The sequence below is a fragment of the Falco cherrug genome, chromosome 5 (assembly GCF_023634085.1).
Source record: "Falco cherrug isolate bFalChe1 chromosome 5, bFalChe1.pri, whole genome shotgun sequence".
NCBI classification, from domain to species: domain Eukaryota; kingdom Metazoa; phylum Chordata; class Aves; order Falconiformes; family Falconidae; genus Falco; species Falco cherrug.
The window spans coordinates 71,538,590-71,757,252 of NC_073701.1; the positions used below are offsets into that span (position 1 = coordinate 71,538,590).

The 218,663-nt window shown below is 57.9% G+C and overlaps 7 protein-coding genes across 12 annotated transcripts; 3 read left to right on the forward strand and 4 right to left on the reverse strand.

The window, feature by feature from the left end:
- Nucleotides 1-14,406: 14,406 nt before the first annotated feature.
- On the reverse strand, nt 14,407-143,193 carry SND1 (staphylococcal nuclease and tudor domain containing 1). The gene is made up of 24 exons (XM_055711513.1): nt 143,033-143,193; nt 138,730-138,879; nt 137,383-137,503; nt 134,072-134,150; nt 131,088-131,248; nt 130,814-130,905; nt 129,750-129,908; nt 129,217-129,323; nt 128,868-128,958; nt 122,960-123,073; nt 95,771-95,860; nt 80,770-80,870; nt 69,738-69,848; nt 64,446-64,518; nt 57,758-57,899; nt 43,930-44,039; nt 17,493-17,681; nt 17,083-17,224; nt 16,759-16,882; nt 16,584-16,653; nt 16,131-16,244; nt 15,841-16,044; nt 15,142-15,186; nt 14,407-14,762 (listed from the first exon to the last, which is right to left on the reverse strand). The coding sequence occupies exons 1-24, from the start codon at nt 143,105-143,107 to the stop codon at nt 14,697-14,699; spliced, it is 2,730 nt and encodes a 909-aa protein (XP_055567488.1). The 5' UTR covers nt 143,108-143,193; the 3' UTR covers nt 14,407-14,696.
- On the forward strand, nt 24,544-27,863 carry LRRC4 (leucine rich repeat containing 4). The gene has a single exon (XM_055711511.1). The coding sequence runs from the start codon at nt 24,814-24,816 to the stop codon at nt 26,770-26,772; it is 1,959 nt and encodes a 652-aa protein (XP_055567486.1). The 5' UTR covers nt 24,544-24,813; the 3' UTR covers nt 26,773-27,863.
- Nucleotides 28,164-43,920, reverse strand: LOC129736159 (uncharacterized). The gene has a single exon (XM_055711512.1). The coding sequence runs from the start codon at nt 40,451-40,453 to the stop codon at nt 39,146-39,148; it is 1,308 nt and encodes a 435-aa protein (XP_055567487.1). The 5' UTR covers nt 40,454-43,920; the 3' UTR covers nt 28,164-39,145.
- A 23,082-nt stretch (nt 143,194-166,275) lies between the features above and the next one.
- On the reverse strand, nt 166,276-170,387 carry ARF5 (ADP ribosylation factor 5). 2 transcript variants are annotated; one of them, XM_055711192.1, is made up of 6 exons: nt 170,173-170,365; nt 169,963-170,043; nt 168,414-168,523; nt 167,936-168,007; nt 166,984-167,109; nt 166,276-166,851 (listed from the first exon to the last, which is right to left on the reverse strand). In XM_055711192.1, exons 1-6 carry the CDS (start codon nt 170,237-170,239, stop codon nt 166,765-166,767), a joined length of 543 nt encoding a protein of 180 aa, XP_055567167.1. In that variant the 5' UTR covers nt 170,240-170,365; the 3' UTR covers nt 166,276-166,764. The 2 variants fall into 2 exon arrangements, with proteins under 2 accessions (XP_055567167.1, XP_055567168.1); XM_055711193.1 differs by lacking the exons at nt 166,276-166,851; nt 166,984-167,109; nt 167,936-168,007; nt 168,414-168,523 and adding an exon at nt 169,181-169,804 and having other exon boundaries at nt 169,870-170,043; nt 170,173-170,387.
- Nucleotides 170,388-170,486: 99 nt separating this feature from the next.
- GCC1 (GRIP and coiled-coil domain containing 1) lies at nt 170,487-175,380 on the forward strand. Its single transcript, XM_055711194.1, has 3 exons — nt 170,487-170,525; nt 171,627-172,685; nt 174,006-175,380. The coding sequence occupies exons 2-3, from the start codon at nt 171,639-171,641 to the stop codon at nt 175,308-175,310; spliced, it is 2,352 nt and encodes a 783-aa protein (XP_055567169.1). The 5' UTR covers nt 170,487-170,525; nt 171,627-171,638; the 3' UTR covers nt 175,311-175,380.
- A 139-nt stretch (nt 175,381-175,519) lies between these two features.
- Nucleotides 175,520-186,506, forward strand: LOC129736183 (transmembrane protein 116-like). The gene is made up of 11 exons (XM_055711974.1): nt 175,520-181,950; nt 182,264-182,327; nt 182,615-182,755; nt 183,715-183,813; nt 184,036-184,091; nt 184,214-184,354; nt 184,534-184,576; nt 184,851-184,931; nt 185,014-185,167; nt 185,723-185,793; nt 186,354-186,506. Exons 1-11 carry the CDS (start codon nt 181,559-181,561, stop codon nt 186,504-186,506), a joined length of 1,395 nt encoding a protein of 464 aa, XP_055567949.1. The 5' UTR covers nt 175,520-181,558.
- A 2,956-nt stretch (nt 186,507-189,462) lies between these two features.
- DENND6B (DENN domain containing 6B) lies at nt 189,463-213,129 on the reverse strand. 5 transcript variants are annotated; one of them, XR_008732367.1, is made up of 21 exons: nt 212,954-213,129; nt 206,663-206,701; nt 206,527-206,569; nt 205,094-205,206; nt 202,761-202,841; nt 201,321-201,426; nt 200,729-200,808; nt 200,411-200,473; nt 199,560-199,615; nt 198,822-198,944; nt 198,324-198,419; nt 198,132-198,226; nt 197,500-197,565; nt 196,767-196,831; nt 196,237-196,326; nt 195,242-195,295; nt 194,757-194,866; nt 192,590-192,692; nt 192,219-192,292; nt 191,676-191,750; nt 191,208-191,346 (listed from the first exon to the last, which is right to left on the reverse strand). XR_008732367.1 is itself a non-coding variant. In XM_055711196.1 (20 exons), exons 1-20 carry the CDS (start codon nt 213,089-213,091, stop codon nt 191,224-191,226), a joined length of 1,719 nt encoding a protein of 572 aa, XP_055567171.1. In that variant the 5' UTR covers nt 213,092-213,129; the 3' UTR covers nt 189,463-191,223. The 5 variants fall into 5 exon arrangements, 2 of the variants coding, with proteins under 2 accessions (XP_055567171.1, XP_055567172.1); XM_055711196.1 differs by lacking the exon at nt 192,219-192,292 and having other exon boundaries at nt 189,463-191,346; XR_008732368.1 differs by lacking the exon at nt 192,219-192,292 and having other exon boundaries at nt 192,573-192,692.
- Between the last annotated feature and the right edge of the window lie 5,534 nt (nt 213,130-218,663).

The following is a 218,663-nucleotide window of genomic DNA, read 5'->3' on the forward strand; positions in this document are numbered from 1 at the left end:
CTAAGCATGCACACACACACGCTGAGCACAGACACATGGGTGCACACATATCTGGATGCCTGCACACATCTGGGTACCACACAGACACCCAGGGCATCTGCACGCGCACACCTGGCACATGCACACTTGGGCAGAGATGCACACTTGGGTACACAGAGATCTGCCCCTAGCCACAGGTGGGCACACGTGCGCACACATCTGAGGACACAGAGACCTGGCCATGTGCACATCTGGGCACACACATACTGGGCACACACACATCTGGGCACATGCACATCTGGGCACATGCAGCTCTGCCCCTGTGCACACTTGGGCACACTCACACGTCTGGGCACATACAGACCTGGCCGTGTGCACACCTGGGCACACACATCTGGGCATGCACATCTGTGCACATGCACACATCTAGGTGTACACACACATGTGGATCCACACATACTCAGGCAAGCACTCACCTGGCACATGTACCCCGGGGACCTCGGGCACTGGCAAACACCAGCACACCCAGAGTGGCCTGGTGTCCCCAGGGAGGGTGTCCCCAGAGCTGGCAGAGGAGCTGTGGGGTCCAGCAGTGGGTCAGGGGCCAGGGCTTGAGGTCCTCAGCATCCCTCTGCACCCAGCACAGAGCCACTCACCCCTCCCTGGGCTAGGAGTGTCCACGGGTCTTTGTCCCTAAGGACCTGCTGCAGCTCGAGGAGGGTGACAGGGCCACAGGGACCTGAGTAGACAGTCCTCTTCCTGTGGCAGGCAGCTGTGCCCCACAGCACCTCTGCTCGCTCAGGGGCTGCTGACAGGTCCCCAGGCTCTGGCCACAGCCACAACCTCCCTGTACCTTGGTGGCCTGTCCCCTGCGGCCACATCAGGGATGGAGGTGGTGACAAACAGTCCAGGATTGTCACTCCTGAGCCCGGCTGTCGCCATGATGTGGACAGGCTGGGTGCAGGGGCCAGGCACCCCAGGACAGGGTGCACAGCACCCCGCCACTGCCATCCTGCCCCTGGGCTGGGGGGGTCCCATTCACCATCACTCCAGACCAGATGCCACCATGGGACATCGTGTGCCCTATGACACCAGGGATGCAAATGGGACCCTGCAGGTGGGTGAGGGCAGGGGGTCCCCCTCCACTGCTGTAGCCTGGCCGGGGCTGTGCCAGCTCATGGCAGCTGCAGTGGGTCCAATCCTGCTCCACAGCCTCAAAAATGCCTGTGGGGCCACACTGGTTGGAGCCATTGGCACCAGGAAGGGACAGTCCCTGAGGTGTGCCTGCCATGTGCCCTAGCCCAGCACCGAGCCCACCGGCCAGACTTGCTCGTGCTCTTGCTGGTGACTCAGGGCCTGACACACGCCGCGCCAGCACTGCCCGGGCAGCACACAGCACGAGAATCCCAGTGCTGCCAAGCCCTGGCCTTTGCTCGCTCCACAGCCAAGGGGACACTGAGGCACAGCAGGGATGTGCCTGAGGCCACGCAGCTGCACCGTGGGGGGCAGCCCCAGCTTGGCGCCGGCACAGGGGTGGGGGTCAGGGCACACCAGCAGAGCCAGCCCTGTGGGGAGCTCCGGGCCCTGGCAGCACAGAGCAGTGGGGTCCCTGGTTGTCCCAACCTGGTCCCTGGGGACAGGGCACTGCGGGTGTGGGGTGGCACGGGGACAGACTGCAGGCAGGACACACTGGTGGGTGCCCTGGCTGCAAGGCCTGGGGTGGGGATGGGGATGGGATGGAGAGAGGGATGGGAACAGGAGTGGGGTGGAGGTGGGGATGGGATGGGAGCAAGGAGAGGGATAATGTGGGGATGGGGAGGAGGATGGGAATGGAACAAGGATGGGGATGGGGTGCAGGTGGGGATGGGAACAAGGACAGGGATAGCATAGAGATGGGATGGGAATGGGGATGAGGATGGGACAGGGCAGGGGCTGGGCTGGGGTCTGGGAGGGGACAGGGATGGGGAACGGGATGGGGAACGGGTAGCGATGGGCTGGGGCTGGGACAGGGACAGAGATGGGGCCCCACTATCAGTGAGAACCCTGGGCAGCCCCTGCAGCCTGTCTGAGCTCCGCAGGGGCACAGGCTGCTGCCCCCCACACCCCTGAGCCTCCATATCCCCATCCCTTGAGGCCGCTGTGTCCACATGCTCTGGGCTCCCCTCAGCAAGAGGGGGACCCCAGAGCCTGGTCCCCTCCAGGGCCAGGACCAGAGCCGGATTCATCCCAGGGACTCTCGGGGCCCCTGGGGAGTGTGCCAGGCGCTGGCAAACCCCACCCCTTGGGATGCTCCTGGGTGCTCCCACTGTGTGTCCCCTCCCCGCCCTGTTATTTTTGGTGCAGAGAAGCCCCAGCTGATTCATGGCTTTTATGAGACGGCTGGAGCTGGCGGGATTGCTGCCCGTGGAGCCCGGCGGTCCCGGGGGAGCCCATGGCCAGCCTGGATTAGCTCCCACGTTCCTGTGGTCAGGACTGATGGGCTCACCCTGCCTGACACTGGCCCTATTGCGGGGTCCCCGGCAGGCAGGGGGACACCGGGACAAGGTGCTGTTCCCTGTTGCAAAGCCAGGGATGGTGACAAGGGACAGAGCCCACCCAGGGGGGCTTCAAGCCCAGGCCAAGGGGTCATGGGAGTGCCCTAAGGGTGTCTCTGCACCCTGGGTGGGTGCTGGGTGCAGTGGACTGGAGGCTGGCCGGTGTCACCAGGTGTCCCCAGGGATGCTGGAGCCCCCAGACCCACAGGATCCCATCCCTGGATCCACACACAGGGTCAGGTGTGGGACACAGCCAGGGTGGCACAGGGGGGCTTTATTGGGGGGTGAGGAGCATGCCCATGGCATCAGGTGCTGGCAGGTGAGGCAGCCAGGACCCGGTCTGGGGACACAGCCGTGAGCAGAGGACAGCCAATGTCCCCATCACATGTCCCTGCCACCCTTCCTGGCAAGCTGGATGGGCACGAGTGTCCAAGGAGCACAGTACATGCTGCAGCACCCCAATGCACCACAGCACCCCAATGCGCTGCAGCACCCCAACACACCACAGCACCCCAATGTATTGCAGCAACTGCAGAGTGTGTGGCCCCGTGCATGTCCTCAGCCCCCCCCGGGTGCCCAGCCAGGGGTCAGGGTGCCCAGCCAGGTGCCACAGAAGCTCCCCAGGTCCCTGTGGTGTGGCTGTCACCGTGCTGGCCGGGAAGGTGCCGGTGGCTGGAGCATGAGCTGCTCCAGTGGGCCGGACTCCGCAAACATTGACACAGCCCTTCCAGGAAAGGGCGGTGGTGTCACTGGCTGCCCGGCAGCTGCTGGCAGGGCCCCAGGTGGCTGCCCTGGGGACGCTGATGCCAAACGGGGTCCCCTGCAGCGAGCACGGCTGCCTGGTCACTGTCACCATGCCCTGTCCTGCCCCGCAGTCAGCATCGCTCACGTCCCCAGTCCCTGTCCTGCAGCCAGCCATTGCTCACGTCCTCAGGCTCTGTCCCTGAGCCCTGTCCCCCTGCAGTCAGCATTGCTTATGTCCCCGATCCCTGTCCCCAGTCCCTGTCCCCCTGCAGCAAGCATCGCTCCTGTCTCCAAGCCCTGAGCCAAGCCCTGTTCCCTCACAGCCAGTGTCACTCATGTCCCCAAGCCCTGTCCCCTCACAGCCAGCATCACTCATGACCCCAGTCCCTGTCCCCTGCAGCCAGCATTGCTCCCACTCATGTCCCCAAGCCCTGTCCCTCCACAGCCATCATCACTCACATCCCCAAACCCCGTTCGCTCAAAGCCAGCATTGCTCATGTCCCCCATGCCTGTCACCTTGCAGCCAGCATTGACTGTGTCACTGATCCCTGTCCCCCTTACAGCCAGCATTGCTCATGTCCCCAAGCCCTGTCCCAAATCCCTGTCCCTCTCACAGCCAGCTCCTGCCCATCCCCAGTCCCTGTCCCCCACAGTTAGCATCGCTCCCACTCATGTCCCCAAGCCCTGTCCCCCCCCACTGCCATCATTGCTCATGTCCTCAGACTCTGTCCCCCTGCAGCCAGCATCGTTCGTGTCCCCAATCCCTGTCCCTCCCAGGCAGCACTGCCCCCACCCACATCCCCAGTCCCACCAGATCCCCTGCCAGGCCACCTCTCCCAGTCCTTGGGTGCCACAGTGGGGGGCAGGGGCCACCGGGAGGGGCCATGTCCTTGCCCCCCTGCCCCCAAAACCTTTGCTCTGCTTGGGGAGGTCCCAGCCCAGAGCTGGGCTTTGCCGCAGGGGACATGTCCCTTGTGTCACCAGCCTGGCCCAGCATCGTGAATGCATGTGCATATGTGTGTGTGTGCATGCATGGGGGGGTATGTGTGCACACATGTGTGTGTGCACGTGTACATGTGCACGTGTTTGTGCATACGTGCAAGCGCCACATGAAACCATAATGAGTGGGTTGCAGGCAGGCCCATGCTGGTAACCAGGGATGCAATGGGCACGCAGACTGGGAGCACCGGGAACTTGCTGTGCCCTGCTGGGTTCCAGGCACCTTCCCCTGCCTGCTGCCAGGAGCTCTGCCAGATGCCGGGCATGCTGTGCTGCCGGCTGGATCCCGGCAATGAATATTGCAATTACAGGGTGTCACTTGGGCAATTCTGGTCCCCGGGCAGGGGACAGGGCGATCGATCCCAGTGACATCTCCGCATTAACCACGAAGCAATGATCTCTGTGCAGCGCCTCCATCCAGTAATTTGGTAATTAAGCTGTCATTAGCTGTGCAGCAGGGCCTGAAGGTCACGGCTGATGCTGCTGTGGGACGGGGAGAGTCCAGCTCTGCTGGGGACATGAAAGTTAGTGGCAGACAAGGGGACAAGGGATACGGTGGTGCTGCACAGCCCCTTGGGATGTGCTGTAGTGGGTTGTGCACCCAGGGGTGTGTGCACCCTGTGCGCGCACACACGCGTGCACGGGAAGCCCTGGCACACCAAAATGCCACGGGAGGTGGCCATGCCCAGCCTGGCCATGGCTCAGCACACGGTGGCTGCCGTCCCTCCCTGGTGGCAGTGAGTCCCTGGGCCCCCCAGCCTGCCAGCACCATGGGGTGCTGGTGTCCCCTCTGGAAAGGGGCAGGAGGAAGACACACACCCCTCCCCCCACACTGGTCTGGTTGTTCCCATCCAGACAGCTGTCACCCCATGCAGCCACTGTGCCTGAGTGACAGGGTGTCCCAAGGGTGCAGTGACCTCCCCCAAGTCTGTCTCACCCCCCAGCTGCCCTGCTGCAGCACCAGGTCTTACCCCAGGACCCCTTTCCCCAGCCGAGTCCCCACACCAGGGGGGAAATGGCTGCTTGCCCACGTGGAGCAGGGTCCACATCCCCAGGCAGCCCCAGTGCCACCACTCCCTCCCCCAGCAGTGCTGGGGTGGTCTGGCTGTATCAGGGAGTGGGGTAGCTTTGTGCACTCTCCCGCATTTCTGCACCTGCCCCATGCCCGCTGTCCCCTCCGTCCCTGGGCTGTCCCCATGTCTGGGGGGTGTTGGGGCTCCCCCAGCCCCTCGGACCCTCCCAGTGCCCCCACACTTACCTGGTCTGTGACTCCCTGCAGGCCTTCCCGCCGACTTGATCCCTCGCAGATACTTTTTGGGGTAAGGGCTTCCTGACTGCTGGCGGGAGGAACAGCAAGCCCAGACCGCAAAAAGATCCGAGAGAGACAGGGATGCCCGCAGTGGTGGCTGTGATGGCAGGAGGTGACAAGGAGGGACACAACAGGGATGCAGGGTCTGGGATGCCCGATGCTGCGCAGAGCCCTCAGGGATGGGTCCTGCAGTGGGACATGGCCCCCACACCCCGAGGTCCCTGCCAGCCCCAGGCTGACCCCTGTGCTGGGGATGACAGCCGCTGGTGTCACCCGTGTGCCCAGCACAGGGCACACTGCCACCCCTCCACAGGCACAGGGACACCCCACGTGTGTACCACTGCACTGCAGGCATCCACGGGAGATGGGGGGGGCCCTTACTGCGGGCCCCTACAGCACCCCAGCCCCCTGCCCAGGCTGGGGCTCCTGGTGCTCCCTGGTCCCTCAGGGTCCCTTGTGCCAGGAGCCAGGATCCTCAAATGACGTTGGTACCACCGGAGCTGGGCAGACCGAGGGGACACGGCCGTGACCGAGTCAGGACGTGGCACATACTGATGGGGATACACTCGACCAATCCCGGTGTGGCTGTGGCACAAAGAGGAGCAGCCCGGCTGAACACCAGGCAGGAGCAACCCCTGCCTGCGGGCAGGGAAGTGCAGCATCCCATCAGCTGCAGGCAGGGAAGCGCAGGATCCCATCAGTTGCAGGCAGGGAGGGAAGTGCAGGATCATGCTGGCTGCAGGCAGGGAAGCGCAGGGTCATGTCTTGGATGGGGTTTTGCTGGTGGAAGATGCTTGCTGGCTGCTGCAAGCCCAGCACAAGCTGTGATCTGTGGCGACCCGCACCACTGCTGCCTATTGGCAGTGAGCAGGCTCCCCAGATCCCTGCCATTGCTCCATGAGTCACATCGGGCATCACCAACGCCAATGGCAAAGCCCAGCTCCTTTTCCTCAGCTGCCAGAAAACCCAGCCAGGCCCAGGAGGCACCACAGCAGCCAGCAAGAGTAGCCGGTGCCCGGCATTACCACAGGCTGCCGGGTTCAACCATCCTCCAGTTCCGTAAGGAAGCTGCTGACAGATGATCCCATCCTTGGTGGCACCGGCTGCTTGGCGGTGGGGCGAGGGCTGCCTGAATTCTTGTGTCTCCGAGCCATATCCCCAGCACTGGCGGCAGGATGAGGCCATGGATCCGTGGCTGGATGGTGTCGGTCCTCAGCTCAGCTCTTGGGAGAGACATCAGAGGTTTTCAGGGTACAGGGTCTCCCTGAGGGCCTTTTGGTGGGGGACACCTGGTGCTGCCACCCATGGCATGGGGCTGCGGCAGAGCAATCCCTGGGGACAGCCAGGGAAAATGGCTCCCAGAGCCGCAGCAAAGCAGCCCAGCTCCTCATCAGCTGTCACGCTGAACCTGAGCTAAGATGACACCATCCTTTGCCTGCAGCACACCTGTCCCTTCTCCATTGCAGTTATCTCCATCCCCTGGCCCTGCTTCCACCCTGCTGCTGCATCTCCATCCCACCACCATCTCCACCTCAGCATCATCTCCATCCCACCATCATCTCCATCCCACTATCGGCTCCATCCCTGCACCATCTCCATCCCAGCACCACCTCCACCCGCAGCCCCGACAAGCAGGGTGTCAGGGAAGATGCTTCACAGAGAAGGTGATGCTTTGCAGGCTGCATCGCCCGATCCCTGCATCTCCCTGCACGGTGGGGCCGGGGCGGGTGATGCTCTGGTGTGCAGCTGAGCCGTGGCATCGCCTGATTCCTGATTTATTTGCAAGCTGCACAGTTCCAGATCGGAGGAGGCTGGGGGGTTGTTGCCAGGCTCCGCTGGCCTTGCCAGCCGTCCCAGTCATGCAGTGGGAGGTGGAGAGACCACCACTCCCCGGTCACAGTTTCCACCCCGGTTTGGGGGGCTGGACGGGCTGGAGGGGGTCACTTTCTGTGGCAGTGCCAAGCCGTGCCCGGCACTACACCTGCTCCAGGGCCTTGCTGAGCTGTGCTGAGAGAGCAAGGGGATGGCCCAAGCTCACCTACACCCTTGGGCGCCCTGGGGCTTGGGGGGGGGACACAGGACAGTGGCCTTGCTGAGCACCAGCAGCCACATGGGGATGCAGCTGCAGTGCACCCAGCAGCTCCAGGGAGCAGGGGCTGGATCCTGCCGCCACCCACCCAAGTCAAGCACCCTGGTCCCACTGGCCCCCAGGACCCCTGTCCTCCCCAACAGACCCCTGGAGCTGGGGACCCAGCCTAGGGGCCAGCAGGCACCCGGGGGTGGGTGTGAGCGGGCGAGGGCGCGGGCGAGGCAGCGTGCCTGTGCCGGTGTCGCACAGACCTTTCTAGATCGCCGCAAGGCTCTGAGGCTGGTTTTGGGGCCCGTTGGCTCCTCTGACACCACCGGCGTGCAGAGGGGACTGCCACCCTACTGCCACCCCCCTGTGTCCCCACCACAGTGCTGGATGGAGCCCGGCATGGGAATCCCCGTAGCTTGGCCAGCCAGCGTGCCCCCCAGAGGCGGCGCAGAGCTGGGGGACCCCTGTGCCCTCCGAGATGGGGGAGACTTGGGGGGGGCACCGCATGCAGTGGGGTGCAGGGATGTGTGGGACAGAGGTGCAGGCAGGTGGGGGGGGCTGTGGGATAGGGAGGGGCACCCCGGGAGCATTTCAGGGGGGTCCCCACGCAGAATGGAGGGGGGGGCATGGGTGACCCTATTAATGGGGTGTGCGGGAGAATGGGTGGGGATCCGGGGTGCTGCAGGGGGGGTGCACGGGTGGCCCCGCTGAGCAGTGCATGGGAGGGCAAGTGGGGGGGGTGATACTCGGGGATCCTGGGGCACAGCGGGGAGGGGGTCAAGGGTGGCCCAGGTGTGCACGGCATGGGGTGGGGGGGCCGGGGCACAGCGGGGTGCGGTTCACGGGGTCATAGGGTGCTGCAGAGGGGGTTCCTGGGGATGCGGGTCCTGGGGTGCTGCGGAGGGGGTCCTGGGGTCCTAGGGCTCTGCAGAGTGTGCGTGGGGGGGGTCAGGGTGCTGCAGAGAGGGGGGTGGCAGGGTCCCGGGGGTTCCAGGGTGCTGCAGCGGAGGGGCCTGGGGACTCGGGATGCTAGGGATGGGTGGCCGGGGACCCCGGCATGCATTGCATGGGGTCTCGGCGCGCTGTGTGTGCGGGGTGACCCGGGGGGGCGCGGGGTTCCCGGGACCCCTGTGGTGCCGTGGCGGGGGGTCTGAGCGCCCCCCCGTGTCTACTGCATGGGGCCCGCGGGGCAGGGGGTCCCGAGGGGCCTGGCCGGGCGTGGTGCGGTGCTCCCTGGGCACGGGGCGGGGGGGGGGGCAGGGGGGCATCCCCGGGAGCTTCGGGGTGTGGGGAGGGGGGAGCCCCGGGGGCGGGGCGGGGGGGGCAGGAGGATCCCGGACCCACCCCCGACCCCGCGGTCCTACCTGCCGGTGCCGCCGCGGTGCGCGGGGGGGGCCGGGGGGCGGGGGGGCCCCGGTGCGCGGCGGCGCGAGCCCCGGCGGCGGCGATTGACCCGCATTGACGTCACTGCGTCATCAGGGTTCCCCTGGAAACACGCGCGAACTAAAAATAGCCGCGGCGGCGAGGAGGGGGGGGGGGGTGGGGGGGGCGGGCCGGGGGGGTGGGGAGCGGCCCCCCCGCCCCCGCCGTCTGCCGCTATTCTGGGGACAAAGGGCTAAATATAGCCACGCACCGCCCCCGCCCCGGGGACACCGCCCCGGGGGACAGCCCCCCCAAGGGGGGACACCGCTCCGGGGGACACGGCCCCAGGGGACCGGCACCCACGAGGGACAGCCACCCCCAGGGGGAACACCGCTCCGGGGGACCCCGCCCCGGTGGACAGCCACCCCAGCTGGTGACACTGCCCCGGAGGATACCGCCCCCGCGCCCCCCGGCTCCGGACCGCCCCGTCTTGTCACCTGTCTCGAGGACACCGGGACACGGGGACACTGGGGCATGGGGACACGGGGGCATGGGGACACGGGGATACTGGGACATCGGGACACCAGGGCGCGGGGACATGGGAACACCGGGACACGGGGGACCGGGGCTGGCCCCGGAGCGGCCCTGCCCCCGGAGCGGCCCCGCCCCGCGGCGGCCGGGGACCCTCGGGAGGGCGGACGTGGACGGGGACAGGGACCCCTCCATGTCACACGTACCCCTCCGCACCTAGACATGGTGTCACACACAGCCACCCCGGCCACGTGGCAAACCCACCCGTGCAATGCAGCCTCATGCTGTTAATTAACCACTTTGCCAATTAGCGGTGACAGCTAATTACCGCACTTCAGTCAGCCCAGAGCCGAGCCCCCTCATGCCCCCCGGTACCCACGGCCACCGTGGTGGGGAGCGGGCACCCCGCTGCACTGGAGCCCACGCAGCACAAGCACCCTGCCAGCACCCCAGGGACAGGGGACACAGGTGGGTGCGCGCTGGTGACAGGGATGGGTGGCACATGGGGTGCTGTGGGGCAAGCCCACGTCTCGCTTGCTCCTTGCTGGTTGTTGCATGCCGCCCGTGCTCAGTGGGTGCTGGGTGGGTGCTGAGCATGGTCAGGGGTCCCCACCCCAGCAGGAGCAATGCCCCAGCCTGTCTCAGTGTGCCACCACGCAGCCCTACACGTGCTCCGGACACGGCCAGCTTTGCTGGGAGAGGCTGCAGCAGGGACCCCCACCCCAGGCTTCTTGATCGCCACCCCCCGCACCCCCCCACCCCCCAGCTTTGTTGGCTATAAATGCGCTGAACAACCTAATTAAACTGGCAACTAATTGCAGGGCCGTGCATGGCAGGACCGTGGCGGTTGTCACCGGGTGTCACTCGCTCGGTGGACGCATGGTGATGCACCAGCATGGGGGAGGCGGGGACAGACCCGAGCTCCCCAGGCTGTGCTGGGGTGCCCCTGCACCCCAAAATCCACAGGACAAGGGAAGCTGGTGGGTGCATGGGGGACACGGGGCCGGTGCTGGCAGTAAATGAGCTGTCATTAACGAGACGTGTTAATTACCTGCCTGCACTTGGCCTGAGACGAGCTGCCGCGAAGTTGCAAGTTTGAATCAATTTTTTTTCTATTCTAGTTCAATTCCAGTTTAATCCCCTCTCCACTCGCTCCCTGGGCTCCGGTCTGGGGCCGGGATGGTGGCACTGCAAGACAGGGACCAGACCCTCTGCGGGACATTGTCCCCTGGGCATGGTGGTACTGGGATGGGCAGGTACTGGGGCGGGTTTGTGCTGGGACGGGACTGTACTGGGATGAGATTGTACTGGGCTGGTGCTGTACCGGGACGGGACTGTACTGGGATGAGACTGTACTGGGCTGGTGCTGTACCGGGGCGGGACTGTACTGGGATGGGAATGTATTGGAATGGCACTGTGCTGGGACGGGGCCGTGCTGGGATGGAGCCGTGCCGTGCCGGGGCCAGGGCGGTACTGGGACGGGTCCTCGCTGGGACGGGGCCGTGCTGGGATGGCGCCGTGCCGTGCCGGGGCATGGGCTGAGCTGGCTGGGGCTGTGCCGGGGGGTCCGTACCGGACGGGCTGTACCGGCGGGCCGAGGCCGGTACCGGCAGGTGGTGCCGTTTCTCTCTCCCGTCCCGACGCTCAGGCTGCCGGAGACCGGCCCTCTGCACCGCCCAGCACCGCCCAGTACCGCGCAGCACCGCCCAGTGTAGCCCAGTACCGCTCAGTACAGCCCAGCACCACCCAGTGCGTCCTAGTCCCGTCCAGCACAGTCCCAAGCCAGCGCCAGGGTCCCCAGAACCAGCACCCCCCACCCCTCCGAGCTCCCAGTTCACTCTGGCGCCTACTGGGCTGCAACGGGGGGCTCTTCTGTTCCTGTGCCAGAGCCACGGGGACAGGACGGCAGCTGTCTGTCCCCTCCGTCCCTGCTGCCAGCGGAGCGCGGGGGTCCCCGGTGCTTCGGGGCAGGGGCTGAGTCACTCCTGCCCTGATGCCATGGAGGATGTCGGGCTGGGGATGGGGGGGTGACAGGAGGAGCCCCAGAAGCCCCCCGGGGATGGGGACACAGGCAGTGACGGCACAGGGATCACCAGAGGGAACGATCCCTGTGCCATGAGGGGACTGGGATCCCCTGGCTGGGGACATGTGGTCCCCTGCCATGGAGGGCTCTGGTGTCCCCAAGGACACCATGGGATGCTCCCTTCTTACCTGGGAGCTCGGGGTGGGGAGGTACCCAAGGGGCGGGTCCTGGTCCCTTGGCCATGCCATGATAGGGGGGGGCCCAGCACCTTCTGTTTGAGAGGCACCCCCCCCACCCCCCGTGTGACAGGAAGGGGTCATGAACACTGCCACCTCCTGTGACACCCATAGTGTCACCCGTGGTGGCCGCAGCCCCACTCATGACCAGAGTGTTAATTAGCAGCAGAGGCGATGAGCCCAGTCTCATGTCTGGCTCCAATGATGGTTTCAAGGACAAGCGCCAGAGAGGAAACAGGGAAGAGCCAGGAAAAGTCACTGGACAGGCGGCTGTGCCGGGCTACCGGGGGCTGCTGCCTGCCAGCACCCAGGGGTCCCCACTGAGCCCTGCCTGCCTGCCGGGGACCAGGCAGGGGTCTCCCCATGGGGACAAGGATACTGAGCGGGGTCCCTTTGTGGTCCTGGGGCCACCCAGGGATGGAAGCTCGGGGTGACCCCAGGGTCACCACCTCCACAGGGTACCCTCCAGGTACCTCCTAAAGACCCCATGTGGTGTTCCAGAGACCTCCCCACCCCGAGACACCTTCCAGGGACATCCAAGTGCCTTCCATAGACCTCCAGGGACACCAATGGGATGACCTCAGAGACCCTCAAGGACCCCCAATAGACCCTTAGGACTCCAGTTACACCTCAAAGACCTCCAAGGACCCTCAAAGACCCTCAGAACCCTCCCTAGGTATAGCCAGAGACCTCTAGTGACCACCAAAGATCCCCAAGACCCCCCAGAGATAGCCATAGAACTCCAGGGACCCTCAAAGACCTTGCTGGGGCAGGTAGAGCTAGTCAGGCTGGGGACAGGACACAGGACAGGGACGTTCCATCCCTGCAGCTGCAGAAGGGACAGCTTATGGGGACAGAGGACATTTTGGGGGGGTCCTAGCCCAGGGTGGCCCAGATCAGGATGGAGGAGCTGGGTTGGGCTGAGAGCAGTGGGGGACAGTCAGGGCTGGGACTGGGCTGTCCCCAGGGACTCCAGCCCAGGGGTGGGCTGCAAAATGCAGTGATACAGCTGGGGGGGGAGCAGCCACCCATGTCCCAGCAACCCCCCCCTCCCGCTCCACAGCCATGTCAGCAGCACCCCCACCAGCTCTTCCTTTAATTATGATCATTTGCTGGTGTTAATTATTGAAACTTGCCACACAGTGCACTCCACTGTAATTGTGTTCAAATTAAATTAGTGCAGCCCTATAATTAGCTCCCCAGGAGCAAGGTGGCCAGCGGGGATGGGGTCTCTGCCAGCAGGTCTCACCAACACCCCGCCCTGCTTCCTCCATCACAGTCATCAATCAACAGTGCCGTGGTGCCAGGGACAGTGGCACCGCCATGCAGCTGCCCATGGGGTGGCATTCACAGGTGTCCCCATGGACACATGGCAGTGAGAAGACCGGGGACCAAGCTCAGCATCACCCCGGGATTGGGATGCCTGTGGGCTTGGGGTGGAGAGGGCACAGGCACAGCACCCATCATGGGAGCCAGTGGCACCCCACCATGCACCAGGGTGCAGGTGGCAGTGGGAAGCCCATGCGACTTTTTGGTGGGGCTGCTGCCTGCCCCTGCCCAGCACAGGTCTGGGGGCTGTGGTGCAGGGTTGAATTGCGGTGAGAGCTGAAGTCAGACCTAGGGTCAAACATTGACACCTGGAGTTGAAATTCAGGGTTGGGGTCCAGGATTGGGACTTGGGGTTCAGGTTCAGGGCCAGGAACCACATTAGGGACCGGGAGTTAGGGGGTCATGGTTGGAAACCAGGGGTTGAAGTGCATGGTTGGGACCCAGCGCTGGGACTTGGGGCTGGTGTCCAGGTTGGGACCCAGGGTTGAGTTCCTGATTTGGGAGCTGGGGTTGGGGCTCCATGGTTGGGACCCAAGGTTGAGGTCCATGGTTGGGACCCAGTGTTAATGACCATGTTTGGGAGCCAGAGTGGAAGTCTATGATTGAGACCCAGGGCTGGGGTCCAAACTTGGGACTCAGGGTTGAGGTTCAGGTTTGGGATCTGCAGTTGGGGTCAATGGTTGGGACCTGGGGTTGAGGTCCACGTCTAGGGGCTGTGGACAGAACCCACTGTTGAGGTCCAGGTCTGGGACCTGGGTCTGGAGTCCATGGTTAGAGACCCAAGGTTGGAGTCCAAGGTTAATGACCACATTTGGGACCCAGGGTGGAGGTCCAGAATTGCATCCCAGGATTGGGGTCCAGGTTTGGGTCCCAGGGTTGAGGTCCACGGGTGGGACCTGCAGTTGGGACCCCGGGCTGAGGTCCAGGATTGGGGTCCCAGGCTGGGACCTGGAGCTGCAGGAGAGGCTTGGACCGGACTCCACAAGGTTGCCACTGTCCTAGGGGCAGCCCCCACATCTCCCTCCACCCACCTTCCATCCAGGCACCTCATCCATGCCCCTGGCTGGTGCTCAGAGCCCACTGGGGCAGGATGAGATGGGGGTTGGGGCCTCTGGGCTGCAGCGCCCCATGGGTGGGGGACCCTCCCCAAGACCCCACAGCAGGGAGGGCATGCCCATGCCTGAGGCATCTCTCCCTTCCCAGGCAGACGAGGTGACACCCTTGGGGGTGGGAGGGGGTGACACCAGCACAGAGGGACCCCCCCGGCAGGGAGAGGCCACAGCTTGACGCTTGACTACTTTTATTTGGCCTCTGAAGCTTTAAATACAGGCCGGGGGGGGGGCGCTGGCTGCGGGCAGGACAGAGGGGGGGCAAATTCAGCTGTCAGTCAGACAAAGGCAGGGGGTCGGGGGGCTGGGGCCACCCCCCACCCCAGCATCCCCAGGGTATGGAGCTGCGGCCTTCCCCTCAGCTGCCCCGGCCCCCAGGGGACAGGGTGAGATGGGATGGGACAAGGGCGAGACAGGACGTTAGTGTGGTGGCGGCGGTGGGGACGTGGGCCCCGAAGCATCCCTCAGCGGCTGTAGCCAAACTCGTCTGCGTCGTCCGCGCGGAAATCCCCGTAGCGCCAGAGGTTCAGCTGCAAGACAGGGTGCAGGATGGGGCCACATCCAGCATCAGCCTGGAGATGGGGGGGGCTGCATCCAGCATCATCCCCAGAGATGGGGGGGGCTGCATCCAGCATCACCCCAGAGACAGGGGGTACCACATCCAGCATCACCATGGAAATGGGGGGCTGCATCCAATATCACCCCAGAGACAGGGCGTACCACATCCAGCGTCACCCCAGAAATGGGGGTGGGCACCGCATCCAGCATCACCCCAGAGATGGGGGGACTGCATCCAGCATTGTCCCTGAAGATGGGGGGTACCACATCCAGCACCCCCCAGCCAAGGGGTCTGCAGCAGACCCTCCAGAGGACAGAGGGGCCAGCTCCCACCTGCCCCCCCTCACTTACCCGGGCACTCTTGGCTGTCTCCTGGGCGTTCAGGTATTCGGTGATCTGTGGGGACAGAGGCCAGTGGGATGAACCTGTGCCCTCTCCTCTGCCTTCCTGGGGGGGTTTGGGGGTGGTGCAGTGATGTGCACCCCTGGCAGGGTCTGCCTGGCCATGCTGGGGACACACACTCCACTCTGTCCCTCTGTGGCACACATTACCCTGCACCCAAGGTTGGCGGAGAAGGATCCCCATGGAGGGCAGGGAGGTGAGACCCCCAGCCAGCACGGCTCCAAGAAGAAGGCCAGGCACTGGGGTGGATGTGACCAGTGCTTGGTGTCTCCCTTCCCCTCCCCGTCCCCAAGCCCCCAGACAGCCACCAACCACCACCAGGCCAGGACTGATATGGTATCAGGTATGCGAGGGATCAATTACCGCTCAGCTGCCCATGCGGCAGAGCCCACCCTGCTGACAGCAGAGTAGAGACCCCTCATCACCCCAGCAGGATAGAGGGATGGATGGGTGGATGGATGGAGAAACGGATGGATGTGTGTGTGTGTGTGTGTATGGATGGGTGGATGGATGGATGGACAGACAGGTGGATGTATGGATGGATCAATGCATCCATTGATCCATCCATGCATCCAGATGGATGGATGGATGGATGGATGGACAGATGGACAGACAGATGGATGGACACACCCCCACCACAGCACCTACCACTTTCTGGAACTGCTTCTCCTTGCGCACCTCCACCATGACCAGCCCCTCCTTGACCAGTCCCAGCCCCACATCGCTCTTGGAGTCAGCGAACTGGAGGGTGACGTGAGGACAACCTGGTCCCAGGTGCTCCACGTTGAGCAGGCACTGGGTGTTCTGGATGTCCCGCACCACGCTGTCCACTGCGTCTGCCCGTGCGTCATCCTGCAGCACCGCATGGTGTCAGATCCCACAGTCCCATCAGAGACCCAGAGCCACCCCCTCCCTTCCCTGGGCACCCCCATACTTACGTCCTGGGGCACCTGGATGAAGGCGAACTTGTATTCAGTGGCTTGTGCCGGCAGGACGCGGGTGCTGAAGGCTGGAGGCAGAGTGGCCAGGCGCGTGGCAGGCAGTGTCTCCTTCTGTAGGGGCAGAGAGGGTGTCAGGGTTAGAAGGGCACCCAACGGTGCTGGGCACCCCAGCACCCAGCCACAGGGATGGATGGATGGACGGACGGACGAATGGATGGATGGATGGATTGATGGACAGACGGACGGACGGATGGATGGATGGATGGATGGACATATGACTCTTCACCCCAGGACCCCCTGTCCCAAAGGCAAGATCCTGCCCCTGCCTGATGCTCGGCAGCTGGGGGACACAGCCACTGCACCCCTGCACAGCTGGAGCTGGGGGGCTTCAGTTGGCACCCCAGGGTGCCCCCCACCCATGCCCCCTGCCCCAGCATGGTGAGCACTCACGTTGCCATAGTCAATGTAGAAGATATGGACTTTGGCGGCTGACTCCACCTTCTCCACCCGGGCCCGGTACCTGGAGGGTGGGATTGGGGGTGTGTGTCACCCCAAAAACACACCTCAGCATGGGGCAACGCTGCCCCACAGCCCCACGCCAGGGGGAGCAGGACCTTCTCCTCACCATTCTCCATCGACAAACTTGGCAATGCAGAAGTCTCCACGGCGCGGGGCATAGGAGCCCTCCACGGGCGGGTGGCTGCCCACCTCGGCACGCATGTTCTCCATCAGCTTCTCCAGCTGGGCACCTGCAGAGGAGCAGGATCCAGCACCCGCCTCCAGCCACCCTCATCATTTGCCCCTCATTTAGCCCAGGACATGACTCTTTGGGGGGGCTTCACCTGGCACCCTGATGCTTGGGTATGGCAGGGGGGTCCCCTGGGAGCTGTGTGCCCTCTGGGTGGGGACACACATAGGGACTGCGGGGACCCCAGCCCTGTCCCCGTACCTGTCTCCACGTCCTGCACGTAGAAGTGGAGATCGTCCGTGATCTCCGTCACGAAGACAGGCTTGTAGTTGGTTGCGCGCTCCTTCTCCTCCAGCACCGGCACCACCTCCTCCACTGGGGTCTCCTCGTAGTGGGACCATACCTGGGATTGGCAGGGGGACATGACACACACTGGCTGGGGGACCCCATGGCCATGCTCGATGCCACCAGCAAGGGGATAGTGGCTGTGCTAGCACCCAGCAGCTGGAGCATCCCTGGTCCCCAGCACCGTGGATCCCATCCGCCTTGGGGTGGGGACCTCCCTCTGGGTGGGGACATCTCTTGGCCTGGGGACATCCCTTGAGGTGGGGGCATGCGGACATCCCTTGTGGTGGGAACATTATTCGGGGACAGTCCTGCCCCATGCTCACCTTTTCCTTCTTCTGCCTGGCAGCCTCCTCGGCAGCCAACAGCGCCTTGTAGTAGGGGCTGCGCTCAGCAGTGAAGTGGACCTTGGAGAGGGCATGCTCCACCAGAGCCACTGACAGGTTGAGGCCCTCGATGTGCAGCCATCCAATGAAGTTCCCCGCCTTGTCCATGCTCTCCACCTCCACCTCCACCTGTGGGTGCCCGGTGGGGAGGGATGTTAGCCCTTTGCACACTCAGCGGTAGGCAGGATCCATCCACATACTCGTCCCCACCTCACACCTGCCCTGCCAGCCACTGCCTTCATCCCCACATGTTTGGCTTCATCTTGGCTGCTTAAAACTTCATCGAGCAATAAAATAAATGTCTGGATATGACGGAGTTTGACTGGCCAGGTGGACGCGCGTCAGGCATGTGTCCAGCTGAAGGCCATCCCAGCACAGGGTCTGGCAGGCAGGGTCCCCTCTGCTATCCCCCCTGGCACCCAGCTCTGCTCCCTGGCACCCAGTTCTGATCTGTGGCACCCAGCTCTGCTCCCTGGCACCCAGCTCTGCTCCACAAACACCCAGCTCTGGTCCATGGCACTCAGCTCTGCTCCCAGCAATACCCAGGGAAGGGAATCAGCAAGAGATGAGGGAAGGAGGGTGCAAGGGATGAGGGCAGGAGCACGCTATCCTCTGCATCTCCAGCTCCCTGCCTGCACCCAGGAGCAGCTGGGGAGCACAGGTAGAGCCTGGAGCCATGCAGAGCCAGACAGGGGACTGAAACAGGGCTGCTGGGGCAGGCTGCGCCCCCAGCCCCTTGTCCCCCAACCATTGCTCGTGCAGGCAGACATGCCTGTGCTATGGCTCTGCCTGCATCCCGTCCTATGGTGTCTGCTTGCCAAGGAGACCTGGAGCTCACATGGCACCTAGAGTAAACCGGAGAGCAAACGAGTGTGCAAACCAGAGAGCTTATTGGGGTGTGCAAATGAGTGATAGCAAACCAGGGAAAGCAAACGAATTTGCAAGCCGAAGTGTGTAAACCAGAGGGAGCAAAGTGGAGTGTGCAAACCAGCCAGAGCAAACTGAAATGGCCACCTTGCACACCCCAGTGCAGGTTGCACACCCTCATGCACCCTGCACACCCCCATGTACCACTTACACTCTGAACATCCCTGTGCACCTTGCACATCCCCGTGTGCATCCTGTGTACCACCCTGCACACCCCCATGCACCCCACGTCTCCTGTACACCCCGCACACCCACGTCTGCATCGCCCCACACACTGCCACAGTGCCCACAACCTCCGGGGTCCCTCTTCTGCCTTCTCCTTACCTTGGGGACAGTGTCTGTCCCCAAAGTCAGTGACACTGCCCAGGACCTCTGCAGACTGTTCTGCTCTGAGCTGGGGACCGGCGAGGACCCCCAGAGACCCCCACATCTCCCTTTCCAGCAGTTCTGCAGGGGCTGAACCAGGGCCAGCTCCAGACCACTGTGGCAGCATGGCAGGCATCCTCACCACCCCGTGACAAACCTACCAGGTCCCCTTTCCCAGTGGCACCCGTTACTGCCTCAGCAGCTCTGCCGGGACCGGTAATCTCCGTTAATCCTGTAATGGGAGTTAAAGCCTCAAAACAACGAAATTTGTAAAATAATGCTCCCTGCAAAACACATGGCATCAGCTGGCATCTCACATGGCACAGGGTGTGCAGGTATGGGGGAGCTGTGCAGGGACGGGGGGAGTCACGGACACTGCTGGGAGATGTGTCCCCCATTGCCATTCCTGGGCAGCGATCTCAACCATCTGGCACCAAACCCAGGTGCCAGCAGCCAGCACAGCCAAGTCTGGCTCTGGAGACATGTGTCAGCCCTCCTGGGGACAAGCTTGGTGTCCCCCAGAGCTCCTTCTGGTCCCCAACCTGGGGGCCTGTAGCCTCATGGTGCTTTGGGGGTGGGCAGGCAGGGGATGTCACGCAGGCAGGAGATGCCAGGCGGGCAAAAGACACCATGCAGGCAGGAGATGCCATGCAGGCAGGAGGTGGCATGCAGGCAGGAGATGCTGTGTAGGCAGGAGATGCCGCAGATGAAGCACACAGAACCAGCCGTTCCCAGCATCCTGGGCAGCATCTGAACCCTGCCCCGGGGTGGGGGTCTGCCTGCCTCCTGCCCCAGGCCAACCCCGTTGTGAAGAGCTGAGCCCTGGCATGAGGAACACCCCCCAAAACGGGTCATCCCACCATGAATCCATGGCGTTTCTGCGCACATAAAGCCCCTTTGAAAGCGTTTGTGGGGCGGCAGCGAGCCAAGGCTCCCCGCACGTGCCCGGCATGCTGATCGTCTCCACTGCCTGCCTGCCTGCTGCTGCTGCCGATGGAGAGAAGGGAGCCTGGTGCCCCCACAGCGTCCTCCCTCTGGGGGGGCTGGACCCCTCCTGGTGTGCCTCGCTGTGCTACAAGGGCTGTGCCTGTCCCCCCCGCCGGCCACGGCAGGTCCCGCCTGGGCTTTTCCAGCAGTCCAGAAATTCGTTTGCTTGGTACTACGAGTGGGTGATGAGCCTCCCCCCAGGCAGGCCACCCCGCCCCGGGCAGGGTAAGTGCCGTGCCCCCCGCCCGTGGTGGGCCCGGAGCCGTGGAGCCGGCTCCACCGCGCCCGGAGCAAGGCTCTGTCGCGGCCCCGGGCACAACGCTGCATTCCCATCTAGCGGCAACGCGACCGAACGGCAGCAGGACGCGGCGCTGCCAGTGCGGCACCCCACGCGTCGGCGCTGGCCAAACGCAGCCCCTGGGCAGCCCCTTCCCAAACGACCCCTGCGCTGGGCCAGCACGGCTGTAAGCATAGCTGCCAGCAGCGCACCCAGTGCTGGCAAAGCCGGGGCACCCATGGGTGCGTGCAGCATGTGCCTCAGCTCCCGCACACAGCTCAAACACGCGTGCACAAATGCACACGCTCAAGCACAAGCAACCACGTGCCACACAGACACGTCTCCTGCCAGGATGCTGGGAACCTGGACCCCGCCGCCTGCTGCCTGCACCCACCGGCCTGGCCAAGCAACATGGGCTGCCCCCACCTGCCGGCACCCCTGCCAGGAGCCAGGGGTGCTCCCTCCTGCCTGCACCCCTGCCTGCTCCAGCGAGCACTGACCCCAAGTACCACAGCATCGTGAGGTCTCCCGGCGCTGCACCGACCTCCGCTCCATCTGCTGGAGCATCGGCACTTCACTGCCTGCATCCCTCCACCATCGATCCCTTATCAGGGGCTGGTGGCTAATGGTATCTGCCTGGCTGGCAGCCGCTCACCCAGTGCTGCAGCGGGGCCGGCAGCCAGCTGGTGAGCGGCAACGGGTGCGTGGCTCGACACCACGGTGCTGCTGGGGATGGGCAGAGGGTCGTCGGTATCTTCCTGCAGCCCCTTCCAGTTGCTGGAGCTGAAGCCCAGTCAGGGTTTGGCTCATAGCCAGTGTGGCCACCGGGATGGCACACATCATGCTAGGTGCGTGACAGGCACCAGCCACACCGCCCCCCACCAGGGATGTAGGGAGAGGCGAGGTCTGAGCTGAGCAGGAGATAGATGGGCCCTTTGCTGCTTTACAGGTGTCACGTTGTGATAATTTAATTACCCTGCCGTAGCCTTCTGTGTGGTTAATTGTGTTTGGCTCCACTGGTGCTGCCGGACATGGAGCTGTTTCCCCATCCTGAAGCTCATCAATCCTGTCATAACCTTTCCCTGCCACTTAAAAAAGCCTCGCAGCATCCCTCTTCCCTTCCACCGAATGGGCTGCCGGCACAGCGCCTGCCACAGCACATGCGTGGCACAGCCTGGGGCTGCTGGCATACCAAGAGGCAGGATGAGGCCGCCGGGTCACCTGCTGGCCCAAGGGATGCTCATGCCACCTCCAGCCAAGCTGGTCCCCAAGAAGCAGCACCCCATGCACGTGTGGTGTGACCTCCATAATGTTGCAGGGCGATGCTTCGGTGGCAATGTCATCCCCGTCCCCTGTGCCACCCCTCTAGAGCAGGGTCACTGTCATGGGGATGTTAATGGACTCACAAGAAGATCTCTGCTTCAGCAGGGACTGGATACAACTGCTGGTCTCTGCTGTGGGTGACACAAGGCCACCAGGTCCTGCAGTGCCCAGGGGACATCGCTGCCACACCTGGCAGTGGGAAACACTGAGGGGGCTGCAAAGTGGCTCCCCAGGGATGTGCCACCAACATGGGGACAGTGACCCCAGCTGGGCTCTGGCACCCTGCAAGGAACAAGGACAGGAGAGGATTGTGGAGTGCCCCAGGGTGCTGTCACATGGGGTGACCCCAAGAGGCCAAACCTGAACACCCACCAGCCCCACAGGGGTGCCTAGCCAGTTGGGTGGCACTCGGATGACATGCTCCACCTGTGGGTGGGCATGGCCCCACACAACCAGGGAGCAGGGGGTTGGGGGTTGGGGTAACAGGCCGACCAGTTGGGGGTCCCTGCCTCCCATCCCTGAGCCTCCTCTGCTCCCCGCCCCCGGGGCGTGCTGGGCCGGGACCAGGTCCCTGCCAGACTGTGCCAACAGCCTGGCCCTGCACAGCCCCTGGTTTGGGTGCACAGCCCCTGCTCCCAGGGTGAAGGGTGGGCTGCAGTCCCACTCCCTTGCGCGGCTGGTGCTGTTGGCATGTCCCAGTCTTGTGACCCTCCCCATCCCACCCCATTCCATCCTGACACAGGGCTGGGAGCCCCACAGACACGGAAATCCTGCATGGGGTCCCCAGGGATGCCCACCCTCGCATGGTGCAAGCACGGCTTTGATCAGACACCAGAGAATCCACATAAGATTGGGGTGGGTTTTACCTGTCCCTCTCCCCCCATCACCTCACCCCAGGTTGCCCACCTCCAGCACCTCCTCGCTGCCAGCCTGGGGGGCCGGGGCACCCCCTACCCAGGACCCTGAGGACACCCATCCAGCTGAGGAGCCCACCTGCTTTGGCACTGCCGGCAGTCCCACAGGGACCTGCTTGGTGCAGCAGCCCACGGGGGTGAGCCAAGCTGGGTGCCACACTTGGGGGGCCCCTGGCCCCCCACCTGCACCCTCCATCGCTTATACTAATTAAAACTCGGCAGAGGCTGCTCTGGAGCTGCCGCTCAGGACGGATCGGTGCTGCCGGCAAAGCCCTCGGCCACTGGCTGCTCACCAGGGGTGTAAAACAACGAGGTGGGGGGAGGCTCGAGGGTGGGGGCCATGGCCCCCTGGCAGCTCTCTCCGATCCCACTCTGCACCCCCCCCATGCAGCCCAGTGGCAATGCGCAGCGGGGTCCCACCCTCACCTTGCAGCAGGGACCACGCCAGTGCCAGCACCCATGGGACCCCAGGGGTGCTGGTGTTTGCCTCCCACTGCTGTCCCAGGGGTTTGTTACCTGGCTGGCACTAATTATCCACCCGCACTGGGACACCCCGTGGGTGCCAGCAGACAGGGGCAAGGCAGAGGTGGGGGCAGCCCATACCCCAAAAAGCTGGTGGTACCCACGCACCCATCACTGTGCCCACTCCCCAGCCAACAGCGGCGCCAGACCCATGCCCCCCCCTTCCCCCCCCGCCAACCGCTGCAGAGCCGGGTTTGGGGTCTCCATCAGTGTCCTGGCTTGTGTCGGGTCTCAGACTTGTGTCCAGCACGTGCCAGGGGGGCTGCACCCGGGGGTCTGCGGACCCTTACTCAGCTGGGCAGCCTCGCATGGGGGGGCTGTGGGTGGGGTGGGGGCCGCCAGCCGCGGAAGGAACCGCATCCCCCCCCATCACCTTAAAGTCGCCGAGCTGCTCCACTAGCACCGCGCCGCCTCCGTCCATCCGTCCGTCCAGCCGCCCGCCCGCCCGTCCATCCGTCCGTTCCGTCCTTCCTCACCCCGCGGCCGCGGCGCTCCCCTCCTCCGGGGTCAGGGGGCTCAGAGCCGCCAAGGCTGAGACCCCCCCCCGGGGGGGGGGCTGCGGGCAGGGGGGGCAGGAGGAGGAGGAGGGAGGAGGAAGAGGAGGAGGAAGCCCATCACCGCATCTTCCTTCCCGAGCAGCCAGACCGAGAATAGCTCCCGGCCGCCGCACCGGCTGAACCGGGGCCCCTCCGGAGTGGGGCGGGGGGGGGGCGGAGGGGAAGGGGGGGGGGGCGAGGGGGGGGGGTGTCGGAGAGGCCGGCGGTGCTCAGCATCCCCCGCTGCTGCTGCCGGGCTCCCAACACGATGCGTCAGCAATCCATCCGCGCTCCCACTGAAGGACAAAAGGATGAGAGAGCCGCCTGCGCGGCTGCCGCCCGCACCGCCCGCACCGCCCGCACCGCCGGGGCTCCGCGGGGCCCGCACGCCCGCTAGGACCGGAGGATGCCCGCCGGCCCCGGGGCCGCCACCGCCACCGCACTGCGCGGCCGCTGAAGGCGACACCCGGCCCACGCCGGGACGCGGGACACAGACGAAGGGGGGGGGGTGACGGGACCCCCCCGAGCGGACCCGCTGCCCGCCGCCGCCGGGGCTCTCCCCCCGCCGGCAGCCCCCCCCGACGCGGCCTCTCCTCTCCGCTACCTGGTGTTTTCTCCCCTCTCCCGCGAGGGCTTTTCGCTATTTATTTATTTATTTTTATAGATTTCTAATATTTTTTAATTTTTTTTACATTTTTTTTAATTTTTACCTCGATTTTTTTTTTATTTTTAGCTTTGATTTTTATTTTATCGAATTTTCATTTTTTTCATTTTTTTTTTCTCCCCTCCCCCCCAATTTTTTAAAACATCATTACCGATCCCCCCTGCCTGCCAGCTGCTCCCCGCGGCCGGGGGCCGCCATGCCGCGGCGGCCGGGGCGGCCGGGGCGGCCCCACGGGCGGAGGTGCGAGGCGCGGGCAGCGGCGGGGCTCGCCGCGGCGGGGGGGTGCCGGGCCCCTGCTTAGCCGGGCTGCCCCCCCCTGCACCGCAGCCTCTAGGAGCCATTTTGTCTTTTTCCGCCCCCCCCCCCCCCCCGAGCCGCCCCCCCCTCCCGCCCCGGCCCCACTCCCCCACCTTTGCTCGGCGCCGAGCCCCCCCGGAGCAGCCCCCCAGCCCCTTCCCCAGGTAGGTACGGCTGGAGAGTGAGGCTCGGCCGGGAGGGAGGGCGCCTCTTTCCTCCCCATCCCCCCAGCACCTATTGTTGCTTTTTTTGGGGGGGGGCTAAATTTTCATTTTTTCCTTCCCCCTCCCCGGCCCCCCACTCCCCCAGCACCGCGACCCCCACCCCCCCCCTCCGGCCAGCCAGGCCCAGCTTGTCGGAGCCAGGAGAGGGGGGGGGGGGCCCTGAGCCAGTTCTCCTTTTCACGCCGACATCCCCAGACGATGGTGAATGATGAACGTGCCACATCATGAAGCTCTTGTGGCAGGTAACTGTGTACCACCACCGCCGCCGCCGCGCCTGGAGAGCTGCCCTGGTCTCCTACCTGACGGTACACGCGTGGATTCTATACGTTGCCGCCGCCTCCCCCGGACCCCAGAGCTGCCCCTCCGTTTGCTCCTGCAGTAACCAATTCAGCAAGGTGGTCTGCACCCGTCGTGGCCTCGCTGAGGTTCCCCCTGGGATCCCCTCCAACACCCGGTATCTCAACCTCATGGAGAACAACATCCAGATGATCCAGGCGGATACTTTCCGCCACTTGCATCACCTGGAGGTCCTGCAGTTGGGCAGGAACGCCATCCGGCAGATCGAGGTGGGGGCTTTCAACGGGCTGGCCAGCCTCAACACCCTGGAGCTCTTTGACAACTGGTTGACCGTCATCCCCAGTGGGGCCTTCGAGTACCTCTCCAAGCTGCGGGAGTTGTGGTTGAGGAACAACCCCATTGAGAGCATCCCCTCGTACGCCTTCAACCGGGTGCCCTCCCTCATGCGCCTGGATCTGGGCGAGCTGAAGAAGCTGGAGTACATCTCTGAGGGGGCTTTTGAGGGGTTGTACAACCTCAAGTACCTGAACCTGGGGATGTGCAACATTAAGGACATGCCCAACCTGACGCCCTTGGTGGGGCTGGAGGAGCTGGAGATGTCGGGCAATAACTTCCCCGAGATCAAACCGGGCTCCTTCCATGGGCTCAAGTCCCTCAAAAAGCTCTGGATTATGAACTCACAGATCAACTTGATTGAACGGAATGCCTTCGATGACCTGACAGCACTGGTGGAGCTCAACCTGGCCCACAACAACCTCTCCTCCCTGCCCCATGACCTCTTCGCCCCGCTGCGGTACCTGGTGGAGCTCCACCTGCACCACAACCCTTGGGACTGCGACTGCGACATCCTCTGGCTGTCGTGGTGGTTGCGGGAGTACATCCCCACCAACTCTACCTGCTGTGGGCGCTGCCATGCCCCCCTGCACATGCGGGGCAGGTTCCTGGTGGAGGTAGACCAGACCTCCTTCCAGTGCTCAGCACCCTTCATCATGGATGCCCCCATGGACCTCAACATCTCCGAGGGACGGGTGGCCGAGCTCAAGTGTCGAACTCCTTCCATGTCCTCTGTTAGGTGGTTGCTGCCTAACGGGACAGTCTTGAGCCACGCGTCCAGCCACCCACGCATCTCCGTCCTCAACGACGGCACCTTGAACTTCTCCCACGTCTTGTTGACGGACACCGGGGTTTACACCTGCATGGTGACCAACGTGGCGGGGAACTCCAATGCCTCGGCCTACCTCAACGTGAGCACGGCCGAGCTCAACACCTCCAACTACAGCTTCTTCACCACCGTGACGGTGGAGACCACCGAGATCTCCCCGGAGGACATCTCCCCCAAGTTCACCAAGCCCGTGCCCACCACGTCGACGGGCTACCAGCCGGCGTACACCACCACCACCACCGTCCTGGTCCAGACCACGCGGACGCCCAAGCAGGTGGCGGTACCCACCGCTGACTCCGGCGACAAGATGCAGACCAGCTTGGACGAGGTGATGAAGACCACCAAGATCATCATCGGTTGCTTCGTGGCGGTGACACTCCTGGCTGCGGCCATGCTCATCGTCTTCTACAAACTCCGCAAGCGGCACCAGCAACGCAGCACCGTGACGGCTGCACGGACGGTCGAGATCATCCAGGTGGACGAGGACATCCCGCCGGCGGCGACGGCGACCACGGCGGCTCCCACTGGCGTATCAGGTGAGGGGGCAGTCGTCCTGCCCGCCATTCATGACCACATTAACTACAACACCTACAAACCGGCACACGGGGCCCACTGGACAGAGAACAGCTTGGGGAACTCTCTGCACCCCCCTGGGACCACCCTCTCTGAACCCTATATAATTCAGACCCACACCAAGGAGAAAGTACAGGAAACCCAGATATGACTTTTTTTTGGGGCTTTTTTCTTCCCACCCCCCACCCCCCCTGAAATTACAAATGCAATAGAATGCACAAAAACAGAACAAAAAAAACCAAACTACAAAAAAAAGGAAAAAAAAATAGACAGCAACTTTTGTACAGAGCGGGGGAGAGACTTTTTTTTCTTGTACATGCTTATATATTAAATCTATGGGCTGATAAGCAGATTATATTAAAATTTAAAAAACAAACAAACAAACCATAAAGAAACTATTTTCTAACTCGCAAGTTCTATTTAAAAAGAGGGAGAGAAAAACAATTCAAATTTGTAGAAACCGGAGCAGCGGCAGCAGCGGCAACGGCAGGGCCCCGTGCACGGTACAGCGCGGTGCAGCGTGGCGCGGGGGAGATGCCGTAGCGGGGAGCGCAGAGAGAAGCCCGGCGGGGTGGGATGGGGGGGGGACTAGGGGGGGGCAGGGGGCAGGATGCGGCCGGACCCCCGTTCCACGGCACTGCCCTGGCTGCGTGCCACCTTCACTGGCCATGTTGGCTTCAAACCAGAGCAGGGAGTGGGACGGCGGTCTGAGCCGCCGTGCTGTGCCAAAATCTACCAAATGCAATAAAGAAATTAATTTTGGGGGTTATTTTTTGGGGGTGGGGTGGCGGGGTGGTGCAGCCTGTGGACCGGGGATGGACATCTGCAATGTATTAAAGCAAAAAATTAGCAAAAAACCCAAGACAAGGGGAAAAAAAAAACCCAACAAACCCCAGGCGGGTGGGTGCTGGGCGTGCGGGGGGAGGCCGGTGGTGGGGAGGGGGGCCAAGGAGCGGGTGCCCCCCACCCTGCTCCGCGCCCCCTTTCCCACTGCACCACATCCTGCAGGCCCCGGCATGCGCCGCCGCACCGGTGTGTGCCGCCGGCACAGGGCTAAGGCTCCTGGGGGGCTGGGGGGGCCCCTGCTGGGAGACCTGACGTATGATTGTAGACCACCTTCAGCAACACGCTGCGAATTTTAGTCCCTTTCTTTTTGGGGTGGGTGGGGTGGGTATCCCCCCCTGCCCTTCTCCAGGTGGGGGCAAGGATGGGGATCCCCCCCCAAGCCTACCCCGAGGGCTGCTCGTGGAATGGGGGGGGCTGGGAAAAATTAAGGGCTCGGGGTGGGGGGGGGAATGCTCAGCCCGGCGACAGCAGGGGGCCGGGGGAGGCCACCAGCATCTGAGGTGGCTGCCGGGGGGGGGGCGGGTCCCGGCGGGGACGGCAAGTGCCTCGTGGGGGTCCTGAGGGGCTAGGGGGTCCTGGGGGGGAGCACGGGCAGGGTCGGGCAGCGAGGGGGCCCTCCCCGGCTGCTCGAGCACTGGAACTACTTTAATTTCTTATTTTAGCTTTAAAAAAAATTACCTGAGGGTGTCACATTTGAAATAAAAGTTGGGAGGGGGAGGGGGGGTGTGGGGCGGGGGGGCTAAAGGCGGGAAGGAGACGCAGAAGTTATATCTATATCTATATCTCTCTATATAAACACCAGAACGATCTGACTGTACTCTGAGAAACAAACAAACAAACAAAAAAAACCAAGTGTATTTTTGTATTTTAATAAATATTGTTCAAAATTTGTAATGCCGTGTCCCTGAGGGGTTAAGCCAGCGGGTTGCGGGGGGGCTGCTGTGTGTCCCCCCCAGCAGCCTGCGGCCTGAAAGGGTTTCTGTTGCTGCTTTTTTGTCTTCCCAGCAGTAAAAAGCTTCCAAAAAATCGCGGAGGGGGAGGCGGGGAGGAAAATGGAGGGAACTGGCGATGGGGGCAACACGTGGGGGGCTGCCCCAAATTGAGGGTGGTGGGGGGAATGTGCTGGGGAGAGGGGGGGACATTGCCAGCTTGGTGCCCCCCAGCTCGAGCATCCAGCTGGGTACCCAAGCGTGGGACCCCTGGCGTCACCCGCTTTCAGGCACCGCCACGGTGGGCACCCGGTTAAAGACACCGGGGCACCCCCCCACTGCGCAACCCCCCAGCCAGGGCACATGGGATGCCCCCCCTGTCTGGGGGGCTGGGGGGGGGCGGGGCCGTTACCCCTCGGATTTATGGGTTCCCTGGCTGGAAAAATCTTAATTCGCCATTAAAGGAGGGAGCGGGCGCAGACGAGAGGGAGGATAAAGCCGGGAATGAATCACCCAGCAGCGGGTCCCGGCTGCCCACGCTCCAAGATGGTCGGGCAGGGGAAGGGGGATGGAGGCCATCCCCAGCACCACAGCAGGGACAGTGGGACCCCTGGCTCTGTAAGGACACCGGGACGCCAGGACCCCCAGATGCCGCCAGCAGGGACACGGGGTGCCCTGGGTGATGGTGGTGGGGATTCCAGGACCCCCGGCTGCGTGGGGAAATGGGGACCCCTGGGTGCTGGTGGCAGGGACATGGGGTGCCCTGGGTGCTGCTGGTGGCAGGGACATGGGGACAGCTGGGGGCAGCAGGGTCCCCAAGGTGCCGCCCCCATCCTAGCCTTTGCGGCAGTGCTGGGATGACTATGCCTGCTGGCAGCCCCAGGGCCACCCTTGTGCCATGCCCATGTCCCTGGGCTGCCTCTGGCACTGGGGCTGGAAAAGAAGCTCCCCAGGGACCCCATCACCCGGCTCGGGGATGCTGAGGGGAGGAGATCCCCCAGCACCCAGCTTCACCGGCTCCCGTGCTGGGACCGAGCCCTCACGCAGTGCCTTGCCACCACAGAGCCATCACGGTTATTGCGTCGGGAGTTAAACGTTGGGATTTTAGTTTTGGGTTTCTTTTGTTATTGTTGTTTTTAGGCTTTTTTGCCTTATTTTGGTGAAATCCGGGAAGGTTTCTATCAAAACCGTATGTCTGGTTTTCTCTTTATTCCCAGCTTTTATCACTCCGGCTGATCTGCTAATGCAAACATTGCTCCCCTTCTTCCTCATGTCACGCTGAGCTCCCTCAGCCAGCCCCGGCTTTGCTGGGGGGCCTTCCTCCCTGCCGGCACCTCTGCACTCCTCCTCCCCGTGCCAGCCTCCGCTGGGGCCCGGCCGGGCAAGCGTCCCATTAAAACCTTTAATTCAGCAGCAAAGCAGGAGGGGATGGAGTTGAAGTTGACATATTGATTTTATTTAAGCACTTAGCTTTAATTTTAGCCTTAAATTAGAGCACCCGAGTAAATCAGCTTTCCGCCAGTGTAAAAAAGGGCTGGAGGGGCGTGTGGGGGGGCGCGAGGGGTGATTTGCGGTGGGCACGGAGGGGCTGCGGGTGGCCAGGGCATGCGCCAGCTCGGCGGGGCCAGCAGAGGTGGGATGGGGGCTGTGGGGCCAGCGGAGCCAGGGGCTGCAAGGGGATGGGGGCCGCAGTGGGATGGGGCTGTGGTGTCATCAGTGCAAGGGGCTGTGGTGGGATGCAATGGAGGGGGTTGCAGCACGATCGGGGAGGTTGCAGTGTGATCGGGGGGCTGCAGTGTGACCAGTGCAAGAGGTTGTGGTGTGATGCAACGGAAGGGTTGCAGCGTGAGCCGAGGGGCTGCAGTGTGAGCAGTGGGGTGACTCTGGTGTGATTCAGTGGAGGGGCTGCAGTGTGGTCAGGGGGGCTGCAGAGTGATCGGGGGGTTACAGAGCGATCAGAGGGGTTGCAGCGTGACTGGGGGGGGCTGCAGTTGTGAGCAGTGCAAGAGGTTGTGCTGTGATGCAATGGAGTGGCTGCAATAGGATCAGGGTCTGTAGTGTGATCAGCGGGTTGCAGTGTGATCAGGGGCTGGAGCATGATCAGGGGTTGCAGTGTGATCGGCGGGCTGGAGAGTGATCAGGGGCTGCAGTGCTACCGGGGAGGGGGCTGCAGTGTGATCAGTGCAAGGGGTTGCAATGCAATGAGCTGGAGGGTTGCAGCATAAGCAGCATAAGGGGCTGCAGCGTGAGCAGGGGTGTTGCAGCATGATCGGGGGCTGCAGCGTGATCAGTGCAATGGGCTGCAGCGTGATGTGATGGAGGGTTGCAGCATGACTGGGGGGGCTACAGTGTGAGGAGGGGCTGCAGACGATTGGCGCGGTTGCAGTGTGATCAGTGCAAGGGGTTGCAATGTAACTGGCTGGAGGGTTGCAGTGCGAGCAGCCCAGGGGTCTGCAGTGTGAGCAGGGTGGCTGCAGTGCGAGGGGCTGCAATGCAAGCAGGGGGCTGTGGTGTTATCAGGGGGTTGCGGGTGTGATCGGTTTAAAGGGGTTGCAGTGTGCACGGGGGGCTACAGCATGCTTGGGGGAAGCTGAGGCAGTGCTGGAAAGTGCCACAGCACCAGAGCCAGCCGGTCCCTGCTCCCAGGGGCTGGGAAACTTTTCTCCCTGCATTTCCCACTGTCTCCGCAGGCTGGGGGGCTGGCAGGGCTGACAGGGGGCCAGGGCTGCGGGCAGGGGCTGGCAGCAAGGGGGCCAGGGCTGCAGGGACAGAGTGGCACTGGAGGAATGCTGGCAGTGCCGAGCGAGGGACAGACGGATGTCCAGGCATACGGACGAGGGCGGGTGGGTACTTGCAGGCAGCCCCGTGCAAGCGCCTTCGTCACCAGCTTCGCAGAGCCATGCAAAAACCGGAGCGACAGGAATATAAAAGCCTTTCATTGGCAGCTCCGGCGGCGATGCCAGGCACGGCCCCCCCCTCACACACACGCCATCCTCCCGCCGCCCCACCCCCTGCGCTTTTTTTGGGGGGGACAGGAGATTTCAGCTGCCGGAGATGCTTTGCCACTCACTGCCGACAAGCAGCCTGGCTGGCAAGGGCACGCTGGCCCCCGGCACAGGCAGCAGCCGGCAGAGCAACGAGGCGGGGGGGGGGGGGGGGGGGGGAGGGGGGGAGCTGGTAGGGCTGGGGATGCCCCATGCCGAACCCCACCAGTGCATGGTGCCCCCTGCAAACCACCCTATGGCTGCCCCACGGCCACCCTATGGCAAGGTCTCCATCCTGGAGGGCTTAACGAGGAAAACAGCCCGGAGGGGAGCGGGGGCTGAGCAGCAGCTGCAGCATCCCGTGATTAAAACCTATAGGCTTGTTAAGGATAATTTCTATGGCAACCTCACTGGCGGGGACCGGCCTCTACACTGGCACGTGCTAGCGGGTGCCAGTGACTCTGCCAGCACCCTGAGAACGGGATGGGTTGCCCCACAGCACATCCCCGGCACCGCTGTGGCGGGAGGTTCCTGACAGCTCCCTACTCCCCCCCGCCGTGGGTGGGCGCAGGTTGGGGCACTCAGCTGGCGTTGGGGGGACGATGGGCAGGTGCCGGGGCCTTTTCTTTCACCGCCTGCACAGGCAGTGGCAGGTTTCAGCAAAAGCAGCTTGGTAATTAGCCGCCGTGCTTGGGAAAAGGCAAATATTTACTAAATAAGAATATGCACTTTCAGGAAAAAAGCAAATGTCACAGCAGCCACCAAGAAACCCCTGCAGTAACGGGACTGGGGGGGATGCTCCCTGCGCCTGCCCCGGCAGCTGCGGCTGGGAAGCGGTGGGATGCAGAGGTGCCCACCAGCATGGAGCTGGGGCACCCAGCCCCTTGTCATGGCATGGGGGCACCGCAGTGGCACTCCCAGGGGGGTGCCCCTACCCCAGTGTCACCGGGCAGCCATCCAGGGCCATACTCGCCATGGCAGGCAGCCGTTACGGCAGCGTGGGCTCCCAGCCGCTCGGCACACAACCCGACATGGGGCTCCCGTTAATTATTCTTATTGCTGCGGATATTTTTGGCTCTGGTGCTGCAGATGCGTTTTTTTTTTTTTTTTTTTTTTTTTTCAGCTCGGCGGGTTTGCGGCGGCAGTGTGCCGTTACATGCCCTGAGACCAGCGCTGCTGGTTGGGCCCGGCGGGGTTTGGATGCTCTCAGAGGAAGGACGCAGGAACGGGACAATGTGTTCACATGCAGGAGATTTAACGACCAGTAATTTCAGGCTGGATTCATCAGAGCATGACAAAAAAGCCCGTTGGATTTGGGGCCTGAGAAATTCCACCGATGGGGCAATTTTCTGGTAATCCCAGAGGATTGAGCAACTCCTGCCAGGACTGGTGCAGCAGCCACCACAGCAGAAGACTGCTGGGGTGCTGGGAGGCACATGGCACAGGGGGTAACCCCCCATTGCCCACCTGAGCTGGGGGACACACCTTAACACTGCGATCGCAGTGGGGGTCCCCATGGGGATGGCTGTGGCACGTGTGGCTACTGGTGCCGGCATGGCGCCGGCATGCATCCAGATTATCCGAGTGCAGAGCCGTGAGCTGTTGATCCTCCTGGAGCACCACCAGCGGCACTGCGGCTGCTGCCAGCCTCAGCCTCCTCCTGCCCAAAATGAGCCAGGGTGGGTTAGTCACCGGCCCGCTGGCTTCACCTGGCCGATGAGTCAGCAGCCACTGGAGCCACCGGGTTAAAAATATACCCTCAGCCTCCTGGCAGGCGAAAGGATGGGGAGGAATTTGGCTGCCCCCTGCCCTGGCATGGGTCTCCCCACCCCTGGGCAGCACACATGTCCATGCGCCACCGTGGGAGACTGATGAACCACTGCCGGACCCCCACCCCAGCTACATGTGGTGGCTGGCTCCTGCCCTGCTGGGTGGGGATCTGGCACCGGCCACCCCTACAGCCCCCCCAGCCTTCTGCTGTCAGTGCTGGGGGGGAGCAGCGCTAGCAGTGTGCCTGGCGGTGCCACCCAAGTCCCTGGGATGTGGCCAGGAGAGGAGTACCCCCTCCCACACCAGGGCTTGGGGACCTCTGCCCTGCGCCGTGTCGCTATCCCAGTCCCCATCCTCACCCAGGGACATCGCTGCAGCAACTCCCTGCATGGCAAAGCCCCTGCGAGATCCCAGCTCTGGCTGGTGATGGGGACCCGGCACAGGGTCCCCACAGCTGACATGGAGACCCCCACATGTGGCACGGGGAGCTCAGCCAGGAGGAAGAGGAGGGATGAACAAGGGCAGCGGAAGAAAGAGGGTGGGTGAGCTGGCTGAGGGCTGCACTGGCAGCACCGCAGCCCCAGGTGGGTAGACGATGGACGGACGTCCTTGTCAAGATTAAAAATACCCAGAAGCAAGAAGCTGCAAGACGTCTGAGCAGCAGCCACCAGCCCTCCCACACGCCGCTGCTCCCCTCCAGCTGCATGCCGCGCACCGGGTATGCATGGCACTGTCCCCGCTCCGGGTTCCACTGCAGTGAGTGGGGAAACTGAGGCACAGCTGCTGTGCTGTATCCCAGCTCCCACAGCGGCAGCACCGCGGGGCTGTGCTGGCACTGGCCGAGCTGCCACTGCCTTCCAGGCCGCTTTCCCGGTTGTTTTTTTTTCCCCAAGCCTGAACTGCAGACTGCGGCAAGTGCTTTTTTTTAAGGGGGAGAGGATTTTATTTGCCATTCCCCCGCCCCAAGTAATTAGGATTGCAGCACGGGCGCTGCCGGGCCCATTTGCATAAACAGTTTAGCAACTGCCGAGGCTGCTTTGCATAACGAGCCGCTGTGCCGCACCCCATCCCACCTAATTGGCCTTATGGGTTGGAAGCTCCTAAATTGGGTTAATGCCGAAGCAGGTCAGGAGGATGGCACAGTGTGCTGTGGGACCCCCCCCTATCCCATGTGGGGTCCCCCACGGCTGGAAAAACCTATCGGACAGAGGACGTGCCATGTGGTGTGACTGCAGCTCTCCAAAGCTCCACCTCGACATCCCGGGGCAGCATCCCAGCTTCCGCATGGCCTCCCTGCTGTGGCCACGTGTTGGCTGCTGCGGCCGGCTCCTGGAGGTGGAGCGCATCAGTGCCGGGTGAGCAGCCTCCGCGTCGCGCCGGTAAAGCCTGGCGGGACCCTGCGGACGGCTGGCACCGTATAGACACAAAATAGTCTGCACCTTGGGGAAAGCCGGCAGCCTGGCCGATGTAATTAAATCAGGCACCTTGTCAAAATAAGGCTGCTCATTTGCACAACATGAGCACAAGGGGGGAAGGGGTGGGATGGGGCTCCAGTACCTTCGCAGCATTGCCTTGGCGCAGGCGACTGCAGCTGCAGAGTGCGCCCGTCCAACACTGGGCACCCCACCGCATCCCAGTCCCATCCCATGCCACGCTTTGCACACCCTTGGTCCCCATCCCCAGGAGCTAGCAGAGCCGGCACGGCTGCGGGACGGCCACCCCTTGGGCCACAGCAACATGCTGGTGCTTGGCTGGGTTGTGCCAGGATGTGACACTTAAAGGCAAGGGCTGTTGCAGAGGCTCCAGTGTCACTGAGGGTGATGGGTTCTGCCACCCAGAATGACTCCTTCCTATCATGGCAGGAGAGGTGCCTTTGAAGGGGGAGCACCATGCCTTGGCTGGAGGCAGTTTTTGCCCACAATTCAATAACTGGTCCCTCCTGTGGGATGACAACCCCGGCAAGCACAGCGGCAGGTGGGGGATGCTTGGAGGGATGCTCTCCTGCTCTTTGGTCTGTGGTCTCCAGCCCCGTTTTTTTCTCGAAGGCTCCGGCAAGGAGTGAGGGCTGAGACCTACTGGCATGGGCTCATTTTGTTTTTAACGAGCCCTGCCAGCATCCAGGCCAGAGCTGCTTCTCCCGGAGGACTCTGGCTCCCTGCATCCCAGGGAGGGGGTTGGCAGTGCTGAAGGCAAGCAGGGACCGTCACCGGGCTCGTGGCACACAGCAGCGAGGGGCTGGCAGGCAGGCAGGCAGGCAGGGAAGCTCTCTGCCTGCTCTGCAGAGCAGTGCCTGCCCCTTCCCAGCTCGGCACAGAGCTGTGGCCTCCAGGGCTCCCGCAAACTGCTGACACAGCAGCTGGAGCCTCTAATTAAAGCCATAATGATAAAGGAAAATGGGGGCTCCACGGCAATCAATACAGGAAGAAACCCCCCCTCTCCTGCAGGGCTTGGGTTGCTTGGACCCCTGTCCTGGGGGGATTTACAAAGCTGATATCGAGATGCTCACAGCAGGATTAGCAATTCCCCATGGGGTGAAGCTGGGTTCAGCCCCACACATGGCAGGGGGACAGGGAGGGGACAACAAGCACCATAGCAAGGATTTCGTGACAGATGCCTGGGTGCTGCCCATTGCTTTTCTCTCCACCAGTGAGGGGTGTGTGTGCAGTGTGACCTGTGATCCCCAGGCTCCTGCTGCAGCCCCACAATTTGGGGGAAAAGTGGGGACTCCCTGCTCTGGGCAGGGATGCAGAGGTGGGTGCCAGCACCTGAGGGGACCCTCATCCCAGGATGTTTGGGTGGCTGCCACATCACTGCGGGACGGGTGTCCTGCTCCGGGGAGGGGAGGGTACTGGGTACTGGTGCTGGGGAAGGACCAGCTGACACATGGCCACCCAGCCCAGGCCACCAGCAGTTGTTAAGCCCCATCATTGCCTGCAAATAACGAAACGGCTTGCCTGCAGGGTGTCAGCGGCTGTGCGCCCAACATGCCCCCGGGTGCTGTAAAGGAATAAATCCGCTATTCCATGTAATGGATTGTATATAATGACTTGGAGAGGTCACCGAAGGGAGCAGTATTGTTAACAGCACGGAATAATTCCCCTCCTCTTCTCAGCCAGGTCCTCAGAGCTGGCCCTGGGAAATCTTGGACAAGCCACACATGTTGCTGGAGCAGCACTGGTTCATCCGGCAGCACCATCCTGGGCGGCTTTGCCGGCGGAGCCGAGCTTGGTACCTTGGGGTTTTCATGGGCATCAGTACTTGGGGCATCCCCAGTGTGCCTGCAAAGCGTTGGCACTGTGGATGGCACAGCACAGCTCTGCCAACACGGTGCAGCTCTGTGCCGGCACAGCTTTCCAGCTCACTCCTGCTTGGGTCAGCATGGATGGAGGCAGCTGGTTCCATGCCACTGCGCTGTCCCGGCTAGGGGGGTGCATAGAAATGTGCCAGCAGTGACCGAGTGCTGTGCCAGCACTGGCCCTGGGTGGGTGACACATTGCCAGTGCACCCATTGCATGTTTGGGTACAGGGTGTGAAGATGCATATGCTGGCACAGAGCTGGGCGCCATCGTCTGCCACCCCAAGGAGCAAACCTCCTCCTTGGAGCTCATCCCCTGCCAGGTCTGGGATGTCACCTCCTGTCCCTGTCCCCAGCTTCTTGCATTAAAACCCTGCGTTTGAAGTGCATGAATGAAAGAGGTGAGGGAAAAAAAGGGAATAAAAAATAAAAGGCTCCTTTCTGCTCAGTTCCTGGAGGACTCGAGCATTTAGCCGAGGAGTTTAAAAGCCTGCTGACCCGGCACGCGCCGGCAGCCGGGATTATGGAGAGAAAACCTTCAAAGGGCCCCAGGGGCTGGGGGGACGTGGGCAAGGGAGGAAGAAGATGAGGTGCTGCCGCCCCGGCCAGGCGCTGCCTGCGCTGCCCGTGCTGCCCGCGCCAGGCTGTGCGCAGGGAGGGCGAGCCAAACGCTCTAAAAATATAGGCCTGACCCTGTTCTAAAATTACCGCTCGGCACCCGCCGCTGGCAGGAAAATCGGCCCCGAGCTGCGGATCCGTCAGCGGGAACGGCTCCCGCTGCACCTCCTGGCTGGAAATGCTGCATTGCAACAAGAGCCGGGGGCTGGCAGGGCAGGGGCGGCTGGGGGCGCTGGAAGGGGCTAGCAGGGGCCGGCGTGGGCAGCTGCCTCGGGGACAGGGGACATTTGGGGGCCATTTCCCGCAATTACAGCACCAGGGTTTTTTGCAAGGAGGGTGTTTGGGGGGCTGGGGCCATGTCTGTCCCCCCAGCTCCACACGGGGCAGCCATGCTGTGTGGCCCCACAGCAGTGACACGGCCAGCGATGGATGGATGGATGGGCAGCTGATGGGGGATGTCCCCATCATCCAGTTGCCACGGAAACGGAAGGGAATCCCTCCAGAGAGCATCCATGCCAAACCCCGGGACCCCCTCACGCTCCAGGAAAGCAGCAGGCATACAGGCAAGGACAGCACTCCCCCCCGCCACCTTGTCCCCCCACACCCTGGAAGAGAGCTGCCACAGTGTAAGAGCCCCACTGTGCCCAGGGACAACGGGAAGTGTGGTGGGCACCAAACCCCAAAGCCGAGCCGAGGTGGCAGCACCAAGCCAGGTGAGGGGACACCGTGGCAGAAGCCACCCCCAGCAAATCTGAAATGAAGGTGCCCATCATCCCCTCCCTGGCAGCTCCCTGGGATCACAGTGCCTTAATCCTCCTCCTGGGGGATATTTTATTTATTCAAGCCAACCTATTTAGCTGCCATCCTCAGAGGAAGGATTAAGCTGCCGCAGTCTTGAGACACGTGGAATCTGGGGGTTCCTCCAGCCAACTACCCTGGGGCAGAGGGGTACAGGCAAGACCCCTGCCCTGCTGCCAGCCAGCACCATGAGTAGCTCACCCCAGCTCAGACCCTCTGGGGAGTGTTCCTGAGGGTCATTTGCGTCCCAACCTCATACAGATGCTCCTCCGAAACAGCCCAGGTCCCCCCCCAGCTGCACTCCAAACCACGGAGCTGGCAGCGTGGGGCTCACCCTGCCCTTGCTGCAGCTGCGGGAGGGCTGACACCTCCCAGCCGTGCCTTGCCGGCTTTTTGCACGCCACTGATTACGGTGTGAGCCAAACCGGTCCCCTCCATCCCCAGGGAACCCTGGCAGCGCCTGCCCAGCCCAATGAAAAGCAGCAGCAGCAGCAGCGTGGTAGCGGGCAACCTGCAGCCCTGACCACTGTGCCAGCCAGGCTTGACCTCCCTGGTGCCATCAGCATCACCCTCCTCCTGGGCTGTTGATCCCCGGCATGGTGCCACCAGTCATGCCAGGAGCAGGGTGAGACCTGCAGCAGCCACCGCAGTGTGCCAGGGGGGTCAAAGCCAGCACCCTTCTCATGGCACCATGGGAGGGGACCATCCCACCACCGCCACCGCACCCTGGGGCAGGGGGCTGCCTGCCTGGGGAGACGCAGGGGCTGGCTGGAGCATGGCCCCCTCCCGAGTGTGTGCCAGTGCCGAGACCCCACTCAGCTCAGCCCGGGTAGCAGCTAGCCAGCAGCTGCAGCTTTGTTAGAAGCCCGATCAAAATTCCATGTGCATCGAGGCCAGATGGGGTGAAATACTGAAGGGGTCGACACAGGAAGGAGAAACACAGCCGTGGAAGCGGGGATGCTGAGGGTGAGGGGCAGGTGCCCACGCTGTGCCACCTCAGCTGCCCATGACCACTGCCAGTTTGCTGGCACCGTGGGGCTCAGGAGCCCAGGGCAGCTGCCTTCCCCATGGGGCTGTGAGGTCCTAGGGGTCTGCAAAAGCCACAATGGCAGTTTCCCCCTGCCAATGGGCTGAAGCGGGCAGGACTCCCTGAGAGCAGGCAGGCGGGCGAGCAAGTGTAATGGGATGTGACAGGCTCTGGCTGGTGCGGGGTGGCGAGCACCGGCTAATCCAGAGCCTCCAAGATGTGCTAAGGAAGCAGAGCGATGCCCCTGGGACGCGGGGTCAGCAGTTTAGAGCAGCCGGCTGCACGCCGCAAGACACCGAGGAGGGACGGAAATGCCTGCCGTGTCCCCGTGTTGCCGTGTCCTCACCTCCCCGTGCCCACCAACCTGCGGCGTTCCAGATGAGCGCAGGCTCTCGATCCCCACAGCCAGCTGCACTGCCCTGCAGCTGCAGGCACATCTGCATCCCTGCCCACACCTGCCTCTCTGCCCACATCTGCATCTGCATCTGCATCCAATGCCCACAGCTGCATCTGTGCCCACATCTGCACCCATGCCCACAACCACATCTGTGCCCACTACTTCTGTGTCCACATCTGCATCTGTGCCCACAATTGTATCTACAGCCACATCTGCCTCCAATGTCCATAGCTGCATCTGCAGCCACATCTGTATCAGTGCCCACAACTACATTTGTGCCCACATCTGCATCCATGCCCCCATTAGCATCTGTGCCCACAACCGTATCTGCATCCACGTCTGCATCCATGTCCACAGCTGCATCCACGCCTACATCTGCATCTGTGCCCACAGCTGCATCCACAGGCACATCTGCATCCCGCCCACATCTGCATCTGCAGGCAGGCCCCTCCAGGGCAGCCCTGGTTCCCATCCTGCCGGCGCCCTGTCCCCTGCCCAGCACCACAGGGCAGGTGCAGCCCGTACCAGGACACATCCGTGTGCTGCTGGGGCCAGGCACAATCCTGCACTCGAGAGGGATGATGTGGGTGGTGCAGTGTGGGGCAGAGCAGTGTGGCCTGGCCAGCCGGGTCCTCACGCTTGTGGGCTTGTCAAGTGGAGGTGAGGCGATGCTCTGTAGGAGGAGAAGGCGGCCAGGGGAAAGCAGGCCACGGTGCAGGGGCTGAGTGTGCACGAGTGGAGAAACCCCTGGCCGCGTTGCCACTGCCCACACTCCGCTGGGGAGATGGCAGCTCATCTGCCCCAGCTCCCTCCATTCCTGCCTCAGCCCCTCATTCCTGACCCAGCCCCCGCCAGTTCCTGCCCTAGCTATCCGAGACGGGGCAAGAGGAAGGTGCTGTCTCTCCACATGCACTCCCACACCGGCACCACAGCAGGTCTGTACCTCACACCAGGAGCCCCCCCGCTTGCCTGGGGACGCTTGTTTCATCACACTGGGATTTAAGTGGCAGTAGTTAAACCTCCCGAAAGTGAAGGGCACCCCCCCCACACGGATGGCAGCTGCGTGTGCTGGTGGAGGACCCCCTGTGCGGAGCAGCAGCTGGCACTGGAGCAGCGGCATCCGCTCAACGCTCCGTGCCGGATCCTGCCACCTACCGCGAGTGGCCATGCCTCAACTAGGCGGGGGTCTGCGAGGCCATGGGGGCCAAGCTTCCGCATCCCCCTCCCCGAGCTCCCGCATCCCCCAGCCACAGCGGGACGGAGGCGAGGCCTCACCTGGTAATGATGGCTGAGTTAAACAGAGCAAGGAATTACCGACGGCACTGATGTGAAGGTGCAAATATAGCTGGCAAAGGAAAGGGGTAGAGTGGGGAAGAGCAAAGCGATCTGTGCATAAATTGCAGAGTTTTATCTTGACAGTCACTTGGGGAGATGGCTAAAGGCTGCAGAGGGCATTTTTTATCCTATATTGAAATTATGAATCACGGCGTAATTACACAAAATGGATCTTGCGCTTTGGTTGACACAGAAGTTTCAATCAGAGAAGTTGCACGAGTTAGTGAATTTTAATATCAAGAGACCTTAATGAGAAAGCATTCAAACCAGGGGGAGGCAGAGACAGGAGGCAGGTTCATGGCAAATCCCTGCGCACACCCTGGGTGCTCGGCAGCCTGGATCTGGCCTTGCCTGCAGGATGCGGCCATGGCATTTGCATTCCCCAGGAGAATTGGCAGGAAAAGCACAAAGCAGCACCCAAACCTGCTGCCCTCCAGAGCACCTGGGAGCTGCCCATCCCTCCTGCTGGGAATACTGCCCGGAGTGTCCGGCCACAGCTTGCCGGGCACCTGGATACTTTCTCCTTCAGAAGATCAAAAGAAAGTAATTTACAGTTTTTCAGCTAGGAAGATAAAGCTGCTCCCCTGCAGGGCAATTTATGTAATTAGTATTAGCTGAGGCCATGCAAGGTCGTCAGCCGCTCCTGCTGGCACTGCCAGAAGCCTGCCTGTGGACGGACCTCGCGCCGGTGCCATGAAGGTGCTGCATCGTCCCTGCTGCCCACAGCAGCTCCGGCATTTGCCACACATCGGCTGTGCAGCCACTGCACATCCATCATGTATCTGCCTTGTATCCACCACACATCTGCCATGCACCCGCTGTGTGTTTGCTGCGCATCCTCTCTGCATCTGCCACATACACCGGGCATCTGCCGGGCAGCTGCTGTGTATCTACCTCACATCTACCATACATCCACTGTGCTGCTGCTGTGCAACCCCACACAGACACTGTGCATCTGCCTTGCATCCACTGTGCATCCATCCTGCATCTCCATGTACCTGCCCCACTTCAGCTGCGCAACCGCCACATGTCCACTGTGCATCCACCCTGCATCTGCTGTGCACCCACCATGCAGCTCTGTGCATCTGCCGTACTTCTGCTGTGCAAACTCAAACAACCACCCTGCATCCGCTGTGCACCACCATGCAGCTGCTGTGCAACCCCACACAGCCACTGTGCCACCATGCATCCACTGCGCATCTGCCATGCATCTGCCACACATCCACCCTGCACTCACTTTGCATCCACCTTGCAGCCGCCATGCATCCATCATGCAGCACAGCTCTGCAGAGAGCAATGCAAACCACTGCAGAGGACTCGGATCTGCTCTAACTTTCTGCCTTGGCACATCCCATCTGCCTGGAGGGGTGCCGGTACAGCTCTACCCCAGTTCACCCCATTCGCACGGCGGGTGCAGGGAAAGACATGCCAAAGCAGAGAGGCAGCATGCAGGGGGGACGACAGTGCAGCACTCACTGGTGCTGCTGGCATGGCTGTGAAGGCGGAGAAGGTGCTGCTGGCTGAGGTGATGCTTCGGCAGAACCCCGTTCTCAGCTTCCTCCTGCTCCAGTGGCAGGGACCAGGGCCAAACTGTGCCCCACTGTGGGGCTGCACCAGCACAGGCAGGTGCTGTGCAGAACTCTCTGGCTGAGCCAGGCGCTGCGCGATGGGGGGCCACTGTTCGCCTGCTCCCCTGAGGAACCCGTGGAGGGGGGACCGGGCTGGCAGCCCTTGCCACAACAAGTTCCTCAGCCAATTTAAACTGAACGGCTGGGAAGAGGCACAAAAGGCAGTGATGCACGATGGATCCATCAGTATTCCTCAGCCAAATAGCTGGGATCCCTGTGCAGGGCGCAGCTGTGGAACCTGACATCCTGAGCTGCCCCTTCCCACTGGAGCAATTCCCACTCTGGGCAGTGCCGGAAATGGCCAAGCCCTGGCCAAGGTGGCTGCTGTAGGGGTGGCCCACCCTGTTTGCACCCCAACCCACCGGACAGACCCCACAGCAGCAGCAAACCTTCCTCCCCAGGTGATGAGCTCCCCCTGTGCGGCCGCATGCTGCTTCGTGCTTCCTCTGCACTTTCCTTTTCTGCAAACATCATCTCTCTGCCTGCCTGGTTTTTGCAGGCGTCATTCGCCAGGTGCTTTTTGGGGTCACCGCTTTTGCAGCCTTGCTGGGACTCGTGCAGCACCCTTCCTGAGCACCCAGCAGGATGCTGATGCTGCCCACTCTGCCAAGCTGGAGCCCCTCTGTGCCGTGTCGCTCTGTGCCCAAGCCAGCAGAACCACTCCAGACAGATGTGGCTGCGGGAGCAGGGAGAGCAGATGTCCAGTTGTGCAGTGCAGCCTGGCCTGACTCCTACCATGGAGGTGTGGGTTTTGAGTCCAGAACCAGGTCCCCAGTCCTCCCCAGTTCTCCCCAGTCCTCCTTGGTGTGAGACTGGTGGTGTGGAGGAGTGCAAAGGCAGGGCCATGGCAGCAAATGCAGTGCACCCGGAGCCACAGCCACCATCGTGTTCAGAGCAGAGACCATGACTCAGTATTGATTTCCACCAAAAAAAATAAAATAATAATAAAAAATTAAAACAAACCAAAGCAAAACAAAATAAAACAAAACAAAAGGAGAGAGCTGTCCCCACCGGTTCAACGCCCAGTGCTGCTGCCAGAAGAAGCCACCGACAGCCTTCCCTGTTGCTGCCTTCAGCAAGGGGAGATTTAGGAGCAGAGCAAACACAAAGCCTTGGCAATTTATGGACCGACCACAAACACCCGGGGATGCGCTTGGTGTCACCCAGTGCGTGACGGTGGGCAGCACACAGCTCCCACCCACCGTGGGAAGGGTGAAGCCCCCGAGCGATGCCGGAGCTGCAGGGACGGGGGTCCCACGGGCACTACCCTGCCCTGGCAGCCCCTGGGCACAGCCAGTTGTGAGGCCCTGGCTCAGAGCCTCGAATGCCAGGGCATCACCAGAGCCTGGCCGTGGCACCATGGCGAAACCACAATGCACCAACACGAGCGCGTCGGAGAGCAAAGCGGGGCCAAATCTGGCCCCAGCACCGCGAGAAGCTTTGCTGGCGCCACGAGCCGGGTCCACGTGGCTTTTCACAGAGCACCAAACCACTTGCAGAGAACAGGGACGAGGTGGCTGCGGTTCAGCAGCACGGTGCAGGGCAGCTCCCCTCACCCCTTGCCTTTCCTTGCAGCCTTTTGGCAAGATCCGTGCCCCATGGGCATTGCCAGCCCCTCCCAGACCAGTACTGAGCTGGTGCGCTGCAGCCCCCGGCCCACACACAGCCGAGCATCCCCTACCTCTCGCTGCAGCACCAGCTCCTTGGTGAAATGCGTGGCCTCCTCGCTGAAGGGCTCACCCTCCTGAACCAGCCCAGGGAGGTTCCTGGCTCCCCGGGGACACTCGATGCCTGCAGGAGGAAGAGGAGGAAGAGGAGAGTGAGGTGCGTGGAGGAAGCCAGCAGTCACCCACATGCCATTGCTGGGGATGTCACCTGAAATAAAAGTTTTGGGGAGGAAAGGGGCCATTGGAGTCCAGGTGAGATGTGACCAACCCCTGGGACATGGGAGGGTCCCTGTGCCAGCATTTCCCTGGCACCAGGGCAGGGAGAGCCTGGGACAGCCCTGCGGCCTGCTGGGATGGGGACATGGGGATAAGCAGGGGAAGAGCCAGCAGGGATGGCGACACAGGGACAAGCTCCCTCCTCTGTCCCAGGCTGGGGGCAAGGAGGAGCCCCTGTCCCTGTCCCCAGACCACCCACTCTGCCAGAGGAGCTGCCTTGCCTGGCTCTCTCCCTGCTGCAGCTGGCCGCACCAGGGGGTTTTGGGGATCTCAGGGTGCAGCTGGGGTGCAACACTCCACCCATGCTGTGCCATGGGGAGCCCCAGGCTCCCCTGACCATGCAGAAACCATCAGCCTGCCCATGGTGCAGACCCTGCAGTACTGGAGGCACCAGCTGTGCAAGGTCCTCTCGTGCAAGGTCCCGTGCAAAGTCCTGCTGTGTGAGGTCCTGTGCAAGGTTCCCCCTTGTGCAAGGTCCCATGCAAAGCTGTCCTGTGCCAAGTCCTGTGCAAGGTCCCCATCACGCAAGGTCCTGTGCAAGGTCGGTCCCACGCAAGGTTCCCCCATGCAATGTCCCCTGTGGAGCAGCAACCCATCACACTGTGGGAAGCTGCTGTGGGGGCGAGCTGGCAGGACCCCCAGCTGCTGTAAGAGCTGTGCATGGCTCTGGCTGCTCTTATTAACCATACCAGATGTCTGTGCCAATAACTGGCTGAGAGCCCCTGATAAGCAGGTATTAATTCTGCTGTATTACTACAGCCACAGAGGCAGGTCAAGCCCCAGCCCTGCAAACCATTACTAAAGATTAAAATACTTAAAAAAACAGCAGGGAAGGAGGACAAGCATGGCGGTGGTCGCCCCAGACTACATGTGGACCCTCACATCCAGACCCCCTCTCTCTCTGACTCAGTATTCCCACCTGCAAACTGGGGTAATCACCCTGGGCTCCCCTTTGGCAAAGCGCTGCCAGCACCGACGGTGGCACAGATTATTAAACTGGGAAGTCCTGCATTATTAATTTTATTTTACATAATTCGTTATTAATGAAGTGCCGGGAATTACACTTAGCAGCTGTCTGAGCACTTGGTTTGTGATGGAGCAGCAATTCTCACGTTTTGGTGAGGGAGGTGGGGGGGAACAGGCACTGCGAGGCTCAGCCTGGCTCACAGCACAGCTGATGGCAAAGGCACTGGGGACATTCTGGCCCTGCCACTGACCGGGGACTCCACAGCCCTGCTCCCCACCGGCTGCATGCGGGTGAGGATGAGGAAAGGGATAGATGGCCATCGGATTAACTGCACACACACCCCTGCCACGACCTGTCACATTCCCAGAGCACCGCAGTAAACCATGCTGGCCTGGCTGGCCCTGCAGTGACAAGGTGTTGTGTCCCCAGGGCACTGGGTTTGTTGTGAGCACCAGCTGCAGCGATTCCAGTCATCCTGGGGGGCACAGGGGATGTGACCCTCCCCTGGAGCAGCCCACCCTGCAGCTGTGAGGTTCCTGAGTTACCAGGTCCCTGTATCACCGGTGACAGCAGCCCTGACCTTGCCAGTGAGGCTCGGGGGACGGTGGCTGCCAAGCACTTTGGGGGTGACTCCAGTGCACCCCTCACCGGTGGCTGTGGGGTTTCTGAGGTCTGGCGCAGCGCGGACCTGCAGCTGCATCAGTGACCAGGTGGCTGCTTTGGACACCGGGGTGGTTGGAGCAGTGGCACACACTGGGTTGCCAGAACTGGGGCACAGCTTGGTGCCTGCTGGCTTGGAACCCAAAATGCTGCCCTGCTCTGGCTGGGAACACCCAGGGTCACTCCAGGAAAGCCCATGGTGACACCCGCACTGCTGGCATCACGTGAGGCTGCGGCACCCAACCCGGGAAGGGGTATCGGTTCTTGCTTAAGTAATTAATAAAGTGCTGGTTTTACACTTTCCTGAAGTGCTAGGCTGTTCTCCAGCAGTGCCTGATGCAGGTGGAGGGAACCCTGCGCCCCCCCAACCCCTTCAAGATGGGGAACTGGGGTAGACTCACCACATAGCATAGGCATGGGGGCTGGGAAGCTCCCAGTGAATTCAATGTTCCCTCTGCTTGACACTTTAGCTCACGATTAAAACAGGTGATTTGCATCACTCAAAATTAAACCCCTGGTGGTGGGGGGCTATAGGGGAGGCTGTGGGACTCCCGACTCCCCCCGAGGCTCTCCTCACTGCATTGCTCCTGGGAGAGGCACAGCCATCTCAGCTGGGACTGGGGGGGTCTGCTGGGGTCCCCAACTGTGCTTCAGGGACCAGTGGGGTCCCTGGTTGCTCACAAGCCCTGCAGCAGCAGAGCCGTGGGGGTACCCCCCACCTCAGCACTGCAGAGCACCCAGAGGAGGAGCCCGGAGCATTGGGAAGCTGCCCTGCTGCCACCTGCACCCCGGCTCTGCACCAGCCTCCTGCTGGACCCCATTGAGGTGGTTCCACTGCAGCCTGGCTGGGGGTGTGATCCAGGAGGATGTGTCCTCGTCCACATCCCTGTCCTTGTCTCCATCCCCATTGCATCCCCATTCCCGTTCTTGTCCACATCTCCGTCACAACCCCATCCCCATCCCTGTCCCTGCTGTATCCTCATCCTCATCCCTGTCCCCATCCATCTTCATCCCTGCCTTATCCCAATCCCCATACCGAAACCTGTCCCATCTCTGTCCCCATCACTGCCACTGCAGAGCCCAGTGCTGGTCAGGCAAAACCCCCTTTCCCACCCCACCTCCCCGGCACAGTCTCCGAGGGAAGCGAAACAGTTCAAGGGAATGTGGCAGGAGCCTCGCTGAGGTGACAGGGCAGGCAGCTGCCAGCCCCCACCCTGCCCACACCCCCTGCCCCGACCTCGGTGGCATTGATGTCCTCTGCCCTGAAAAAATGGAGCAGGAAAGGGAAATTTCTGGAAATGCGGCAAAATGTGGGGCAAGGAGAATGGGGATCCAGTGATCTTCGTTAACGAGCTGGAAACCAGCAGCTTGGTAACGAACCGGCCAGCGGCTGGAGGGCTGGGAGGCTCCTCCCATCTGGGACCATCACAGGAGCATCCAGCCCCTCCCGTGGTGCAGCTCGGGGGACCCCAAGCACATCCCTGGGGAGAGGGAACCCCCCCTCCAGCCCAGGGGGTATGGGCTTTCAGTGGCAGCCCCCCAGCTCTCAGACCCCAAACTGGCCCGTCACTGGCTACACCACGCACGGAGCCAACAGACGGACCCCGGTTGTGAGCAAGAGGAAGGAGCAGAGACACATCTCCTCCTCCTCCTCCTCCCTGCACGCTGGCACTGGGCAGCAGCAGGCGGGCACAGCTCCAGCGTGGCACCGCCAGTGCTGCGGCGAGGCCATGGCACGCATCCTGGCCATGGTGCAGATCCCGTGCAAACATGCTGCTAGCGTCTCCAGCAAGGAGCATCCTTCAGCACCACGCTGGGAGGGGGAAATGAGGAGCCAGAGCTGCCGAAGAGTGTGTCTTCCCTTCCTCCTCCTCCTCCTCCACCAAGCAAGCAGGGGCTGGGGGAAGGGAGCTGCCACACGGGCTCATGCACCACAATGGCATTTTTTTCCTAAAGAAAATAATGAAGAAATAGCTGAGGAAGTGTCGGAGTCCTTAAACAAAATTAAAAAGCAAAGCACAGTGTTTCTACAGTGCAGTGAAGGGCTGACGGCTCCATGGCACTGGGGGATCCTGGCACACAAATTCTTCGACCCCAGACTGTGCAGCAGCTCAGAATGCCACTTTGGATCCTCTCTCTGCCTCTGATGCCTCCTAAACCCACATGGGCAATGCCTGCTTTTGGAAAATGAAAACCTAAAAAGGATGGGATGAGCGTGCTCAGCCCCAGGAACACCCCGGCTGCGTGTGGCAAGGGGAGGTGGCCACCTGGCACCCACCGGGAGCTAAGCAAGCCCAGCAGTGAACTCACCCAGCACTTTAAAAAAAAATAAACCCAAAGCTGTGGCTCTGTTGCTCTTCCTGGGAAACTAATGTATTAATCCGCACAGATGAGGGATGCACTTTAAAATGCTGCAGCGTGTGGCTGCCACCGCTCTCCCCTGGGGTCTCAAAAGAACTCCGCTACAAATCACTTTTGCTAAATGCTTTTGCCGAGCAGTGAGACCCGGTGCAGCCAGCACGGCGGGGATGGAGGAAGCAGCTGCGGGGGCTGCAGACAGTGCTCCAACCCTGGCCTCACTCCTGCAGAGCTGGAAGTTGAGGGCTGGGGGCAAAGCATCCTGCAACATCCAGGGTATTCTACAGCATCTTGGGGCATCCCACAATGTCCTGGGGCACTCTGCATCATTCTGGAGCATCCCACAGTGTCCTGGGGTATCTCACAGTGTCCTGGTGCATCCCACAGCATCCCACAGTATTCCAGGGTATCCTGCAGCATCCTTGGGGCATCCTGCAGCATCCCAGGGTATTCTGCATCATCCTGGGGCATCTCACAGTTTCCTGGGGTATACTGCATCATCCTGGGGTGTGCCACAGCATCCTAGTGCATCCCAGTGCATCCCACAGTATTCCAGGGTATCCTGCAGCATCCTTGGGGCATCCTGCACCAACCTGGGACATCCCACAGTGTCCTGGGGCATTCTGCGTCATCCTGGGGCATCCCACAGCATCCCATGGCATCCTGTAGTATCCCAGAGTATCCCATGGTATCCTGCAGCATCCTTGGGGTATCCTGCAGCATCCTGAGGCATCCCACAGTGTCCTGGGGCATTATGCATCATCCTGAGGCATCCCGTCCTGGAGTATCTCACAGCATCCTGGTGCATCCCACAGCATCCCACAATATTCCAGGGTATCCTGCAGCATCCTTGGGGCATCCTGCAGCAACCTGGGCACCCCACAGTGTCCTGGGGTATCTCACAGCATCCCACGGCATCCTGTAGTATCCCAGGGTATCCTGCAGCATCCTGGGGTATCCCACAGCTGGGGGAGTCGTCGTTCCCCACCCCCACCCCCACCCCCGTCCCAAGTGGGTTGCTGGCAGCCTGGGGTTTGGTTCAACCTCCCGCCACCGCAGGCCAGCCCAGCACCATGACATGTACAGGGTGTATTTCTACCACTCTGCCCTGCGGTGCTGGTGCCCAGGCGCTGCAGGGGGAGTGGGGAGGGGGGTTGTAATGGGTAATAAAGGGGGGCTGGTGCTCCCACACCATGCCGGGGCTGGCGGAGGGGCCAATCCTGTGCTGCCGGGGAGCGGAGTGTGGGTGGGATGTGTATTATGATATGATTGTCCACGGATAAACTGTCAGGGAGGGTGGAGGGTGGCAGGCAGGACCCCCTGGCACAGCCACGAAGCCACTAATTGAATGCTGCCAGTCTCACGGCCTCACCAGGTACAATCCAGGGAGCCAGGGGCAATTGCCACGCGCAGCATGGCACAGCACCCATGTCCAGCATCACCTGCCTCTCCCCGCCCTCCCGGAGCTCATAAAAAACCTCTCTCCAGTTTCTCCAGGGAATCTCTCTCAGTTTTACCACTGATTTCCCATCTTTCCTGGAGTGGGACATTTCCAGCCCTAATTTCTGGGGTCTATAAACAGCTTTATTCCCTGCATTGCTGTGCCGTAACCGTGACTGCCACAGTGAGCTGGGGAGCAAGGATGGTGCTGCGCGAGGTTAGCCCGTCTGGGAGTGCCTATGCCTGTGTGGAATACCGCAGACTGATATCCGTAAGGATTTATGGACTTGGGGAGAAATAGAGGAGGTGAGCAGAAGGGAGGAGAGGAGCCCTGTGATAGCATCAGTCACCAGGACAAAGCGACCTGATACCTGCAGGCAGCACGCTGGTGTGCGCCCCAACTGCCCAGGACCTCTGCCAGATGCCGGTGGCTGCACCGCGGCTGGCAGCAGGTGGGATGCGAGTTGCTGCTGCAGCACCAGACCCTGGGCAGGCGGTCCAAAGGCTTTGGGCTGGATCCTGCTGCCACAACTGGCAGCATGGGGCAGGATGCTGCTGCCCATCCCCAGGGGAGCTGAGCTGGGGCTGGTGGTGATGCCGGGGGGCTGTGCCCCAGGGATGCTGCTGCCATCCCCTCCTTCCCCGGCAGCCAGCAGGCAGCTTCCCCGGCGCTGGCAGGCACACGGCTGGCCTCCGAGTCGTGATGGCAACTTGGCTGCTGCCGCAGAGCCCGTGTGGGAGCACGGCGTATTTTTAACACTAGTCCCTACCAAAATAGAGGCTGTCGGGAACAGCGAAACAGACGGTACCAGGGAGGCGGGAAGTGGCCGGGCACTGCCGAACCGTGCCAGCTCCTGCTAACGCAGCCCGGAGCAGGGTCTGCCTGGGGACCCCCTGCCCAGGCCCTCAGTGGAGGGGTGCAGCAGCCAGCGATGATGCTCAAGGCATCCAGGGCTTGCAATGCAGGGACTGATGGACATGCCAGCTTGGCTTCAGCCCGCAAGGAGCTGCTGCTCTGCTGCACCCCAGCACCGCAGGGTTACAGCTTTTGGGGTCACCATGTCCCCAGGTGGGAGGGAGGTCACCATATCCATATCTCAGCATTTGGGCCCATCACATCCCGACACCCCACCTGCAGTATTTAGGGACAACACACCCTGACACTGCATCAGCATAATTTGGGGTCCCCGCACTGCACACCTGCACCCTCCACTTGTGGGGGATGCTCTGCCCCACGGTCAAGCAGCAGTGCCTAGACACCTGAGCAGCCCCTGACACCCCTGGGATGTGCCATCATGGTGGGAAGGGGCTCCCTTATCGTGCCACCCTGGTGCTTCCTGCAGCGGAACAAGCCAAGCTGTTGTGATGCTGTCCCCACTGAACTCAGCTGCAACGGACAGCACTTAGGCTGGGGGCCAAGAGGCATCACTGCCTGTACAGCACCCTCTCTGACATGAGCAGCAGGCAGGGAGCGGCACCCCCCAGCACCCCCTGATGCTCTCAAGGGGACTGACCGCAGCTCCAGCAGCAGCCCAGGCAAGTTGGGGAGGCTGCAATCCCCCTGCCAGAAGCCAGAGTGAAAAAATGAGGTAAAACAAACAAAAAAAATCACCTTAAAAATACACCAGTTCTCAAAAAACCAAGGCATGATAGGATGGAAAGGGTTTTGGGAGGTCTCTCATCCAACAGAGGGTGGACTGCGGGGTCAGGACACAGACTGCAGTGGGTACAACCTTGGGGGCTGCAGCTACGCCCTGCAACTCAGGCAGAAACCTCATTTTCACCTCCTTTTCCCCCCAAAGCAGACATATGCCCCAACTTGGTACCCTGAGGGCGCATGGCTCCTCATGGCATCCCTTCCCTGTGGGCTGCTGGACACGGGCAGCCACTTCCCATGGCAGCCAGGCTCACCTCCTTGCCCCCGGCTGCTGAGACGGTGGTGAGTTACAGCAGCTCCCTGGGGAGATGCTCGCAGCCCATATATGCTGATACACATCAGCAGGCGCCCACGGATAAATGCCGTTATCTCCAGCCCCACCTCATAAATAGGCAGCTCTGCCATCTCCTCTGTGAGATTTAGGGGCACCCGCAACCCAGCAGCTCCGGGGGTGCAGCACGGCCCCCTCGCCCCTTGGGGCACGCTCTCCCCCGGGGGCAGATCCCGTAACGCTGCAGCCGGCCCCCGCACCAAGAAGGCGTCAGGCTGCAGAGTCTCGCCGGGAGAACGGAACCTGGGATTAAATTAGCACCTCTCTATTTGCACATATTTATAGCACTCAAACGTATATATTTTAGCTGGAAAGACGGGCTGAGGCTCCCTGGAGAGCATCCCTGAAGTCACATTTACAAGGGACCTGTCTTCTCTTTATGATGCTCATTTGCATTTGATGTATCAAAAAAAGGAAGGCATTGATAAAATGCAGATATTTATCATATTTCTGACTCTAAGTGATGAGCAATGGCACCACGTGGAGTGAGCAGAAGAGGGGCCAGGGAGTACTGGACTAGCACCGCGCCAGCCGCTGCAGTGCTGCTCTGCTCAGGAGCACCGAGAGCAGCTCCCAGGAAAGGCACCGGCCGGAAAACCCCGAAAAAGTAGCAAAAGTAAAAGAGCGTGTGTGAGTAGAGGGTAAAACCCCTCCCAGCCCTGAAGCCCACGCCAGGCTTGCTGCCACCAGCCACCGCTGTCCTGCAGCTTGCCGTGCTGTGGCCCCACTGCTGCCTCCCAGCATCCGCCCACGTTATTTTATATGATGCAATTATTTTGGCAATTAATCAATTAGCCAAGGAGCAACCTCCCCACAGGGCACAGTGTGGGACCCCTCCAGCAGGTCCCTGTCCGTCCCGTAAGTCCAAGTGAGCCAAGGTAGCACGGGAGGATGTGCGCGGGGAGGATAAACGGGGGGAGGAAGGTGCCTCATCCACACTGGGATGCCCCCCCCCATGCTGGGACCCTCCCAAACTGGGAGCCCACCCACTGGGACCCCCTGCTCTGTCAGGGGCCTGCACAGTGCTTGCAGAGGGTGCCCTGGGGTGGGTGCTGAGCCAGTAGTGGGGACTGAGGGTGGAGTGGGAACCTTCAGCCCCCCAAGGCACGGGTGTAGTATTGGACCTGATGCCAGATGGGGAGCTTGGGGAGTCAAGAGGCCACCCCAAAACCCAGCTGCTGGGAGCGAGCAGAGGCTGGGAGGAGGGCTCTGGAGGCTTGGGGGATACCTATGGGGGATGATGGCCCTGGGGTGCCACGGAGTAGACCATGGAGCAGGGACCTCCATGGAGCAGAGCCATGGAGCAGGGGCTTCCATGGAGCAGGACCACAGAGCAGGACCATGGTGTGGGGCTCAGACAGATGCAGGCTCCCTGGGGTGTTGATGCCTGCAAGTAGGGGACAGGGACAACTCAGCTGCTTTGCCCGTAAGCTCAGCTTGGTGCAGGCAGGGTCCCTCCCAGCAGGACCCCCCCTCTTCTCCCCTCTCCTCTTGCGGCGTTTCACCCTCCTGGTGCAGCCAGCAGCTCACCACAGTCTGGGGAGTCCCGGAGCCCCCGCAGCCACCTGACCTTTCATTAGCTGTTTCACTGAATAATTGATCAGGGCTGTGCGGCGCTCATTAGAGGTAGAGCTGCTTCAATAACCAAGTTTGCCTTAGGGTAAAAGTTTAATTTTCCAGTGCTGCGATCTGGGAGAGGTGCCAGCCCCCCATCCCACTCCCCAGCAGTCCCCGCGGGCATGGTGGCGGGCACGGCACACCAGTGTACACCAGGAGCTCTCCTGCAGCTTTCCAGAGAGCTACGAGTGTGGCTGGGGATGTGGGTGGGATGCCGAAAACACCCAGTGCTGGCCCTGCTGCCAAAGGGCTGCACCCAGTCGGGTACCTGCCATGGCGTGTGTGTCCCTCCGCCTGCATCACCCCAGCACAGTGTGCCAGGGCAGCCAGGAAAGGTGGCAGCAGGGGCTGGGAAGTTATTCAGATTACCAGCATGATCAACACTCCAATTAATAGATGAAAGGGAAAACAGAGCAGGTAGGGCGATAACAGTCCCACCCCATCCCTCCCCTTGCCGGCTCCCACCGTGCTGCTGCTGCCAGGTTTCCACTCTGGCAGGGTGCAATGCCAGCCCTGCCCTGCCTGCACAGCCCTCCTGGGCTCAGGGCCACCCTGAAACCTCCATCCCTAGTGACCATGCGCCCCAGGGGAATGGGCCACCCTGACCCCACCGGGGCTGCACCCGCAGGATGCTGGGCTCTTGGTTCAGAGTTTGCTGCTGGCTGGAGTGACAGGGGGGCAAATCACCCTGTGTGCCAGGCCAAGGAGGGGACAGGGCTGATGCACCAAGCTTGCCGGCATCAGCTATGCCAGCTCTCAGCAATGCTGTCAGGATGAAGGGAGGAATCCAGCCAAATCCCAGGAATATCCACACTGGCAGATGTGCGGGGTCTACAGCGGGGGAAGACAGAAGGGGCGCGTCATCTTCCACACACTAATTGGCATGTTACCTGCCTTTTTAGCCTGTAATTAATGTATACAGCTTGATTAGAGAGCCCCAGCTGGGGAAGGTCTCCCTGGAGAAGAGCTGGGGGAGAGCAGGAGCTGCATACTCCCCCCAGCACTAAGGGGAGCAGGAAGGGAGCAGGACAGTTTGCTCCAGCACTCGGGAATTGTCTCCAGCAGCACCATTAGCCCAGCTCAGCATGCTGCAGCTCTGGGATGTGCAAATCAGGATGGTCCTGTGCAATGCAGGATGATCCTATGAACAAAGGACAGTCCTGTGCAACTCAGGATGCTCCTGTGCAACTCAGGATGCTCCTGTGCAACACAGGTTGACTGTGCAATGCAGGATGACTTGGTGCAATGCAAGATGATCCTGTGCAACATGGTACAATCCTGTGCAATGCCAGGATGCTCCTGTGTGATGCAGAATCCTCCTGTGCAACATGGCATGACCCTGTGCAATGCAGGATGCTCCTGTGCAATGCAGGGTGATTCTGTGTGACATGAGAAGTTCCTTTGCAATGCAGGATGCTCCCACGCAATGCAGGATGCTCCTGTGCGATGCAGGATGCTCCTGTGCAATGCAGGACACCCAAGGAGATGCAGAGGCTGCTGCAAAGGGGTGCAGCTGCATTTCCCAGAGGGTCATGGCTGCCCATGGGCACACCAGTCCCATGGCACCGGAGACCCCAAAATCACCCCAGATCACTGCCCGAGCTTTGCAATAGGCATGATTTGTCCACTTGTTATTTCCTACCTGCTGATGGAGCTGTTTGGCAAAGGGGAGCATGGAGGTGGCAAAGGAGGTGGCTGGGGTGACTCAGACTATAGGTGCCCACTGCACCCCATGGGCACCCTGGCTGCGGCAGGTCCCCAGTCGCTCTGGAGACCCCCAACAGCTCCGGAGACTCCCGGGGCCACCACAAGCAGCCTGGCCTGGGGGGTTATTCACCACTTTGGGAACTTTCTGGAGCAAAATCAGCCCCTGGGAGTGGGTGACAGCCAGTCGGTCTCCACAGCAACAGGGATTAAATATAACTTGCAGCAAGCATGCTCCCCCCGGAGCCATCCATTTCCAGGCCACCCCAGTGCCCTCCCTGCCCCCTCCCCTTTAATTTAAAAATTACCCGACTAAGCAGAAAGGCTGAGCCGGAGCCTCCCCGACTCACTGGGAGCAGCCGGGAACCACTGGCACCAGCAGGGACAGGTGTATTTAACCACCGGTCCCCAGGGTTGGACAGTGGGAGCCTGTTCACCCCACCACGGGAAGGGGATTAACCAGTGCCGATCCCAGGGTACACATCCCAAGCCCATGTGCATCCCTGAGCATCAGCCACGGGCATGCCGGTGAGGAAGAGGATGGGGCACACTGGGCTGCCACTGCCAGCACTGGGAACTGTGACAGCTCCTTCCCCGCTCCCATGAAATGGCCACTTATCCATGGAGAGTGGAGCAAAACCCACCCCAGCCACAGCCAAATGCCGGGTCTGAAATCAGGGAGCGTGCCAGCAGGACCCAGGGACAATGCCGGATCCACTGGGATGATGCTCTGCCACCAGCTCCTCGCGCAGGGAGTGCTCGGAGGAACCCGCAGGATTCCCACATACGAAACACGGCCAAACCCAGCGGCAGCCTTTTAAACCAGAAATATTTAAATATATATAAATTCCTCCTCCCAAGCACGTGGGAGTTTTATCATGTCTTAAAATTTTAATGTCTCAGTCGCAGGCAAGGGGGAGTCTCATTTCCCCGTCTTTTGCAGCTGACTTTAAGAATGGTTAATTATAAATAAGACTGTGTGACTATTTATACGCACAAGCACGCGGAGAAGGACAGGTTTAGGACACACTTCCCACACGGCAGGAGCCAGCCTGGAGCAGGGATGGGGATGCTTGTGCTCCAGCCGTCACCAGGGATGGGCCATCCCCAGGTGAAAGCATCACTCTGGGGAGGTTTGGTCACTGGAGGGTGACGGTGATGGTCACTGATGGGACTGGGGTCCCCTGGTCACGTTGGTTGTGTCCTATAGACCCCGCAAAACAGGCAGCCAGAGTGAGTGGTCTGCTGGCACCCAGAGCTCAGGCAGACGGAGCGGGGTCTGCACCTTTGGGTGCCACGGGAACAGGCTCTGGGGTGCAAGGGGCTGGGAGCGAGCGGGTGAAGGGTGGGGGGATCGTGGCATCATTCCTGGTCAGCACTTTGAGCCGTGCTCTGGGAGCATCACCAGACCAGGCACAGTCCTTCCTGCTCCCCACAACCCTTGGCACTCCCCAGTCTCGGTGCCGGTGGCTTTGGGGGATGGCAAAGGGCAGGTCCGAGGCAAGCAGGTGCAGGTGGCACGGGCAGGGAGTTGTCCTGTACTGCACGCTGGCTTTGCGAGCTCATGCGCCATTCCCTGGCTCCAGGAACAAAGGGGCAGACAACGGCATCCCGGCCCCCACGCTTCCCCCCAGGATACATATTCCTTCAGTGGGAGCGGCAAGAGCTGCTGTTTACAGAAACCTCAGTGTTTTTATCCCCATATAAGATCTATTTATATGCTTATTGAATTTTTCATAACCAAGTTGTGAACGATCGACGTTCAGGGTCATCCTTTATACACAGTTATTGCCATAGAAACAGGAGCGAGATGAGCCGCCCCACATCCTCTCCCATCGAGGGAGCTGGCAGTGCCAGTGGAGACTCCGCAAACCACCACTCTCACTGGCAATGGGCTTCGCCATCCCAGCACACCACTGGGAGGACATTCTGGCAGAGGTCACCATCTGCCTGTCCTACTGCCAGCCTAGAAGGTTGGGGCACACCTTGAAACACCTGGGGATCACAATGCTCTGGCCACTCTCTGCTCCAAAGCAAAGCCTCAGCTGAAGTGTGCACCGCAAGTGGGACTGGTTTAGTGGGGAAATTCTTAAGTTTCTGTAGAACCTCCCAAAACAGCCACCGTGTGTGTGCAGGGATGTGTGCCCTCCTCCCGGTGCATGGGCAAACCCCTGGGGTGACATACCTGGGGTGGCTGCTGGCACCTCCATCACCCCAGCCCCTCAGGCTCATCCCTGTGTGTCCCCAGGGTCCTGGTCCCACAGCACCGCCACCTCCTCCCGTTTCTATGATGCTCCTGGGGTTTGCCACCTGCTCCCCAGTTTTGGTGGAGGAGAGCATCCTTCCCACGCCCATGCCTGCATCACCGCCCCTCGGAGCTGCCCCATGCTGCAGGGAAGTGTCGTGCCAGCCAACGCAAGGGCTGAGGAGGGCAGAGGGGGTGAGCAGCCACGAGCCAGGCCACAGAGCATTGGAACGTGTAGGAGCCACCCAGACCCCAGCCCGTGGTGGGCACAGCTGGGGGGCAGCATGCTGGCAGCCCCGCAGAGGGGACTGGCGGGTGCAGACACCACTGGGATGTGGGGAGAGGGCAGGAGCAGCATCAACAGCCCCCAGCAGCACCCAAACCCTCTGGTCATCTCCAGTTAGTGTTCCCCAGCTCAAATAACACCCCCCCCCAGGTCGACCTGTTGGCAGCACCAGCATTAACTTCACCCGTACCCTGTGGCAGTGAGGGAGGACCATGCACCCAAGTGGGGTGAGGACTCCCCCATCAAGCCAGGCACTCGCAGGGGCCAGATCCTGCTCCCAGATGGGGTGGCGGGGACTCACCTGCGAGCAGGAAAGTGATGAGGCAGGTTTCCTTTGGCATGAAGAGCTTCAGCCGGGAGCCGCTGAAGACATACTCCACCACAGCCTCGGAGCGGCCGGCACGCTGCAGGAAGGGCAGGAACTGCTTCGCCTTCTGGGTGTCCTGGGTGGGAAGAAACCGGGGGTCAGGGTGGGGGGTGTGGCATGCCAGGGGCTCGGACACTACCCTTGATGTGGCCCCCCAATGTCCTGCGGGCTTGGTGCCTGGGTTGGCCTTGCCTGCTCCATGCTGGCTGGGGAGGGATGCAGGATGCAGGCAGGGAGCCAACTTTTCCTGGCTTGGGATGGACTGTGCACCCCGTGCCTGCACCCACGGCTGCAGGGTGCTGGCTCTGGTAGCTCCGGCACAGGGCTGGCTGCCTGGGTGCAGGCAGGAGGAGGAAGGCCAGATCCTGCCCCATCCTTGCCGTCCATAACGGAACAGCCCAGGACTCCCCTTTCCTGGGAAACCCCCACTCTGTGCACCACACACTCCCTTCCCAGCAGCAAGTCACTGCATATAAATTCAAGCATGTTCATTAATGAAAACTTAATGAGTCTAGGGCTGGCAGGAGGGTGTTGGGGTCCCCTGGTGCGGAGCAGTGCATGCATCCCCAGGTGCATAGCCAGTGGCACCACAAGCATCCCTCTCTCTGCAAGGGGACAGCAAAGTAGCCATGTCCTGGCAGACTCGATGCCAAGCACTGGCCTGTGGCCACTGTCAGCTAAACCCCTCTGCACAGTGCAGCCACAGCCAGGGAACCGCAGACCCCAGCAGCCATCGCAGACCACCAGTGTGGCGGCTGGGTTCGGCGTGGTGGCCTCAGCCGGTATCTCTGCGTGCCACCTGCACCAGGGGCAAGAGGCTTCATGTCGCAAGCTCCCAATTTATTTACCCAAGTTAGAAAAGCAGTTCCCAAAATAAAAGGCAGCCAGGTGGCTTTTTATCTCACTCTGGCCTTAATTTAGAAAAACAAGTTGCAGAGGAGAGAAGGGAGCGTGCCATGGCCAACACCAGGCAGCTCCCAGTCGGACCAGGATGGAGGCAGGAGCCGGTCCACAGCCGGGGCCAGAGCAGGGCTTAAAAACTATTACTAAGATAAATGCAGCCTGTTGGTGATGGAAAAGCAGTGGCGTGGGGTGGGAAGGGGCTTGGCCGGGGAAGGTGGGCGAGCAGAGGCGGCTGTAAATCTCTGGAGCAGAGGCTGGGAGCCAGGGCGGGAGGGAGGAGCTGGCATCTGCTGGCAGAGACAGAGCTGCTTCCAGAGCAAGCTGTAAGATGGCAGTGGTGGAAGAGGGAAATCTCCGTGCCCCTAGGGGAGGGGGAAGCTGTGGCACGAGCACCGGGAGCTGAAGGCGCAGGAGATGTGTGGCTTTGCCTGCAGCTCTGCCCACGGCTCCGGCAGGTATCAGTGCTGGCAGCATGAGCAGCTCACAGAGCAGCAAGAGCAAGGGGGCTGGTGTTTGTGTGCATCCCCATTTTAATCCACTTCAGTACAGTGGGTGGCTGCTTGCTCGCTCACGTGTGTGACCTGAAGCCATCAGCCACGTGGAGCTGGCCCATGTGGTGGCAGTGGCAGTGGCCGCAGGTGCTGCTGGTCCGTAACCTGGAGCTGCTCCAGGCACCGAGTGGGTGCAGATCTCAGCAAACCCCAAGTGCCAGAGCTGCCATGCTCCAGCTTCAGCACAGGCAAGGACACTCATGTGCCACAGCAGTGCTTCAGCATCTCTCTCCCAATGCCTGGGGGGTGTTGCAAGGCTCAGGGAGGCAGAGTGCCCACCTGGCAGCTCCCTGGCCATGCACCGACACTTGATCAGCACCTTTGTGCTGGTGTCCCAGCTCTCGCTGCCGGCGCCCACCCCATCCAGCTGCGAAGGGGTCCCAGGCAATCCCACCCCCCCAGCACCCCAGCTGGGACAGGGCTGGCAGACAAAGACCCTCCCCAAATCCTGTGGCATCACTCCCCACAGTGCTCGATGCTGGATTGCTCGCCGCCACATGCGCTCTGTGCAAAAAAATGCGCCTGGGGAGGTTTTTTTTAGCAGATGTGCAGTCAAGAAGTTAATACAACACATGTAAGTGCAATCTGCACGCAAAGAAAAACCACATTACCCGCCGTTAACCACTTAGGTCTAACTTATGCAAATCTAAAATGAGAGCCGCTAATGAAGGCTACTAATTAGTGGTAATCACTATACAGTCACGATTTGATTAGCTTAAGGAAAAACTAAGAGCTGCAAGAAGGAGCCCACCATGGGGTGGGCTTCCCTGCTCCATCCCAGGAGTGGGTGACTGGGGAAACCCCCAGCTCCCCAGACCGGGTGCTGCAGGCAGCGAGGAAGAGCCTGGTGCTGAAGACCAGCCCTGTGAGCTGGCTGCTGTCAGCGTCAAAAGGAGACAGCGGTATCTGAATGTGCTGGAGAATGACCTTAAAAACCCACCGGGATTTGCACAACACAGAACAGCTCTTCAGTGAGAGGGGCAGAGATGTGCCAGCGCCCATTGGTACTCTGGAATAATAAATGGAGAGCAGCGATTCCTGCATGGCAAGGCATGCTGGCAGCCTGGCACGGGAGGGACAGATTCCCACCTGGTCCCTGATGTCCCCATTAGGGCAGGTTTATTAGGGGCTGTGGGCATTAAGGCTGAGGGGAGCCACACTGCTGGGAGGAAGCTCTGTGCTGCTTCGTGCCTTTCTTGCTGCCTTGTCTGCCAAAGCACCCTTGCTTTGATTTGGGTGATGCCACCTCCACCATGCAGGTTGGCAGAGATGTCTCCTGCTCACGGTGGGTGCTGGGAAAAGCTGTATGTGATGCAGGGGCTGGGGGTTTGACCTCTTGGACCCTCCCCAAAATGCGCAATGGCTGCCCCAGGCATGGCTTTACAGCCATCACTGGGGCTGACCCAGACCCCACTGAGGGCGTGTGGTGGCTACCCGTGGGGGCAGGGAGAGGTCAGGCTCAGACACTGGTCCACAGCATCTAACACTGGGATCCCCAAGTGCACTCTTCATCCCCTCCTGCTGTCCCCACTGACTGGCAGTGCTGACGCTCACCGTGTGCATCCCACACCTGCCACCATGGAACCAGTCTTGTCCCTGTCCCTGCAGCAGCAGAAAGCCCTGTGTCTCTTCCAGTCAGCCATGCTGCAGCCCCATCCTGAGCCCAGCTGGCTGGGCGCCCCTGGGACGGCACATGCCTGGCATCACCCACCGAGGGGCTGGGGGCTGCAGTGCCGAGAAGTTGGTGGGACTGGGAAGGAGCAGGGTGAGCCGGTGGAGGGGATGGCTGTGCTGATGCTGAGAGCGATTTCTGGGAGTGAATTTTGGGAGTGCTCGGGATGGCTCTGGCTCCCCAGCACAGGTCTGAGCCGCCATGCCAGCCTGGCACACGGGTGTGTGACTACATGGTGGGTGGCCTTAGGGATGGGTGGCAGCTGGTGCAGAGCTCGCAGTTGCCCAGATAAGCCAGTGCTGCTGTCGCATCCAGCCTTTGGCTTTGTGCTGAAGGACACGTGCAGATGTCCTTCACCGCTGGGGCCAGCTCCTGCTCCAGGGCTCTGCAGTGGGAGGAATGAGCCGAGCATCCTCTGCTGCTGTCCCCAGCTCCACCAGGGACCCGGTGGGCACCTCAGGGACAGCCGGACATGGGCACTGCAGTTTGGAGAGGATGGAGATGAGAAGCTCCCAGACCTGCTTCCCCTGGATCTGCTCTTCAGGGCCGGTGACCCCATGTTCCTCCAGCTCAACATAGGACAGCAAAGTCCCAACCACTCCAGCACTAACCCACATCAATCCTGCTGCAGGAGCTGGCCCGGCAGCCTCCGGAGGGGCCAGGGCACTGGGAGCGCAGCAGAGCACAAGCTCTACAGTGCATGTGTGCAGGAGCGGGTCTCGCTCGGGATGCTCCCAGCCCACCCGGCATATCTTGTTGAGGTGTTGTCATCAGATGTGCCTGCACAGGAACATGGTGACAGAGGCTCTTGGATCTGGGAGGCATCACTGGATAAATTCAGATGGGGAAGAGAAGCAGGGGATCTCTGCCATGCTGGCATCTCCCCCTCCCCACCCCAGCTGTGCTGAGCCTTGGCTCCTACCTTAAGCACTGCCCAGGGCTAGGCAGGATTTGTTCCCTGCCACCGAGCTGGCAGCTCAGGCTCCTTTCACTGTCCCTGGGGAGAAAGAGGCACCTCCCGGGCACAAAAGAGGCACCTCCTGGGCACAACCCACCCACTCTACTTCACCCATCCCCCTTGGCGGGTGAAACTCCCCCCCAGCAGCTCCATCCTGTGCCTTTTTGGGCCTCACTTCTTCACGATGGACCAGGGCATCCCACCAGGGTGCTGCCAGCTCTGCCTGCTCTGCTCCCTGCCTGCACCTCCCACCCAGGTAGTATCACCCCTGTTACTATTATTTCAACATTTCCAGTGTTTAATTAGCTGCGAATTGAAGGAAAATTATGCATAAATACAGTGAGGAAAAAAATACCATCCTAACTCCACTTTTATGTGAAGCTCTGCCAATTATGCAAAATTATTCAAGGACTTTTCCCAAGGACAGGAGGCTTTCCGGCGGCCGGGCTGCCACGCGCTTGCCTGCACTCCCGTGCCAGAGTGCACGCTAATGCGAGAAGTGAGCTGGCATGGATTTGTACGGCTCTTTGCTTTTTCTCTATTTTTTGGGGCCGATTTTTCTTCTTAACAAGCCTGCAGCATCCCAGGTCCATGAGGAGGGAGGCTGCTTCCCTCTGCAGCTCCCTACCGGCAGGGAACGCCTGTGGGCAGAGTGGCAATGGGACTGGGGAGGACCTGAGGTGTTGGAGAGGAGCAGGATGCTCCTGGGATGCCCTGGACACAGCTGTTGGATGGCCAAACCATGGGAAAGAGACATTTTCCGGCATGAGCTGGGGCTGGAGGACAGGAGGCTGCACCAGAGCTGGGAAAACCAGGCTGAATCCTGTGTTTGAGCTAATACCCTGACTTTCGCATCCTGGTCACTAAGCCAGCCAGGATGCTTAGGAATGGGGAGCAGGGTAAGGCAGAGCCGGAGATTGGCAGCTGGACCGGGTGGGGACAGAGATGATGGCCCAGGGACAAGGACACAGGGATGGTGTCACAACAGTGGACAGCACAAGCTGAGATCCACAGGCGAGGGATGCACTGAAGCCACCCCATGGGATGCAACAGCATGGGTCAGGGTTGGGGACCAAGGCATGGGTGTCACTGAGGGTCCTGTGACCATCCTGTTACCATGACCTGGAAGGTGAAACAGCCCAGAAGCCCATGTTTTCCCAATGCTGTTTCTCCACGGAATGCTGCCAGAGAGCCAGGATCGACAGCCAGGAGGGACAGCAGAGCCATGGGAATCGCGGTGCACACTGTCTTGCCATCCTGAACGCCATAGGTCCTGGGGCACGGGCGCTCACCGATCCCAGTGCGTGCCCAGGCAGCTGGAGGATCGCACCGGTACTGATTTGCATTGAATTATTTCGGCAGTGGTAAAGCACCCACTGCCAGCCCGGCATGCACCCAAATCCATCACACTGCACAACTGCTGACACGTGGCTAACTAAGGCCTGGATCAATTTACAGAAAACTATTAAAGATTAAAAAAGATTAACAAATCTTCATAAAAGCCGTGATGTATTAGCCTAATTTTGTTTGCGGGGGCCCTTCTCCTGTCCGGCTCCAACCCTTTTGCTGGCTGCCCTGATTGAGTTACGGGGCCTCTTAATGATCCTGGTGGCAGCACAGCCCCGGTGCAAGAACTCTGCTGGGAGTGGGGCTGGGGGGCTTGGAGCAGGGATGTCCCTGCATCCCACTACCACCAGTTTGTCTCAGTCTTCACGGGCAATTGCACCAGCATGAGCCCTGAGGAGCCAGCAGCTCTGCCATGGGGGCGTCCCCAGGAGTAGGTGCTGGCACAGGCAGCATCCTTCCCTGTGCCCTATCAAGTGGAGATCCCAGAAGGACAAGAAACCTCCAGCTCGTATGAGCAGCAGACACTGCTGCAGACCCCAGCAATTAAAAGCAGGGCAGGAGGCTTGTACAGGCAGGAATTGGGGTGCTCAGGACAGCGAGGGATTGGGGTGCCCAGGACAGAGCTCCATCCCCCCAAGGACACGAAGGACCTTCTCAAGAGCCAGGGTATCAAACCCAGGGGCATGGACACAGCCCCTCTCTGCTGGTTTATGAACATATCCAGCATGGCCACAGGAGCACTGCACAGCGAAACTCTGCAGCACTGTGGGGTCCCCTTCATCCCTGATGTTTGGGGTGAAGCCAGCATGAGGGACATGGTGAGACCTCCTCACTGTCTCCCGGAGAAGAGAAACCCCCAGGAGAGATCTCATTTTACTCTTTCAGGGTGCATTGGGGGTGACAAGCAGTTTCTGCAGTGGCCCTTGGAGGGCCACCAGCCCCAGCAGAGAAGGACAGGCTGCCCTACACTCAGCTGGGTGCCCCATCTCCTCTGGCACACCCCAGCAGAGCTGGCAGGCAGGTGTCGTTGCCTACAGAATTCCTGCACATCCCACATGCAACGAACAGGACCACGGGTCGTGCAGAAGCGCCGGCACACAGCACCTCTCCAGCTCTGCTGCATGCACCCCCATCCCAGCAAACAACCTCTCCCGGCCAGCACAGCTGCTCCCCGCACTGGCAGGTCCTTACCCCAGAGATGTCAGCCACCCGGTGAATTGGCACCTCCTTCTTGCTGTGCAGCCCTTTGCCGTTCTTGATAGCCCTGCAAAAGAAAGGTGGCATAAGCCATCAGCCTGCTGTGGCAGCTGGAAGGGCTGGCATTGCCCCCCGTGCCCACCCAGGGAGAGACCAGCCAGCTCGTTAGCCTGCTAATCCCAATTACTGGCATTCAACAGCTCACCTGAGCTCATCACATACTTGATCAGAGGGCCCACTCGTCCCCGTTACCAAATTAAATTGCTTTGTTCCCCGCACAAAGGGAGGGATCAACAAGAAGGTGAGTGCCCCAGCATGATGCAAAATTTTCTGTTTCTTTCAGTGCTTAATCACATGAAGCATTTTAAATGCAAAATACACAGTGAATGCTCCAACTGTAACGGAAATAAATTCCTTGTAGGTTAAAATAATATAGAGATGATAGGTGTGAATGAAGCAACACCACACAGGGAAGGCACTTCGTGGCTGAAAAACGAGCGGGTGCCCCAGACCTGGACCCAGTTCTGCAGCGGGTGCCGAGCCAGCTTGGCTGTCGGCTGCTGGGCCGGCTGTGCCTGGGAAGGGGGGTACAGCACCGGGATGGGAGCAACCTCTGGAGCTGGCTGTGGAGGGCATGGGTGACATGGTTCTCCGGCAGAGCCCTGGGACTGCAGCGCTGCTGGTCCTCTCCCCCCAGCGCCCAGGGCACACCTGCAGCCAAGCAGCACGGGGAGAACTGGGGTGCGTGGTTCCCCGGTGCCGGGCTCATCGCCTTGGTGGGTGGATGGCAAGGGCAGCCGCACCAGTGACCTGGCAGCAGATTTATTTGGCTTTCATGCAGTTCACGGCTGGGCTGGCTTATTGCCGGGTGCGGGAGGGAACGGAGCAGCACTGCCCTCAGCTGAGCTGCCTGCGTGGGCAGGGCTGGCAGTGGCAGGTGAAAGGGCAGCACACATTCATTAGAGCTCCTTCCCCTGACAGATTTGTCCTTTTCCAGCTTCCAAAGGCCAAGCTTATTTTCCAGGTGTTAGCAGCTCAGAGCAGAAGCCGGTGGGGGAGCTGCTGCCGCCCTGCCTGTGCCGCACCGAGGGTGAGCATGCCTGCCACCACCGGGGCAAACTCCTAAGGCTGTTTGTGAGCTCACTGCTCGGTGCTTTTTAGGTTGGGGCTTTTTTTAGCCCCTCAGCAGCAGGGTGGCAAATCTAGCAGCCCAAGTGGGGCTAGAAACCAGGTCCCTGCCCCACACCTCCTGGAGGATGCTGCTCAGGCTTGCCAGTGCCCCCAGCCAGGCCAGGTGGAGACTTCAGCTCATCCCAAAGGATGCCTGGAGCTGGAGACTTTCCCAGCAAAGCCAGCCCTGCTTTATCAGCACTGGTCCTCCATCCCCAAGCACGGCAGGACATCCCTCTGCAATGGGAGGGCAGCCAGAAGTTCATCCTCCTTTCACCACCTTTCATCCCCATGCTACAAGATGCTCATGTAATTCAAACAACAAGCTGCTGCACCCCTCAGTCCCCCAGATTCACCCCTTCCCCATGGGTACAGCCCAGGCTGCCAGTGCTCGGGCTCCTGCAGCAGGCTGGAAATGAAAGCTCCTCATTTTTGAAGCCTACCTAACAGCTGCTCCCAGGCAAGAGGCATGAATTTGTTCAGAGTGGACCATGATGACAATAAAAATACAAGGGGAAAAATTCAAAGCCCCTACCAAGGCTTTGTACAGCAATCAATTTGCTGAGCTGGATCATTTGAGGAGCTGTCTGGAAGAAGCCAACCTGTTAAATCAGCAAAAGGATTTCTTCTTTCTCCCTTGCCCTCCTTTGAGACGTCCCTCCCCACTCAGCACTGCACCCAGGGATAAGTGGCTCGGCCAGAAATAGCGCTTTTTTTTTTTCAGGAAAACAGCTCTTTCCCCAGGTTAAGAAGAAAGACAATGTTAAACAAGTGCTGTAACACCTGGCAGGCTGGCAGCCACTGCAAGGGCAGCCAGGGATGCTCACCCTTGTGCCACGTTGGTGCAGGAACGTGGGCAGTGTGACGGTCCCCCCCCAGGATGAGGCCACCCCATGCATGAGCCCCACATCCCCATAGTCACCCCTGCCAGCTCCAGAGCTTCCCCTCCCTGCCACAGGGTTTGCCACGGGGGACTATGAAAAGGCACCTTGCCCTGCAAGGCTGGGGCAGGCAGGTACACTGACAGAGCCCAGGGCTGCAGCAGACTGGCACGGTATCAGCGTGTGGTGCTGGAGCAGCCCCTTGCTGGAAAGCAAGGCTGGGGGATGCAGGGAGGGCACACACCCGCTCCAGGAAAATGTGGTGGGATGGGAAAACTAATGACCTCCTTTCTAAAACACCCCATGCAGCAGGCACCTGCAGCTTAAGCCAAGATCTGGCTCCAGTTTTCAGTAAAGAGCTGGGAAGGTTAAAGGTGTTTTACAAACCCCAAGCAGCAATCACCCAAACTTCTCCAAGCCCCCTCCACCGAGCTCCAGACCCTGCACGCTGATCTTGCCCCAGATCTCCCGTTCCCCTCCAGAGCTTGTCTCTGCTCCCAGAGCCACCAGCTCTTCTGCCCAGTGGGAGGCAGCCGCCAGCCCCACACCGGCACAATCACCGACCTGGGGTGTGCCATGGCTAATGGCATGGACAAGCCACCTCCGCCACCAGCACCACCCCTGACCTGCAGCCCCACACCCAGGAGCGAGCAGGAGCATCCCCACATTCCAGGCATCCCAATTTGAACCCCTCCCATCTGGAGTGTGGCTGCAGGCTCCATGTGCCGCATCCAACCCCAGCTATCCAGCTGGAGGATCACCCATGCCGGAGTGCTCCGACATACTGATTTAATGCCAGGCACATCCACTTTCTAAAAGGCACATCCCTGTCGCTCAGCAATGGGGCCCCAAGCAATCTGCCGACCACCAATCCAACACTGCACGGGGCTGGAGGGGGAGAGGAAGTGCAAGAGCCCATTTATCAACCTTCCCCCTCACAAGCGAGAGGCTTGCAGTAAAACTGAGCACAGTCTTGCACAGCGGGCTGGCAGAAACCACGCCGCAACCCCCTCAAAGCTGCTCTCCCCTGCTGTCGGCACAGCACCATCAGCTGCTGCCAAGGATGAGCTGAAATCCCACCGTCCCACTGGGTCCAGCCATGCAGCTGCCTCCGGTGCAGCCGGAGCAAGGCCAGCACCCACGGGGGCACAGCAGCAGTGGCAGGTCCCTTCCTCATGCAGCCATAAGGGAGGATGGGCTGAGGGACAAGGACAGGGGACACACGGGCTGCAGCCAGCACCAGACTTGCTGTTGGGCTTCTCCCCACAGGGCTGCAAGGCTCGGGCACAGCTGTCTGTGCGGAGGTGTGGGGCAGGGACCCAGCTCTGGTGCAGGTGGCACTGGGCTGCAAATGGGGTTGGATGATGTGATCACCTCCTGCAGGGAGCTGGACTGTGCATGCCTGGGCTGTGCACATCTGAATCATGCACACCTGGATCACACGTGCCTGGGCCATGCACATCAGAACTGTGCACAGCTGGACCGTGCACTCCTGAACTACACACACCTGGATTGTGCACGCCTGCACTGTGCAAAGCTGCATCACACACACCTGAACCATGCACACTTGGACTGTGCATGCCTGGATTGTGCACAAGTGGACTGTGCAACCTTGACCATGCACACCTGGACTGTGTGTGTCTGGGTTGTACACAGTTGGATCACATGTACCTGGGCCATGCACCCTGGACTGTGCACAGCTGGATAAAACATGCCTGGGCCATGAACAGCTGGACCATGCAAAGCTGGATCACACACACCTGTACCATGCACACTTGGACCATGCACATCTGGACCATGCAACATTGACCACGCACACCTGGACCAAGCACACCTGGACTGTGAAAAGCTGGACCGTGCATGCCTTGAGCATGCAAATCTGGACTGTGCACAGCTGGATCATGTGTGCCTGGGCCATGCATGCCTGGACTGTGCACAGCTGGATCACACATGCCTGGACTGTGCACAGCTGGATCACATGTGCCTGGGCTGTGAACAGCTGGACCATGCACACACCTGGACCACGCACACCTGGACCGTGTAATGTTGACTATGCATTCTTGACCATGCACACCTGGACCATGCACACCTGGACTGTGAAAAGCTGGACCGTGCATGCCTGGACCATGCAAATCTGGACTGTGCACAGCTGGATCACACATGCCTGGACCATGCAACCTCAGCTGTGCACACCTGGGACAGGCATACCCACGCTGTGCGTTCCGGGCCAGCAGCTCGGGAAGGTGGGTGCTGACTGAGGAAGGCAACATTTTGCGCTTTGCACCCACCGCAGCGATGTACAAGCACGGGCTGGCTGTGGGCACCAGCGTCACCTGCTCGGGTGCGATGTGGCCCGCACGTGAGGCGCAGGCAGCAGAGCTGGCAAGGCTGCCCGCTCAGGCAGAACACGCAGCCCTTTCCGCTCCTCCCAGCTGGTGGAGAAGGCAGCACGCCCCTGCCTGCATCAGCGGTTCTGCCGCCTCCACCGAGGACGCGGCGTGGGGAAGCATCCACATGCATTTTTCTCACCGTGATAACCTCAACCTAATTACAGGAGGCCAGAATGTGTCTCAAGTCCTTCGGATTGGCTCAGACGTCACAGGGTTTAAATGCAATTACTACTCTGGCAGACAGGCCGGGGCAGGAAGGCTGTGGCGGCATTCTGCTGGGCTTGCTGCCCCGAGGAGTGCAGCGGGGCCCTTTGAACCCCGATGTGATGCACGCAATGGGCCGTGAGACTCCAAACAACCTCCCAGGCGTTTTGCAAATGTTATCTGCCTTCAGCTGCCTACCGGCAGCTCTGGCATTAACATGGAGAACCTGCCAAGCAGCCCGATGCTTCCCACTGACTCATGGCACGCCTGGCCCTCTGCCAGCACCGAAGCTGAGCCCGTCTGCGGCACCAGCGCCGCACCAGCAGCATGGAGGAGATCGGGCGAGGGGGGAGGAACACACAGATGGGCTCAGGGATGGTTTTGGCTGCTGGGGGTGGGTCTGGCGGGGAAGCTGGAGATCTCACAGAGCCAGGACTGCCTGTGGAGGGGAAGGATGCTTGCCCCAGCTGTGAGGGATGCGGGGCAGGGAGGTCAGCCCAAGCAGCGGGGACAGATGGATGGACAGGGACACAGCAGGGATGGGAAGGGGTGGGGGGTGTGGTGCAGCTCTGCACCTCCCTTTGAGACACCCTGAGAGGCAGCACGGGCACCCTGTGGTGTCACGCTGGTATGGCACTCACCGAGCCTCTGCTGCTAAGAGCTCGTCATAGTGTGAGGATCTTTGGTCGTCGTCTTGCCGGTAGCGGATGACAGTAGCCAGGCCCTTGCTCACCAGCGCTTCGGCAATGTTGCTGCAAGAGAGAAAAGCAGGGGGTTCAGCGCGGGCCTGGCGGGGCAGAGTGGCTCATCTGCACCGGACCCTGACACCAGAGGGGGTCAAACCAACTGGAGGTGGACAAGGAGACCCCCCCACCCCATTTCATACCGCTGGCCGAGGGAAGGTGCTTAGAGCAACATCTCACAATTAACAGGGAATTCCGGGCATGGCTGAGGGGTCCCCGTGTGGGCATGCAGAAGCCAAGCTGCCACGGCGGGCCATCTCTTGGCAGCACCCCAAAACGCCCGCACCACCCCCAAGAACAGAGGGGTCAGGCTGCGGGAACCTCCTCCTTGATTTTCCCTTCCTATGGCTTTTTTATCCCTGCCATCCCCTCACTGGAGAGGGGAGGTCGGCACTGGCTGGGCTTGGGGGACGGCTGCCAACGGGCACCGTGTGCTGAGGCGGTGCAGTAAATTGGCTGCCATTACACTCTGCTGCTTTAAACAAATTCATAAATTCTACTTCACTGAGCGCATCTGTAATTCTCCTCCAATTACACAGGCAGGGCATGGACCGCTAATTCACTACTGTAAAAAAAAAAGCATATATATATATATATATATGTATGTATATATATATGGGGGGGGCTGATCCATTCGCAAGCCCTGGGAGCACACCCTACCCTGGAGAGGGGGAAGGGCAGAGCCATCACCGGGAGCTGAAAATAGGTCTTGTCTCGGAGCAGGGGGGGAAAAAAATAAGGATTCGTAAACGAGGAAATAAGCTGCAGCAGGAGGCAGCTGCAGTGGTAGCGCTCGAAATGCCAAGCAACCAGGAATAAGCACCTACAGCTATTTTGGGCACGAACAGGAGGCTGTGCCGGGGGGAGGTGAGTGCAGGGCTGGTGGCACCCGCAGCATGCCAGAAGCCCCCCCAACACCGCGGTCTGCCCCAACAAGGAATGTCAATGGGGCTGGGCTGAGCTATGTGTGAGGCTCCATCCCTGGGTCCCCACATGCCTCGGCAGCAGCGGGTCACAGCCTGATGGCAATGGGCAGGAGGTGACCCTGTTAGGGACAAGCTGTGGGGATGCCAGCCCTGGTCCCCTGTGACACTAAGGGGGTGACTCAGAGGTGAGAGGCAGTAGCACCCCAAAGCTGTGCAAATCTGCAAGAGGTGCCTGCTGGGGTCCTGCCTGCTGAAGGCCGGTGGCAGATCCAGACCTCCCCAGCAGCTCGGTGCCAGCCCGGCTCTGCTGGTGAGGACACCATGCCCTGGCTCCCCCATGCTGGGACGAGCAGCCGAGGATGCTGCTGGAGGGAGCTTAGTCGGGATGGAGTTTGCAGCCCCCCAGGCATCTGCAGCCCAGATGTGAGGAGCTGCAGGATGTACTGGGCAGCCCGTCTCAACCATGCTCCCCGCTTGCCACTGTCTCTTTGCGCTGTCCCACAGCCCTCAGCATCACTCACTGGGTGAGCAGTGACACGCATCACCATGAGACTTTTGCCTAACACACACCAGGGTGGACACCCAAGTGAACCTGAGGCCAGAGATGCTGGTGATCAGCACACTGAGGAGAACAGCCCACATGACCCCTGCTGCGGGTGCTGTGCCCAGAAATGCCCCCTCCATCCCATCTCCGTGTAGGGGAGCTGCTGCTGCACCCCCAGGGCAGCACATCTGCAACACATCCCCAGCCTGACCCAGTGCAGGGACCAGCCCTGACCAGCAATGGTCAGCAGCCCTGGGCAGGACGGCTCCTTCCCGTATGGTCACATCCCACCCAAGCACAGGCAGACAGCCTGGGACACCTCTTCATGTCCCATGTTCCCAACCCGGGGCTTGGGAACAGGCAGCGGCTCTCCAGCCCTGATGGGATTTCCACAATCATGCAAAGCCTGGTTGGATCCAGGCTGGGGGTCTCCATCAGCCCCCCAGTTTACAGCCTCCAGAGAAGGGGACACCCAGCTCTGCCTGCCTGTACCCTGCACCAGCTGGGCAGCTCTGTCCCCATCCATCACTCCAGCCCCGTTCCAGGGAAGAGAGCAAGAGGGGCGGGGGGGCAGGATCTGGGAAGAGCGAAGGAGATTAAAACTTAACATGGAAAGCATCAGGAAACAACTGTGTTAGCTAAACGGACAATTTTATTCTGCCCCCAGCACTCATGAAGTCTTGTAATCTTGTTGCCACCTCTGTTTGATGGCTTCATTTATTCAGCAATATCATGGTTATGGCTTTTTATAAGGCAGGCAAAACTGCCAGCATTTGCTCCCACTGTGTTGCTGGGTCCTAAAGGAGCCAGGATGGGCTGGGGCTGCCCACGGGGAGCGCGGCCACACTCCCCCTGGCTTTTTGGTGGCCAGCAGGCTCTGCAAGAGGCGACAGAAAACAGCGATTTGGACTAAAAAGGTGCTGATCCTGGCTGCTGCCTGCCCTGAGCATCAGCCGCAGTGCAGGGACCCCTCCTCAGTGTCAGCATCACCTCCCCCGGGGGCTGCACCCACAGTGCGGGGCCACTGAGACTCCACTCCCGCGCTACCACAGCCCAGCTCCCATTAAGGTTTCAGAGATGATGTTCCCATGGCTGACAGGGACTGAGAGCAAACGGAAGGTGCCGAGCGGCTGCAGAGCTTGTGGGGACGCCAGTGTCTGGCTGCCTCAGTTTCCCTGTCCCAAGCAGTTGTGCTGGGGTGCTGTGCCGCTCCAGCACCAGGTACCAGCCTTCCCCCCACAAATGCTTCTGCTCCACCACAGACCCCTGTGTCACCTGTGAAGGAGAATTAGCCTAATGAAGGGTTATCGAACCCTGTGTGGTTCGATACTCGGGGAGGTAGCCCCTGCCTGCCCCAGCACTGTCCATGCTGGGTGGCCAGACCTCCCTTCCCCTGGGCAGTGGGTCCCACAGCCCAGGTCCAGCTCTCGCCCAGGTTTGTGCTCCTCCAGTGGAAGGAAAAGCCACCTCCACTGCAGGAATGCCAAAACCCAGAGCGAGCACATCAGCTACCCAGCGTGACACAGTGCTTGCAGCAGGTCCCAGGCGGGCACAACCTGCCGCCAGCCTGGCTGGAACCCCATCAGGGCACAGGGGATGCCAGAAAGACCCCCAGGACCTGCCTCCACCCTCTTTAACCCGAGACCCCAGATGGGCCCAGCAGGGTCAGAGGCACTTGGGAGCTCTGCCTTGTGGGGTGATGGGGAGGAGAGAAGCCGCCTGCACTCCACCCCCGGGGCAAGGGCACCCTCCCTGTGGCCTGCTGCGCTGTGCAGCATAACTTGGGCTCTCACGTGCACCTGCTGGAGAAGAGGATGGGGGAGGACAGAGCTTATGTCCTGTCCCTCCAGGGGCCATCATCCCCCTCCCCACGCATCCACCCAGCCTGGAGCCCTGTATCCTGCTCCCCATGCCAGCCACATCCCGCGCCTTGTCCCAGCTGCATCCCACTTTCCATCCCAGCCACATCCCTCTCCTTGTTCCAGCCACATCCCACTCTGCATTCCAGCCACATCCCACACCCCATCCCAGCTGCATCCCATTCCCCATCCCAGCCATCCATGCCCACCCCACCCCATCCCCCAGCACTTTAATCCCCTCCGCTCAGCATGGATAAGCAGCTATTCCTGGCTCTAGACTCCAGAAGTATCCAATATGCATGAAATCAAAGTTTTCATCATTTCCAATGGTCAAAGGGCAGCACGTATTAAAACCCAGAATACTGGGATTAATGGAGGGATCATTAAAAATCTAATGTTAAACCACCTCTGCAACCAGAGTGCTGGGTGAGCCTGTCATGTATCACAGACTGATTAGAAGGAAACGAATCCCAATTTTGGAGTGGGTTAGCTGAGCCTCTGAACGGGGAGAGCTGTGCCCGCTGTGCTCTGCCCTTTCATCCACGCCTCATCCTCCTCACTGCGGTGGATGGGAGTGTATTGGGGCGATGCTGATGGGACTTTATTTGGGAATTTTGGCTAAATCAATCAAGGATGAGGTTTTTAAGCAGCATTATGCAAACCTGTGCGATTTCTAACCAAACCCACCATCCTGAAGAAAACGGGCTGCGACAGCCAGGTAGTGGGCAGGCACCGATGGCACTCTGGGGGTCGTCTGCTGCAGAGGTCTCCCACATCCACTGCACCCACTCCTCAGCACAGGCCAGCCATCGTAAGGGACCAGTGGCTCTGCACCTCTCTGAACCCTCGCAGGGTGTTCAGCGAGCCTCTCCTGGCATGGGAGCAGGCTGGCACGGCGCTCGCGTCCCCCTGACACACTGAGCCTGGCTCCTCGAAGGATGCCAGCTCCTCCCTGGTGCATGCAAAAGCAGCTCAGTTCCAGCACACACTGGCAAGATAAGAGAGGGAGCATCTCCTCCTCCCCTGGGTGTAACACGCGATCGGTGCCTGTTGCCTGCAGTTTCCTGGCAGCCACGCAGCATCGGCGAGATCTTCCCACCACCTCGGTCTGCACTCAGCGGCAGCCAAACGGCTGGGGCTTGCCCTGATCTGGCCGGGGAGCTCACCCCGGGAAAACATGCAACAATCAGACTGGATGCAGCTGAGGCAGGAGCTGGAAAAGTGCTAGGTCTGCTGTGCTGTAGGCAGGGGGAAAGGGCCGGTCTCAGAAAAGGCGAACGGCTCAGCCTGGAGCCAGCTGCAGCCTGCAACAGCCACCAGTGCTTTGGGGAGAACGGATAGCCCCAAGGAGGGCGTGGAGCTCCCCACAGCCCTTCCCACCTGGCAGTGCTCAGCCCCATCCACCCAGGTCAGCTTCTGCAGCAACAGAACTGCGGGATGGTGCTTTGCGGTGCTGAGCACAACATCCTTCCACCCTACAGAGCAACCGGGAGACCCAGCTGGTTCAGGCCATCTCAGTGCTGGTGCCCGCAGAAGGCACTTCAGTCCCAAGGAGAGTGACTGGGAGCAAACCCCTGCCATGCACTGCAGTGACCAGCAGCCTCCTGCACGACCGGAGTGACGGCCTGCAGAAGCGACAGTACCGGGGAGAAATTGCCTCCCCAGGACTGACCATATTGCACCGAGGCTGGGGGAGCTGGGATGGCAGCACACGGTTGCACCGTTTAGGGGTGCAGGTGACTTAACTCCAAGTCCTGGTGCTTGCAGCCTCCCTGCCCCGCCAGGTCCCTGCCAGCATCAGGGCAGGCACCGAGCCCTGCCAGCCGTCCGCTAGCCACCAGCAGCCTCACACAGCTCATCCTCACGGCTGAACTCCCAGGGACCAGGCTGGCGGCAGACACCTCCTCCCTGTAGGAGGGAGCAGCTTGCAAAGCAGCAGCGAAATCTGGTCCTTTTCCAGGGGCTCAGGCTGCAAAAACCTACACAGCTCCTGGGCGCCAGCCCAGCTTTACCCTGGCACCGCGGCCCACGCAGGTAGCTTGCTGCGCACATGGCTCCGCTGCAAACAGCAAAGTGCTGGCAGGCGGTCACAGCTCCGGCCCCGCGGGACCCCGGTGGGGTTCAAACCCCCGCACCACGCCATCGGCTCCCCTGGCATGGCTGGCAACGAACCACCCCCGGCTTGCAGCTGCCCCTCGCCCTGAAAAGCCAGGCTGGGTTTCTCTGTGGAGGGGAAAGCATGCTTTTGGCTGCCAGCCCACCCTGGGGACAGTGTGGAGCTGGCAGTGTGGCCACTGGCATCACACAGCACCAGTGGTCCCCTAACCTGACCCCTCTGTTTTGCAAAGGCGTTTACCTCCCGGACACCCAGTCCTGGCTCCATTGCTTGGCTGGGTCCTTTCCCAAGCTCCACAGCAGTGCCCAGGAGCACTTTGCAGAAAGTCAGCATCATCACACGGCTTTTTGGGTGAGGAGAGGCACACAGGGAGGAAGAGCAACCCCTTGCCCACCCCCACGGCTGCAACCAGCCCTCCATCCTGCCTCTTCTTCACGGTGCTCACATGATCCTGACCCTGCACGGGCAAGGAATGCTGCAGCCCCTCGGCAGGCAGCCTTCATGACCCTGGCCTGGAGAAAGGGCAGAGTCTGGCCCTGCAGAGGCATCTGAGTGCTCTTAGGGGGCTCAGAGAGATGGGAGCGAGCGTATGGAAATGCACATCTTGGAAATGCTTGGACATCCAAAGCAGAGTGCCTTGGGCTTTGGTGAGCTGAGCACCATCCACTGTACAGTGAAAAGCGCTAGGGCTGCACCAGGCAGGGAAACATCTACAGTGCCTAGTATCCCCCCAGCTCAGACCATCGCCTCCACGCCTGGATCCTGCACAAAATGCTCTCAAGGGCTCAGGTCATGCTCCTCAGGTGGCTGCAGTGGATGCCCACCCTTCACCCTGCAGTGGGTGCCCATCCTGCAGCAGGACCCCATCCTGCACCCTGAGGCAGGTGGCTGTCCCTGTGCATCCTCATGTGAGCAGCTCCCTGCCTGCCCCTGCAAGCACCCAGACCTTTCACCCATGGCTGGGGGACCTGCATGGCCATGATGCTGCAAAGCCTCTGAGCACCAGGATAGTGGAGAAGGTGGAGTGGGTCGGAGCAGCTTGCCCAGGGCCCTGCTCCCAGCAGAGGCATGGAGCAGGAGAAGCCCATGCTGCTGGCCACTTTGGGCAAGCTGCCTCCAGCTCCCAGCAGCCCCTGAACCCCAGCACCCAGCCAGGGGAAGCAGTGCCATGCATTGCATTGAACCACACACCCCTGCTGAAACCACCCTCCTATGCTTTGATCCCAACTCTGAGCAGCTTCCTTGGATACTCCTATATCATTCGTGGAAAGGGGAGTGAAAAAGTGGCCCCTTGTCACCCTCCCTGGGCCACTGGAGAGGCTGGATGCTCTGCGAGCAGCTGCTGGAACTTGCAGAGCTGAGCCAGCATCCCAGCATTGCTAACAACCCCGGCCACGAAATCCTGCTGCTTCTGATTGCAAAACCCACCCCCCGAGGCTGCAGATCCTGGGAGGATCCCAAATTCTTTCCAGGTTTAGAGCTTTTAAGGCTCAGAAATCCCAGCACTGCTTATGGGGGCTGATCCTGGCACTCAACTGGGTGCTGGACACCCAGAAAAGCATGACGGAAGCACCATGATGGGTGCACTGCAGCCGAACCAAGCCCCCTCCTGCTGCTAGAAGGAGGACAAGAAGAGGGGAGCAGGAATAACAGCTTAAAGAAGACATTTCCTGACGTGAATTAAATATCATGCTCCAGCCCTGCTCCCTGCTCTCCTCCCTGCAGCCCCTGCACAGGGGACGGGGGGGGCAACCACAGCCCCCCTGCCCCACTTCAAATAAAAGCATCAGGGGAGAGGAGCTGGAGCTGCTGCACAGAGGGAAGATGCATCCCCCAGTTAAGCCCAGATTAAAGAATGGGAATATGAAAACACAGATGAAAAGCTCTTTGCTGTGGAAAAAAATCTTATTAGGCCATGAAGTACATTTTTTGCCACTTAAAGAACGGAAGAGTAAAAAATGGCTATTTGCAAGCTTCCCCCCACCCCCCCCCCCCACAACTCATTTCACAGCTTCCCCCACCCGAAAATCCAAAAAGAAAGTTTTTGATCGGCATTTTCACCCACCGAAACCTCTCCAGTTCTCGCTGCCTAGCACAGACTGGCAGTGCCAAAAGCATCCCCATGCAAGCTCCCCCCGCCATGCTCAGAGGCAGCACCACCAAAACTGTTTGTGCCAAATTAGCCCAGTCCTGCTGCCTGCAGGGCAAGTATCCCCTTGCACTCACATGGATTTACAGCTCAGGGCTTTCCTTACATTTGTTTTTAATGATTTTTTGCTTTTTCTTCCAAGAATTTGTGCAATTTGCATCATGGCAGCCTCTGAGTCCCCTGGGGGAAGGGCTGTGGGGACAGGGAGCCGATTGTGGGGCGCCTGCACAGCTGGCAGCCCCTGCTCCCCGGTTACAGCCTCGTTGGTGGTTTGGGGACAGCATCCCCTTCCTGCATCCCAGTGTGTTCCCTGGGGGAACTGAGCCCCCTAGCAAGGCACTCCGGGGCTCCTACCCTGACCCACAGGCAGCACCCGCTGTGCCCGCTGTCCCCGAGCCACAGGATGCAGCCGGGTGCCCTGAGATGCTGTGGGACACTGTGGGATGCTGCTGGATGTCATGGATGCTGCGGGATGCTGCAGGGCATTTCAGGATGCTGTGGGGTGCCATAGAAGGCTGTGGGATGCTCTGGGATATTCTGGGATGCTGTGGGATGCTGTGAGAAGTCACAGGCTTCCCAAAGACCAAAGACTGGTGTGAATCCAGAGCCTTCACATGCACCTCAGGTTGCAGCAGACCTGCCCCATCATCCCCCAGTCCCTCAGGCACCTGAGGGTGCCTCTGCATTAATCACACCTGGGGCGCACAGGCACCCTCCCAACAGCACCCGTAGTGGGATGAGCCATCCCTGTGAGCGCAGACCAGCACAGGAGGTGCCAGTGTGGCCCCTCACGTTCTGGCAGCTGCCTTCTCTGCCGGCCATGGCCCCTTTGCCCTGTCTTCCATGTCAGCACAGCTTTGCTATGGCAGCTGAGCACGAACCTCTGGCCTTACCTGTGCTCAGCAGGAAAGCACCAGCCAGGAGGAGCAGCAGCACCAGCAGCAGCAGTAAACACTGACAAGGCACACGGCACACCAGGTGCCGGTGGAGTGGGATGGGGAGGGCTGCGGCATGCAGGCACTGGGCAGAGCCTGGCCAGGCAGCAGCACTGGCACTCAGATCCAGCTAAAACTGTCAGGGAGCTGGAAAGGAGAAGCACAATGGAGCCTGCGAAGGCGGCTGGCGCTGCCAGCTTGAAGCTCCTCTGCGGGAGACACCAAGTCAGGCACCGCAGCCAGGGATCAAGCAGGGATACGGGCAGGGATGTGGGCAGGTGAAGCTAGGTTTGTGCTCCTGTTCAAGTTCATGGTGTTTGGAGCTAGAAGCAGGGGCTGCCTGCATGCCAGGCAGGGGCCCAGCACCCTGAGGAAAGCAGATGCTCTGGGTGGGGAACAGTCCCCTGCCCACCGCCAGAGGTGGACATCACCCCCCTGCCATGCTGGGGAGGGCGAGGTGCCACCCCGGGCGTGCAGCTGATGGCTGGCCCAGCCCCCCTTCGGCCTGCCCTGCTGGCAGCATGGGCAGGGGGCTGCAGGGCAGCCAGCTGCCTGCACCAAGAGCAACGAGAGCTAGGCAGAAACCAGGGGCCTGAATGCTCCAAAAGCCAGGCAGGGGTTAGCACCCTGCCCAGGCTGCCCGCCCCGGCGAGTTGCCGGCGTGCTCAGCCTGCCAAGCAGGCTCAGCCCAGTCCAGATGCAGGCGGACAAGCCAGGCTTTCTTCCCTGCTCTGTCCCCAGTGCGGTGTGGGCTGGACGGCACAGACCCTGCTCTGTTACGCCCACGCTTTCGTGAGGGGCTGCAGCAGCCAAGGGACCCCGTGCCCAGCACCCAACTGCACTGCCACGGCAGGGCCAGGGGCAGACGGGAGCAAGGGGGCTGCCCTGTGCCATGCCCGGGGGGCTGGCACACCACAGAGACCTCGGTGAGAGCTCACAGCACTCGCTTGGCTCACTCCACTGATGCCTGATTATGGCAATGAAGTCAACGTGAGCAGTGGCCCTGCAAATTCACATCAGGTTTCCTCCCAAAACAGGGATGCGACTCAGGAGCTATTTGAAAGCAATTTGCAGCTGGAGACACTAAGAGCAGGAGGCAGTGCTTGGCGAGATGCTCCTGAGATGGGAAATCCTGCCCCTCTACCGTGCTGGGCACGGCATAAGCACTGCTGGAAGCATCCCAGGGCTGGCAGCCCTGCAGCCACCGGGCAGGGGGAGAGACCGAGGGGTTTTGCACCACACGCTCCCCTCCTCGTTCATCACCAGTGCCCCAAGACCTCATCTTCCTTCAAACAGTCCCAAAGACACAGCTGTCCCTTCCAAAAACCTAGAGAGACATCCTTGGCTGGAGAGTTGGCTCCTCAGGGGTGCGGTTAAAGCCCCACTGAATAAACCAGGTGGGTTTAAAGCTAGTGCAGGCAGCGCAGGAGAGCAGGGCTGCTCCACTGGGCTCCACCATGCCCAGCATCTCTGTCCAGGAAAGCCCTTTAGACTCCTGCTGTCGTGGTTTTCATCCTGGGAGCAGCAGCCTGGCATGGTCTGGCAGCAAGCGCGGATCCTAGCAGAGATCTAGCACCGGCACGGGCAAGGCTGGATCTCCTTTTCCACTGGAGTGGAAATTAAATCCACTCGTGAGATAAGCATCACCGAAGGTCACTTCACGAGTGCCTTAATTACACTGGAGCAGGGTGACAGGGAGCTTTCTGGCTTCCCAGGCCACATTGAAGCCACATTCCCCCTGTGCAGCGCGATGCTCCGCAGCTTTCCCAGACCTTGGATTAAGGGGAAGAAAAGCGCAGCACTGCAGCACTTTGGTTGCTTTCCAAAATAGCTGCTACAGGGAAAAAAAAAAAAAAAAAGAAAGAAACCAAAGGGCCTATGACAAATCATCCCTGCACAGCTCCCGGAGCTGCTGCCATTGGACACATGCCTTGCAAGCACAACCTCTCTACATCTATGCCGGAGTAGTCTGGCACCCCTGTGTCCCAGAGGAAAGCCACCAAACGTGCCCCAGGCACTGAAACTGTGGGCAGGGCTGGTGAGGGGCTGCTCCAGAAGAGCCCACACCACTGCACCACATCACAAGGAGGTGACATCCCTTGGGAAAGGACAGGCATCCCGGGGACATAGAGCAGAGAGAGATGGTTCTCTAAAGCAACACACTGGCCACATGGCTGGCTCGTGGTGGGGGGTTCTCCAGCCCAGCATACCCCAGCTGGGGGCGGCAAGTGCAGGGGGTGCAGGCCTGCAGGGCCACAGGCAGCAGGCTCCTGGCCACTGGCACCGCACAGCCCTGCAGCGAGGATGAGCCACCCTCCATCCCCAGTGTCCCCACAGTACGCGACAGAGCCCCACGAAGCCCCGGCAAGTGCCGTGCCTGGTTCCCCAGGGCTGCACTTACATTCCTCCGATGGAGACGGTGGCACATGTGCGCTCGGAGAAGGCAGGCACAGTCTCAGTGGCGCTGCTGGCCGGTCGGATGTAGTCCACTGTCACGTTCACCTAGGCAAGGCAGACAGACACGGGGTCAGAGTCATTCAGCCCGGGGGCTCCCCACAGACCCCCACCCTCCCCCTGCCCAACCCCCCTGCTATCGGCCGGCCATCCCTTCCACCTCCCCTGCCCAGGTAAAGGAGCCATTTACCAGCCGGCTGCTGGCACTGATGGTGCTGCCAGAGAAACAACATCTGACACACCAGCATGTGAGCCAGGGCCGGGCACGTTAAACCAAAAGCCTCCTGGTGAGGACAAGCTGCCGTGCCAGGTTCCTGGCACAGGCCCTGGCTCTGCCGGGGATACCCTGGCTCCTGCCAGGCACGCCTGTGAGCTCCCTGCACGCCAGAGAGCTGCGGCAGGGATCCCAAGTGTGCAGCTAAGCCCCGATGCTTCCTGGTTTACCGGTAATCGCATTCTGGCCTCTGGTAGGAGAGCTCGCCTGTACCTGCAGGTAGATGAAAGCACAGCTCCCTGCTAAGCCGTGGCTGTCAGCTGGGATCAGTGTTGTCGGCATCGCACCGAGCAGGACGCAGAGGCCGGTTTGCAAAACGCTTTGGCGAGGCAGGGAGCAGCCTCGGGCGCCCCAGAAACCCGGCCATGCACCCAGCGCAGAGTTGCGCTGTCCCCATGCCACTGCATCGCCTGGCTGGCACTCAGCTGTACCAGGGACAAGCACCGCCACCGCTCCCCTCCTCCCGCAGACCAGGGCAGCCGTGGCATTTATGCACATCAGCTGGTGGGGGTCTGCACTGGGTAGGGGCCAATTTCTGCTGGATAACTGCATCTCCCACTGCACCAGGGCTGGGGACAAGCCGATGGTGCAGAAATGCTCATGGGTGAGATTGTGGCTCAGGTTCCCCGCACCACAGCCCCCAGGCGTCAGGCCCCCAGCAGCTCCCAGGCATCACATCCCAGAGCCCGTTACAACCAACATTTCCATCCTGCACCAGGCTTCTGTGGTACAGCTGAACCCCTGGGCCAGATCAGGGAGCCGTGCTGCCATATCCACCCCCACCTCCCGCAGCTCTCTTGTCCCCATAAGTTCAGTGACCAGGCCAGTGAAGGTCATGGAAGGCTTGTGCCAGACCCATGCGGCAGCAGGGGCTTTGTCCCAGCAGGTGCAGGGCAGAGGGCTGGAAAAGCTGTCAGTGTTCCTGCTGGAGAGCAGCGGTTCCCCAGGGGGGTTGGAAAGGCAGCGCTGCCCCACTTGCACATCCCAGTCCTCAGCATCGCTCCCTTCCCAGCCGTGCTGCCCGTCCTCCCTGCTCCCAGGATTCAGGGACCTCAGCTCTGATGTGTATCCTGCAACGCTGCCTGGACCACTGGCTCCTCTCACAGCTTCACCCCCAGGTTGGGACACGCACGGCTGTGGGGCAGCAGCGTGTGGGGCAGGGAGCACTGGGGCTGGAAGCATCAGAAGCACTGAAAGCACCCGCACTCGGCTGCACAGCAGCATCGAGCTGCAGCTCCTGGCCACAGCCACACAATAAAGCACCGGCAAAAAGAATCCAGAATTAAAGCTCAAGTGCTCGAATGCTTAAGCAATCCCACACCTGCACGTGCCATTCCTATGCAAATCCAACCCAATCCCACCGCCTCGCTTCCCCAGAAAAGCACCTTCCTCACTGGTTTACTGGCACTTCAGCTGGAGAAGGCTGAGGCTGCCCTGGGCTGGGGGACACAGGGGGACACAGGGGTGACATGGGGATCCCCAGGGAGTCCTGGTGCTGCCTCCCACCACCCCAGCCCATCTGTGGGGCCATATTTAGGCACTACAGACTTTTTGCCCATGTGTCGCCACACAGCACCATGCCCACCCGGCACCACCAATTTTCAGCACCGGCAGCCTGAATCAAAGACAGGGAGACAGGTGTCCCACTCAGCTGTATGAGGGAGCACCCATAAACTCCTTCAAACTGGCCCTTCCCAAACCTCACTTTTAAAAATGAGCATAAAAATGCAAAGAAGGTAGGATTGCCTGACAAACCCCTGTCGTACAGGTGAGCTAATCAAGGTTTGCAGCAGCAAAAGAGGGGGCTCTGCCAGGAAAGAGCCAATTAAGGGGAGCAGTTAAAGCAATTCCTCCCTGCGAAACTATTGTAATAACAACTGTAGGGGAAAAAAAGACGATGATTACTCTGAGAGGCAGCTTAGGAAACCCAGGCTACTACAGGGCTTTTTAAATGTCATCTGGCTCAACAGCAAGGCACAGCTCGCTTGGGAAACACCTTGCTTGGCATTAAGCAAAGGATCCGGTGAAAGGCTGCATCGGCTGCCGAGGACCTCGCACACTGCACCGCAGCCGGCGGGGACAGAGCATGTGTGACCCCACAGCTCAGGCTTGAATTGTCATGGGCAGGGGAAGAGCAAGCAGGGATTGGGCTTGGCATCACACCTCAGCCTGCAGCGGGGAAGGACTGTGTTGCGTTGCATTGCGTTGCAAAGCATCACATTGCGGTGTATTGCATTGCACTGCAAAACGTTACTTCGCGTTGTATTGCATTGCATTGCAAAGTGTTGCGCTGCATTTCATTGCAAAGTGTGGCTTTGCATTGCATTGCATTGCATTGCATCGTGTTGTGTGGCATTGCAGTATATTGCATTGCAAAACGTTGTGTTGTGTTATGTTGCAAAGCACTTGTCCCCTGGACAGAGACAGCTGAGGATTGTTGCAGTGACAAAGCTGCTGTGTCCCCTGCTACACGATGCCAGCGCCACTGCATCTGACAAGTCACAATAGCAGAACTCCCTCCCCCAGGGCAGGAACAAGCAGGCTCAGAGCATCCTATGGATTCAGCATGAAAGAACTCAAAACTGCTGCGTCCCCACTGCCACCATCTCCAGCTGAGTGGGACTGTGGAAGGCCAGGGTGTGACAGCCCTGTCCCCACACTCCCCAGCAGCTCTGTCCCTGCAGTGACAGCAGATGTGATGTCCGCCCCAGGGCCAGTGCCCCCAGGCATGAGCCAGCCCCACACACCCACCGCACGGAGAGCCATGGCGTGCACAGCACAGCACTGGCCACATGCCCTGCTACCCAGGGGCTGCAGCACGAAGGCTCTTGCAGAGCTGGCACCTCATTTTTGGCACGTCCAAGGACCCACCAGTGGAGATGCAGCTGCCTGGTTGTGCCAAGACATGGGCTCTGCCTATGACACTCCAGTCTTTGCAGGGTGCTGAGCTCCAGCTGCCGTATTTACCCACCTCCCAGGGTGCTCCTGAGATGAAAGATGCTGTGCAAGCACCCACAGCACCACGATGGAGCCCCTGGGCGCAGGGATGCTGGTATGGCATTGAAGGACCCAAACAGAGCTCCAGGAGCCACCGTCACCAGCGTGGCAGCAGCAGGAGCTGGCTGCAAACCAGGAATTAAAACCTTCCCATCATTAGCATCTCGGTGCCTCTCCTGCTAATGGCCCAAAGCCTCTGAGGTAGAGCTGTCCCCTATGTGTCCCCTCCAGGGCTGCCAGCTCAGAGCAATTAAAGGCAGCAAACAGGCAGCAAAGCACACCCGAAGCATGCGTTTTGCTTCCTGCTTCCTGGCTTCTCATGTCCCAGCAAGAAAAGGGACATTCCCACTGTGCCAACCTCTGCGCCGTCCCCAGCGCCCACTGGCAGCAGCTTCATGTGCTGGCCCTGGGCAGAGAAGAGACGGGCTGGGAGTATGGTGTGATCCTAGCTTGCTGGTGGCAGCCATAGGCAGGTTTCTCCCCTCAGCTCAGGGAGTATTTTGCAGCACGTTGATGGACCTAAAGGCACCACTGACCTGGGAAGGCAACTTGGTGCATGCAAAGGTGCTCCCATTCTCCCATGCTTGCTCTCGGAGATGAGAGAGCAATCTCACCAATCAAGCCAATGCTCACCTCGGGCATGTTGTTTTCACCAGTGGAAAATCAACTCCCAAGAGCATCCACAGCCCCAGCTTGGGCACCTCCTGCACTACCAGCCCAATCATGGGCATCTCCTGCACCCCCCGCCCTGGCTCAGGCATCTCCTGCATCTCCTGCACCCCCAGCCCCAGCTTGGCCATCTCCTGCAGCCATACACCCAAGGCTCAGGGAGGTGCTCATCCCACCCCAGCCCCATCTGACTGCTCTCAGCCACGACAGACCTGGACACCCAGACCAGAAGCAGCAAGGGACACTGCAAGCAGCAGCATCCAGCTCTGGAGCTTCGCTCTGGGCTCCCACAGAGCTGCACTGCGCCTGTGCTGAGCCCAGCTTCACCCATGTACCATCCGCAGGGACCTCAAGCTGCAGAGAAAGTGCCCCAGGGCACCTGACCGAAGAGCCGAGTCCATCCCACACCAGGCACGCACACAAGTGGCCATCACTGCCACCCTGCAGACCTGCAGCTCAGTCAGTATTTCGTGGGGGCACAGAAAGTAAAGCGCTTCCCAGGTGTGGAGAGAGCGACACGCCAAGCTCCCCATGGCTGCAGCACTGAGGAGGGCTGGGGGTAGCCGGCACCGGGTTGGGATGCAGGGTGCCTAGCCGATCGTGCAGGGTCCCCGCCTGGCTCTCCCCATCCCTCCTGCACCCATGGGAGCCGCAGCAGGCTCCCCCCCGAAGCCAGCCAGCATCGATGGCGGCCGTCTATCGGCGGGTTTCCAAGGTCAGCTGCAGTCAGTGTGAATTAAATCACTCCGCCAGCTCTCCTCCCTGGAGGAGATCCAGCCCTGAGAAGAATGGCACTACAGAGATTCACATCTTTGTGCAGCCAACGTGTTCAATGTCACCCACCCTGGCTTTGGCACCACCAGCCCGGGCTGCCCTGGACCTGCCAGCCCCTGCCTGGGCTCGCCCGTCACTGAGGTGCCTGGCACCCCGGTGTGGGGCAAGGGTGGCTGAGCCAGGGCCAGCAAGCCATGTCCCTGTCCCCACGTGCCCTGTGCGTTGCCACCAGCTCTTGCGCGAGGGTGTGCAGGGAGGATGTGGCCCCTGGGAAACACGGGGCCATCGCTGCCAAAAACCCGCACTCACACCCACGGCTGGAGGAGGAGAAGGAACGGCGCCTGCAGCACCAGGCAGCATGTTCCCAGCACGTGGGGACTGGTACATGGACCCCAGCATGCGGTTACTGGCACGTGGTCCCCAGCATCACAGTCCCAACGATGTGGTCCCTGGCACGTGGTCCCCAGCTCTCTGGCCAGGCTGGTGCTTGCAGGTGAGTTTTCAGAAGCATCATCCCAGCCTCAGAGGCAGAAGGAGGGGTGGCCAGCTCCCCTTCATGGCACTGACATGTGGCACGAGCTCGCAGGAGAAGTAAAAATAGTCCCTGCAAGTTTGTGACGAAGAAGGGCTGGGAGATCCGCAGGCGTTTTCAGACAGTAATTATAGCAGAGCAAGTCTGGTCTGCCACCCACCCCTGCCATATGCACCCACTCTGTGCCCACCCGGCGCAGCCTGGCCCCCTTCCTACTGCACCCCATGTCCCCATGGCACGGGACAGTCCCTTCTGAGACCCCTGGGCCAGGCTGGAGTGAAGGGAGTATGGAGGGATGTTGCCAGCACAGCACAGAGCCCACCCCTGCCCTCTCTGATCTGCAGGCACCAAACTGCGAGTGCTGCCCACACGGCCCTGCACCCATCCCTGCTCCCACCCCTGACTGGAAGGATGAGCCCCGCCACAGCTCCAGCCTGGGGAGGGCACCCATAGGTGCAGGCAGACACCCTGCCAGGTGATGCTCTGCTGTGGTCGGTGCCCAGCTGCACCATAACGTGCCCTCAGCACCAGCAAGGGCTGCTGGAGGGAGGGGGGGCTGTCCCACAGCCCTGATTTTTGCCTGTTTTATTTCTCCTCTCCCCTCCTCGGGGACAAGACAAGGGCTGATGCCACCCACAAACTAAACCCACGTACTCCATTGGCACCCTGACCTCCTCCAGCATGGCTGCTGCTGGGGGGAGCCCTGGCACAGGGGCTCGCTGCCAAGCCCTGGCGCCAGGGTCCCCATGGCTGCTGTCCCAGGCCAGCCAGGCTGTGCCATGCCACGCTACGCTGTGCCACTCTGGGGAGGCACACCTACCACCTGCTGTCCCCCGTTGGATGGGAAACCATCCTTGGCACTGACCCGTGGCCTGCTCTCCCCTGCCTGGCCGATGCTGATGTGGGGTCTCAAGGCTCGAGCAAGAGGGAGGGGATACACCCGGGACGTCGCATCCTGTTCATCCCAGCCTGGCGCTGGGATCGACCTCAGGGTGCTGACCTGGGGAAGACACTGTCAGGGGAAGGCTCTACAGCTGCGGTGCAGGATACAGTGGGGAGGCACTGGTGGATTCTAGATGTGCCACGCTCCGGCAGTGGGGTCCCAGAGTAGAGCAGCGATGGCATCAGCTGCAAGTGAAGTAAGAGATAAAGCAGCGAGGGAGGATGAAGCTGGACAGCAGGTCCTACATGCCTGGATGCTTTGCAACCCTCCACCAGCTCTTCCACCCCACCAGGCATGAGCTTGGGCCACTCAGCCACTTGCAGCCTGACTCTTTATCACTGACACTGTTCGGCGGGTCTTGAATAAGAGTGGAGCAGCTGGCTGCAGCCACCCATCCCAAGGCTCGTCCGTCCCTGACAGAGCCCACTGAGACCAGAGCTTCCCCTGTGACCAGATAGATGCCATGTTGTGGCCTCTCAGAGCTGCTGCAATGCCCAGCAGAGCTGCGAGTCCTGGCAAGTGAGAGGATGCAGGAGGCACAGGGAGGGCTGCAGGACACACAGGGGAATGATCCAGCATCATGTTTTCCCTCTGGACCAGCAGTTTCCTTCCTGAGGGCTGTGTGTGCTGCCTCAGCCCAGCCTCACCACCCATCCCACTGCAGGAAGGGTGCTTTGCTGTGCCTTCAGCTTCACCAGGCCCTTTGCTAACCTCCACCTCTCTTTCCCGGATTCTCCCATCACGGTCCCTCCTAGAAAGGTGCGTGAAGAGCCTGGGATGTGGTACAGGGGGTGCTCCAAGCCACCATGCTGCAAAGCAGTCCCCGCAGAGTCTGCAGAGCCTGCTCCACTGCCGAAAGCAGAGACTGCAGCCGCCGCTGGGCTCTGGGCTTCCTCCTCATCACCGGCTCTGGCAGCGCCACTGAGCCCCCCGAGGTTGCAGCCGCAGGCGGCCGAGCCCAGCCTGGCCAAGCCGAGCCCAGCAGCAGCCCCAGGGTAGGACTGACCTTGCTGGGGCAGGCTCTGCCAGAGCCATAAATAACTCAGGGCTGCAGCCTGGCAGTGGAAGTGCCCAGCAGAGCCATTTGAAGAGCACTGGAAGGAAGAAAATACATGCATGGAGAGGAAATGGCTCCGAATTTCTGGTCACTACACCAGGAACAACCACATTTGCTCCCTTCACCTTCCCCTGCTGTCAGGGAGCCGTTTCAGCCCGCGGCAGCACCCAGAGCTGAACGTGCCAGCACACTTCTCCCCTCCCGCTCATCTGCATCTGTGTGCACTGCTTATTCCAAGCAGAAGGCTGTCAGGAGAAGATCTCTCCCAAGTTCGGCACTGGGGAGCAGCCAGCTCCCCAGAAGGCTTTCAGCAGCAAAATCCTCCCCAGCTTCACACGTCGGAAAGCAGTGGCGATGATGCAGCGTGGTCCCATGAAGCTTGGGAGCTGGTGCCCTGCAAAGTCTCCCCGGCACCGGCGCACTCCTCAACACAGGATCCCAGCTCCGGCATGTGGCCAGGAAGACGGGGCGCACACAGTGATGGCTTCCCGAGGGCTGGGTGCAGCTGCTGGCGGTGTGGGCAGCGGTGCCTGCATCTCGCCCCCAGCGCTGGCAGTGATGGGGAGCAGCAGCCACCCCTCACCACACGCTGTCCCCATTCCTCCCAGCCACACTGCTCTGCAGAAAGTGGGACCTTCCAAAACAACCCCAGCTGCGCCCTGACCATCACTGCGCTGGGTGAGCCTGCACTGTGCCGTGCTGCCAGCTCTCCCCAAGTTTGCAGGCTGCCAGTTATGTGCAGAGAAAACTGCCCGTCAGTGCAAAAATCTGCAAAAGTCTGCAAAAATCTGCAAAAGCCTTCCCTCCTCCAGGGAGAGGAATGAAGTTCCAGGAGAAGATGTTTTCCCCAGTCACATCCCATCCCCTGTTTTTCCCAAGTCTGATCTCCAGTCCGCTGACAGTGCTGGCACTGGGGATACTGCTTTGGGTAACCCCAAAAGGAGCGTCCCAGGAAGCACTCCAGTGCCTCTGAGCTACGCTATCTGACCAGACACAGGCGGATGCACTGGAAAACTGCAGGGAAACCCCTAGCTGCTGCTTTCCAGGTACGCTGGGGGCTCGGGCTCGTACTCGCAGGCTCTTGCAGATGAGAGGTTTTATCAGTTCGCTGTCAGCCTTCCCTTTGATGAGCCTCCATCCCTGAGCTGCATTGCTAACAAATCCCCAGGCATTAAAAATAAGCTGAAGCTTTGCAGATAAATCGGCGCAGGCGTCCGGATCGAGGGCAAGGGCAGGCTTGGGAAGGGGGGGGAAGACAAGGCACGGCCGCAGTTCAGATGCTGCCCTCCCATCCCTCAGCATCAGCCACGCGCAGCCCAGCAGTCCCCAATTATCAAGCTCTCCATTGATCCAGGGACAACCGTGCATGGCATGACTGCATCCCCCGCCAATCCAGGGAACAGCTACGGCACACACCGGGGACACCATGCACTGCCAGTCCTCGTGCCGCAGAGGCACCACATCCCTCTGTGCCAGCCCAGACTCCAGAGGCCCTTCGCTGCAGCAGCAGCAGGATGCTCACCCCCACAGTGCCAGGCTTTGGGGCTGGGGCACAGGGACCGAGCAGTGCTGCCGGGTACACGCGTCTCACCAGGGCTGGCTGAGCAGGTGGAATTATCCTCAGGGCCAGAGGCATAAAACAATGTTATCAGGAACACGTTGCGGTTTTGAGGGTTCACCCTGGCCCTGCACAAGCCTCTGCTCAGTCTCGTGGTTATAGAGGGGGGTGAGAAATGGGGATCACCACCTCCAGCCTCGCAGCAGGGGTGCTGCTGCCCACCTTTGCCCACCAAAGCTGCCCTCCTCAGTGTCACCGCCTGTCAGTGTCCCCAGCTGGGACCTTCCCAGGTCGCCACCAAACCCTCAGCCCCCACCACCAGCTGGAGGCACCAAACACCAGCACCCAGCAGAGGGGATGGCTGTGGTGGCACTGGGGACCCCGGTGAACCGCAGAGCCCCATGTCAGTCGGGGAGCAGACTGTAGGGCATCCCTAGGTGCTTGGGCACCCCAGGGAGAGCCATCCCCCTACCCAGCACCCCCCTGCCAGCTGCAGAGTACCCTTAAGGAAGATCGCTTCTGTGCACTGGGGATATTCATCCCTGAGTTATCTCGTGCCGTCTCCCTCCATCTGAATGATTAATCCCCCACAGCTAATTAGAGGAAAGGGCCAAGAGCACCTATTTAGACTCAATTCAATTGCCTCCACGATGGCATAATTAAAAAAAGCAGCTTAATGGCAGTGCATGCCCAGCACCAAAATCGATGGGCAGCGTCTGTGCAGAGGGAGCCAGCCCCATCCCGACACGCACCAGAGATTTATTCGACCATGGGAGACAAATCCATACTGGGGCACGGCCGCTGAGCGCCAGCGGGTGCTGCGGCAGGGGCCGGGGCTGCGGCAGCCGGTTCATCCCACGCCACCGGGCAAATTCCACCACGCCGGGTCACTCCTGCCGCTGCCAGGAGGGCACAGCTCCCTTGCAGGAGCCCTGGCAGGTCTCGCACTGGGTGCTGCCACAGCAGCACAGGGGAGCCGGCATCGGCACAGCGAAAGCTGGCAGGAGAGTCAAAAAAACCAGATTCGGTCTGTTAAAGGGAAAAGCAACAGGCCATAAAAATCCCAGCTTTAGAAACTTCACAGGGCTTTGATGAAAGGGCAAACCAGAAACTATATTATACTTCATCCATCTCTGGGCCCAGGGAATTCGGCTGCAGTTCCTGCAGCCCAGCTCCTTGCCTAACATGATAAGTGCTGCATGAACCAAAAGCGAAGGGGCCAGCACAGCCACGAGGGTATTTCTTCCTCTTCTCCCCTCGGTGCTTTTTCCAGGGGAAGGGGAGACAGAAGGAATTATTTCTGGAAGCAATGGTAGTGGCTTATTTTTATTGCAGGAGCCGGGGGGGGAAGCTATTGTGCTGCCCCAGATCTCTGCAGGCCGGGAGGGCAGCGTGGCTCTGTGCGGTGGCATGGGGAGGCAGCACATTGTGGGGGGAAACGTGGTGTTCCTGCCGCAGGGATGGGGGCGAGTGGTTGGGAAGGAGGCAGAAAAGGTGAAGGAAAATGGGTGATGAGACCCCTGTCCGCTGTGCCAGGCTGGCAGCATCCAGCAGCCCAGTGGAGGCAGCCGGGGTAGCACAGCCTCCTGCCCCCAGGCTGGGTTTCAGGCTGTCCCAGCTGAGAACTGAGGGTTGTGTTGGAAGCAGCCGGAGCTGGAAAGCCCTTAGGGAGAGAGCGACAGATGGACAGGTGGTGGGACAGGCAGCTCCTGGAGAGCTGGCTGCTAGCCCACCCCAGCCAACCCACACCCCTCAAGGCTGCTCCCCAGGGCCAGCACACAGGGGCACTGGCGAGAGTGGGCTGCCTGCTGCCTGCCTGCCTGCTCACTGCTGCCTGCCTGCTCACTGCAGCCCCTCCCCTGACCACGGCTCACCATCCAGCATTGCAGCCGCTCCCCGGCAAAGCTGCCTCCAGATCCCCAAGCCCCTGCTCCCTTCAAATGCCCAAGACAACCACAAAAGCAGCCGTGGCAAAGCCCATCCCCGCTACTCCAGCCTCCCGCTGCCCACCCCGAGCCAGGGCTGGGCATGGTACCATGCACCAGTGAGGGCTTCCCTGCCAGGGCTTGCAACGAGATGGACATCCCACAGGAGCTGCATGCAGCCAGGAGCAGGATATACTGGGAGAGCAATACACAGCAACAACATTTATTTATTTCCAATTAATTTAATCTGCCTGGAACTGGTAGGGGTGGTGATGACCCCCAGATAGGAGAGGAGAGGTGATCATGGGATCTCGTGGGATCCCGTTGTGCCAAGATGGTGCTTTTGAGGATACTGACCTCCGCCACAGCCCCTGCTGCCTTCCCAGCTCTCCTGCCTGCCCCGCATGGCACGCTGCTCATGCTGGATGGCACGCTGCCTGCAGCACAGCCGGAGTACACGCACTGGCAGGTATCAGGATGGGGACAGGAGGGCAGGTGAGGACAGGTGGCTCACTGCAGCCAGAGGACTGTTGTCCTTGCTGGTGAAATGTGTCCCCCCCCATGCCGGGACTGGAGCAGCCGAGGCTGGGCAGGGGCTGCACTCCTGCAGCACCAGGCACGGGCAGGTGATGCGCCGGGGGAGCCCCAGTCACCCTGCCGATACCTCGGGAGCCTGTGAACCACCAGCTCCCAGCTCACATGTAGCATCTTGCACATGCGCGTGCAAAGCCCAGCAGGTCCCTGATCAAGTGCACACTGCCCAGGGGCGAGGGATGGCTTGTTCCGGCCCTGCTCCATGTACTAAAGCAAACCAGCTCTGGGATGGCAAGGGGACAACAGTGTCCTGCTGAGGGCACGGGACAGCTGTGGGGGTGTGAGCGGTCGCTCCGGTGGGGGCTGACCAGGCTGCCGGGAGCAGGACCTGCTCCCTGGGATGGGTGCTGCTTCCCTTGGAGTGGGGTGGGATGGGATAGGGTGGGATAGGGGGTACATCCAGCTCCACAATTCCTAAAGTGCAGCTCCCTCTAGTGTCACACCAGCCCTCCAGAGCTGTCACCGTGCACCCACAAGGCAAGGTCACGGCTCTGCAAGGACAGCACCCACCAGGAGGGTCCCCAGGGTTCTGGAACAGCATCCACCAGGAGGGTCCTCAATGCACAGGGACAGCACCCACAAGGCAAGGTCACCACTGTGCAAGGACATCACCCACCAGAAGGGTCCCCAGGGTGCCGGAACAGCACCCATGAGGAGGGTCACCACTGCTCAGGGACAGCACCCACAAGGATGGTCCCCAGGGTGCAAGGACATCACCCACAAGGAGGGTCCTCACAACACAGTGACAGCACCCACAAGAAGTGTCCCCAGGGTGCAAGGACATCACCCACAAGGAGGGTCCCCACAGCACAGGGACAGCACCCACAAGGCAAGGTCACTGCTGTGCAAGGGTATCACCCACCAGGAGGGTCCCCAGCACGCGGGACAGCACACACAAGGAGGGTCCCTACGGCGCAGGGACAGCACCCATGAGACAAGCCCTAAGCCACCCGTGCAGCCCCGGGGTGCGGGCAGTGGGCTTGCACGCAGCGCTTGCAGCCGGGGAGGCGGCTGATGAAGCACCGGCAGCGAGACTGAAAACTCATCCTGGCCTAATTATTCCTAATATTCAATTCATCAATCTGCAAGGGGATGATCGTGCTCTGCCGGAGCGGCTGCCAGCAGCTCTCTCTCCCAGGGCTTGTCATGCCGTTAAGCTGTGCCAGCTCCTCCCAGGCAAATGAAAGGCAGCAGGAAGGCAGGAGGCAGCTCCGAGCTGGGCAGGGGAGCCCTGGCCCCAGGGGACAGGCTGGGGTGGGCACTGGGGGTGCACGGAGAAGATCCCAAACCTCCAGCACCCTGTGATGGGGAGGGTCCTCACATCCACTGCTCCTTGGGGACACAGCAACACAGCCACAGCTGTGGACCACCCTGAATCACTGACTCTGTCCATGCAGGAGAGGGGGGACAGAAGGTGCTCAGCTGTGGGGCAGCAGCTCGAGGGGCCACCACAGCCCATGGGGACTCGCAGCCAGGGATGCCAAGAGCAAAGCTGGTGCAGTCAGCACAGCTCTGACTGCTGGACCTGCCCGCGGATCCTGGAGATCCAGATCTCTGGAGGATTCAGGAGATCAGCCAACCCTGGGGCTCTGCGGGAGAGACACCCTATGGAAGGTGGCAGGGCTCCCCACGCAGGCAGGGCTCCCCAGAACGGGCAGGGCTCCCAGGGCACCCCTGTAAACATGCACGATGCTGGAGCCGTGCCGATGCCGCGGGCAGCGCTGCGCATCGGTGCCAGCCTACCCCGTTTGATCTCCCTGCAAGCAGACAGCTCTCAGAAGTCGCTAGCTCCCTGCCGGGGTGTGCTTTAAAAGTATATTAAAAAAGGGGGTGGGAAAAGAGGGATTTTGCTCCAAAGATTGATGCTGACAGTGAGCTGTGAGAAGGCAAGGGCGAGCCACCCCGTGCAAGGCTGTCATTTCAAATCAGAACGCACCGCCAACCTCGAGGGACTGTTTTGATCATTAACGGAAAGGATTTTTTCATCACTTTCCTCAATCAAATTAATCTGAAGTGAAAAACGTGGAGCTGACAAAGGAAATATTTATAAAGCAAACGAGGCAACATCAAAGGCAAGCGGGCGCCCGGCTCCCAAGGCTACCAAAACAGGGAAGGCAGGAGCCCGGCACACGCCGCAGCAGCACACGGCAAGGTTACGGGGAGCTTTAAAAATGGAGATTGGCGGCACTTGCAGCCAAGCAGCTCTTTGCTTCTATTTCTGGGGGTCACTGGCTCCTGACCAGCCACTTTGTGCACAGGGACGGTGGCAGCTGGCCGCTGTCCTGCATCCCTCCTCCTGCTGCTGACAGCGATCCAACGCAGCAAAGCAGCGAGGGCATGCTGCCGCCTGCTCCTGCCTGTCCCTCCGAATGCGCTGATCCTGCTGCCCATCCCTCTGGGTGCATTAAGCGTGGTGTCCCACACCACAGCACCATCCTGGGGGTCCTGGGAGGAAGGCAGGACCCTCATCCTCCTCCCCAGCGTGACAGCCCATACTGCCTGGGCTCGGTCATGGGGATGTGGGGGATGCAGGGAGAAGCCACTCTCCTCGGGGATGGTCAGGGCTGCCCCGCATGGGGATGGCCCCCTCAGTACCTTGGGGCCGGGATCCCCAGCACCTCAGGGCCAGGCACAGGGGACACAGGACCGCTGCTAGCAGCACCAGAAGCACCAAGGGCTCCAGCAGGGCCCAGCAGTGGTGGGGACCTGGTGACTGGAGCCAGGGGCTCTGGCCAGACATCACCCTCATCTCCTGCCTATGAGCATGCAAGGGCGAATGCAGTCAGGTTTGGGGAGAAAAAAGGTGGTTTCAAGCAACAGCCAAGCATGGCAGGGTGGGAGACAGCAAACCCTGCTCCACTGTGGTGCAGAGCGATGGTGGCTGGAGGAAAACCGGCACCAGTAACTCCTGGGATGGCTGGCAGTGTGCAGAGCGGAACCCTGCTGAGGCACAGCCCAGCATGGGGCCAGGACCCTCACAGAAACAACCAGGTTTCCATTTCAGAGACCGGAGCTCTCTTCACGAGTCCCAGCAACATCCTCACAGCCACTTCTGACTACAACAAGTGATAGACTTCGCATTAGAAGTCTCACAAGCTGCTATTTTTTTCTTTCTTTCTTTTTTTTTTTAATATATAAACAGGGCTCTGAAATGGAAAGATGCAATTAGGCATGGAAATAGTCCTCAATGAGCAGCAGCGAGCAGCCTCGCTATGAAAGAAATTGATTTTATTTGACCATTTTATGAGCATTTGAAAATTGCATCCTGAGCATGTGCTTCAGTAGTTAAGTGCACATTATATTCTTCATTCCCCTGAATTGCTCTAAACCAGCCTAGAAAAATATGCCACGGAAACAAAGGGAAATATAAAGTGACGTGGGTACACAGCATTCCTGGGAAATGGGTCCAGCTGAAAGCAAGACCGCAGCCCCTCAGAGAAGCCAGCTCAGAGGGTGCTCCAGCTTTGGGTGCATGCTGCAATTCCCTGTGGAGAGCCCCTGGGTCACCCGTAAGGACCCATGCAGCACCACCGGCATGGGCAGTGCCAGCTCCCGGCCCCGCACCAGCACCTGCCTGCACCAGGAATGAGTGAAGACATCGCCACCAGCCCCAGCATCTCCATACCTTCTTCCCAATGAGCTTCTTGCGCAGGAATTCCCGGGCCTCGAACATGTAGGGAATGTCATAGAGGGGCCTCAGCTTCCTGTTCTTGTCCTGCAGCAGGGGCAGAGAGGTGGCACAGGTTAGGGAAGTCCCCCAGAAACACCCTGTGATGAGCATCCCTGCGGGCATGCAGCCCACTCCCCTCTCCAGAGCAGACACCCCAAAGCTGGTGCACCCAGCACGCCCCCACACCTGCTCCCATGAGTGCCATCCCACTCCTGCACCCCATGGTGAGCTCCCCGAGCATCGCTGCAGCCCCAGCTCTGACAAAACTCTGAGGGGAGCCCCTAGCCAACACAAGGACATGCCAGCAGCCACCTTTCGGTAGCAGGCTGAGCATCTCCAAGTTTAAGTGTCAACTCTGTAAGGGGAAGGGATGGAGGGGAATTTGGGGTGGGAGAGGTGGCCAGAGTTCCTCCAACAACCTGACCACCTCCACCGAGCCACTTGGCCCCACTCATCCAATGCCAGGCAGTTCAACACCACATCCCCCAGCCCCGCGGGCACTGCCCGGGGATCTCCACTTGCAGAGGGAAGCAGCAAAGGTCTTCCCTCCCCAAAATGCTGCACACGGCAACCCCTCCCCGTGCCCACTGCTTGCCCTGCCTGCAGGAGGGGAAAATAAAGCTCAGAGAGCTCTGTAATTAAGAGAGCTGTGCAAACTGGGTACATGGCCTCTGTTCACACAGGCTCCTGCACAAAAGTTGCTTGTTAGACAAGCTCGTTATCAGCCAGTGATTAACAGCACTTGCGGGAGGAGATGCCCAGGAAAGGGAACGAGAGGGCATCTTGCTGCTCATTGCCCATCAGCTGCTTGAGGCCTCTCGTGGCAATAAAATCCCTTCAAAGGCTGAGCAAAAGGGGGAGTTTTCCAGTGGAAAAAGCAGTGAGGATTTGGGAAGGACACATGGGTGGGAAGGGGCCAGGGAACGGCTCCAGCCACGCTGCATGCCTGCACCTGCATGAGCTTTGTGGCAGGTCTTGTGGAGCAGAATTGGCAGCAGTGAGCCTGGTGAGCTATATAAGATAATGTGTAAGGTGTACAAGATAATCCATACAGGACACAGGGTGCTGCTCACCCTCCCTGGGTCACCCTCTGCCCCTGGGAGCCCCCAGCTCCCTGCAGCATCCTAACAGTCTCTGTGGCATGGCACAGCAGTGTGTCGCCCGGTGGGGCAGGCAGGGGCTCACATCCCAGCCCCAGAAGAGCCGGGGTGGGGACTGAGCTGCCACCAAGGCTGGTAATTCCCCCGACTCCACACCCCAAAGTGCCTGCGGCATAGTGTCCCTCAGCCCCTGGTTTTGCCCAAGGGCTCCCGGCAGGGCTCCAGGCAGGGTCCCTCCTGTCCAGGTACCGTCACCGAGAGCAGCCAAAGCAAGCACCATGCAAGAGCATGGGACAGGTGGGCAGCAGTGTCCCTGGCCACCCTCCCTGTGATGAGGCTCTGGTGACAAATCCTCAGGGCAGAGATGGTGCCTTTGGAGCCACCCCTAAACTGTGCCACTGCCACCACCCCTGGGCACAGCACATGGTGACTGCACAACAGACCTGGCTTTGAACGCGATGCCAAGGAGCTGCCACTGCTCAGCACCGTTCCCAGAGGGAGTGAAGCAGCTTTCCCAGGCAGATCCTGCTCCCTCACTGGTGCTGTGCTGGACTTTGGACACACTTTGCAGTTGGCTGCACCAGCACTGTTATGGTCATGGTGCCTTTGGGCCCTGTCAGCACGAGGGGAGGAAGGTGGGAGAAGCCAAGACAAGACAAGCCAGCCCTGGGAGGTCCCCGGCCCACGCTGGTGGAGGACAGCCCTTGGCACATTGTTTCGCTCACTGGCACGGTGCCGTGGGGCAACAGCCCCCTGCACACCACGCCAAGCTGGGAAGGAATACACTGAAAAGAGGGAGATAAGGTGAAAGCAGCAGGAAATGAAAGAGAGGGAGCGAGCGGACAAAGACATGCTGGCACTTGCACTCCATGTTCTTCTGTAATGAATGAGGATTTGATGGAGTTTATTGTCCTCCATGCCATTCCCAGGCTGCTCCTTGGAGCCGTTGCCTCCTCCACCCGCATCGCCACTTGCCCAGCGCCACAGCCCCTGCCGGCACAGGTGATGGGATCGGCGCCAGACCCTGCAAGGACATCTCCACCCACAGCAGTGAGCCAGTGCAGCACCCAGTGCCAAATCCATCCCTGGAGGAGGCTCCTGCTCCATGCAATGGCTGGAAAACCCTTTGCAGGCAGGGCAAGGGCATGTCCCCAGCCTGGCAGGGTGCGGGACCAGCAGAGATGGGATTTCTTCAGGAAAGGAGCTTTTATGCTCACTGGGGCTCAGTCTGATATTACTTGTGGCAGAGAAAAGCTTCCTGGCACCTAAGGAGACAAGCTTGATGAGGCCAGCACGGAGCTGTGGTAGGCAGCACGGGATGTGGTGCTAGCTAGCTGGCCCCGAAGCTGGTTTTCTGGCAGGGAAGCTTTCTCCTTGCCCCATATAAAATAAAGCCCCGGCTGAGCACATGGGGATGGCATGGCTGGCAGGTGGCCAGAGGGAAGCCCTGGCACGGGCGGTCGCCCCACTCGGGAGCGTGCTGCTGCCGTAGGGAATGCTGGCACTGCTGCCGAGCTGCTTCAGCCCCGCGCTCGGGCCAGCTCCCCGGCTGTGCTGTGGCACATCACAGGACGATGCATTATTCACACTGCTCCCCTCCCCGGCGAGGTGCTCGGGGACGGATGCATCTCCATTATTTAGCTGGTGCCAGAAAAATTCCCAGTTCCATGCCAGGGCTGGAGTCAAGCCGCGTGATAAATCCTGCAGTGCCAGGAGTGGGGTCTGAGCGGGGATGCCGGGGAAGATGCCCACTCCTCCTGGAGCATTGCCCCATGGACCACGGGCATCCCCTTGGGCCCTGCAGCAGCATACACGAACCCGTCCCTGTCCCCTTGCGGCAGGGCCCTGGCCGTGCGGAGCCGGAGGAGCAGGGATGACTAACTCCTCATTTCACGGTCCAGTGCTGCAAAGCCGTGCCGTACAGCCACGGCCGTCGCTTTGCTGAAAAATCACCACGCGGAGACAGAGAAGTAAGCCACAGGGCTGAGACTAGGGGAGCGCTCAGCCCTCCAACACGGCACATGCCAGTGCTCCCCACATTGCCACCTCCTGCCCTCCCTGCCTGCCCCCCAAGGCAGAGCCCAGGCTTTGCTCCAGCCCCTGGAGCAGGCAGGGGCTGGGCTGGCCCGGCAGCAGCTAGGGGAAGCGCTGGCACAGCTAGCTGTACGCTGGCAGAGATGAGCGTGCAGGAGCTGCCGCCGGCCACACCACCCACCAGCCCCCCACTCTGCCCCTCGCCATACCCAGCCAAAGCAATAGGCAGTGCAATGCCCCTGGCTGCCAGGCCCTGCTCCCCGTGGGGCCAGGAGAGCCCCCAAAAGCCCAGGAGAGCTCCCAGAAGAAATGCTTGCACTCAAACACTACCTCTTCCCTGCAGCCAAACCCAGGATTGCTGTCCCCGGCCCCATCCCAGCAGCTCTGCGCTGCAAGGACTCCCGCTTCAGGGTCACACAGCAGGCTGCTGCCTGCACTCAACTGCCTGCTCTGCCTGCTGGGCACCTGGAGCATCTCCAGTCCCGAGTCCTCAGGGCAGCTCCCACTGCCAGCCCCTGCAGCCAGCGGCACCCTGGGGTGCCCGCTGCTCACTGGCACAGCACCGCCACCGTGGAACCTGATGGGACCCGGGTGACGCATCTCTCCCAAGGTCACGGCGAAGCCTCAAGATAAATAACACTGCTCTGCACAGGCAAAGCCCTGTGCAAACACTAATTAATCTTCACTAACGAACTCCAAATTTATTGCTTATTTAAGTGTCTATCTGGCACAGGCTGTTAAGTCCCTAATCCCATCCCGCTCGGCGCTGGAGCACAGGAAGAATAGTGGGAGTGAGTGGCAAAGCTCTGGGTGGCCCCAGCATCACCCATGGTGCAGCACTGGAGGGCTCAGGTGCCGGCAGCAATCGCATCGGCAGAGAAGCAACTAGAGAGCAGCTCGGCAGCATTTGCACAGGGAGGGTACAGGAGCTGCTCACAAAGATGCCCCAGTTTTGCTTTTAAAGCTCCCATGGGATGCACTCTCCATCCCACCCAGCACAGGGCTGGCACGGTGCAGCCGTGGGTCCCGGCACAGTGCTGGCGTGGGGCTGGTGCTCTGGACAGGCTCCGCTGCCGCTGCTTAGCCAGGGATTTACCAGGCTTGTGTAAAACACTGCAGCTGCATTAATGAGAAGAGGGGAAATGCCTGACCTGGAAGCAGCGTTCAAGTGCTTAAAAGCCTCTTCTCCAAGCGCGGCGGCTCTCTCCGGCACTGCACAAAAGCAAACATTTGCCTTAAAAAAAACCCAGCAAAATTGAAGCATCTCACAGGTCTGCAGCCACATGAGACCACCCCAAAAAGAGGACCACCAGCACAGGCACCCCAGCAACAGTGCCAGCCCCACCACCGGAGCAGGCACCATCGCCGTGCCGTGCTGGGACCCACGGCTGCACCACACTGGCCCTGGAGGAGGCAGAGAGGCTGGGGCTGAGTCCTTACTGAGGCCACGTCGCTGTGATGCTGATGAAAAATGCAAACTCTTCTGTAATTCCCAGCACAAGTAAAATGCAATGGGCTGTGCCAGGAGTCAGATAATAGAAACATTTAAGTGTCCAATACATATCGCTCTTAACCACTGCCCTGTCAGCCACCATTAAATACCATTTTACTGGCCTGTAAAAATGATATTTCATATGAGAGGGGAAGTGGCCCAGCAGATGAGTCTGGGAAGCCGTTCAAGAACTTGGACACATGTTTGAGGCTTTGCAAATAAACATTAAAAATCAATATAACGGCAAGGATGTTAACTAAACTCTATGACCATCAAACATCCAGCAATTATAGACACGTAGGAAGATACTTCCTTTTTGAAACTACATCTCAACTCAAGAGCTCAAACCGCAGCAGCATCCCTCTAAGCCACCTCCCCCGTCACCTTCCTGGACATGGCTTTTAATGGTACACGAGGAAGTGACATCCTTGGCTGCATCCTGCTGCAGGAGCAGGACAAGCGAGCGAGAGGGACGGAACAGCTCAGCAGGGAGCTGCAGATGCCAAAATGCTGGCCCCGGCTTTCCTCAGTTGGTGGGGAGAATCATCAGCCATTCAAAAAAAAATAATTAAAAAACAACAACAAAAAGCATATTAGCCTCATTCAATTAAACGTGTGTGGTGAGGAAGTCGTTTTACTAGCCAGAAAGTCAATGCGCGGAGCTTCATCTTCAGAGAGTTGCTGGAGCAGGGGAGTGATGAAGTGCTCTCCCTTCCTCCTAGGATGTGGAGACAGGGATTTGAATCCAGAAATCAATGGGGATGTGCTGCTTCCTTGCAGGCTGCCTGCGGATACGTGTCAGGAAGCCCAGGGAAAGAAGCTAGCTTTTTGTTTAAAACAGAAGACAAAGCACCTCAAAAGTGGGTGCTGCCCCCGGGGCTGATGAGCACTGGGTGCCAGTGGACCCCTCAGCTTCCCTTCTCCTTAAATAACCACCATGTGGCTTTAAATACCTAACAGACTGAGTGAGTGATATCTCTCCTGTCAAATTAACATCATTACGCCGTACAGTAGCCAATTAAAGTCTATTTTCAGGAAAGCAGCAGCCCATATCTGCCGTGAAGGATTGCATCCTGCCATGGAGGGATTAAACACTGAGTGCCCTCAGTTCCCTGCTGCTGGGGGGTCCCGCTCCCAGCCCCTGGCCCCCTTCCCAAGGGCAGAAGATGGGGATGCCAATGGGTGCAGGCACATTTGGAGCAGCCAGAATCCAAGACCATGGCTAGTGAAACACAGCCCGGCATGCTGGTGGCACCTTCCTGACAGCCCACCGGTTCTGGGGTGCTCGCCAGCTTGCAGAGCAGGGGAGGATGGCCTGATCCCCCAGGAACAAGCTGGAGCTCCCAGCTCCCTGTGCACAGGACTTCAAAGTTTCTTCCAAGAATCCCGGCACAGGATGCTACAGGCACCAGGGCTCACAGGGGGAACCCAGAAGAGCCAAGGGGCTGGGACCCACAGCCCAGCAGCACCACAGGACTGCAGGTGGGGAGAGCTCCCCCTTCCCTGCCAGTGCAATTAGGGAAGCTTATTATTTGTAAAGCAATTAGCATAGCAAATCAACTCCAAGCGACACGTGAGAATAAGCTGTTCAAAGTGGCAAGGCGATATGGAGATTACCAGCTGCCACTGAAAGCAGCGGCCATGGCTGGTGTCCCCTGCTCTGGGATACAGCAGCCCCCAAGGGACCCCAGGATGGGGGATACCTGCCCCGTTCAGAGGCTGCCTGGCTTGTGCCAGGGGAAGAATCTGATCCAGAGCAAGCGGGGCTCCTTCCCATGGGCAGAGGAATCCTTGGGGCAGCAGCAAGGGAGACCTGGGCTGCCTGGTAAATGCCTGGAGTCAGCTCCTGCCGCTCCCCGGCATGGGGAGCGTGAAGGCAAAGGAGGGAAGGGGACACAGTTCATTAGCAGTGTCACTCCTGCGGTTCCCAGCCCTCCTGCCCTAGCACATCCTTGGCTGAACCCAGCACACCCAGCTCGCCAGGGGATGTGCCGAGCGGGAAATCCATCACGGAGGCCGGCGAGGCAGTGACAGCAAACGCGGCGGCGTGCTCCATGCTGGTGTAACGAGCAGAGCTGGCGCAGGGCTCCAAGAGGAGCCTGCAGCTGGTGAGCAGAATCACGCTGTTGCTGAGCGTTTGGGGACAGGCTTTTCCATATCAAAGCCTGTGTAGCGCATCGAAGCTCTGCTCTGCAAAGATGGCAAGGCACGCATCTGGTTCAGTGGTGTGCACGTGGGCGATGCTCTTACAAACGGCATCAGCTCCTTCATGGGTCTGTCCCAGGAGCCGGGCAGCGCTTCTGCAAGGAAAGGGATGACACCAAGAGCAAAAGCAGCTACAGGAAAGTGACAGCCCTGAGGACTGCAGGCACGTGCTGCAGTGAGGAAACAAGGACGAGGGGCTGCCACCGCACCAGAGAAATAAACAGCATCTCTGCTTGGGTGGCCCCAGCTCGCGCAAGCAGGTGCCAATTCCTGGATGCGAAGCGTGAAGTGAGTATTCGGCTTTCCCAGCGCTCTGCCTGCTCTGCCGCCTGCCTGCTCTCCTGCAAAAGTGTTCTCCACTCCTAATTGCCTGCAGAGCCCCTCCCTTGCAGCCGGCACTTCATACCAAGGCACCACGTGCCTCTCAACCACTCGAGTGATAAATGCTGGGTGCCCATGGCAGAGCAGGAGAGGGCTTTTATAAACTGGCAAAAAAGGAGAGTGCATGCCCAGAGACCCCGCCGGAGTGACCGAGTGCTGGCTGAGAGAAGGGCAGTGCTGCAGGCAGCCCTGCCTTGCCTTGCCCTGCTGCCAGCAAGCCCGCGGCCAGCCCCAGAGGTTGTGTGGGTTGCCAGCCCCAGGGGTGGCACAGGTTGCCAGCCCTACCTGGTTGCATCCCCAGCTGCAGCGATACCCATGGTGCCACCACACTCGGCATGGCAGACCGGACCAGCACAGGTATCAGTTGCAGCCCAGCCACAGCCAGGACTTGGGCAGGGGCTGTGCAAGAGTGGAGTCATTTGCAGCAGCAGCTGAGGACTAATGGGTTTGAGGGGCATGGGGGGATGCGGCACGCCCCCGGCAGCCCCCCAGCCAGCCTGGGAGAGCAGCTCCTTTCCAGCTGCTCTCTCAGGGGGCACAGGGAAGATCAGAGCACCTCAGCAGCTGCTTCTGCAGCTAACGAGACTGGCCGGAGTTACATCTGTAAGAGGATTAACGCCAGCTCTGGGAGCTCTCTGATACTCACACAAAGGAACGCCTCTAAACTAATGGGGGTCAGGAAGAAGCTTCCCCTGGAAGCCTGTTATCCTGCAGCTGCTGCTACAGGACAACTCCCACCTTCTTCTAAATCACCTGCCTGTGGTGGGAGAGCAGGCAGCTTCAAAAGCCCTGGCCAGGCGCTCCCATCATCTGTGCTGCGATATGGATGCTGCAGCCAGCAGCGCTGGGTGCTCACCCCATCACCAGCCCAACACCACCTGGCACCCATCTGCTCTCCTCTCCCATAATGGACACCCATAAGGATGCTAAGGCACACCACCAGTGGAGAGTGTGGTGAGGCAGGAGGGCAGTACCATCAGCACAGTGCTCCCGGCACCGACCACGCAGGAGCTCAGGGGAGCCAGCACCGTGGCTGAATCCATCCCAGCACCCTGTGGGTAGAGGATTTTACCTAGACCCTGTTCAGCCCTCGGGTGGGCATCAGAGCATCTCAGGCCCTGGAACTATTCAAACATCATTAGCAGAGTTAGGCTCCTGAGCTGAGCTGAGCCTCCATACCCAAACCAGAAAGAAAGGCCCCCATTTTAATCGCTTTCATTATCAAAACAGGCTCCCCGCTGGAGCCTTGTAATTGGAAGTCTACCATTTTAGCGTGATTTGCATTTTATCAAAGCATATTGAGAGGGCTCACAGGAGTGTTCTCCCCTCGGGTCCCTGGTGCTGCATGGTACCAGCACCATGACACAGAGTGGGGAGAGCCAGAGGCGCCCCTGCACCCCAGCATGTGCTCAGCACTGCAGGCATATGATGCTGCCTGTCCCTTTGGGAGAGGGACCTCGCATGGTGGCGGCAACTCCTGCCACAGTGTCTCAGCACTGCAGCGGTGCCAGCTGGGCCGAGCTTGCTGGCAGCTGCCCTTCACTGCAGCTGCAGGTGGGTTGAGCTCAGTGCTGACCTTCCTCGCCTCCAAACACAACCGGCAGCAGCAGCCACTTCGAGTCCTCCCTGCTCTGCAAAAGCTCTTCTGCTTCTTCTGCAGCAGCTTCCCCAGCAGCTGAGGGTGCCTCAGAGCACCTGAAGGCAGCTCAGGGAAGCAGGAGACAGCCAGGTTTTTGGTGACCCCAGGCACAACCAGCCAAGCCTTGGTCACTGGCACACCACACAGAGGCACTGAAGGCTTTTCTCCACCATCACGTGCAACACAGAGCTGGGTCTGCGGCCAGACATGGGGCCAGGCTGAATCATGTACAGCATGGAGCAAGTTTTCTGCATCCTCCAGTCCCCTTCCTGAAACGAGCCCGGGGCCTGAGAGCAACCCAGCCTGCAGAGAGGGCTGCCAAGAGGTTAAAGGCTGCTCCATCCTGGCTGCTGTCTTTTCCTATCCTATCCCGCATCCATCCTCTGCCTCCTCCATAAAACCCGACAGAGCCCAGCTCCGGTATTGATGGCGTTGCTGGTGCACGCCACTCCGGTCTCCTCCCCAGGGCGCCGGAGCTGTGCTCACGGTGCGCCTGGGCTCGCTCCCGCAGCCTTGCCAGCAACCATCAATCTCCATCAAGCCTGAAGGCACCTATTAATCACATTACAGAGAGGCCCTAATTTAAACCTTCTGCCTACTGCCACACGCTGCCTGCTCATCTCCCTCTGCCAGCCCGTTTCAACAAAGAAGAGTGTGAAGGTCCGCAGCCCGTGGTGATGGGGAGCATCCTGCAATGGGCCCAGGGTGTTTGTGCCACTCCTGGCAATGCGGTGTGGTGAGGAATGGCACGGAGGACTGGCAGCACCAGGAAAGTAGTGGCATCCCCTGGAGGGACCCCCACCTCCACTTAACAGGATTCCGAAGGAGGAAGGGAAAACTTTTCCTCCTCTCTGGATGCACCAGCAGCTGTTTGAGCTGGGAGTCCCATGCACAGAGCTGGTGGCAGGCTGCATCTCGCCCGAAACCCTCCAGGAACACACTGCATGCTGCAGCAAGTGGCATCCGAGCTGCCATGGGGGAGATGCTGGTGGGTCCGGCCCCAGAGTGGAGTGGAGCTTACAGGGCCACAGGATGCAGGTGCCTCGGGATGCCAGCAGCATGGCAGGGCAGCTTTTGGCAGGAGAGGTGCTTACCCACCGCAGTGCTTGGAGCGCAGCACAACCCATCCCAGGTGCACAGAGGACAAGCACAGTGCCATAACCGGTCACCTTGGGGCTTCTCTCGCCTGATGGAGCAGCAGATGAAGCAGGACACAGCATTTTCCTCAGGAATTTCCATTGCTGCAGTTAGCGCCTTCCAATAGGCACATGCTGCTCCAGACCTTCAGCGGGTCCCCAGCAGACCCCAGCCTTGTTCCTCCATCTTTCTGCATCCCAGAGAGATGCAGCCAGGGCACGTGCCGACACAAGAAGTGCATGTCCCACCATGGGCTCTGCAGCCAGCACTGCAGCATCCCCAGGGCAAGCAGTGCAAACCATCCCCACTCCCTCTTTGGGCTCAAAGCCAAGTCCAGATGCTGCCAGGACCAAAGCCACCATACTTTTTTTGCAAGAGCAGAGCCTGCGTCTCCAGTTGCTGGCATGCTCAGCACCTCTAACTCCTCAAAAGTGGGTAGGAAAACACATTTTGTTTGTGGATCATAATCCTCTGAAAGCTCCGCACCACAGCTTTGCTCCTCACCCACAAGAACACAGTTTTACAAAGAGGAACAAAACCCGCTGTGCACACCAGCTCCCCGGCTATGGCAACCACACCGGCCACAGCCGCTCCAGGCAGAGGATGTTCCGTGCCCCCACCGCCTTCCTTTGCACAGCTCCTTGCAATCGCATTAGCACCAGGCTTAAATTAATAAAGGTGTTTGTCTTGTCAGTATGTGCTACATGTTGAACCAGCACCCTCTCGGGAACTGCGCTCCCGCAGCACAGGGATGAGCCTGATCCTGCCCAGGATGAGCTGACTTTGCCACTGGTGTTGCCCCATTACAGCATTGCCGCTGCCGTAGGCGGCTCCAGTCTCCTGCCTCCTGACAACCCTCCTCATCCCCAGGGAAGGAGCTCAACGTCTTCAGTTTCATGCACCCGCAGCCCCCAGCTGAGAGACCCCAATGTGGGGGCACGCTCCCCCTGAGGCACCCCGGCATGGTTTGCTCTCAGTCCATTGAGGGGCTGGTGCTCTGACAGTGGGTGCTCACTCCCCGCTTGCTCCCTGCTCACTCCAAGACAGCATTCACGTGGCCATCAGCGTGGCCGGTGAAGGAGGGCTGGGCAGCACTGAGGATGGGGACAAGGGCAGCAGAAAGCTCATGTCACGCAGCCACAGCAAAGCCTCCACTGCTCTGGTCCACGGGGAAATAAAACAACCCCAGCAGAAAAGCACAGGACAAATGGAAACCGCGCGATCAATAGGATCATCATCTCTTTGTCGGCACAAAAATAAAAGGCGAAGCTGCAGATGCTGTTTCGGCACAAAATATCAGCAGATGAGCACCGGCTCACAGGGCTCAGGGCTGAAACAGGCATTTTTGAGAAGGGCACTGGTAGAGATGTTGCCCTTTGGGCTGGGGACACGTGCCAGCGATGACCCGGACACCCTGGCACACCCGGAGCAGCATCCCCTTGCAATCCCCTGAATCTCAGCCTGGAGGGGCATCACCAGCGTGTGCCGTGGCTGAAGCACAGCGGTGCCAGCCTGCAAAAGGATGCTGTGTTGTCCTGCTCCCGACACCAGACCACGCACCCACAAAGCCCTCTCCTCCCCTGAATCCCCCCTGCATCAGCCATACCCTTGGAGGTACCACCAAGCACGAATGCTGAAATCAGCTAATGAAAGTTATTTATGAAGCGATTACCAAGTTGGCTGTGCCAGCGCTGAATTAAGATAATTTGTAATTACGTGCAACGCTTTTAGAATACAGCACGCTTATGTTTTTAGTCACTTGTTTTATTAAATTAAATGCTCAGGCTAATTACAGGCATCCTTTGGATATCTCCCTCTCAACTCTCGACCCACGGGAGCCTGTCACCAGCAGATAGTGCGTTCATTGCTCCAGTGTGTTTGCTCACACAGGACCGTTCGGGGCTGTAATCAGCAACTATAAATTACCTCGTTAAAAACAGGATTACCCTTTGCAAGGAAAGCCTCTGCTTAAACCCATCAAGATTCTTCTGAAAAGTAATTTCCAAGCAATTCAAGTTTTTGTTTTGCTGGCATTAGAGGAGAGCATTTCCGGCTGAGGAATATTTGGGAAAGAACTCCTTAGTTCAGGCTTCAGTGCTGCAGCGAGAGCATCTGAAGGGATGTCTTACCCGTGTGCGCAGCTCTGTCGCAACCTTTGCCCCGCTACAAAAATGGCAAAGCATCTTCAGGTAGTGGCAGGGAAGGCAGTGCCCTTTCCTACGAACTAATCGGGCAAATCAGCCGAGCACAACGTTGTCCGTCTACGGGGAATTCATTAACCAGCGGCGCTTTGGCAATGCGCACAAAGAGCCACCTCTCCACGGACAGGGAGATAATGTTGTCGCTAATGAGGAAACTGAGAAGTATAAAAATATTCAGTAATTTCAGAAGTGTTTTGGGTTTTTCTTTTGTTTTAAATTTTACAACACTGCAATGTGTGAATTCTATTTTAAATGAACCTGACTTCACCTGACACCCTTGTCGAGCCAAGGGAGCAGCAGAAAAGCAGCGCAGTGCAAGATGCTCTGAATGTCCCACAGACGAAGCCCCTGGAAAAGCTGATCTAGCTCATTACTGAGCTCCAGAGATGCACCAGCGGCACCAGTGACCCATGGGGAGCCAACAGCCCCAAGCATGGGCAAGGACAGCCAGAGCATCCCCCTGGAGCACAATGGACCAGCCAAGGTTCTCCCCGAAAGGGAGGGTTAAACAGGAGACAAGGGATTTGTTTTCTTATCATTCTTCCTCCTAGCATCAGGTTTAGCTCACCCACGCTCGTGTGCCTTCCCCAGGTACCCTTCTGTCCATAAAATCTGGAGAAATCACGCTATTTAATTTGGGTTTATGCTGAATACCCATCCGCTTGCTGTAACGCAGACCCCCAGAGGGCTTACAGAGCAATAAGAAATATTTTCCTCCATGGTTTCAACCTCTCATTGCTCCCCACTCCATGCAGGATCGCCACAGATAATCAGCCTGGTGCAAGCATCGCCCTGCATCCCCTCGGGCTCCGCTGTGCCAGCAGAGGACCAGCCCCCTGCCCAGCAGCATACCAGCACCATCCTGCAGGGCTGTCAGGGCTGCTCCTTCTCATCCAGGGAGCCACCAGGGGACAGACCCCAGCGGGGTCCCCACTCTTAGCAATGCCAATGTCAAGTCCTGCCATGACCCAGCCCCAAGCAGAGTGATGCTCGGAGCACTGGGCTGCCAGAGGGAGCCAGCGTGGGAGGATACAGTGCAGGCACAGTGGCACGGCATGGCACAGCTCCTGCCCCAGCAAAGGAAGCCAGCCCTGTCCCTGCCTGCCTGCGGACTGGCACAAGGCTTGGTCAGAAGACGAGGGAACAGCCCCATCCCCGCTGCCTGCTGGAAGAAATCTTTGTGATAGACTGCCCTGCCAGACCATGCCAGCTCTGCTCCTTCCCACGCTGGCTCTCCAAGCCAGAGGGAAATGAAGGAAGGGAGATTGCAGCGCTAGGGGAGGACTCGCGCCAGCAGTCCCTGGGGATCTGCAGGGGAGGATGACGGCAGCAGCGCCCACCACCACTAGCCCCAGCAGCAGGGGTCTGAGCCAGCCACAGGGTCCCCTCCACGGGACATAACATGAGAGAACAGCAGCTGCAAAAATCACCCCAACATGGTGTTTTTGTGGAAAGGGACCCACGACTCAGTGTGCCATGGAGCACCCCACTTAGCCAGGCACCCCCACACCACGCCGGGCACTGGAGCAGCCCCTTGCAAAGCTGCCCTGTGCCAGCCTGGCTCCCTCCTCGACGCAGCAGCTGGCCCCAGCATGGGTCATGGTGGGGGACCCCAAGGGTCCCCTCTGCCACTCCTCTGACCCCAAAGCACTCAAGGAAGGTGGCTGGCACAGGCACAAAGCCCCAGCGCCCATCCCACCCCACTGACCAGGAACTCAGTAACCAGCCCAGAACGCCAGAGGAGCAGCAGCCCCGCTCCACAAACGCCTCCATCCACACGTAATGGAGCTTTTATGTGATTGTCGCCCAAAAAGTAATTTATTGTCCAAAATCTCACAGGAAAGTGATTCAACATGCTAACTGCCCCAACCAGCACAAGTGCTGCTGGCTGGCTTTGCCGGAGGAGGGATTCTTCCCTGCAGCTCTCTCAGGAAGGTGAGGGAGGGGGAAGGATGGACACCCTCAGCCTGGAAAACACTTGCACTTCCCGACCGCTGGCGCTGCAGACCCCACACCAGGACATCCCCACGCTGCATGTCCCCCAACACCTCAGCCAAAGCCCAGGGCTACCCTGGAGCATCAAACCTACCACAGGCAGGGCTAGGGACTGAGGGCAGTTTGACAGATCATGGGCAAACCCCATGCTGGATAAGAGATGGTGGTTTTGGTCTACCCCCGACCAAAGCCAGGCAGCCCCATGGGGCACCCGGGGTCCCCTGTGCTGCCCACGCGTCCCCAGGCTCCCCGGTGCTCCCAGCCAGACCCACCTTGCCTCCAGCTCCGCTGTCACGGCAGCTCCCCGAGGCTCGGCGCTGGCATTTCACACCCTCCCCGGCATTTTGGGTGCAGCAGGTGTGATGCCACGCCAGCAGCTGGGGACAGAACAGCCAGCGGCGGGTATGGGAGGCTCAGCAGCTTGAAATCCAGCCACACATGTGTTGGGATGGGGCACCACTGCACACCATCACTGTGGGGCATCGAGCAAGGGGTCGGGCGGCTTTTATGTCTCCAGCAGTATTTCGGCTGATCTGCTCACAAGGAGAGTGAAAATGGGGTCACCGGTCTCACAACGGGGATGATCTGGACTCAAAACCTGGCTGCAGGATGCTGCAAAGCCAGGAGAGGCTTCTGCCTCCTTTTAGCCAGGCTCTAAAACCAAGGGGACAGGGACAGGCTCTGCTCAGAGCAAAAGAGCCAGCAGCTGCTGGCAGACTCCCCGTCTCAGGTGGTGGCAGCCATTTCAGGACTTAAGGAAAAACCTCCACACTTCCACCACCACTAACTCGACTTTCAAATGGTAACTGCACACCCCAAGGGATGCATAACAGGGCTGTCACTTGATAGACCTCACTGCCCTGGCTTTGGGGTCGCATGGCCTTTCGGAGCATGGGAGGGGACACACATGCATCCGCTTTCGACAGCATCCCTGCTTCTGGCAGTTTTAATTTCTGCTAATCCTCCAGCTTACGAAGTGCAGCCCCGCAGTGCACCGGCAGCCCCAGGTCCTAGGTTGAGGGAGGCATTTTAAGATGTGGGAGCAGCTCAGAGCCCAGCTCGGAGCTGCCCGCAGAAGCCAGCAGAAGATGAAGCTGGATGTGAGTGCACCGTGCCGAACCCGCACGTGACAGAGGGGAAGAATAGCAGCCAGCGAAAACTAGGACAGCAGCGGCCGGACAGGGAGGGAGGCAAAAAGCTTTTAAGGATGGAGCTGTCATCCCCACTGCAGAGCCCAGGAGAGAGGACATCTTGAGCCATCACTGTCACCATCATCATCCTGTCCTTGTGCTCACAGGCCATGCTGCAGCCCCCTTGCCAGCCCCAGGGAAACCACTTTGTACCAATGGTGCAGGCAGGGTCCATCCTCAGAGCCTGCAGCAGAGGGTCAGGGTAGAAAATGCTGAAAGGGCAGCCGGAGCCTTGCTAAACTGTAGCCAGTTCATCCTGCTGCGGACCCCCAAGAGGTGGCTGTTTGCAGCAAAGGAGGGGTGTGCATGCAGCGTGCAAGTGGTGCGTGGTCCATGTCCCATGCCACTGCTAGCATGCCCATGGGTGACAATCGGGCTATGCCATGCCAGTGCAGCCCTGCACCAGGAGGGGACAAGCCCTTCCCTGGCACCAAGCCCTGCAGATGCTGGGCAGCTCCTCCATGGGAAGCTTGTTTCCAAGGGGCCCAACAGTTTTGCCCCTTGCACTGGTGATTTCAGGAGGTGCCAAGACGGGAACTGTTCACATACAACGCATCAGGGAGGTGACAACCACCCGAGTGCCCCTGGCACAGCCAAGCACCAGCAAAGCCCACCTGCATGCCGGCGCCCAGAGGCAAGAGCAGGCTTGGGGCTGCCCCAAAAGGAGCTTGGTGCAGGGGTGAGGCATTGTCCCCTCTGCTCTGGGGTGTGGGAACAGGACTGCAGCATCCCTCAGTCCCTGTGGATGAACGGTGCCAGCAAAGATCCACAAACGCAAGCTGGAGCATCCCCTCCCTGCAGCCCACCTGCAGGCGAAGGAGCTGGGTGGGCTGCGGGCACCAGCGAGGGACACACACACCATCCCTTGCAGCACATCTTCAAATGTCTAGCGACTAAATAGAGATCTCCAGCAGCCGGTGCTAATGGCAGGAGGAATATTCATGATTACTCTGAGCTGGAAGAGCGTCGCACGGCACTAGCAGAGGTGTGTGGAGGGAGGTGTTAACACAGCTGAAATGCCAGAGTGATGCAAGGGGGGCTGGGGGAGGCACTGAGCTCTCCGCTCCAGCAATCCCCCTGCTCTGAGGAGAGGGATGCCTTTGTCATGCTCCTGGCTGGAGATATAAAAAGCGGAGCCCTGACCCGCAGGCAGAAAGCGCATTGCTGTAACCAGCTCTAAACCAAGCCCAGCAGAGGAGGAGCGAGGCGGCGGGGCAAGGATGTGAGCCTGGGCTGGCTCTTGGCACGGGAAATTCCCCTTCCTGCCTCCAGCCCAATCCTGCTGGGTGTCCATGCGGTGATGGAGCTGCTGGTATCCGTTCACTGTGCTGGGGTGAAGGTCATGAAGCAAAGGCGATGCCAGCTCTATGGCAGCGCCCTTGAGCCAACGTGTGCCCCAGCCATGCCCTCCAGCATCCCCTCAGTCACCCTGAGCCACCAAGGGGCCATCCCACCGGTCACAGGGAAGGATCCAGGGTTATGCTGGGGTGATGCCCAGTGATGCCAGGTGTGGAGGCAGAGACCTGCTGCAGCCGTGCCGGGCACCAAATTCAACCTCCTTGCAGGACACTGTGGCTCCTCACAGAGCAGAGCGCTGCCGGCAGGGGACAGCTCTGGCTGCCTCCCAGATATAGTGGAGATGTTCCAAAAGCCATATGCTGCTGGGGAAAAAAATTAAGCCTTCGCAGAGCCAGGTTCATCACATACCTAAAATCACGGGCTTAAGTTTCCCGAGGCACAAGGGTGCTGTTGCTAGGCAGGACGTTAATTGCACAGTTCAGCAATGTGGCAGAATTGCACAGCTCCTCTCTAATTTAGTGCAATTTAACCATCAATAGAGGATTCACAGTAGCTTCCTGATGAGATCAAAAGGTCAAAGCTTCATTCTCCCATCAGCGTTTTCACGCTCACCCAGCAGACCGAGAAACATTTGCCACAGCCTTAGCACAGTGTCAGACCCAACCGCCCCGAGAAGCTGGGCAGCCACGCGCACAGGACGCCAGGTCTGCCCGTTTCTGCTTTAATGCTTCTGGACTGCAGGCACTGGCGATGATTAAGCCTCTCCAAGCAGAGCAGCTCCCAGAGAGCAAGATGCAAAGCCCGGCTGGAGTGTCGTCCTCTTAAATGCAAGCTGGCAGGTGCCTGGATCCTCCTCAAAGCATCAGTGTCAAAACACTAGGCACTTCTGCTGGGTCAGAAGAATTACAACACTTAAATGTAAGTTGTTTGGGAAGTATTTTAGCACAGCCCAATCTTCAGGGCTTATTACTTTCATGGCATCAATAAGACCAAGCACTTAAGTGCTGCCGCTATTTGCAAAGCATATGGTCTGGAGCTGCATCGTCCTCCCGGCTGCATCTTCCTCCCGGCGACATGGGCCCTGGAGCCGTGCGGTGCAAGTTAGCTATTGCCTGTGGTCACGGAGCTGTTGCCTCATAGAAGAAGCTGCTCTGTAATTGTCAGCAAGCTCCTGCCCATCTCCCCAAACCAGCGTCGGCTCCAGCTCCAAGGCTGGCCAGCTGCCCACAGCCCAGCACCAGCCCAGTCTCTGCTCCTCCAGGCTGCTGCTGCCCACTTTACTGTTTCAGGGTTTTTTCTTTTTTGCTGCTATGCTTTTGCTCTCTAACCCATGAGCAATTTCCTGGGATGCCAGAGGCTGTAATCCATACATGAACCCAGCTGTGCCAGCTCACAAATTAATCCAGCCCCGATCAGTCCTCGTACCTAGCTCCAACAGATCCCCCGGGAGCCAGGCTCTGGCTATGCCGTCGCGTGTTTGCTTTCAGCCAGGGAAAGAAAACCCTCCTGCGATAAAGCAGCAGTATTTTGCCAGAGGTCTGGATCAGCCTGAAGCCCCCACCCCAGAATTTAGCACCCTGTGCTGCCAGAAGCTGTATTTCAGCAATCTGGAGTCCTGGATGAAATGCCAAACAATTGCTTTCCCACTGTGGAAAGACTTGGGCAGAAGGGAAGAGAGGAACGGTGGAGAGATGCAAGCTAGCCGTTTTTACACTAGAAAAAGCATGCTACCCGGAGGGCAGAAAACAGGTTGCAAGAACATGCTGACTTCATATGTCTTCTCCCTGGAAGCTATTGCAGCCCCTATTAAATATTGATGGGGGAACTCTAGTGCCCCCACTTTCTGCTCCTGCCTCTCCTCAGATGCACCTCTCCTCTGCCAATATTTAGAATACATTAAGGCCAGATGCCCAAGCACTTAGCATTTTACGCCGCACTGCTCCACCGGTGTGGCAGGGCTCACCGTGCGCCCCATCCACGCCAGCAATCAGTTCTGTTACACAATACATGGATGAGCTACGATGATCCTTGTAACTGTAATTTAGCGGAGGTGAGACACTGATGAGTTCATGGGTTTGTTTCTCATTAATCTTTTATGCTCGTTGAGTGCGGTGCGCTTTTTGTAGTACAAATCCTGCTCAACAAATAGGGAAACAAGATCCGCTTTCCACACGGACCCCGTTGCTCTCACAGGCGATCCCTCTGCTGCCACAGAGCCGTACGGCATCCCTCAGCAGGCGGGGCTCGCCTGGGCTGTGGGAGCCTTGAATTCAACTCCAGCACAGAGATACTGGCCAGCCGGGCACAACCCACAGGCTTTGAGCTGCTGCTGAAAGAGACCATCCTCATGGCACCAACAGGGAATAATGAAGATAAGCTGGAGCTGCTGGGGGAGCTTGGCTGAGCTGGGGGATCCCCCAGGTTCCTCCAAGGCTGGTTGCCTTGAGCCACTCATTACTAGAAGGATGAAGGCACCAATCACGAATCATAGAATCATTTTGGTTGGAAAAGACCTTTAAGATCACCACTTCCAACCAAGAACAATTCAGAGCAATGGGAGAAGTCAGCAGATGGGTGTTAAGCCAAGGAAGCGATGGAAACCACTGCCAAATTCTTGGGAGCAGCCTGGATACCTCCCTGGGATGGACAACAGGAGATGAGTTTTGTAACAGACTCTAAAAACAATGTGCCACACAGAGAAGAGGTATCTGATAGCATCAGCCCAGACACATTGCTGCTGCTCTAAAATTGCCCAGAGAATAAAGTCGCAGGTGCACATCCCATGTAGTCTGCGCCTTTGGGGGGTCCCAGCACGGCTCCCCTTCCCTGTGCTCCTGTCCCAGCCCTCAGCTCTTGCTCCCGGGGGGGATTTCCAGAAAGCCAACTCACAAGCCTCCCACCAGGCTGGCAGACCCAGGCACTCCTCCCAGCCACAAACGCATCTTCAAAGGCTGTGCTGACAGCCTGGGCAGGCTGCAGCAGAACCGCTGCACCAGAGACACCAGTGAGCTGCCACCACTGCGCCGAGCAGCTCATGGGCAGGAGAGGGAAGGAGGGAGGCACAAAATAACCCTGCGGGAAAAGTGCTGGAGAAGCCCGAGGAGAGTCCAAACTGTGTCCAAGGGGTTTGGCAGCAATGGAGAGCTCCTGAGCAGGCAGAGCCCTCTGGAGCACCAGCTCACCACTGCCCATGGATGTGCAGGCAGGGACACATGCTGGCAAGCATGGTGGGAGCTGCCAAGGAAAACCAGCACTGCACCACCCCAGGAAAGCCAGAGCTTGGTGGCAGAGCTGCTGCCGCTACCAAACCGGAGAGGGGCTAGGAATGACAAGCCGGGGAACCAAGTGGCTATCTTGTTTTTGGCATTGAAGAAGCTTGTGCTGCCGCGCCATTGGCATCATAACCACCGTGAATTGTGCTGTCACCCGAACAGCTCCATGGAGCTTTGCAACGCAAACCGAGCACTTCGCTCCCCAGCCAATGTGCCACCTTCAAGCAGCCTCCGCTGAACTCCCAACTGCCCTGGCAGCGCAGTGGGGACACAGCCAGCCGCGCCGTGCTGCAACGCCACCTCTCCTGGCAGGGGCCACGGTGTCGCCCGCGCTCCCCAGAACCAGTCGAGCCGAGGATGCCAGAAGAGCCTCTGCAGGGACAGGAGGAACTGCTCCACGTTCACAGCTAACGTTCGAACTTCTGCCAAGCCGAGTGCAGCCACCCTCTCTCCAAAATCCGGCTTGCTGCAGAAAAGCACCAGGCAGACACCTGCAAACCATCTGTCGAGCAGCCCTCGCCTTGCCTCGCACGGCACCAACTGCGGGCGGCTCCCACCGAGAGGGGCTGAGCAGGATGAGGCACCCACAGGCACCTGAGGCTCTGCCAGCAAGACCCGTGCGCCATCAGGTACCCCAAAGTGTCACAATGTTAGAAGAAAAAGCTCATCTCCAAGGATAAAGCAGATGTGATTGCTAAAAACGGGTGTGATGGGATCCTTCCTGAACAGCTTGTTTCCCAGATCTCAAATGGGTTATAAATCCATCTCAAAGAACGTCAAAACCAGTAACTTGAGGGGTCCGGGCTGCCCTTGACCTCAAGGTCCATTGCCTGCCCTTCCTCAGCTGCACACTCCCCAGTAGCTCCTGCTCCAGCAGTGCCGGATGGGGATGGCAGCAAGCTGGGCAGGTCATATATACAAAACCTCCCAGTTTCCCATAAATATCCTGGCAATCAGCAAGTGTCAGGGAACGGAGCAGAGAGAAAGTACTGCCGTTTGATGGGGTTTGGGTAAAATACAGGTCTTTCTAAAATCTGCTGGAGTGTGGCAGAGCGCTGGCAGGCAGAATGATGAGGAGCAGGAGCAGCGGTGCTGCTGGGGGCTGCCATTCATCACCCGCCCTCGCGCCGCGCAGCTGATGCTCTGCCTTCATCCGGGCATCGCTTGGCACTGCCCAGAGGTGAGGGGGTGACGAAAGTCACCTGGCTGCGCTGCTGGAAGACAGATCGGACACAAGATTAAAGACACAGAAAAATCCTTGCAAGACTTAAATACCGGCACCTCTGGGAGCCGACAGTTTGCAGTCAAAGACCACGTGAGGAGCCGAAGCCCAGCAGAGCCAAGCCGTGTGGCTGCCCCAGTACCGACCTTCTGCCGTCATTGCTCTCTGCAGCAGGACACATCGTGCCTGGCTAGGTGGGCAGACAGACAGGGACGTGTGCGTTTTGCCCAGCATCATCCTACCGTAAGACCAGAAGAGAACCAGTATTGCAAGCACCCTGCATCCCAACCGAGCAGAAATGCCGAGACCAGCCGGTGGGTCAAGCCTGATGGCTGTGGGCTCTCCCCCACTTCCCAGCCCCCCCTGCAGGGCTGATCCCTGGCTGTGAGGTTCCCCACCGACCAGGAACAAGGACCCCTCACAGGTGACGGCTCCCACTCTCCAGAGGCTGGCAGGCACGAGGGCTGGCTCATCCCTCATCTGCTTGCAGCCCGATGGGAGTCAGCAGTTCCCTGCCTTTGGAAACATATCAGAAAGCCAAGGAACTTGCACACAAGCTCATTTGAGAGCCGGGGGGGGGGGGGGGCGGGCGTAAAAATCCAAGCCCAAATCCTTCTGTCTTTTCTGAAGCCATTTCCAGCTTCTCTACATTTCCAGCTCTTCACTGCTTTCTGTTTGCAGCAGCATCTGCTCCTCCAAGTTTGCCCGGTGTGGTGACAGCCCTGACGCTCGTGTCAGCTTTGCAATTAGCTGCCAACGTGCCAAACACAGCCCCAGCAGACACGAGGCTCGCCAGCGCTCCGGCAGCACGCTGGCAGCCAGAGCAGGCACAGCACCGGGGCCCTGCCACTTTGAAGACCCACCGCCTTGTGCCCAGCTGGAGGGGGCTGGAGGCACCCAAAGGTACCCGAGAGCCCTCCCCAGCACCCCAACACCTGCGGGGCAAGTGGACAGGTGTGAGCCACCATCCAGAATAAACAAGAAAAACTGGACAGCCTCAGCTTTGTGTCCTCAGAAAACACAGCTGGAAGGTGCCCCAGGGCCATCCAGGCAATCCTTGAAGAAATCCCCCACTGCCAATGTCAACCTTATCTCTGCTGCACAGCCACCATGGAGTCCCCGAGCAGCGGCACAGCCAGGAAAGAGCCAAGACATCTCTGCTCCTAATCCCCTTTCCACCTCCTTCCGACTCCCAGGGATGAGGGGCCCCAATGCTGCCAAAACCCCAAGCCCCCAGCACCAACTGCATCCCTCCCCACAGCCCTGCTCTGGCCAGGGAAGACCGTGCCGCACTTCCAGACTTCACAAAAACCCAACCCACCATCAGCAGGATGTTTTTATCCCGTTTTTTTCCTCTTTGAATCAGGGTCCATGTGTTTGACTCTCCCACTCCAAGAGTATTACCAATTAAGATATCAATTTAGATAAATTGGGGGATTGGAGTAGATTTGTACTGCCATCAGATCAACTGGGCAAATCTAGCTTGCTAAAGCACAGAGCCACTAACGAGATTCTGTAGTTTAGCTGTCCAAGGGAGTGAACTTCTGATTAAAAAAGCACAGATGAAACCTCCTGAACACCGGGAACAGTGCTGACACCAAGACCCAGGAAAGCCCCAGTCCCTGAGCCAGAATCGTCACCTGCATCAACCATTGCAGCCTGCAGCGCTGGCGCCAGCAGACCTGGCAGGTCAGGGCACCTTGCAGCCGCCACTCCTCCCCAAGGGTTTGCTCTTCTTCCTCCCATCCATGGAAACACCCAGCACAGCAGGGTTCTGCCCTTGGCCAGATCTAACACACTGGCAACCTACGTCAGCAGAGCCAGATCCGTCACCAAGACGGACAGAGCCCGGAGCCCACCATGGGGTAGGAGGGCTGAGCAGTGTGGGACGCTGTAGCAATGGGCATCAGCTGCGGCGATGGGGAAGGGCTTCTCCTTGCTCAGAGGCACCTTGCTCACCCCAAAGACTGGAGAACTCCATACTCTGAGCCCCAGATGTGGACCACAGCTGTGAAACGAGCTCCTGCCTCCAGGTTGTGGGCTTAAACCAGCCCTGGCTCCAGCCTGGCCAGACAAGGACCAGGCACTTTCACCAGAGGCGAGGGCAACACCAGCCACAGTGGGCACAGCTCAGCCTCCAGCCCAGCAAGTTGCTAAGGCCACGGCAGTGGCCAGACACGGCCTGGGGAAGGATTGCCATGAACACTGCATTTTTGATGCTGCGCAGCAGGAAGGAGCCACCCTGCATCCTGCTCCTGAGATGCTGCCCCAATCGGGGGTGTGTGTGTGTGTGTGTGTCCTGGCAAGGGGGCTCTGGCCATCCCCACACACCATGGCAGCGGCACCGCACCTGCAGAGCCAGCACCTGGGCAGTGGTGGGAGATGCGTCTTCATCTGAATACGTTATGTTCCTCGACAGAGACAAGTGATAGAGATATTAAATGCTATCAGCTCCTGCTCTCAGGATTCATTTTGCGCCGGGTGATGAAGGCGGGAGATGAAAGGCTGTAGGATTTTATTACGCTGAATTTTCAGTTTGTCATTTCCCATCTACTCGATCAGATGCCTTGGGACCAATTTGTGCTTGGTGGGATGGAGATGGATCTCCCCGGCAGAGCCACGTTATCTACGTGCTACCTGCTACAGTGGGTACGTGTCTAGCCCCGACTGCAGGCAGAGCAGCTCGCAGCCAGAGCTGCCGAGCCCCGACACTGCTGCAGAGCTGTCAGACCCACGCACAACGCGCTGTGAGTAAAGCCTTCCAGAAAAGCCTGAAATCAAGCCCCCCCCCCCCCCCAAAAAAAGAAAAAAATAATAAAAAATGTGTACATGCCTTGAGCTCAGGGTCCATCTTTGCAAGGGCAGTGAGGATGGGGGTCTCCCACACTGAGATGGCCAAGTGCAGAAAGCTCCAGACCGTAGGAGCTGGAGCAGGGATTAAAGGGGAGCAGCAGCAGCAGCAGCCAAGGGTCCCCAGGCACCGTGGGGCTGGGGGAGCTCTGGGGCAGCAAGCATCACCCTGAGAGCAGCAATGTGGCCAGCCAGGGATAGGGGAGAGGGGCACACAGCTGAGCAAGGAGCCCAGTTTGTCTGGCCAGGGCTTTTTTGGGCAGTTGTTGGGGTTTTTGATGTTTTTTCCTTTTTTTTAAACTAATGATCTGGAAGGGGAGGGGGGTAAACATTTCATTAATTGCATTCACAGGTAATTAAGCAACCACATAAGCGGAGCCAGAGGTGAAAATGCAGAAGGACCTAAAGAAGGGTAAAACCCAGAAAGAAGGAAATGAGGTTCAGCTGGGGCACCCACAAGCAGGGGTGGCCGAACCTGCTCCTGCACGGTGCAAAGGCACCCACAAGCAGGACTGGGGAAGACCATGAAGGACAAGAGAGCTTGCACTGGTGCCAGGGCCCAAAACCCTCTCGGTTTAGGGGTGCGCAAGTAAAAGACGGGCACGGCAGTGGCAGGCCAAGTACCCAAATGGGTATTTTCTGAACCTCGTCACTACAGCCATCATGGTCCCCAGGACCAGGGCAGGATGAGCTCTGGAGCACCAGCTGCTCCAGCTCTTGCAGGAGGAAGGAGTGGAGGAAGATGGCAACAGCTCTTGCTCCACAGTGGTGCTGCGTGACTTGGGCTCACACTGGCCAGGCCACGCTCATGAGGACAGTTAATTTCACGCCACCGGAAGGTCTGGCAGCAGGACCTGCAAACGCTGGATGCAACCTAAAGGTGCAGGTGTTCCCAAATGCTGAGGCCACTCCGTACAACGAGTTCCCCAAAGGAGAAGCCAGCTGCAGACCAGAGATTTGGCTGCAATCTGGTGACTTTGGGGTGCTGGGGCACCTGTAGTGATACTCCAGACTTGAGGAGGAGGGGGGAGAGGGGGGAACAGCCTACGTTTAGGGCATCCCCTGGGCATCCCCGTGCATGGCGGCCGGGCTAGCAGCAAGCCCAGCAGCTCCCAGTAGGCAAGGAGAAAGCAACCACCCGCGCGCCGGGGCTGCAGCGCTGAAGCAAGGGAAGGATTTTCAGGGAAGCCAGCAGTGCGGCGGGGGACAGCCGCCTTTCTGCAGTCTCCTTGGAGACCGCGATTGCTCCGCAAAGAAACTGTGCTCCTCCTGGCAGCTCTGCACAGTGCCGGTGGGACATGAGGGAGCAGGTCCCCACCACCACCAGCACCGGTGGCTGCCGTGCAAGCGTGCCACTTGGCTCATGGCAGCTCCCGTCCACCCGGTGCTGACGCCAGAGAAACAGCAGGAGGAAGAGGCTAATTTGGGAAGTTATTCATAATTCAGTGTGTACAAAACAAGGCGGCATCCTAGGAGGGAGGAATTTCCAAATTACTGTTCCCACAGCAACCCGGGCTCTGCCCCTGTGCACACCAACAGTTTGGGGAGCCGTGGCACGCGGTGCCATCGCCCGCCAGCACAGCAAAGCCAGCCCTCAGCACATCACTGCCGTGTGGGATAAAAAAAAAACAGCCCTAGAAAAGGTGCCTTTCGTAAAATCCTGGATGAAGGCTGGTTCTCTGCTCCCGGCTGGAAAGCCCTCCTCTCGCTCACAGGCGGGAGCGCTCCTTGCCATCCTGAGAGGCGTTAGATGAGGTTTCTGCTAGGAACAATGCGGGTGCTCGGTGGGGGTCTCAGCAGCTCATGAGTGCATCAACCATTAGGGGGGAACAAAATAAAAGAAAGAAAAAAGTGGCAAGCAGATAAATCCCTGCCCTAAGGAGCTTTTATACAGTTTCAGATCAGTTGCCACCATGCAAAACCAGGCAGTGCCGCGCTCCCGGGCCCATGCCACAGGTCACAGCCCTGCCGGCAGGTACCGGCTGCCCCCACCACCACCCGCTCCGCACTGAGAACAGGGCACAGGATCAAACCAGAACCCTGGCTCCCAGCCCAGCAGAGGTTCTTTGAGTGGAGGTGAAGAGGACTCAGCGTGGGACCTGCAGTCGTGTGGCAGAGCTTATTTTGGGCACTTTCATGTCACTGCCAAGTGCGGGACTCGAGGTCCAGTGCATGCCGGCTTGCAAGATGCTCAAACCAAGCACAGCAGAGACCAAACTGCATGAACAATACGGCGCTTTCTGAAGACTTCAGTCACCGGGATTTCTCCATCAGATCTTGACGCTGCAGGTCTCTGGGAGTCAGACCTCAGCGTTCCTTTGAGCTAGATGACAAACGAGTCTGCTACTTCCAGAGGCTCCCCGACCCCAGCCAGCCCCACGGTGGAGGGGAGAGATGCTCGGGGCGGCATAGCCCAGCACCTCGCTGAACAGCACAGCAGGGAGGAGAAGGAAAACTGAAGGATTTCGCACACATCGCATCATCTCCAGCAGCCCTGCAGCAACGGGCAAACATCAGGCTGCAGGGGAAGGGGAGGGCAGAGCTGCTGCTGCGCCGTGTGAGCAGAGGACCAGCCCCAGCCCAAAGCATGCAATTGGCAAAGGACCTAAGGGTGCTGAGCAGCATCTTTGCCACTGCCCCTGTGACCATCCACCGAGGGGCATGAGTTTGCAGAATAGGCCACCCATCTGCCAGCATGCCCCTGAGCGGCGCTGCTGTCCCACCACGGACCACCTGCAGCCCCACGCCCTGGAAATGGGACTCTCCCACCTCCCCAGAGCAGAGAGCTGTGATGGCACCTGCTGTACAGATTGGGAAACTGAGGCAGGGGATGAGGGATGCATCAGTCTCTCTGCAGCCATCAGAGCACAGGCTCAAACCCTCCCCAAGGCTCCTGCATCTCACGAGATGGGGCTCCCCCAAGAAGAAAAAGGGGGTACTTGGTGGGGGGAAGGGGGGTCAGGCCAGATGGAAGAGGAGCCTCATGGGGAGGGGACTCCATCCAGGGACGGCCACAGATGCCAGCGATTGCTGCCCACCAGAGATGTCACACCGGTAGGGCACAGAGCAGAGCACCCACCCAATCTCACCCCACGGTCACCGCCCCACTACACATCCCCATGGTCACCTGCGTGCTGTCCCCCTCCAGCCGGGGGGGTCGGATGCTGGACAGGTGAATGGTTTTGTGGTCCCCAGAGTTGAGCTTCACCACGATGGCATCTGCGTTCAGCACCTGCATCACCTGGGGAGTGAGAGAGGCCAAGGTGAACACCATGCCCACAGGCAGCACCAGCCCCAGAGGTGGGCACCGCCGTGACACTGGCATGCACCCCAACCCACCCGGGCTTCAGCCCCCAGCAGATGGCACAGAGTGAGCAGCTCCAACCCCATCCCCGGTGCCCAGTAGGTCACTGGAGCAAATGCCACTTGCCAGCACATCTGTGGTCCAGCTCTCTGAGCCCCAGAGGGTCCCCAGACAGTGATGCTGCAGCACACCAGCACATTGCCAGCCATGTGCCATCCTGTGCCAGGGCTCAGCCCCGCAGGGTTTCACTTCAGAAACAAAACTAGAGAAGGGACTGGACCACGAGCATCGATTCCAGATGATGGACAAGCACACATAGAGAAGAGAGCACACCCCACAGCAGAGACTCTTCCACTCCACGATCATGCAACAGTGTGTCCTGGCTGGTGGTTCTCCACACATCCATAGAGCAAATTAATTAGAAAAACTGGTGGCAAAGGCAGGCAGGGCTGTGCAGGCAGGCAGAGGACAGCAGGGCTCAGGACACGCTGTTTTAATCTTCTCAGTTTTCATTAAATGCTGCTCTCCAGCACGGATCGAGCAGCAGCAGGCAGAGCAGGACAAGGCACCTGGGTGTATCCTGCTGGCAGGGCATGGACCTTCCCCTGCCTGCTCTCAGCACAAATCCAGTCCCCCCAGGGCAAAAGATTCCCGTTATTGCTCACCCATAACAGGGGAGCAGAGCCCCACGCATCCCTCCCAAGCTGAGCCAGGGCTGAGGGGTAAGTGGAGGGACAAGTGCACAGCCTTGCTCCACTTGCAGCACTTTTTGCCCCAGCAAGCACATCAGTCCCTCAAAATGTGCTTAGCCAAAGGGATAACAGGATTATAGGAATTAAAATTAAAGCAGACATCGAGGACTGCCAGGGCTCCTCTCGGCACAGCAAACCCCCCCAGGGGACATCCCTACCCAGGGACTCAGCTTCTCCTGGGACCCAGAACCTTTGTTTTTCATAGGCAGAAGGGAGCCCAAAGCAGTTTGCATGCTAAGTGGAGTAATCAAATCTCATGCTTCAGGGCATCCTCACTGCTGGGGGGTCAGGATGGGACCCCAGCAGCACACTGGGCATCTATCCCTTCCCTCCCACAGAAGGCTTAGAAAAAGCACGATGTGACAATAAGATGCTGCAGCCAGGGAAGCTGCAGGTCAAATCCGAGGGCAAATCCTGCGCTACATTACACGTCCATCACGCGCACTCCATACTTCCATGTCAGAGCTGCAGGAGTGGCGGTCAGATCTCATTTGTCCTCTGGCAGGAGGCGGCAGCAGGGCAGGCAGCTGCCAGCTCCCAGCACCCCAGCCTCTGGCACAGCCCAAGATACAACTGGCAGCAGGGACTCACCAAACGCGCCTGGCCCTGAGCATCTCCATGCTGGCAGAACTTCCTGGCAGGACCCTTCACCAGGTTGACCTGGCTGCAAGGGGTCTCTGCAGGGGCACGGGATGCTGCAGGATGTGGCCCCTGGGGCACACCCAGTGCCACAGGTCCCAGGCAGGGCAGCAGCAGGAGCCAGGGCAATCCCCAGGTGCCCCTCCCTCCTCGGGTACCCAGTCCCCTCCTCCAGGCAGGAGCCACAGCTCTGGCAGCACCATCCCATGCACAGAAGCAGAAGGTGCTTTGCAGCCCCCACCAGGGACCCCGTGGGCAGGAGGGTGGCACATTGACAACAGCAGCAAAACGGGAGACTCAGCACCCCCTCAGAGGCAGAGTCATTTTTCTTGCTAACAATTTCTCAGCTTGCTGTGGCCAGCTTCCCTTTTTGTATTTATTGTGGCTTCACCTGCCTCAGAAAGGCACTTTGATAAACGGATTGAAAGGATTAATATTTTTTTAAAAAAAATTTCTGCAGCTCCTTCTTGCGGAGCCTGCATGCTCCAGTACTGCCTCCTCCCCAACCCCCTAGGCCGTAGCCCTCACAGCACACCCAGGCTCCTGCAGCCCGGTGCACAGAGGGGACAGCTGGGTGATGGTCCTGTGGGCAGGTGGGCTCCAGCAACCCACCACTGAGCCCCACCAGGCTTGCTGCCATCACCGCTCCCCCGGGAGCAAGAAGGTCACAGCAGTGCCTCGGTCAATACTTTTCCATGCAAGAAGTTTCTTCTGACGGCAAGTGTTGATCCCAACAAGGTTTACGATTTTCCACCCAAGGGCTTTGCCTCAGCAGCTCTCCTGGGTGTTTAGGGGGCCAAGGACTCCCTGCACCTGGGGGCCACAGGGCTATTCCCCCAGCTGCCACTGTGCCCCACCGCTCCCCAGGGCAGCCTATTCCTGCCTGCTGTGCTCCCTGTAATGAGGGCAGCTCGGGCAGCTCGTTAGTTCTCCTGGGAGAAGGTTCACAGCCAGGCTGCTGCACAGGGAGCATCCCCAAAGCCAGGAGCAAGGTCCTGCACCCTGACCTTGCAAGACGAGGATGGTGGTGCTTTGGAAGCTGGTGTCTAGCACCAAGAGAGAGGCCAGTGCTGCTCCCTGACCAGAAAACTGCTTTTTGAAGGGTTTTGGCAGTATCTGGCACTCAGCACAGGAGAAGAGCAGCTTCCAGGCTGGCTCTGGCAGATCCTGCTGAGATCCGAGACGATTTGGCCATGACGAAAGCTCCAAGCATTTTGCAAAGGAGAGGAAAAAAAAAAAAAAATACAGGCACAGCTCATCCACAGCCACCTTCTCCAGCCTGCAAAGCGCTGAGGCCAGTGCATGGCAGGAGGCGATGCACAGCCCCAAAGCGAGCCTGGATGCGGCTGAGGGGCTGCCCAGCGGCTCCACTCCCCCTTCCCAGCACGAGGGGGCTGATCCTGCCCCCCAGCAGGGAGACGGGATGACGCAGCCTCTCACAGCCCTCCAAGCCCCACGTACAAAGCTGTATTATAAACAACTTTTGGCAGAGGATAGCTCTCAGTGTAATGTATTCAACTCTAAGCAGCGCTGTCCCAAATCCCTGGGTGCTCTAAGACAAGCTGACGTAGGGAATTCAGGAAAAAGCATCCAGCCTCTTCACATTTCCATTCCACTACTTTTCTTCTTGCCGCTCACAAGCATCAAATCCACAATCAAGGCCAAGCCTTAATGTTTCCCTGAACCAACCCCTCTGCTCAAAGCACCGGCAGCTGACCGCGACGGCAGCGGGATCCAAAATTAGCTGGAGCTAATTTGCCACGGTTGCTCAACGGTGCAAAGACAGGTTGGGATCTTCCTCCTCCTCTCCCTGCCACCGCCCGCCTGCCCCCCCCCCCCCCCAGCAGCTCCTACGTCAGCTCTGCTGCTGCAAACGAGCACCTCGGCGTTGTGCCGAGCACGGAGGCGGCTTCAGTGCCAGAGCAGCCGCTGCCCGCACCCAGACCCCTCCGCAGGGCGCTAGGAGGATGGATGGGGGCTCACGGTGCCCCTCAGGGAGCCCGAGCACGTGCCCAGCTCTGGCACCGCGAGGCGTGCGGGCATTTGTCCTGATTTTCCCTGTCACTTACAATTCCCAGGAAGGGAAAAAGACCAAAAACTGACACTGCAAAACTGACAGTGCCCCGGGGGGGCTTTGGCTGACAGCTCCCTAAACGCTGATTTGCACAGGCCTGCATAAAGAGCCGGTTTTAACTGAAGGCGGAGAAACTCTGTGTCTCCTCCCCATGAAGCGGGACAGCACCGTGGTGTTCACTGTGTTTGGGGGCTCTTACTGCAGAGCCAAGGCAGCCAAACAGCACTGGAGCAGACCCCAGGCTGCAGCGACCCGGGAGACTGAGTGCTCCCCCGCTGGGGGGGACTCAGCAGAGCAAGGGGCTGTGCCCAGGACCAGGGACCATCCTGCACACCGGGCCCCAGGAACCTAAGTGGGATGCGGCCTGTACATTGGGGTCCCCTCTGCTCCATGACACCAGGGGTGGATTCCCACTGCTCCCGGGGTGACGGCTGTCCTATGGCAATGCCCAGCACCAGGGCTAGAGATGCCGCTGAGCCCCAAACCCCCAGCAGACACCATTGCAGGGCTTGGGATGAGAGACCTGCCTGCCGCTGGTGGCAGCTCTCCACCAGCGTCCCAGCCCGCACACAAGCTATTCAACAACATAACGGGCATTTTTGAAATGCCAGGAGCATCCACCCGCCCCCTCCACCAGCCCTCCGCAAGCTGCTGAGCAAAGCGTGACTAACGGCCCCCGTGCCGGCTCCTGGCACAGGCTCCGGCGGCAGCTCCTGCCAGTGGCAGGGTGGCACTTCCGAGCACGCCAGCGCCTTCGCACGGCCGTCCCGGTGCCCGCAGCAGCCTTTGCCCAGGTGTTATTTCTCACCACAGTAGCAGCATCTTGGGTAGGGACCAAACGTGGTCCTTCTCCCCAGGGACAGGCTCACACTTCTGGGCTTCTCGGACACCCTGTGGGCTGGGCACTCAGGCTCCATTCATATGCCACTCGAAGAGGAAAAGCCCAGAAAACCCTTCACCGCCTGGGGAAGCTGGTGGGATGTTTTGGGGGACCCCTGCTAACACTGCTATCAGCCATATCTGAGCTGACCAGCAGGCGTTTGCAGAGAAGGGAGTAATCTCAGAGTTAAGGCATGAGCCAGTGCCTGCCCAGGCTCATCCCAGAGAACAGGAGCTGCTGTGTAGATCCTGGTGACAGCACCGCACGCCGAGATAATCCAGCTGGTTGCACTGCACAGCTGAGACTGGACTGGCCAGCCGCAAGAGCTCCTGCTCTGCCCTGCCTGGCAGCTCTGGAGCTGGCCCAGCCCCAGGCTCTGCTGTCCTGCAGCGTCAGGGCAGCTGGCAGCCCCCTCAAGGCAGGGAAGGAGCAGCCCCCCCGGAGCAGCCAGGCTTTCCCCCATGCCTGCAAAGCAGGGGTGTCCAAGCATGACCCCAGCAGGGATGAAGCAGCTGGAAGGATGCTCCAGGGCAGGCTCAAACCCGAGCACAGGGGGAAGCACAGGGGTTAAGCTGACTTTCTAAGAAATCTGGTTGTTGCACATTTCTCAGGATTTCCACCAGAACAGAAGCCCCCTTGGCTACAGCTGCTGCGCTGGGCGAGCCAGCAGCGCCACCTAGCGGGCTGCTACCCCCGGCTCCTCCACAGCGGTGCCCGGACCCTGCCGCAGCCCACTGCCCCAGCCAGCCCTGCCCAGGCGAGATGCCCCTCCGCAGGGATGCCCACCTGGGACAGGGGCACCAGGTCAGCCCCACACAGCTTCCCTCACATCCTCCTTTCTCCACCGGCTGTGCACTCTGAACCAGGCCAGTGCAGGGGTAGGCACGGTTTCTGTGTGCCAGGAACACTGGCACTGTGGCACTGGGGCATCCCTGGAGCTGCTCTCATGCACGGGGCTAGCAAGGCCCTGGAGCCTGCAGCCAGGGGCTCTGCCCACGGAGCCCCACAGTTCCACACCAGCAGCCCCCGGGATCTGACACCGCACTGGAAACGTAAGCATTAGAGGGAAGCAAGTCTCTGCCGAGCCCAAACAGCCTTTGGCAGGCAGGGCGAGAGCATCTCCGTGACACCATCAGCCAGAGTGAAGCCCCAGGGCACCCACCAGCCCATCCCCATGAACCGTGGCCCCTTCCCCTCCCCTCTGCTTTGTTTCCCCTCTTCCCATCCCAGGCCTGCCCAAGATCCCAGCGTGCACTGGACAGTCCATGGCAGGGATGTAGCTCAAGCACAACCCTCTGGGGTCTGTCCAAGCACCCACCACCAGGCACCCTGCCCCAGCACAGGCAGAGCCTACCTGCCCCGTCCCCTGCCCTGCCACCCACTCACCTTAGCAACAAACTGCTTGTCCTTCTGATCCAAGTTTGCCGTGGGGGCCACATAGTCCCTCCAGATCCTCAACTTGCGCTCTTTGGCGAACCTGGCAGGAGGGGGTGACAGACATGATGCCCAGGCTGGCATCCCCAGAAGGGACGACTGTGCCATATGCTAAATTGTCCCACAAAACCCTGGCAGAGACAGTGGGGCTGGCGCAAGCTTGCAAGGGAAGATCACACCTACCTCCCACCCAGGAGAGCAGTGGGGGTACCCCACATGTAGATGGGGAGAGGGGGCTGGAGTCACCCCAGGCACCCTACAGGTGCAGCTCAGAGCACAAGCACCCCAGCACCAGACTCACCTTTCAGCTGCACGCAGCTTGTCAGCGCCACGGGTGTAGACAGCGATGGACCAGTCCACACAGCGGGCAAAGCCCTCCTTCAGCAAGAGCTCGGTGATGTTCCCGTTCTGCAGGGAAGGGGAGGAGGCACACGCTCAGCGGCAGGGGATGCAGCATCAGCATCTACCCCTGTGTCCCCAAGGAGAGCTGGCATATCCCTGCCCCGCTGTGAGGTGGGGCTCACTTTCCCCACTCAGCCCCTTAGATGTCACAGGTCCTCAGAGAGCCCTGCAAGGTCTGGCCACCACACTTGGTGCCCCCAGGGCTACTGGTGACCTCCTCAGCAATACCCACTGCTCCTTGCGGGCTGCTCAGATGGACCATGGTCTCCCACATCCACAACTAAAGAGCCCACAACTCCCAGCTGCCCTGAGCTGCCACCAGAGGCACCAGGACCTTGTGACCACCTTGAGCATCTCCAGCAAGCGATGATCAACCGTCTGCCAGCCCACTGGGACCCTCTCCCACCCCTTGTCACTGTCAGTCCCACTTGCCGGATGCAGGATGGTGCCCAGGATGTTCTGGTTGTGGCAGCTCTCCAGGACGATCTGTACGTCCCTCTGCAGCAGCCGTGACTCTGTGAAGAACTTCGCTTCGGCTGCAAACGGCTCAGGGACTTCAGGGGCATCCGCCTCCCGCTTGAATGTGGGGCACTGCGGCAGAGGGGGAACAGTCAGGGCACGGGCTGGCACCTAAAGCCTCAGCAAGGGGGTGGGAACCTCCCTGGGGAGGGAGGGAGGCTGCATGCAGCCCCTGTGCTCCAGCTGTAGCTTCTGGGAGACAGGCCGGGGGGCTGCGCGCTGGGGTCTGCACACCGATGCTTTTGTGCCACATTTCACTGACACAGCCCTTTAACCGCCCTGACAAACACCACTGGGATCAAACCAGGACACGGGGACCACCTCCCAGCATAAATGCACCCAGGGTGCATCCACGCTGCATCAGACAGGCAAGGAGGGAAGGGGGGAAGGCTCTGGTGCTTCAGCAACAGCAGCATGAGAGGGAGCGGAGGCAGGCAGGGATGCTCTGCCCCAGACACCCCAGGAGCCCCCAGCCCTTGGCATCAGCCTCCTGGCACAGCGGGGGAGCCGAGCTCTCTGGTCCACGCACCAGTGGTCACCTCGATGCCAGCAAAGCACGGACGGCCGCTGACCCAGCGACCAGGAGATCCCTGCAGGGTGTCCGACAGCACAAAGCTCAGGCTGCCGACAGACCTGGCAGCACAGAGCTGGTACCTGCCTAACCTAAACCTGCTTCCATCCCCGCAGTGACACCCCGCACTGGCACACACACAACTATGAACGGCAAGCAGCTTGTTACGGGAAGGTGCGTGCAGGACGACACAGCAGGCAACGATGCAGCTGTATCCCGGCCTCCATCCCTCCCTGCCCCGGCCTCGTGAGCCTGGCAGCTGGGGCAGCAGGCAGGTACCGGTGCAGCCCCTGCACCAGTGCTAGAAGGCTCAGAGGAGGATGCACAACGAACGATAGCACAAATTCAGGAGGGAACTTGCTGCAAAGAGGACTGATGAGCATGCCTGCCAGGGGCCAAGCCTCACCTTGATCCCCGAGAGCATGACGGTGACCAGGTAGTAATCAGGGAGGAGGAGGGCTCTCACCACGCTACCATCCCGGACGTGCTCTATGATGGCTGCAGAGCAAAAGCAGAGAGGTTGGTCCTGCAGAGGAGGGGCTCATTGGGAGCCACAGAGGGTGCCGGGTACAGCACCCTGCAGGCAGCCAGCTCCCAAGGCCACAGGTGGACAGCAGAGGATGGAGGGCAGGGGCGACCCCGGCACCCGGCAGTGAAGGCCAGAGTTGGTGCCAGCTTACCATTGACTGGCTTCTGGTGCATGGAGTCCACGAAGTGTCGGGGGTTTTCGATTGTATACTTGAGATCTCTGATAGTGTGGGAGCCTGTCCCCTCACTCCACATCCCCTTCTTGGCACTCTTGGCCTGCTCTTCCAGCTCCGCCAGCCTGCTCTGCTCGGGGCTGCAAGGACAGGATGAGATGGGGGTGAGGCTGGGCTCCGGGCACAAAGGACGCTGCTGGTTCCTGCATGTTTTATCACCAGGAACGTCCATCTTCAGGCACTTTTCTGGATGCTTTAGTGATTTAATCACTTACATTTAGAAAAGGTACCGCCTGGGTGAGCTGGTGAGCAATGCTTTGTACCGCTGACAGCAACAACCAGTAAATCAAACTAAGTTTCTCCAGCACCACAGCACAGAGGCTGCACCATCGATGTCCGAATACCCCCTGCTAGAAGCACCGCCTCTGATAGCATGGGCTAAACCTCCCAAGACAACCCTCTGAGGCTGCTTTTGTGCCCCACGATAGAAAGGCAGCCTCAGGGAGACAGGGACCCAGCACGGCAAGAGCATGCTTTGGGAGAAGAGGAATGACAAACCCAGGTACACGGCTCATGTGCCATACCAAACCACAGCTGTCCCCAGTCCTGCAGGCACAGGTGGCTGCCAAAGGCAGAGTGCAGCAACAGCTGCTTCCCAGTGCTGGCGGCCAGCCCTGCTGTGCACGGTCCTAACTCAAACAAATTTGGTGATATTTTCATAGCATTCTTCAGCTTCAGGCAGAGCTGCAACCTGATGAATCTCAGATTCACTGCAGAAGCACTCTACTCAAGTAGCTGATAAGCGAGGGGCTGAGAGTCACCTCATGCACCCATTAATTAACATACCCTTTGAATTAGGAGAGCAAATGCGGAGCAGCAACACGCTCCAGGCGACATTTAACTGCAGGAAGCTCAGTCCTGTGCTAACTGTGCTGCTGCATCAGCCCCGTCACACTGGTGATGGAGCTCATGGCAGCAGCATCGCCCAGCCTCAGAGGCTGCATGTCCTGTTCCTGCACTGTCACCATGGGGGTCAGGGTGACCGGCCCCACCAGGCATGCTGCCCGCTGGGTGCACTTGCAGGAGGAAGTTGAAGGAGCAAAGCAGCAGAACCCCAGGAGCTCAAAGCCGCCAGAAGGTCCCAATGGGACTGCCCAAGTCACCCCAGCACAAGTAGCGGACAACAGCACCCAACCTGCACCCCAATTTCCTTCCCTCTGGCACAACAGGCCAGTCCAGAAGCACCTGAAAGTCCCAGGCAGCAAATACACAGGGGACTTCAGCCACCTCTCTGGCTGGAGCAAGGGGGTCCCCACACAGTAGGAGTGGGGCGGCTCTGCTCTCCTCAGCTGCGCTGCCACACGACCGTCCTCCCACGGGGTCAGTGGTGTGGCCACAGCCAATGCAAGCCTGCAGTGAAGCCAGGCGAGGGGGCTTTCCTGGGGAAGGCTGGCTGGAAAGCAGAGATGAGCACAGAGGAACCAAGTCAGGGCTGAGGTCCTGCCTGGCTCATCACCCTGTTTTCCAGGTGCCTGGGGAAGCACCAGCCCCGGCGGGCTAAGGGCCATCCCTATGGCCGTGCAGGCACAGCTTCCTTCGGTGGTCACAGCTGCACAGCCACGAGCAGTGGCAGCCAACACAGCCTGGCTGCTCACAACCAGCCTTGCGTGGGCTCACGGTCCCCCTTTGGCACAAGTCACAGCAGGGTCCCAGGGGGACATTTCCAACAGGAAGCAAGAGAAAGTCAGTGCAAAAACCCCATCAGACTGGCAGGCGGAGGCTTTCCTCCTTCGCTCCACCTCTGCAGCTCAAAAGGCAAGTGGGAGGCACAGAACCAGGACAGGGCAATGACAGCCAGCTCTGGCTGAACCCCCTTCATCCTACAAACACTGCTGGTCCTCGCCAGGCTCCACCACCAGTGCTGCACACACTCCCCCACCAGATTCTCATCTCCAGCCCCAACAGCCCCACAGGCTGGTGGCTTCTGCAGCCCCTCCAGCACAGCTGCAGCAGCTTTTGTGCCTCTCTCTGGCATCACTGCCCCGCAGTGGTCCCCAACCATGCTAAAGCAGAGCCGCTAAACTCTGCCAGCAGCACCCAGAGCCCATCAGCATGCTTCCCAAGGGCATGGGACAGGGACTGCGTCCCCAGGCAGGCAGCAAGCAGGATCCACCAGCACTCAAGGCTTCAGCCCTGGCAAGCCTGGGTATAAAACAACCCATCCATGCTCTTGGCAATGCTCGCTCTGTTTACTCATCATACCTGTTTACAGGCTGCATTACCAAAAACGCCGGGTGGAAAGCATCCAAGTGCGCCAGGAACAGTTTTAGGAAGAAACACAGCGAGCTTCCAGCCCAGCAGGCATAGGGATGGAAATAGCGTACCACCGGTATTTATAGCAGCACCACAGAAACAACTCACACCCCTGGGACAGGATACTCAGCGCCTGGGGCCATACACAGCTGATGCCAGGCTTTTCCCTTACTCTGGGATGCAACGGGGCCAGGGCAAAGCACTGGCATCACCTCCAGTGGCATCAGCACAGGCATCACACCACCCAGATGTAGGACAAGGGGCAGGAACACCACACCACCACCTCTCTAGCGTGAATGAAAACACCTCAGCTCTATGCCAGGCATCATCTTCCAGCAACCAAGAGCTTCAGAAGTTTTTCTACTCTGCAACCCAGGGCCACAGCTCTGGTACTTCAGCATCCAAGGCAAGACGACACCAGGCTCTCATACCCCAGCCCCTCACCAGCCCAAAGAAAACAGGGTCACTGTGCTGGGACACCGACACCTGTGAAGCCCAGGCACCACAGAGAGATGAGAAGCAGGGGCTGGTACCCGGCCCAAGCCAAGGAACCCAACAGCTCTGTGCCCAGGTAAATAACTGCAGAGAATCAGTGCGGATGCACAGCATGGGCTCACCGGGGCAGCACAGGAATGCAGCCACATACGTACTTGTTGGCTCGGATCCCTTCCCGGCGGGAGGCCAGCCCTTCAGCCACGAGGGACTCAGCAATGTTCTCGCCGCTTGTGTCTGTGGAGAGAGGAGTCAGTAAGACAAGCCATCAGCACGCAGACCTCTGTTCTGGAAAGCATTCCCAGAACAATTCCAGCTAACAAATGCCAGAGCAACCCGGGAACAAAATGCTCCCGTCACTAGCCCAGCGTCCCTGCAGCATGCAGCCTTCGTGATGCATTGAGTGGAGCAGTCCAGGGCTGTCCTGGGGACACCCTTTCCCGCAGACCAGGGCAAAGCAAGTGGGAAGGTGGCGCATTGCTCTGATGCACTACTGGGCTGCAAGGCTTGGCATCACCCAGGACCACCTCCGTGGGAAGGGGACATCCTCAGGTCCCCAATGAGGCAGGCAATGCCCTCCCAGCACCAAAGGGGCTCTCTGGATTTCCAACAAAGGTTGTGCTGCCAGTATGGCCTGTGACAGGTCCCTCTGCACAAGACATCCTTCCTCTGCAAAAACATGGAGGTTTCCACAGTTACCAGAAGCCAGAGTCCCTGGGAAGGTGGGGGACAAATGCCATGGTCTGGGGTATCCTGGGCCAGGGAGAGCAGATAAAGAGGAAGATTTGGGCAAAATCTTCCAGCTGCCCATGCAGAAGGGAGGGAGCAGAGTTGTACAGCCCTAAGCAGCAGTGTGAGGTGGCCAGGGAGGGGTTCCAGCCAGTGCCCCCTTCCACAGCACCTCCGCTCCAGCTTGGCTACCACCAGCAAGCAATGACAAGCCCCTACCCCTCCCAAAGCCCCTACCCTTCCAAAGCCCCCACTCCTCCAAAGCCCAGAGCCGCAGACAGTTACTGCATCGCTGCCAGGGAAGGTGTCGCAACGTTTCCGCATTAATAGTATTTAAACCTTGACAAACTTCATCAGGAAACATTTTATGCTTCGTTTCTCACCTCCGCGATGTGACAGCCTGGGATTTAAGAATAAGGACGACACCTACGCAGGAGGCACAGCATAAGAGCCCTTAACGTGGCAGACAACAAGGCTGCAGATGACTGAAAGGGAGCACTTCACTGATCGCAGTGTTGCAGAACAACAAAACCCCTTTCAAGGTCGATTTGTTGTACAATGCACTGTCAGGACCTGCCATGCTTCCTGCTAAAGGACAGCTCATGGGGAAAGCAGCAAGGAGCAGCTACTCTCTGAGGAGGGGATCACCATCCCAAAGGGCTTCCCAGACCCCCAGCCGATGAGCAAACTGGAAGCTCAGGAATGAGCACAGAGGCAGCTTTGATACCTAGTTACTCGCAGTCTCAGGGGACAGGTTCATCATGGCAGCACGTAGGGTTCTGCTCCCGTTTTTCACAGTCTGGGGACCGTGGGGGTCTCACGGTTCCACACTGGAGGGGGACCCCCACAGGGACACAGGAGGTGCTGGCTGGAGTGCACCAGGATGCAGCAGCAATGGGAATCTAGCCCTGGGTTGTCCTTGCAGCGGCGATGATGTGCAGGTGGAAAGGGGGTCTAAGCAGGGCTACTGCCCACCCTGGCCACATCCAGTTGAGTCAGAAAACCTCTGAGGAGAGAGCTTCAGCCTCCCCAGGGAGCTGCATGGCCACCAACGCACCTGCTGAGCCTCTGCAGCAGGGAGCCAGGAGCCAGCAGCGATGCTGGGCTCTCTGGCCATGCAGTGGAGCTGACGGTTGGCAATCCTCATCTTGCCCAGCCAGAGGCACTGGCAACTCCTGCCACAGACCCAGAGGGAGCCTCTCCCTGCACATTACGGGCCAGCTCCTTTATCCCTGTGCCTCCATGCAAACCCCCCTTGCTCTGTTCACGCCATGCTGCCTCAGGACAAGCCCTGTCTGTGGCGGTGAGCAAGTCCCAGCCGTTTGCTCTTCGAACCAAGCTCCTGCTTGCACCACAGGAAAAGCTCCGAGTGCCATAGTGATGCCAGGGGACATAACTGGAGACAAAGATGCCTCACGACACCTGCTCAGCCTCTCCAGCCCAGCCCTGCACAGCCAAGCCACAAGCAGCAGAGTCTGCAGGGACATGGGGCCGAGAGCACCTGAGCTCCCAGTCTGTACTGGAGCTACCCCAGAGGATGCACACCCAAAATTCAGTAGCCCCTGAGCTCCTTTACAGCCCCTTGCACAAGCCTGGTCCTCCCTTCCTTCCCCAACTGCAACGAGTTACCCCGCTGAGCCTCTCATGGGAGAGGAGGCTTCCAGGGCACCAGGGATGAGACTGACCTGTACCCTGGTCGTATCCCAAATATCCCACTTGTGGAGCTGTCCCGGCTCCACACTGAGCACAGAGGTATGTGGTTCACTCTGTGCATCTCTTGCCCCTGTGCTGAGCTGGTACATCCATCTACCCCGGTAACCCTGAGCCCAGTGGCACTAGAGGACAAGCTGGGTCCTGGTGAGCACCTGCTTCCCAGGAGCCCACCCACGCTGAGCAGATCTCATCCTCCTTCTTGAACATTGAGGGCTTGAGATATCCAACCATGAGCTAAGCCCAGCAGAGCAGCGCGGTCCAGAAGCCAGCAGCAGGACACTGTAACCTCTCAACCACTTGCTCTCACCATTACTCTCACCAGACCAAGCAATGGCTGGGGCTAACCACAGGGAGCAAGAGCCCAAAAACTCATCCACCAGCACAGCTGGAACCAAATTTGGCCAGGGTCATTGGCAGAGAGGACATGGCACCTGGCAGAGTACAGTCCGGTGTCATGCTCACTGTGAGAGGGGACTTAACCAGAGCCTAAGCCCACCTGTGCCAGCGCCGAAAGGGCCACCCTGCCCCAAGCTGCTCCAGGCCAGGGGCAGCACAGGCTGCAGGCATCGCACAGCGTTTGGGCTGAGTGGCTGGGCCAGGCTTTGCTCCCAGCCCTCCGCCGCATCCTCAGGAGCCACAAAGCTGGTTCCTTTTGAGAGATTCCAATCAGCCAGAGATGAGCAAGAGATTTATGACGCCAAAAAGAATGGCATGGGGAAACCTGAGGGAACTCACATAACGCCATGGCTTGTGTCCACATGCTGCAGTGCATCAACCAGAGGCAGCAAGCACAGTCACGCTCTGGCTCTGCACAGCCCCACAGGCAGCCGGGACCACTACCGGGCATCTCTCCCCTCCCAAAGCTGGAGCTCCACTGAAAAGCAGGCATGCATCCTCCTGCTGCCAACACCGCATCCCAGCCCACCCACTTGGGCTAGCTCCGGCTGCAAGCACTGCACACACCGCAAACCTCACTGCATCCTCCCCACCAGCCCTTCAGGTGCCCAAGGGACCCCTTTGTGCTCACCTTTCCCCAAGTACACCATCCCGTACTCCCGGCCCTGCGGTGTCTTGTACTCCACGGTAAAGCAGACCTCCTTCCCGATCAGCTTCTTCCGCAGGAACTCACGAGCTGGGAACCCCCAGGGCTGGAGGGAAAGAAGTCGAGGTGAGTCAATGGGTCAAATGCAGCTGGGGAAGCCCAGAGCCTCCCCACCCCGGGGGCTCACACTCCCCTCCACATGTGCTGCATTAGCCCAGGGCTGTGCTAGAGGCTATTTGCAGCCCATGAGCTTGCAGAGGAATAAACCCTGCTACTCCGCATGGGAAGTACCTCCACTTTTCCCCTCTGTCCCCCCCCAAAAAGAGGTCACTGTTGGTTTTCCAGCTGGCCTCACAGTCCCCAGGTGCAGCCAGACCCAGCCAGCCAAGCCCAGGAAAGCTCCTGGGGCAGAGGGAGCAGGGCTGGAGCTGCAGCAACGTCGGGGGGCTGGCCCAGCCCCAGCTCTCAGGGACAGGGCAGGGGCTCCCCCGGCTCCTACCCAAGGCTGCATGGGTGCCCGTGGTGAAGCAGCAAAGCAGGACCAGCCGTGCCGGGCGGGGAGGAACAGGCTCCTGCATCCCCCCAGCACCTCCCTGCACCACAGCAGGAATGCACCGGAGCCCTGGCGAGCTCAGCCCCGCTCCACCGCAGCAGGTGGGTGGGAACACGGTCCGGAGGAGAGAACATGACGTGCTCATAAACAATTAGCAAACCTGACAGGCATAATTTTTTAAAAGACTGACATTTAAAGGCTGAAGCAGTGTTTAGAAGACAAACTCCCCAAGGAGAGCAATTAGCTGCCAGCGCTCTGCACCACCCCCGGGGCTGGGAGGATGGGTGGCCGGGGCTGTGCTCCCTCTGACACAAACCCATTGCTCCCAATCACTGTGCCCTGCGTGCCGGTACCGGCAGACCTGTCTGCACCCCATCTGCCAAAGCAGCACCCCCACAGCACGCCTGCTGGGCATGTGTGCAACCATTGCAGTGTGAGGAAAGAGAAGTCTGCCCCAAAATCCACACTGAGGGGCTGGAACATGGAAAGGATCTCTCAAAAGGATGACTGAAGGGACTGTTTCATCCCGTAACCCACAGCCACAGCAGCCACGTGTCCCCGCGCTGGGCAGAGGGGCAGCATTGGCGAGGAAGGAGCTGCCTGCACCTCATGGGATGGCAGCAGCAGGTCTGAGAAAGGGCAATGCCGCTTGTGATGGCAGAGCCAAGGGTGCTGTGGTCTGCAGAGCTGGGCCAGCAGTCTGGAGGGCCCCCACCCAGCTCAGTCCACAACCCCCATGGCAGGAGAACTGCGTGACACCGCTCATGGGAGGCACCTACCTCGTCCGGGGTGTCCTTGGCATCCGGCTGGCCTGCAGCAGCACGGCGGGCAAGGTTCCCGGCACGGATGTTGCTGAGGTTGATCTGGCGCTCAGGCGGCGGCCCGCCTCGGGGCTGCCCACGGACGATGATAGCACAGCCCGACAGCACCTGTGGGGAGGCAGAGGGGTTACAGGGGGTACCCTAGCCCCAGCAGCCGGGAGGCTGGGGAGGCAAGAGGTGATGAAGCTCAGCGTGCAGGCATCTGAAGCTGTGTGGACAGGCAGGCTTCCAGGGACGGGTCCTGCCCCAGGCAGGGTATGGGAAGCTCAGCACTGCAGGGCACGATTTCTCATGGGCCTGGCAGAGGCAGGAGCTGCCCCAAGTTTCCTGCTTGGAGATGCAGGATGGAACCAAGCTCTGCACCCTGCACTTTCCCAGTGGTAACCATCAAACGTCCCATCCCTTCCTTCAGAGCACAGCACAACTGAACACAGGGTGATCCCAGTGTGGCGGGTAACACAAGGGACTTGGCAGATCAGGATTTTACTCCCTGTGCTGACCTGTCAGATGAGCCCAGCTGGGCCATCTCCCCCTGCTGCTTTGGCTGCTGAGCACTCAGAGCCAGGAGCACAGCTACACTGGGCAGTCCTGTCCCATCCCATCGCACCCACCTCCCAGGGCCCTGGCAGCCCCATCGCTCCCCACTGCCACAGGGGGACCCCCACATTTAGGAGGGCACCATGCCCACAGCACCCCAAGGGCTCCACACAGCTTCTGGCACAGCACAGAAGGATGCAGGCAGGGAAAAGCTGGCACTGGCACTGCCCTGGGGCAGCCTCAGGGGGAATGTGCCTACAGCCGGCCGGCCAAGAGGGACACAGCTCTCAGCATGAAGGCTTTAACCACCTGAGCTGCTTGGCACAGCTTCGGCAAGGCTTACAAGAGTGCTGAGCAAGGACCATGCTCCAAGTGGATGCTTACACCTACTGTGATGCTAAGACCTTTACTGGCAGGCACCTGCGATGGGCTGGCCACACCCTGCGCCTGGCTGGCAACCTCAGCCAAGTGACTTCATTGAGGTCAGACAAATAAACCCATGTGGAAAAAACTGCTGGGAGAATCCCCCAAAAATGACAGACCACCAAATCGGATCTCTCCTCCTTGGACCTGACAATTACAGGAACTGATATCACCCCGCTCTGCAAAAACCCCAAGGTTTCTCAACAGCTCCATTCCTGTACAAGACCCCAAGCCACCCACGACATCAGCAGGGCCAGCTCCAGCCACCAAGCCAGGGTCCCAGCCAGGCAGAGAGAGGGTGGCGGGGATCACCCTGTTCCCATCAGATACCGGCTCCCTGCACGCAGGATCAACACTGCTGAGGCGCTCGCAGAAAACCGCCAAGTTGGATTTCAGCATGTGCCCTGGCTTGCTGCCCACCTGAAATCCCTAGGGATGCTCGCAGCACATCCCAAAGCCAGAGGACTCGCACCCCGGCACAGCAGCCAGCCTGGCTCAGTGCCAGGGACACCAGCTCGCACAGAGCCTCACGAAAATGAGCCACATCATGCCAACCCCAAGGGCCCGGCTGCACCATGGCATAAGCTTGCTGCCCTATGCTGTGCTGCACGCCCGGGCCCACGGCAGAGACCAGCACGCTATGCAAGCTACTGGGAATCGAGCTTCAAATGAAGCCCAAGCTGCACACAGAGCGATCCCCCAGCAAAGGCTCAGCACTCGATACTTAAGGACTTAAGAGGTTTCATCACTGTAATTAACCTTAATCTTTAATTTATAGGGCATGGGGAAACAAGTCAGATGCTGTAACTGTTTTATCCAATTACCAATACAAACCCTGGATCTGGGGACAGGTTTGTTGGTGAAGCTGCTCTGGGCTCCATGGGTGTGTACAGTGCTTTGGGGTGGGCATGCCACCCCCCCGCTCCAGAGCACCCTGTGCCACTGTCCCTGCCCACAGAGCAGCCACAATGCCTGCCTGCCACTCACACCACGTGGTCATCAGGCTCCCCAGTTGGGGAACTGCTCCAGATGAAGCTTCTGGCCAGGCTTCAGCAGTGATGGGACCAGGAGACCACCCCAGCACCCAGGTTTCACCCTCCCCAAAGGCAGCAGCCCTGGGTCCCACCTGCCAGCCCAAGCCACGCTCTTCCTTGCTGGCAAAATTCAGCCCTGGCACCCCATCAGCAGTGCCCCATGCTCCAGCCCAAGAAAGCTGAGCTTAAGCCAGGCTTAAACCCAGCTGCAAGAACTGTCGTTAGCGCAGGCTGAGCTGACAGCATGATGGACATGCCCAGGCCAAGGCATGGCACAGGGACATGGGTTGGATGGACCCAGCTCCTGCTGCAGAGGCATGCCCCGGGCACAGGAGGGGACAGGGGACAGCACCGGGGTCCTGCTGGCACAGGGAGCTACAGCTGTGGGGCACAAAGGGTTAACAACCCTCGCAGGAACGGGAAGGAAGGTGGTGAGAAGGGAAGGCAGAGTCCCAAAGCGCTGGCCAGGACCCAGCCCTCTCCGGTTTTACCTGGAGACTCACCAACCCAGGCTCCCCGCTGTGGCTCCCCCAGCTCCTCAAGTCCCCCAGAAGGAAGGAGCCCCCACGGGACAGAGCCTCAGCTGGGCTCCCAGTGCCTCTTCCAGCTGGGGGGGGGGGGGGGGGGGCAGCTGCAGAGCCCCCGACGTCCATCACATCCCTGCTCCTGCTCTTCAACCCTGCAGGAGGATGAGCCCCCTCCCCACTCCTGAACTCTGCAGTCCCAATGCCCAACCAAAAGGTGGGAAAAAAACCCCAAACCACCAAAAAAATCCCCAAACCCCACCCCAAAACCTCCAAGTTCAAAAAGTTGTGAACCGCAGCAGAGCCTGTGGACGGCACCGCTCCAGCTGGCCCTGGCAGCTCCTGGCTCCGTGGCAGCACCATGAAACAGAGCGGTGCCCACAGACAGCCAGGGCACCCTACCTCTCCGGGGTGTCCCCTGGGCACTGACTTTGAGCTAGTTGCCCTGGAAAGGGAAGGGTGCCCTGGGGCAGCAGCTGGGGTGCCCAGCTGCCCAGGCAAGGCACAGGGCACCAGGGCAGCGTGTGGCCCCCTCGGGGAGCCCGTGCCCACCACACACGGCTGCCTCTCAGCCAGCCCCCACAGCCATCCTGCCCAAAAACCACGGGCACATCCACATCCCCTTGGAGGGAGCCAGGCCAGGACGAGCAGCCAGGTGAAGTTTTTCCTGAGCATCCCAAAAACTTGCCTTTCGGGCACGAGGTGGCACAAGGCAGCGGGAATGTCTACCCCATGCCATCGGTGAGCTAAAGCACAGGGAAAGCAGCGTCCCCAAAGCTGCCCCCGCTGTGCAGCGAGCCCCGGGGGGACGTGACACCCCCAGCAAGGTCTGCTCCAGATGCACTGCCAGCACCATCGGCCACCTCCCGACCAGTCGGTGTCCGGGCACAAGGACTTGGGGGGTTGGGGACGCGGGAGGTAACGGAGCGGAGAGGGCACCGGGAAGGGAGGCAGGGACCAGGATGCGGTGCCAGGGCCCGATCCCAGCGGCAGCTGCCGGAGCCCCGACCTTTGCTCTGCAGGTCCCGGCTGTCGGCACATGCGGGGACCCAGCGCGGAGGGGCTAGAGGACCCCAACCCCCGCGGGGACACAGCCGGCAAGGGAGGGGGGGCGGCACGTGGAGCCCCCCGAGGGGCGTCCCCGAGGCGGGGTGTCACGGGGCCACCGCCCGAACCGAGGAACCCCGAATTTCCTCGGGGCTGCAGGGCTTTCAGGGCTGACAGCAGAGCAGGACCACCAGCCCCCCCGGGGAACGGGCGGGGAGACCCGAAAGCCCTTTCCGCGGCCACGGCCACCCCCGGGCCCGGCACAGGCTGGGGGCCCCAGGCGCACCCCCGTCAGCACCACGAGTCTGGGGGCGCAGGGCCGGGAGCCGCGGCAGCGCGGAGCAGGGCCCGGCAGCACCGGAAGGCGCGGGGCGCCGCGGCCCGGGGCAGAGCACGAGGTTTGGGGAGGGGAAGCGTGAGGCGGAGGGGGGGTGGGCGGGCGGGCACCAGAGGGGGCTGCATGGGGATGTCCTGGTCCCTGGGAAGGGAGGCGGGGAGCGGAGGGGGGCCCGGAGAGGGCTGCGGGAGGCGCGGGGGCCCCGGGCACCGGAGAGGGCTGCGGGAGGCGCGGGGGCCCCGGGCACCGGAGAGGGCTGCAACCCCGGGCCGGGCCGGCGGGCGTACGAGGCGGCGGGCGGAGCGGCGCGGAGCCCCGGGAGGCCCGCGGAGGGCGGCGGGCGGGCAGACAGCCCTTACCATCTTGACGATGCCGCGCTGGACGGTGAGGGGCGGCGCGGAGCCGCCCTGCCCGGGGGCGGCCGCGGAGGCCATAGCGGGGCGGGGGCGGCAGCCGGGGCGAGCGCGGACGGAGCGGCCGGGGCCCGGGGCGAGCGCGGAAGGGATTCTCGGGGCGGGACGGAGGGGGGCGGGGCCTGGGGGGCGGGGCCTCCGTTCGACCACGCCCACCTCCCGGCCGACGGCCAACGGGAGGCTGACCCCGCCGCTCGCTCCGCCCCACCCCGCCGCCGCTCGGCCAATGGAGACGCGCGGCTCCGCAGCACCGGCCCGAGAGGCCGCCGCGGGGGTGACGTCACGGGAGGCACCGCCCCTCGGACCTCCCCCGCCCCGCCGAGGGGGGCGGGACTTCCGGGGCACGCGGCGCCAGGGACACGTCGGCAAAGGGCTGCCCGGGCTCCCACGTGGCCTCCCGCCGCGCCGGGGGCCGGGCTGGGCCAAGGCACCACCCCTCCCCCTCGCGTCACTGCCTGCCCGCCGGCGGCACCGGCCGGGAGGTTGGGGAGGGGCTCGGGGGGCGGCCCCGCGGCAAGGCGGGGGAGATGTTCGTCGATGGGGTCCCCCAGTACGGCCCCGCGGGGGGCGCAGGGAACGCGGGTCACCCGGCGCAGCCCCGCGGGGGCTGGGGGTTGCCCAGCACAGGCCCACGGGGCGGGGGGGGGTGTCGGGAAAGGGGGGGTACCCCAGCACAGCCCCACGGGGGAGGGGGGGTCATGGAAGGAGTTCCCCAGCACCGCCCCGGGGGGTGGGGGTCAGGGGAGTGGGGTCCCCGTGCTGGCTTCCCCTCACCTTCCCCATCAGCAGCTCCATCTCCCCCGGTGTCCCCACCGGCTCCCCCAGCACCAGCGGCCACGCTCGGGGAGGGTGCAGAGCCACAGAGCCCCCTGGTGCCTCCGCCCTGTGCCCGGGCAGGATCACGGCACTGGGGCCGGCAGCTCCTGCCACCTCCGACGAGCAGTTTTGGCGAAAACGTGGAGAACAGGGATACACCCCCCGGGCCACTTTCAGGGTGAGCTGCCCGGGAGCATGGTGGCTTGCACCCACCCTGCACCCCCTCCCCAAAGCCACCCCCGCACCCAGCAGGCGCCCAGACCCTGCCAGGAGGCAGCAGCATCGTGGCCAGTGGCACCCTGTCCCACGAGGTGGCCTGGGGCAGCGCCACTGCACGGCGAGGGCCATCTGCCCCATGGCCTCAACCACCCGAGGTCACCCATCGCCATCGTGTCCTGGCAGCGGGGACTTGCAGTCCAGATGTGGCTCTGGGATGCCCTCCCGCTGGGGACGCTGGCGTGGTGTGGCCACCCTTCTTGCAGGTGGGGCTTTCGGTACAGACCTCACATCTCTGGGTGACCCCAAAACCCCTCATCCAGAGCAGAGGGTCCCAGGGAGTTGCCTGCAGCCTTAGCAAGTGACCATCCTGGTGGTTAGCGCAGGGACCAGCACTCTGCCCCGCCTGGAGGAGCCATGTGGAGATGCGCCTGGTGCTTACCTGGCTGGAGACACCATCCGTGGCCATGCCATCCCCCAGTGGCAGCTCTGCCCCCGGCGTGCCAGTCGCAGGGTTCGGTGACTGCCCCATGACATGCCCCTCACCGTGGTGCCAGGGCACGGTGCAGGGCAGCGCTGGCTTATCGCACCCTGCTGCAGCCGCCGCTCAGCTCGGCGCTCGCCTCTGCCAGTTCGGGAATTGCCAGCCCGGTAATGAGTCGTGTCATTTGTGGGTGGTGGAAAATTATTATCCTCTTTTTGAGTGGTCACGTAGGTAATCCTGACAATTGCATCTCTCTGCAATCCCTGCTCCTGGGAACAGGAACGGAGCAGCACTGGCTCCTCTCATCGGGCTGCTGGGAGCAGCTGCAGCCATTGCTGCCACTGTGACCATGGTCCCCTGTCCCACGGGGCAGCTGAACCCTGTGGCACTGGGCACCGAAGTCCCCTGAGCCCATGCTCCCAGCCCGCTCCTGCCTTGGGACCAGGGGTGCCCGGGCACGTGGTCCCATATGGCACAGAGACCGCTGCCAGGGTGGCACGGCTGCCACAGTGGGGGGGAGGGCAGCAGGGTCTGCCGGTCCTGGTATACCCCGCAACAGCCCAACACCCCCCAGGGGAAGCGGGCACACCAAATGCTTCGGGGCTCTGCAGGGGGGGCTGGCAGGGGTCAGGGCTGTGCCACCCCGCTGGTATCTTCTACCTCTTCAGGCCATATGTCACAACCTTAATGTTAATAATATTCTTTCCATGCAGGGTTTGTTTCCTGCGCGTGAAGCCTGGCAGCAGCACAGCCTTCAGCCCCTCTGCTGGGGTGTCCCTGGGGTCCCGCTCCCAGGGTCTCGTCCTGACACCACGCTGCCCTTGCTGAAGTTTCCCACCCTGGATCAGGCCAGTCTGGGAGGGATCCTCCTCCCGTCTCGCTCCCCACCTGCTGCAGCCCTCCGCCACTTTTCATTTTCTTGCTTCAGCTTGTATTATGATAATTTTTTTTCACCACTTTTCCTTTTCAGTACTTTGCACTGATGAATCCCTGAGCGCCAGGGTGAGAGCTTGTGCGCAAAAGGCAGAAAATCGTGTCCTCTGCCCAAAATCCTGGGAAAACTGCTCCGTTACCCTGATTTACAGCATTTCTGGGGCCACTCCTCACTCACCCTGCTGCTGTCCCAGCTTGCAGATGCATCCCGCCGGGCTAGACAAAGGGGCACCAGCTCCTGCTCTGGAGGGGGCATCTTCAAGCCCCAGGATTGCCTTTTTTAGACAGAATATTTTAATAATCATTTTTTTGATCAAAAAGAAAGTTAAAATGTAGGTGGAAACGCATAGATAAAGTAGGTTTTCTTGGTTGGCTGACTCATCTGGGCTTTTAGCTTTCACGTGTGCTTTCTGGAGGAGAAAAGAAAGGATTTTTTCCAGAGGAAGAGTCACCTGCTACAGAGACAAAGCCCAGAAAGATACATAACAGCATTGGACATGTAGAAAGGAGCTACGAAGAGGAGAGAAAAGCTCCTCTCCATGCTGGGGGGATCACTCTGGGGTAACCAAATTGATCCCACTCTGCCACAGCACCCAGCTTTGGTACCGTGGTGGGATTTGAGGACTGGTCCATTGCCGCTGCAGGGTCTCCCACCATCACCAGCACTCAGCCTGGGTGGAAACTGGGGTCTTCAGGGAGGGACCTGCCTTCATCACTCCTGCCCAGCCACCCCACCAACTGCTGCAGCTGTGTGAGACCCCTGCACCGCACCAATGCCCTGGCCACAGCGCTGTCACCATGTCCTCCAGGTGCCAGAGAAGCACCTGGGCTTTATTTCAATACATGGCCCATAAATATTTTGTGTCAGGCTCTGACATTTCTATACAACATGGAGTGATGCATTTTGCAAGTAATTGGGGTGGAGGCAGCGTGGCTGAGGGGTGTCCGAGCCCCATGGTGGCAGTGCCAGCTGGGTGCCAGCACAGCAGTTCTGCACCACAGGTGCCAGAGCAGGGTTGGCCGGTGTGCAGGGGCACAAGACTGCGGGAAGGGGCTGCTCGTTGTCCCCAGGCTCCCACAAGGAAACCCCAGCTGAGCCCCTCCAGGGAGCCCCAGCAGCGCACAGGCTGGGTGCATCACTGTGACACCAGGTGCCAGAAGGGACCTGGCTGGGGACTGTGCAGCCACGCAGGGGTAGGGGCATGGCTGGGGGCTGTGTGGCCACGCACAGGTGGGCATGAGGTGTGAGGTCCCTGAGGAGCCCCAGGGTTTTCCAGCCTCCTAGGCAACAATGGTGGTCTGAAATGCATCCCTGCGATGCAGGATGAGGCTTGCAGGCACATCCCTGGCTCTAGTATAGAATCATTTAGGTTGGAAAAGACCTTTAAGATCACCATGTTCAGCTGTTAACACACCACTGCCAAGCCCACCACTAAACCACATCCCTAAGAACCACATCTATGCATTTTTTTAAACACTTCCAGGCAAAGGCTGCTCTGCTGCTTGTTAAATGGGGTCTCCCTCTGCCCCAGCCATGGAAGTGACTCTCATCTGGGGTGAGGAGGGACAAAACCAGTAACTGGGTGTCGGAGCGCCTTAATGACATGGTCTCCTCTTGACAGGGATGGTAATTCTCAAGTACACTCCGAAGCCTGTTATCTCAAGCATTAATATGCCCAGCACAGGCTCACGACAGCAGTAATGATGTCCTGCTGCTTTGCTTGCTTGAACAGGCAGCAGGCAGTCTGCATGGGACGAGGGCTCTGCCGCTCCACCTCCCTCTCCCACCAGTGATAGCCCAGGAGCGAAGCTGCTTGCTGAATGCTGGATAAAATCCCAGGCACGAGCAACAGCCATTCACTAGTGAGTGAACATCTTGCTGTTAAAAATCTCGTAATCATTGGATTCCCTGTTCTGCTCCCTCTGTGTCCCTGCTCCTGTGCAGTGCTGATGGTACTGTTAATGACTGTGAGCTCTGCTTGCAGAGAGCTTGTCCCCTGTGTCCTCCCAGCAACTCGTCCCTTGTTCCTGTGGGGTCCCTTTTACTATCCCTTGTCCCTTCCCAGCCACACGCTCTGAGCCCCCAAACGCCAGCACATCTCCGTTTCCTCACTGTGAGCCCAGGTACCTGATGCCAGCACAGACCTCCTGGTGCAGGGACCAAGGGGCCATTGCTCCCTGCTCTGGCTCGTTAGCACTGACGAGCATCCCCCATGCTCCCAGGAAGGGAAGCTGCGCATCACCCCCTCCCTGGACCGAGGCTGTCTCCAGATCACTGCCAGCTCCCAAAGGAGGAAAAACCTTCTGGACATCTCCGGTGGGTTCAGGGATGGGACTTCGGGAGGGGAACTGGTTCCTAAGCCTCTGCTCAGCCTCAGACCTGCTGACAGCAGCTCGGACCCACCATGCAGAGCTGCTCTGCCCCAAGTCACAGCTGTGCTGGGCAGGGTTGCATGCCCCTGTTCCTCCTGCCAGTATGGCATGGGAGACATGGGGAGAGGACTCCAAAAGCATGTCCTCAAGGCCCCACTGTCACCCACTTTGCTCTCAGGCTGCATCTCCCTGGGGAGCTCACTAAGCCTCAGGCAGGTCCCAGGACAGACCAGGACCCTGGACCCAGCCCCGTGCTCCAGCTGCCGAGCATCCTCCAGTTAAAATCCCCAAATTTGGTTGGCAGGAGCACAGAGGAACCTTTTTCCTGAGTAGGGATAACTCAGAAATCCCCAGCCACCTGCAGTTATGTTTGATTGCAATTACAGGTTAATGAAGGCTTGTCAGAGCTCACGTCTGCCCAGGGAGCTTGGGGTTTGAGGTGACCCTTGGGGTCTGCTTTCCTGGCCATCCCCTGGCCTGTAGGATTCACCAGTAGCCCTGGTCCTGGGTGTACTCACCTGTCCTGCCCCTTTGCTGCACAGGCCACCAGTGTCACATGGAAATGCCACCACTCAGAAAATACGATGCCAGTGGCTGTAGCCAGTCCCCCAGTCCTGCTGTGCTGCTCCGCTGTGAGCTGGCTCCCCACAAGCAGCGTTTTCTGTTAGCTGGGAGCCAGCTCCTCACCTGCCTGACGTGAGCTTGCTTAATTTCACATAATGAGAGGTTTTAATCAAACCATCATGCCATACTAAGTCAAATGTCTTGCAGAAATCCAATTGCCCTGTATCATCACAGGTGTTTTTATCAGCCAGACCTGAAATCTACCTTAAAAAGGAGATGGAGACAAAGATGGAGATGAAGATGATGGATCTGCTTGGCTGGACCCTTGTCCCATGCAAACACCTGGCCATACCAGCAGCTGTGGCACACACCACCTCACTACTGAGCTGGTGCCAAACTGGCACCTCAGCACCTTGCCTGGGATATGCCCTCCCCTTGGGACATCCAAAGGATTGCACTCACCTCTGCAGCCCCCTGTTCCCCCAACATGCACCTGCTCCTGCTGGCCGTGGCAGCAGGGACCTGGGTGCTGGTGGGTGCTCCCCAGGGCAGGAGAGCCAGGCACCGGCTTGCTGCAGGCAGCATAGCCGTCCTACGTGTCAGCGAGCCACACTCTGCCTGGTGCCACCTCTGAGAGGGGATCCCATGGGACATGGCAGCCCTGTGATGGTGCAGGGGGCTGCTGAAGAGATGGCGGCTTTGGGGAGAGACCCACAGCACTGCAAGATCCCAGGGTTTCCAGCAGGGCCATGGACAGCTGAGAGCTCCCCAGAGGCTCCCCCACAGCCTGGGCACGTCTCCTGCCTCCAAAGCCTCTCAGCATTGTCCAGTGTCTGGCAGCATTCCAGCACAGACCCAGAGCTGCTCTTCCACCTGAGGACCCTGGGGAGAAGCAGGGAGATTTGGGGCTCAGCCACTTGCAGGGATGGGGCATGAGAAAGCAGAAATTACCTCTTCTCTGCCCCAGACTGCCCACCTCACTGGTGGCCTTGCCAGCCAACTCCGGGCACCTTCAGAAACCATACTGGGAGCCTCCCATGCCAGAACCTCTGCTCCAGGCAAATGCTACAGGTAGAAAATTGCCCATTATCAGGGAAGTGGGGAAAAATCCATTTCTGGCAGGGGAATGCTTTTCCTAGGGCCAGGTACTTAATCTTCTAATTTTTAATGTGTTTAAATGTACTTGTTTGTTGGAGAGCAGGGACCACCCTCAGCACTGCCATGCCCCTGCTGCCCAGCCATGCAGCGGGAGGCTGGGGAGGGCATCCCTGGGGCTGGCTGAAGGGGCGGTCCATGGTTCCAGGGGGGATTTTTAAGGCTTGAGTGGATGCTGCTCTTCCACATGCCCTTGCCTGGGTGTCTGAGCAGTCTGGGATGGAGCCTGCAGCAGAGGACAGTCCAGAGGAACATTGTGCTGCCACTGCTTATACAGTGTGAAAATACCCCAAAATACCCTCTCTCCAGGGGTTCCTGTATCTGCCTGCCTGCCTTCTCACTTTTTACCTTGCCTTGCTGTCCCTTTCCTCGTCCTTCCTCTCCCTTGGCACTAAGCAGCACCTTGGGCACAGCACACCCTAAATACCTGCAGTATTTGCCTGCAAGGGACAGAGGGTTCTCCATCTCTCCACTTCTCCACCTCTCTGCCTCTCCATTTTACCATCTGTCTCTTTCCACCTCTCTACCTCTCCATCACTCCACCTCTCCACATCTCCATGTCTCCATGTCTCCATCCACATCTCCACGTCTCCATGTCTCCATCTTTTCCTCTCCATTTCACCATCTTGCCATCTCTCTGCCTTTCCACCTCTCCATCTCTCCATTTCTCCATGTCTCCATTTCTCTACCTCTCCGTGTCTCCATTATTCCTGCTCTCCTTCATTCCATTTCCCCACATCTCCATGTCTCAATGTCTCCACTTCTCCATCCCTCTGTGCCTCCATTTCACCATCTGTCTCCCTTTCCATCTCTGCACCTCTCCATCATTCCACCTGTCCACATCTCTGTGCTCGTGCCATGCTCATGCCAAGCTTCCACACGGTCAGAAGCAATAGTGAATCAATCCCTCCCATTCCCCCCTCTCCCCACCTCTCAGCCCTGCCTGTCGATGGCTGCCCAGCCCTGCACACTCGCTGCTGCACTCAGTCCCACCCTGCAGCTGTCCTACATCCCTCCTCCCTGCAGCGGGGCCCAAAGCCAAGGCAGGGAAGAGGGTGCTGTGCTCCTGGCTGTGCTGGCCTGGCTGCTGCAGCTCTGTCTTGGGACTCCTGGGTCCCAGGGGAGAGCTCTCCTGGCAGCTGGAATGACCAGAAGCTGATGACAGGGGACACTCCGGTGCCCACCAGCCACCATGGTATATGATGGCACATATGGTCAGGAGGTGATCAGCCAGCAGGGTCCCAAGGCCACTGGGCCAGTACCACCATGTGCCAGGTGCTGAAAAGCCAGGCATCCTAACATCCTTGTTCTTCCCCTGGGAAGAACAGCGTCCCCATCCTGCCCCTGGGGTGTTCAGCATCCCTGTCCTGTCCTCTCTGTCCTCTATCCCTCGCCTGCCTGAGGGCAGCATGGCATTCCCACCCTTCCCACACACACCCCCACACACCCCAGCATCCCGTCCTTTTCCCCAGGCAGCCATCCCTCCTCCAGCTCCCTGTGTTGCAAAGGTGCTGCCCGAAGGCTGATGATGCTGGCTGTGGCGAGGGCACTGCCCAAGGCCTGGCTGCCCACAGCAGAGCCTCAGCTGGGGGCACAGTCACAGAAGCTCACATCTGGGCAAGCAGAAGCAGAGCTTGGCAGCCCGTGGCACCTGCCACAGGTGGGGTACCAGGGCATCTTCCACTTGCTCTTCATCAGGGAGGCACCGCCTGGTCCTTTGGGCAGGTAAGGTCTGTGCTGCTGTACCTCCCTCCCCCACGCCGGCAGAGATGCATCCACTGAGCACTCAAGGCAGCACCCTTAAACCCTCTCCCACCCTGGGCGCTCACTTCCTGCTGCAAAGGGGAAAATCCATGAAGGAAGATCTAAACCAAAGCCAAGGTCCTGGGATCAGCATGGGGGTTGTGGAACAGGGTGTGAGAAGAGCCTGACCAAGGGTCCCCGTGCACCATCAGGTGCTGGCACAGGAGGTGCCTGCTCAGGCCATGGGGAAGGCTGGAGAGGAGGGACTGGCATCCCCCCGCCAGTTGCTGCTCAACCCTATCCTGCCGTGCCCACCCCTGTCCCCAGACCACCCCGCTGTGCTGCACACCAGTGCTGGCTACACTTCCACCACAAAATAGATGTCTGCAAAGTAAGATGTCTCTTACTTGAGGTGTGGAGGAAGGTGGATGGAAGGAGATGTGCAAGGGAGCATGAAATGCAGACAGCATGGTAAGACCTGGAACACCTCTCCACCTCTCCATGGCTCCATGTCTCCATGCCACGTCTGCATATCTCTGTCTCCACCTCTCCACCTCTCCACTTCTCCACCTCTCTGCCTCTCCATTTTACCATCTGTCTCTTTCCATCTCTCTACCTCTCCATCACTCCACCTCTCCACATCTCCATGTCTCCATCTTTTCCTCTCCATTTCACCATCTTGCCATCTCTCTGCCTTTCCACCTCTCCATCTCTCCATTTCTCCATGTCTCCATTTCTCTACCTCTCCGTGTCTCCATTATTCCTGCTCTCCTTCATTCCATTTCCCCACATCTCCATGTCTCAATGTCTCCACCTCTCCATCCCTCTGTGCCTCCATTTCACCATGTCTCTCTTTCCATCTCTGCACCTCTCCATCATTCCACCTGTCCACATCTCCATCTCTCCACCTCTCCACTTCTCCATGTCTCCATCTCTCCATCTATGTATCCATTTCTCCCCCTTTCTGCCACTCCACTTCTCCATGTCTCCATTTCTCTACCTCTCCGTGTCTCCATTATTCCTGCTCTCCTTCATTCCATTTCCCCACATCTCCATGTCTCAATGTCTCCACCTCTCCATCCCTCTGTGCCTCCATTTCACCATGTCTCTCTTTCCATCTCTGCACCTCTCCATCATTCCACCTGTCCACATCTCCATCTCTCCACCTCTCCACTTCTCCATGTCTCCATCTCTCCATCTATGTATCCATTTCTCCCCCTTTCTGCCACTCCACTTCTCCATGTCTCCACTTCTCCATCATTCCACCTCTTCATCACTCCACTTCTGCATGACTATCCACATCTCCATGTCTGCCATTCCCCACTTCTCCATCTCTCCACATCTCCATGCATCATCCATCTTTCCAAGTCTCCACTTCCCTGCCTCTCCACCTATCCACCTCTTCATGTCTCCATCTCTCTGCCTCTCCATCTATGTCTCCATTTCTCTCCCTCTCCATCACTCCACCTCTTCACCTCTCCATGTATCCACCTTTCCACCTCTCCTCCCTCAACTCCCCCGCGCCGTGCCCTCCCTGCCCGTTCCTCGCCGCCCCTTGCCGCTACGGCCGCCGCGCCCGAGCCGTGCCGAGGACGCACGGCCCGGTGCCCGCCGCTCCCGCTTGCCCCGGACCCGCAGGGCTCCGCGGCCGCCCCGGGGGCTCCGGGCGGCTCCGCGGACCCGATCCGCCGCCGGGGCAGCGGCGGGCACCACTCTGCCCCGCCGCGCCGGCCCGTGCGCCGCGCCGCTCCCGCCACCGGCGCGCTCGGCCCCGGTGCGCACAGCCCCGGCGGGCCGCGCTCGCCGTTTCCGGGCCCGCACGGCCCCCGCCGCCCCGCACGGCCCGGCAAGGGGAGGCGGGGGGCAACGGCGGGGCCGTCCCGCCGCCGGCTCCCGCCTGCACCGAGGCTCAGCCCCGCGCCCCGCTCCCCTGTGCCGCGTTACGCACGGGGCTCTCCCGTGCCGGGGGACTCCGTCGAGGCTCCCCGGCGGCCGGGGCAGAGCTGGGGGCGGGCCGGCCGCGGCTGCCAGCGCTCCCCGCGGGAGCTCGACCCCGGTTCCCGGGGTGGGGTGGGGTGGACACGGCTGGGGCGCCGGCGGGGGCGGAGGGGCGGCTCGGCGGCTCCCCAGGGGCCGGGGCCGGCCCGGGCCCCGCGGGGCTGTGGTTAATGTGTAATTCGGAGCATATGGCATTTTCCAAAGGCGGGCAGTTGTGCGCGGAGCGCGGGGGCCGGGAGCGGGGTGCTAATAACGCTCAATTACTCGCGGGGCCGGGCGCGGAGGGCCGCGGTGCAGGGCTCCTCGCTGGCTAATATTTGCTCTTCAAATATTTTACTTGAAAGGTTTACAACGTGGTTTGTTTTTTTGTGTGTGTGTGGGTTTTTTTTTTTATCTCCCAAGAAGGGGGCCATCTGTGCCGGGCCCTCGGGTTGCACACCGGCGCAGTCTCCGCGGTGCCCATCCACCCCGGGCCGCCTTCTATTTGCTCAACACCAGAAAAAAAAAATAATAAATGTAATAAAACCGAATCTGGATTTATGATTTAATCCCAAGCGCTTTACCATATGGCAGCTGTGTCTGCCCCTGTTTGCTCTGCGGGAGGCGCGGGAGCGAAGCCCCCCGGGGCTGCCCCGTCGGGGGTGACCGGGGATGCCCGGGGACGCGGGACGCGGCGGAGCCAGCGCTGTCCGCCGGAGCTGGTGCTGAAACACCGGCGCCAGCGCCGGTACCGACCCACTGCCAGGCCCCGGGGGGCTCCGTCGGGGCTCGCCCCCCCGCCCCGGGACGGGCGTGTGCTGGGCGCGGCCGCTCGGTCACCGTCGGGCCGCCCCTTCCTCCCCATCCTCCTCTTCCTCCTGCCCCGTGACATCACGGCCCTGCTCCCTCATCAGCCGACCCGCATCACACCAGCACGGCAGCACCCTTGGCTCCGAGGACAGTTGGTCCAGCTCCTTCGAGGCTCCGCAGGTACCTCTGTGCGCCCCTCCGGGCACCCCTGCTCTCAGCCAGATGCATATACACACGTGTGCACAAATACATGCACATACGTGTGCACATGGCAGCGTGGGTGCATGCAAAAGCACGCACACACGTGTGCACAGCTGGGCACACAGAGACAGGAGCATGTACGTGCTTAAGAGCATGAGTGTGCATGTATGCATGGATGTGCGTGCACAGACACTCACACTTGCATGCACAGGTGTAGCACGGGGCACGCTCAGGTGTGGGGAGGGCTGCTCTGGGGCAGGGGGGGTTGTGACTTCTTGTCCTGTGCAGGCACAGGAAGCAATTCCCAGTAGGAATTGGGCAGTGAAGGTGGCTTAACATGGAGAAGGCTTGAGACTTCCTCCAGGAATGATCTGCTCTGGTCTAGCCTAGTCAAGCCCCATCTCATTTACTCCTCTCCTTGCCTCTGCGTGCTGCACAAAGACCAAGCTCACTACCCCTCCGAGATTCCTCAGCGGGACCCAGGACCAGGACACCAGTTGTGGGCTCACAACTGGTGCAGCTTTCCCAGCGTACCCGTTTCTCCAGGGGGAAGAAAATCCTCATGTCACCTCCTGGCCCAGCACAGCCAAGCCCTTGGCTGGGACAAAGCCAGGGAATGCTGGTAGGGGCTGTGCTGGCACCCGAGGGGACACGCGTCCTGCTGGTACTGCTTGTTCCCTCCTTCCCAGTGCAGCTTTGCTCCAGGGCAGTCCGTCTCTTTCCTAACGAGAGGGAGACTGGGTGCACTGCACATTTTCTTTTCACCTGCGGGAAATCTGCTGTTGTCCCTGTTGTTTGATTTATTTTGCTTTTCTTGATTTTCATGATCACGGTCAGTGTCTTCAAACAGCATTCTCAGGCTGTGCAGGGAAGCAGTGCCAAGGCTGCAGTGGGATTTGGGGACCGTTGCAGGGAAAGACCCACGCTGGGGGTGTCCAGGATTTTTCAGGGTGTTTCAGGTGAAATCCCAGGCTAACCAGGGGTGCCAGACAGGCTGCTCAGGCTTTGGCAAGGCAGCGGTAGCAGCAGCAGCCGTCAGTCTGTGTGGCATCTCTGTGGCTCAGTGTGCTGCTCATTAGTTACCACGAGAGTTTCTGCCTGAGTAGACAGCAAAGGGATCAGGGCTTTCCTTGGGAGAAGGGCTGGCACCAGCATCCTTGTGAGAGCGTCTCTTCTACCCTATTTCACGGGGCAGGGTGATGTCCCAGACCCCACAGCACCCCTTGCCGGTGCCTGGCGCTCAGAGCTGTGCTGCCTTTCCTCCCATTTCCATGGGGCTGACCCCTCCCATGTCCCTGATGACACCAGGGATGAGGCAGTGGTGATGGTCCCCTCCTGCCCTGGCTCCCACCAGGGCTATCTCCTCCAGGAGGAATGGCTGCTCTCACTTTGTCGTGGTCCTCAGTGGTCTCAGAGACACCTTGCTAAGTTCCTCTGGGGAGGTGTCCTGCAGGACCTGCTGCTGTTGTGTTCCTGCCAGGAAGTCCCCAGAGTAGAAGGAGGTGGGAAGACTGGGGGGAGCAGAGGGAGACCTGTAAGGCAGGATGGGCATGGTGGGCACAGCTGCAAGAATGTGGGGCAGCACAAGGGTGTTGAGTGCAGTGGTGGTGGTAGTTCACAGCTGAGGAATCTGTGCCTAAATCCGTGGGGCTGCCTTTGGTCAGGATTTGGAGCAAGGCAAGTTGTGTGGGGTCAGACAGAACTGCTGGGCCTGGGGAAAAGCTGTGGGAGGGTGTGTGCATGCATGTGGGGAAACTCAGCCTTGATCTGATCTGGCAGAGGAGGTGGCAGAGCAGTAGAATGTCTCCAGCCAAAGGAGGGGTGACTCTGGTTAACCTGGTTATCACCTGCCAATCTCTCCTTGGTTGGGTTAGGTCCTCAGCGCCACAAACCCAGCCCCACACCATCGGCTGCAGCTGAGCTGCCCTGGATTTATAGCAGGGCAATGGGAGCATGGGGCCAGACCCTCCTTCTGAAATAAATAAATACACCAAAAGACAGCAATGCTGCCAGTGAGGACACGATCCCATGTGCAGGCACTTGTGCCTGAAGCCACTGGCAAGAGAGCAGGGAAGGGTTAAAGTGGGTAATAAATGGCCCATGAACCAACACCGAACCCAGAGCTCCTGATCCCATCATCATCTCTGCTCCTGCCACCCCCTACCCCCCATCATCCCAACAAGGTGCAGGACCCCAGCACTCAGCCGTGGCAGGGTGGGCTTGGGGAAACCCTCCATCCCCCATGGCTTGTCCAGGGGAATGCGGGCAAGTGCTGGGACACAGCCCAGCCAAGCCAGCTCCGTTGCATGCTGGTGGCTGCTGGGTGCAGGCAGCACATGCAGCATTCCCAGCATCTCCCCAGCCTTTTCAGAGCCTGAGTGCCTCTTGCAGCCATGCGAGCACTTTAAAGCCTGGGTCCCTTTGATCCACTGTGCCTGGAATGCAATGATTTCCCAAGCAGTCAGATGCCCTGGAATGTTTCCATCCTCTGCTCAGTATTTCTGCCCTTGCTCCCTCTTCTTCCAGGAGGGTGGGCAGCGGACGTGGCTGAGCCCTGGACACCATCACTGATTTATCCAGCCTCCGGACCACAACCGTCTCCTCTTGGCAATTCCCAGGCACCAAAAGCCCTGAAAAGCCTCACCACGATGCCACACCAAGGTGCGTGATGTCGCTGTGACGGGGCAGCTCAGGGAGCACGGCTGCAGCATCCATGGTCCTGGGGGAATCAAGGAGGTGCCATGTCAGCCCCTGCTCTGTCACAAATGAGACTACTTTTCCTGACAAAGCCTGCATTGGGTGCTGGTAGCTGATACTCCTGGGGCTCCACAGAGTCCCAGACCTCCCATGATGTCCAGTTCTTCCCTGCCCACCTAAGCCTGCCATCCTACCTTGAAGCCACCACCTTCCCCTGCTGCCTCAGCCTGCAGGAACCATGCTGCTCCACTGGGTATTTTCTCTGCCAGCATCACCTGGGCCAGTCTCCCCGTTCCCTGTCTGCTCCTGCCACATGCTGCCTGCGTCCACATCCCAGCAAACAAGCCCCGTGTTGCTCCAAGCTCCAAGCCCTCCTGCCCAGCACCCTCCAAGTCCCCACTCAATGCACAAGGGTCCCTGAGGCCACTGGTCCTTCATCCTGTAAAGCCTCGGGCCCTGATGCTCTCGTGTGGAGCCGGGGAGAGAAGAGCAGGCAGCATCCCTCCTCACCCTGTCTCCCATCACCAGCTGCCTGGCCTCTCCCCAGGGCCCAGCGGCGTGAACCAGCTGGGGGGTCTCTTCATGAATGGCCGCCCCCTCCCTGCCTGCAAGAGGAAGAGGATCATCGAGCTGGCGGCATGCGGCATCCGGACCTCAGACATCTCCCGCAGCCTCAAGGTACACCTGGGTCAGGAGGTGTGGGGGTCTCCTTCTCCTCCAAATCCTTTTCCTGCTGAGCCTCTGCCCCAGCCACCCTGCCTGCAGGTGTCCAACGGCTGCGTCAGCAAGATCCTGGGCCACTACTACCGGACGGGGGCCGTGGAGCCCAAGGCTATCGGAGGCAGCAAGCCTCGCATGGCCACACCTGAGGTGGTGGCCAGGATCACCCAGCTGAAGCTGGAGCAGCCCTCCCTCTTTGCCTGGGAGATCCGCCGACAGCTGCACGCTGAGGGCATCTGCACCAGCAACAGGACTCCCAGCGTGAGTCTCTGCCAGGGGGAGCAGGGGCCAGGCACTGCATGTGGGTCTGACCCCATGGCTGGGGTGCTGAGGGGTGGGGTGCCTCACTGGGGTGGGCAGGGGGCAATGGAAGGATGCACAGGGAAGTGCTTGGTGCTCGGTGAGGAGGCAGAGGAAGAAGCAGATGGGGAGGGGAAGGCAAATCACACCCTCCCAGCTAAAGCAGAGCCCCGCCGGCCATCCCCAGCAAGCCCAGCCGTCATCTCAGGCAGTGGGGTGCTGTGGTGGGGTTATTACAAGTGCCACTGGTCAGCAGAGACAATGAAATGCAATCTGCAGCCTCAGCGTGGAGAGCTGTACTTCCTAATGACAGACCCACCCCTATAAATCAGCCCTGAGGTGCAGATTGCCTCACATTAAATATTGTTAGACTACCGAAATTAAAGGGTTGCCGGTATCAACAAACAGCAGAGCAGATGGGCATGGCCCCAGCGCAGAGAATCCCTGGCACGTGCTCAGGCGTGGCTGCAGGAGAGTCCCTCGGAGATGAGCTCTGGGGCATCAGCCTTGATTCCTCCCCACCTCAGTGCTGCCTGAACACATCTCCAGCTCCCACAGAGAGCAGAGGGCTGCCCAGCACACCTTGCTCCCACTCCTGGGGGGTCCTGAAACCCCTGCCTGTGGCACAGCCCCATTTCCCCCTGCCCAGGTCTCCTCCATCAACCGGGTGCTGAGGAAATTGCCCAGTGACCTGCGGCTGGCAGCTGAGCAGGGTTTTGTGAGGGACCCGCCGCCACAGGGTGAGCCTTGCTGGGGGTGATGCCCTGGGGAGCAGGGGCTGGGGGCCGGGTGCATCCCACAGGAGAGACCTGCTCTGAGCAAGCAGAGAGCTCCTGCCACCACCCACCTCCCAGCTGCACATGCACGGACGTGTGCATGCACGCACAAACATGCACACACAGGCATGCATGTGCACACACATGGCTGCCCCGCAGTCTTGCACTGACCTTGTACCCCCAAAACAAAGGGACTTGTCATCCCTCCCTGACCCCTCCCAGCCCCTCCCGGGGGTCCCCCCCACCTTCTGCCTTTCTGTCCCTGCAGTGTCTCCTCTTGCCGCCTCAGCGGCCCCACAGCCCCTGGGCTGCCACTCACCCACCGAAGCTGGTGCTGCCATCTTCCTGGGGACCCAGCACCCTCCACGGGGCTCCGCGTCTGGCCAGCGGCTCCCACCGAGCACCCAGCACAGGAACAGGACAGTCTTCTCCAACCAGCAGTCAGAGACCCTGGAGAAAGGTGCGACTCTCAGTGGACACCAGCCGAGGCCGGGGCATTTGGCATGCCCGCCCCGAGCTGCTGCAGAGTGCCAGGATGGAGCAGGGCCATTCCCAGCGAAGGGAGGGCATTGCCACTTTCTGGATGGGCTCCTCCTGCTCTGAACGGCACAGCCATGGTTGTGGTGCCCCGAACAGCTCTGAGTTGCAGGCACCAGTGCCCGGCAATGGACAGGCTGTGGCTGCACATCCCAGCATTGCCTGCCGAGGCATTGGCGGGGTGGCTGTGTCGTACAGGCTGATAGCATCCCAATCCCTCTTGCAGAGTTTCAGAGGGGACAGTACCCAGACACCATCACCCGGGAGAGACTGGCCGTGGCCACCCAGCTCCCTGACACAACCATCAGGGTAAGAGGACACTGTGGGGACACTGCTGGAGCCCAGGATGGTGCCATAGGGCAGGGGAGGAGAGCACAGTGCTGCAGTGTGACATGCTCCATAGCACACTCCCTGGCACACACCCCTCACACACAGATACCAGGAACACTGTAGCTCCAGGCAGACATCCCTGTGCTGCTGGTGAACCTTCACCGGTTCATGGCAGCCCCTTCCCCTCCCAGTCACCGACCATTGTTGGTCATCTCGGTGCCCCGAGCAGCGACAGCAGTGAGTCCCCCCACTCTGCCAAGACAGCGCTGCCCATCCACATGGTCACACCACGCTACGCGATGTGCACACACATGCACCCATGTGCCTCCCATGCCCTGTGCTGGAGAAGCACCCCAGAGCCTGGCACATGCTTGTAGACCGTCAGGTTGCAGAAGACACAGGATCAAACCCCTTCCTCTGCTCATGCCATGGCCAGGGATGCAGGAAGAGGCCATGACCCAGGGCAAAGAGCTGTCCCAAGGAGCCTGAGCGCTGCCTGGGGCGCGGGTGCCACAGTGTGGGGGCTGGCATCCTCAGCTTCCTCCTTCCTCCCCAGGTTTGGTTCTCAAACAGACGAGCAAAATGGAGACGGGAGGCCAAGCAGAAGCTGGAGGCTGGCAGTGCAGGTGACAGTCCAGGGGTGAAGGGAATGGGATGTGGCACATGATGCCTGAGGAGAGGGCTGGGATCCAGGGCCCACTCTGAGAGAGAGCGTGGCTGAAATTTGGCGCTGAGCACCGGGACACCTGGGTTTGCTTCCCAGCTCCAGAGCCCTGCTGGGAGTTGGGGAGAGGATACAGCCACTCTCTGTGCCTGCACTGGTAAAAGGCAGCCCTCCCTATCCCAAAGTCAGGGCCGGGAGCCCACACGGTCCCTGAGCCAGCACACTGCCCTCCCTACCTCTCCCCAGCAGGCTCCTGGTGCAACTGGATCCTGCCCCATGGGGCAGCCATGGCTGCTTTCTGCCCCCTCTCCACAACAGCCACCGGGTCCGCACAGGTAGGAGAAGGCCAGGGCTCCCTTCCCATGCTGCAGCCTCCAGCCGGGGTGATGGGGAGGCTTTGCCAGCTCCCCAACAGGCGCTGGGCACCCTCTGAAGCCCACGGTCCCATTGCCCAGCTGCTCTGAGCTCTCCAGGCACTGCCTTCCCTGGGGAGCCATTTCCGGAGCCATCCCAGAGGGTGACACTTTGCAAGTCCCCTCAGGGGTGGCCAGGTCCCAAAGCATCCCCATGGATGCCCTGTGACATCCTGCTCTCTGCTCCCCACGCAGCACCTCCCAGCCACCCCCGCCGGCTCGCCGCAGCCCCTCCATGGCCACAGCCACGGCCATGGTCACAGCCACGGCCTCACTGCCTACCCTGGCCCCTCGGCCCTGCTGCACCTCTGTGCCTCTGGCCCCTGTGCCTGGGACGACACTTGCTGCGGTAAAAGGGATGGGAGTGGGACTAAGGACCCCCAAGCACAGCCAGGGGTGGGGGCCAGCAACAGGGTGCAGGACCCCATGGGATGCTGGGGGGTGTGGGGAGCTGGTCCCCTTCCCCACCTGGCCCTGGCCCTGCAGTGATGTGGGGTGGCTGCTGTGAGGTGGGTGTCCCCTGCCACATGGCAGAGCAGGGCTGGGGGCAAGGTGACACTCCCCAGCCCCATGCACTGCCTGAGCCCTGTTTCCATCCCGCAGGCCTGGCTCCCAGTGGCAGCCCCCCTCCAGCTCCTTGGCAGCCCCTGGAGGGTCCCCCCTTCACCATGTTGCCACCCAGGGCTCACCTGCACCCCACTGCCAGCCTGCTGCCTGGAGTCTCACTGAGCACCCCAGTGCCGCCTCTCCACGCCAGCTCACCGGAGCCCCTCGCCTGCCTCCATGCATTGGGGTGCCCCTGGCTCTGAGGGTCCCCAGCAAGATGGGGGGCTCCAAGACACCCTCCAATGCAGTGAGATGAGGATGTCCATGCATGGGTATGCATCGGTGACAGACGGGCCACCATCAGCTCACTGCCTGCCCCCTCCAAACCAGGACTCCCCGTCTCCCTCCTGTGAGCTGAGGCCTCCTGGGTCCAGCGTGGCAGAGGGGGGGTGCTCAGGGGAATGCATCCTGCCATGCCACCCAGGCTCAGCTGTCAGGGCTCAAACCCTTGTGGGCACAGCCACGTCCCTGTGGCTGTGGTTGGGGTCAGGCAGTGGGAGCCAAGTGCCTTAGGGGCCCCCTCAACATGCTGGAGTGTTTGTCCCCAGGGATGTGTCATCCCCTGGGACACTGCAGAAGGTGGGCAGTGTCACTGCCCTGCTTTGCTACTGCATCCCCCAGTTAGCATCCCCCCATTTCAAGCTTTCCCCCCTCCTATATACAATACCATTAAATTACCCTGAGAAGAATTAATTAATTCAAATGGGGGGCACCCTGCTCTTCAACGGGGGCTTTTCCTGGTGCTTCTGCAGAAACCTTTAGCCTGGTCAGAGCTCTCCTAGCCAGAATGCTGGGGAGTCTCTGGAACTGGGGAACAAAGGGCTGTGCGGGATAGGCAAGAAGGGAAAAACTTGTTGTGGCTGTTGTGAGCCCCCTGGCATAGTGGCTGGCGAGCCCCCGAGCTGCGGTATTGCTTGAGCTTGTCTCAGGCCGTTGTCAGGCAGGACTGCCAGCACAGTCAGGACCAGCTCCAGCCATCCCAGATCCCATGCTGGGCCTGCCACCCTGACTCAAGACTTTGCAGAGCCGATGGGTCCCAGCTGCATGGCAGATCCATGATCTAAATAAAGTTTTGGGCTTCTGTTTTTTAGGAAGTTGAATTTAATGGTGCAGCCAGCATAAAGGCATCCATCACTGGCATGGAACATGGCTGCAGGCTGAAGAAATGGTTTTATTTGAAGGATAACAGTTGTTTCCTTCAGCCAAAGGAAAACAGTTTGGGGGGCTGAGCCCGAGGCAAGGGTCCTCCCTGTTCGCAACCTCGGTGGGACACTGCCCGGCTGTCGCCGTCCCCCCATGCCCACGGCCCCTGGCTAGGAGCCCAGCCTCAGCAGACCACTCTGACTGCAGGCTGCAGTGTGCCAGCTGGGCAGCCCAGGGGTCCTCTCTCTCCCCCAGGACAATGTTGGGCTCTAGCATAGTTTGTGTCTATAAGCAAGAAAAAATAATTTCTAGAAGAGAAAAATCTTCTATGGACTTCTCTAAAGTGAAAAACCATCCCAGGAGTATACAGCCATGTTATGGGAATCTTTCAGACTTGCAAAAATCTCAGGCCTGAGGATGCTAGTGAAGGCTTTTGCTTGCCTGCACGAACGGCACACCAGGTGCACCAGCCAGAGCCCAGTCTTGGCTGGCTGGCTGTCCCAGCTGAGCTGTGGTAGCATCCCAGCACCAGGTCAGCACGCTGCTGCCTGCAGAGAGGTGGCTGAGACCTGCCAAACTCATGGCAAGTATTACTGACCAGCTACCTTGCGGAGAAATTCTCACTGTCCCCATTCCCACTTCTCCAACACCTGAGCAGACTTGTAAGACAGAGGTGAGCAAGGATGCCCTGGGCATCCCTGGGCCTCTGGCACCCTCAGGCCACAGCTCTGCCCAGCAGCTCCTTCTCCCCATGCACTGCAGCCTGTGCGATGCCGTGGGCTACCCAGCACAGCTGGGGCTGCAAACAGCTGGCACAGCCCCAGGCAGCTCCACAACACACACGGAGCCCATGGGAGTGGGATTTCAACCATGTCCAGTCCCAAGGATAAGGACGGGGACAGGATGGGTGGCATTGCCATGATGGCAGCAGACCAGAACTGTGTACAATTCTGTGCACTGCCATGCCCTGGCAATACCCGAAGCTGTGGCCAGGTGACGTGAGGCTGCAAAACACCCACTCAAGTCTGGGACCTCCAAGCACTTGTGGCAGCTCCAAAGGAGCCTTTCCTTCCAGAAACATGGAGCGACTCGGCTGGGTTTGGGTGCATTTTTTCAGGGGTTGCAGGAGGCTGGCGGCTGCAAGCACCAGCACTCCGGCTCTGCAACACCGCTTAGCAGTGGAGCCACGATTTCATACCCAGCCCTTCAAAAATATTTAAAAACGATGCTGCTGGACTCAGCAGGAGAGACCTCGGCAGACCAGCGCAGGATGCTGTCACTGATGTGCCTGTTCACATGGTGTAGGACCTTGTTTGCAGGGGCCAGGCGGGCAGGTGGGTCTGCAGGTGCCCTCCTGGGGCACCAGAAATGCTGCAGGGTGCTGGGAGCCTGCGGGGAGCCAGCCCTCGGGGTGCGTGGCCATAGGGGTGGGGTGATGCAGAGCTGACCCCCCCCCCCCCCAGCCCTTTGGCATCTCATGCAAAGGTGCCACCCCATAGAGATCCCTTGCTGGCAGCTGCAGCGTGGTAGGGGGCTCCTTCCCCAGCTTGGGGTGCAGCCCCTGCCCTTTGCTGTGACTGTGCAATGCCCTGGGCACAGGCAGGTTTTGCAGCCCTGGAGAAGCAAGCAGGCAGCAAGCTCTCCTACCTGCTCTTCTGCCTCCGGGCTCCTGCAGCTGCCAACAGTGTTGAGCAAACCAGGGAGCTCGGCATGGCCAAGGGGACATGTCCTGGCCACACTGCTGGAGGACAGGGGACTGGGGCACAGCCGGGCATTCGCCGCAGCGAGGGCTGTGAGGAACGGGCAGGGCTGGAGGCAGCCAGGCGCAGAGTAGGCAGCAAACTGGCAGAGCTGCAAAGGGCATAGCAGCACGTGCACTGCTGTGCTGCTGGCTTGGAGGTGGCAGTGGTCAGTGACAAAGGGACATCCCCCAGCCTTACAGCCGGCATTTCCAGGGCACTTCGTCTCAGCCTGAGGGTGACGTCCAGGGCAAGATGGAGGAACTAGTGCTAAATGGAGCATTAAATCATTTGCAGTGTGGCTGTTCTCTTGTTCCCTGGCACTCTGAGAGCAGGGTGAGTGGGGCTCCAGCCCTGCAGTGCACCACGCTGTTGGGTGCAGAGGGGTTGTGCATGTTGGACATAGAGCTGAGTCCCCGCCAGACTACTGCTCTAGGCTGTCCCCAGGGAGATGGAGACACGTAGCCACCTCCAGTGCCAGCACAACCGTGCATGACCCAGGGGAGGGAGCCTGGTGGTGGGAACCATATGGGATAGGTCATCCAACATCACCCACCTTGCAGGGATTAACCATCCTCCAGGATCGTGGCAGTGAGCCAAGGCACTGGCATCATCTTGTCCTCTGCTACAAAGCAGCTTTTGAGGCTCAAGGCTGCTGCGATCCTGGGGAGGCTGTTTCACAGCTGAGCAGCCCAGTGGCTGATGCACCACTGGCTGGGATATGGCTTCTTCTGGTCCCTTCTCAGTCCCCAAGGGCTCCCTAGCTATGCTGGAAATGAAGCCTGGTGCCCTTTCATCACGGGGTCACCTCAGGTGCCTCGACTGCTTGTCCAGCCTGATGTCTCCATCTCTGCCTGTGGCCCCACTCTCAGGGTCTTTGCACCATGAGCAATGCCAGCTCCAAGCCAGCACCAGTCCAGACCGTTGGTGCTGCACCCCAGAGCCACATGCTCCGGGGAAACCTTGCACCAAAGCACAGGAGATCCCCAAATCCCATCCTGTCCCCCTACTTTTCACTACCAAAGGCAACAACCTGCAGCAGCTCCAGTGGCATTCAGGGCTCTGGGGCAGCAGCGTCGAGCCCTGAGAACCTCAGCTTCCCTCAGCTCCCAGGGCTGTGAAAGGACCCGGGTCCTGTCTTCCTGACCCAGCTCCTGCTGATCACTCACTCCCTGGCCAGGCACCCCTGGGCTGGGTGGAAGCCCCCCAGGAGGATGGGTGCTGGTGCACTGAGCACTTGCCTGAGCCATTACAATGGGACAGCCAGGGCATCCCCACTGGGACACCCTGGGGTGGGCAGCCAGCGCATCCCTGCAGGGCCAGCCCTGGGGGGCAGCCAGCACACAGCTTTGTGCAGAGAGTGTGTTTTTGCAGGGCACAGTTTGCCAGCATGCCTTATAGGGATGCATCCTCTCACTACCCCAGCCACACATGGCACTGCTGCTGCCATTTCCCACGGGATGCTCCGTGCTGGCTGCCTCCTGCCAGCCAGCCTTGGGCATTCCAGAGGCAGCACCTAGGACCAGGCTGTTCTCACTTCTTCCAGTGCTCAGAGCTCGGCCCCTCACTACCAGATCACAGCTGTCATTGCACTGCCAAAGGCTTGGCTTTGCCCAGTCCCACTAATTACAACCCCATTAGCACTCCTGCAGCATGCAGCCTGAGCCGACCCCGCAGGGCTTTCCCCCAGCATGGCCCCAGTCCCTGGGGCTGGCAGCCAGCATCACAGAATCCTGTGGAGGCACCACTGACCCCAAGAGCACACCAGCACAGCTATAAAAGAGGTCAGATCCCCTCCTGTCACCAGGGGACAAGGAAATGAGCTTGCAAACACATCTCAGAGCCTCTGCCCACCTCCTCTGCATCCTAACATAGCGCACACAGGGTTTTATTAAGGCCCAATTCCCCACACCCTGAGGTGCTTCTGGAAGATGCATGTTGGGGAGTGAGTTCTCAGGTGGCAGCCAGAGCCAGCCAGAAACGTGCCGGGCGCAGGGTACAAAGTGGTGGTGTTTAATTACTTGATATACAACAGCACATTATGCAGCCATATGCCCCCTCCCCGAGAGAAAGAGAACTATAAAGTTTATCGAAGGATAAAAAGGAGAATCCTTCCTGTCCTGCAGCAGTGGGGCTGCCTCCCAGGCTCAGCCCCCACTGCTGGCTCCAGGCGAGGAGTGGGGACACTTGGGGACATGCCACCCCAGCAGGTCTGGGCAAGCTCTCGCAGATGGCACATGCAGGTGGGGAGGGCAGCCAGCACGCAGTGCTGCTGGCGTGAAGGCAGGACACCACAAAGTGGAGCTGCCCAAAGAGTCCTTGAGATTCAAGTCCTACCAGATAAACACAGAGACGAGGCCACTCTGGGGAGAAAGGAAAAACACCCCTCCCCACCCCCCCAAATAAAACAAAGAAAACCAAACAAAACAGCAGTTGTAAGAGATGTCTCCAGCTCATCTGGTTCCGGTGCCACCAGCCCAGCTAGCGCTTGGAGAGCTCATGCGATAGCCAGTCCAGCCCGTCGTAGAGCCCCGTGCCCTGGGTCGCACACGTTGCCTGCACATACCACTGCAGAACAGAGGGAAACAGAGAAAAGGGCTTTGGGCTGTGCAAACTGTCAGCCCGCTGCACCCCGGGAGCAGCCCCGTGGGCCCAGGGGGTCCCTCCCACAGGGACAGGGATGCCATCCCAGCCACTCACGGTCCTGCTGCGCAGCGTCTGCAGCCCCAGCTTGTCAGTCAGCTCGCTCACTGCCATGGCGTTGGGCATATCCTGCTTGTTGGCAAACACCAGCAAGACGGCATCCCGCAGCTCATCCTCCTGCAGCTGCGGAGAGAGCGGGAATGGCTGAGCTCGGTGAGCCCTCGGTGAGCCCTCGGTGAGCCCTCGGTGAGCCCTCGGTGAGCCTCTGCAGCGCCAGCACCCCGGCAAGTGAGACCCAGCTTGGACAGACCCAAAGAGCTGGGAGGGCTCTCCAGCTCCTCAGTTCACCTCCGGTATCTTGGCCACCCTCCTGCCTGCATCGTTGTCTGGAGGCCTCAGTGGCACTGGGATGCTCTTTCAGGAGCACCCATGCCATTCACAGAGGGGATGCCCATGTTGGAGCGTGGGGCTGCAGGGGACGAGGGGCAGAACGAGAGAGGAACCGCTCTCCAAACAATGGCAAGCAGGCAGTGGGCATCTGCCTGTATCTTTTCCCTGCTCTCAGGCTGTGACACGCTTCGCTCTGAGCCAACTTCCCTCCCCAAGGAAGCTCTGCCCCCTCCAGCAGCCGCACTGATGAGTAAATGACCCCCACCTCACAAGTTGGCTTTCAGACATGGTTTCTGGATGCTGCCCCCCCTCCCCATGTGCCCTGGGCACTTGGCTAGCAAAGCCCTGACTAAGTAAAATGTAGAACTGTGTTTTCTTGGCCATTTCCCCCCCTTGCAATTGCTCCTGATTGCTGCAGATCCAGCCTCTGCCTGGCAGACGAGTCACTGTCAAGTCCCCAAGCCCACCTCTGGATAGATGGCCCTAGCTCTGCGTCGCAGGCAGAGCAGAGCCAGGTCTCATCTTGCACCTACCCAGGCGCTGGTGCAGAACTGGGTCAGTGGGGGAGGGCTGGGGGATGCCCGCCTCCCTGCCAGACTCAGTCCCTGCCAGCACTCACCATCTTCTGCAACTCATCGGCAGACTCCTGCACTCGCTCTCGGTCATTGCTGTCCACCACGAAGATGAGACCCTGTGGGAGAAGCCAGGCTGGAGTGGGCAGCTTGCACAGAGGGGGACAACCCAAGCAGGCTGCAGGCACTCCTGGAGGGAGAATGGACCTGCTGCTCACCTGCTGCCCCCCATGCACCCCCCCTGCAGAGCCAGAGCACCCCAGGGACAGTGCTGCCCCCTTGCCTGCTCCTCTGCCGGACCCCTTTGCCATGCCCCACTCCAACAGGGTGATGGGGCAAACACCCATGTGCCACCGCAGCAGGGCCACTGCACTGGGGACCGGGATGCATTCCCTGCTGCCACTCTCACACCCCATTTGGGCAGGATCAGGCCACAAGTCCTGGGGACCCTGGGCCAGCCCCGCTGCAGGGGGAATAAATTACCCCTGCCCTACCCATGTCCACCCTGGCCCGTGCTCCACATACCTGCGTGTTTTGGAAGTAGTGCCTCCAGAGGGGTCGGATTTTGTCTTGGCCACCCACATCCCATACAGTGAAACAAATGTTCTTGTACTCCACTGTCTCCACGTTGAACCCTGCGGGGGGGGAAGGGGGGGCGGGGGGGCAGGCAGAAGGGGCAAGGGAAGAGGGTGCCCACTGCCTCTGGTACAGGGCTCCTCCTTCTTTATCCCTCCTCCCCCCGTGAGGGATTTACACATATAGATGAGATCCCCCCAGAGCTGTCTCCTTTCCAGGCTGAGCAACCCCAGCTCTCCCAGCCTGTCCTTGTACAAGAGATGCTCCAGCCCCTTCACCACCACCATGGCCCTGCACTGGACTTACTCCAGCCTGTCCCCATTCCCCAGCACCAGACCCAGCACCCCAAGGTGTCTCAGCAGGGCTGAGTGGAGGGGCAGGAGTTCCTGACCCACCCTCAGCACTCTGCCCAGTGCAACCCAGAGTCTGGTGGCCCCAAGCCACAAGGGCACGTGCCTGGTGCTTGCTCAGGGTCCATCCCATCAGGATCTTCCCACCAGGGCCTTCTCCCCAGAGCTGCTCTCCAGGGCCTGGGGTTGTTCCTCTCCAAGGGCAGGACTTAGCATTCCCCTGGTTGAACTCCACGCAGTTCCTCTGCCCGTTTCTCCAGCCTGCCCCAGATCTCCCCAGATGGCAGCATGACCACTCCTCCTAGCTCAGGACCATCCACAAGCTTGCTTGAGGGTGCTCTGTCCCTGTCACCCAGGTCACTAACAAAGATGTTCGGCAGCGCTGGCCAGCATGGCACACCAAAGATGACCAGCTTCCCTGTCTTGGCAGCTCGGCCAGTTCCCTATCCGCCTCCATCAGCTTGTGGAAGACACTACGGTAGAAGGTGCTCAGCACCCCGCTGAAGCCTTCGCACCCAGGATCTGGCAAGACACCATCCTGCCCTGCTCTGCCTGCCCGGCTTGGGCAGACGGGACCTGCATGGGCTGAGCAACCTCCTGCCCATGAAAATGCCCCTGTACCCCACGGGCCAGGGCCACCCCATGGGTAACAGCTCAGGCTCCATCGCCGTGGGGCAGCAAAGCGGGGTGGCAGATTGGGGCTCACACCCACTGCGCGGCGGGTCAGGGCAGCTGCCTTGTGCCCATACCTGTGCTGGGGACTGCAAGGGACATCTTGGGGTGCAAGCCAGGCTCATCAGCAGGCACCGCTGGTGGCCGTGCCCCAGCCAAGCAATCGGTAACTGGGGTAAGGGCTGGGCTGACGCCCAAGCAGCCCCCAGTGGGCCGGGGTCGGCCAGGGGGACCCACAGGAAAGCGGGGTACCCGCGTGGGCACGGCCTGGGGGATGGGGGGGCAGGCCCTGCCCGGTAGCTGGTGCCCGGCGGGGGCCTGGCCCGGTGCTGGCTGTCAGAGACAGGCAGGGTGGGGGGCCCTGCCCGGTACCCAATGGGGACCTGGCCCGGTGCTGGCTGTCAAGAGGCAGGGTAGGGGGCCATGCCCGGTACCCGGTGCTCGGTGGGGGCCCTGCCCGGTGCCAGGGCACTCACCGATGGTGGGGATGGTGGTGACGATCTCACCCAGCTTCAGCTTGTAGAGGATGGTGGTCTTGCCGGCGGCATCTAGGCCCACTGCAACGAAGAGGTGGCGTCAGCGACGCCGGTACCGGTACGTGCCCCATCCCCATCCCCATCCCCATCCCCATCCCCATCCCCATCCCCATCCCCCGCCCGGCCCTGCTTCACCGCCCCCGCGCGCACCCATCAGGATCCGCATCTGCTTCTTGCCGAAGATGCGGGAAAAGATGGCGGAGACCGTGAGGCCCATGGCGGCGGCGGCGGCGGCGGCGGCGGCGGGAGGGACGGGACGGGACGGGACGGCGGCGCTGCCACCCCGTTGCCTCCGCGCTCCGCCGCGCCGCAGGCCCCGCCCCCGCGCACCGGGCCCGCCCCCGGCCCGGCTCTCTGCACCGGAGCCCCGCCCCGCCCTCGGCTCCGCCCCGCCCCCGCCCCCGCCCCACCCCCCATAGCCCCGCCCCCTCGCGCGCTGTAGCCCCGTCCGGCGGAAGTGGCGTGCGGCGCTGTGCGCGTGCGCAGCCTGTACCGACCCGGAGGTAAGGCTGGCGGCGGCGTGCGGGTTGCCCTGGAAACGCCGCGGGGCCGCGGGACCCCCACGGCCACCCGCGACCCATGGGCCCTCTGTCCCACGGCCACCCGTGACCCACGGGACCCCCACGATCACCCATGACCCGCGGGCTCTCTGCCCCACGGGCGCCCGTGACCCACGGGACCCCCACGGCCACCTGTGACGCACAGGGCCTCGGTCCCCGCGACCACCCGTGACCCACAGGCCCTCTGCCCTCGCGGCCACCCGTGATGCACAGGACCCCCACGGCCACTTGTGACCCGCGGGGCCTCTGCCCCCACGGCCTCTGCTGTACCATGGCTGGGCTGCCTCCAGCCCCTCTGCCCCTGCCCCACGGGCCCCCCTGCCCCACGGGCCCCCCGCCCCATAGGCTCCCCCTGCCCCACGGGTGTCAGCCCCTCCTGCCCCACAGGCCCTCTGCCATGGCGCTACAGCCTCTCCTGAGCCCCCCCTGCACCGGCTCTGCCGCCCCCTGCCACTGCACCGCAGCCCCTTCACCTCAGCGGCTGCCCCCAATCCCTGCCCCGTGCCTTGCTCACCCCCCACCCACAAGCCCCACCACATCCCTGTCCCACCCACCTGTACTCCCCTCCCCTCTTCCCCTGGCCCTCTGCCACAGGGACCCCCAGGAGCTGCCCCCACCTCATTCCCAGAGCTGGCAGAGGCTGGGTTACCGTCACAGTGGGTGCTTGTGCAGCCCAGGGACAGGCCGGGGAGTGTTTCTCTTGGAAAGTGAAAATCGACCTATTTATTACATATATTAAGAAGTCCTGAGGGAGAGCAGCTGCAGCCGTGCTGCTGTACGAGGCGTTAAAGCATTTTCTCTGGCTCTGGTTGAGAAGTTTGAGGCATCAGAGTAGCACAAATGTGTTTCCCCCCAGAGCAGGACCCCTGGGGCAGTGGGTACTTGGCAGGGCTGGGTGCAGGGTAGCAGCTGCATTGCAGAGTTATTAACCACGTGGTGTCCTGGTGGGGGTCAGGATGTGGTCCTGCTTAGCTATGTGCTCCTGTTGACTGCCAGTGTGTCTTTGCTGCTCATTTACCTTTTGTGCTGTTTTTCTCCTTTCAGATTGCATGAATCATGGAGAAGTTTGGCATGAACTTTGGAGGTGGCCCGAGTAAAAAAGACCTTCTAGAGACTATTGAATCGCAAAAGAAGCAGCTTCTTCAGTACCAGGTTCGGCTGAAGGATGTCGTTAGAGCCTACAAGAGCCTACTCAAAGAGAAAGAAGCCTTGGAAGCCAGCTTGAAAGTATTGTCCGTGTCTCATGAGGCAGATATTGGCTTGAGCAGTGCTCAGCTTGCGTCCATGGCTAGCTCCAGCCTGCCCTTTGCCGATTCTGCTGATGACAGGAGCTCGGTTCACAGTGAGGATAGCGTAGGGACAGCTACCAGCGCAGACACTGCTGCCAGTCTGGCCAGTACCAAGGGCGAACCGGGGCCTGAGGATGATAAGCTCGCGGCTGCCACTTCCTCTTTTAAATCAGAAGAGACAAGTGGTTCAGAGAGTGGCATCAGCACAAGCAGTGGGGATGTATCATCTGCTGCTAGTGAGGCTGATAAAAGAGTGCTCCAGCTGAAGACGCAGCTGGCCACCTTGACCAGTGCTCTGTCAACAGTCACGCAGGAGAAGTCCCGCATGGAAGCCTCGTACCAAGCAGACAAGAAGAAGATGAAGCAGGACCTGGATGATGCCATTAAGAAAGCAGAGGATGAGACCGAGAAGTTGGAGACAGAGCTGAAGTCTGTCCAGGACCAGCTAGCCGAGACAAAAGCCCGTCTGATCACCCAGCAGCACGACCGAGCCCAGGAGCAGGGTGACCACGCTGTTATGCTGCGAGAGCTGCAGAAGCTGCTGCAGAACGAGAGGACCTTGCGCCAGGATACAGAGCTGAAGCTGGAGGAGACCAGGGAGGCGTTGGCCGGCAGGACGTGCATGGCTGACCGCGCGGAGGGGTATGAGCTGCAGATCAAGCAGCTGAGCCAGGAGGTGGAAGACCTGAGGAGAGAGCTGCAAGCTGTTCAGGAGGACAACAAGAAGCCAGATCCCCGGATACAGGATCTGCAGGAGGAGATGGCCAGCCTTAAGAACCACTTCCAAGTGCAGCTGTTGCAGGAGATGAAGAAGGTAATTCCTTGTCTGGGCCCTGGAGCAGCTCACTGGGTGGGATGTATCAGCAGTGACTGGGGTGGGGTGTGAGGCTGGAGGAGCACAAATTCCCTTTCCTGGTCCCTCAGAGTCCGAGAATTTTGAAATAAATGAGAGCATCACGGCTTTGACTGATGGGATGATAGTCCCAGAGGAAAATAAAAGCTGTTTGTGATGCAATGTATAAGTCATTAGTCAGGGGGTGGTCAACCTTTGAGGTGATTATGTGGTGACGGTCCTCCACAGTGTCATTTGGTTCTGAATATGTTACCGTCAGGTGTGGCAGTGGCTGAGCTTGGGAGGAGGGATCTTTCCTCTGCCCCTGTGGCAGTGAGTGTGGTCTTGTCTCTGTAGAGTATCTAAGTGCAATGCAAGGTACAATTACAGGAGCTCATGAAAACTAACCTTCTTCAGTGAAACTCTGAGTGCTCTGGGGAAAGAAGAAGGATAAATACAGGAGAAAGGCTCTAGTGTGTGCATGCAGGGCGAGAGCGAAGAGCTGAGAAGAGGGATATGGTGGAAAAGAGGAACTTGTGTAACTGTGGGTTTTGGGGCAAGGTGCTCAGGGGTTGGCATCAGGGGTTTGGCACCAGTAACCAGATTTGCATCTGGAAACACTGAAATGAGATCTTCCTCATCTCCTTGCACTCTGGAACAAGTTTTCTTCTTTCTAATCTGAAGCATCAGGCTGGTTTAATGCAATTTGCTTTTTTTTTTTTTTTTTTTTTTTTGAAGTGGTTTCTAACAGCTTCCCTCTGACAGAGGTGAAGGTGATCTGACTCTGGCTGTGTTTTAGTTCACAATGCTGATTGTCAAGTGCTGCCATTCTCCAGAGCACTTAACAGTCAGATCTCAATGCTGTAAAAACCATGAAACACCAGGTGCTTGCTGTAGTTACTCAGAAACCACTGAATTATATTATTCTCAGTGCAACGAAGCATAGGATTTAAGTAAATTGCAGTAAGATGCATGAAAGCTTTAGAGCATGCACACGTTTTTAAAAAATCCTGTAGCAGACTGTGGCAAGAGTTTGCTGCTTCCCTCCCTGCCACACACCTACAGCAACGCAGATAATGCTGGTAACAGGAACTCTGCAGAGCCGGGAGCAAAACCAAAAATGCTTTTAGTTTAGTTTATCCCAAAATAAATATCCAAAAAGGCAAGTCAGGGTTCTAGGGAAAAGGATAGCCCGCACTTGTTTGGAGTTCAGCAGAGCAGAATTAAGCCCCTGTGTAAACTGGAGACCTCCTGTCCAGAGCATTGAACGAATCTAACCCTGCCATGTTTCTTTGCTCCCAGACTGCACAGGCAGAAGAGCAGCTCCGCCAGCATGCCCAGATGGAGGAGCGGCGAGTGGCTGACTTGGAGGCCCAAGTCTCTGAAGTGTCGGAGCTACTTGGCACTTACGAAAAAGCCAAGCAGAAAGACCAGGCGATCATTCAGAAGTTAAAGGACCGCATTGTGCAGTTGGATGTGGAGAACAAAACCCTGGCCATTGCTGCCTCCAGCCGATCCCCTGTTGATATTCACGTAGAAGAAGCCAATCTTGATGTTAATGTTCTAAAGGATAAAATGGAGAAGCTGAAAAAGCTCTTGCAGGCAGCAGCTAAGAAGAGTCAACCCACCCTGGACATCGAGAAGCTGTGTGAGCTGGAGCTGCCAAAGGGCACTGAAGCTGGGGATGGCGAGAAGGCCACTGCTTTGTACTATCAGCAGGAGCTGAAGCAGCTGAAGGAAGAGTTTGAAAGGTACAAGATGAGGGCACAAGTGGTTCTCAAGAACAAGTCAGCCAAAGATGGCAATCTGGCTAAAGAACTGGAGGAAGCTCAAGAGCAGCTGGCTGACCTGAAAGAGAAATACATTGCCCTTCAGCTGTCTTCTGATGAAATAGAGAAGCAGCACCAGCAAGACATGGAAGCCAAGAAGCAAGAGTTGTCCCAGCTGCAGCAAATTCATAAGCAGGAATTAGAGCGATGTCAGCTGGACTACAGGGAACGGGCACTGAAGCTGGAGGAGGAGATGCACAAACAGCGGGATCGAGCACTGGCGGTGCTGGCAGAAAAGGACCAAGAGCTGGAACAGCTGAGATCTGTCGTGTTGCCTTATGGGCTTCAAGGATCCAAAACCTACCTGGCATCAGGGACTGACGTTACCAGCGATGACTCACCAGGTAATGATTCCTCCGACATTCTGCCCCAGGCTTTTCATCTCTCCACCACCAGCGAGCCCACCTTCTTCTTGTACGCAGAGCAGCTGGCTCGCAAAGAAGTGGAAATTGTAGCACTGAGGAAGCAGAAGCACAAGCTGGAAATGCAAGTTCACCAGCTCCAGGAGAAAATCTTAGTTGAGGAGGAGAAGCACCAGGACCAGGTATCCGCACTTCAAAGCGAAATCGAGAAGAATTTCAGAGATAAGAGCAGAGAGGGAGCCAACCTGGAATACCTCAAAAACATTGTTTATAGATTTTTGACACTGCCAGATTCTCTTGGTCGCCAGCAGACTCTAACGGCCATATTGACTATTCTGCATTTCAGCCCAGAAGAAAAGCAAACTATTACCAAGCAGTCAGCTTACAGCAGCTGGTGGCTTTCTGGGAAGAGATGAGATGGTGTCTTTTATTCCTAATTGCTTTTGCATAGTAACATGTTTCTGATTATTAACTAAGACCACTTCACTCGTGGTGTAACGTCTTTCCAACCATGCGAGGGAATGGGGAGCTTTCAGCAAAGAATTTGGTTTAACTAGTGCTCTTAGCACTAATTTGAAGTAGAATTGTGCCAACTATTCCAATAGGATCACAGCGCTCTTGCTGTCTGGTGTGAGAATTTGCTCTGAGTTGGAACTTGATTTTTAAAAAAAGAAAGTAATTGAAGATACTGATGCTTTTTTAAACACAATTTTATAGTATCCCTACCTGTCAGGCATGGGGTGAGGAGCTCTGTTAGAGTGGAACTTGCTTGTGTCTTCAAACACCAGGCAGGCTTGTGACTCAAAAGATTCAAAGGTGGTGGGGAAGGGGGTGGGGAAGCACTTAACACGGTGCTAAAATAACAAGACAAAGAGCTGAAAGCCTGCAAGAAGGATGAGTCTTTACCTACCAGCATCATCCAAATGCAGAAAATCTTGAGCAATTTCTCATCAGGTTTTTTTACCTAGAGCCAAATTTATACCAGTGGATACAGCAGCTCCTGGTGGCACTGGGGACCAGCCGATGGCACAGCACGTTACAGTGTGCTCGCATTACCGACCAGGGATTCTCTCTGCAGCTACCGGTGTTTCCCAGGAAGGAGGAAAGATATCCTAGGTATTTACGTCCTAGGTATTTACGTTTGAACCCTTGTAACTGCGGTGGTGCATGCAGTGATTCCACACCAGTGCCAGACCAGAAGGTGCTATGTAACAGTTCTTTTCAAGGCAGATACCTGAGCTTTCTGACCCTGTTTGAGATGGGAACCAGGGTGCTGCAGAAAGCAAACAGAGGAAAGGCTGAAATAGGCCCGCTGACCCTTAGCAGTTATTTTCTGAGCGTTTGGGAGTTTCAGTGAAGTTTTGATATTCTGCCATGTTTTTGGAAGCAGGGCATTGCCGCTGCTGGGATAGAAGAAGCAAGCAGCAGTGAGGGGCAGAAGCTCTGGGGGCAGCATGTGCCCTGAGCTTGGAGTAAACGCTGTGAGGATGAAGGCCTGACCAGTAGCTGTGTAGACCTTGAAATTCTTGCGTAACTTCCTTGCAAATTGGTGAGCATGGCAGGAAGGAAGCCAAAGCATTCTGAAACACTGCTGGCTTTGGTGGACCACTCTAAGCTCCCTGCTGGTGTTCCTGCTTTTTGCAGTTGTGCACCGGATCTGCTGGCTCCTGACTGCTTAGGCCCAGAGTGACGGAGCTGAAAGTGCTGGCTCAGTGGGAAGATGGCTGTAATAGGCGTTTTGGGGACGGTTGCAAGAGTAAAGCCGGAGTGTGTGGTTTGATTATTGGTAGACTGTGTGAGAAGGGTCAGGGCCTTGGACACCTGCGGTGTGCAGCTGTGAGCATGCTGGGGGACGGAGAGGGCAGCTGGCAGGCTCCGTGCGAGACCAGCACTGGCACAAGCACACTCCTCTCCCCTCTGCTGCGGCAGGAACGTGACTTCCCTGTTGTTGTTTGAGCTCTGTGCTTGGGTACCTGGAGAGCCGACAGGCTGGGGAAGGGGAACGCGCTGTTTCACCCTCAAAGCTCATATTTTCACCAGTCAAGGGCAGTGGCTGGCTTTACCCCGTTGCCTTCCCTTTGCCTTCCGTCTCCCCCCTGCCAGGCTGATGGCTGAGACAAGGGAAGCAGCTGCCTGTCTGAGGGACAGACTGGGTCCCCGGGGATCTCCCCAGCCGATCCCCTGGGTGCTGAGGCCACTAGATGGCACTCACCAGTTGCCCAGTCCCCAGGGACAGGGACACTAGGGTGCAGCATCCCTCCTGCTGCAGCCACCCCCGGCACTGCCAGGGCCTGATGCCGTGGGATGGGACCTGGCTGTGAAAAGCGACGCACAAGGAAAGCAGCAAGTAGCATGAGAGGGCTCAGCGACCGTGGCCAAGCCTGGGTCCTGGCTGGTCCATGTGGCCGTGGGGGCAATGCTGTATCTCAGGGCAGCTCACACAGGGCCTTTGGGCTCTGCAGGTGGGAGAGGTTCTGTGGGGCAGCAAGGCGGGTTTTTCTGTCCAAAATGTTGTCTGCTGCAGTGAGCTGCTGCTGAGGTCTGGGGCAGGTTGCTGATGCTGTCTGTAATGAAGGGTATGCAAGGTCAGGAGAAAAAATATGAGCACACCAGCTATTGTGTGTCCAGTGCTGCCTGTTGGCATTAAGTTATCTAAAACGGGAAGGAGCATCTCTGCAAGGCCGGAAGAGCTGTGCTGGCTGGATCTCCTGGAAAAGTGCCCATCAGGAAGTGTTTGTGCTGTTATTTAAATGGTCACTACTTTCTTAAAACCAAGGAGGGATGTTTTGCTTCCAGAGAGGTTGGGTGGTTGCCTGCAGCCCTGGGAACCAGCTACTCCCAGCTGTGCTTCTGCTGAAGCTTCTAGAGCTTTCTCAGCTGCGTAGGCCAAATCTCACTTGAGTTTTGTTTTCATGCACCTGCTTTGTTTTTAATTAAAGCTTGGCTACTGAAGCACAACTTCCCAGTCCCAGAGTACAGGGAAAGTTTTTGTAAACACTGGCATTATGTCTTGTTTTAACAATCCCCAGGCTTCTCACGAGTCCTGGAGCTGAGTTAACAAACAGGTTGATTTAGCAGCTCTCAATGCCAAGAGGGAGCTGCTGTGCCTCTGGGCAGCATCGGTGCCATTGGCGGCTTGCACCGGCTCAGCCGGGTGGATGAGCCATTGCCACTCCAGCCAGACAAGCCCCACTGCTCAGCGCAGGTTATGCTTGCTCCTGAGTGCACGGTCCTTGCATGGCTGCAGCTTTACAGCTGCTGCAGCTCTTACTCGAGCGAGGCCAGCACAGCACACGCTGTTTTTCTCGCAGAGGAAGTGGGCTCCGAGAGGCTGCAGGAGCCGAGCAGGGCTCCCCAGCCCCTGCACCCTTCCCCACCTCACAGCGTCTTAGCACGGGGAGCCAGAGACTGCGAGCACTTCTGCAATTCAAGTGCCTGGGATATGCGGAGAGCTTAAGCAGCTGAACAGGGTGGAGTCCTTTCCCCTCTCAGTGCTGTGCCAGCGGTCCTTGTCCTGTCAGTGGCGGAGATCTGCTCCACAAATCTCACCTTGCTGAAGGTGAGGGCAGTGCTCCGTTTAATGCAATGCTTGGTGCCAATTTCTCCTCAGAAAATCCTCAGGGAAAACCCAGGCGGAACCTTTGCCTGCTGGAGGTCTCGGGAGGGGATGACAAAGCCGATCGGTCAGCAGTTACTCATGCTGGCATGGACACTGCCTCTGCACAGAGGCCAGGCTGAGAGCGTCAGCACTAGGTCCCACGCAGGATCCTCATGTTGCTCTGATGGGGGCAACTAAATAGAAATTGGAGAGTTCCTTCCAGGGAGCAGTCTTGGTCTTGGTCTCCTCACCTTTGAAACACTTCTCAACGATATGACTATTGGCTCAGCCAAGGGATCTGCTGAGAAGAGCCCAGTCTCTGGTCCCAGTTTGGAAGGGTTGAATCAAGTGGTGCCTCTGAAGCCATGGAGATTGCTCAGCATCTCACCCTGCAGGAGCAGGAGCTGTTCCTGCAAAGCCTGAGGGTGATGATGCTTCCTCCAGCTTTTGCTTTGCTGCCCAGGCTGAGGAGAGATCCCTGTTTGCCCTTTGCCTCATGCTTTTCTGGAAGAGCCTCTACCTGAGAATGAAGTAACCAAGCATAGATCCAAAGTGGTGGTGGGTTTTGTGATGGTTGTCAGATGCAGCAGGACCCACTCTGCTGTGCCCGGAGCAGTGGCAGCTGTCTCTTCCCTACCTGCAGGTCTGGCTTCCTTCTGTGGTCCTGGGCAGGAAAAATTGCCAGCCAAACTGGAGAGAAACTGGCAGGCGGGAAGGCTGCAGCCATGGCCGTGGTGGTGAGGAGAGAAACAAAATAGGGTCCAGCTGGGACCCTGTGGAGCTACTGCCCAGTGACCAGCAGGGTTTAAAGAGCATTTCCTCACGTGATGGAGGAAAAAAGGAACAGCTACAAAGGAGGCAGCCATGGGGGAACATCTCTAGGAGCTGCCAAAGCAAAGTCCTCTGCATTGCCATCAACCTTGTGCAGCTCTCCCAGTGCAGTTCCTTTCTCTGTCCCTCTCCAGCCCCTCTCCCTAATCCTCCATCCTTCAGACCCTCCCCAACATCCCTCCGTCTTTCCTGTCTTCATTCAGCCAATGCCCCTGAAATAAAAGTAAAAAAACCTGTTTGAAGTGTAACTGCTGTTTGGTCACCTGTGGTTTAAGTGGTGAGCTGTGCGTAGGCTGGCTGCCGGCGCGTGCTTATGCAGCACTCTGCCCCCAGCCTCGCTGAGCGTGCAGGGCTCGGCGCTGCCTCTCCTTGCCAGACTGCAGAGCCTCTTGCCCATGGTGCTGGGGTCTGCCAGAGCCACCCACCCTGGCTGCTAACTGCACAGCCCAGCCCAGCTGCGGCGTTCCCGTTCTCTGGGCTTGCAAAAATTCTGTTTGAACGGATGTGAAAAAATGACTTTTTTGGCTTGTGAATTTGACTTGTTGCAGTTAGATCATTGGGAAGTGTGAGCATCGCTGGAGGTGCGGACACAGCACCACTGCAGGGTATGAACACCCCACTCTGCCTTAGGAACAGTATTACGTGATGGCTTGTGACGGACAGAGATGCTGTATTTGAGCAGAAAGAAAATGTAGAGAGAAGATTGGGTTTTGTGGGTTTTAGTGATCCTGGCCCACACACTTCAGTGAAAAACATTTTACAGTGGGGTGGTTATTGCGGGGACCTGGCAGGTCTCGGCTGGGCCTGAACGGTGCTGGATGTGGCTTGGCCCAAGGGGATATTTTCTTATTAGAACCCCCTTGATTTCAAAATTGCCAAAAACTTGTCAAAACCGTTGATTTCCCGAGGCTTCTGTAAGTATGGGAATACAAATACTTCATTTCTGCACCTCCAGTCCCGTGTCGGTGCCTGTGAGCAGACGCAGAGGGGCTCCACGCTGGGTACGTTTTTACCAGCGTTTCATGCACATCTGCGGTGTGCATGTGTGGGCCTTGGCTCCTGGTGCTTCCCGCTGTGGCAGCCGCTGGGGCATGGCCGCATCCTGCAGCCTGCACCGGGCCCTCCTGTCCCTGCGCGTGCCTGGCCGCCTGGTGTTGGCAGAGCAGCCCTCCAGTGGCACGCTGGCGTAGTCCGTGGTCTTAGCACTGGTCATGGCACTGGGGCTTGCTTTACACAGGTTTCCTCTGCCCTGCTGACCCTTTTCCCTTGCCTCAGTTTCCCCTTTTAGCAAGAAGTCTGCCTGTGCCTGTAGCAGCAGCTGCAGGGGTGCCTGTCCGTGCTTGCACACACTGTTTTGCACAGGGGATGGAGAAGGGCCCCAGCGCCTGCCGGGAGCTGTGTCTTGCTGCACTCTCGCTCCCCAGCGTGCAAGAGGGAGGTCCGAAGGAGGCTGCCGCTCGCTCACCTGGGCTCCGCGAGGACAAGGGGCTGATCCCCTCCCTGCTCGCAGGGCTTGCACGTAGCAGCCTGCATGTCTGTGGAGCAGCTCCTGCCGCCCTGGCCGGGCAGGTTCCTCCAGCTGCGCCGTGCAGGCACCACTGTGGCCGTGTCCCCGCAGACAAGGTGTGGAGTGAGCCCAGCCAGCAGCGGCTGTGGGAGCTGCTCCGGTGCCATCCTCTGCCATCCTCTCCGGTGCTGCCAGCTGCTGGCCCGTCCCCAGGCTGTGCCCGGTGGCAGAGAAGAGCTGGGAAGGCTCTTGGCTCCCAGCTGCTTGGCCATGGCCAGTGAAGAGGAACACCTGTCGGCTCTCTCGGATAACCAGGTAAAGGCATGTGCATCCAGGAAACCCTCTGGAGAGACCTGGGAAAGCTGCTGCCAAATGCTGCAGACCCTGGTCAGGCTTTGGGGGCTTCCTTCATGCTGGAGATGGGGAGCAGCGCTCTGGGGGTGCTGCAAAAGGTGGCCGCGGCAAAGGGGTCCCAGCTGCCTGGCCCAGGGCTTTGCAGGCTTGTGCTGGGCAGGGCCTGAGCGGCGCTCCTGCTCCGCTGTCTCTGCGTGACTCACCGGCCCTGGGAGCCATCCAGCTCCGGCAGCCCCGCTGGTTCCTCCATGGCAGCCCCTTGCCGCCTGGGAGCCGCTCTCGGCAGCACCGCCCGGAGCAGGACGCGGCTTCTTGGCGCTCCCCAGCCCTGGGCAGGGGAAACCTGGGTGCCGCGGTGAGGCGAGCTCAGGAGGATGCAGCAGGGAAAACCCCTCGTGCAGCCAGCGCCGAGAGGCCCGTCCCATGCAGCTGCGCCGCAGCACTGGCGAGGAACCAACCGCTGGCCCCACCACTTTGCCCACCACCAGCGAAGGGCTTCAGCTCCTGGGCACAGCTTCTTGGGGAAGACACTTCTGCCTCAGCTCTACCGGCTCCACGGTGACACGTTGGCACCGGCCACCCGCTGCTGCTTCAGCCAGGGACGCCCAAGGGAGTGGGTCCACCTGTGCTCCGTGTCCTCCCATGCCGTGGGGCAGCTGAGGCTCCCCCTGTGGCCCCGCTGCCGGACACCTGAGCCCCTGCCCTCAACCTCTCTCCTTCAGGTCTTCGTGCTGACGTGCATCTACCTGCCGGCCTCGCTGCTGAGGTGTGTTCTGTCCCCCGACCTTTTGGCCATGGCTGGGCCCTGCGGTGCTGGGGGGAGGCAGCCACCATAGCCTTGTCTGCATGTGGCCTCGTGCCTCACCCGCACCCCACTCAGCCCCTGGACCTGGGGCGCATGTCTCTGGCCTTGCAACCGGCCCAGCACCCTGCTCTGTCACCCCCACACCCCGTCCCTGCCAGCCCCAGGGGAGGCTGAGCTCAGAGTCCTGGCTGGGATGGATTCACCAGGAAGCACCACAGGGGCACCATCTGCTCTGCTCTGCCAGGACATTAACCACTGGCCCCATCTCTTCCAGCCTCCTGGGCAGCGGATCGGTCCTTGCTGTCACCTCCTGGCAGAGGCAATGCTGCCACATCCAGGTGAGTGCCACCGGCTCCCAGGGTGCACGGATGGGTTTTGGCCCTTGGCTAAGTCCAAGGCAAAGCTGGGCCAGCACTGCTGCTGCTGGGCTTAATGCACAGTGGGGCAGGGAGAGGGGCAGGAGGCGCGGGATGCCCAGCACCGCAGCACTGGCAGCCATTCCCAGCTCCACTCCGGGCCAGCAAGGGAAGGGACATGGCCGCAGCAGCTCTGCAAAACCAGGGAGAGGCGGCTGGGGCCAGGGTGATGCTGCCAGCCAGAGCTGACGCTGTGTCCCGTCCCCCAGCTTCGCCCCCTTTTCCTCCTCGCCCTGGCAGATTTCCTGGCTGCTGCTGTGCTGCTGAGCACAGCCACCATCCAGCTGCTGCCAGCCCCGCTCTTCATCCTGGCGTACGCTGCCTGCCCCTATGGACTGATGCTGGCCACGGTAAGGGGGCAGCTGCACCAAGGGCTGGGCACCTCCTCTGATACCGCTGGGAACAGCTGGGACCCATCTGCGGGCTGGGGTATCCCTGCGGACGTCCTGGGCTGGGGGACTCTTTCTCCTACTGAGAAATAGCTCCTGTTCCCCTTGCCATTGTCCTGAGCCATCAAGAGTAGTTCCTTGGGGAAATGTGCCTAGTGTTTCTCCCCAGTCCCAGTGAGATGAGCACCACATCGCCCTGACAGCATCCCTCTTGCCCCTGCTGTGCCCTTCTGCCAGTGCTGGGATGGCCAACCCGAATGCAGTCTCTCACGTGCACCAGAGCAGAGCAGGGCACGGCTTTCCCGGTGCAGACGTGCTTTCTCCTTCATGCCCAAAGTCACCCAGTGCCTGCGCCTCCGCTGGCTGCTCTCCACCCTGCCTGGTGCGTGGACCCCGCAGTGGGCAGTGTCGCTTCCCTCCTGCCCCCAGGCTCATCCCACTGGTGATGGGGCTTTTGCCTCAGCCACACACGGGGACAGGGACCAGGAGAGGCTCAGCACTGCGGGGCCAGCTCTGCTCCACTTAGTACCTACCAACCTGCCCAGCTGCATAATGCACAGGGTGGCCATCACTGCAGCTGCAGGCCTGCTGGCAGGACACCCTGTTCATGTCATCTAGAGCCCAGCACAGACAGATGGGCCAGGGTGGCCAATGCTGCCTGTAGCTGCCTGCCCTGTAAAGCTGCCGGCCGGTGAGGCCACCCGCTCCCCTCCCCAGGGTGGGCGCAGGGGCAGCGCGGGGCCATTTGCTCTTCATGCCACGTCTCTCGCACAGCTGCTCCCTTGTTGCACAGCTGCTCCTGGCCCAAGTCTGCTGGGGGGACGGTGGGATGTCGGGGTGCAGAGCATCAGGAGGCAAGAGGGAAGGTGCCTTTGAGGTGCTGGGCACAGCAGGAACCTGCTCTCCCTCTCGTCTCCCAGACCTTCTATGCAGTCTCATTCCTGATGGTGGTTGTCTACGCGTATGAAGCCTACCGCACTGTCCAAGGCTGGAGAGCCTGGCACGTGGCAGCTCTGCAGGTTGGTGGCCCCAGCCATGGTGCAGCCAGGCATCGCCCTTTCCACACACAGCTGCTCCGGCCCTGTGGGGACCCGGGGAACTGCAGCAGGGGTTCAAGGGCAGCCCCTTTCCCTGGGATGTTAGCAGCTTCTCCTGCACCCTGTGTCCTGGCAGAGTGGGGCTGGAGCCTGGAGCTGCTGTGAGACCCGCAGCCCCAGTCACCAGAGGTTTGCTCCCTGCAGGAGCGAAGCAGGTGCCTGGAGAGCGTGTGGCAGGGGCTGCCCTACATCCTGGCCTGGTAGGTGCCAGCTGCCAGCCCTGGAACCCCCAGCACCCCGAGTGGGGCTGTGGCACAGCACCGGCCCCCCCGGCTCTGCCTGGGATGGGATGGATGTGCTCACCTCCACCCCTCCCTGCAAGGCTGGTGCCGGCGCTCACGCTCCTGGGACAGCTGATCGCGCGTGGCACCTCCTTCACCGACATTGCGCCGAGACACATGGACCCCATCGTGCCATGGAAAGGCAACAGCTCCCACGAGACCTACAGCCTTTACTGCTCCAGGTACACTCCCCACCTGCCACCCTGACCCCGAGAGGGGCCCGCAGTGTCCACCCCTGTCTCTTCCCAGTGGGCTTGGGCACGCTGCAGCCCCTGCAAGGCATGCAAGGGACACCTCTGGGTGGTGAAGGCTTTGGGGCGGGGGATTAGGGGACAGCCACCGATATCCTCTGTCCTTTCAGCTGCTTGCTCCTCATCCACCGCGCCCAGGACATCTGCTACAAGGTGAGCGCTGCTAGGTGCCCTGCCGTTCCCGTTCCCTGTCCAGCCAAAGGCAGGTGGGCTCAGCAGGACACAGGGAAGGCAGTGGGCCAGCGGTGTGTGGGCTGGAGGGATGGGGCAGGGGTGTCCCTGCTCGAGCCAAGGCAGAGGGGTAGCTCCCAGCTCCGGCAGTGCCTGATGCTGGCTGCTCCTGCGCCACGGGGCTTGCGGCGCGGCTCAGCCCTGCCCCTGTGGAAGGAGCCGATTGTGACAGGGCTGATTTCCCATTGCCTCTCAGTATGTAGGTAGGAAGGATGTGGGCCTGGAGGAGAAGATCATCTTCTTCTTGTACCTGCTGCTGGTGCTCAGCTGCTGCACGGTAAGCCAGCGGCGCAGCAGGGCGAGCGCAGGGTGCAGCCGCAGCAGCCAGCGCTCCGGCTGATGCCCTTCCCGCTGCCCAGCTCCTGTACCACAGGGTGAAGCTTTGGTGCCGGAGGAATGCCGCGGCGCCCTTGCTGACCTTGGAGAAGGATGGCTTTGCTGGCAGGAGCATCCGCAGCGTCACCAAAATATCTCACTACTTCCAGCTGGTTTTCCTGCTCTGCTGGGCACCAGGCAAGTCAGAGCGGGGATGCCCCGCAGTTCCTGCAGCCCTGGCAGGCCTGAGCCACCGCAGCTCCTCTTCCAGTCCCTTTATTCCTGGGCTGGGACAGCACGTGGGTCTGAGACAAGAGGCTTAGACTGAGTAACTGCAAAACCCCCGGGTGTCTGTAGGACCCTGCGGCTGGGCAAACCCAGAACGAGAGGACAGTCCCTGGGTTCAGCCCACCCTGCTCTTACAATGACAGGTTTTTGAAGTGGCATTTCCTGAGCTGGAGGGTGGATTGTGTTTGATGGAGCTGCTTTTTGGCAATATCTCATCCCTTGGGGGGCCCATTTATGCTTTCAGCCTTACAGAAACCTGTGGCAATGAGCTCCCCAAGGTCCTTGGGCAGCATGCTGAGAAGGACCTTGTTGCACGCACGGGTGCCTGTCCTACGTAGACCCTTGTGCCGTGGGAAATAGGCTGTGACAGAGGCAGGGCATTCGCCACTGAGGGAGGGAAACCCCAGATGAAGCATTATCAGAGAGAGGGAGGCCAAGGAGTGTCCTTTTGTCTTCCACCCGCAGCTTTCCTCCTCACCCTCCTCTCCTTCACCAGCATCAAACCTGCCTCCGTCTTTGTCCTCTATGTTGCTACAGTAAGTAAAAACCTGTTTCCTGGGCTCTGGAGCTGGGACATTTGTCCCCATCAGACGTGTAAGTGGTGATGGGGTGAGGGGTGGGGGGGCTGTGAGACCTCTGCTGTCCCGGTGCAGTAGTGGCAGGGCTGCTGGAGCACACCGGTCCCTGCTGACCAGAGGGATGCCTCCCTGGGCAGTGTGAGCTCTGCAGGCGCTGCCAACCTGCACCGGAGACACCCAAACAGGTGCCACCTGGGACAGACACAAGGCAAAGGCCCCCAGTTGCTAGTGGCAGCCCTGGTCCCAGCCCGGCTCTGCCGGGACTCTTCCCCCTGCTTTGGTGGTTGGTATTTTGCTTCTCAGCTCTTCCCAGATGCGTGTCTTGTTTTAGTTGACCATGCCAAGAGGAAAGCCAGCTCTTGTGTCCCTGTGTCACCCTGCCTGTACACTTGCATGGGCTGATCCCACACAGCACCTCTCCAGCATGGAGAGGGCAATGGGGTTTGCCATGGTCCTGCCACGCAGGGCAGCCCAGGGGCAGGTACAGGCAGCGCTCACCGCTGCCTTCTCTCTCGCAGGCTCTGACCGTCTCCCTCCAGGGATTCCTGCACAGTTTGGTCTACGGCTGGCTGAGGCAAAACTTCCGTCAGGAGGTGGTGGGCAAGAGACCCTCCCTGCAGCACCAGGGGCTCAGAGCTTACTATGATGAGTCCCTGGGGGCTGTTCCCTAGGCTGCTGCCTCGTCCTCGTGCCTCCGGGCTGCCCCAAGCCTTGACAGGATTTGCACATCCCCGGCAGTTCCCCACAGCCCATCTGTAGCCAGGCAGGATCTCTCTGGACTTGGCTCTTCGTGCCTGGAAAGGTTCAAGCAAGGCGCAGGCAGGTTTCCAGCAGCGGTGCGGGGCTGCTGTGGCCCTGCCCCAGTGGGAAGCCCACCTGTAGCCCCTCACTGCTGGAGGCAGCCCAGCTTCCCACCACCTGCACCGTGCAGGCAGCAAAGCCACGAGCAGTTGCTGCACAAGTGATGGACCCTGAGAGGTGGGACAGGAGCTGTCTGGAAGGATGCCCCTGTTCTTCACCACAAGCAACTTGGCTGTCAGCAGCAGTAGGGCTCTGCAGGCTCGTGAGCAGTTCAGGTGCTACAGAAGGAGGCTGGTAGCATGCAATTCAGCAATCCCTAGACTTTCCAGCAACTGAACATCAACTGCAACTGTCCCGGGGAAGGTGGTGGTTCTTGTCTTGTTTCAGTGTTACACTTTCTGCCAGAGAACAATCCAAATTCCTTCACAGGGCTTGGGAGAAGGTGCTTCCAAATAAAGGTATTATGGTTGAGGTACCCTAGGCTTTGCGGCTGCTAGATAAGTAACAGGAACAGGCGGCGAGCCAGGTGGCTCATGCCTCCTTCCTGCCTTGGGGGATGGTACTTGTCCAAGGCTGTGTCAACGGAGATGAAGGAGCCATCGCTGGGGGTGATTCTGCCCCCACAGCCTCCTGCCAGGCCCCAGCTTCTCCACCACCAAGTTGAAATCAGCCCGAATGCTTCCTCACACTGCCTCTATTGCGTGAAAACAAACTGTGATGGGGGCGATGGGCAGGACCATGCTCACCCTCACCCATCCATTGGCTAGCGCGGACAAATGGACACATAACGTAACAAGCAGCTTGGAGACTTCAGGCCCAGAGAAAATAGCCCAGGGCAGGAGCCAGGGTGCTGTCGAAATCTGCTGAGGCTAGGGATGGAGACAGTGCTGAGATGGGCTCAAGTACCGCTGAGCAGAGGGGCACAACAGCCCCCGAGGGCTGCGGTGGGGAGACCACGGGGCGGGTGGGGGCGTGGACCGACCAGGTGCTGACGTGGCAGTGGCTCCTTCCAGTGCATCTGCTGGAAGCATCCCCTCTGCCACCCAGCAGCATGCTGTTTGGTGATCACTGGGACTCCTGTGCCACCAGAAGTGGAGGTGAGGAGTGGGGTGAGAACTCAGAAACATTTAAAAATTGGTTATTACCAGAAGCACAAGGCAAATGTTGGTGAGGGAGGACCGGGACAAGTTCCCAGGTTCGTAGTACAGGCACGTGAACCAGGGCACGTAAACAGGGCAGAGCAGAAAAGCTTGTTAGAAGATGGGGGGGTAACAAGAAAAATGGATGGTGCACGGAAGCAGAGGTAGAAAAGCAAAAAGGATGATAATGGGTGTGGTTTGCAGGCCATGCAGTTTGACCTCCTTGGGAGGAATGCAAAGCTAAAAATACATTGTTGAGAGGAGTAATACCTGAAGGGGATGTTTGGGCTGTTGAAGAACAGCTACAACAGGAAAACGAGCCAGTGGCTCGTGAGCACTGCACAAGATAAGGGTGCGCGCTCACGCACTGACCCAGCTCCAGGCACACCCTCTGCCCCCCGGGGCCCTGTGGCGTGTGCTGGGACAGATGGAGGTGCAGCAAGGAAGTCAAACAACTTGTTGGGTGTCCGGGCAGGGCAGTGCGCACATACAGGAAGGATCACTGCCAGACAGTACAACCTGGTGTCTGCTTTGGTGTGAAGCTGCAAGCACCCAGGGCTTCCTCCTGTGGGTACCAGGTGAGAGCCAGAAGTGGTGTGGTATGACCCTCTCCCATGCGGTTGTTGGGAGAGAAAACAATTAGACTGAGGCTTGCTTAGAACTAGGAACAAACCTGCTGCTAGGGCCACAGGGGAGGGAAAGGCTCTGCGAGTAGGAATGGGAGCAAGCAGGTGGGAAGAGCAGAGGTGGAGGTGCACAGTGATGGGGAGGACAAGTTGGGTTGGCCTCAGATCCCACTCCAGCAGCTTCCCAGAGGAAAGGAAGGGCTGGAAAAGAGTAAGGAGGTTGGAGGAGCAGCAGACAGACAAACCTCAAGACTATAACAAAGGTGATCCTCCCCATCTCCTCAGTAACGCCGTGTTTCTGTAAAAACAGTTGGAGAAGCACAGGGCAGGCCCACAGCCAAGGCTGCGGGCTGGGCACCGTCCAGGCACACAGCGGCACGGCTATAGTGATTCCAACCCAGCAAAGGGGAAGGAGACAAAACAGCACCTATGGAGGGTGTTGAAAGGAACAGCAGATAGTCAGAATGACAAAAAGCAAATCAATGACCAGGTAGAAAGAGGTGAAGAGTTGGATTCAGGAGTGCCAGTGTCTCTGGAGTGCCAAAACCAGCCAAGGACAAACCCATCCTTGAAGGAGCGGTGACAGAGCTGGGGGGAAGAGAAAACAACGTACACAACAGCAGCAACCAGCACGTACAAGCCAAAAGTACTCAACTGGGTACAAAGAGGGGGAAAAGACAGCAGCCTGAAGTGAACCTGAACTCTGAAGATGCTCAGGAAAGAGATTTGTCTGCCCAGGAAGCTGGTCCCAAGGCTTCTGACCGCAGGACCCTCCACCCCACGCGATGTTTGCTTTGTGGATGCCTTGGATGTGCCATGCGTAGGGCAGAGGGACATGCAGCAGCAGGCAGGTGTGAGTTGCCCTTTGCAGGGCTGGGCTTAGTGAACCCTACAGGTAAGTCTGGCAAAGGGGACAGGAGCCTCCATGTTGACCAAGAGCCCCAGATGTCTAATGGAGACTGAGAAAACACCACACCGAGGGCCACGAATGACCAAGCTCAACAGCACCTCTGCAGAGAAACCCCATTCCTAAAATTAATTCATCTACTAAGACTTAAAACCAAGACATAGCTTAATTTATTTTTTTTTAAACTAGTATTTTCTACTATACATTAGTGCTTCGGTCCACCACAGTCACTGCAGAGCTATTGCACGGACACACACACAAACTCTATATACAGAATATACACTGTACAGGCAGGGCTGCCACTAAGGAGTATTGTACAGAATCTGTTACTACAGGGAGGTATGGCCGTGTCCCCTCGCTTGGCCACTTCCAGGCTGGAGATGGTGGGAAACTGAGCAGCCTCTGCTGATCCTGCACTGTCTGTGCCTGGCTCTGGAGGAAAAAAGGGTTCAGCCACCTCCAAGACTCACTGACATCTCCCCAGCCCCGAGGCAGTGCAGCAACAGGCAGAGTGAAACAGCACAGCTTCCACCCAGAGCACTGGGTACTGCCCACAGCGTGGTGCAGGTCTCGGCTGAAATGCTGAACTCTCCTAGCATGTGCAAAGGTCCAGGGCTTCTTACAGAAAAAAAGTGCATCAGGCTGCCAGGGCCAGCCTAAAACCCATTCTTTAGGCAAACATTCAGGCCCTGGCCAGACTGGCAGATGGTGAAGTGCAGTTACAGTAGCAACAATCAACCCCGGGGTTACAGTAAATCCATTTCCAAGGCAGCTGGCAGAAAGACTGCTCTCAGGCATCGGGCAACTGCCTCCAAAGCCAGTAGCAGAGCCTCAAGTCTTTCTCACAGTCAGTTCAGGAGCACATGCAAGTCTCTGTCTTTCCCAAGAGGTGAATGGGAGCAGAATGACCAAGCTGGAAGCTGGGTAAGAACCAGTTGTGGTGAGAGCTGGAGCGACTGCTCCTCACTAGCCTCAGCACAGGGCCAGCATGCAGCTCCCACAGCAGAGCCCGTGCACGGGCCACTCTCTGAGCCCCCACTTGGCAAGGCTGACAGGTTGCAAAAATCAGATTCTCCAAAATGTTATCGGCAAGCAGGCTGACCACATTAAATATGTCATTGCCCAAGGCAGAGCTCCAGCTCCCTTGTACGTTATTAGAGCACACAAACTTGATTTTTCAATCAGAATAAATAACATTTGGAGGCCAGCTCCTCTCTGTGGAGCTCCAGTAGCTACTGCCATTCAGCCAGCACCCTGCTGTGAACTCTGGAGAGCTCTGTTCCTTGCAGATGCACCAGCCCCTTCTTCTCCATCTCTGCCTAGGAGGAAAAAACAACAGCATTCCACATCCAACAATTCATCCTCCCACTCCCATCACAGCTGAAGCTCTTGCCGGCATGAGTCAGGCTGCTGAACGGGCAGGGACAATTTTTTCATATAATTTTTATGTGGGGGACTAGCATCTCCCTCATCAGAAACAGTCCTGAAAACAACTACCACTGACAGGACTGGTCCTGCCTCTTCCAGGCAGGATGATGGCGGTGAAATTTTGAGAGCCCAAGCGCTAAAGGTGGATGTGTATATATGTGCAATGTTTTGCACAGCCTATCACATGCTGCTGGAAGCCTGGCTGGCACTTTCTGACCTACTAACAGCCACACAGGGCAATTTCTCATTTACTCCTGCTCCTCAAAGCAGGACTAGACAGAGTAGTGCATGCTGTTCCCCGTTTCTGCTACAGTTCTGACCCACATGCTCACGTCCTCAAAATCGTACACAGCTGTGAGCAAGGTCCAGATCAGGTCATGCTGGCTGCATCAGGGAAGAAGTTTCCTTTCCAAATGCAACTGCAGGTGCCCACAGCTTGGAGCAGGGTGGGAGGGCCCTTCCTTCTCCAACAGTCTCTTCACTGTGCTCAGTGGTGGTGCAGCACGGTCTGAAGATCCTCCGGCAAGGAGCCGATGATGGTGTCAATATACAGGCCCACCCGCTGCAGAGTTTCCTCCTTCACAGGGAGGTGCTGGCACCTGGCTCTTACCTACAGGGAGAGAGAGAAATTTTAAAATAGCTTCACAGTTTTTCCTTCCACTTTGCCTTTGGCTGAGCAAACGTCACGTTGTCTCTTCAGTGCAGTGCATGAGACAACAGGCAGGACACTGTCACCTGAGCCCCAGGGAAATGAAAAGAGTCAGAACTTTTATTTTCTACACAAACACTAAAGTTTCATGACTGCCCCATTTGCCAATATTAATCAGGGACTGAGAACAGTTTTCTAAGCAACAAGTGTGATCCATGTCCCTGGTCTCTCCCTGCTACAGAGATACAGACAGAAAGGAATGAGTGCAAGATGAAGGGAGGAAAACTTACCAGCTTCTCACGAAGTTTCAGCACCAGGTCTACAATCTCCACCTCAGACTTGTCCTTCATCCAGGCCACAATGTTCTAAAGAGAGAAAATAAGTTTTCTTCAGGGACATTTCTTCTTTACAGAAGCTTTGATCAAAGCGATACCCCTAAGTAAAGCCTGAAATAAAAGTGAGGAGGAGGTTTCTCATGCTCTTTCACAACTCTTCTTGCAGAACTTAAGCCTGAATGAGCAAGACTGAGCTCTCCCCACTTTTCTGACCATGACAGCATCAAGCTCTTGCCTGCAAAGGAAGAATCAAGGAAAGATGCAGCAATACACAGGCAGTGCAGGACTCCCCTCCTTCAGTCAGTGCCATGAATCTTGTGCTGCCCTCAGAATTTAAATCTATTTGCCAGAGTTAGCCCCACTGAAAAAGGAGACAGCTTTGGCATTCCCCACACCATGCTCCAGGACCTGCACTGCTGAACAGTGAGACAAGCGCTGCAGCTGAAGGAGCTGCTCAATTTAAGAAGTTGTACCAGTAGTCACTACTAAAAATCCTACCTATTTTCATTAGGCATTAAGGAAGCCAGCAACAGATGACGCTTCCAGTCCGGCACCGTTGGCTTGGGAAGGGCCTTATGAATGAAAAATAGTTGACAGAAGCAGCCAGAGCAGGACCTGCACTGGCTAACAAAGTAGGGGAGCAGAGTTCCTCATGTTCTTGTTCCCCACATTTGCTGTTATTCCCGTACACTGACAGACATGAGGCAGAACTATGATTCCCACGGGCACAAAGCGCTGCCCCCCATCCATCAGTGTGGAATCCAGATGCATCAATAAGGGTCCAAGGCAGCAGTGCCCTCATCTCCCAGGTTTCACACCTGTCAAGGTATCACCTGGCATCGGTTTTAATACCTGCAGCTGGAACATACCGCTTCGCAGATTGCCTCTAAATGAAGGGCCTCCAGCTTCTGGGTCATTTCCTTGTGCCTCTGACGGTACCAGCCATCAAAGTTGGGAGACTTGAAGAAACGCCTGCAGAAAGAGAGGTGATGTTGAGGAGGGGACAGAGGGGGATCCAGAGAAGCATGCTGGCTCCCTCTGCACAGAGTCCCCTTCCTACTGCAGCAGACACAGATGTGAGAGGAAAAGACGTTCTGATTCAGTATGATGAGGGATGGACCATGAGCTAATATGCTCTTTTCGTTTCTTGTCTACTCCAGAGGCTTCTGTTCTGTCAGGCATTAACAGGATACAGCTGAGCAGCTTTAGCAGATTGTCACCAAAGACAGGGGCGATCCTGCCAGGCTCTCACCTTCCTTCACATCAAATCACGCCTCAGCCAATGCAAGAAGTGCCATGCTCTGCCCTTCGGCACCCTTATTTTGGACCACTTTTTCTTTGGAGTTATGCTAACTAGGATGGTTCAACATGGGAAAAAAATTCACATTCCTCTGCAGTATCTTGCTTAATTCCCTCTCCTTTCCTGATATTTAAAGCTTTCAATCATTTGTTAGCATGGAACTAAGTCCCATCTAATTGGTGATTTACATTTCTCCTACGTAAACAAGGTATCATTTAGGCTACATCAAAGGATGTATAATTTACACCTCTCTAATGCAGTACAGTAATAAACTTTTTTACTGAGCTACGCAGGAAAATGAACAGGGGGCAGCACAATACCTGTTTTTATCTCAGAGTGTAAGAATTTTAGATCCAATTCAAAACAGGATTGAAAAGCCACTAACTGGAAGGGTTGTGTCAGCAGAGAAAAAAAAAAGATGAGAAAGCTTAAGATGCCACATAGAGCTGAGTAACAGCCACTTTAGCAGCACATTCTCTGCAATTCTTTCATTAACAGCGGAATACCTCAGATGCTGCATTTCAGCATTTTCTTCTATTAAGAGTGGCCCACTTAGTATCTCTTCAGGCTACTTCCTCAGGCTACCTGCAGAGAGCACTTCCAGAAGAACTCAGCTGATGTTTGTATAGTTTCTTTTTGCAGCTTCAAGGACTCTTGCTGATGCACTCTCCACAGCACAGTGGAGTCCTAAACCCAGCCAAGATCTCAAGATGCCACTGTGATACAGACAGATTTAATTTTTAATTCAGGGTTTGACTTAGGAACACAAGAAATAGTATAGGCACAAAACCTCACACAGTTGAGAACCCCGGAATGTGTAAATGTCTGCATGTACATCAGTTGCCTGCAAACCACAACCAATTTATTGAAACAGTTTGTTCTTTGTTACAATTTTTCAAAATATTAGATAACCAAAATTAAATCTGTCTACCACATCATAAGGAGTGGAACTGCTTGTTTTCTGCTGAATCTATTAAAGCACAAAATGGTACAAACTTTATCACAGCAACAAAACATACTAATAATCCATGATTAATGATTCTGCTCTCTTTCTGGCATTTTTTCCCTTTTCCATATTCATATATCTCCCATTTTCCTTCCCACTGGGTATCAAAATTCTGGATTTTTCCTACTCATATTGTGGTAAGTGTTCTCCACCCCATTTATAACTAACTATCCTTTATGAAAACTATGGACAAACTCTCCTGCATGCTCTCTTAAATTCTACCCTGAAGAAACGACACCCTTTTGTGTTCTAACAGCATTGCCATCACGCAGTAAAAATGCAATGGCTGTTGTCCTGAATGCTGTACAAATACATACAACCACTACTGGACGAAGACCAACAAGTCTTTATACCCCATCTGCCCAGGACCAGTGACTTCAAAAAGAAAGATTCCCTGGAGGACAGTGACATAGCTGATGTCAGAGATGAGTCTCCTTCCTCTCCAGCAGAGAGGATTTAGTTTAAATTCCTGAAGGTGGAGAGTTGACAGCTTCTAAACCTGACTGTATCTACTTAAGAGACTACATAAAACACAGGATTTATTCTGCCCTGCATTTGCTCCTCCTGACCATTATTAGTTTATCAGTTCTTCATAGGCATGAGTTTTTCAGGTGACCAGTCTTTGCCCTGAAATTCCCTTTTTGCTCCCAATTCTAATTCAGGATTCGATGTTCATTGTAACTTGCACCAGCTGTTAAAGAGATAAAGCAAGTAACTACCAAAACCTTACCTGTAGAGGCCTAACCAGTCACCCTTAAGGACACAGGTAAGCTGGGGACCAGCATGCTCGAGGGTCTTCATGAAATCTTCCTGACAGAAAGGACGAATTTGTGGAGGATTCTGCACAACAGAGAAACCATATTACATGGCACCCAAAAGAAACTGGGGGGAAATGAGGTCTGTTTTTTACAATGGAAGAGGCTGCACAAGGCAGACTTTGTAACTATGAGAACAAAAAATGCACAGACATCTTAACCAGCCTTGCTAGTAAAATTCAAATTAGATTCACAATAGTTGAGCTTACTGCAAAACAGGAAGCATCTGTCTCAATGTTTGTTTCAACTTTTTTTTTTTAAAAAAAAAGGAGTAATAGCCTTCTCCCTTCAATGAGAGAAGTTCACACAGAGTATCAGAGTATGTGATCAGCATATGGCATAACTATTCCCAATCCCCGCAGTCAAAGGAAAGCAGAAGCAACTGGAAAATTGAACATACCTTCCATGGAGTAATGGCTCTCTGCAGAGGCATCAGACTTGCAATATAATGCTCCTAAAAAGAAATAAAAACAAAACAAAAAAAATAATCAAAAAAATTACAACAATCAAGGAGCCTCTTGTGTGGTCACTAAATCTGACAGTCTGCTCCAATGCATCATAGGCCCAATCAACAGCCTCATACTCTGGTTTTTTTCTTCACAGTTGCATGTTACATGAGCCTAAGTGTTCCAGCTTGTTTCCCACCAGGGGCTAGGTCACAAAACTCTGCTGCAAGAATCCCAAGCATGCCATACGAGAAAAGGTCAGGCGGGAAGAAGTTGGCAGGAGGGACTAGAATCTGAGAAGATGCTCTGTCTTCCCACATACTACCTCCTGAGATGACGTAGAAAAGAAAGTGGAAGAGCCAAACTGGGGCAATGGGACAGGCAACAAAGAAGTACTACCAGCTTTCTACTGGGACTAGGCAGGGAAGGCCCTGAAAGGAAGCATTTGCTAAAATCTGCCTTAAGGTGGTGATCACCACATGGACAGGCCTCTTAAGCTCCACAGTAAAGCTTCCCAAAGCCAAAAGGGAGGGCTTCACACTGGCAACGGGTTTGATTCCAGCATTAGATGGGAAGAGGAATATGTTGGGCTCCCATCCCTTCCCTATATATTTGCTTTGACTAGCTGTTGAAAAGAGTGAATAGTTGGCATTACAGTCAAGTAACAGAGTACACCTACTACGTTGCAGGAAACAATTTTCTGTCTTTACATACAGTGTGCTGCATGTGCAACCTGCAGAATTTTATCCTAATTACTGAAATTTGTGTTCGAGAGCCATTTATTTCCTTTCCATGGAGTAAAACATTCTAGAGCGCCACACCCTGAATCTATTACAGATGCCTGGGTACAGGTGAATAAAAGAGGGCAAGGGCAGACTTGTCACTTGGGCATCCCCAGTTCACCTCCCCTCCCCTTTACACCACCCTGACAAGTCTCTGCTCAACTCACCAGGGGAATAATGAAGCTCTGAGTGAGCTCCAGGAGGTGACGCCTCAAAAGCGCACTCTGGACTTCAGACGGGCGTTTCCGCTGAATCCCCTGCAAGCACAAGCAGTGCATTCACAAAGGTGCTGTTCTCTTATCATGCAGATAGATGCAGAATTTGCAAATGCTGCAGCTATCAGCAACCAGCCCAGTACAGTCTGGGAAGCTGTACTGCCCAAAATACATATTCCACTCTCTAGTTAAATTTATCACTCACATTTCACTACATAGAATCCGGTTTTTCAGAGTTTGGTGGGTTTTTTAAATAACAACTGTTCTCACTTAGGTTATCATTAGCACCAGCATTTAATCCATAATATCAAGTGAAAAATTTAAAATTGGCATCATAAACATGTCCAACTATACTTGACTAAATCATTACACGCTGTAAAAAGACTGCTCCTTTTGGAGAGCTTTGTCTGTTTAAACCAAGCTGTCAGAACAGTTTTCCCGTAATGACATACAGGATGTAGGATAGAGTGGAAAGTGCTTACCTTTAGTAATCTTTTTATCAGGGTTTTGTCTTTGTGAAGGAACGTTTTATAAGAAGTATAGATTCCTAGATTGAGAAAGAACAAAACCAGGAAAAAAACAGAACCGAGAAACAAATTTTTGCCCAGACATCTACAGGAGGCACTATTATATAGTGCAGGGATAGCAGAACTGAAATTCCTAGCACAAACCCTGGCAGCTGTGTGTGTGTAATTACAAATATTATTTAAAAAATATTACAAAAATTATGAAATTGCTAATGCAGCCAGTACTCACAGCACGATTAAAGGACACTGAATTCCCTCAAGGACTTTCTTATGCTAAGCTTATGGTGATATAACTTAATGGAGTCAGCTTATGGCCAGGCCTGAGATGAACAGTTAAGTGGCAGATAGCTGTATCTAGGTAAGCAAGTTCTTTTGACATCCATCACGTCTAAAAAGCAGGTACGGTACATAAAATAAACCCAGCAAAATCAGAAGCTGTTCTCCCAAGACTAAAATAATTTGTTCAATTAATTTGTATTGGCTTTTTCAATTGCAAAACAAAGATGTATAGTTTTTCTGTATTAGATGGGGGATGCCACTACTGTGTAGCAGATCAAATGTAAGATGATAACACAAAAATGTCAATTTGTTGAGATGCAAAGAATAATGTATGCAATGTTTGCATGCCTGCAGAACTCCCATGTGGAAGGGTAAACAAAAGGAAATTATGTCTGACAAAAGGACTTACCTGGTTTTGTGTCTAGAGTTTTTAGTTTAGCTAGCTTCTTCACCTTAACTTGCTTGGGCAGGTCTCCTATAAAAAGACATGAAGTGACTAGTTCAGGCTCTGAATCTACCCTCACAGCCACAGGACGCACATGAGAGACTTCACACTCAAGAACATCCAGTACTACACTTGCACATCTGAAATCATATCCTCCCTTACCTCCACCCTCACATAAGCCTTCTCATCTGCTAACTTTTCAGCTAAAATTTTGGAATAGGAGTGTGTTAAGGAGGCACTGCAATAAAATTAACTCCTCAACCTAGAGACTTTCCTGGCTTTATAGATAATAATCAGAGTCTCTTTCTCCACCTCTCTCTTCTCTCTGCAATGTTCTCTTTCCTGCCCAGGAAGGACTTCTTTTCTTAATGCTTCAGAAAAACACAGCAAGTTATCCTCTCAACGATTTGTCTTCACCACTGTTTGCACTCATACTGCACACCAACTCAGTTTGAGTCTAGACTTCCCTTTGGTTTCTCAGCTCTCACAGGAATGAAGATGCATAGAATGACAGCTAGCACTGCAACTGACTGTCAGCTCACTACTAGCCTCTAACACGGTCTACCAGCCCAACAGGACTTTGATTCCACCCTTACCTGACATTCTGAGCTCCCCAACTCGAAGAATGTGTGGCCAGTGCTGGAGAGTTTTGATAAAGAAAGGGTTTGTGACTCCCACAACAATGTTTGGCCTAGAAAGAGGGGGAAAAAAGCAGAACAATGCTAACCTCGGGGTTTCCTTCACACAGGCAGTGGCAAGTGGATAGCAAGGGTCTACTGGCTACTTACGGAGCTTGTGTCCTGGTCGTATACTCTTTAAATTCACTGTCATGGATAGTAAAATAGGGGCGGTAGTCACAACAGTACCTCAGAGGAGCAAGGCAACTGTAACAATAGATAGAATAGCTGCCATATAAACTGCACAAAGGAGGAATGTGTGTTTACATCAGGTTTATATCCCAAAGCAGTGGTTTCGTCCTGCCAGCGGTGACACTTTGGAGGAGCTCCAGGCTTTTTTTTTTCCTAAAGCAGAGTTCAAAGCCAAAGAGACAAAGTTCCTCAGGGATATGAGCCATCAAGTCTCCCAACACGGGAGATTCACTTTTACTCTTCTCTACCATTGGTGGAATATGAGCATGACTCTTTTGCTATGCTATTTGTCTTACATGCTTTCATAGGCAAACTAAATCTAACACCACTGATTTGGCAGAAGAGGGGATCTGAAAGAGAAAAGCTGCCAGAATTCATTACTACAGTTACCTGTATCTCAGAATTTGCAGGCATTACCTGGTAAGTGCCAGAACCATTTCTGAAGAAACTGTAGGGGATGGTGCCATTACAACAATTGGCTCTCCTAGTAACATCAGCTCCCACAACATCTGGATATGAATTAGCACTGGCTGGAAACACCTGTTAGTGAAAGGAAGAATGATACGCTGAGGTTAGAAACGCAGTTCAGAAAAGATCAGGCACAGTTATTGCATACAAGCCTACCCAGATGCATTTCCATCTGGGAATTTGAAATCTAGGATTGATTTTTAGAATTCCACAACAGAATGCCACATGTCTTTGCACATGCTCTTGCTCATCCATTTTATACATGTTTAAAGGAAATGCTTTAAACAATGTAAAGCAACCTGCTGATCATATTGCTTAGGTGAAAAGGCATACTGAGAGCAAAGTAAAACGCACATGGATTACAGCAGATGTATGTCTATTAGAATAGCACCTATAATGCTGAAAAGTTTGCTTCAGACACACAATGCGTATGCTTCAGAGCTTAAGCTGATCACCAGCTAAGGTCAAGAAAAGAAACCCTCTTCTAACCAGGATACAGCAGGTTGTGTTAAGGGCAGCGCACACAGGTTTAAACACTGCACAAGCTTTGCAAGTCCAGCATTCTAAATGACAATGCAAAGCAGTGATTTTTGATTCTTCATTATCCCTATGATTTATAAGATACTCTGAGCAGGGAGAGGGGAAAGCAGATGGAGGGGCGAGGGTTGCAAGGATGGTGACTCTCACCTGAAAAGATCCAGTTCGTGAATACTGGGGAGAACCAGTGGGGCTGGTAACAGATTCTAAATGAGGGGAAAAAAACGAAACAAACCCAAACCTGTTAGTAAATGAAAGCATCCTGACTGAAACGCCATCTAAACTGACCACATCAATCACAAAGTAGCTCCCTCTACAATATGCACAAAAGAAGAGAACAAAGTTAATGCTTAGAGGTATGAGCCACAAACAGATCTGGATTGAGCATTCAAGGTCCAGATAAATTTCCTTTCCTATAAGATAATCAAGAACCTCTTCTTTTCAAGATGTGAAAGACTTCCCATGTCTGCTCCTTTATTTTCCAGAGTCTCCTCTGGCAGAATACAGAACTTAAGATAGAGATAGAGACAATAAGGTTTAGTAACATGGATACCAAAAGTTGTGAAAGATAACAACATTATTCAAAGGAGAGAAAAAGGGAAAAGATGAAATGAACAAGAATCAAAACCCAAGCTAAATCAAAGCAGTAAAGATGCTCGGACAGCAAATGCTGCAAAACAACACAGAAGACCAAGGCAGCGTCTCGTAGAGACCTACCTATGCATGAATTCCCAGGAAAGGCATGGTGAACAAAAACTGTGAGAACAATGCACATACATAACTCGAAGCACACAAATTCTGTGCAGAGAGCTCTGTTTTGAAAGACACAGGCATGAGAGCATGCAGTTTGAACCAGATGGGTATCTGAAACCACGTTAATACCGGGCCAAAGTGGTTTCAAACAGGATTAAGGCTGAAAGAGTTTCAGTTCTTCTCCACCCTCCTTCCTTAGTCTAGATTCTGCTCATCACTGGCTTGTGTCATGCCACACTTCATCTCACCTCTTGATTGAACTGCTTCACTGGGCTTGATCCTGGCTTATCCACCCTTGACGGGATTCGCACCTAGATTACAATTAAGAACAGACATATTATCCAGGGAGATGGAATCAGCATGCACACACACTTTGCTTTCTTCCTTGACAACCATCCACATGAGAAAGTTTTCTTAATTACCAATTCTAATTGCACAGAGGTTAGGACTAAAGGGAAAGAACCTAGAGTAAAGAGCAATTTTAACACCTAGAAGAAATGGGAATACGTTTCCCTTCCCAGTTTGCTTCAGCCTGCTGCTGAGCACAGATCACCAGTGACAAGTACCTGAATGACAACTCCCATCACTGGAAGATTCAGAGTTTGTCCTGGCACAGGAGGTGGCCACTGATCAATCTCATTGCACACTGCAGGGACACAGGTAAAGGAAAAAGTTTAATCTGAAGGTCAATACAGGTAATTCAGCTGGTCCTATGAGTTCTGTCAATGTAATTATCACTCATTCATAGCTCATGTGCCCCCTGGCTAGTTACAAACAAACACTGTTTGTAACTGCACTGTTCCCAGTGCAGGCCCAGCAGCACTATACTGTTGATAAATCATGATTAACTTGAACAGTGCCATAAAGACCTAGACAGAGATGTAGCATTAGCAGGTTTTTTCCTCTCTCAGGGAATACATTGCATGCAAAACTGACAGCATCATCTATTAAGGTTGTCAGACATTTCCCATTAATGCATCCTTTACAGCTGTTTATAATTTTGACAAGCCAACCACTTGGATGAAAGTTTTTCCCTGTTGGAATTTGTTCCAGAATGAACTAATCTGGAACATTTAAACTGTCTTTCAGGAACCTCCTGATAAAACCTCTTAAAAGATTTCAGTATGCAAACCCTCCCTCCTATATCTGACTGCTTACCTGCCTCCAGGCACGGCTCCAGCTTGTCAAAGTATTCTGGAGCGATGAGTTGCAGCAGTGACTGGAACAAGTTCACATATGGAAGGCATGACACCAGCACCAAAGACTGAAAAAAGGCACATTTAGGAGTCAGAGTCCCCCTGACATGATAATTTCTAGCACAGCATATGCTTATATTGCTTACTTGAGCGTACACTTAAAAACCAACACCAAAAACATGAAAGAGCTCAAAAGCAGCACTTTTACCGATGGAATTCTTGCTAGCTACCTAGTCGTAAAGCCTTCAGGCTTTGGGAGACCCTAGGTATCCACACAGGCAAGGGTTTTTTTGTTTAATGAATAAGCACAGCTGGCAGCTTCTACCAGGGAGCCACGGCAATTAAGAGGGATGAGATTGCGACCTAGCAAAAGATCAACTGGAGGAAAAATAACAATAATTGCTGGTAGGTTCAAAGCTAACAAAACAGCTGTTTCACACAGCGAAGTGCAAAGAAGCAGATCGCTGAAATTGAAATTAGGTAGATAAGCAAAATAAAGGAATTCTGGGGAAGAACCAAGTAACTTGAAATAATGCTGATTTGTTTCCAGCAATGCTTTTTGTTGTTGTTTTGGCTTCTTTCTAATGCTTCTTTGTGAAATATATCACTATTTTTTACAAATTTTCCAATTCAGTCCTGATATCTGATACCTGAAGGACAGGTTTTCAAAGGTCATTTGTTTGAGAAGATGGCATTTTGATCTTTTGATGTGAAAAAAACACTACTGAAAGAGTAATTCCATGGATCTATGGAGAAAAATGGATCTTAAGGTCAAAGTAAAATATTTTCCTTCTCTAGAAGATGACTGAAATTCCACTCTTTCAGGCAGTGATCATAACTATCTGTCTGAATAATACAAAGCACTCTGCATATTTATGCTGAAATAAACATGCAGTTTATATTATTTTTTGCAGTGTCTGTGTCAAAGGAATTCAGGGTAAGAGACAAGGTTGGTGAGGTACCAGCAGTGTCGCTGCTGCTAGTTAGAAGCAATCAGCTCAGCAGGAAATCCATTCCCAGATGGCTACTAGGAAGAAGAAAAATTAAAGCAATAATGAGAGTAGGGTTAAGCTATAACTAGCACAGACTGCAATAACAAAGTATATCCTCTCACTATCTGTGACACTAGAGTAGGTACTGAAGCAAATGTTCGAGTACTTCCAGATCTCATGATTCAGACAGCAGGTCACTGCTCATGTGATTAACGCACCATGGCAACCCATTCCAGGTTTGTTTGGAATTACACTTTCCACATATTCCTGTTCCCCACGACCTTTGCTGTTTCCTGCAGAAACACTGTGGGTGTCACGTAGGAAGTGTGCTATTTTACAGCTATGGATAGGTGCCTTTTTACAGCTATGTACCAGTTGAGAGTAGCAAGCTATCTGGTTTCAGTACTCACCTTCTGAAAATAACCTCTCTTCATCGAGCTGTCCTTGACTTGCCTGAAGTATACATAACCAAAGTAATGAGCTGACTCCCGCTGCAACAGAGACCAACAATGCTGTTATTTAGAAACTGATTACTGCTATCACCAAACTCCCTCAGCCACTGACCAAACAACATACCTCACTCCTGCTATGATACAATTACAGCATACCCTGCTATTTACCAAAGTTATCCATGCTCAGCTATCTGGAAGAGTTTACCAAATGGGTAGAGAGGAGATACAAACAACTAAATTCACAAAAAATTACAGCCTCCACGTAGCACCTTTCATCAGCCCCTTTCTGCAGCACCTTTAGGGCCATCATTTAAAGGGTTAATCAAGGAGGTTTCCATTAACACAACCAGCTAAGCCAACCCACTGAGCTCATCCTGGCACCCCTTGCTGCTGCTGATGCGCTCTGACTGTCAGTTTTCTTTGCCAACTGAAGGATAACGTATTGTTGAGGAAGGAATACATCATCTTCTGAGAGGAGGAAATGTACCCTACTATACCCGCTGCACTCCGCTTTAGTCAGGCATTTAAAGCAGTACCAGTCAAACTTTGCTCAGGATGAAGCACACAGCTTCCTTCGTAGCACCCATGAAAACAAACAGATTTAATACAAATCCCCAGCAATCATTTCAAACATGCTATGCCTTCTAAGTTCCCATAGACATCAAGGAGGAAGGACAGTCATCAGTGCCAAACGCAAAGACCATACTTAATATCATTTTTTGAAGTCGCGTAGTTTAAGGCATTTTTCTTTTCCCAAATATTATACTATCCTGGGCTGCACCAAAAGAAGTGCAGCCAGCAGGCTGAGGAGGGGATTCTCCTTCTCTACTCCACTCTCATGAGACCCCACCTGCAGTACTGTGTCCAGCTCCGGGGCCTCCAAACGTAAGAAGGACATGGAGCTGTTGGAGCAAGTCCAGAGGAGGCCACAGAGACTGATCAGAGGGCTGGAGCACCTCTCCTAGGCAGACAGGCTGGTAGAGCTGGGGCTGTTCAGCCTGGAGGAAAGAAGGCTCCAGGGAGACCTTAGAGCGGCCTTCCGGTACCTAAAAAGGCCAACAGGAAAGCTGCAGAGGGACTTTTTACAAGGGCCTGTAGTGATAGGACAAGGGGGAATGGTTTTAAGCTAAAAGAGGGTAGATTTATATTAGATCTAAGGAAGAAACTCTTTTACTGTGAGTGTGGTGAGACGCTGGCACAGGCTGCCCAGAGAAGCTGTGGCTGCTCCATCCCTGGAAGTGTTCAAGGCCAGGCTGGACGGGGCTTGAAGCAAACTGGTCTAGTGGAAGGTGTCCCTGTCCATGGCAGGGGGGTGGAACTACATGGTCTTTAAGGTCACTTCCAAACCATTCTATGATTCTGTGGTTAATTTTCCACAACAGAATCCAGCACTTTGGCAGTTTTGCTTCCTTTACTTCTTCAAAGCTAGGTGAATCTGTGAGGCAGTGCCCGATTGCTACAAAGCAGTAAAGATATATGCAAGCTGGAAAAATCTCTAGATCAGAACTCAGGAAAAGAAATCCTCCTACTCCCTCTCAGACCAGCAACCCATTTCTGGATTGCATATCACAAAAAGATTGCAGAAGTGTTAAAAAGGCACATGCACAGGAAGCATCATCTCAAAGGAGAAAGCAGAAGAGGACAAGTTGATCTGACGGCCATCTGCTCCATTAAAAGAGGCAACAGTGCTGAGCACATCCTTTCTCTGCATGAAATGGACAGTTCACTGACAGAAAAAACACAACTAATGGACACTCCTGGTATTAGTGCTTGGGTAAGGTTAAACCAGCCCGCACATAGCAAACCAAACTGTGGATTTGTGGCATGCCAATTACTGTGGCTGGTTTTATATACGTAAATCCTGCAACAAATGAAAAGAACTGCCATCACTCAACAAAAAGAGGTAAACGGTTAATTTACCACTGACAAGGATATTCTTATCTTGCCTCATGGAAACGTGCACAGGTAGCTGTGCACTCTGTTGGATCTCACCTATGTGCCATCATTTGTCTTTTTGCTGTAGCTAGACATGACCACTGCTTTAATCTGGGTATGCCCTGATTCAGTTCTATCTCTCAGAGTAGCTCGGATTCTCAGCAAAGCCCTCTATGAGTGTTAACATGGAAGTAAGTCCCTGTGCTAAAAGCTTTCTCCTTTTCTGACTATTCCCACAGCCAGAGAAAATGAGTATTTAATACACAGAAAACAACTCAAAAGTATATTTGGCTTTTAACCCATTAACACTACTCTTTGCTTAGCAGGTGTAAGTAGTGCACTGAAATGCAACTGACCTGCAGTGTTAAGGGTGCTTCTCTATTGTACTCGCCATCATCCTCGTAATGAGTGGTCCTCTGTCCCCCAGACTGACGAAGGCGGAAGCTAAATTGAGTATCTCCCAGACCACCTGAGATAAAGATCACAAATGCTCAGGAAGAAGTTTCAGTACAGGGAAAGCTGGAAATTGCTTAAATCTGCAACGCTGACATAAACAGGGATGCTGACTTACAAGGAACTCCAAAACTGAGAATGCAGAGTAACAGCATAAACCCACAAAAGTCAGTACAAGACAGGAGGAACACGCAAGAACTGATACCATTAAGCTAAACCTTGCCAGGGTTGCTGGGAAACTTACAGACATTGGCCAGTACTATCAATCCTGAGTAGCTGCAGCCACCACTTCTTATCCACTCTACTGAAAAACCTGCAAATGGCCTTAATCCAAGACCATACAAACACAGATTTAAACGACAACCCCCTGCACAACAGTTCTAGCAACTATACTCCTCACCCTGCCCAAGCATACTTTGTATAGCAGAAAAAAGAAACAGCACGAAGTCCTCAGTTTTCATCATTTGTTTAGGATGGGCAGGAGTAGGGCTGAGTATGTACAAAGAGGTCAGTTGTAAGGAAAGTTAAACACGCTAAGCTCACTGAACAAAACCCAAGGCTAAACCAAGTAAGGTGCTACTTACTGGTGAGAGGACATACTCCCTTCCCACTGCACGCAGGTGCCATGCTCCAAAGAAGAGTAAAGATTGTGTGGGTGGGTGGGTGGGGTGGGGGTGTTATGAAGATATTACTATTAGTAAATAACTTACTTCAATAAAAGGGACATTTAGCCTGAGTATTCACTAAGCTCTGAAAAACTAGTGAAAGTATATCCTTAAAAACATTTAAACCTGAACTGGACAAAGCTGCAGGAAACTAATAGTCAGGAATTTTCTTAAAGAAACAGGTAGCAGGATGAATTAACATGCTTATTTCTTACTGCCACCTTTCTGATTTATAAATACAAACTTTGGGAATACTTCTTCTGTGAAAGCATCCTCTGCCCATATATTTCTCTTCCCTGAGCACTTCACTCACAAACGCAGAAATGCTGACAGTCAACAACTGCAAATCTCAGGGAACTCATCCTTCATGACTATTTTTTATATTTTATTGGCACAAGGGAACCATGAGTGTGCAAGCTTACCAAGAAATTGTCCGGTCACCCACTAGATCACAGATTCTAGATGGAGAGAGCAATCAAAATGACAAGAAGCCTCTCTGTTCAGAGCTAAGGGCTGGGTGCTCCTTGATGTCACCATTCTAGAAGATACAGCCCATCAGTCTCTGCTGCATTAGAGGTGATGACTCACTCTTTCCATCATGCACCCGTTCCTTTCATAACAGCAGCAAACCATCCTGCAGGCTGCATGCAAGGCCAACAGATGCTACCTACCTGAGTAGGAGTCTGGAAACGACAAGTAGCAGATACTAGTTTTCTGTAACAAACAAAAACACGCAATAAGAAAACCTCCATCACTGCTACTCAATATCTTTAAAACCAGAGGGAAAAAATATAAAATAGTTATTACCTCTTTCTCCGTTAGCCTAAAGTCATACGGATACACCAACTGCAAAAGAGGCAAGAGCCAGTACGTCAACCACTCTGTTCCCCCATCTTCTACATAGATCTATAAACATTGCTTCCATACAGTTAAGTGCCTTATTTTTCCTGAAGTAGCATGTCCTACAAGAAGGTAAATCCACCCATTTACAAACTGACTCCCAACAGGCCACTGCACTGAGCCTGTCACAGAATCTATTTATTCTAGCAGATTGCGAGACAGTCCAAATGACTTATGTTTTACTTAGATTTTAACTTGAGAGTTGACAGCTCGGGAAACAAACAGCCCCACCACCCTGCTGCTAACTTCTCCGTACACATTCCTGATGTGCAAACATCTGTTTTCTCTAAAGCAGGCAGGAGAGGACTATTCCAATGCTGCTTGAAATTACGTTAACATATACTTAACTCTCCAAGCTCCAAGTCTGGAAACCATTAATACTCAATTTTGCACCTAAATACAAGTTTTAAAATTGTCCAGAATAATGTCCTATAGAGAAAGTTTTGAACTTTGTTGTGTATTACTAGTTGTCATTTGGAAGAGGGTCACTTTTTATCTTCATTTTTTAAATCTTGCTAAAAAAAACCCCTTACAGTTCACTAAACCCACTAAATATTCCGAAGGAGTGAGGAAGGCTGGCATCTTGAGCTGCTGGGAGGTAGAAACAGACTTCACAGCAATGAAATGAGAAGGCAAGACAGTAAAGACAGACTAAGAATGGCTTTAAAAATGAAGTTATGCACAGATGGGGTGAGGTCTGGAAAGAACCACTGAAGAATGGCACAGAGAGTGTTAACAGTCGTGGCTGGGGAAACAACCTTTGCAGTAGCATTCTGCCAAGATACAGGCAGGGGAAGATCACCATCCTCAAGGGCAGAGGAAAGGAGGCAGTAATAACCAAGAGTGGACAATGGTTCTAGCCGTACGAAGAGATTAGAAAACAATATATCCTACGTACAGTAAACAATAGGAAGTCTGGTGTTAGACACAGACTTGGGTGTATATCCTAGCCTCCACAGTGAAAACGGTTACTTAACACCCCTGAGTGCCTGGTTGGCTAGAGATGCTGTTCACAGTAACCAAAAAGAACATGGGCAGCAGGAGTTTGTGGGGATTCAGAGCTGTGTTTTAGCCTCCCTGATTTGAGATCTGTTGTCAGAAAGACAAGCCAAGGCTTATTGTGTACAGAAAAAGGTGGGTCTGGCATAGGCTGGAAGATTCATGCTTTGTCAGCATACCAGTGACAGCTGAATTGCCTTACACCCAATTTATCATCAAGCATTTCAGATAAGGGAGATCGACAAGAATTTTAAAGCATCTAGTTAAAGACTCTAGCTTTGCAGCTGAACTATGTAAATGCTGATAACACTGTTTCTGCATTTACTGTAACCCAATAAAAGAGAACTCAAGACTTCTCAGGTCAGGGCTGAGGGCAGCACTGCAAGCAAGGTCCACTACAGAAACAATCGCACTGAGAAGTGAGAAATGACACAACTATGGCAAGAATGAGTTTCACATGTCACTGGGCAAAGGACAGAAACCAAAGTACTTACAAATCTGCAGAGGTAACCTATACAGCGTTTACAGCACTTACTGATCGGGAAATGCAGAAATTGCTGGTGGCTTTAAATAAGCAGAGGAGAAAGAAACTAGCACTGAATGAATTGAAAAATGGAGATCTGCTCGTCAGACTTCTGCAGCTCCCAGGCAGTAACTCTGCTTCAGGTCAGTGTGCGAGTCATCTGGTACTCAAATCAGGAGCTCTCTTCAGTGCTCAACTCTTCTTACAAGTCTATAAAAAGCAAGGGTGGCACCATGCCAGAGTGCTGGAAGTTCACTGAGCTCGCTCGCTTCGCTCTAACAATTCCCCACTGATTCCTTGGCAAGGTCATCTAATCAACTTCAGAGAGTGAGCCAAATTAACAATTAAAAATTACACTGATTAGCCTTTGGTTAAAGTGTCTCTGAAAGATGAAAGCTACAAAAATACAGGAGCAAAATTATCACATGCAAGCTACAGCGACGAGGCAGCACATGAAGGCACAACTAGAGAATGAAGGCTTTTTAGACACTGAAGCATGAAGGGATGCATTACAACTACACCACAGGAGAAGAAACACTTCTCTGCTTGCTGTATTTTTGCATTAGGTGACTGAATAAATTATTGTGGTTATGACTAATTTAATGATCATACAAACATTTATTTTGTTAATTCCCATGTAACAATGGACAGACCAGGAACAGAGACCTAGACATCTGATGCTGAATCATCAAGAAGCTCAGGAATCTCACATCATCGTGCTTTCTGCAATAGCATCGCAGCAAGCTCAGATCTGATGATCTAAACTTAAGTTCAAGAGTCAAGACAGACTTCTAATTCTCCTGCTGCCTTTTCTGGGGGGGGTCATTCTGCAAGCAAATCAGACCAGAAATGGATCCTGATGGCTCCTAGCTCCTTTGTGGGTCCAAGTTTAAGATACACTAAGCATATGTTTCACTTGGAGATGTGTGCTCAGCATTTGGGGGGCAGGCGGGGGTGAACCATACTCAGATGCTTCTCACTGAGCGTAGAAGCGCTGATGGACCCAAAAATTCAGACATTATGTTTCTGAAAAATAGGCCTTATCTTCTATGTCTTTGCCTCCCTTTCAGCATAACATGTTGTCTGACGTATTTCTATGTGTGGGGTGGGGGGAAATCTCCAAATGTTTACAAGATTAAAAACACACTCTGAAATAGTACGAATCCTAGCCACAAGAACTTTTCAAAAGCAAAAAGACAGCAAACAAAAAGAACTTTTTATTTATAAAAGTCTCTGTATATCTCAGAAGTAGTCCAAAAGGGCTCAAATTATGTCATAGCTTATGATGTAATGCTCTCTCCCATCAATAGTGGATTAACAAGCATGGAGGCGACACATGTTGTTGAAAACAGATCCTTGCACTAAAGCTTTGCTGTTGATACCAGCAAGGGTGCCAAGTGCTCTGCTGCTGTCATAGCAACACAGAGAACATCCCAGAAAATGACTTCTGGTGACTCTGAAGTAACCCAGCTTCACAAAGTGCCCGTGATTGGGAAAGCTTGGGGAGGGAGGAGCCACTGCCATTGTGAAAAGGGATATTTCAGAACCACAGGGATGAATTTTCAGCGTTTCTATGACAGCAGCACCAGAGAAGTCAGAGCCCTTGCAGGGTTGGATGGCAAGCAGCTGGTGGGGAGGGCTGCTCCGGTGGGACACAGACTGCTAGCCAGAGAGGATCCTCTCAGAAACGTGTCTTCCTCTCTCCCTGGTGTTTCTGCCATCTGTAGTTGACTATTTGAAGACATGTAAATTGGTGAATGAGGCAGAAACAGTAATTATACCTAACTTCTACATTAACCTGTGTTTTCCTTTGTAACACCTTTTCTACTGTGTATTTAAACAGCTGCAGAGTGGGACTCACTGAATTTCAGGCCAATGATATATCTACACCGCGAGATGACTTCACAGAACAGAAGTCATACAATATTCAGAAACCCAAGCAGACCTTGAACAAGCTCTTGGCTGTGAAGTTGTATCCACAGAGCCTACCCCACTCCAGGGTAATTTTACCTTTCTACTCAGTGTTATTGAAGCACAGACAGACAACACGCACTAATCAGGCTTCAACAATGCAGCTTCCAAGTAGATTTGGGCAGCAAGGGAAGAAAAGAGATGTTTACTCTGGAAAGAATCCTATACTCAGGAAGAAGTAATCTTCAGGAAAGAATGACAAGGTCTCAGTACAGAAACCGTGACTGAGACAGGCCCGCTTCTAAAGTGGAACTGCAGGGGACACCCTAAGGTTGGACTACGCTTGGTATGTCTGCATCTTCACACACTGATTTACAGAGATCATGTAGAAGTATGGTGCAACCTCCAGAACGGGAGGTTACTCCTCCTCCTAACTCACTTTGCTGTGAGCATGTGAGGTAGCACAAGTTATTTTAAGTATTTGTAGCCTGTCACTCTGTATAATCCTCTGGTTTGTGAACAGCCTCTGTGATTAAATCACTCTTTAGAGGGATATACATTCATCCACAAAACCACAGAGCACTCTGTCAAGATCTAATCTCAGTCAGCTACACTGATCTGGTAATGTCTACAGCAAACTTCCCGTACAAACTCAGCCAGGACTGAAGTCCCACAGGGCTGGGTGCCATAGACGCATTTTTTCAACCCAGAAACTTGCAGTCAAGAGCCCGAATCATAAAACTCCCTCTTCTCAGCTGCAGACATCTGCCTGCTTGGAGACAAGCCGCAGGATCTTGACCCAATCTAAAAAAACTAAGGCAACAGATGGAAATAGGAAATAAGCAGGAAGATGATGACACCATTTGACTACTGACAATAGTGACATTTACACTTTTTCAACATTTAAAAATAATTTTACCTGGAATCCCCCCATAAGACGCTAACAGCTTAGGCTTTTTAATTTTCCAACCCCACCCAGAACGGAACATGGGATGTTTATTACACAGCTTCTCCTCTGCCTGGCTTTCTTCCTGGGCATCTCACCCAACGCAGACCCAATTCCTTGCCCAAACCCTTTACTCGGAGATAGAAATCCACAACGCACAACCAAAGGAAAAGTGAAGGTGGGGTTGCGTCATTGCTCAGGCCAGATGCTGAGATGTTCCCAGCCTTCTCGGTCATTTATGCCAAATGAGAAACATTTCCCCATCAATACTTCTGCAGGCAAAGGAGGAAAACAGAGGAAAGGAAGAAAAAGAAGAAAAATACCTCTCCAGGGATTAACAAACCATATTACTGCATACCTCAATCACAAAGTCGCCTCCTTATAATGCTAGGCAGGTAATAAAACCAGTAAGAGAGCATCTTTGTAGCTATATTTTAAAACACACCTATGAAGAATTAAATTGTAAATGCTAATTATTATCCCAGTATTCATACCCTTTTGGGGTATATCAGGTCTGGTTTTGCAGGAAAGACTATAGAGCATGTGAAACTTAGGTCTACAGCAGCTTGATTTTATTTATTTTCAGGCTTCATGAAAAGAAACATAGTCGAGCATTTAAGAAAACAAAGGAGCAATTGGCTAACTTGATCTCTACTGCTTTACATTCCTTTCAGAAGCTTCAGCATGACTTTAAAAATTTAGTCCGGATCCTCTGAAAAACAGTGTTAACCTCCTTATACAAAGGCAAAGTGAGGAGTACTTCCCACAATCACACAACAAATATCAAGAAATTTGAGACAATGCCTTAGGTTCAGAATAATACAGACCTACCCCTCCTCCTTATGTAGCATTTTCTTAGAACACCAACCAGCTCTTGCCTTCAGCCACCTTACAAGCCTTAGGCTCTAACTCCCTTCAAATCCTCTTTCAGAGGCAATAAGGGAATAAGGAAAAACTGTTCCAGCCTCTTCACTCCCAATTCATCCTCTCTGGCCCCTCAATGACCCCCACAGGTATATCAGACCTCCTGGGAAACCTCTGACACCACAGGTCCTCAGGGTGACAGAGCCGCCTCAGCACCCCACTCCACTGCACCCCCTCCTCGCCCCATTGCTCCCCCTCTCGCCACCCATCTCCTAACTCCTTTCCTATCACTGTCCTACGATGTCCACCTCAACCCCCCCTCAGCGCCTGCTGACCCCACACCCCAGACCTGTATTTCTGAGCGAGGTTCACCCCTACCCCCCGCTCCCTAACACCAGCCCTTTCACGGGCTGACTTTCTACAGCCCTTCCCCCACCGCCCCCTCCCCCTCGGCAGTCCTGCACCCCTCTGCTCACCTCAGCCCCCCCTCCCCAGCCCCCCGGCCCCTGCACACAGACAGCAGCACCTTGGGCTGCCCTGGCTCCTCCCGGCCTTGCACAGCCAGGTGCTGCCCGGCCCCCCGAGCCCCCTGCCCACTCCACACACCGCCTCCCCCCGCCACCACAGCCTTATCCCGGGAGACAGCCCGGCAGCCCCCCCCCCCCCCGCCCCGTTCTGCCCTGCTTCCCCAGGCACAGGGCCCTTCCGCTCCGCCCCGCCCGCCCCCAGCCGCCATTGCCCCCAGCCCCTCACACCCACACCTTCGCCCAGACGCCGCCTGCCCCACACAGCCCCCCTCACCCCCGCCAGCCCAGCCCCGCCCCCTCCCCTCCCCTCCCCTCCCCCACCCGCTGCCTGCCGCCCCTTCCCCGCAGCTCCCGGCCCTGCCCGGGCCCAGGCCCGCCCCACACACCCCGGCCCTGCCTGCGCTCAGGCCCCCCGGCCCTGGCCGCACCTCCATGGCCTGGCCCAGCTCCAGGTCGAAGGTGACCACGCAGACACAGTCGAGCCAGGCGGAGAAGCGGGCCCAGGGCAGCGGGGAGGCGGCGGCGGGCCGGCGGGGCCGGGGCTCGGCCCGGCACAGCGCGTCCATGGCAGCGCCCGCTCCGCCCGGCCCCGGCCCGCCCCGCCGCGGCCCCGCCCCGCCGCGCCGCGCCCCCCGGCGGCCCGGAGGTACCGCACCCGCCGCCCCCACCATCGAGACGGCTCCGGGCGCGCAGAGCGGCCCGCGGTGGGGTGTCATGGCGGGCTCGGCCGTGGCCAGGGGGGGGCGGGTGGTCTGCGGCCTGCGGTGCGTGGCGGCCGTCGGCACACGAACGGGAGGGGACGTTGCCGCCGCTCAACCCACGTCACCCTGCCCCGCTCCTGCGCCTCCCGGGGGCTGCCGATCCCCAGAGCTTCGCCCCCCCGCCCCCAGCCCCTCGCTGGCCGTGGGCTGCAGCTCGGCCGGCCCGGGCCTCCCCGGCGGGGCTCCCCGCCCTGCTCCGCCGGGGCAGCCGCCCCGGCCCGGTGCCCGCGGCTGGGCCTGGCCGCTGGACCCCTGCAGGCTGGGAATGGCGCGAGGGGCTGGGTGTGCTGGCATCCGTGGGGCTGAGGGGCGGCCAGCGGAGCCGTGCCTGGCCCCGGCTGGGTGTTAGCCAAATTAAATGGCAAAGGGTGAATTAGAACCCTAGCGTGCTCGTTTTTATTAGGTTTAAGCCATGTGAACTCTGCGGCACGGGCTGATGCCATCTCACATTTACTCGGTGCTAAGGGTGGGAGGACAGTGGTATCTAGGAAGTGCTAAAATATCAGTCATAAATAACAGTTCCATGGCAGATTTCCTGAGGCACTGGCTAAAACCTAACCCCCTTTTTTTTTCCCTTCTCTTTTTGTCTTATTTATTGCTAGGCTACTGTTCAGCCAGTTTCAGTCATGGAGCAGATAAGCACCAGGACCAGAGTAAAGAGAAAGCACAAGGAGAAAGAGTCTGCAGCAGCACTGACTTAGGCTTACACTGACAGTCCCTGAGCATCCCACCTGCACCCTGTGCCTCCTAGAGAAGTTTGTTGCTGAGTTACGTGATGGAGAAGTTGGTCTTTGCTCATGTGAACAGTAATCTCAATCCTAATGTTAGCCATGTAAGCTTGGCTGTAAAGCCTCACTACTGGGCTAAAAAAAATATTGTTGTCTAATTTTATGGGAAAAGATGTGCACATTTCTGTGCACTTCCTTAATAAACTGCATCGTGACCTAAAGGTACAAACTGGGGGTAATTCTGTCGAAACCAATAGAATCATTTCAGATTTACATCATTTTAGAGGAAAATCTGCCTTAGTAACTTTGAGATAGAGATTCTTTTACCACTATGGATGAATTTATGTCCTTTCCTTTGGCTATTTGCTCAATATCCTGATTAAAATTCATTTTAGGATTCCAATACCTGCCTGTCCTGCAACATGACTCCGGGAAATTGGCTCTGTGAAGAGAGAAATAGAAACCTTGGATCTGTGCTGGCATTATGCCTGTGATAGTTTCCTGGTCAGAGTAAAGGTGTATGTTTCAATATTAATGTAAGTCTTTCAGCTATCATTTTTATACTTCTCAGATGTTATAAGTACTTTCATTACCCTTTATATTCACAGTAAATTTTTTTCTGCTTGGCAAGCCAGTAATGTATGTGTGGCTGCAGTGAAATCAGCTATATGAGACCCCTTGGAATAAGATTAAAGGTGATTTTTATTATGGCACAAAGGATTGTGGGGCAAAAAAAAGTCCAGCATTTTTTATTCAGGCTATTTTTCTTACATTTTCATGATGCCCCTCTTCTGGCAGGAATCGGCTATAAGCTTGGTGGGTTTTTTCCCTGTTTTCTTTGACAACTTGTCCTACACATTTAGCAAGAAAGAGAAATGTATTGGGAGTTTCTGAGATTGTAAGTAGGACCAAAGCAGATGTGTCTGTTATGCTGGACCTCTGTGGAGACCTCACCAACATTTCATATGATCATGGTGGCGAAATTGTCTGATGAAGAAAGTCCTCAACAACATGAAGACTACAGAGCTTGTTCTGCTTATGTGCAGGTATTGTGACAGCTATATGACTGGATATAACATTAATCTCAAACAAGTAATGTAGTGTATTGTAACAAAAGTTCTTTAGATACAGTATGCCGAGAGCCTATAATAAGTAATAATATTACTTAATGATACAGTTCATTATTTGTGTTCGTGTAGCACCTCTGCCCCCTAGTAATGGGCCACAGCTGCATTTAGCAAGGTGCAGTATAATCCAGAGGTGATTATATGGCTTAAGCATGAAGAAACAGCATATCAAGGTAATCAAAGAAGGGGGGGGGGGGGGGCGGGGAAATGAGGAGGTGATGCACAATACATGATGGTCCTACCACATCATTAGCCTAACCATGATATTACTGTTTGGAAAACAATTTGTGACCGCGTGTAGCTGCTGTGTCATAACACACACAGGATATCTGAGGAAAGGCCGGGCATTTGATCTTTACTTTGATATCTCCTGATAATTTACACAAGCTGAGGACATGCCCCAGAATATTTTTGGTTTAATGTTGTCTAAACACAAGAGCTTTTACAATTAATTTCCTCAGCTTGTCTTGAAACAAAAACAGGGAAGAGTTTAAGCCCTGATGGGTATCAGGCTCTGCAGCCCTTTTGTGAGGGGTAAGGAGGGTACTGGTCCTCCACTCCTCTGGGCTTCTGCAGAGAAAGCTGCAAAGTGGTGTTTTCTCCCAGAGGAGAATTTAATCAGCTCAGCGTGGAGGGCTGGGCTTTCTTAGCTTTTAGTCTCTATGGAAGAGCTAATCACAGGCCCACAATTTCTAGCCTTTTAAGCGCCTATATGCTCCTGTACCATATTTGGGCAATAAGGGTTCAGCAGAACTCGAGAACGCTGCAGATCTGATCCTCTCCAAAGCTCTGGCCTCACTGGAGATACTGTGCCGCACAGGGCCAGCATGTCGTTTTTGCACGGCTCCTAAGCAACCTGAGTAAATAGAGCATTTCGCAACCTTAACCACAGCGGTTGCTACACTTTCATCTATAATTATCTTTTGCATCAGAGCTCTCAAGAGCAACCGGCCTACCAGATTTTGCAGGATATTTTGCATTCAGCTTCAGTTTGTCTGCCTTTTCTCTTGCATTGCCAGTCAGGATAATATTCCCCAGACAAGAGGAGAAACATAAATACCCTGCAGACTAGAGGAACGTGCAATATGCTGAAAGCCAAGAAATGTTAGCTTGCCAGCCCCACTCCTGATTGCTGTTTATATTCTGCACACTTCAGAGCTTTGTTATTTGAACAAGGCCATATAACTTGCCCCCAAAGGCAGCCAAATATAATTCTTGGTGTTTGGAAAACCTAACACACAAATTATGTTTAGGAATACAGCTTATGATCCCAGTAGAACAAACGAGGACTCTTCCTCTTCTGCCTGCAGTGTTTCTCAAAATTAATGTCAAAACTGTAGCTTGGCAATCTGGATATAATGTCTGTTCTAGGTGCTAGATCATGCGTGATTTCTAAGCCAAGAATAGAGCCCAGCATTCTTGATCAGCGACATCCTATTTCTGGTTCTGCAACCTCCTAGCAAAATGTGTCTCTGCTCTAAGGGTGAATCTTAGTCAGGCCCAGCTTCATTCCTCCGGTTCTAGAACTGGAGAGCTGTGCTCAGGGTCTGAAGCCAGCCTGAAATGCTCATTGTGCTGAGGATCTGAAGACACCCGTATCTGTACCCTGCCCATGCCTTCACTGCAGTGATCTTTGGATTTCTGACAAGAACTACGGGGTTTTGTGCTTTTTCACTGAACTTCGAATTTAGAATCAAAACCTCCCTGGAACAGGGTTCAATGCTTTGAAGAAACGAACAAACCCGTGCTAGCTAGTAGTCCAGCAAGCCACACAACAAGACACAATTTCCTATGTCCTGACAGCTTGATATGTAAATCAGTTATTTGAGTTAAAGAGTGGCAGCTTTGTGAGCTCAGAGGTGTATGTTAACGATGTAGTTTTGGTTGTGAAATACATGCTCCATGTATAGAAAAAAAAGTGAGTGTTCACAGCCTTGTAGTTCAAAGAGTGAAAGTTTGCATACAGGATGAAGATGCAATTACGCATACTTGGGGTGTAAGCCCAATAAAAGCAGGATCAAACACCTGAGACCACCTGTGGCATTGGTCTGAAGCCTGGATTTAATTCTGCAACAGCACAGGTCATGAAATCACAGTGACAGGCTGTCTTTGTCCGGAGCAGCAGGGTGAATTCTTGCCATGCCCTTCGAGAGCCTGTTTGACCACTTGCGAGAGTGAGTTTTATACATTGCGTGCTTACACAGTTTGGATTGTTTCTAAATTGTCCGTATCCATTACTGTTAGCCTTAACAATATGCAAAATGACATACAAATTGGCATGATGACAACTTTGCTATCTCAGAGAGCTTGCAGCTGATCTGCTGTTCCACAAGGCTTTTTGACACAGCACAATGGCAGACTCAGATCTCTTTCCAAGACAGGGAGAGTGAGGTCACTGGCCAGAATAGCGGCTCCGTCCCAGCACTGAGTTACTGTTAATTTAAGCAGAGCTGGCACCGTTGTACCTTGCTCCTTCTTTCTGTTCATTCTGTGTGACTTTTGAAACAATCGGTGGGGAAACCAGGCTGATAGAAAACACCCTGTAAACAGCAAAGCTGTTTCTTATTCACAGGCATCAGGATTTTAAAATAAATTCACTTTATGGTGAGATCACCATACTAGTTTAGTACAAAATGGTAAAATTCCTTAGGAATTTTACTATAAGACTGTGAGAGAGGAAGTCCTTTTCTGAATCTATTTTTGCTGTATTAAAAACTGGATAATCATAAGGTCATTCAAGATGCATGGTTTTAAGTGCACTGAGTATGGACAGCATGAATTGCTATAAACAATTGCCCTGGAAATGCTAAAATGGTGGGAGGAAGGATACTAAATGATCAGCTTCTTCCTGTTTAGGAAACCTGAAACATTGGTGAGAGGATAATAACATGATAATATTTTTCATTACTTACTTCATTAAAATCCCGGTGTGGATTTTAACAGCAAAAGATGTGAAACCCAAAATAACTGCATATTCATACGTGCACAAGTAGGCAAACACTGATTTTTATATCTGTTTGAACAAGAAGGAGGTCACGCCTGTATTCAGCATCTGCATGTCAGCACGAGTAGCCACAGAAAAGACCGACAGCTTGTTCGCAGTAGAATATAGCTGCCCTCGTAAAACAACCAGGGTCTCGGGCCTGCGGCTTATTTTCCCTATGTAAGTAGCTCTCCCTGTTCTTGTACCTGCCTGAGTCCTGGACGAGCAGAGGTGAGCTGGCAGCCCCAGCCCATGCTTGCTGCCAAGCCCAGACAGTTAAGCTGTATTTTAGTGTGTTTCACAGGGCTGGAGGAGGAAAGAAGGAAGCTGTTCCAAGACTGGTACTCTAGAAATCAGCTGGAGAAGACAGGGTCTACAGCCCCAGCCCTCCTGTGCTACGTAAGGAAATGAATACACTCTGTGGATGGCTGGAAGACTTGGGAATTTGCTTGGCTAGCCATCATGTCCCCAGAAGCCACAAAAAATGCTTTATAAGCTCATTGCACTGCAGACAGAATGGACAGAGAGCAGAGAATTGA

Excerpts from the sequence above, each read along its gene's own strand:
- ARF5 (XM_055711192.1), bottom strand. The coding sequence starts at position 170,239 with ATGGGCCTCACGGTCTCCGCCATCTTTTCCCGCATCTTCGGCAAGAAG. Across the intron at positions 168,008-168,413 it reads ACTACTTCCAAAACACGCAG|GGTCTCATCTTCGTGGTGGA; the intron begins GTATGTGGAGCA and ends CTTCTCCCACAG. Across the intron at positions 167,110-167,935 it reads CCGATGAGTTGCAGAAGATG|CTGCAGGAGGATGAGCTGCG; the intron begins GTGAGTGCTGGC and ends CTCTCTCCGCAG.
- SND1 (XM_055711513.1), bottom strand. The coding sequence starts at position 143,107 with ATGGCCTCCGCGGCCGCCCCCGGGCAGGGCGGCTCCGCGCCGCCCCTC. Across the intron at positions 95,861-122,959 it reads TGGAGGGGGACAGCACGCAG|GACAAGAACAGGAAGCTGAG; the intron begins GTGACCATGGGG and ends CCCCTGCTGCAG. Across the intron at positions 16,883-17,082 it reads CGTGCAGGACGTGGAGACAG|GTGCCCAGCTGGAGAAGCTG; the intron begins GTACGGGGACAG and ends GCTCCTCTGCAG.
- LRRC4 (XM_055711511.1), top strand. The coding sequence starts at position 24,814 with ATGAAGCTCTTGTGGCAGGTAACTGTGTACCACCACCGCCGCCGCCGC.
- DENND6B (XM_055711196.1), bottom strand. The coding sequence starts at position 213,091 with ATGGACGCGCTGTGCCGGGCCGAGCCCCGGCCCCGCCGGCCCGCCGCC. Across the intron at positions 200,474-200,728 it reads TGATGGGAGTTGTCATTCAG|GTGCGAATCCCGTCAAGGGT; the intron begins GTACTTGTCACT and ends ATTGTAATCTAG. Across the intron at positions 191,751-192,589 it reads TAGAGGCAATCTGCGAAGCG|AACATTGTGGCCTGGATGAA; the intron begins GTATGTTCCAGC and ends TTCTCTCTTTAG.
- GCC1 (XM_055711194.1), top strand. The coding sequence starts at position 171,639 with ATGGAGAAGTTTGGCATGAACTTTGGAGGTGGCCCGAGTAAAAAAGAC. Across the intron at positions 172,686-174,005 it reads TGTTGCAGGAGATGAAGAAG|ACTGCACAGGCAGAAGAGCA; the intron begins GTAATTCCTTGT and ends CTTTGCTCCCAG.
- LOC129736183 (XM_055711974.1), top strand. The coding sequence starts at position 181,559 with ATGCAGCAGGGAAAACCCCTCGTGCAGCCAGCGCCGAGAGGCCCGTCC. Across the intron at positions 181,951-182,263 it reads CTGCCGGCCTCGCTGCTGAG|CCTCCTGGGCAGCGGATCGG; the intron begins GTGTGTTCTGTC and ends CATCTCTTCCAG. Across the intron at positions 184,577-184,850 it reads CCCAGGACATCTGCTACAAG|TATGTAGGTAGGAAGGATGT; the intron begins GTGAGCGCTGCT and ends ATTGCCTCTCAG.
- LOC129736159 (XM_055711512.1), bottom strand. The coding sequence starts at position 40,453 with ATGGCCACTCGCGGTAGGTGGCAGGATCCGGCACGGAGCGTTGAGCGG.